The 288,358-nt window shown below is 41.1% G+C and overlaps 9 protein-coding genes across 18 annotated transcripts; 3 read left to right on the top strand and 6 right to left on the bottom strand.

Moving 5' to 3' along the window:
* The first annotated feature begins 10,941 nt into the window (after window positions 1-10,941).
* On the top strand, window positions 10,942-34,280 carry TMEM233 (transmembrane protein 233). Its single transcript, XM_072124309.1, has 3 exons — window positions 10,942-11,258; window positions 21,824-21,958; window positions 33,457-34,280. The coding sequence occupies exons 1-3, from the start codon at window positions 11,079-11,081 to the stop codon at window positions 33,466-33,468; spliced, it is 327 nt and encodes a 108-aa protein (XP_071980410.1). The 5' UTR covers window positions 10,942-11,078; the 3' UTR covers window positions 33,469-34,280.
* Window positions 34,281-46,665: 12,385 nt separating this feature from the next.
* PRKAB1 (protein kinase AMP-activated non-catalytic subunit beta 1) lies at window positions 46,666-54,511 on the top strand. The gene is made up of 7 exons (XM_072146484.1): window positions 46,666-47,073; window positions 50,623-50,789; window positions 51,518-51,611; window positions 52,186-52,300; window positions 52,765-52,898; window positions 53,603-53,671; window positions 53,756-54,511. Exons 1-7 carry the CDS (start codon window positions 46,681-46,683, stop codon window positions 53,831-53,833), a joined length of 1,050 nt encoding a protein of 349 aa, XP_072002585.1. The 5' UTR covers window positions 46,666-46,680; the 3' UTR covers window positions 53,834-54,511.
* Window positions 54,512-60,380: 5,869 nt separating this feature from the next.
* CIT (citron rho-interacting serine/threonine kinase) lies at window positions 60,381-133,736 on the bottom strand. Of its 8 annotated transcripts, none has more exons than XM_072146441.1 (49): window positions 133,535-133,732; window positions 128,297-128,394; window positions 125,874-126,018; window positions 124,091-124,266; window positions 123,397-123,498; window positions 122,902-123,044; window positions 118,688-118,781; window positions 118,399-118,602; window positions 118,161-118,314; window positions 109,724-109,907; window positions 107,118-107,223; window positions 106,240-106,383; window positions 95,747-95,866; window positions 95,363-95,533; window positions 94,941-94,997; window positions 94,105-94,158; window positions 93,166-93,306; window positions 90,899-91,024; window positions 90,212-90,307; window positions 88,972-89,088; window positions 88,720-88,829; window positions 88,467-88,641; window positions 87,707-87,904; window positions 87,563-87,616; window positions 86,494-86,691; window positions 84,420-84,613; window positions 83,870-83,917; window positions 79,217-79,352; window positions 78,505-78,609; window positions 78,170-78,310; window positions 77,982-78,089; window positions 77,721-77,883; window positions 76,316-76,480; window positions 76,038-76,175; window positions 75,734-75,869; window positions 74,544-74,635; window positions 74,224-74,328; window positions 73,177-73,346; window positions 69,595-69,675; window positions 69,126-69,261; window positions 67,379-67,518; window positions 65,313-65,405; window positions 65,122-65,230; window positions 64,606-64,734; window positions 64,434-64,514; window positions 64,232-64,310; window positions 63,976-64,155; window positions 63,105-63,405; window positions 60,381-61,331 (listed from the first exon to the last, which is right to left on the bottom strand). In XM_072146441.1, the coding sequence occupies exons 2-49, from the start codon at window positions 128,390-128,392 to the stop codon at window positions 61,308-61,310; spliced, it is 6,219 nt and encodes a 2,072-aa protein (XP_072002542.1). In that variant the 5' UTR covers window positions 128,393-128,394; window positions 133,535-133,732; the 3' UTR covers window positions 60,381-61,307. The 8 variants fall into 8 exon arrangements, 7 of the variants coding, with proteins under 7 accessions (XP_072002542.1, XP_072002533.1, XP_072002513.1 ...); XM_072146432.1 differs by having other exon boundaries at window positions 75,734-75,914; window positions 94,941-94,994; window positions 133,535-133,731; XM_072146412.1 differs by having other exon boundaries at window positions 75,734-75,914; window positions 133,535-133,730.
* Window positions 133,737-139,070: 5,334 nt separating this feature from the next.
* On the top strand, window positions 139,071-183,690 carry BICDL1 (BICD family like cargo adaptor 1). Of its 2 annotated transcripts, XR_011854876.1 has the most exons (11): window positions 139,071-139,813; window positions 148,191-148,406; window positions 160,187-160,303; window positions 165,406-165,552; window positions 173,036-173,215; window positions 174,986-175,204; window positions 175,912-176,055; window positions 176,596-176,726; window positions 179,361-179,481; window positions 181,912-182,020; window positions 182,905-183,041. XR_011854876.1 is itself a non-coding variant. In XM_072146382.1 (10 exons), exons 1-10 carry the CDS (start codon window positions 139,514-139,516, stop codon window positions 183,106-183,108), a joined length of 1,779 nt encoding a protein of 592 aa, XP_072002483.1. In that variant the 5' UTR covers window positions 139,071-139,513; the 3' UTR covers window positions 183,109-183,690. The 2 variants fall into 2 exon arrangements, 1 of the variants encoding a protein (XP_072002483.1); XM_072146382.1 differs by lacking the exon at window positions 181,912-182,020 and having other exon boundaries at window positions 182,905-183,690.
* On the bottom strand, window positions 183,628-195,665 carry RAB35 (RAB35, member RAS oncogene family). The gene is made up of 6 exons (XM_072146397.1): window positions 195,487-195,665; window positions 189,017-189,067; window positions 187,679-187,802; window positions 187,433-187,557; window positions 186,365-186,489; window positions 183,628-184,707 (listed from the first exon to the last, which is right to left on the bottom strand). Exons 1-6 carry the CDS (start codon window positions 195,536-195,538, stop codon window positions 184,579-184,581), a joined length of 606 nt encoding a protein of 201 aa, XP_072002498.1. The 5' UTR covers window positions 195,539-195,665; the 3' UTR covers window positions 183,628-184,578.
* A 2,532-nt stretch (window positions 195,666-198,197) lies between these two features.
* GCN1 (GCN1 activator of EIF2AK4) lies at window positions 198,198-240,036 on the bottom strand. Its single transcript, XM_072146368.1, has 58 exons — window positions 239,904-240,036; window positions 236,127-236,229; window positions 235,500-235,563; window positions 235,291-235,422; window positions 235,104-235,212; window positions 234,892-234,990; window positions 234,679-234,813; window positions 234,525-234,593; window positions 234,338-234,446; window positions 234,178-234,252; window positions 231,046-231,174; window positions 230,901-230,951; window positions 229,753-229,851; window positions 228,448-228,621; window positions 226,245-226,397; window positions 222,031-222,123; window positions 221,634-221,709; window positions 221,395-221,554; window positions 221,127-221,310; window positions 220,926-221,050; window positions 219,379-219,557; window positions 217,481-217,574; window positions 217,214-217,327; window positions 215,711-215,909; window positions 215,460-215,609; window positions 214,777-214,955; window positions 214,605-214,685; window positions 214,224-214,367; window positions 214,008-214,135; window positions 213,045-213,234; window positions 212,797-212,867; window positions 212,522-212,687; window positions 212,202-212,396; window positions 211,870-212,116; window positions 211,451-211,572; window positions 211,255-211,369; window positions 210,902-211,081; window positions 210,574-210,794; window positions 209,410-209,478; window positions 209,183-209,321; window positions 208,063-208,259; window positions 207,798-207,940; window positions 207,578-207,695; window positions 207,273-207,488; window positions 207,017-207,181; window positions 206,754-206,915; window positions 206,573-206,665; window positions 206,340-206,483; window positions 204,694-204,963; window positions 204,252-204,365; window positions 203,933-204,163; window positions 203,639-203,832; window positions 202,550-202,664; window positions 202,358-202,454; window positions 202,008-202,156; window positions 201,784-201,891; window positions 200,247-200,465; window positions 198,198-198,610 (listed from the first exon to the last, which is right to left on the bottom strand). Exons 1-58 carry the CDS (start codon window positions 239,919-239,921, stop codon window positions 198,485-198,487), a joined length of 8,001 nt encoding a protein of 2,666 aa, XP_072002469.1. The 5' UTR covers window positions 239,922-240,036; the 3' UTR covers window positions 198,198-198,484.
* Window positions 240,037-245,080: 5,044 nt separating this feature from the next.
* Window positions 245,081-249,098, bottom strand: RPLP0 (ribosomal protein lateral stalk subunit P0). The gene is made up of 8 exons (XM_072146356.1): window positions 248,955-249,098; window positions 248,259-248,365; window positions 247,472-247,647; window positions 247,317-247,404; window positions 246,569-246,715; window positions 246,294-246,479; window positions 246,077-246,217; window positions 245,081-245,275 (listed from the first exon to the last, which is right to left on the bottom strand). The coding sequence occupies exons 2-8, from the start codon at window positions 248,310-248,312 to the stop codon at window positions 245,123-245,125; spliced, it is 945 nt and encodes a 314-aa protein (XP_072002457.1). The 5' UTR covers window positions 248,313-248,365; window positions 248,955-249,098; the 3' UTR covers window positions 245,081-245,122.
* An 11,104-nt stretch (window positions 249,099-260,202) lies between these two features.
* Window positions 260,203-287,899, bottom strand: PXN (paxillin). 2 transcript variants are annotated; one of them, XM_072146279.1, is made up of 11 exons: window positions 287,728-287,885; window positions 273,649-273,863; window positions 273,481-273,560; window positions 273,250-273,389; window positions 272,399-272,594; window positions 272,177-272,312; window positions 264,624-264,800; window positions 264,349-264,522; window positions 264,183-264,264; window positions 263,536-263,684; window positions 260,203-263,187 (listed from the first exon to the last, which is right to left on the bottom strand). In XM_072146279.1, the coding sequence occupies exons 1-11, from the start codon at window positions 287,738-287,740 to the stop codon at window positions 262,921-262,923; spliced, it is 1,629 nt and encodes a 542-aa protein (XP_072002380.1). In that variant the 5' UTR covers window positions 287,741-287,885; the 3' UTR covers window positions 260,203-262,920. The 2 variants fall into 2 exon arrangements, with proteins under 2 accessions (XP_072002380.1, XP_072002388.1); XM_072146287.1 differs by lacking the exons at window positions 260,203-263,187; window positions 263,536-263,684; window positions 264,183-264,264; window positions 264,349-264,522; window positions 264,624-264,800 and adding an exon at window positions 267,133-267,903 and having other exon boundaries at window positions 287,728-287,899.
* LOC140126635 (uncharacterized) lies at window positions 264,929-266,955 on the bottom strand. The gene is made up of 3 exons (XM_072146300.1): window positions 266,644-266,955; window positions 265,508-265,987; window positions 264,929-265,350 (listed from the first exon to the last, which is right to left on the bottom strand). Exons 1-3 carry the CDS (start codon window positions 266,941-266,943, stop codon window positions 265,057-265,059), a joined length of 1,074 nt encoding a protein of 357 aa, XP_072002401.1. The 5' UTR covers window positions 266,944-266,955; the 3' UTR covers window positions 264,929-265,056.
* Window positions 287,900-288,358: the final 459 nt, after the last annotated feature.

Below are 288,358 nucleotides of genomic sequence, written 5' to 3'. Positions count from 1 at the left end.
GATTGGCTCTGTTTCTGGCCGCCAAAAAGCAAAACGGCGGGAGCTGCCATTTTCTCGAGCGGGCGAAGTATTCGTCCGAGCAACGAGCAGTTTCGAGTACGCTAATGCTCGAACGAGCATCAAGCTCGGACGAGTATGTTCGCTCATCTCTACATGCAATGATCTACTTACACTGGTGCAAAGTTGCCAATTCTATGCAGTAAAAACATACAATCATGTCACCACTAGATGTCAGTAAATTACCTTTATATTTATTGTAGCCATTATAAAAGAAATGTTATTAAAAAACCAAAGCTGAATATAAAATATAGTAAAATAAAACAAGCTCCACTTGCTGTCTAGATTGATCACAGAAAAAAACACAGTGGGGGTCATTTACTAAGGGCTCGATTCGCGTTTTCCCTACGTGTTACCCGAATATTTCCGATTTGCGCCGATTTCCCCACCCCATTTCTGTTTCATGAAAACCGGCGCCGCTGCGCTAAAATCCGATCACGTGCGACACAATCCCCTTCTAAATCCCTGTCCCAGCAACACAATCCCCGAAAACCATGAAATCTTATTAAAAAAACAAAGCTGAATATAAAATATAGTAAAATAAAACAAGCTCCACTTGCTGTCTAGATTGATCACAGAAAAAAACACAGTGGGGGTCATTTACTAAGGGCCCAATTCACGTTTTCCCGACGTGTTACCCGAATATTTCCGATTTGCGCCGATTTCCCCTGAATTGCCCGGGGATTTTGGCGCATGTGATCGGATTGTGGTGCATAGGTGCTGGCATGCACGCGACGGAAATCGGGGGCGTGGCCGCACGAAAACCCGACGTATTCGAAAAAACTGCCGCATTTAAAAACGGAAAATGTGTCGCTGGACTCGCGCTTACCTTCACTCAGCCGACCTCGGTGTATTTCAGTGCGTTCCGATGGTCTTCAGCGCAGCAGCGCCACCTGGTGGACGGCGGAGGAACTGCCTTAGTGAATCCCGGCCGGACCCGAATTCACCGCAGAGAAGGCGCCGCTGGATCGCGAATGGACCGGGTAAGTAAATGTGCCCCTATGTGTTAGACTGGTAGGTTTCCACCAGTCGGATTTATAGTCCGGTGTATGTGCGGTGTTAGATGCCTTCTGATGTGACTATTAGCTGTGTGTGCTCTATGTGAATAGACTGCACCAGTCCATCTGCTCAATTTCTGCCTTTTTGAAATGTTCCTGCACAGGAAATTCTCAGATACATCAAACATAAAATTGAGCAAAAACGTTAAAATTGTGCACGATTGAGATAAATCTCTCCCCTTTAGTAGCAAAGGACCCACATACAGTACACCACCTCCTATGTGGTGTAGTTTTGCGATTAAATTTGCATTTGCAAAAACCCACAAAACGATGTTTGCGCAAAAATTAGCAACAATTATACGCCAAGAAGCTGCATAGGACTAATGATAAATCTCCCCCACAATTTGTACATACACACTACATGAAGGCAATGTTAGGCTATGTTCACACATTGCGTAACAAGTGTCTGCATCACAAATGTGTCGCATGTGACCCTTTTGTGGCGCAGCTGCACTAGGCATCATGCAACACAGATTGGTTAGTGTTCTGGTGCTCACTCGGAACATGCACCAGATTTAACATGCAAAGTACAACAGAAGTGTGTCACACATACCATGTTAAAGGTTCACCAAAAAAAAGTGCAGTTTGCACTGTTCTTATTAAATGTGCCCCAATGTGAACTCGATATTTACAGTTAATTTATGGAAGAACATTATGGATGTTTTTTAAACATTTACTAAGATCAGTGCAAACTGCATTAAATGCAGTTTTCCTGGGTGGTGAGTAGGGTGCACCAGATTCAGGATTTCTGCCACACATTCTGCATGAATATGATGCCCCCTGGACAGCCCCTGTAGAGTGCAGCACTTTTTTTTGTGCACCGTTAACATGGGGCGTGCACCACAATTGTGTCAGATTTTGCTTGTTAAATCTGGTGCATGGTCCAAGTGACCACCGTAACGCCCCCTAATTTGTGTCACATGGAGACTAGTTCAACTTCTAAATACCTATACAAGCAGTTTGCACCTTAAAAAAACGTGCAAAGTCAGACAAAAATCTGGCTCACAGCCCTTAGTAAATGTGTCCCAATCAGTATGCAAAGTTTACATCACATTTACGTAAATGCACCCTATATGTTACTCCATTTTCATATCTGCATCCCTCAAACTATTAAAAACAGCATTTAGGAAGATTGTAAGCCCTTTGAAATCTTCATATCAATTAAAACAAAATGGACGTAAAATTTACAATGCTCTAGTTGTGTCAGTAGTGTGTTCATTTAGCTCTAAAATTTACACATTCACAAAAGATTAAAAGAGAAAGCACGTTTTAAAATTTAGTATGCAATTTCTCCTGAATATGGGGAGACCCCACACTTGTCGTATGGATGCACAGATTGGTGCAGAAGGGAAGGAGGGCCATGCAGAAGCCAGTTTTTCCCTGTCAAATGTATTGGTTTTTATTTGGTTCATTGAGGGCTTATTATTTGTGAGATGAGATGCATTTTTCAGTGGTACCATTTTGCAGTGGCTGTGCATCATTGATGAAGATTTTCAACTCTTTTTGTGGGGGGATTATAAAAAAAACTATCAATTCTGTAAATTATTTTTTCCTTTTTTTTGTGTTCACCATATTCCCTAAGTAACATTTTATCTTTCTACTATAGACCAGTAAGATTATAGCAATACCAATTTTTTATATTTTTACTTACTTTTTACTAATTTTGTTAAAAACCTAATGTGGCAGCTGTACAGTCATGGTCATAAGCTTTGAGAATGACACAAATATTATATTTTCACATGATCTGTTGCCCTTTGTTTTTTAAGGTGTGTTTGTCGGATGTTTTTATCACATACAGAAATACAAGTGCAATCATATTATGAGTAACAAAAGCTTTCATTGACTGCAGCAAGTCAATATTTGCAGTGTTGACCATTCTTCTTCAGGACCTCTGCAATTCTCCCTGGCAGCTCTCAATCAACTTCTGGATCAAATCCTGACTGATAGCAGTCGATTCTTGCACAATCAATCCTTGCATTTTGTCACAATTTGTTGGTTTTTGTTTGTCCACCCGTCTCTTGATGATTTATCAAAAGGTCTCAATGGGATTAAGATCTGGGGAGTTTTCAAGCCATGGACCCAAAATCTCTATGTTTTGTTCCGTGAGCCATTTATTTATCACCTTTGCTTTATGGCATGGTGCTCCATCATGCTGGAAAAGGCATTGTTGATCACCAAACTGCTCGGTTGCTCTTGGAGGATATTCTGGTACCATTCTTTATTCATGGATGTGTTTTTACTCAAGACTGTCAGAGAGCCGATTCCCTTGGCTGAGAAGCAACCCCACAAATGAAAGGTTGAAGGATGCTTTACAGTTGGCATGAGACATGACTGGTGGTATCGCTCACCTTGTCTTCTCCGAACAGGCTGTTTTCCAGTTGTTCCAAGCAATCGGAAAGGGGATTCATCAGAGAAAATGACTTTACCCCAGTCCTCAACAGTCCACTGCCTGTAACTTTTGCAGAATATCAGTCTGTCCCAGATGTTTTTTCTGGAGAGAAGTGGCTTCTTTCCTGCCCTCCTTGACACCAGACCTTGCTCCAAGAGTCTCCTCCTCACAGTGTGTGCTGATTCCTGAGCAAGCTCTGCACTGCTGGTAGCCCGATCCTGAAGCTGGTCCTTCTTGGGTGCCCTGGAGCCTTTTTGGAAGCTCTCTCCTTGAATTCCATAGATTGTTGACTGAGGTGCAATCTTTCGAGCTGCGATACTCTTCCCTGCTGGGCCAATTTTGTGCAGTGCAATGATGACTGCACGTGTTTCTTTAGATATAACCATGGTTAACAGAAGACAAACAATGATGCCAAGCATCAGCCTCCTTTTAAAGTGTCCAGTGGTGTGATTCTTACTTAATCATGACAGATTGATCTCCAGCCCTGTCCTCATCAACACCCACACCTGTGTTAATGGAGCAATCACTGAAACGATGTTAGCTGCTCTGTTTAAGGCAGGCCTGCAATGAAGTTGAAATGTGTTTTGGGGTAAAAAGTTCATTTTCTAGGCAAATATTGACTTTGCAATTAATTGCTGTTAAGCTGATCACTCTTTATAACATTCTGGAGTATATGCAAATGGACATGATGTGTTGAGGAAGTCCATGCAGCGAGAAGATATTCTGTAAGAACAAACTGGCAAGACATGGTGCAGAGGAAAGGCCTGGAAGAGAAACAAAATGGGACATCTTGAAAAACCAGTCATTCACCACCCAGATGTCAGTATTGCCAGAGGAAGAAGGAAGATCTGTGACAGAGTCCATAGCCACATGAGACCACGGACGACTGGGTATCGGCAACGGTAGCAACAGGCCAGCCGGTTTCATGCGAGAAGGCTTATTACAGGCACAGGAGGTGCAGGATCCCACAAAATCCTGGACATCTTTGACCAATTCAGGCCACAGAGCGTTGCACCCCGGGATGCCCAGCCAGATGCAAAGAGTGTTCCCAAGACAGAATATTCTTTCGGAGTGCAGGTGGAACATACGTCTTGCCGGGAAGAAGCTGCCAGTTGTTCAGGCGAGAGAATATGCCGAGGGACCGGCTCTTCTCCAATGACATGAGAGGCACAGTAAAGAGCATCTGCCTTGATATACTTTTCCGCAGGACGTAAATGGATCAGCAGGTTGAAGTGTGAAAAGAAAAGTGACCAACGGGCTTGCCTGGGATTAAGGCGCTGGGCAGTCTGGAGATACAGGAGGTTCTTATGGCCTGTATATACACAAACCGGATGGTGAGCTCCATCCAGTAGATATCACCATTCTTCCAGAGAAAGTTTGATGGCTAACAGTTCTCTATCTACAATAGAATAATTTCTCTTTGCAGAGGAAAAAGTCTTAGAGAAAAAATGCACTTCAGAGTACGGCCTTTAGGATCTTTCTGGGTGAGAACCTTCCCCAGCACCAGGGATTGGCACCTTTCTTGGAGAGCGCCACGATGGGAGACACCAGAGTGGAAAAATGCGGAATAAGCTGCTGATAAGTTTGCAAAACCCAGGAACCTCTGTATGGCACGTAAACCTTCTGGCCATGGCCACTGTAGAACAGTTTAGAAGGATCCATCTAGAGACCTTTGTTGGAGATTATATAGCCGAGGAAAGGAAGTCTCCGTTGGTGAAACTGACATGTCTCCAGCTTTGCGTAGAGACATTAACCTGGAGGCGGCCAAGAACTTGCCGTACATGGGACTGGTGGGTCTAGATGTCGGGAGAGAACACCAAGATGTCGTCCAAGTAAACCACTACACACGTATACAGCGGATCCATGAAGATGTCATTAACAAACTCCTGGAAGAAAGCTGGAGCATTACACAGTCCGAATGGCATCACAAGGTACTTGAAATGTCCATCACGAGTCTTAAACGCTGTCTTCCATTCGTCACCCTTGCGGATCCGGATGAGAATGTAGGCCCCACGAAGAACTAGCTTGGAGAACACCTTGAAACCGTGCAGATGATTAAAGATCTCTGTGATCAACGGCAGGGGGTAGCGGTTCTAACCATGACCTTGTTAAGCCCGCGATTGTCGATTGTCTATGCTAGGACAGAGGGAGCAGTCCTTCTTGGTAACGAAAAAGAAGCCTGCGCCAGCCAAAAAGTAGGATGTGCATATGTAGCCTCTCTGCAGGTTCTCTTTAATATACTCAGACATAGCAGCAGTCTCTGGAACTGAAAGAGGGTACACACGACCTCTGGGAGGAGAGGCAGGAGATCCACCGGACAATCATGTGATGGCAAAGTCTCTGTTTGTTTTTTGGAAAAAACATTGGCAAAGTCCTGGTAACATGGGCTTGGGAGTATCGGAGGAAGCCAGGACAGGTAGAGGCGCCACCATGCAACTGGACAGGCATTCCGGTCCCCAACGTAACATCTCCCCTGTCGTCCAGTTAAGGACTTGCAGCCACAGGAGACCCAGCAGGAGAGACGAGGTGGAGTGTGGCAGCACGTAGAAGGACAGTCTTTCCTTATAAAGAGCTAAGGGGCATGACTACAACGGTAGCAGCCATAGCAGCCGCTATGGGGCCCGCAGTGTCAGGGGGCCCCATCATCTGACCTGACACAATAAAGAATGGAGGAGGTGCACCATTATATCTATATTGTACTGCACATGTCCAGCATGTATATAACATATACTGTGATGTATATATGCAGTATCTGTATACACTGTATGTGAGTATGTTGCATATGGCACTATATGTATGTGTATATGCACATGAGTGTATTTATTTGTGATTGTAACTCACATGTGTGAGTAAACTAATATGTATATTTTTTAAGTGGGAAGGGGGGCCCCATGCAGTAGCCTGCTAGGGGGCCCTGTCTCTCCTAGTTACGCCACTGGAAGAGCTCCTATTTGCAGAGAGACAGGATCAGTACGGTACTGGACCGGATCAAACAGGATTTGTCCACTGACTGAGGAAATGACGAGAGGCTTCTCGAGAGGAACCACCGGAATGTGATGCTGGGAGACCAGGGCGGCATCCACAGAGTTCCCCCCAGAACCAGAGTCCTTTCTTAAAGGTCATTGACAAAGCCGCATCATTCCAGGAGAGTTCAGACGCCAGGGTGTGGAACTGAACTGCATATTCTCCAACAGATGAGTTCCCTTGGTGCAGGTTCAGCAGTGCAGTCTCAGGGTTCCTCAAACACACCCTGGAATTCAGTCAGGAAAGCTGTGTACGTAACCATGACTGGATCACCTCTGTCCCAAAGAGCGGTAGCCCAGGCCAGGGCCTGAAAAGAGGAGGCGGACAATGAATGCCACCTTGGATTGCTCAGTGACAAATTGAGACGGCATGGGTTCTATGGGCAAGGAGCACTAGGTAATAAATCCCCTGCACAGCTTGGGGTCCCCATCAAACTTCAGGCATAGACAGTCTTAGCCTTGGTTCAGCGGCAGGAAGACAAGCCGGGGTAGCAGGAGAAGTCGCAGGAGTGGCTGCAGGAATCTGACGCTGAGTAACAAGCAACTGTTACAGCATGGCAGTGACTTGTCCTAGCTGTTCTCCTTGCAAAGCAATCCAACTGGGACTGCTGGACCACAATAGTGGTAAGATCAACCAGTTTTGGAAGCGGCACCTTGGTGGGATCCATGGTCAGATCTTACTGTCAGGGCTCAGGGTCAGTGAACCCCCTGGACCACCGCAGACAATGAGACTAGCCAACACCTAGGACCAGAATCTAAGTGGCACCCGGTCTTTACCAGAGCCCGCCGCTTCCCGCCGACTGGCTGGGAAGGAAGCAGGAGTGTGTTGAGGTAATTGAGGTCCGGGGAGGGCACCACCACAGAGAGGTGTGCCTGTGATCCGAGACGTGGATCGCAGGGACACCCGTGACCCTCATATTGTGCTTACCTTGGTAAATTTCACTTTTCTGTACAGAGGAGTCGCGGGTCACAGATGAAACACGCATTGGGTTGTTGGACAGGGTGAAGGGATGTCAAGCAACAGCCAGTGGCAGGTTTTTTTTTGTTTAATTTTTTACTTTAGAATAGCCTTGTAAAAATGTTTACTTATATTATATCAGGTACAGACACACCTCGGTCCACCCCCAGGAGAAGTCAAGGGTCCCTCCTGGAAAAGCCATAGCTTCCCAAGGGAAAGTCGTAAGGTCATGGTTCTGGTATCACTGGATATGGGTGAATCCCTGGATTGCATTGATACCAAATCTGACCCATTTGCTATGGTCCTACCCAGAGATATGTATATCTGTACATATGTATATATGTATACCCAAGGGTGCTTGAGCCTAAATTGATATAACAAGATGATATTACGGGAACACAGGTTCCACAAATTTATTCTTTTCTGGGGTCACATACTGTGACACTAGTCGCCCCAAGTCTGTTCCCAGCAGGACACACACAGGAAGGTCAGGTGACACACCCACCGCCCTTTCACACCCCAGTCCAATTACACCTTGGCAATGGGCAGTGCCGGTTCTGTTCCTCCAATTCTGGAAACAGTTAGGGTTTTCCCAGGTTTCAAATCCTGTGGGGATACAAATTCAGGCCATACAAGGGTCAACCCAGCCCCAGTCCCTCTCAGTCCCATGGCCAATCATGGCCTATTGTGACGGGCTGCAAGTTATCATGGGACCTCCCACGACCCCCACCCACAAACAAAATAGGAGATGGTGTCAGGGCCGGCACCCGGCCTTTCTGGCGCTGTGGACACATGACCTTGAAATGTCCTGGCTGTCTGCAAAGATGACACAAATGAGGTTCACCCACTTATGTGGAGAGGGGAGTATGGGTGGATGCCCCTACAGGGGCAGGGGTAACAGGGATGGTGTTTGCCTTATCCCCTCTCCAACCAGCAGGTCTCCTGGCCTCCAGAGTCCGATTGTTGCTGTACTCATCTGCCAGGCCAGCTGTTTCCAAAGCCTCTTTCGGCTTTCGGTCACAGATGTGCTGCTGTAATTCCTCTGGGCAATTCCACAAATACTGTTTGAAGGTGATTTGCTCCGTCAGCTACTGGAAGGTGGTAAGTTCCAGTCCTGAGGTCCACTGGTCCACTGCTCGGAGAAAGGCTCTCAAGCAAAAAAAAGTCTCCAAGCCAGTACCTTTATCCAGCAGGGGAAAGTTCTCAGTCTGCAGCTTTGGGACATGGCTCCGGCAGCACTGGGCTAGCAGGAGCAGACTGTTGTAGCGGGAGCATCTTCAGCTGGTGTTCACATTCCCATTGCCTATTTGCAGCCACTGCTCACTCTGATCGCTCTGTAGCCTCTGCTTTCTCTCGTTGTTCTGCAGCAGCCATGAGGGTCTCATATGCAGCATGGTTGCCCACCTGTAAACTGGACAAGGCAGCTTGCAAAATGGCCGCCAAGCCCATCAGATCATGTGGGTGGATGGGCAGTGTACGGTCTAATGTAGGACTGACCACTGGTCACTGGCTCCTTGGTGAGTCTGGGCAGAGCTCCTCCTCGCCTTGAACAATAGCGCCTCCCACCACCTCCTGGTCTATCTGCGATTATCCTTTTATAGACACTTCCAGAACGCACGGGTTCTGAGAGGTGCAGGAAGTAATTTAAAGTTGTCCACACAACTTCCGGATATGGCACAACAATGAATCACAGCCCTGAATGGCTATAAGATCCCTTTCACTAGCCTCAGTGAAACAGAATCTTATCAACCTAATGAAGCTGCCACCAGGTCTCCTTTAATATAAGGTGATGAAACAACCCATGTATATAAGCAAGACTCGGACGTAGGATTCATGGATCAAGATAAAAGAGCAACACAGGCTAAGATTTATATTTAATTGCCTTAAAGGCACACTAGACAAAACAATATATACAGTAGATATATGTACAGTAAACAGAGTACAAAATACAAAGGTAGCACTACAAGTATCAGCAGTTTACTAAGTTATTTACCTTGTGTGTGTGCCCAATCGAATCTGATAATCTACACCTTAAGATCTTCCTCTGCACTTGATGGATCCCAGACAAAAGACAAGGCGCATTCAGTAGTGTCTGATTATATCAGGTGCAGACACACCTCTTTCCACCCCCAGGAGGGGGGTCATGGGTCCCTCCTACCTGGGTTCACATCCCAATTCCTGGAGAAGCCATAGCATGGTTCTGGTATCACTGGATCTGAGTGAATCCCTGGATTGCATTGATATCAAACCTGACCCATTTGCTATGGTCCGATATTTATATCTCTGGACCCAAGGGTGCTAGAGCCTAAATAGACAAAACGAAATGAGCACAGGTTCCAAAAATGTATTTGCCCTTGGGCTGAGATAGACCACAACTCCATAACTGTCCCTAATCAATGTATTTGTCTTATGAGTTTTATGGCTCTTTGTCTCCTGTTTTAAAATTGGAGGGAAGTTCAGCCCAACTCTTTGGAGACGATACGGCTGGGGAAATGCTTTGAGGCTTGGCCCCCTACCGAGCCAGGTAGCACTCTGCTAGCTCCAGTAGGCTGATTAAGCTGAGGCTGGGGGAAAGTGGAGGATTTAAGAAGTATAAGGCCTCTCTCCCCCAGGGCCAGAGACAGTTACAAAAGAATTTCAGCAGCATTTAAGGTTCCTAAGAGCGCAGTAATCTCCATAATCCTTAAATGAAAGAAGTTTGGGACAACTACAACTCTTCCTTGACCTGGCTGTCCAGCCAAACTAAGGAATCTTGGCAGAAAAGGCTTAGTGAGAGAGGTAAGAAAGAACCTCAAGATCAGTGATTCAGTTGGAAGATAGGGAGATGTGAGAAAATTCCCCAAAGTGAACTATTACTGCATAAATTCTCCCCTAGGTACTTTACACCTGTAATGATCATTATTATCTTTTATTGATATGATCCTCAGTTATTTATTGTATTTATATTTATATAAATGAAAGAGAAAAGGTCAAATCACCTAATCTTGTCAGCTCTATCCCAATAAGATCCTCCGTGCACTGATCAAGGCTTGGCTCACAGCAACAAATATGTGCAAAAAAAAACTATGTGCGATCTAGCTCAAAGTAATTCCAGTTCAGGCAAAATATGGTTTAAAACTCCTATAGTTATTTTATTGTTTAAAAAAGTCAGGTAATGTAGCCTAGCATAGGTAAAAAGCTATGGTGGAAGGAACCTACATGTTTTGGTAACTAAACCTCACTCATACATTTTTATCTATGCTGGGCTACTTTATACTTTTTTAAATCATTTAATAAAGGGTTTTAAACCATATTCTGCATGAATTGGAGTGACTTTGAATTGGATTCCACATTGATTTTTGCATATACACTTGTATGTGCTATCAAGCATCACTAATGAGTCAACCTGAGTGGCCTAATCAACATTTCACCCACGCCTAGGAGCATGTCTCTGACTTATAGCCTGGCTGCTGCTCCTTTGCTGATCAGGCATCAGTCGAAATGAGATCACTTCTTCCTTGAACTCCCAACTTGGGTTACACAGCCGCCCCTCAGCCTCATACAGGACAGCTGAACTTTTCTGGGTAAACCAATTTCTGAACACTGAATTTTCCATGTCTCAAACTCCATGCAATCCAGAAATCAAAAGGGCTTTAGAAGAAAGCCCAGAAACCAACACAGAAGATGGATCCGCCAACGGTCCTATGCCCAGCAATTACCTGATCCTTTCAATATTTTCCTGCTTTTGCCCGGCTTACCCAGTAAACATTGTCGCATTTGTATTTTCTATCATGGTAAGTACTAGCAGAAATGTTTATTGTTATTCTTTGTATCATTTCACAACTCAACTGCTTTAGTTTTCATTTTATTACACACACATATATATATATATATATATATATATATATATATATATATATATATATATATATGATTGTAATTATCATTATAACTGCTATTCATATTATTGAGAATTCTTTGCAATGACAGGTGAAATAATGTGAGGATTCAGTAAAGCATACTGTGTTCTACTTTATGCTTGTTGACTCACTTTATAAATATAGCCATCTCACTATGTGACTGTAGTGAGCCCAATATAGAAGGAGGAATATAACTGTGAGGGAGAGAGTACATGCTATAAATTTAAAACCTATTACCACTATTTACTGCAAAAATATACTTCCCTTTGTATGTTTGATATAAATATATCTCTAGATGAGAATGTTCTTTATGTGGCATGTGTACAATGTTAATTTATGGTTGTCAGTCATGTAAATGTAAATTATAGCGGTTACCCTTACCTGTGTTCAGATCATCTCTATCAGTCCAAGATATTTCGAAAAATTGACAGAAGAAATACGTGACCATATTTACGGTAATTAGATTCTAGTGAATAGTGAAGGTCCAAGCTGCTTGGCAAACAGAAACTTACACAGGTATATTACTGTCATGGGATAACTCATTATATTCTCATAAATATATCATCTTGTTGATTATACTGCATTTGCTCATTAAACAGATTATGTGATGAAATATTTGAGGCCCTGAAGCAATCTAGACACGTTTTTTCATGAAGTGACGTATAACTGGGTAACTGGTCTACTTCATGGGCTATCTTGAACAATAATACCACCAAGTCTGTGTGAACTCCCTCCCATCTATTGTGGACCCTTTGGCTGTTACCCTTGATGTAGTTGTGGATTAGGAGAATTTTGCTTTAGTTCTATAGAAATCTGATGTTGTCAGGTTTTGTTGTGGAAGGTCACCTCTGTAATTTGAACAGCACTATTGTTATTGCCTATGCTGCCATAGATGCTCAAATAAACTGGATATTGCAACTATGATAAGTGTTAAGGCTCTAAAGATAAAATATACAAACTAAAATTTACATGTGTTGTCAGAAAATGTGGGTGACAAGGTGAATGTGGATCTATAGAGATTAGAGACTATTATGATGTAATAAAACTGAACATTTTTGTAGCGAACATTACAATTATAAAATGTACATATGCATAAATTGACTCACAAGTACAATATTTTGTGCTGCATGGTACAGACAGGATTTATTTTTTGGCGGGAGGGGTAGGCTATGCTATTGGAATTATGTTATGTTATGTTATATTGTAACATATTTCCATCTACTAAGTGGACGTTTGTTAGGCGAGAAGGCATTCATTGTCAGCTTGCCAAATCAAATTCCTTAACTGGCTTTGGTCCTTACTGACAGAGATCAGTGGCGGAAGAGAAGTTATTTGTCACTTAATGGTAGACACAGGATGTTTTTTGTTGTACCTTTTTTATGATATTGGTGTACATTTTGAATGATTGTATTGTGTAGTTGGTTGTAGCCATTACCGGGTAGTAGGGTTCATTTACAACAAACAATTTAAACACATGTTTAAAGAAGCCAACCAACAATTAAAGCTAATTGAACTAAGGCAAAATATGTAGCCCAGCCACAACTACCATGTGACATTTATAATACGCATGTCTTCTTATTTGTCAGAGGGTGTATTGGGTCCTCTGAGGTATCAGTGTCTTAATACTAAGGGTGAATGCACACATCTGCAAGAAATCCATTATGGCACATTTACTTACCTGGTCCTGCGTAATCCCCGATCCGTAGTGTCCGCCTGATAGCCTGCATATGTCGCTTCCCCGATCAGGTCACCGGAGTTCACCTTCGGTGGATCTCCTGACGGCCTGCCCACCGATTTCTGTTGCGTCAAAGCCGACGCAGATGTGCCAAAATCCGATCATGTGCAACACAATACCCGGTGCGAAAATTTGCGAAACCCGACGAAAATGCGTCTGCGGTCCTATTCCTGCCTGGCTTTGTGGCACGGCTACTCAGCTCCCTATGGAAAAGGAATCTATCTACAGTCAGTCCCAAGGTTACGTACATGATAGGTTCCATAAGTTTACGATAGGTTCCATAAGTTGAATTTGTATGTAAATTGAAACTGTATAATTTATAATTGTAGTTCCAGACAAAAAAGTTTTTTTTCCCCCGGTGACAATTGGAGTTTCAAAATTCTTTCCTGCAATGGCACCAAGGACTATCAATGAACCTTACTTACAGGCACTTTACAGCTGATCACTGCAGTCTGGGACTACAGTAAAGCTTTCTGAGAGTTTCAACAGAGCTCACAGGGGGCAGAGGGGTCTGTCTGTAACTAGGGGCTGTATGTAAATCAGTTGTCCTTAAGTAGGGGACCGCCTCTACTCTCCGCCAGGCTTGCGGCTCACAATACATGCAAAATAATTTTTTTTGCATTGCAATAGCTGTTTTCCAGGGACCGGAACCATGGTGCCTCCATAGTAATGTCCCTTGCACAACCCCCATAGAAATGTCGCCTGCCCAGCCCCCATAATAATGTCCCCTTCCCAGTCCCCATATTAATGTCCTTTGTGCAGCCCTCATAGTAATGTCCCCTTCCCAGCCCCCACAGCAATGTCCCCTACGCAGCCCCCACAGCAATGTCCCCTGCGCAGCCCCCATAACAACGTGCCCTGAGCAGCCCCTATAGCAATGTGCCCTGCACAGCCCCATAGCAATGTCCCCTGCCCAGCCTCCATAGTAATGCCCCAGCCCAGTCCAGATAAGAAGGAAATTCTTTCTCGATGGATTAGGAGCCACCTCTGAGCCTGCTGTAATATAACTCTTGGATGAATATTCTACCAAGACTATAATATGGAGATTAACTTAAGTGTTATCTAACGTAATGTAACATTACTAAATTTAAAGCAGTTTGGGAAGGTTGGATGAAAACATCTGGCTTGCTGTCAGGCCTTGCTTGAGATGTGTCACAGTATGAGCTCTCCCCTGAGAGGCCAATAGGGGGTTGAAATGTGGGGGGTATTATTATGATCCAATCTTTGCTTGTGTGTGTGTGTGGTGAATATATTTCCCGTTCCCCGTATGAATACTGTGCTTGTTTTCAGTCAACCTGGACTCCTGCCAATCCCTAACCCTAAACATTCTGCTGAAGCAAATTATAAATGCCCCCCACTTTCACCCCATTCAGTATTAATATATCAGGTGTGTAGGTGGTAGTGTCCCACAGCCTTGCAGACATTAGGTGTCACGGAACACTATTTTTAAGTATCAGTTCCTGCTTTGTAGCAGTCCACTGCACCCCTCATGTTGCTCCCCATCTTGCTGAATATTCTGCTGCCTTTGGTGAGAGGTTCAGCTTACCTCAAGGCATGTGAACCCCTGGGGGTGGGGGTTGTTTTTTCATTCCGGCGGTGCCTGGATTTTACTGTTTCATTTGCAGTTTTTTTTATTTGTTCTGTCTGGTGACAAAGCCCACTTATCTACAAGTAATCTGTGTAAGTAACCAATAAAATGGTCCATAACAACGATCAAATTAAAATATATAAATTATTTTTATATAATTTTTATTTTTTTAACATCTTCACTGATATAATCCTTAAATTCAAAACACTGAGGAAGGAAGAATGAGTATATGAGAAGTTGAGAGAACAGATAATGTGAATCACTTGCTATGAAATCATCATGTGGCATATCACAAATCCTATGACAAGAAGATAATTGTCACGGATGGCCTCGCGACCCATGACGCCAGCGCCTCATAAGTGTCCCCGCTCCCGAGTCCCGGGCTCGCTCCATGTGCATGCGTCCCAATGCCTTAGGACGCGCGCGGCAGCCTTAGAAAGGGCCAGTGCGCCATTAATTGGCGCTGGCCATTTCCCATGAGGCTATTTATGCCTGCCTCTCCCATCTAACCCTGCTGGATCTTTGTGCCTCACAACCTAAGAGGAAGCTCTGTTGCGATTTGCCTGCGTTCTAGTGTCTCCTGCGTTCTAGTGTCTCCTGCCTTCTAGTGTCTCCTGCGTTCTAGTGTCTCCTGCCTTCTAGTGTCTCCTGCGTTCTAGTGTCTCCTGCGTTCTAGTGTCTCCTGTGTTCCTGTGTCTCCTGCGTTCCTGTGTCTCCTGCGTTCCTATGTCTCCTGCGTTCCTATGTCTCCTGCGTTCCTGTGCCTCCTGCGTTCCTGTGTCTCCAGCCTTCCTGTGTCTCCAGCCTTCCTGACCTCCTCCGTGTACCAGTGTTCCTCTGTGCTGCTGTCCTGTGTTCCCGTACCCATCTGCTTGGACCTCCTGTTGCTGACCCCGGATTGGACTCTGACGTTGCATCTTTGCCGCCTGCCCTTACCCTGTGCCTGGACTGTGACCTCGAGTTTGACTGCTGTTTCTGTACCTCAACCTCGGCCGCCACTGCAGACAAGTCACGCCTGAGGAACGCCCACGTGGTACCACGCCGCAGCTTGTCTAACCCGCTTTGCGGTGGGCTCTGGTGAAAACCGGGTACCACTTAGACTCCGGTCCCAGGTAGTGACTTGGGTCATCGTCTACAGTGGTCCAGAGGATCCACATCCCGCAAGCCTGACAATAATGCATCATGCATGAAGTGTCATACATGCCCCTAGTGTGACATCCCGGATGAAGTCTATGATATGTCTTCCTCATAAGAAGGGTGATAGATTTTATTGGGGATTAATGATAGTTTTCCTCTAAATTTTCTTTACTGAGTAAAGTCTTGTCCTAAGGAAGTCTTGGAGACTGAAGAAAAGGTTTTTCTTGCTTGTGGATATACTTTAACCCCATTTGGGACCACACCCTTTTCTGTTATTGTGTTTCCATTTTTTGCTGCATTTATTTACTTTTTTTAATTTTCCATTGATATGCTGTCTGCAGGGCAAAGTGCACTAGCAAAGGCAACATTTAATATTTTGTGCAATGTACTTGGAAACTGGAGAAAAAACTAATGAAGTGGCATTGACAAATAATGCAGTCGCATCATTTTCTTGTGGGGTTTGTTTTTTATGGCATCACTGTGACCTAATTTGGGTCACTATAATCACAGATATATATCAATTCAAACTGTTACGTGAAACCTTTAAACAAAAGTCAAACTTTGCAAACAAAATTTATTTCTATTGACCTGAGTAAGGTCTAATCTTTTGTGAGACAAGACTTTTGAACATTTTTTTTCCATTATGGCTTTTTCCTTATGGGATAACCACTAATGTGGTTATGATTTTAATTTGCTTGTACACATATATAGATTCTATAGAAAAGGGGATTGAATGTATAATTGTTTTCATTTTTGTATATATATATTTTTTGGGCTGAGTAAGGATAATTTCCAAATGTGTAGGCTAATTCCTTGGCTATAGCCCACTTTGTTTTACATATCATGTTTTTCTATGGAAATGAAATAAAGCTTTTTTTCTACAATTTTTTATATCGGAGGTGTTCTGGTAAATGTTATGAAGTTCATGGCATGTCTACTTTTCTATGTAAATATACTCCTCATCTGTTGCAGTCTGTACTAAAAAAGTGCTTAGTATCAGCCATCGCTCTGGCTGCCATGTCACTGATTCTGTGCCCCCCGATGAAGTCACAGGGAGTGGCAATATTCAATTTTGGTGCCACGGACAGATTCGGTATAAAAAAGTTGACACCTGCCCTCTATGGTGAGGGCTATGCCCGTGAACCCCTCCATACATCTGTTAATAAACTACAATGTATTTGTCAAAGCCATCTGGTATAGAATGTAAGTAACCACTTGTTTATATTCCTAGCACATGTTTTCTAGTTTCTCGTTGTTCTATATCGGCTATCAATAACAAAGTGTTTCCATTTATGTGAAAAGTGTTTAACAGTCTTTTCTTACATAGTATTCATTATCATTCAGTGTTCATTTATATACCTTAGCTCCTCTAAGAGTTAGTATATTAGTATCCAGAATTACTGATTTCAGGTTCCTTTCATCTTTCCCTTCATCTCCTCATTAATGTAAAAATTCCATTTCTTTTCATCAGCACCAACTTTTGCCAGAAACTCTGACAATGTGCTAAAGCAATGCAAAAACAGTCCAATAAATAATTATGAATTGATAAAAATAAAAGGACAAAATTAAACAATAGAACATATATGTGCACAGTGGCCTAAGAAGACCCCAGTGGGCGCTTGTGCAAACTTAAAATAAGAGCCCTCAAATAACTAAACCTGCGCTGCCAGCCCCTTCCCGCACGTAAAACTTCAGAATACACATATTTTCACTCCACTGACATATGCACACATACACTATATATGTATAATGCAAATATATAAAATTACTGCACTCTAGGGCTGCCATAAGAACAGGACATAAGATATCACTTACCATATAAATCAGTAGTAGCTCCGACCTTCTTCCCCTGATTTGTCCTGGTTTTGGTGGCTCCCCACAGATGACAATTGTTCTCCATCAGTTACAGCACTTTCAGAAATTCTCCAGCCATGACTTTTTGCTTCAAAATTCACCAAAAGACATCTTCAGCTCAGTGCATCACATCTCAAAACTGTGCCCCTAAAAATACCACAGTCACTTACAGTACAAAGTCTCATAGTAAAAATGTATATTCTTATTTGTATATGGAGCCCGCTAATTGTTATACAGCAACAACATGCTCTTATTAATTTATGTTTATTCCCACTAATAATTCAGTAATATTCAGCAAAATAAAGACCCCCATCAATTTATATGTAACCTGTACCCCATCATTATTTAAAGTAGCAAAAATTACCCCCCTCATTAAACCATATGTAGTCAGCAGTGCCCCAGAAATTAATATGTATCATTGTAGACCCTCTTATAGGTTAATTTAGTTAATACAATATCCAGCAGCCCACAGTTATTCATAAGCGGCTTAGGCCTCTTGATGCATCCGGCAGGTGGTGCGGCAGACGAGCCAAACTATGTCTGTTCGGTTTTGCAAAAGAAAGCAGGCACAGGGTGGGAACCTGCAAGAATTATTTGCAATTATTCCACTGCTTCTACGACAGAAAACAAGTGTAAAAGCAGTGATAGATATTCCCCCAAGGGAATATTTTATATAATAATTTTATTATTCAATTAAATAATTTTCAATTGACATTTTTGTATGTACGTGGTCCGCATGCTGCAATTTTTTTCTCACTGTCTACACATCTCTGAAAAAAACAGACATGTGAACAGACCCATAGGAAACAATGGGTCCATTTGCCATCTGCAAAAAAAGGATAGCACAAACAACGTCAGTCTAAATGAGCCCTAAATTATACTATTTTAAGCTAAATTCACGCTGCCGTGAGCCCGCCGCACCGTAGCACGGTGGGCACACGGCAGCGCGGGGAGAGGAGGAGGAGGTGAGCGCAGCTCACCCCCGCCTCTCTCCATAGGAATTAATGGCGCACGGCGCCGTAATACGGGGAAAGATAGGACATGTCCTATCTTTCCCCGGGCTATGGAGCGGTACGGTGCCGCACGTGTGCTGCACCGTAACGCTCCCGTACAGGGCCGTGAGCCCATAGAAGTGTATGGGGGACGTATATCGGCCGTATATACGTCGGCCGTATATACGTCCCCCATACTGTAGTGTGAATGTAGCCTAACATGCTAACATTACAAGGACAACCTTCACAATACATATAATAAACACATATAAAACACTAAAGCTCTCCTCGCAAATCACTGGTTGACTGTTACTGATCGCATGTGTTTCAATGGAAATGCATAAGTGATTAGGCGCAGCCCCACCCCCAGATGTTTGCATTGCATTTCTAAATGCAATGTGAATATCCCATGGGACCGCACCCTAAACAATCAGATAATACTTTATTCCTTTTCTGGGCATCATATCGCACTCAAAATTCTGTTATTTTTGCAACCCTACTCTTAATTTTATGTGTGTCTTAATGACTTCTTGTCTTGGGCTAGTACCTGACACCCAGCAGGGCCAGGCCCAGTCACTGTCGCCCACCCTGCGACTATTATCCCATGCATATACATGAGCTGATTCATTTTCATTTTTTCCTTCTTAGAAGAAATACTATGACACATACACTTTTAACACTGAACTAGCAGATCTATACCAATTACTTACTTAAAATACAATAATTGTCAATATTTGTTTATGATAAGCCTATGTTATGCCTTCTAAATGATATATATGTAAGATATATAAAGAGGAATTTTAACTACCTCTACTGTTCTACTATATGGCATCTTGTAACATTCACTGCAATACACTAGGAAGATTGAAAAATAATAACAAATGTGGACTTGGTTTTGATGGATTTCACTGTGACAAATCCCCTTACAGGGAACCTGTCATCAGGAGTCCTTTTCTCGCTCCCCCATGTCCCCATAGAGAATAGTGGGCACATTGCCAAAGTGTTTTTATAATAAAACTGGCTTTTCCAACAAAAAGAAAAGTTAGAAAGAAAGGTAAACTTTCATCTAACTTTTCTTTTTATCAGAAAAAGCCAGTTTTATTATAAAAACACTTTGGCAATGTGCACACTATTCTCTATGGAGAAATGGAGGAGCCAGAAGAAGGGCTCCTGATGACAGGTTCCCTTTAATTGTGTGCATCAGCATCATCAGCATGTATTGTGTACAACTTTATTTTTAACTACTGTATATTGTTATGTTTTAATATATATATATCTATCTTTGGAGGGGGGTATATCTTATATATCTTTGCCATATTCTTACTTCCAGCAGGTGCCACAGGCAAACTTCGAAAGATAATAAATAATAATTAGATATGAAAATAACTGGACCTTTACATTAGGATTCAGACTGCACATAAAAGAAGTAATGCTCCCCCAATGTCCACACAAGGAAATGGTTCCCTTACTTTCATTAAACCCTCAAATGCAGTGATCTTGTAAGAGAATTAAGAGTTAATAGTCCATGATCATTGTGTCGTCTCTGATCACACACAATGTACATTTTTTAGGAGGAGGATTTATTCACCAGGAGACACAAATGTTAATAGTGAGATGAGTTGCTTGTAAAAATGCCAGATTCAGATACAAAATCCAGATTTCTTTCCACCTCAAAAGTAACTTTTTTAATGTAAAGTGTAAACAGCTCCATTTATAAAACAATGGGGCAGATTTACTTACCCGGTCCGTTCGCGATCTAGTTCTCTGCGGTGGATTCGGGTCTGGTCGGGATTCATCAAGGTAGTTCCTCCGATGTCCACCAGGTGGCGCTGCTGCACTGAAAAGCATCTGAACGCACTCGAGTTCACCGGGCCGGACCAAGTAAAGGTAAGCGCGTCCCAAGCGACACTTTTATTGTTTTAAATGCGGCGGTTTTTCCGAATCCGTCAGGTTTTCGCTCGACCACGCCCCCCGATTTCCGCCGCGTGCACGCCGGCGCCGATGCGCCACAATCCGATCGCGTGCGGCAAAATCCCGGGGCAGTACAGGGAAAATCGGCACAAATCGGAAATATTCGGGTAACACGTCGGGAAAATGCGAATCGGGCCCTTAGTAAATGACCCCCAATATGTATAGAATGTACAAACTAATAAAGATAAAGAGTGGCCTAAAGAAGCTTATTCATTTATTTTATACATCATGTTATTTTAAAATTTGTTTAAAAGATACAATATTCATAGACTCATCTAAGCTGTTAGCTATACTTTATATGAGAGCAATGTTGAGCAATGTACTCTTTATAAGAGAACAATGTCTGTGTGTGTCTATCTCAAGTCTGGTGAACTAATTTGATTCCCTTTTATAGATTATATGTGAATTAGGGCAGAAATATTTAACACCTTTATAAGAGCATCATTAGTTTTTAGTAGTCCACCTTTTGGTATATTTTTATTGGAACAATAAAGAAACATGGATTATATCCCCATTCAAATTGGATATTGGATTCACTGTACCTATGTTGTTACGTCTCAGCAGAGGTTAAAAAAATGTGCGTGTGTGTGCAAGTCTGAAAAAGCCTGTTTATAACAATGGGTCAGAATGCAATGCAAGTTCTGTGCATCAAAAGCATGTGCAGAACATGCGCATGAAAAACACAAGTGTGAAAGGCGCCTTACTTTTCACTTCAAAGTTGATTATCTGGATGATGCCACTAACCTGGACTATGGAAGAAACATGAAGCTGTTCAAGTGCTTGACAATATATCAGCAGAGGTTTATTAGGGCAATTTCTGATGACAGGTTCCCTTTAAGCCTTTATATTTTGGGGCATTTTTATTAAATTTACAGTGACATAAAAAAGGCTGCAAAATCAGATTATTAGCAAAGGAACAATGCTGAATTTAACTGTATGACTAAGGAAAGAAACATCCAAATATTCAAGTCCCAAGACATTCTTTTAAAGTATTCCAACATTCAGCTGAAAAAAAGAAATACTGGCTGGCTTTTCATAATATATGTAATATAAAATATGCACTATATACATATAGTTATCTAATGTCTCTTTACTTGTATCTGATCTACATAGTTATCATTTTAAAAGAAGTAATGAAATTATTTGTATATTTTAACACCAGGCCTTAAACAGCTATAATGACGGAGATCTTGAAGGATCCAGAAGGTTGGGACGTAATGCCTTATATGTTTCAATCGCATCCATAATCATCGGCCTCCTGGTCATTGCAACGTACTGTTTTGTTCATTTTTCCACGGTATGTTAATATTTTCATTTTACCTTTCATAGGAAAATCATGTCAAGTCCTGGTCCAAACACAAGCAGATTTGTGCAGGTTATGTGTATTGTTTGCTGCAGCAACTCATTCCTACTATTCCACTGAAAGTGATAATCTTTGCTATCACATGTTCTCCTAGTATCTTGTGCTTGACAATATTATCTTACTTCCACATTATTAGTTAAGTAGTACAAAATCACACATGTAAATGTGTTTTCCAGGACTTTCTTTGGGATAGATATAGCAATAGTGACCGCACTCTACTGGTAGGTGGTGCTCAATGTAGGATTCTCAATCCGCTTTACTCCATATAGAGAACATGGCACACACCAAAATGAATTTTATGATTTCATTTCACATATGTGGTTCCCCCATCGTATGAGCCAGATCATACTTAACAAAGGTCGAGATGACCGGAACATCGTAAATTTCTTTGATCTGTGTAACTTGTATCTCTTTTGATCATATACAAAGGTGAAGACTATGCTATGTGAAAAATTCCCTGAAATAAAATCATAAAATTCATTTTGGTGTGTGCCATGTTTTCTTTGGGATAGGTGATCAATATTAGATTATTGGTGTCTAACTCCTAGTACAACGACCATCAGCTGAATAATGGGGCTGTGGTGGTCAGGAACAGGCAACACTCTATATACTATATAGGATACACTCTAAAACAGAATGTGTAGAGCGGCACCGTGAATATAATAATTCGAGTGCAGGTCTTTTTAAGAGGTCCGACACCAACCCCAACATCCAATAGTAGACAATTGAGAAGCAGCACTCTGGAAATTTCACTGAAGAACAAAGTATTATTCCACCATAGTGGAGTACTGCTTCTCAATTGTCTACTACTAGGCTACACTCTATATACTATGGAGTGCTGTCGTCTCATTCACAGACACATTCAATGAGCTGATCAGTGGAGATGCTGGAGTTGGACCTACATCAATCAAATATTGATGACCTATAACATGATTTCGTCACCGATATATGAAGCTCCAAATTACTTTTGAACTCGCTCTTTATGATATGTTATTTTCTACACATAAGGGCCTAAAGCCATCAATAGGCAATTAGTCTAAATGGTCCATTAAGACCTGAAAATATAATACCAACCTGTTTTAGATACAGCAGCCCCAGGTTACATACAAGACAGGTTCTTCAGGTTGTTTGCAAGATGAATTTGTGTGTAAGTCGGAACAGGTATGTCCTATAATTGTAGCTCCAAACAAAATATTATTTTTATCCCGGTGACAGTTGGATTTTCAACATTTTTTGCTGTCATAAGAACAAGAATTAATTAATAAAACTTCAATACAGACACTTTATTGCTGATCATTGCAGCTTGAGACTAAAGTAAAGCTTCCCGGGAGCTTCACCAGAGGTCACAGTAAGCAGAGAGGTCCGTCTGTAACTAGGGGTAGTTTATAAGTTGGGTTTTCTTAAGTTGGATAACCTTATGCCATAGAGTCTCTCTTTTTAAAGGTGATTTAGAATAATAGGATTGCTTTTCTTCACTGTAGTTATAGCCTGAAGACAACAATAGCGCTATTTGATGAAGAAAGCTGGGAGACTATTCTCATGCAGCTCATTTAGTTACTATAAAGCTTTATAATGGTTTTTAAATTAAATAGGCATTAAAGTGTACTCTTCACAATATCCAACACCTTCCTCTTCTTGTTCTCATAGCACTGGTTGCACATAATTAACAATTAATTACACATTAATTAGATTTCATGACAATATAGCCAATGATAAATGTATACATCTACACTCTTTGTAATAGTAGCATATGTAGGTTGTGTATTTTCTATGCCCCTCTGTCGTTGTCACCACCATGGCTGATTTAACAGAGAACGTGGCATCATAACTGCTTATGTGTTCTGTAAAAAAGTTATGAGTCTTAAAATAGATGTTCCACTTCTAGATATAGGCTCATTGGATTACACTGCATATTTAAAGAGGAGCAAAAACATAAATAAGAATAAAATGCAAAAACAGCAGAAGGACAAGTTTTGTAAGTTAAATTTAATGTGATACGCCTGCAGAATAGTTAATGTTCTGGTGCCATAGAATGTCACTATTGCTTTAGTACATGTTATTATTTTATGAGAGTTCAATGCAAAGGCCAGCTTATCCAATGACGAGATCAGTTACTAAGTGTCGCTCCTAAATATGAGAATAAGGTTACAGTTAAGGAACAGACTGAAGTGGCTTGAGAACTGAAGAAGTTGAATAATACATTTCATCCATATTTTTAGTTGGATACCAGCTGGAAATATGTAGGGTGGAATCAAGTTTCTAAAGGGGAATAATTAGTTGGTATGTATAACTAGCAGTTACCCTCTGGCCTCTGGTCCCTAAAGGAGCCCAAAGATCTCCCTGTCACCTCAGAAACATTAGATATGGCACATGAAGAAAGAAGGGACAATGAAGTTTAAAAATCTGTCAGTTTCCCCTACCAAAATAAGGTGTTTTTGTATAGAATTGTGAGTATACTTTATGACTGCTTCATCTTCTAATTATTACATTCTGAGGGTTGATAAACATGGTTTCTTTCTTCCAAAAACACCCTGACACCCTGTAGCATCGCAGTATATTGTATAAGTGATCCAACCCCGGGTTCAAGTTCTAGAAATAAAGTAAAAAAAAAGTTAAAATAATTTTTAAAAAATTGTAAAAAGAAATAAATGTCCAAATCACCCCCATTTCTCTAGATCACATATAAAAATAAACAATTAAAAACAGGTTAGGTATCATCCAGTCTCAAAAAGTCCCAATCTATCAAAATATAAAAACAATTGCTCCTGTCTGAGAACCCTGTAATGAAAAATAGCACCCAAATGTTTGATCCCCCACTTTTTTGCCATTTCATGACCAAAAAAAATTATTAAAGTGATCAAAAGGGGGAATGGCCTAGTGGCCTATGTGAGCAGACTTGTAGTGCCGAAGCTCCACAGTGATACGTCTGCAGAATCCTGATCTCCTGTCTGCCTGGGTTAAAATTTATTCCTACCAGGTAGAGAAGGTGCTTGTGATCTGGTGGAGATACTCCTGCGTCACCCAAGAATCAGAAAATGGTGGAGAAACCAGGTGAGTATCACTACCAAGATGGCAGCCTCTAGCACCAGAGTTCCTAAGTGTCCAAGTCACTGAGGACAGACTACTGCATGGCTTGGCAGCTTTGCTCAGGCAGCTCACGGGGCAGAAAACAAAAGCCAAACTGTGTCCTCCACATGTCAGCAGCAGCCACAAGCCTCCCCTGGCTCCCATTTTGCTCCTATTGGGTAAACACTGTATGTGAATGAGGAGGACATGATAGGAGAGGAGGTAGGAGACCAATCCCCGCATAGAGAGGCTCATGAAGTGCAGGAAGTCCCTGAGCCTACGTTAGCTGATGTTCTCAGGGCAGGTTCTTTTTGGCATTTAACCTATTTAATAGCAAACAGAAAAGTGAGTGTGCAGTGATCCTATGTATGTGTAATTCTGTGAATTCTTCTTTTCTTCCATATTTTCTCTTGTGTTCCCCATTAGTAAAATGGACTTCATACGTGCCCATGCTACACAGTGTACATCCTGTGAGCTTCTTTTGAGGGTACTGCTGTGTGGGATGTGTGAAAATTTCTCATCTGGAAGCCGAGATTCTGGATCTAAATGAGCAAGTTTCAAGCCTGCGGGCAATTGACAGTATGAAGCAAAATCTGCTGTTCCTGGAGCACAAACTCATTGAGGAAGATGGGTGTGGGGATGCTATTATGAAGGTTCACAGAGAGGGGGCAGCTAGTTGGGTAACATGTATTAGGTGGGGTAGAGGGAAGAGCTTCAGGGAGTCTAGTCCTGATATGGTGCACACCAATAAGTTTTCCAATCTAGCGAACGAGGAGGATATTAGCTCCATCTGCCGTCTGCCCCAGTAAGGGGCATGGGAGAACAGGCAACATCAGACAAGTGCTGGTAGTGAGAGGTTCCATTATTGGGGGAACAGACGGGGCAATCTGTCACACTGCCATGCATACTGAACAGTGTGTTGATTGCCAGGTGCTCGGGTTCGGCATGTTGCGTATCGGGTTGACCGATTACTGGGAGGGGCTGGTGCGGATCCAGCAGTCATAGTCCACCAATGACAAATTAAGGTAGGTGGAAGGTCCTTATAAATGATTTTAGGGATTTAGGCCATAAGCTCAGGGCAAGGACCTCAATGGTAGTTTTCTCTGAAATACTACCTGGATCGTATGTCACACCAGAAAGGCAGCAGGACATTAGGGAGGTAAATAAGTGGCTCAAGGATGTTGTAGGAAGGAGGGGTTTGAGTTCATGGAGAACTGGGCTGACTTTGCTCTCGGCTACAGGCTCTACAGTAGGGTTGGGCTGCACCTGAATGGGGAGGGTGCAGCTGTCTTGGAGGAAAAATGGCTAGAAGGTTGGAAGAGTGTTTAAACTAGAGACCTCGGGGGAGGGAAACTACACTTGCACAAGGCACGAAGACAGTGTAGATAGGGAGCTGAAAAGAGTCATAGTACATGGAGAAGAAAGGGGGGCTGGAATAACATTGGGCAATAACAACCAAAGGAATAGGGAAAACCATATAAAGTGCATGTACACTATTGCCAGAAGTCTCACAAACAAAATGGAGGAAGCAGAAGTCTTGTTGGAGGGTAAATATGATATAGTGGCTATCAGCTAAATATGTCTGGACAATAGGAATGACTGGGCTGTTCATGTAGATGGTAATAGTCTTTTTAGAAATGTGGAGTCCCTATGGTTGGAGATAAGGGGAGGGAAAAAGAATAATAAAATATTACTTGAGGTTTGTTATAAGGCTCCAAATATAATGGAGGCAACAGAAGAACTGAAATCAAGAAGTCAAATGGATGCGGCTTCAAAGCATGGTGAAGTACTTAGCATGAGTTACTTCAATCATCCCTGTATAGACAGGGGGCAGAGACCTGCAGGTCCTTCAAAGGTAGCATGTTTTTGTCAACAAAAAAAGACAATTACCCGTCACAACTAGTCCTGGACCTTATCCCAACCAACAGACCTAAAGGGTATCAAAATTACATGTTGAGGGGAACCTGGGTAATAGTGACCACAATATCATCGATTTTATATTATGCTTTACTAAGATGGATAGTAGAGGAGCGACGAAGACTCCAAACTTCAGGAGGACAGATTTTCAACAGCCAAGGGAGGACCTTATAGGCATAAACTGGGACAATGTTCTCAAAAACAAAAGCATCAGAATAAAATAATTCTGCCTGACATCAGCCCGGGGGGAGACTTCAATATGGTGATGGACATAGACTTGGACATGACCACAGGTAGGTCCCCTGTCTCCTTTGCCAAATGCCGTAGACTGAAAACTGAGCTTCGAGCTCTGCATTTGGTAGGAATATAGCTACCATTCCCTAGCACACAACTCATATCATAGGCTCTACTATCTATTCCTCTCACACAGATTACTGGAAATGGTTCCTAGATGCTCCATTGATACATTTTTGTGGTCCGACCATGCCCCTGTCTTTGGCTCACTAGAGGGCTCCCCTTTTCCAGGTTGAAAAGGCATATGGCGGCTCAATGATCATCTCTTCTAGATGATCTGTTGTACGCAGAGGAAGTGAAAGCCGCATTTCTATCCACACCAGAGAACCCCTCTCTGAATGACTCTACAACTGTCTCTATATGGGAAGCTCTTAAAAGAAAATTACAAACCATTTTCAATTCCCATGGGGCCAGATTGAAATGAAAGAGAGCCCATAAACTTAAAGCACTACTACAATCATTAGCTTATAAAGAATGCGCTAACAAATCTACCCATTCTGAGCTCTTGAAGGCCGAAATTTCCTCCATACGATAAGAAGTCTTGTCTATTCTTGATCAAAAATATTGTTGCGCCAGAGAACTCATGCAGAACGGCTTCTTTGAATATGGAGATTAATGTGGAGCATGGTTACCCAAAGCCGGTGCCGATGCACCAAAATCCGATCGTGTGCAACACAATCCCCTTCTAAATAGCTCTCCCAGTGGCGCAATCCGCAAAAATTTCCAAAATCTGGCGAAAGTGCTATCCGCGGGACCCTTAGTAAATAAGCCCCATTGTGGCAACTTTCGACCAATATCCTCGCCCCAAATATTTTCTAAACTCCTAGAGCTCCGATTCAGCACTTCATCTCTAGGCCCTTTCCTCATCTCCATCCACCATGACCCCCCAGGTTATTGTTGAAAGGGTCCACACTCTCCATTTTTAGTTTTTACCATTTATATACCTGAAAAACAATTTGGTATTAGTTTTACTCTCCTTGGCAATATTTCTCTCAGTCTCTATTTTTGCTGCCTTTATCTGTTTTTACAGAATTAATTTTTTCAGTCAATAAACGTTTATTGAAACATACAGAATACAATAACGTAGTGTACCACTGCTATCTCTAAGTGAGTGCTTGGTTTCCCTGCCGGATGCTCCTCTACCTATAATGGGGGATTTTAGTACAGTGTAAGATAAAAGTGTTGATAACTTTTTAAGGGGAAATTGTAGAAAAGCTGGAAGTTTGGTAATTCAGCTGACACATTGAATAAACATTTTTTTATCCAATGTGTGAGTTGAACTACCAATAAAGCCTGCATAACATTTTGGAGAAGTACGTTGTGCTGGATGTTTTTGTTTATAGCTATATGTGATGGTCCAGTTTTAAAATCAGAGTTTAAGATTCTGCGATCTCTGTTCTTTCAACATCTACAAACTAGTGTCAGGATCGGAGGTAGTGGATTCTCTGGACCAATGCGGACAATGACAAAAGCCGACATCTGGGACCGTAATCTAAGTGATACCTGGTTTTCACCAGAGCCCGCCGCAAAGTGGGTTGGACAGCGGGCATACACCGTGTGCTAGAGAGGAGGAGGAGGTGACCCCTCCTCCCTCCATAGAAAACAGCAGCGTGCGGCTGCACACTTGCAAAAAGATAGAGCATGCTTTATCTTTTTGCGGCATCCGGCGTGGATCGGTGCCACACATGTGTTGCACCGTACCACCGCTGACCCTCCATTGCCATCTATTGAGACGTATATGCGGCCGCATGTACATCCCCCAGACGGCTGTGTGAATTAGCCTTTTGACTGGAAGAGTTACAGGGAATGTGAGATGCATTTTGGTAGAAATGGAAACATCTGCTCTTTTCACTAAAAGTTACACCTTACACAGGTGAATACATAAAAAAGTGTGAGAAAGTTACTGGCATCAGAATATGGCAAAACAAAGAAAATGTTTTCATACAAACGGTTTTAATTTTTTAAAATCCTAATAAACCTTTTAAATCTATTAAAATCTGTCTGTCATATCTAAAACCTTCATAAATAGTGCTATCACCACCTATACTTTACTTATTTACTAAGAAGGCAATAGGGGCCTAGTTACATAAATTCCTATACAATTTTACAAAAATTCCTTCAAAATAATACTAGCAGCATTATCCCTTCAGAAACTAACATTCTTTAAGGCTATAAGTAGAGACTTATTAAGTTTTAAAGATTTAGTACACATATGTGTGGTGCAGACATAAAATTATAGTCGCCAGATAAGAAGATAAAAAAATAATGTAATTATGTAATAATGTAATTGTAATGTGTATGGTTCCTCCTCTCTGTGAAATCAATCTACTGGGAACCCATTACCTCTCTCCCCATACCAGACTTGAGTGTTTTATACCTAGGGTTGTCCTATCAGGGTTGTCATGTTATTTAGTGAGGTTACTGAAGAGGTATAGTCCCAAAATTTGTAGTTAAGATATGGTTAACCTGCTAACCCTAGTTTGTTAGTGGGTGCTCCTAATTATGGTTTATGTCTATGTTATTTGAATAGATATAATTTTTCTTTTTTGAATTTCTCTCCAAAACAAGGAACATAAACCCCCTTTGCATACTATAATACATATGATATCAATTATAATAGGCCAGAAAGCTTACATAAGATGGGTGATATAAATTAGTAAGACTTCAGCCGACTTACAGACAACCCCTATTTACAAACGGCCCTATGTATATTGGTAATATACTGTACTTTAGTCCCAGGCTACAATGATCAGCTATAACAGTTATCAATTAAGTGGCTGCAATTAAGATGTATTATTAATGCTGGTTCTTATGACAACCCAAAAGTTTTAAAATCCAATTGTCACAGAGAACCTTACTTGTCCATAATCCCAGGACTGCCAGCACAGATGGTCCCCGGGTTTCGTACAAGATTCTGAAGTCGAAACTATATATTTTATAACTGAATGCCCAGCCAAATTTTTTTTGGTGTATGTGACAAATCAATTTTAAAAATGTTGGATTGTCATAAGAACCAGGATTAATAATAAAGCTTCATTACAGACACCTTAAATAACTGTTATATATGCTTTTTGTATCCTAGGGCTAAAGTACAGTAAATTGCCAACATCCAGAGGTCCGTTTGTAACTAGGGATCATCTGTAAGTCGGATGTTCTTAAGTATATGCTACTAATATTTCTTCTCCACACTATGACTCACTTTTCTCCCTTTATGGAAGGTAGGAGTTGTTCATATATCAATTGTATATTGACTGTACTATTTATATACAATTAAATAAAAGTGAAGTTTGAAAATATATGACTGATGGGTTTCAGTGAGGTATTTAATAGAACTTTTTTGTAAATTAACACTCAAGAAATGCCTCCTTAGAAGTGCCACATGTAACATATGGCACAGTATTGTAAAGAGGTTACTGAAGGTAAATGTCAAAAGTGGTTTATATAACATGGGGAAGTAAAAAATAATAGCAAATGAAAGATGTTTTTATTCAGTGCAAGTTTAAAACCATTATTAAAAATTGTCCAACTAGGTAAACACCTTAAGGTGGCATTAGGTTAGACTTTTGGCTCATTTGCAGAATTATTCCATTATGCAATTAAAACAGTATACAGAGACACAAACTCTTGTGAACAGGGCCCTTATTCCTATTGTTTCATATGACTATGTTATTACTCCTAATGTCCTATTTTGTGTGTATATTTTCCCCATGATCTGTAAAGCTCTGCGGAATATGAAGGTGCTATAGAAATAAAGATTTATTATTACCTGTATTATTATGAAATAGATCTGTTGACTGTAATTTGTTTATAGTTGTCAAAAATTTTCTGAATTGAAAAAGAATAAAGGTGTCTTGTACAGAAATGGTTAAGTAAGGTTACTTGAAGGCTGTTTAACCCATTTACATTCTCTAGGTTACTCATTTAATCAATGTGACAGAAACATGAATGACCTTTCAGGTTGTGTTCCGTATATCAGTTGTATGTGAGCAACAGTTTTTATCGTCCATGCACCAGATGCCAGAAACTATCCCAAAGACAACTATGGAATTCCTTCTGCCATACATTTCATCCCCAGATCTTTAGAACCATACTGAATGGAAACTTTATTGTTCTTATTAATTGAATCCCGACCCTGCACTGTATTTTGACAAGTGGCGCATGTCCCTTGTTTGCACTGTAGTCTTTTGGCTTTGCTGCAGTTTTCTCCTGAACTGGTCGCAGGGCTAGGTGTCCAGCTATGAGAGATAGCTCAGCAGGAGACCCAGAGGAGAAGGTAGATGCTATTTTTTCTGCTTCTGTCTTCTCCATTCTTCACTTCATGCTGAATGGCACAACTAACAGAGCCAAGGGTTAAGTATGGGTCTGATCAGTAAAGCTCTGCCCTAGACATCTGCCCCACAGGGGGGCAATTCCCCCTGTAACTGGAGCTCTTATAGATGCCCCGGTTACAGTGGGCAACTTGGAAGAAAAAAAAATTGTCAAAAACTGTGAAAATGACCCACTGGGTCTTTTATGACCTCAGCACTATGTATTAAGTAAAAACACACACACACAAAATATTAATTAACATGTGGAAATACTTGTTAATATTTTCCAATAGAATAAAAATAATCCTCCTCTACACTATAAAAAACATTGCCGTAGTCGACCTATTTGCCCAACTCTATACATACTGTGGGGCTCATTTACTAAGGGTCCGAACGGCGCACTTTCGTTGGGTTTCCCAAATATTTTAGTTTTGCGCCAAATTGCCCCAGGATTTTGGCACATGCGATCAGATTGTGCCGCATCGGCGCCGGCTTTCATGCGACAGAAATCGGGGGGTGCCGTCAGACAACCCGATGGATTCGGAAAAACCAAGGAATTTAAAAAACGATTTGTATTGCAAGATCAGCATTTACATGCATCAGGAAAAAGAAGGTGAACTCCGGAGGACCTCAGCACAGCAGCGACACCTGCTGGATATCGGGCACACGATCTTAGTGAATCCTAAGATTCATCGCCGAATCCTCGCCGGAGAATGCGCCGCGGGATCGCGACTGGACCGGATAAGTAAATGTGCCCCTATATATCAAACTGATCATGGCAAATTAGGGAATGCATTTGTTCCACTTTTTGTAACTTTAACACCAAATAAAACTATAAAATGCTGCAAAAATGAAGGTAGTATGAAAAAAATCTAAGTTATGGCCCTCAACTCATTCTCGCACCTGGATGTTATAGTATGTCCTGGTTAACAGTGTTTTAACGCACCAGAAGATCACACAGGCACAGCAGCCATTTAACCTCTTGTCAGACACTCTGTCAACTCTTCGCCCTGCATCAGCACCCCCTTAACATGATCGGAGAGTGCCGCAATGCATTGCTAGAGGTGTTTCTTTTAGTACATTTATGGTTGGCAGAAAAATAGGGTTTATCACTAGTATGGCATGTCTGCAGCCACTGCTGTTTTATTAATTCATACTAACAGATGAGGAAAACAGAATAAAGTCATTCAATAAATCATAAAGGTTACAAGGTTATATACTCAGTACAGTTGAACATCGGTGCATCAAAATTTTCATTAAATAACAGATATTGTTAGTCTAATAAAAAGTTCATTACTATTTTCTAGATATTGATATAGATCGGCTTGCTTTACTTCAACAGGAATCTTCATTGTTTCCTTCCTTGTTAACTGGATAAAACCTGATTATATAACAGATGAATATGGCTCGTTATAACACACAGCTCTGATTACTGTGCTGTGACAATAACAAGCCATGTAAATGGAACCTAAAGGAAGAAAAAGAAATGAAAAAAGAATTGTCTTTGGGGGGGGGATGTATCAGAGGTGTCTGAGGTAAAACTGTTCCAGTTGCCCATGGAAACCAATCAGAGCTCAGCTTTAAATTTTAGAAACAGCTGTGAGAAAATGAAAGCTGAGCTCTGGTTGGTTGCCATGAGCAACTAGAACAATTCTGCTCTCAAACACTTCTGATAAATCTCTCCAAGTATTTTTTATTTTAGCCCCTGGCTACAGCAAGCAAGTAATTTTTCCTGCAGGAATATTGCATGGCGGCCGTTTGGCTGTCTATTTTAGTACATACAGAGCCAAAGTTTGCCATTACGTTTTTGAAGAATAATGTATGTGTTTCTTGATGTTTCTGTTCCAGCACGCAGTCTGATGAAGGGACAAAAGATGAGATTTTTACAAGACATCAAGAACGCTCTTCACAGTTGCAAAAGGAAAGAAGCAAGTTTTTGCACTTAAAGGTCATCAACCCAAAGCCAACTAAGCAGGAGGCAAATTATCTATCAGTGTGTGTTTGCATATATACTGTACACGTGGTTCCAGCCACAAGAAATCACTATTTTTTTATATCACTCATCCCTACAATAATGTCCGTAACTCTGTAAATGTCTTGTTGATTGTTGAACATTTTGCCATATCCAATAGGATTGAGAAAACTCTGGTGGTAAGAACATTTAGGATTAAGTTACATAAACATAGCTTCTTATTTCCTTCATGGGAAATCTGACGCTTACAAAGGCCATGGCCAAAAATGCTAAATGTTTCCTGGATAATAAAATGTTTATAGGCCCTCATCTTATCAGCTTCATCTAAAATAAAATGTTCTGTATCCACATCCTAGAATTTTTACTGCATTTTTCAAGCAAAAAAAAAGCTTAGGTAGGTAGCCAAATACCTGTCACACTATTTACATGACAACACTGCAAACTGCAGACTGGCCTAAGATTTCTGAACATAGCAGTAACATTTTCTAAGCTTTCGATAAATTTTCCTGAAATGTCAGTGACACCAAATACAAATATCTCAGTGATCAAGTTCAAGTGTAAATTAGAGATGCTACAAATACCATGTTCTGTGTATCCATGTTTTTATTTTGATATATCTGCTGTATTTATATTGTAATTGATGGTTTGTAGATTTTCCTAAATTTGTACTGAGAGAATTAAATGTGTATTCTATAATTTTCCTGGGCTCTGCCTGTGATTACTGTGGCACATAAAAGCCCTTAATTTTCTTTGAAAAAAGGGACATTTACTTCTTTCTTCGAAATGAAACAAAGCAAATAGCAGGTAAAAGCATTGGGTGTGAAGAATGGGCCCCCATTTTATCCACTCCCTACTATAGGGGAGTGGATCAGAAAATTTGCCTAGAACAGTACAGCATGAGAAATTGGCCTCTGTCCATGCAGGTACATATGGATTATTTTTTTCCCCTGGGAAAAAGAAAAATGTAATATGATTGCAACATTTGTAATATTATCATATTATGGGTGGATAGTATAATTTGGTTATGTATATTGTTTTATTTGGAAAAGGATTGTATTTTAATTTGTTTGAACGGGTGGTTGAGATTTCTATGGAGCATCGTGAATAATTATAATATACTGTGGCTGGGGTATGGAGATAAAACGTTTTTTTTTTTTATTTGTTGTGTTCTTTTTGTATCTCTTTCCCTTTTTTTAAATATTTTTTTTTCTTTCATAGACATAATGTTGTTTAAAGGAAACCTGTCACCAGGGACCTCATTTTCACTAAAGACAGGTTGTAGAAGCCCATTACACCTGCAGTGCAAATATGCCTCTCTGCCTTTTACAATCATTTGCATTACAATATAATTGTGTGTTATAACTTACCTTGCACCCTGACAAAATCCTGGGGTAGTCACAGGGGTTGGGCTTTGGTTTGGATGCATTTCAAAAAAGACCTTAGCCCCCACCTTTGCGCTCCTGTACAGCTTCTCACCAGGCTGTGACCTCTGTGAAGGAGGAAGAGGGAAGCTTCTGCAACCTATCGTTAGTGAAAAATGAGGTCCCTGATGACAGGTTCCCGTTAAGTAAGGAGTTGAATTACAAAAGAGTTGATCATCTTTCATTTCTGTGTATTCTGCAAGTTATTTTGTATAAGGACAAAATGCTTTACTCTCCCATAGATATGTTATTTTGGCAACACAAAAGGTACTCTCCTGAATGAGATGTGCAAGTAAGCTTGGAAACACACAAAAAATAGTTAAATACGGTGATGTAGAAAGCCAAAGAAAATAAATCTGACTCATATGGGTCATTATGGATGTTAATTTTAAAAACGAATCTAAGTAAAATAAATAAATAAAATAACATAATAATTCAAAAGGGAAATGTCTCTACTAGCATCCTCTTCAGATCAAGTACAGCAATTGCTGATTCAGCAAATTCCCTGATTCATTGTACTTAAAGGAAACCTACCATTTAGAATGGCAGGGGTAAGCAGTAAGTACCGAGCACTAAGTGCCGGTACTTACTTTTTTTAGTGTTATAATCCGCGGTATCGCTATTTTAACACTTTTTAAACTTTAGAGCAGGAGAGGCTTCGGCGCTGCGCGCGACCGTGCGCGCGCAACATCTCCGCTATTTCCTATGTAGGTGCGCACGCAGGCCGAAGCCTGTTCTGGTCTAGAGTTTATAACACTAACGAAAGTAAGTACCGGCACCAGCTCACCCTGAGCTGGTGCTCGGTACTTACAGCTTACCCCTACCATTCTAAATGGTAGGTTTCCTTTAAAGGAAAATGACAAAAGAATTTGTTGAAGTAGTACATCTGTCAAGAACCCAGGGTTCATAGTAAACCCTTAATTACCACCATATAAACTTTTTACAGTCATTAAGGGTACTTGGACTTTCTACAGTGCTGCATCAGAAAACGTTTCCAGGACATTGCTTCATGCTAGAGCCAGGGCTGGGCTGTATAATCACAGTCCAGCCCTGGTACTAACTCCGGAGATTACTTTAAAACTTTATTGATACCCTTGGGGGAAATTCTTTTGTACATAATGTCCCGATCCTGCATGTTTAACTCCTTATACAACGTGGTCAAACATGGCCTGCAGTGTCTAAGTAGGTACAGTGTAAGCTGTATTCTATTCACTTCAAAGGACCTGTGTGGCTATGCCATATACAACCAATTTACAAGAGTAATTCTATTTCTGAAGAAAAAAACAGGTATGTTTTTCCAATCTCGCTCTTCCCCTTCAAAGCTGAGGGCAGAAGGATAATGTATAAAGTGGAATGTCTTCTACTGAAATGCCCACTGAAATAAAATTGCCAATATAGGGTGCTTTTTGTGGAGGAAAACCTGTGTGTTTTTCTGTGGGCCCTCCAAGCCTTTTCAGGATTGAAAGCCATTAAGCCTTCAAACTCTCAGAAGTCCATTATTTATATAACGTGTGTCCAGAAAACTGGCATAGGAGGCATGATAAATGCAGCTCCATGGCCCACATTTAATAAAGTTTTCTGTCTGATTTTGCAGTGAAAAGAACATGCAAACTGCTTGCACGTGTATTTATAAAGTGGCTGTGCCAGTTTTGTGTCACATTAGAGAAATGTTCACCTCAGGGGGTGTAAGTGCTTAGTCGTAGTTGGCGCCACATTTATTACTGATGTGAGCCACAATTTTGTCTGCACCACACTTCTGCAGCATGAAAAAAGTGCACCAAAAAATACAAAAATACATGGGGGGATTTACTAATTCTGGCGCAAGCACGACTGTCGGCATCGGAGATCAGTCTCCGGAAAGCAGAGCCCGTTATTTTAAAGTGGAGCACGGCTGTAGGTAAATAATGGGAAGACGGTAATAATCAATCAATCAATTAGATATGTGCCAAATACTGACATGGACTGCGCCTTAATTTTGCTCTCTGGCCAATTTTTGCCTGGTCTATTGTGCGCCAAAAATTGTGCCTAAAAATGCTGACAAAATACACATAAATGTGATGGATAATGTGGAAAAGTTAGGCCGCGCCCACTTGTGCCAAAAAAAAAAGGAGGAGTCGGGATAGTCGGAAACATCTGTTCTTTCTGGAGCAAACTAATTATAAGTGATCCACAACAATTCTGCGCCCAAAAAAACTAAAGATCCGGGCATTTTTTTAGGCGCAGATATGATAATACATGTCTCCCATGATGTACACTTCTCGAGCAGTGCAGGGGGTGCCAGATTGATGAAGACCGCGCACCAGTTTTGATTAATCTGCTGCACACTCCACAGGCAGTTTTCACATAGTACAAACTGCACTAGTAATCCTTTATTAGCCCCACAATGGAGAAATTCACAGCATTACAGCAGCAGAGAGGGTACAAAGAGTGCAGTACAAACAATGATAGAACAATAATATTAAATAAACAACAGAAAAAAGGGATAAAAAGACAAAAAAAAAGACATGCAATGATTGACAGTTTTGGTATTCACTCTGTGGATGGGACCTGCAGGGACTGGTTAGGTGGTGACTATATAACGTAGTAAAAGCCCGTATGTGGTAAACTTATCAAGAAGAATTCTACACCAGGTCTTGCACTATAACCTGCACCAGGAACCGGTAAGCCAGATGACCTGCCCTATCACACCCACTTGACATGAGGGTGAAAAAAGTCATTATTCCTGGCCATGCACAATAAAGTGTGACTTTTCACTCCTTGTACACCAGAAAACTTTCATACAAGACATAGTAAATACAGCTCTATAATTTTTTATGAGTTATAAAGAAGGTAAGGATGACACAAAAACTTTACATCTTCAAAGTGTACCTTTCAGCATGCTTGCAGAAATCAGTAGTCCAGTGTGTACAAGAGGATTACAGCTATATTTGGACATTGTGTGACATGTAATCCTTATTATCTGATATGTCTCCTATTTAAAAGATCTATCTGAAATAGACAGTAAAATTCACATCTGAAATTGACAATCGCCCCTTCCATCTGCATAGAGCTGCTATATAACAGCTATATAAAAGCAAGCCAGAATTCAGCAGAGTTTCAGTTCGAGAAATTATTTTATTTGGAATGCAGGGGCATGAGAGTAAGTACTGAAAGTGGCATTTTTCTCTGCTATGATATATTCCAAATTATGTTATGTTGCCTTGCACTATTGATTTACGCAGTTTAATGGAAAATTAAAGGGAACCTGCCACATTTGTACATATACAGCCAGTGACAGGTTCCTGTAGAGCTCTATTAACTGACTGACCCCCTTCTTTTAGCTAAAAATAGTTTCTCTTACATCCACATAAATCACCTTTTATCTTCTATTACCTGGCATCAGAGGGGGCGTGTCCTGCTCAGCCAGCCCCTCCCAATGCCTTATGCTTCCTTACTGGTCACAGTTTATGTCATGTGACCTGAGTGACATCATCTTAGGTCCTTTAGCCTCTTAATAATAGCAAACTGTACCCCATGCATGTATCTGACCATATGAAGTCCCTGCTGCCTCCATGGACTTCTACTCCTTTCAATCCTCTATGGAGGCTGCTGTGATTTCATGTAATTACATACATGGTGTACAGTTTGCTAACATTAGAAGGCTGAAGGACCTGCAATGATGTCACTGGTCACATGTCATGAATATAACACAATGCACCGTGTAAAGAAATTGATACAATATTTCCCATCTGTACATAGAGCTTTATATGTCTGTAGTTAAATATTTACAGATGGTCAGCGATTTGAAGAGACACATAGCTGTCATAATAATGGGGCGTAGTTCACTGCCAATCTGAGAGAGAGAAGAGTCACAAGCACCAGACACGAGTCAGAAAGATCAGAAAAACGTCTGTAATTAAGGTACAATGCCCAACTGGCAGCTAATTTTAGGTAATATGGGGAGGACTTGTAACCTTTTGTCAGCAGGCATTGTCACTCAGATTGGTCAAAATCTGTTGACAGGTTCTCTTTAATGATTATTTAAGTGAAAGGATTGAGCTGCAGTACCAGGCATGGCCACTCAGTGGTTATTATAGAGGCCACATGCCTTAGCTCCTTATATTAGCTTCCAGAAGTGTCTGTAGTCAGACCCACGATAAAAGAGAAAACTCTTTAAAAACAACATTAACTGTTTAAATAACAAATAAGTTTTAAATGTGAAATAAAATGTTACTGCTTCTAAAACTTATTGAAGAGCATCACAGTAAGTTTCTGAACATATGCTTAATACTAACTTATGAATGTCTTAGGAAAGTGCAAGAAAGATTCTTGTAACTTTTCCTACTTGTTATGAACATGGACAGATGGTCAGCTTAAAGTGCTGGCCTCAGCTCGTACTTAGATTAGCGCCTGCCACTTGGATCAGGACAGCTGCATTTTGCAAGACTGCAGTGTATCTGTATTCGGATATGTAACTCTAGAAAGGGGACTTCTAAATATATGTTTTTTAATTTCTTAAGACTTTTCATTTAAAAATACACAGTTAAATGATAAATTCATTTACAGTACAAACAATCTACATGTTAATGATAAACTGAAGTAAAGTAATGTAAATATAACATCTCTAAAAAAAAAACACTTCAGGCAGAATATATATAAATACAACAGTTGCTTTTATCTGCAAGTGCGAGTGCAGAAGCCGATCCAGAGGTGGTCACATGGGTAAATCACACAGCGGCCACTCTTTACGGCTACTATGAACTATGAGTTTATACCCTACCGGAGGTTGTGGGACTCTAATGCATTATCCACTGAAAGTGATATGTTCAAGCATATTGTTGGTGTAACTTACTCTAGCAGAAAGACCTTAAAGGTCGTACTTACCTTCTCTGGTGTTACTGCCATCCAATGTTGCCGTGCCCCTTTTTGTTTAAAGGCTAGGCACACTTGGCTCCAACAACTTCCACACACCTGGCACGCCCGCCTGTCCCCTCTCCCAGACCCTGATACAACATTAGTTTCAATGTATATCAGGTGCTAGGACAGGGGACAGGTCGGTATACATTTTTGGAGCCAAGTGTGCCTGCCCTGTAAACAAACAGTGGCACGGCAGTAGCGCCAGAGAAGGTAAGTACGACCTTTAAGGTCTTTGTGCTAGAGTAAGTTACACCAAAAAGAATATATGCTTGAACATATCAATTTCCGTGAATACTGAGGTGGAGTTCCATAACCTTCCGTAGGGTATAAACTCATAGTTCATAGTTCCGTAAATAGTGGCCGCAGTGTGATTTACACACGTGACCACCTCAGGAAGAGCTGGAAACGGTAAGTACAAGTTTTTTTTTACAGCCCCCCCAAAGCCATCTCCTCGATTTTTTTATAAACTCAGACAACCCATTTAAAGAGAACCCGTCATGCAAAATAACCCCCTAAAATAAATATATTTTCATAAACTGCCATTAGAGAGCATTGCCTCTATCCCTTCATTGTCCCTCTACATGCCTGTAAACCTAAGCAATGAGGTCCTAAAGCTGTATGCAAATGACCTGTGAAATGTCCAATGAAGCATTAGCATATTCAAGCTGTCCACTCTATTCATGAGTGGGAGGCACAGCCACACCCCCAGTGCTTGACTGACAGCCTGTATAATGGAGTGAGGTATAATGGTGTAATGTTTCCATGTGCTTCCTGGTACTGGTGGCCACGCCCCCTGCAGCCTGTGTGTCCATGTGTGTGTGAGATACAACAGCTCCAGGATGCAGCCATGTTACAGCAGAAAATGTCAGATTCATGTGTAGCTCATGTCTGTGTCTCTCACCTGTATATTAGGAGGATGCAGCATGTCAGCAGATGCAGCACACACACACTAGCCATGCTTTACTATACATTACACACAGACATGAGCAGGGGGAGGAGAGGGGAGGGGTAACAGGGGTGACATCACTGCCTCTGACCATGTGACCAGCCTCATTTACATGATAAAAAATAGATGATTTTACAATGAATAATGTATGAAATAACTAGATAAAGGCTGGGATGGGATCTTTGTGAGCTGCTCCAACAGGTAGAGGTGACAGGACTAGTGGCAGAGACCTGATGACAGGTGTCCTTTAAATAAATCTGGTTTTATTTGGCTGTTTCTCAGATGTGCTTTTCTCATATATCTTGTTTTATGATTTTTTAAATTCAAGATAATATTCTATTAATAAAAGATTTACAGCTAGACAAAATAAAACTCATTCATTAAGGCATATGTCCCATGCAATAAAAAATTGTGTGCCTATTCTGATAAATTAGGTAACTAATAATTGTCGCTCACCTGTCTGGAAATACAGCTATTGGAGTGCCGTTCCCTTCCCACATTTCTGCCAATGACCTGAGATCACACTACTGAATGCCAAGTTATGTCTGGTGATGTTTACTGCAGGATTTTTGTTCAGGACTTTTATGTATCAGTTGCTCTTAGTGCAATAGGATACAACACAATGACACATAAGAAAAAGAATACTGGCTTAATCGAATTTCCAAATCTCCCTAATTTTCTTTCTACTAATTTTAGACTCTATGTTTGGTGTAAGCTGCTTCTTACATATATATACCTGTAGATTACAGCCCAACTACCATCAGCATTACCAAATACCACCAAATACTTGGAAAATGCAGATAAAAGCCCACTCGGGAATTAATGAATTAATAATAATGAACTAATAACGTCTTTTATTTACGCATAATAAAATCATATACTCTGACAACAATAATGTTTAGACTACAAAGAGGGATTAAAAAAGGGTGTGACCTAAATTGAAGCCGCTGAGAGCTGAAGGGTAGGTTATGCAATGAGTATACAACAGTGAATTCGTTGAAGATACCAGACTGGACATTAGTGGTGGCCCTACAACCAGGGCAGTCTCGCGACGTACGCCACACTCGCTCAATTGCCGATACGAGGCTTAAATTTTGGTCGCACCAATGTGTGTTTGGGCACGTGACCATTGCGTGGAACTGCGCGAATGTACGCCAACTCAGGTGCAGGTATTAATTCGAGCTACATCATAGGCTAGAAGGAGCTGAAATAGTATACACCTCTAACACTAAACAAACCCCTGGATAAAGCGCGACACCGTAACACGTGTCACGGTTCTTTGCGTGCAGTCCTTCTCTTTGATATGGTATTGACAATCTGCTACTCTGTGTTAACGATTGTTCTCATATGTGTTTTACTTACCATTTAATTCATTTACCATTTGACTGTTGCTAATGTCCAGTCTGGTATCTTCAACTAATTCACTTTTATATACTAATTGCATAACCTACCCTTCAACCCTCAGCGGCTTCAATTTAGGTCACACGCTTTTTTAATCCCTCTTTGTAGTCCATGCATTATTGTTCTCATAGTATGTGATTTTATTATGCTTAAATAAAAGATGTTATTTCATTAATTCCCGAGTGGGCTTAGAGATACCAAACAGTCTACTTGTGACGTCAAATGATGGTGTGCTTGTCAATGTCGAAAAGCACAGTCTTTTGCCATACAGTTTTTTTTTATTACAGTGGGCTAAAGATCCAATTGTGTATTGTTTTTAATAATAACTGTACTATCTACATATGTTTTAAAGGGAATCTAGATAACTATATTATTCAATTTATTAAAATTGATGTAATGCTTCCATTAAAATAATTAGCTCTATGATTAATTTGATGCCCCACAACATCCAGCAACTGCTTGGTGTAGAGTTGAAAGGATTATAGCTTAAATATGTCCAGTATCTTAAGACTGAAGTCTCAAAACCCAGAGCCAAGTATGCACTCGGGGAAGTGATATTATATCATCAACTGGCTATAAGAGCTGAAGCCGCCACTACAAAGAAAAAACACCATGTTAATATGACACTAATCCATTCATTTGTAAGCAATGAAATGGAGCACTATAAAATAACCATCACATATATCCCATAATTCATCATATTAAAGGGGTCTTGCAATTTTCATGTAGACAAAGCTACATAAATTTACCATGCTAGCAGTTCATTAGTTCATTCTTTAATAAATGTGCTTCCTCCCGGGACATCCTGTGGACAAAAACCTGTCTGGTACACAGCCCACTAGTAGGATCTGCCTTTCTTTAAGCTAATTATGCCCTGGTTTTTACAAAAAAAGCTATTTAAATTATGCAAATGAGGTCTCCGGACTCCATAAGTGTTAACTCCCCATAGGCTTATTTGCATAATTTGCAAAGCCTTTTTTTCTAAAAAAACAGGTCATAAAAAGCGCATCCTGCTATAGGGGGCACACACTAGTATATCAGTGTGATTGGTTTACAATCCTTCATCCTGGTGGTAGATGTCCTTTAACATATGAGTTAAAAATCCCATTGACATCAATGTAAATGATATGTCATCTGGTATGTTCAGTTTGGCGAGTATCCGTTATGAATGCGTTCACCATCACTGCCACCATCTTTTCTTTCCATTAAAAAAAGACATGCATAATGGATACTTGCCAAACTGAACATAACGGCTGACATAAAATTTACATTCATGTCAATGGGATTTTAACTGATACGTTAAACCTCTGTTCTTTACTTTTTGTAATGGAGGTAAGGAACAGAGATTTGAAGAGGTGTGAAATTAGACTAACTTTGCTGACAACAAGCAGGTTTGTTAAGCAGAGCTACTGGGTCTATGAATAAAATTGTTTACCTACCTATCCACAATGACTACTTACTTGGAGTCCAATATGTACTCATAAACCGGTACATGACATTTAAAAACCCAGGATTGTGTAACTTTTACTGGACAAATGAAAGTTTAAAAAAAAATACAGAACATTAGAAGTCAGAACTGTATATTTTATAATTGAAACTCCAGACAATATTTTTTTTGGTCTCTGTGACATTTGGATTTTAAAAATGTTGGGTTGTCATAAGAACCAGGATCAACAATAAAGCTTCATTACAGACCACTGTAATAACGGTTATAGCTGATCATTGTAGCCTAGGGCTAAAATAGAGTAAATGACCATCATCCAGAGGTCTGTTTGTAATTAGCGGTCGGGTGTTCTCAAGTAGGGGAATGCCTGTATAAGTCCAACCTGTCTCTATCAGTCTTGGTGTACACAATTTCAGTTGCCCCTAGATATGACCCTGTAGCTTCTGACTTAGGGTGGCTGCCATCTTAGATTTCTGTGTGAGATCGTGCAGCTGAGATTTCACATCAGTCAGCTCACAGAACTAGATGAATCATAAAACAGCTATAAAACTGAATACAATTATAAAGTAAGGGGTTAAAATGATCTTTATTGTGTAAACATCACTAGGTGATTGAGATGTGACGATTTTCTTTCATGGGGAAAACCCCTTTAAGGACAGTTAGACAATAGGCAACACAGTCCCCAAGTGAGACAACAGCGGATTCTTATAAACCAGGAAAAATTTCTGACATGTGCCAAATGTCGATCTGATGTTTGTAATGATGTGACCTGTAGATGCATATATCATACATATGACAAAAACCTTAAATATACATGGACACAAGTGGAATATGTGCTGACATTAGAAAAAATAATATTGAAAACTGATGCACAACAAATGAATGCATTAAAAAACCTTCTTGTGTATATATGGGGTCTAAATATGTACAAAAAATGGGGTTCATCACCTTTAACTATAAGATAACACCTCTGCCTTCAATGTGGCACCAAGATTTGTGGGCAACAAAATGATACTGCAGCTATAGCGATACAGTACAGGGACATAACACAAGTGACTCCAAGGTAAATTGACAAGATCTGATGTTTTCCCAGAGTACAATGGGTTAAAGTCTATGGTCTTCATCTTTGGGGAATGAGAAAGTAGTCATGAAAAGCTTCTCTGTAGGAATTTCAGAAACCTGTATTACAAAGAACGCTATAATCTGCTGGATTATGTATTTTACATGAACTCAAATGAACTCCGTACATTTAATGAACACCAAAAAAATGTAACAAAAAATTAGCTTCAGCCCTGGTGGAAAATTACTGAAGTGAGAAGAAAATTTGCTTGCCACTAGCAGATCTGAAAAGAAAAAAAAACATATAAAATAAGAATAAATCCAAGTATCATTTTCTTCCATTCAAATATTTTTATATGGGTGATACAATGCAGAGTGTTACAGTGACTCTCACATCTGAAACATCCCCATCGGGCTTGACTTTTTTTGGGTGGCTGGCGGAAAACCGGGGTCCTGACTACTGGAGTGGCTGGCAATGCAGGTTCAGCTGGATGGAGGTAGCTGGTTGGAGCAGGTCCTCAGGATGGAGTGCACGCAGCCTAGTAAAGTTCCTTTAGGCTGGGCTGGTAGAGATGGAACAGAGTCCTGATGTGGACCTCTGTTCTGGGCCTAGTCTCCTATGACTGGCCAAGGTGTCAGGCAGCTTGCCTTGGACACCTCAGCTTCCTGGGCTTAGACAGACTCATCTCTGGTCAAAGACATCCTGGCAAAAACCATGTGCTCCCACCCACCAGGGGTTTTATAACCTCCCCTTGTGAGGTAGAAAGCACTTGTCCAACCAGCTTACTCCTTCCTTACAGCAAGTACTGTGCATATGGATATTACATTTAACTCATGACCGCCCGGGCAGAATCTCACAGCTGCAATTACCAAGTTTCCATACCAGATACCTCCTACTGAGGTAATCAGTCTCACCAGGTAGCTACTAACATGGAGAGGGACACCGGCCAAAAGCACGGTAAACGTGCAAAAATGCATGTGATTTTGGTGCATTTTTAGAGCGTTTAAAAACGCACCAAGAACAGACCACGTACACACCGTGTGACAGCACCCTTTATGTGACTTATCTTAGGGTCTTCAGCTCTTTTCTTCCGATCTTCACATGACTATGGAGGAGACTTTTTATAGATAATAGTGGGAGATTTCCATAAAAGATGTTATACTAGAAAGGGCATTTTATACCTAACCAGAGGGAGGTGGCAGAAAAAAATAAAAGTTAAAAAAGTTTTTAAAAAATTTAAAAACTTACAATGAAATATACAAATAACATATAACAAGTCCAAATTCACTATGGATTTTCAAGCAGATTTGGTCAAATAATTGTGCCATACACACCAGAAGTAATATGCTCTGTGGGCCCTTTAAAGTGAACCTGTCAGCAGGAATTTGATTTTTAGCTGGTGACAGGCTCCTTTGCTATGCTGGTTTTAAACATGTCTTTGCCGGCATTACGAATAATTTCAGCAGTTTATATAAATGTAATTCAGAGTCCCTGGGGAGGGGAAAACTGCAGCCTGTGTCTCCTCATGGATTCTCACTCTCCTCCACACCATCCCCCTCCCTCCTGTCTGCTCAATGCATAAGACAGGTAGTGGAGAGGGAGCTGCAGGAGTGTGGAGGAGAGGAGACTGACATAGGTACACACAGGATGCAGCTGCCCCTTCTCAAGGGACTGCCTTAAGCTGCTGTCAGGGTGCCAGGTAATGTGAATGAAACTTATATATACTAGTGAAATGGTTCACAATGCTGACAATTCTTTTAGAAAATCAGCATAGCATAGGTTATTGGAACCCATCAGCAGCTAAAAAAAGACATTCCTGGTGACAGGCTCACTTTGAGTTCCAAGTACATGATATCTTACAGCGCCATCCTCTGGTGTGGAGGTTAACAAGTAGGACATGAAGTGTGACAGATCGCAACATTTCTCAGTGCAATGCCCCCTAGTGGCCACCTGCGGGAGTGTTATCCTCAGGAAGCAGTGACGTCACTGGCCTCCCCTGTACAGCCGGCACATTCCCCGCCATCCAGCTGCCGTGATCCGCGCTGCACTATCGCAGCTGTTATCAGGCGGCAGAGAGGCGTGAACCGCACTGCGTATCACCGTCCCCCGGAAACAGGAGGCGGAAGCCGGCAGGACCATAAACAAAGTCCTCGGCGCTTCGTAGTTTGTCCTGCAGTGAACATGGGGAACACCAGCAGCGAGAGACCTGGACCCCTAAAGGGGCGAAGAGACAGCGGCGGGGGCGCCAGCAAGGGGGAAGACCGAACCAAGATACTAATGGACAGCCCCGAGGACGCCGACATGTACCCGGCCGAGGAGAACAAGGTGAGGGCTGGGGCCTGTGCTGACAGCTGCCACCTGCCCCTGCCAAGAGCTCGGGGGTGGGGGGATCTGGTGCCAGGGGAACCATTGCCGGGCATGAGGTCATGGCTATTCAGCCCCAGTGACCTCCCCAGTGTAATAATGCCCTGTCCTCATAGACTCATGTACAATTACCAGAAAGTGCCCTAGAAGGTGCCAGGGGGAAACCATTCCTGCCTGGAAAACACTTGGTTTTGTAGTGTAGGGGTTAAGGGGCAGCTCCATTGGGGAGGAGAGGTCATGTGTATAACCTGGTGACCCCTATAACTATCCCTTATGGTACTGGATTTAGGCTGAACCTTTCCTCTAATGGAATTTGCTAATTTTGGAAAGTGGAATCTGATATATTACAGGTCCTGCTGTAGCAATATATTGTATGACAGCCAGGTTATACCTCTGCTGGGGGCAGATAAGGAGCCGGTACTTGTGGGATGATGACTTTGCCCTCTGCGTTGGGGCCGCTATGGATTCTTCCTGCTATAAATCGTCACTTGCAGTTGACCTCCTGATTACTTTGTAGGATTACTAAGGTTTTGTTAAGAAATTGTGGACTTTGAAGTATGTTCATCTGTGGACAAGGAACAACATTTAGATATAGGGTTAATCCTTATACAAAGCTGACACCTTGTAGTATTTTTCTCATACAAAACAATATTATGGTGTAGAGCTGCATTCACCATTCTGCTGGCTTCAGATATGAAATCTCCCAGCATTCCTTGTCCTGGTGTGTGACGTGTAGTCTGTTCACCTATGTTATGTTTGTCTATAGACTGTTTCTACCGTAGTAGCAGTCGGCAGATTTGTAGCTGCCCCTTTGAATTGTAAATATCCACATGAAATAGCCCAGTGCTCTCAGCTGTCCTGGGCACTTATCCGCTGCTCCATGGTGGCTAGTAAAATAAGATGACTGTGTATAATGTGCAGTATTGCTGTATATTTTCTCCCTCTTTTTTTTTTTTTTTTTTTTTTAAGCCTAGTAGAGGGTTTTTAACCGAGACAACTTTGCATTGCAGTCTACGATGTACTCCTGTTTCTATTTATAACCAGGGCTGTGGACCATTTACATATATAATGGTCAAATATATATAACAATCAGTTTCATCAATGCCGTATGTACTGAATACTTTTTCATAAGGACCGCATTTGCACTGCAACGGCTGAAGGGAGATTTGCCTAATTAAACAGCTGTTAACACTTGCGTTTACGGTTGCGTTTTGTAAACACACGTGTTTACAGCTGTTTAATTAGGCAAATCAATCTTCAGCTATTGCAATGCGTTTTTAAGCGCGACGTGTCACCGCACCCTCAAGGCTTGTTTTCTGCGTAACTAATTGCACGGCGATTTACATCTCACTTCAAAGTTGGTTTCATTGCACTCATTGGTTTCTGTCCGCAGGGTGCGGACCGCTACTCATGGCTTAATGGGCTGCATGTGGCCTGTTAGAGCAGATTGTGCATGCTCTTTAGATGAGGTGAATGTGTGTGTCACTTTATGTACATGCTCAGTAGTGTAGCTCCTCCAATACATAGGGAAGAGACACTGGGAAGGAATTTCTGGGCTCGTTTTGGATAACAACTAATTACATATTACCTTATATTTTAAGGACCCTTTTGTATATGAATTATGCTGATTCCTGGAATACCCCTTTAACCCCTTCACGCTCTCCGACGGATATATCCGCCACAGAGCTATGAAGGGCTCAGCCCGTGAGCCCTCTTCATACAGAGATGGGCTTTACTGCATATTGCAGCAAAGACCCAATGCTATCACCCGCTGTCGGTGCCGCCGCCATGTTACCTCCGATCGTCGTTCCCCCAGCGTCATGGAAAAATCGGTTGCCATGACAGACCTCGTCAGACCCGAGGCTGAGGGCGCGTTCACACTGAGTTTTTGCCTGCGTTTTCATTGAGTTTGAAACGCATTACAACAGCTGAGAAGAGGTGATTTGGCTTATTACATCACTGTTAACATTTCTGTTTACAAAACACATCGTAAATGTGATGTTAACACATGTGTTAATGCATGCGTTTTGTTAACATTGCTTTAACAAACGTAAACAGTAATGTAATAAGGCAAATCGCCTCTCATCAGCTGTTTCAAATGCTATGAAAACGCAACCAAAACGCAACATGTGAATGGTAATGAATCACATGCAAAAACTCCATATACTGCAATACAGTTGTATTGCAGTATATGGAAGGAACGATCTGACCATCTAGGGTTAAAGTACCCTGGAGGGTCTAAGAAATTGTGGGAAAAAAAAGTTTAAAAAAATGGGAAATGGCGTCCAAATGTCCGAAATGCGACTTTTACACCTTTTTACATTACATAAAATGTAATGAAAAGTGATCAAAATGTCGCAAGTCCTCAAAATGGTAGCAATGAAACCGTTGGATCATTTCGCCAAAAAATGACATATCTGCACACCAAAGTATGAAAAAGTTATTAGCGTCAGAAGATGGACATTTTTTTTGTACACATTCGTTTTTTTGAAAATGTATTAAAAAGCAATAAAACCTGTATAAATTTGGTATCACTGCGATCGCACCGAACCAAAGAATAAAGCAGATGTTATTTGGAGCGCAGAGTGAAAGTCGGAAAAACTGAGCCAACAAGAACGTGACGCACATGCATTTATTTATTTATTTATTTTAATTTTTCCACATTTTGGAATTTTTTTCCTGCTTCCCAGCACACAGCATGTTATTATAAATAACATCACAGGAAAGTAAAATTTGTTACGCATAAAATGAGCCCTCACACAGCTCTGTACACGGAAAAATGAAAAAGTTATGGATTTTTGAAGGTGGAGAGCGAGAAATGAGCGGAAACAACCCTGCGTCCTTAAGGGGTTAAAATTGCATTGTAAACACAAATGTTGACAACATTGTAATTGAGTAAATTTCCTCTTCTCAGCTGTTGTATTGCCTTCCAAAATGCAACTCAGGGGGGTCAGGCGGACACTATATTAGCCCATTGTTAGCTGTGTTAGCCCACTTAGTGTTGCTGTGCAGAGCACTCTAGATGACTCTACTGGGTAAGTAGCCATCTGCTAGGAGATAGTCCTATACAGTCAGAGATACAGTCATATATGTCACTTTCGGAGGACAACCCCCATTTACTAGATGACAGCTTTCAAGTATAGAAATAGCATGGAAATAAATGGAAAAGATGCATAATTTTTTTTTACAAAAAAACCATCAGTGTTCTTTGCCCCCTTTTGCTATAGAACATGCTTCCTGCAAATAGGACACCATGTGCAATCTGCTCCGCTCCTCTTGTTCTATAACATGCTGTGCTGCCTACAGATTACCCTGTACTTTATTGGGGCACATATAGTCAATAAAACTCTGGCACCAAGATCTTAATCTATGGTGGACAATGGGGCATCACGTTCTTTTGCCAAACTTTTATGTATAAATAAAATGATTACAGAAAACTGAACAATGAGCCTGTAAGTAGAACCGATGTATGTTTTTGCTGCTAATCTTTAACCCTTGCTGTTTTTGCAGGCCCCCCTGGAAAAGGATGAGTTCTTAGCCTGGCAGCACGACTTAGAAGTAAATGATAAAGCGCCAACACAAGCTCGACCTACGGTTTTTCGCTGGACTGGTGGAGGGAAAGAAATTTATCTGTCTGGGTCTTTTAATAACTGGGGGAAGATCCCTCTCATCCGAAGGTATTAAACTCCTATTAGATCCTGTTCTATTGGATGCGGTCTACTGAGCCTCTCTACCACTATATGTAAGATTGGGGGGGGGGGGGGGAGTCTGTATTAGATGAGAATGGTCTTATCTGTGCAGAGGCTTCTGAAACTCTATAAAAATCCCTATTTTTTTTTTTTTTAAACCATAGTTTACCACTATGGTATATGCTGACTATATACGGGAGGTAAGAGGCTGGCAAGCTATATACTAGATGCCACCTGAGAACACAGCCTAGCATTTCAAGATTTGGGGTTGCATATAATAAGAATTTTTTATTTATATAGCACGCACAGATTACGCAGCGCTGTACAGAGTTTGCCAAATTGCCGAAAATATATATAGCCTTATTGTAAAAAAAAAAAATATATAAAAATCTGTGTTCTATGTTTATATTGTGGCGTTGCTGCTGGCATTGGGGTGTATTGACACATGGCAGTTAATGGTATGTTTTTGGTGTGTTTTTAAACGCACACCCGTTTAAATCCGTTTAAACACACACCACTAGCGTTGCCTTTTTGATCTAAAAGAAAATAAATTTTTTGTGTGTATGTAAATCATTGTCAACTATTATAATTTATTTAAAGGTGGAGCCCAAATACTGTTTTTATAATATGTAGATCTCCTCATTACATTGGTGTTCTTCAATCTGGTTGTTATGAACGCCCATGACTCCTCATACTTGTCTTCTATTAAATTACAGCCACAACAACTTTGTTGCAATATTGGACCTTCCAGAAGGTGACCATCAGTACAAGTTTTTTGTGGACGGCCAGTGGACACATGACCCTGCAGAGGTAATGGTTCTGTTTGGTGATTTCAGCAGTACATTTGGATTCATTTGGATGATGAGTCTGTGTGTGCCACTTCTCATTTTTGGATACTACATGTGCCAACTATCAGCTGCCATGCCAGAGCTATACCCTATTGCAGAGCTTATGTCATGTACCTACTGTTCCAGAATAGTATAGTTAATATCCAGCAGTTGATCTGGCCGTATTTCTAGATTTCTGCACTTGCCATCATCTGACCTACTAAGGGCTCTCTGTCTATTTTTAATGGCTAATAGGAAATGGCTAACAGTCATGAACTGTTACATTTCTTAGAAAACTGTATGTACATGTTACCTTGAAAATTTATGGGGGTTCTTCATGTGCACATTGGCTAGCAGGCCTTACAGAAAACTGTAACCTAAAGTATACTTGGCTACTAGAATAAATATCACGCTTTGTACTTGCATCTATGCCCGGCACACTGAAGGAATGACATGAATGGTGTCCACACTGGCACTTTATGGTATTGGGGTGGACGGTCGGCACGGCTAAGTAGATTGAGGTGATCACAACTTCTAACTGTGGATTTCTTTCACAGCCAGTAGTAACCAGCCAGCTCGGCACCATAAACAATGTAATAAATGTGAAAAAAACAGACTTTGAAGTATTTGATGCCTTAATGGTGGATTCACAGAAGGGCTCTGATCTGTCAGGTAGGATTTATTTCCCTTTTTATAAGAATGTATATCAATTTATTACAGTAGAACCAAAAGGAGAAATAAATAGTGTTGAAAACCTTTTATTACTGAAGCCACAAAATTTATTAATGTATGTGGCAGTAATCTGATAGGATGGCAGGGATCATAGAGGAGGCCAAATCCTGGGAAATGCATAGTCTAGAATTGCTCTTTGGCCCCATGCACCCAAGCGTATGGGACCTGTGATTTGGCCGTACAATTTGTAAGGTCTATGTCATCAGATCACTGGATCATCGGATCACTCGGCTTTCTATGGAGAGGGGTGAACAGCGCTCCCTCCCTTCTCCATCTGGCTGTGTGCAATGCCTGGGTTTTGGTCCTGGTGAAGCATGAGGTCTGTCTCACTGAAAATGTTGGCACGCACCCACTTTCTTTTTTTTTTTTTTTTTTTTTTTTTTTTTCCCCCTCTGTTTGCTCAGAGTTGTCTAGCTCACCGCCTGGTCCTTACCAACAAGATCCATACAACTGTAAGCTAGAAGAACGTTTCAAGAATCCTCCCATCCTTCCACCTCATCTGCTGCAAGTTATTCTTAACAAAGACACTGGTATTTCTGTAAGTAAACTTCTTTGCTTTACTCATATTGTTAAAGCAGGAAAACAATCCATGAGAAGGCCTGGGGGCCTGTGACTGCTTCTCCTACCTTTCTGCCCCAGTAACAGGCTTGGGACGTGTTGTAGGGAATTGGACCCTACCGGGTCCTTCTATGTAGAGGATTTACCAAAAAAAGTTACCATGCAATATAAATACACATTTTTGTTTTGGTTACACAGTCATGTCTTTATGTAGACATATTTAATGGCTGACATAAGCCAGAGATGGGGGGTACTACCCATGTATAACTTTAGCATAGCTATGAAATGGGGAAAGGGGAGGAGCCTTAAAGGGGTTGTCCACTTTCAGCAAATAATGGATATTGTTTGTGTAAGGGAATATCATACGGCTCTGATTACTCTCTGATAACGAGCCGTGCACCTGTGTGACATCACATGACCATGGATAGATTTCTATCCACTGGAAGTAAACCTAGAAGCTTCCTATAGTATCACCGCAAGCCGAGATCTAGAAAATGTTGAGGAATTGATACAGAAAGTATCATTTTCCTTACACAAACTATATGAATTATCTGCTGAAAGTGGACAACCCCTTTAATGGGCCTGTCTTTATAGTCGGCTAAAAGAGAGGAGGCTTTTTATATTATAAGGCATATACTTGGTTTTGGCATCTTTAGTTCTGAATGTAACCTTGCTGTTTTCCAGTGTGACCCAGCTTTGCTCCCAGAACCAAACCATGTCATGTTAAATCATCTATATGCCCTTTCCATCAAGGTAAGTACATTAACGTCCATGTGTTGAAGACTCATGTGTGGGACAAATATGGACATTGTATTTATTTATTTTTTTTTTTTTTAGGATGGTGTGATGGTATTGAGTGCTACCCACCGTTACAAGAAGAAATATGTCACTACACTGCTGTACAAGCCGATATAAGCTGCACCTATAGACTGTTTTCACCTATATTTACGCCTTTTCCAACGTTTTTTTACATATTAAATGCATTAAATATTTGCTAACTCAGATTTAGCTGTCAATATTGTATTGAAGATATTCATGGTCTACACTCTAGATTTCATTGACTGTGCAGCAGTTGCTGTAATGTGTTTTATTGCACCCAATTAGTGTAGGATATTCAGCCAGTAGCCAGGCTTCATGTGTGCCCTGTGGGGTTGTGCATGTGCCAAAGTCTTGCAGCCCCCTATGAGTAATATAGTAGATGGGGGGGATGTTTGGACAACAACACTAATACACAGACTTGCCATTTTCCTCTTGAGGCCAGTTGTGAATAGTCTATAATACCAAATGGTATGTATAACTTTATAGTAGCCTCACAGCTGACCCCACTCATTGGATTATTTCAGTGATTATTCTACATAAAGAAATGTTGGGTTCTGTATAGGACTTGTCAGGGTTGCATATTACACAAGAATAGAAGCCGTTGACGTAGGATGTACTTTTGCACGTGTATGACCTGTGGCCCAGACTTCCAATGCACAGAATGGAACTGCAATCCTTATCTCAGTCATATACTTGTGTTTTAATGTACAGCGTATTTATCTATATTTTGGATATTCCTTTTTAAAATGTGTATAAACATATAAAACACGCTTAGATGTTTGTACTTTAATGCCTGATATTCATGTACACAGATGCTACACTAGATTCACTCATAGTTTGAGGCATCAAACTCTCTAAAACAAGAGGCCTTAGAAGAGGCATAAAATACGGTATAATCTTAAAAAAAAAAAAAAAAAAATGTGCATTAAGAAAAAGTTGTGTATTGGCACTAGTATAGTCTAAGCCATCTAAATATCTGCAGCGGCGCATAAATAATATATTTTATTAGAACATAAATCTGTAATATGTGCTAATGCGAAAGATTATTTGGCATTTAGAGAACCTTGTATATGTCCATTGACACCTCTCATAAGAGACATAATGGTGGTGAGTAAAATAATGCTTGTTCAATATCTATGTTTAACCCATTCTAATATAATAATCAGAAGTATCGGGATGTAGAACTTGCCACAGTCTACTGCTTAAAGGATATCTACCAGCAAATATCAAGCAGGATACTCTTATCAAGCCCCTTACTCATATATCCAGGCACTGTGACTGTGGGAATCTTCTTATATTTGATATCCATGGCCTCCTTCTTTCTAGACTGAACTTTTAAAGGACATCTACCATCAGGATCAAGGATTGTAGACCAACCACATACTGGTGTGTGCCAGCTCTGGTGGGATCTGCTCTTCTGTAAGCTTCCTGTGTCCTTGTTTTTAAGAAAAAAGGCTTTAAAATTATGCAAATTAGTATTAGGGGCTCCAGGTTCCTTTAACAGCTATGGAACCTGGTGGCAATACCAGAGCCCCTCGGTGCTTCAGCTTCACAGGCTGTTATAGTGTGCAGAGAAATGTACAAGAAAGGGGGAGACAGTGTAAAAGCTTGTGAAGCCAGAGAACGTAGGGGCTTTGGAACCCCCCCCCCTTCTGAGAGGCATTCAGGCATTAACATAATCTTATCAAGGAGGCTATATCTTTAAAAAAAAAAAAAAAAAATTATAATAATGCCACAGTTGCGGTGTCTGGATATGAGTAAGTATCCCTGGTTTATCCATGCTTAATTTTGATGATGGAATTCCTTTTATAGGGGGTGTCCAGGTAACAAAGCAGCAATGTGTTTAAAATGAGGGAAAAGATCCTTGCTCCCTCCCTTCCAGTGGCTGATGGCAGGTTCATACGGCAAAAAACAGCACTCCTTGTAATCCCACCAGGGTCTGCAAATAAAGTTCTGGTGCCTTCCGGTGCCAGTCCCTGTTGCCAGAACCTATCACAGGTTAGAGAATGAAGAAAGATGCAGCACTCCTTTTAAATCCAATGAAATGTTCTATATTCAAAGAGTGATACGGCATTTCGTATGTCGACTAAGTGTCATATGCAGAGGGTACCAGATTCAGTACTTCTGGTGCTTCCTGCACTGCTCTGACAGAGAGCACCAACTTTCTTTTTGGTGCACCTTTTAAGCGTGCGACACACTTTAGTCGGACTTTGCATGATAAATGTGGTGTACGGTCTGACGGAACACTGGAAACCCTCCTTTAGTGCAGAAATTTTGTTGTATGAAGAATAGTACAGCTGCACCACAAAGAGTTCACCTGCCACATACGTGGTATGGACACTTCTTAAATACTCCTGTCCACGCAATCTTTTAATTACCTAACATGCAGATTTTCTAAAGAGGCTACTAGGGCTTTGAGTAGCCAGAGCCGAGGCTACATGTTGCGGCACACACTCCTGTAGCCTCTTTGATCCTACCAGAAATCTTCGGCGTGCAGCTATGAGGAGCTGCAGCCCTCGTCCGCGGAGCCTGCTGTCTGAGCAGTTCTGGCTTTGGAGCAGTGACCGTGCAGCTGGGGGTCCTTATGTTCCGCACATGCGCAGATTGCAGGCTTTGCGGATGAGAGCGCACAGCTCCTCGTAGCTGCACGCCAAAGATTTCTGGTAGGGGGATCAGCAGCGGTAGCTAGTTGCTCTCTTCTCATCTGCATTTTACAGAGCAACTTGCAAAATTTAGACTTATTAACATATGAATTTTAATCATGATATATCACTGTATATCGCTATGAAATCTAGCCAGCGCACTTTGCATGATTCACAGACCGACCAGTGTCATGTGCTTCTGGCTTTAAAGTCAAATAAACGTTATTATTTGAATAATGAAAAGTTATACCATTTTCCAATATACTTTCTATATACATTCCTTACTGTTTTCTAGATCTCTGCTTGCTGGCATTCTATAGAAAGCTTCATTGTTTATTTCCAGTGGCCATGGTCACACAGGTGCACGGCTCGTTATAACACACAGCTCTGGTGACTCTGTGATACTAACGAGCTCTGCACCTGTGTGACCATGGTCAGATTTAAGACCACTAGAAGTAAACATAGAAGCTTTCTATAAAATGACAGAATGCAGAGATCCTGAAAACTGTGAGGAATTAATACAGAAAGTATATTGGAAAATTGTATAACATTAACACTTTAATGTTATATTGCCAAAATGGGAAAACTCCTTTTAAAGGAACCCATCACCAGAAGGCTGAATTTCACTGGTGACAGGACCCAATAGGCACTGCCTAGTACATTCCATAACACTTACTTTCACAACCAAGTTCCCCTCCGTTTGTGTAATATCCACGGCTAAGGGTGTTGCCACACATGGCGTTCTGAACCCGTTTTTATAAGCAGCCCGTCCAAAAAAGTATGCGGTTTTGAAAACGGTTTTAATCAACATAATTGGTAAAACTTGTCAAAAATGCATGCGTTTTTTAACGGACTGCTTAAAAACCAAAAATGGGTTCAAAACGCCATGTGTGGCATCGCCCTAAAGCTGAGCTGGCTCCCTGCCAAGAAGTCCTGCTCAAGTCCTGGAGTGATGCCACTATTCAAATCACAACATTTGCTGGGTAATTAGCATAACACTTAGTCCGGACCCTGCTCATTTATATTCAATTTCTTCCCCTCCCACATCCTCTTCTTGCAGGGAGCCAGGTCAGCTTTAGCCGTGGATATTATACGAATGGAGGGGAACTCGGTGGTGAAAATAAATGTTATGGAATGTACTAGGCAGTGCCTATTGGGACCTGTCACCAGGGAAATTCAGCCTTCTGGTGACTGTATTCTGATCAAAATCAGCAGTGGATCTCAAATACAGGCAGCCCCCGGGTTACGTACAAGATGGAGTCCGGAGGTTTGTTCTTAAGTTGAATTTGTATGTAAGTCGAAACTGTATATTTTATTGTAGATTCCAAAAAAAACCATTTTGGCCACAATGATAATTGGAGTTTAAAGGACATCTGTCATCAGGTCTGTGTCACTAGTCCTGTCACCACTTCCTGTTGGAGCAGCTCACAAGGATTCCATCCCAGCCTTTATCTAGTTAATTCATACATTAACCATTATAAAATCATCTATTCTTTATTATGTAAATGAGGCTGGTCACATGGTCAGAGGCAGTGATGTCAGCCCTGTAGGGCCACCAGCAAGCACATGGAGCAGCCATCACATCATTATACAGCCTCACATCATCATTACACAGGCTGTCAGTCATGCACTGGGGGTGTAGCTGTGCCTCATGAATAAGCTGGGCAGCTTGAATATGCTAATGCTTCATTGGACATTTCACAGGTCATTTGCATACAGCTTTAGGACCTCATTGCTTAGGTTTACAGGCATGTAGAGGGACAATGAAGGGATAGAGGCAATGCTCTCTAATGGCAGTTTATGAAAATATATTTAGATTAGGGGGGTTATTTTGCATGACAGGTTCTCTTTGAACATTTTTTGCTGTAATGGGACCAAGGATTATCAGTAAAGCTTCATTACAGACACCTTACAGCTGATTATTGCAGTCTGGGACTATAGTAAAGCATCCAGAGAGCTTCACCAGAGGTCAGAGGGGTCTGTCTGTAACTATGGGTTGTCTGTAAGTCGGGTGTCCTTAAGTAGGGGACTGCCTGTAGAGGAAAAGTATGATGGAGGGAATTCCAGTTTTTCTTCTATTCCTGGTTTAAGCTTCTAAATACTAAATGTAGCCTTTCCTTGAAATAAAATACTGATGACCAATGCTTTGGTCATTGATATTGTATCCGTTGCAATCGGATACCTTGAAGCCTCTTATCACAATTTTGCCTCATAATGGAACACTAAGATTCCCAAGAAATGTTTTTTAATTGTTTTGGTGTGACACATTGTATTTTATGTAGGTTGAAAAATTAGCTTGATATATTTTCCTTTTATTCATGAAAATTGAAAATTTCTAAAAATGTACCTGTATCAAAATTCCAAATCAAAGTCTAACTTTTAGGCAAATCAACCAATTTTTATATACCTGATGTGAGCTTAAAGGGAACCAGATTTCCACTAATTGCCTTGCTGAAGTGAGGGAGAAGAGATACAGGGAATAGCACACACCCATAGGACTCGCTGCCCCTTGCAGTATGCCAGGTTTAACCCAAAGTTCATTTTCTGGGTACAAGAACTAAGGGTTGTTTTTTTTTTCTGTAGCTAAAAACAGTTTGGGCACTTGTCATTGGGCTTCTTAGTGAAATCTGGTGAGAGGTTCCCTTTAAGCTTAGAATCAGTTTCTCACATAAATCACAAATCAGGAAAAAGTTCAGGTTAGAAGTGAATGTGAGAGGCCTGTGCAATAGAACACCTTATAAGGGATTACATTTTTTTTAAATTGCAGTATTTTTGAAGCACTCTAGGTTCCAGGGCACAGTGGTCTCTATAATGCTTAAATGGAAGACGTTTGGGAGGTCTACAACTCTTCCTTGACCTGGACGTCCACTCAAACAAAGCAATCCTGGAAGAAAAGCCCCAAGATCACAGTGGCTGAGCTCCATAGATGCAGTAGGGAAATGGGTGACCCTGTGGAACTTTCTCCCATCACTGCAGCCCTCTTCCATTCCAGGCTTTATGGTAGAGTGTGGTGACGGAAACCTCTCCAAGAAAAACACATGAAGGACTACCAGACTATGAGAAATAAGATTCTCTGGTCAGATGAGAAGAAGATTGAACTTTTTGGTGTTAATTCTAAGTGGTGTGTGGAGAAAACCAGACACTGCTCATCACCTGCCAAATACAATCCCAACAGTGACACATGGTGGTGGTAGCATCATGCTTTGGGGGTGTTTTTATCTGCAGGTACAGGAAGACTGGTTGCACTTGAAGTAAAGAATCTAGAAATATCCCTCACATGCAAGTAACTGAATAAACTGTAAGGTCATACTGTGGGGGCCAAAAGAGAATGAGCTCAGATTGGCTTTTGAAGACCAAACAAAACTGGAATAGTTTTCATGTACCACATTGTATCTGTGGAGCTTATGTGATACTAGAACAATAAAAGCTCCTAAAGAGTAACCCTATTTTAGAAACTACACCCATCACAAAATGTATAAAGGAGTACACCGAACTAGCCTGATATATGCTTTCCAAAAACATTAATGCACAATGGATGGTACAAAGTAAAAATTGCAAATCTTTCTTCAAATACTCCTGACTTTGGACCCCTAATCATGCTGTGTTTCCCTATTTGACACACTACAGAATACTATGGTAATGTGTGACTATGTGTAAGAACTGTTTGAGGCTACACAACTTGGCGCCTCTGAGACATTAAAAAAAAAAAAAAAAAATCAACGTTCAGCTTCCAGTTTTCAATTTTGACACCAACTACTAACAAAACCTAGAATCCATGCAGCCTACAATACGTTTCTCCCATAGGGCAAGTGTTAATTGAAGTTAGTGCATTTATTGTTCTTTATCTTAGCAAAGCATAATAAAAATCAAGCATTCGACACCGTACAATCACCCCTTACGCTCACACATGAATGGATAGGAGTGCTGTGCTCCCCTGCTTGTGCCCTCCACCCATTTCACAAAAGTCAAAATTCAAAAATGCACAGTTTACCTTAAAAAAGTAGAAACATATTCAATTTTATGAATATAAACTTTGTGGTAAAGTATGTACAATCCTCATGTATAGTTAAGGAAGCATTGGAAGGGACAGACATCGCCAGGAAATTTCGACTGGGCATATTCAATTAGCATTAACCAATTAAACGATTGTTACATTTACACAAATCAAGAGGCTTCCAGGGTGATCGATCTTTCATGCGGTTATGCATAATAGAGAAACAGAAATATATAGTTACATATATATGTACATCGTCAGTACAAGTCCAGCTTACCACATATACACATGTTATCAGAAGGGGGCAGATTACAAACTTTCTCAATCGAAAAAATGAGAACCCAATATAAGATCTTGATCATTGACACCTATAAAAGATATAGCACCTTTTCAGACATATTACCCCTGGCACGTTAATGTGATGGTTTCGTAAAGCAAAAGTCTTGACAATCAAGTGAGGTAGCAGAAGCATTGGGAAGGAAGCAGAACAGAAACATCACGTAGTAGTAGGTGAATAAATAAGTGTGGGCATACCGTCATGATGGGAAAGCATTGGCTTTGCTGTGCCGTCATCAAAGCTCTATTAAAAATACTTAGCATCATGTAAAGCAGAAAGTAGATATATTCTAAAATGTTCAATATACAACATTCATGTTTTTCATTTAGCAAAATGTAACCAACCCCTCTATGATGGCTACTTCTTCTGAAGAGGCAAAATTGACCTAGTACTGTAACAGAAATAAGCCTAGAGTATGGAGGAAGGTAGCTGACACATGGCTAGAGGGGCGCGGAGCTGCGGTTGGTTAGTGATCTTCACATGGCACATAAAAAGTTCTGGAACTGGTCCGCTACAAACAATCAGAATAGAAAAAGCAGACAATAAGACATTCCTCCATGTTGCTTCATTTATCTGATGCTGGAGTGTCCTGTTTCTTCACACTGAAGACTGGTCCCAAACCTAAAGTACAAGAAACACACAGATCAACAGCTGCTTTATACAATTTTGGAGACTACAGACACAAGTAACTACGACGGATATGAATTAAAAGTGTTTTTAGCCATGGAATATTCCTAATTATTTGGCTGCGTACTGGATACCCTTATACTCTATAAGAAGTGTGCTGACTCATACTTTACCGTGCACTGGCTGAATGGACTTTGACATATATTTTTTCTTGTCTATATACAAGTAAATCCAGCCATGAGAGGTGTGAATGGTTATATGGAGGCCTCCAGACTGCCAGTATCAGTGTCTTATTCACACCTTCCATTTACATAAAGACGGCTGATCATATAAAGTGAATTTAAAAAGTTTGGCCACTTACCTATTACAAAAAAACATGAGGTAAAGTGTGGGGAGCAGGATATTGGGTAATTTACCAATATACATCTGTTAAGGCCCGTTCCACACTTGTGAGTGTGATGCGATAGATAAACTTGCATCACACTCGCAACGCATGCTCCCCGGATCGCACGGCCCGAACACTGCAAACCGGGACTGAACTCAGCATGTCAATTCATTCCCGGTTTGCAGCGTTTGGGCCGTGCGATCCGGGCAGCATGCGTTGCGAGTGTGATACGAGGTTATCGCATCACACTCGCAGGTGTGGAACGGCCCTTAAAAGGTCTTCCCGGATTTCCTGAGATGTAAAGTGAAGCCTCCCATCTTTTACCTCATCAGCCAGACATTCCTGTCCATAAAATGGCCGCAGATGGTGGGTCATGTGATCTCTATTGTCAATAAGCATTCGCATGCCAGGACCTTGATCTTGTATTTGTGAATACTATCATTATGTCCTTGCAGGGCGATTGTCCAGCAATGATCTGCAGGAAGTGAATCATTGCTGTGGATCATAGTGCCAAAATCAACCGTTGCATGTAACACATTAGAACTAGGCAATCGCAGATGGTTTCTGAAGCATGTGTAATTGCCTATAATATAAGTAACACAGCTATTACACACTGTGGGACGGTACCTAAAGGAACACTAGCGCAGTTTCACATGGCCAAGTCGGTTGGGTGAATGTGTCAATGGGTCCATGTGTCGGACAGATTTACCTGCCACACAGCATCCCATCGAGCTGAGTGAAGGCTCCTGCCTTCAATGCATGTTTGCATGGAGGATACAGAAGCAAGTTTTAAGGTGCCCCTCCTTCCCTGCCTTCGCTTGCTGAAGACAGTGGCTGAATTACTGCTGCAACCCATCAGGGTGGCATTTTTGGGGCATATTTTTTAGTGGAAATATATATAATAGGTTAAGTATTTTCTCTATGTTCCTAAAACTAACTCCAATATAGCCTGCAGAGAATGATGATGAGTAGCTGAGCGATGGAGCTTGAAAATGGATGTGGACAGCAGGAAGGCTCCGACTCCAGCCTGTAGTCTTACAGCCAGACACAGGGGCCTCGAGGATTTTTTTTTTTTTTTAAATATATTTTACAATTCAATAAATTAGGAATAAAACAAAGGATGATAAATAGGTATTTGTTTGGTATTTCCATTATTCTATTTGCATTTATTCACTGGGAGAACTATAAAATTAGCAGACTTGCATGAGAACATTGGAGCGGTCTGATTTGTCCTAAGTCTTATTCAGCTTGAACCTTGCAGATATATACTCATGACCGTTTCAAGGACAGACAGATATCAATTCTATTTGCCCTTTTCCAGATTTTATTTACTTCCATCCGTGTCTTTTGTACTAGTGTTTGAAGTACAAGTCTTATTATACCTTATTGACTTGAGAAAGGGGAGTTCTTGCTCCTCCTGCAGTGACACGACCTCTACTGCTATCTTCAAATAACCTTCCAGGTGACCTTTCCCTTCGAGTGCTTAATAACCTTCCCGGAGACTTTTCTCTTTCCAGCGGTCGCCCAGGAGACTTGTCCCTGCGCATCTCTGTCCTTCCTTCACGATAGCGATGTGGTGTACTGGGCTCACGGACCAGACCTTGGACTTCTCCTGGTACTGGACTGGCTGCTATTCTCTTTGTTATATGATCGTTGTATGATGGAGGGCCTCTCTTGTTTGGACTGCCACACAGAAGAGAAAGCTGTAATTATACTTCCACAACCCTTAAAGGAAATGTACCAGGGACACATAATCATAGATCCAGGAATTGTGACTGTGGTAATCTTCTATATACATCTAAAATTGATTATGCTAATTAGCTAGAAAGGCTGGGGGGGGCACGACCAGAACCCCTATGTGCTGTAGCTTGACAGGCTGTTGTACTGTGTAGCAGCACATCTCACCCACACCCACTGTGTAAGATTATAGCAGGCAGAGGGGGAGGGGAATGCAGGGGGAGGGTGAGACATGTACTTGCCTGTGAAGCTATAGCACAGAGGGGCTCTGGTAACACCCCCATTGCACTTCTGGCTCATTTGAATTATTTTAAAAGTTGATTTTAGATGGAAAGAAGCCATGGATAAAAAAATATTAGAGGATTACTACAGTCACAGTGCCTAGATCTATGAGTAAGTGTCCCTTGTTTATTATGCTTGATTTGGATGATAGAATACCTTGAACAATGTCTACACAAAAAAATAGGATAAAAATATGCTCTTTCTGCATAGATATATTAAGCAAATGACACTTACCTCCGTGTAGTAGATGGGGCACGATGGAGGTCACTTGCATTGTCTTTTACCAGATTGCCCTTACAGCAGATCACTCGGAGCTTGTCCTGGTAAACCGATGCCAAATAAATAGCTCCAGAAGAGATGGCTGGTCCCAAATAACGTGGATTTGGAATATCCAAATGAGCCCTGGCTGGAGCGCTGCAATGAAGAATGGGCGGAGTTTACAATGCCACATTCATATGAAAATAATATGGTATTTATGGGAAAGACTCACCCAAGGGCAGCACGTCCCTGAATCTCAATGACTTCCAAAGAGTTAAAATGTGTCACAAACAAGTAAGGTTCCCTGTATGCTACATGAAAAAACAAAGCAGAAGACTCAATGTCCCATAACTTGTAACAGAATTATATCAACAATTACGATAAAAATCTAGAAATAGGAATTAAATCCTAGTCAAACTGTGCAGTGAACCCACCAAAAGCAAGAGGCAGCCGGCTCCATTTTAGGTCATCCGTTCGACTCCGTCTTCCATACGAGTCAACAAAGACACCAAACTCTACAAGGAAAAAAATATACAGACAGTGTTTATTTCACTTTAATACTAACCGCATAGCAAAAAATAAAAATCATTAGAAGCTGGTAGTTACCATGAAAACAGAGTAGGTACTCCTCTCTCTGCCCTGTGCTGTTCACCTGCATTATAGCAATAGGAAAGCTATTGGATGAGGAGGCAAACACAGCGGAGGCCAAGGAATGGTCATTTTTATCCAAGAATTCTAGAAAAAAATAAATATTATCATAAAATGTATGCAGTGTTATTTGAGGGTATTTTTATCTATTCCATTCACGATGCAACTAGTAGGCCTGATATTTTCATAGAAAACAATATACAGTAATCTAGCCCTTTAAATGACTGATCCAGCTGCCTAAATATAGGATGTGTTGCTTCATCTATCTGGAATACAATGTTGTTACAACTCTCTATATAATAACAGCAATAGCTGATAGTACTCATTGTTATGAGAAGCCAGAGGACAAGGAAAGAAGTTTTTACTTCTTAGAGCTCTTGGTTATGCCACGTGTGATAGCGCTCCTGCGAGTCTAACAAGTTCCCCTGCTGAGCTGTGTTTCATCGCGGATTCAGCCCCCATGCCCCTTCTCACCCTCCAGAGTGTATTGCTTCATCTCAATCTCATAGAATTTGTTAGTTCCAATGATGACGCTGTAACCAGTAAAATAGATACAACTGCAGGGCTCTGAAGTCTCAATTTCCTAAGTGAAAACAAAATTATGAAATTGTTTTGAAAAATGTTAACCACAGTGAGGAATTGCTCACCATAAAATGGACACATACCTTTCTGATGCAATACTTGCTGAGGCTTTCATTATAACGTAATATCACTACTTTATTCGGCATGGCAGCGCAAATGCATAATCCATTCTCAATCTAGAAAAAGAGAAGTATTAAAGGATCTCTAAAGAATATAATAGATTTTATAGTTAGTGTAGTTACATTCTATTATATCAGTAAAGGTCAGTTATTACTGGGGTAAATGGAAGCCACAACAGGGCAGATTTAGGACAGCAAAGATTGTGCACACCCCCTTCCCCCACAAAGTAGTGACCTTATATACAGGAAAAGAGCATTAGTACCGTGCAGTGACCATATATACAGAAAAAGAGCACTAGTACTGTGCAGTGACCTTATATACAGGAAAAGAACTATTGCTTGTCTCTTTTTTGTCTTTTTATCCCCCTTTTCTTTTTGTTCATTTATCCCTAATATTATTGTTGTCATAGTTTGTACTTCACTCTCTGTGCCCTCTCTGCTGCTGTAACGCTGTGAATTTCCCCACTGTGGGACTAATAAAGGATTATCTTATCTTTTCTTATCTTATACAGGAAAAGAGCAGTAGTACAGTGATGTGACCATATATACAGAAAAAGAGCAGTAGTACTGTGGTGTGACCATATATACAGGAAAAGAGCAGTAGTGCTGTGCAGTGAACATATATACAGAAAAATAGCAGTAGTACTGTGCAGTGCCAATATATACAGGAAAAGAGCATTAGTACCGTGTTGTGACCATATATACAGGAAAAGAGCGTTAGTACCGTGCAATGACCATATATACAGGAAAGGAGCACTAGTACTGTGCAGTGCCAATATATACAGGAAAAGAGCAGTAGTACTGTAAATGGACCATTTATACAGGAAAAGAGCAGTAGTACTGTGCAGTGCCAATATATACAGGAAAAGAGCAGTAGTACCGTGCAGTGACCATATATAAATAAAAAGAGCAGTAGTACTGTGCAGTGACCATATATACAGGAAAAGAGCATTAGTACTGTGCAGCGACCATTTATACAGGAAAAGAGCATTATTACTGTGCAGTGCCCATATATACAGGAAAGGAGCAGAAGTACAGTGCAATGACCATATACTGTATATAAAACAAGAGTAGTAGCAATATGTTGCATGGAAGTTTGCAGGAAAATAGTAGCAATACACATTTAAGAATATTCAATAAAAGTGGAATTTTAATTAATTCACAAGCCACTCTCATTACCTGGATGCTGGACAACCCGTTTTTCTTTCTCTGAAGTACAGTGCAGCGACCATTTATACAGGAAAAGAGCAGTAGTACTGTGCAGTTACCATATATACAGAAAAGGAACAGTAGTACTGTGCAGTGACCATATATACAGGAAAAGTGCATTAGTACCTTGCAGTGACCATATATACAGGAAAAGAGCAGTATTACTGTCAAGTGACCAGATCTACAGGAAAAGAGTACTAGTACCATGAAGTGCCAATATATACAGAATATGAGCATTAGTACGGTGCAATGACCATATACTGTATATAAAACAAGAGTAGTAGCAATATGTTGCATGAAAGTTTGCAGGAAAATAGTAGCAATACCCACATCTTGTCAATTTAGTGGATCCACAAATCTTTTGTCTTGGATTTCGCAGTGCCAAGTTGTACACCGAAGATTACAGTATAATTGCTGGCAAACATGTAACATAGTCAACAACAAATGTTGACTCAAGCTTCCAGGAATAAATCTTCAAAAAAGTGTAGTTAAAACATTGGTTTGACGCATTTCGAACCGTTTAGGTTCTTAGTCATAGTGTATTAGTCACATTGTCATCACTGACTAAGAACCTAAACGATTCAAAATGCGTCAGATGTCCTCTGCTATGGTGGCACCATCATGTTTTTAATTAGATTTAAATAAAAGCAATGTTTTAAAGATTTTTGCCTGGAAGCTGGCGTCAACATTTGCTGTTCCTTATTTTAGGGATCATACTGGATGTGACCCAGATTTCCGTAAACCAACCACTCTGCACTGGCTACAAGGAGGTGCGCTGAACAATTAATTCTAATTTTTTGTTATATAACACGGTCACTTACCTTTCCAGCAGCAAATAGATGGCAACCTTTAACAGCCTCGAACACTGTGAGAGCGACCTCTGGCTGCGCTGGCAGATGTGCCTGGGCCAGGGACTGCTTGACTTTCTTCACATCAATCAAGCACAACGCACGTTCTTCTCCTATATAATACATAAACACTCAAGATTTATATCAAGATATCACTGGTTATCTCTGCCTATCATCTTTTATTATAGCGCTACCAGCTATTCACTAAACATTCACAGAATTACAATATCACATACTTCTAACTAATCCTTTACAGCTTCATGGTCACTACACCCGCTAGTTTCCATTTCAAAACTCCATTCTATCCACTATTACCACTGAAATGATAAAAACGCATCTGTTAAAATGTCCATTGATTTCAATGGAATTTTAATGCATCCAGCGTTATTTTTTCCATTACAAATAACATAAGCCTAGTAGAAGTCTACTGACATTTTTGTGGATTCTTCAGATCTCTGTTAATATATCTTCCTTCACTAAACATATAAGATTTAGAATTTCTACCGAATTCAATGGATTTTTAATATCTTCTGTTAGTGTCTGTTTGAGCAATAACATTTGATTTTGGGTTCTCTCTTTCCAGATCCTATAGGAATAATCGCTTATTTATTTTTGTTCCATGGAAGGGCTAACATTTTGCCTTGTTGCCTCTAGAGATTAACACTTTTTTCTCCAGACAGAGAGAATTCAGAAAGAGGTTACAAGACTTCTTTACTGTAAGAAATGTGAATCTGTGGAATAGCCTGCCTCAGGCGCTGGTCACAGTAGGGACAGCGGAGAGCTTCACAAAGGGCCTAGATATCTTTTTACATCTAAATAACATCTAAACCATGAGATTTCAGAGCAGACATAATTTGTACTTCTTTTAAAGGAGTTGTCCACTTTCAGCCAATAATTAATATCGATTGTGTAATGAAAAGTTAGGGAAGAAAGAGATCGCCTTAGGGAGACTGCAAATTAAGGCTGCCCTGTAGGTGTGTGGAGACTTATAGCCATGGATGCTCCCCTAGGGGATTCTGGAAAAATATGTAAATACGTTTTCCAGGATGGCATATGGTAAACCACGGCTCTTTTAGCTACCTTGTAAGCAGTGGCGTAACTAGAAGCTGATGGGCCCCAGTGCAAAGTCTGTGCCAGGCCCCCGACTATAATGTATGGTTTATAGTAATAGTCTTCTCAAATGGGAAAGTGACACCATAAGGGCCCCCTAAACCTTTTGGGCCCTGGTGCGACCGCAACCTTTGCACCCCCTCAAGTTACGCCCCTGCTTGTAAGGCAGCTCCGTTGACATCAAGCATGACCTACAAGAGGCCTTATGACATGAAAACTAATTTTAACACAAAAAACTAGGAAAAACGGACTTGAGTATAAGCCTAGTATATAGCCTGCCAGCTCATCTGTCAGGCTTTTTGGTGCTGAAAAACTTGGCTTATAACCGAGTATATACGGTACTTTCTGTATCAATTCCCAATGGTTTTCTAGATCTCTGCTTGCTGTCCTGCTATAGAAAATGTCTATGTTTTCTTCCAGTGGATACAATCTGTCCTTGTGATAGACACACAGGCACAGGAGCCGTTATTATCACGGAGAGTAATCAGAACTGTGTGATAATCACAGATTTAAAGTTTTCATGATCAACAGGAGAATATGTAAAACATCACAAATTTGATCAATAATTATCTACAAGTATCTATATTAAAGGAAAAAATCATTAAGTTACCTGCTATAAGTAGGAGTTTCTCTAGCTCTTTCACAATATGAACTTGGAACACGGCTCCGACACCAGGAATGTGAGTGAGAGAATTCTTTAACACATTCAGGGCATAGAGGCCTTCCTCTGCGCCGACCAGAACTATCTGCACACACAGAAAATAGATTACACTGCATGATGATTGGAAAATAAGAACACCCTCCTTGCTGCCGATCTGCACACAAGCAAGAATGATAAATATGATTTATACACAAATACTATATGTCTGAGCTCTAATTTTGAATACTATCTAGTAAGGAAATAAGGCATAAAATACATGACATACAAGACAGGTTACAAGGAAAATATAATATAGGTGTTCCTTACAGTTCACTGAAATGTACTACACTTACAATATTCACCTAGAATAAAGCAAAATGTTTCTCTGTACCCCCCAATAAGTCAATAAAACCATCAGATGATCTGTGTCTGCGCTTACCTGCTCTGTCAGAGGTATAGTGCAGTTTATATCCAGTCGGTCTTCCCCTTCCAGTTTCAAAAGGGAATTTCCAAGCAACTTCTGTGACAGTGGAGGAAAAAAACAAAAACATAAGTCCACAGAATGTAAAAACCAAAGTGTACATATGTACTCTGTAATGAAAAGAACATCATTCAGGAATGAGATTCAAAGAAAAAAAAACTTCCATGCTACTTACACATCGATATTTCACCAATAGGGTAGGACACAAAGTGACAGTGACACATAAGGAGAGTGAGTAATGCAGCAGCTAGTGTAACAGAGGTAACACACACAACAGACTTGTGTCAAGACCATCTGTGTGATAATTACCTTTTCTACATAACATGTCACCTCCAATATAACCATCCTGATGTCATGAAAAGAGCAACATACAGTTATATACTAAACTCATACAGCAGAAATCACACAAATCTAGGCTGTCCACATATATAGGCTGTACACAATCGGCAACCAGTAGAAATAATTGCGACTGTATAGAAGATACTGACATCAGTCTTTGCGCCACCAATATTATAGATTAAGATGCTTTTGTCATCAGTGTTTTGTGATAGTATATTAGCTATTGGGTAATATTAACATATTATTCACCACAGAGACGTCCTAGACTTGATTCTGGATACTGACAGAGATTACCGTATTCCTGGACTTGGAAGTCTAACAAAATAGTAACAATTTCATGATCATTTATAATGGATTATAGCCCTGTATATACATGGATATACATGGATGGCTGTCGATGATCAGTGCAGTAGTAAGGAGGAGGAACAATAACTATAGCCACGAAGGTGACATGATTATTAGTGATCAGCTAGTGTAAACACACCCTTCTATGTGTATGACTTATAAGAACTAATGACAGACTGTACAATATTCTGACATTTAGTATTGGGTGTAAACATTAGAAATCAGTATGTCAAACATACTCGCATATTACTGATACCACTGGTGCCTTTACCAAATAATGGAACATCTAACATACAACACACAAACATTAAGCTACTAAATGGCAGAATACATTGCTGGGTGTGGAGATCAATGAAAAAACCTGATCATATGTTCAGTAATCTATTTGATGTGGATACACATCTAACCCAGCTATGAAACTGTAGTAAAGGTGGTCATTCACATAATATGACCGTATATGGTGGACATGAGCTGGGCGCAGAAGTTGTAATAACTTACCGCCACCATTGACTTCTTTTATGCACAGTCATGGGAATAGGATCTGCTCTATAATTAGAGCTGTCCATCTCGGTCACGGTGCTGTGGAACACGGGGCCCACGTAGCAAATTATAGATTAGGTCCTACTCCCCTGCCCGTATTGCGTGGTGGCTGCCCAGCTCATATGAAGCTTACCCCTCCCATCTCCATTGGACCGAAATGGGGCGCAAATATTACTCTGTTTGCAGCCTGTTTAAGCACACATCATGTGCAGGAGGCCTTTTTCAGTCTTATTTTCTATAAATGTATTCTATTTTACAATCCCATTATATAAAATGTAATTCTTGTGCAAAACTGACAGCTATTAATAGGTATACTGCAACAGGCCCCTTGTTGAAAGTCATTCCCAAAAACGGAGCTATTTTTTTTTAAACTCACAGTTGAATTGCCCAACAAGAATAAAATATATCAGTATTAAGAAAATTATGAATTCTTTAACAGAGATTACTATGGAATAACCTAAATATTGCTTAACTTAATCGTTTAGAACTATCATGGCTGATACTCGAGTCAAGATAAAAAAGAAAGTGAACTCACCTTCCGCCCCCAAACCCCCCCCCCCCCCCCCGACATCGGCTCCCGGTCCGTCGCAGTCTTCGTGACGTCAGCCGCACACTGCTGCTCTAATGTGTGTGCCGGCATCGGCACACACTATAATGTCAGCGAGCAGCTGACGTCACGGTGTCTGCGACGGACCGGGATCCGATGTCAGATCAGCGATGGATGCCGGGGGCCGTCAGAAGGCGAGTTCACTTTTTATTTATTTTTTCCTATAGACAGGGGTTGCAGGCTATATACTACAGGGGGCTGGCAGGCTATATACTCGAGGGGGCTGGCAGGCTATATACTCGAGGGGGCTGGCAGGCTATATACTCGAGGGGGCTGGCAGGCTATATACCCGAGGGGGCTGGCAGGCTATATACCCGAGGGGGCTGGCAGACTATATACTACATGGGGCTGGCAGGCTATATACTACAGGGGGCTGGCAGGCTATTACTACAGGGGGCTGGCAGGCTATATACTACAGGGGGCTGGTAGGCTATATACTACAGGGGGCTGGCAGGCTATATACTACAGGGGGCTGGCAGGCTATATACTACAGGGGGCTGGCAGGCTATATACTACAGGGGGCTGGTAGGCTATATACTACAGGGGGCTGGTAGGCTATATACTACAGGGGGCTGGCAGGCTATATACTACAGGGGGCTGGCTGGCTATATACTACAGGGGGCTGGTAGGCTATATACTACAGGGGGCTGGTAGGCTATATACTACAGGGGGCTGGTAGGCTATATACTACATGGGGCTGGTAGGCTATATACTACAGGGGGCTGGTAGGCTATATACTACAGGGGGCTGGTAGGCTATATACTACAGGGGGCTGGTAGGCTATATACTACAGGGGGCTGGTAGGCTATATACTACAGGGGACTGGCAGGCTATTACTACAGGGAGCTGTGACCAATGCATTTCCTACCCTCGGCTTATAGTCGAGTCAACAGGTTTTTCCAGTTTTTTGTGTCAAAATTAGGGGTCTCGGTTTTTACTTGGGTCGGCTTATACTCAAGTATATATGGTGTATATGTGTGTGTGTGTAAGTATATATATATAATTTTTTTTATTATTATTTATTCATTTTTTCTTAAGAGTTGCAAATTAAAAAAAACATAACTATTTCCTCCAGTTGGAATACATAAAAATAACTTGTCACCATGAAATTATAGTGTAATTTGCAGGTAACACGTTATAGAATATACTGGCAATCCCTGGGTTACAAGATCGGTTTGTCCCAGTGACAACTGGAGTTTAAAATATTTTTTGCTGCAAGAGGACCATGGGTTATCAATAAAGCTTCATTACAGACCCCTTACAGCTGATCATTGCAGCCTGGGACTAAAGTAAAGTATACAGAGAGCTTCACCAGAGGTCACAGTGGGCAGAATGGTGCGTCTTTAACTAGTGGTTGTCTGTAAGTCAGGTGTCCTTAAGTATTTTGTGTGAGAAAATTGCTAAAACTTGTATATGTACTCTAGGATCTGTAAAGCGCTGTGGAATATGATGGTGCTATAGAAATAACAAATTTTTATTATGTAAACCGGTTAGTGATATAAGGAAGATCATAATGATTTCAGTCTGTCTAATGTTTTAGTCAGTTATAGTCTCAGCTAGTTGATAGCTCAAAAGAAATGCAGCTTATAACCAGGACAGAAAAGTCAACATGCAACAAATAATCAAACATTGAACAGGAAAATATACAACATATACAAACAAATATGTGCAAACATCTGCATTTTTTCCTTGTAAATTCTCCTACTTACAGCATCAGCTTCTGCTTTTTCTCTGGACACTCTTCCACCAGCGACCACGGATTCCATGGCAGTGACCCAGCGTTGTTTATCAGGGAAACTAGGGGCTAACAAGTAAAGAGTGCGTCCCGGCCAGCAAGTAGTGTGTGGGTGAGACTCCACCTTCATCACGTATGGCACATCTATCAGAGCATTGTAACATAGGACAAGCTGTTAAACTCAGATGCCATGGCCTCATCTGATACAGATCACTGACCATGAGACTCAGACTCCCAAGAATGACAGATGACAGTATGTGGTTAAAGGATATGGTGCAAAATGCAGTGAAACTTTACATTGGCCAAACTGATTCAATGGACCATCCCCATCTTATACTTTAATGGTAAATCCAAAGGCCAAATATGCTTGACACATTTCAGGGCATCAACCTCTAGTAGTTGGGGGGTATCATTTGCCCAATCCCCTGCAATGGACTATATTGAAATATCCTAGCACAGCAAACCTCGCAGAGTAGTTATTCACTATCATGGATGAGACAAAAACTGTGTAGCTAAGCAAGATCCACCAAGAGGATATATATGTGACATATTTGTGGTATATGTGCCATAAAATTGGAAATTGTACCTATAATACGTAGAGGCTCTGCTGACAGCAACATTAGGGTGTCTTTACATATGGAAAGCTAGAGAGGAACCATTTTCGAATGCATTATATTTTCCTGGAACAGTATCATTCAGTTTTTCCTTTCACAATAGGGTATTTTGGCAAGAAATAATGTTGCAGCCTTATTGTTGAGAAAACAACTGAATGCAAGGCACCATTGTGATCAAAGCCAAACTCCCAACACATTATCTATGCATGTAAGTGACAAAATGAATAGATAGAACAGTTTCTCATGCCATAAGCTTTATACTATGACAAGTAAATAAATTATCTAAAGCATCTTTTAAATTAGAGGCGTATAAAAACTAACATTGAATGAGATAACAAAATACAGCCTTAAAAGCACTACATGTCCAATAAAGATGTTTTTCACTTTTACAGATTTTGGTTTCTTACCTGATTTTGCAGTATTTACAAGTTCTGTGGATCCCACAGCTCCATGAACCGTTACATCACCATCAGGGAGACAAAGTTCAAACTCCTCCATAGGTCGCTGTCCCCCTGTGGACAAAAATATAAGCAAAATGTTATAAGGAAAATATTTTTTTTAAAAGTACAAATAATAGCCATGAAAGCAGAGCAGGCTAGGAAAAGGTAAGTGTGTTTATTTGCTAAAGATAAAAAAAACTGTTGTACACATTATACTATTTTTTAATGAAAAAAATTAAAATGATAAAACCCCTTTAAGAAAATAAGCAAGAAGAGATCCAGGATACCTTCTTTTACTTCATTATCGTAGATTAGTATCTTAGAGCCCTCCAGCACAATGTATTTTCTGTCCCAGCCTTGTTGCCCACGTTTGTTGTTTCTAAAATTAAATAAATAAATGACAAAAAAGAAGATAAAGAAAAACCTTTAAAAAAAAATCATAAAATTTCCACACTTATAATGTAAGTAAATCCATAATAATTTCATCATATTATGGAATACAACAACTGCCCCGAGCTGAAAATAAGAGCAAACATAGTAATCCAACATATTAATTATAACAATTAAAAGGGATCACAACTTTCTACATCACTGAGGCTCGCGCTGGCCAATAATTAACTGCAGCGGGGCTCAAGACGCCAAATACTTATGGCCCTGAATTGACAGAATACTAGGGTACAGATGACCATCACAGCACTGGAAACAAGAGTCCTAAACCCCTTGCGTAAATAAACACTGATAAGGAAGTCAATGAAGAATGCATGGCCGACCTGCCATAGTATTTTTCTGAGGATACCGAAAGGATTACTAATTCATACATAAACATGAAACTCATATCGATATTACAGGCCTAAGACAGCATCTTATAGAAGCACACAGAAATTGTTCCTCTAATGCTAGCTATCTTCTGAATACCAATACAGATATTAGCTCACTCTCACTTGCTGTATTGATTGCTCCACATGTGTTCTCTACTATCAACTGTTCATTTGTACATGTAAGGCCTCATTCACACAAACGTATGCGCGGGTTCGTGCCCATGTGCCGTGTGTGGTGGGGGGCGCAGATGCTGCGGCGTGAAATGCCAGTTTCCCCCTCGCTACTCACTGCTCATCAAGAGAGAGGCAGCCTAGAGAAAACATTACTCTTCTATGCTGTAATTGAGGTACAGAGCATCGGCGACACATAATTTTATTACTGTTGGGAGGGGTAAAATTCTGGTGACAGGTTTTCTTAAACTTTCTCCTTTTAAGAATGTGGATCCCAAAACTAAATCACATTTTTAAAATAAAGTCTTACAATGTATTTATAGAGGGGAAATATTCCATTGGAATCCCTGGTCATTATCTCTCCTTTTATACATGGTATTTGCTTTTACATCACAGGCTGACATTGGGTGCTGCAGCTTAGCTTCCTTATAACCAGAATACCCAGGTCTTTCTCTTATTCTGCAGTTCAGGATATGAGAGTGACGCACCTTGGGATCTTCATCCACCCTTCCAGGCGAACAGAGCCAGTCACATCCTTAATTTGCATCCCCGGGGAATTCATCTTCTCTCTACAAAAGGCTTCGGTGAAATGTGTAGCGTATTCTGCGGGGAGGCCACATGTAGCTGGGAGGCAGGAGGAACACTTTGGGTGACACATGACCTGACATTCTTATAGAAAAACAAATAGAAATGCATGTTAACAATTCTGTGCGGACAGTGAAGAGTGTGTCTACAAACCCCTACCAATGTTTCAGGTGTTATGGTCGGGTGAGATCGGAAAACTGTTCTTACCTAAACACTTTGCTCCTTGGCGCCCAAAGTGCACGGTGTCCAGGCAGACAGAACATTTAGCTGCTCGCATAGTCAGACCAACGTTAAATCTGTGAGGAATATTATGGTGCATTCGTTCTTTAAGGCGACGACTAAACTCTGTAGAAACCAAAATGGTACATTATTTTATGGTAGATATAATTTCAGTCAATCCAACGCAAAGACAAACCAGCTGGAAAATAAGAGAATGGAGAGTCGTCATAAGCGGTTAGGAGCACATTTACTAGACACGTTCTTACCCTCAGGAGCAGGAGACTCTTTTCTACGACTGGACTGAGGAGCGAGCAGGCTGACAGCATTTGGTTGATGCTCTGGAGACCGCACCAATGCAGACATTATGATCTGCTGCCTCGCTGTACCAGGCGTAGATGGCAGAGGATGATCCGCCACTTTCAGATGTGCCGCTGCATAAAAAAAGAAAGATGCAATGCTATTTATATAGAATATATGTATTTTATTATATTTGTCAAATATATATATATTATATTTATATAATATGTTGTATGGACGCATCATGGGGCTTGTTACTAATAAAAAGGTTGTTTGTGTCCCGGGTGGATGGAATCTATGCTGCTTCTCCGTCAAGAGTTCCCAGCTTCTTATAACTGAGCATAATAGGGACAGTAGGAAAATAGTAGAAGAGACTAGATCTTAGCACTGTGATCCAGATGAGCTCTGCTGTACATGTCTTACTGAAGTGACCCAGCAGCAGGCACTGTTCAGAGCTGGTGCTTGCTTTATCTGGTGATCTCAATATTTGGGTAGAATGATAAATGATAAACTTGCATTTGTGAGCCAACCTATTTAAGAGAAAAATAAAGTGTCACAGCTTTTTTTCTCCATTCATCTGCCTTACTCTGGGTCCTATTTTTATGTAAACTGAGAAATACGCAGACAATTTTTGTGTGTCTCAGGAGTTTAGCCATATACCCCCTTTCTTATCCGCATATGTTCATTCAGAAGAACATGTGCTTGCCAGGGGCGATATTTCTCTGTCCTATATTTCTCTGTGCAGGGTCACGGTGTTTTGAGACAATGCATGTGCACCATACCATGACCAGGCGCCATAGGCATCAATGGGGACAGAAATATGGCTAATATCGGTGTCATTACATTCGTCTCAATGTACCCTTGGTCTGTAAGTCAACTGGATTAAGGAGGAGTCAGACATATATCCCAGTCTCCTCCTCATTGTTTTGGGATTATGCTCTCTTTTTTAGCATGCGATTCTAGTGTTCTTTTAAAGATCTTGAGAAACAAAAAACTATGCTTATGGTTTTGATCATACAAAACTGCAGATAGTATTCAGTAGCATACCTGAGGATTTGTGAAACCATACTTTTGTGTGTTGTTAGTAGCAGCAGGACTATGAAATATGCATTTTTAAATACTATAGCAGTTACTCATGGGTATGCCTTGAAATATTTTCACAGTTCTGCTTCTAACCTAATTAACACTGCATATATATGGTATAAAATGCTAATCGATTTCCTTTAATAGTCTGGATATCACTTTAAATGGGATATATGCCATGATAAGTTCTTGTTACATTATTTCCTTCTACAGACTATATAGTTGGCATTGACTAGACAGTCTATATGCCAACAGAGACCATTGTAATCCATATGAGAAAAAATATTTTACCTTCCTCCCGGGCAGACCTCAGCTCTATCCTTGTCTTTTGAAGTGCTTCTTCAAGTTCTGCCGACCTTGCTTTCTCTTTCTCCAGAGCTACCTTTAACTCATTGTACTGCAAAGGAATTTGTGAGGCCTGATTGGGGTCATCCCTGCGCCTGCCAAATAGACCCTGCAACACAGCCCAGCAAAGAAAGAGGTTTTTGTTACTACAAAATAACTATATTCAATAGGTAGGTTTAGTGCATAATATTTTATATTGTTTCTCACCTTTTTCTTCTTAGACGGTTGATCCATTTTTGCTTGCAGAAAGTCAATGAGTTTGGTTTGCTGAGAAATGGTTCCTTCCATCTTAACTTTTTCATGAGAATAGAGAGCCTAAGAGATTAAATAGCACATGTCTTCCTCCGGTGTACTTACAAATCTGATGCCCTCAAGTTCTGCCACAAAACACTCACCTGCATGTTCTCCAGCTGATATTCCAAATCACTCCTCTCGGTTTTCAGCAAGTCAGCTCGATCTAATGCTTCCTGAAGTCCTTGAGTCAATCGGAAGATGTGGTTCTTTTGAAGGTCCATTTGCTGCTGAAGTTTAGCTTGCTGCTCAAATAGAAGGAGACAGTCAAGCAGCCTGAAAACTCATTGAACAAGATATCCTTATAATAAAAGCAAATGCCACACAACGTGCCAAGTTCTTCTGATATAGGAATAGTACCACAGGCACTTATTACAGGATAACAGTGTGCCATACACTGCTGCAAAATATGTAAAAGGTGCCAGATAGGGGGTCTTACCTCTTCTAGAAGTCGCTGCTTCAATTCACGCTCAGTCTCAAGTTTCTGCTGCAAGCTGCGTGCATTCATTTCCAACATTGCATGTTTTTTCTCCAAATCATTTAGCTATATAAAATATAAGTAGGTTTTTAATCTCTTAGGCTGTTAAATGCCCTAAAAATGCTTTGCAGGTTTATACCTGATATAAGTGCATCTTAAAATTCTTATACCAAGAACATTCTTTGATGCAAAAACAATGCGGTAGGGGCCTCCGGTATTAGTGTCTGCTCTGGGGTAGTACTGTACATTTTAACTACTGTAACTTCTTTGGGAGATCTCCATTATTAATGTCTGCTTTGAGCACTGTATTTATTATCTGCTCTGGGGTCTGTATTATTATTATATTTTGCTTGATCTGGGGCTTTTATTACTTATCATACAAATGCAGTATTTGGTCCGAATTTAGTGCTCTGCTATTCATTATTTCTGGGGTGCCATATAGTGCTGCACTGTGGCTGTTGGTACATATATGGCCTTGGTTACTAGTGTGGCCCCTCAAATTTGAGCGGTGAGACCTTTATTGGCCCAGCTGGCCCCTGCTTTACAGGAATGTGGGACATGACTTACAATGGAAAATGAAAAACATTACCAAAGAGTCCTAATAAAATATATTCTACATAAAAACAAGATTTACAGTTGGTCATTATGGATGATTTATCCCGATTACACTGACCTTATCTGAGAGACTTTCTGTCTTGAGTTTTTGATCCTTGAGTGCTTGTTGAAGAGCCAAAATCTCTGCCTTGTGTTCCTTGACAGCTAGTTCCACCATTTGGCGAGATTCCGTACTGCGTTGATCAGCTCTCGCTCTGAAAATATCGATAAATAATACTACAAATAAATACACCAAAATTTCACTGCTGCTACTGTGTGAAAAGCCATTACTGAAAAGGGTGACCCAATCCAAAGCGAATCCAGTTCTTCATGTTCAGTAATGTTCATGACAAACAACAGATAAAGTAATGAAAATAATATCTACTCATAGCAGTGAAAAATGTATTTAACTATTAAAAAATATTTGTTGACCAAATACTAATATTTATGTAAATTGTGCTAAAACAGATTACTTTTGGGTTTAGATATACAGTCATATATTGTTAGCTGTACACCAAGTACGGTAATCTAAATGTTTAGTATAGCATTGCATGATGGCACCAACACCATCATAGAAAACAGAAGTATTGCACCTGCGCTATCCCAAAGTGTGAATCTAAAAGGGCCCTGTAGCAACCAAACAAAACAATGCTACACTTGCTACTATACACAAGTATGTAAAAAAAATGTTCAAGAAGAAGATGAACACGAGTACTGTATATGTATATATATGATCTAAATAACAGGTGAAACAATGCTTGTGTGATGAGTACCTGTGAGATGTGTCTAACCATCTCTTCAACGATGATTGAAAGGGACCAGAAGGTTTAGTGTTTGTTCTCAAATCTTCTGCCGTATCCACTTGGTTCCAGGGTGACTAGAGAACGCTGGTACAGAGATCCTTGACAATGTTTTTACGATCGGTGTGCGCGGAAACAACTCCGTCTAAATCCAAATGAACAAAAAGTGTGGTGACGTCACCTGTCTATGGAAAGCCGCAATGGGCTTTTCAGCCTTCTTCATCAGACAAACCGATCATTTAGATGATCAGTTTCCCTGATGAAAAAAGCAGAAGAACCTTCGAAACGCATAGGAATTTTTGCCCATTCCGTAGAAAGGTGAAGTCACCGGACTTTTTGTTAATTTGGATTTGTTGGAGTTGTTGACGCAGGCCGGGGCACACTCAGATCGTAATAACATTGTAGAGGATCTCTGTACCAGCGTTCTCTAGTAACCCTGGAACCAAGTGGATACAGCAGAAGAATTAAGAACAAACACCAAACCTTCTGGTCCCTTTCAATCGTCGTTGAGGAGGAGGTGGTTCGACGCATCTCACAGGTACTCATCACACAAGCATTGTTTCATCTGTTTTTTAGATAATTTATACACATATACAGGTACTACTACAGAGTTCGAATTCCTCTTCTTCACTCAACATTTTATTACATACTTTACTTGGTTGCAAGTGTAGTATTAATTTGTTTGTTTGTACAGAGCCCTTTTACATTTACACTTAGGGATAGCGCAGGTGCAATACTTATTTTTATTTGGTCACTGGATAGCACCAGCCGCTGCCCCCCCCCCCCACTTTTTAGGGACCACTCCTTGCACCATAGGATTTGGTTACTATATTATCATAGAAAACCTGTACTTTTGTCAGCACCTCTTTTTCCATGCATAATATAATATATATATCTATCTTACATATCTGTAATATATCAATTTGTAGAAAATCCTCAAAAGAGAACTGGCTCCATAATTTACATAGGATCTGCTTATTTAGAGTGCATGTATAAAATGGGACCCTCCGAAAAGTTATTGCATGGTCCGATTTTTAAATAGGATAAAATACAAGTGAATGGTGGTTTCTTTTATTACTATTCCAGGTTTTGGCAACAAAAACTGCATAAAAAATCTGTTTGTGGAAACCAAAATAACTATTATGAAAACAGAATCTGCCAGCAAAAGATTAAAAGTAATCTGTCAGCTTAATTTACCAGTACAAACAAATTATACTCGTATATAAGGCTCATTGCACACTGTCCTCAACAGAACCCTCTAAATGCATATTTATTCAGTTAAAAAATATGCTCTGGAGAGCCTCAAGACTCACCCTCTGTAATCCTGTCCTCAGCTCGGAACCACCCAATTTATTCTATGTCATGCCAGTGGCTGAAGTATCCATCTAGTGGGTATCACCAGGAGTATGAGCCATGTGCTGGCACATGTGCAGTACAGGTATCCTCATTGAATGATATGCATAAGAGTTGGCTTAGTTTGTTGTTGAGCATGTACCATATTGGTACCATATTGGTGGCATAGGTGTGACATGTAGTGAGAGGAGATTTACAGTCATCATTGGTGGATACGACTAAGTAGCAGAATTACAGAAGTGCAGCAAGAGATTTGTGGTGCCCAATAGATGTCCCTCTCCAAAGCACTACAATTTAGGCATTTTGGCTCAGAAGGAAATTGTGATTAGATTTTTCATCACTTCTGATATTTTCCTTATTTATACAAATTTATATAAAAGTATATTTATGAAAATATGCAATGAGCCCCACCTAAAGTATGAGTAGTTTGAGGATGTAAATTGTGCTGACAGATTCCCTTTAATGATTTATACTACACCAACAAAAATAAATAAATTAGGGAAGAAAATGGATAAAAAATGGTTAAACAGCTGGAAACTGAAAGGAAACGTGATGCATTAAAACATGAAATGGACAAATGGAAAAATCTGTCTTGTTCCATACCTTTTTTCTTTAAGATATTAAAGGAACACTCCAGCCAAAGCTAATTCATTGAATAATACACAGTGCAGGACTCATTTTAATTGTATTGCTAGAACCTTGGTACAATCTAAAGTCATGCACCTCCCTTTGTCCATGCCCTGGACAAAGTATAATTCAAAGAATCAGAGATGTGACTGAAGTTCAGATACAGCACGGGAATTGGTAATAAGCAAAGAGCAGTATTATAAATGATGTGTTCAGGAGGAAGTGCAAAAGCTTCTTAAAAGATGAAGATAAAGCTCCTTGCCCAGATGGCAAACATGTGGTTCCGGGAATTAGTTTTGGTTAGACATAACACAGTAACCAGTGTTTCTTATATATTTAAGCACTTGAGGTCTTAACAGATATTTAAGGGGTTGTCCAACAATTTAAGTTTTCTGTTACATCAAGAAAAACAACTTCTTAACATGAGCTATTCATCTAAATAGTGCATATTTGTCTACATATTGCTCTAACTTGCCTGTTGTGTTGCCCCCTAGTGGCTGTTCTCATTACAGCCGGCTCATGTATCAAGCACAATACACCGCTGCCCATGTAAAAGAGAGTGAGACTAAGCTACTGAGCAATATGACCCCATCAGCCCAGGATACATAAGATTAGGCATCTGAGAGGGAATCAAAAGAACACAGAGGAGCCAGAATAAGTATGTAATAGCAATGTATTACTTGTTGGTGAGCTAAATGCTATGTAGAGTGCATACTAATCTATATAGCAGACTGTGCCATAAGAGATGCCAAGTATAGCAGTGAGGCCTCCAATACCAGGCATAATAATGCAGTGCCTCATGACTGGTTTAAAAATATTGCATATGTAGTATCACTTCGCTTTCAAGGAAATCAGTGACATTTTAGAAAAAAATAAAACATATGTTTTCTCCGTGGCTTCAAAATTGGTATGTATGAAATGCAATGAGAAAAAAATTTGTGATGAAAATGGAATGTAAATTTTCGCAAAGCCTAAAATTTAGTTTGTGTTATATTTTGCACATAAACCTTGCCTATTATAAATGCTTATTCTTAGGGCTCCTGACGACTTTATAACATCATGTTAGTCCTCTGTGGGCTTCCCTTCAATCCTAACTAAGTTTTGAGCACCAAAAATAGAGGGAAAAGGTATCCCTGAAGAAGCAGATGTGAAATACGTGTTGGGTCTGGTCTGTCCGGGTTTGTACTTACTTGTATTACCTGTTGATTATGTATTACCTTTTGTTTAAAGGGCATCTACCACAAAGATACCAAGCACAATGGCATACTGGCGTATGTCCCCTCTGGTAGGATACACTCCTCTTTAAGTTTCTTATGCCTTTGTTTTTAAGAAAGAAAGCCCAGAGCCCCTCAAGCTCATTTACAAAATTTAAAAGTCTTTTGTTGTAAAAAACCAAGGCACAAGTATTTGCCAAAAGGATCTATAGGATAGGTCACTGATAGTTATAGGCTGCTGGAAAACTCCTTTAAATGACATCTACCACTAGAATGAAAGAATGTAAACCAAACACTGACATACTGGTATGTGCCCCTTATGGCAGGAGCCACTCTTCTTTTAGCTTCTTATGCCGTGTTTTTTACAAAAAAATAAGATTATGCATTTAAGCCTGAGGGGCTCCGAGCTCCTCCGGTGTTAATAGAGCCTGGATCCCCTTAGGCCAATTTCATCCTGGTGGTAGATGTCCTTTAAGTTTACATTTAAAGTAAAGATTTGGTTTGATGAACTGGATAGGATTTGAGTTGGCATCCAGTTTTAACTATTATTATTACTCTGTAATTCCTTGTCTAGCAATTGTCAATGCTAAAAATATCAATGTAAAGTATAGCAACAGTCATATATCTAAGGGTGTGTGTGCAATGGATTGCTCCAGAAATTGCAGAACTGGAAGCAGATGTAATATTGTAAAATCTGGTGCCCAAGTTGTGCGAGAAAAAGGAAAAAAAGACAAGTACCTATTCAGCCCAGAGCCTGTAAGATGTTGTCTCTCCGCTTGGCGCCAACTGCGGTACAGAGCAGGAGACACTGAATGTTACGAGCCAATAATAACCTCACAGTATTCATTATCACTTTCACTCCATCCAGCGAATGCTACTGGTGTATTATTGCGGACATTTCTCGGGATCATCAAAGGACGCCACCAACAAGAATCACTGGTCTAGACACACACAGATGTTAAGAAATCTCTTCCACTTAATCCACTTATTTGGACGGATAAAAGCGATGAATACAAGCATGCATGGAAAATGTTTCACATTAACCTCAGACGGCTGTCAAATAAGTCAAGAGGACTCTATGGCTAAGGCTACAGCTGCGATATACATATTATACCATGTTCTTATGTTTATATACATCAATAATAACATATGATGGGCACAACAGCATGTCAGCCATGGTTCAAACAAGGACCAGCACATTTTCAGCAGGCAATTCAAGATGCAAGTAGAAACTTAACCAGTGAAACCACATGTGTCTATACATATGGGAGAAATATGTGAACATTACCTTCCCTGCTTTTCAGTATCCAGAAGTCTTTGCACTTCTCGGAGTCTACACTCAAACTGCGTCTTCTCGTCTTCTAGTGAACTCCTCCAGCTCTCCCACTGTCGTTCCTTTTCTAGCAGCTCATCGTTCAGGGCCTCTAAATCCATTACCTGCTCCTCCAGCATTGTGCAAGTAGTTTTCAGAGCTTCCATCGTCTGTTATTATTAGTGAAAATGTGAAATGTGTAACAAATTGTATTTACTCATAGTCAAACATTTGCTTTAACCATCTCAGTCACAATTTTCACCACCGTGATTATGCAGGCGGTCCCCTATTTAAGGACACCTTACAGATGACCCCTAGTTACAGACGGACCCCTCTGCCCACTGTGCCCTCTGGTGAAGCTCTCTGAATGCTTTTCTTTAGTCCCAGACTGGAATGATCAGCTGTAAAGTGTCTGTAATGAAACTTTATTGATAATCCTTGGTACCATTACAACAAAAAATTTTGGAACTCATATTTCCATTGGGGCAAAAACATTTTTTGTCTGGATCTACAATCATAAAATATACAGTTTCGACTTACATACAAATGAAATTTGAGAACAAACTTATGGAACCTATTTTGTACGTAACCCGTGGACTGCCTGTATAGTGTAAAAAAAAATAAAAACAAGGTCGTCCCATGGGTGTTAATGGAGCCTGGGGGTAGATGTCCTTTAAAGTTATCTAGTTTAGAAAAATACTGGATGAACACACAGAACTGGTGAATGTCGTTTCCTTATACCATATTTGTGTGCAGTCACTAGAATGACTTCACCCAATCTGTGTTTGTGAAGGAAGAACATTAAACCACCCCAAATCGCACTGTATGAGCTCTGTCAGTGATTGCAAAAAACCCCCCAAAGTTTAATACTCACCTCGGTCTAGAGCTCTCTGCACCTGTGCAGTGCTACAAGTTGTGCACATGCACAAAGAAGTTAGGGTTCTGTGTCGGCTTCATTGAAGCTGCATGAGAGGTGGACAGATGTGCCCAGATGTGAGTCCGATATGTTTCATCGGACGCACAATGAGGTAAGTATAAACTTTTGTGTTCTTTAATGCGCCGCGGAAGAACTGGGCAAACCGACCACAGTTTACCTATAGTGTGTAACCAGCCTTAGGATGCGTTCACACATTACGTTTTGGTTACGTTTTCATTGCGATTTGGAGGTGATTTGCCTAATTATATTACGGTTTACATTTGTTAACACAATGTCAACATATGCATTAATGTAATGTTAACTGTAATGTAATTGGGCAAGTCACCTCTTCTCAGCTGTTGTAATGAGTTTAAAAAAAAAATGAAAACCAAAACGCAAAGTGTGAACACGACCTTAAAGGGGTATTCTTGTCTGGGCATTGAAGAAAATTTCCCATAAATGTAGCCATGCTGTCCCTTAGAAACTAGATTGTTGTCCTTGGATACGACTGTCAATGCTTTAGAAATTACACAAAGAAACAAACTCCTTTTGCATATGAAATGTCCGGGAGTTACTGTATGTCCCACTGCCGTCTTGTTGTAATGAACACTGAATCCAAGTGACCAGGCAGTGCTCAATAGCTCATGTGTGACCACCTCTGCCAGGGTGCAGGGTGGTCATATCTAAGACCAGTTGATTTGTTTCTAAGAGACAACATAGCTGTATTTACGGGAAATTATCCTCACACAGGTAATTTTTTTAATAACATGCATTTGAAGAAATGTGCATCTCCAGGTCGGAATACACCTTTAATTGAAAACTGGTAGTATGTAGGAACTGTAGAAGCAGCAGAAGTGACTTTTACCTAGGCCGTACTCACACATTGCATTTGAGTAGCATTTAGAGCTTCTCATGAATGCACATGCTTTTAGAACAAATTGCATGCATTCGGGAATGAGCAAGACATGTTTTGCCGGTAAATAATACAAAATACGTGAAGCTCGTTCTCAAACTGAATTCAGGCGCAGCTCCTTCCAGCTATTCAAATGCAACATGTGAATGCAGCTTTATACAATAAAAACCCAAACAATAAAAGGTACAACTTACTAAAGACTCAATTGAACAAAGCTCTACCTGTTTCTGACTGGTGAGCTGCATCTCCCGCTCAGTGATTTCTCTCCTCAGATGATCGACTTCACTACGGAGTTGTATTATTTCTTCTGTTGCTCCAGAAACCTCATTCAGCTGTTTGGTTAAATAAAAGTTTTGATTGTTCAGCTCGGCATTTTCTTCACTCATACGGTTCAGCTGATCTTCTAGGTCTGTGATAACCTGAACACAAAAAGTAATCAGAAAATATTTAGTTATGACCACTAAATAAGTATACAGATCTAGTCTACATGCACATGCAATTAATATTTTTGTGTAATTATTCTGGTTTTCCAGCTATTTTAAAATCATAATCCTTACTTAAAAGGGTTTTCCCACAAACCATGTTAGGTCCTATCCACCGGATAGGGCCTAACATGCTGATCGGTGGGGGTTTCAGTGATGAGGTCCCCACAAGATCACGAGGGGTTTTTCCGCGAACCAAGTTAGGTACATCTACCAATTATTTGACAGATTAATCCTTAACGCTGTTGGGAAGCTCCCAGCAGCTTGACTATATCTATGTTTATTAGGAGCTGTGGCCGCACATATATTGTTTATAAATTGAATTAATCTCTTGAAACACAATGGGGCACAAGTATCTTTTTTTTTTTGTATGTAACTTATTTTCTGTGTACCTATTTTACACTCTTTCTTTGGAAGGTATGTATCTTTAGCTCTGATTGCCTGTGATTCACGCTATATAATCTCTCTCTTTAGGCTTGACTCCATAGGCGAAGATTGTGCCGAGTTTAATGTTTAATTTTCACCCAATGTGCATGTCTTTCAATTGAGATATGTTCAAATAAACTAGACTTCCATTAGAAAAATAGTAATATATGAGATACAGATTTATCCATACCAGATCTCTATATTTCTTTTGTGTAATTTGTACTAAATAGAAGGCATCTGGCACTGGCCGCCTTCCTGGAGATGACAACTTTTCACAGCAGTTTGTGAGTAGTATATATGTACACAGTATATATGTACATTTTTACCACTACAATCTTGCAGTCATTAAAAGAGGTCAATATTCAATATGGCCAGAACTCACTGAACAGCTATCCCGCAAGGTATCGAACTTGCGCTGGATTTCATCTCTGTGTGACTGAAAAGTAAGAGAAAAATACATTTACTAAATAAAATGTAAAAAATTTTCAGAAATGAAAAGACTTGACATGTGGGAGGTTTTTTGTACCCGTAAGGCTTGTATTTCCTCCTCGGCTTCTGCAGTCGTGTCCTCCAGTTCAGTTTTTGCTTGGTGAAGCTGGTTTTCTAGAGCAGAACGCGCTGACTGTAAAGAGGCAATCTGGGATTCCCTTTCCTGTAAAGCCAGCTGCAGCTCTGTTAGCTGCCTCTTCAGCTCAAGCTTCTGCTCCTCGTGCTCCAGACTAATCTAGATTACAAAACATAAGTACCATCAATAGAATGTGGAAAGATCTATTTAAGCAAGGAAAATGGGACATATTTCTTAACTCCTTTGTTACCAAATTTCATACCAGATTTCATCCTTTAAAACAACACTTCCTAATGGTAATCTTTCATTCCACTTGATTCACTGATTTATACATTTATTTTCTGTCTTTTGCAACTTACATATGATCTGTATCTTTTATGTTTTATATTGAGAAAAAAAAAATACCAGATATAAGTATTTTCATTTGTGCTCACTAAAGCTATTGCCTAACGTTTTTTGTGACCGAACACTGGTTAGTTTAACACTTTATAGAATCAGGTTAGTTTGTTGCTAAAGGTGTCCCCTGTTGTTCCGAATTTTGGATAGAGAAACCACTAAAGTCAATGCAAAGTTGGCAAGGGTACACAACAGACGCAGCAAACACTAGCCCATTTTCAAAATGTTGGAGCAAACCCAACAGGGCACATACACTTTGAAATCTAGACATTGCTCATTTTGTTTCACCATAACACATGACTTCCATACTTATAGTCTTTATTACCTCTCGTAATCTCGTCTCTAGTTCCAATAATCGGTTTTTATCTGTGTGCTCCTGATTATTAATACGCTCCAATTGTTCTTCCAGCTTCTGGTTCTGGGCTTCTATTTTCCCAGCCTGTGTCTCTAGGTAAAATTTTTGCTGCCTCAGTTCCGATATCATCTCCTCCTGGGCTTTCCTAAAAGCACAATTGTATATTAAATCTGTAAAATACAACAAAGCATATCCACTATACAAGTGTATGTTTTATACTCACATATTCCTCTGAGTGAATAAGCTGCTATTTGCTGCTAGTTTATTAGCTTCAGACAGTTCTGCTAATCTCTGTTCCAAAGACTTGATCTTTGACTCCAACGCATTGATCAGCTGGAAGATTTAAGGTATCATAAATTACACATTTAGCATTAGCCAAGTGGTTGCTTGGAAACAACCGCTTAACATGATTAAGTCATTTCTCTCCAAACTTTATTGTAATAAAAGAAACAAAAATAATTTCTAGGACACTTACTGCTTTCTGTTCACTTAGTATTCGGTTCTTCTCACACATGTCCTCTTCATTTTTGACACGGAGCTGCTGAAGAGTTTCATTTTCCTCCACGTCCTTCTTAATTTGTGCTTCAAGGCTCTATTGAGATAGAAATACATAAAGTCAACTAACAATATATCCTTTTTCGGGGAACTTGCTATGAATGACCTATCTGTAGAATAGGTCAATGGCTGATATGTAGTATTGTGACGCCCAGCACCTCTACTCAACAGCTAAGAGCCAAAAGATGCAGTCTTTCCTTTACAACGCCCCCATAAATTTCCAGCTGGAAAGAGCAAAGGTTCAAGTGCATAAATTACAATAGATACAGATCTTTGCCCACAAATCTATACATCAATCTCCCTAGATCCCTTTAAAACAGGTAGTGTACAGATTGCATTTTTACTTTTACGCTGACAGGTTCCCTTTAAAAGCTTTATTCATTATATTAAAGTTGGGGTTGTTAGTTAAGTGGTTTAGCTGCCATAGGGATCCTAACATTGTAGGCCTAGGATTTACAGCTCCTCATATGCAATTGTTATGCCTACAGGGTTTGTCGTATTATGTGCCTCTTTCCCTCTCCTGATCATATGACAAATATACTTTGGATCGTCCATGGCATTTAACTTAGACCCTACAACAAAGCTTCTTATTTTTATATGGGTGCACACGGTATACTTTTTTATAATAACAAACTGAAGAAGTTTGATCTCTATCATGTCTCATCTTTTTTTCCTAGAATATCCCGTAGTCCTTCAAGACCAAATCTTTTGTTTTGTGTTTGTTATTTCTCATTGTTCTTTTCATATTTGTTTTATGTTGTTTATATATTCCTCGGTTTCGTTTTCTTTAAAAATTATTAATGAACGGAGATTAAACATAAAAGCATTGTTCAAAAAGCGGTATGGTTTTAAAGCTGCAAAGAACAGGAAGGTCCATCTACGGCTGTCTTTTTTACAAGAGGGGAGCAATGTAGTTTTATTACAAATTTGAGGCAACGTTTGGGTGATGGGGTGTGTTTTTCTGATGTATTTTCCTTGTATTTAGCTGAAGACAAGTTAATCATTTTTACTGCCTCTCTGTTACAGTCCAATGAATTTTCAATAAACTGGCCTCAGTGAGCTTGTGTCTATCTGGCAACACTGAAAAACTTGTCAGAACTTTGCTAAACAAAAACGTTAAAATAATGTCATGAGTGAATTAGGGAAAAAGGTAAATTTACTCTGGCTTTCTCCTCGTAGGCTTGCTCATTTTGTTTCAGACGGACATCCAAATGTTGGGCTCCTACTTGGGCCTCTCTGTATTTTTCTTCAAGTTCCTAGGTAAAAATAAATAAATTTTACATTTAACCTAAATTTAAATACTGGGGTAGAACACTAGAAAATTACAAAACTTGTATACAACAAAATTGTAAAGAAAAATCTACCATTGTAATGAAGTAGATCCTGAAGTAGATTTCTTATGGCTGCATCATCACTAAACTGTTTTTAATATTCTGTAGTATGCAGCCTTTATCCTAAAACACATAATTTTTTTAATATGCAAAATACCTGCCGAGGCTACTCGGGGCATAAAGTAGCCTCTGCAGAGCCACCCACATGGGCGTCGATGCCACTTGTGAACATGGAGGTACGGCGCAGTGGCAGTGGACCAGGAGCTTCTGCGCATGCACAGAGGACCACTAAAGCCAGTGGCGTGCCAGAAGCCACTGCAACTGTGTGGGCAAAGCCACCATATTCATATGCACAATGGACACACAGGGCTACTCAAAAGGGCTACTCAGGTGTACATACTAGGGAATATTAAAAACAGTCTAGTGATGATGCAGCCATGAGGTACTTCTGATTACTTCCCGATGGTAGATTTCCTTATTGCTTCTAACAGATTGCCTTTAAGGCTTTGAGCATACCATTATTTTTTCAGCCATCTGTTGAATTTGCTGAGATTTGGTCTGAATGTCTTCCTTTAGCTTGTTTTCTCTGCGTTCCACATTCTCCAGTCTTCGAACCTGGTTTTCTAAGGATTGACGTCTCTCCTGAAACCACACACCTTAACAAGTTTTGACAACTGTAGCTGTGCTTTCCTACTTGCTTCCAATCAGAGAAATAAAAAAATATATATATATTTCTGCCAACCAAGATATAAACACCAGGGCCCTCTAGCTCGGGCATTCCGGCTGCCACGATTCTTAATGTATAATTCCAGGGTAGGCCTCTGATGCAACCAATCGCTGGCCTTAGTAGTGATCGCTGCACACATGGCATGTTACTGCTGAGGTCAGTCATTCAAGTGTTGGATGCGTAAAGGTCACTGCTGGTGACTGGCTGAAGCAGTGAACTGCCCTTGAATGGCACGCCACAGAAAAATCAGCAGTAATAAGGCAGTCAGGATTGGTTTAATTTTATTTTTACACAGAGCATTACAGCAGCATTTTGTTTAGTAACATAAGATATTCTTTTATAGCGATTTTCCCTCTTGCATTTTACAGTGGGACTATATCCCATCCTAGTAAATTTCTGTTTATTATGATTTGTTGCTTAGAATTATTATAAATCAGAATTAGTTAAGAGTTAGGACCCCATTTGTCCCTAAGGTAGTATTTTTGAGAGTCTATAACTTAATCCTTGCAGTGCAACAACAGTAAGTAGTCCAATATATTCATGATTTTCACATTCTTCCCAGCCGCTGATCGGAAGATTTCTGTGCAATAAAACTTAACTGTCAATCAGCAGCTGTACAATATACATATCATGATAACATTACGTTTCCACTTCTGAGAACTCAGATCTTAATCTTTACAGGACATCATCAGTGAAAATTCATATACTGACTCCAGCCCAAGATCTACAGAGACAGAAATCCGTAAATCTAGAGAGGAGCAGACATCTCATTAAAAGGGTTTGTCCACAAAACAAGTTAGGCCCTTTCCACAGGAAAGGGCTTGACTTGCTGATCGGTGGGGGGGGGGTCTTGGAAATGAGACCCCCCAGACCCACCCTCTGAACCGGGATGTCTGTGGTACATCCGTCGGACCCCTCGTTGCCCCCTAAATAAGTGGAGCAGCCTGCCGTGCAGGTCTGCCCAGCCTCATTCATCTCTATGGAGCTGACAGAGATGAATGGGGCGGCACGGATATGCATGGACAGCTCCTCCGCTCATTTCGGGGAGGGAAGAGGGATCCGACAGAGGTACCTCGGACCGCATCAGACACCCTCATTCACTGAGAACCCCACTGATCAGTAAGTTATGCCCCTCAGAATAGGGCCTAATTTGTTTAGTGGGAAAACCCCATTAATTTAATTCCATATTCTATGCACGCTGCAAGAATTCTCAAAAAATTCAACAAACTTAAGAGACAGGAAATGGAAATCTGTGTATTTGTCACTATTTTATGCTGGCCTCACATGGACAACTTTTTCTTGTTCGTCTTTCTAAAGACAATAGACACTATGACGGAGATGTATCAGAAGTGTCTAAGGTAAAACTTTTCTAGTTGCCTATGAAAACCATTAACTTTTTGATTTTATAAATTTTACATTTATACAGGCTGTCCCCGACTTAAGAACACCCGACTTACAGACAACCCCTAGTTACAAACAGACCTCTGGATGTTGCTAATTTACTGTACCTTAGCCCCAGGATACACTGATAAGCTATAACAGTTATGCAATTAAGATTTATTATTAATCTTGGTTCTTATGACAATCCAAAAGGCTTAAAATCTGAATGTCACAGAGACATTTTTTGGCTAAGGCAACAATTATAAAATATACAGTTCTGACTTACATGCAAATTCAACTTAAGAACAAACCTGTAGAACCTATCTTGTACGTAACCAGGGGACTGCCTGTTTACAGCTGTGGGAAAATTAAAGCCGTGGTTTGATTGGTTGCCATGGGCAACTAGAACAGCTCTGCTCTCAGACACTTCTGATAAATCTCCCCCTATGACTGCACATCTTTACATGTCTGAAATATCTAATTCAAATGTTATTTTTAGCATATTTCAAAGAACAAGTAGCAAGATAAGAGGGTAAACGAGCAGGTTACATCTCTGCTTAGTGTAGATCGATGACGGATGAGCTTAGGCTCCCAAGAAAGAAAACCGTATGTATCTGTTTTTTTAGAAAGTGTGGGAAACAAAAGGTTAAAAAAAACCTTTAGACAAAGAACCCACCTCAGCTTCAACCAATTTCTTCTTTATTCCATCATTAGAATCCTCTCGGTTCTGAAGCTTTTCCAACTCCACTTCTGCTCTTTCTTTTGCCTGTCGAATGTTTTGGAGTAATTCAGTAGCTTCAGAACTGGCCTTCACTGCCTAAAGATATAGGAAATATAGACTGAAGGAATTACACATTTCATGGCTCGCAATTTATCCTTAACCAACTTGGGTGAGCTCCGCTATCGAAGTGCTCTCGCATTGCACAAATGGATAGAGGTAAAAAGGTACTTTAGTGGTGTAAAAGCTGGTGACAGTGTTCATTAAAAATAATTACCTTGCCTTTCACTAGTTTCATCCTCATAAAAATTAAAGCTCATAACATAATATGGACACGCCATCATTTGTGGTTTTAAAGTAGGGATCATTTAACAGGCTTAGATAATAAAGTTGCCATTTCAAATAGACCCAATATGAAAAATATATAAAATATCATAAAGAAAAAGAAAAAAAAAAAAAGACATGAAGTTATATACTGTTTCACAAGGGTCTGCACACGGAAACAAAATTTGCATAAATCAATAGTAAAAGTGAATACAAGAAATTGTGTAAACGATGTTATATAAAATGTGTTGCAAACTGAAATTGCTCCTTAATCCTGCTGGCAGAAGCTTACTAACTGGTCAGATTGCAAAGAGGTCAAGGGAAAGGGGAACAGATGCATCAACAAATCAACAAGGGGTAGGAGTCACAACAGCTAGGTAAACTGTTTTGGCAGCGATTTATAGATGGACTGCAGAAAACACTAAATACACCTTACCTATACACACTGTACATATTGGTTAGGGACACTTTAAAAGTTCCTATCTATCCAACTGCTGTTAATTTGTACCCACAATCCTTCTGGTAATGAGTGGTAGCATGCCGTAATTACTGGATATTAAACACACCACTTACTTTAGTAAGTTTCTCCTGCAGCTCCTGAATTTTATTCTGTTGCTCAGCATTGATCTGGTGATAAAGAAGAAAACAGCAAATTAGTAACTTAACTGAGGCAGAGAATGCTATTAATAGGTTGAATGAAGGCATGGCACTGAAACTATGGAGAGCAAATGACCCGTGTGACTTCAGACTGATGTTTTCTTCAGTGAAAATAGAAGGAAACAGTTTGAGATCAACCTCCCCAGCGACTAATACTAGGTGTCTAGATCAAGGAAGAGAAGATAGACTGAGGATGTCTACCTTCTCTGATGAAATCTATTCCTACAAGCATAATCCAAGTAATGTGACAGGGTGAAATTGTGCATTTATAACGTAAGTTACCTTTATGTCATATTGTATGTTTATTAAACATTCAATGGAATATTGATCAGCTGCAGAATCGTGGAATATTTTATATAAACATAACATGCATGGAGTAAATAAAGGGGCCAAGTGTACATGTGTTCACTCCCCTGCATTTGGATAGAAACAATATTCTTCTATAATGCACTTACATAGAGTCAGTAGAATGCAGGAGGCATATTGCTTATAGAAATCACAAACCTCAGAGCACAAAAGGAAAATGGAGAATTAAAATAGAAACCAAGAACGTCCCAATGTCTCAATTCTAACCACTAAACAAGTATGCAGTGGCTGCTTTGATGTCTCGCTTGAAAAGAAGATGCCAAATATCTAAGGCCTAAATCAAAAGTTAAATCTTCAGTATGAAGTAGATGCCTAAACAAAACACCAGTAATATAGATGTAACATGTAACAGGGGTGAAAGATAACTGATATAACAAAACATTTACCTTCTCAAGTTTAGAATGCAACTCTCCAACTTCACTTTTACCATGATCTTTAGCCTGCTAAGATAAAGATCAAGCCATAATCAATGTCATTGTCTGTCTAATATTTACAAAAAAGCAAAAGCTCTAGTAATATGGAAACAGGGTTATGAATATATGAATATGGGACATAATACATTTAGGTTGAAACAAACATCAGTTGCATATAACAAATCAGTATGTGGAGCGGTAGTGCACGTTTGTGATCACTCTATGGATGTCATTGTAGCGGTCAGACACCACATTTGGAATCTATTCTGTGGATAGGCGAGAATTGCTTTTTTCAAATACTCTCAAAAACTATAACTGTAATGGAAAGACCAACCTCACTACCATTGAACTGACTATATAATAAGCTGAAGGACACAAATGGCGAGCTGGATTACCTTCTGAAGTTTCTGCTGACAATCTGTCGCTTTGCGCTTAAATTCTTCTGCTGCTAATCGGGATTCTTTCAGTTCTGCCTCATATAAGTCACTACGTCTTCGAGCAGCTGAGAGGTCTTCTTCTAACTGTTGCATCATCATCTTCATCTCCTCCAGCTGGGCTTGAAATTCCTAAAAGAGAATGTCAGAAACCAGGGAAAAAAAATCTATTAATTTTTGTTGGACCACTTGTTACATTGTTAAATGATCAGTGATGGACTTAATAAATTCATATTAGAACTAAAAAAATGAATACGTTTCAAAAGGGTTCACACATCAAGGCCACAGTAGGTTCCGCCATCCAGAAGGCTTCCAAACTAATTAGCACAATCGGACAGAACATACCTGCTCCTTAATATCCTGAAGCTTCCGGCTCTGTTCTCGGATATCATGAAGAAGCTGCAGAGCCTTGTCATCCTCCTGGGAGACCTCCATCCGGGCCTGCTCTAGGCTGCGTTTTAAACTCTGCAACATGGAACGTTTTTAAATGTATAAAATATTGGATTAGTAATGTGGAGATGCAAAAGCAACAATGTTTATATAGATCTCATAGCTACATTAGAAAACTAATGGAAAAAGAGAAACTTTGGAAGTATACTGGATTTGACAAAATCCATCAAGAGTTTTTTTTTTGTCCAAGGCTGTAATACCTGTGAATTATGCTTCCCCCTCTTCCTCCATATTGGGAAATTACACAAACCACACAACAATTATTATTTCATTCTTCTTTTATCAATAAAAGACTGGGTGGATGTATCCAGTTATATTTTATGTGACTATGTAACGCCAGAAAACCTTTCCTGTTTTCTTCAGTAAACAAAACACAGCTTGTGACACTAATCTCCCCCCTGTACAGACCATGTAAAGGGAGTTTACCATCTCCGCCAAGCATTATAACTGCAAGTAGCATGTTTTAATAAAGTTATGTGGGAAATCACATTACATTTTTCTATTTCTGTCCATTATGCCATTTTCAAGATATTCCCATTTTAATCGGTATGCTAATGAGACTGTTGGTGCAACCAGGGCATCCTCAGCACCCAGTGCACTGCTATTCCCATCTAAATTATATCCCTCTTCTTTTAGTGTCACTCACCCCTCTCACAAAACAAATATCCTGCTTAGATTATGAAAATAGTAGTTGTCCAGGAAGGAATAAGACATGACCGGGGTAAACCAACTGCTTCATTAGCATACAGATTAAAATGGGAATTTCTCAGAAACAACACAATGGACAGAATTAATAAAATGATTTTTTTTAAATAATATTTTTAAAATCTGTACAACATACTGGCAACATAATAATAATTGGGGAGGTGGTAGACTTTCTTTAAGCACTGATGAAAAAATTGCATTAAGGTAGCCATGAGTACTAGCGATCAACTTTGTAAAAAGCGGAAAAGCAGAGAAGGAAACCAGAAAATTACCAATTATTAAATTGGGTGATGCACGCAGCTCAGGGTCCTGGTGTGTAGGATCCAAAGTCCAATATAGAAAGGAAAAGGCCACAGCATCCAATATGATGAAAAAGTGCAATGTTTCGATTCACCATGAATCTTTGTCAAGCATGCTTTTTCATCATATTGGATGCTGTGGCCTTTTCCTTCCAATTTTATAAAGTGCCAGATACTCTAGTCTAGGGATATCTTTACATTGTAGGATACAGATTTTAGTGTGTTCATCAAAAGTGTGAAAATTGGGCAAGCAACAAAATATCTAAACGGGCACTCTCAAATACGTTTATAGCATATACCAAAAATGGTTGGTATACCAACTTCTGGCACCCTCAATATTATGCTGAGAATTACTCTAGTGGGCATATTATTAGGACTACAATATATATTAATTATATATTAAGGTCATCAACATAAGATCAATGTTTAAAGTGACCACAAAGTTCAAATGAGAACTGCAGTCTCTTCACTGTATGAAAAAACAGCGCCACACACTGTATAGCAAGTGGAATTGCATCAAAGTCCCATTCATTTTAAAGTGGCTGGGCTGCAGCCTGGCCATGTAACACCACTGGCCTGGACACCCGTCCCAGCTCTAAGAACTGATCAGCAACATCTAATGATTAGAACCAGCTAAAGTAGTAGTATGACAGCTAAACAGTACTTAACATTATACAACACTATAAAACTCTCTCACCTCTTCCACTTATAGATAAGGAAATTCTATTTACAGAAATTCTCTAATATATACCTATTAGGTGAATCACTCCTTCACAAGTGGGAGTAATGCAGGGGAAAATCAGATTTCCTGTGGCTGTGCTCCCAAGTCCTGTCAACAGAATACAAGCGTCGCTTATGCCTCCTGCATTCTGCCAAAGGAGAGAAGAGAGCAGATTCAACTAATGGGCATCAGGACTGCTGGACTATCAGGTCTTCAATCATACCCTACATAGTAATGGATGGAGGGAAAGGTACATTCTACTTTATTTGTTTATTCAATAGTGCTCCCACAGACCTCCGCGGTTGGTTGGCCTATCACTCACCATGCGGTGTCCTGTGTCAGTGACTGATAACACTGCTATTGGGGCGGGACTATATATCTCTATGATGCAAGGAGCCCCGGCTTCTCCGCTAAACAGCAGCGCTCAACTGATACTTTGATAACAATTGATGCAAACAGATGGCAAAAATGGGGAGCAAGGCAGAGGCTTTCCCCACAGCCTCTGCCTTGCTCCCATTTTTGCCATCCGTTTGCATATTTCTACCTCGCTTACCATATCTATTTGGATTAGGTTGCAGGCTATATCAGGTGACTACATTCATTGTGCCATTACTTGCATTGTTATTTGGTATATTGTTTGTATTGTTGCATTTTTATGCTTTCTAGGTATACCCTTGTTGCACACTTAGGCTGTGGGGTATCAGGGATTCAGGTCCACTGAATGCCTCTGGGCCCTGTGTTGCATTGCTACAGCTTTTGGTGTAATTTAGATGTTTTTATCTTTTCCCATGTATTGTAAGTGATAATATTTGTTTAATAAAATGGATTTTCTACTTTTCTAAGTCCATATACGCATCCTCTGTTCTCTTGTTTTGTTCAAAATTAATTCATAACTTGCATTTCCCAAATGTCTGCTTTACGTTGGCATAGCTTTTTAAGTATCCACTCATTTTTTTAGAATGCTATGAGGCTTAGAATTTGGGGGGGGATTTTTCCGATTTTCTAGAAAATCGCAAAAACCTAAATTTAGAGGCACCTGCTCAGCTTTCAAGTTACTTAGAGGCCTATATAATAGTAAAACCCTATTATTCCCCCTTTAAGAAAACAACACTGCTCAATGTATGAAAAAAACATTTTTAAGAAGTTTGTTAACCCATTAGGTTTTTTTTATACGGCTTAAAACAAAATAGACGTGCAATTTAAAATTGTAATTTTTTTCGGACAATGCATTTATTTTGGCCGAAAATTAAAGTGGACCTGTCACCCATAAAAAAGGCACTAGGAGCGGCTTACTTTGGTAAGCCGCTCCTAGTGCTAGCTTATTTTTAGCAGTGATAAACTGCCGCGCAGTACAATAGGAACACCGGAACACCCGACCATGTTCAAACTGGTCCGGCATATTTATGAGGGGGCGGGACTAGGAGGGGATGACTGCCGAATGAAGTCACCACTGCCCTATGGAGTGGGCGGGGCTGTCCGGGGGAGAAGCAGCGCCTCGGACCGCCCCCTCATGTATACGCCCGGATGCTTTGAGTGCAGTACGGCAGTTTATCGGAGGGTTCTGATAAAGATAGCAGTTTATCACTGCTAATAATGGGCTAGCTCTAGGAGCTGCTTACTTTAGTAAGTTCACCATACCATAAAAATAATATGTTCTTTTTATTCTATGGGTCACCACAATTACAGCAATTTCTGATTTATATTTTTTTTATTTATTCCCAATTTTACTGAATAAAAACATATTTGGAGAACATTTGGTTAAGGGCTTATTTTTAAGAGAACAGTTGTTCTTTTTAGCGGTCTTATTTTGGGACGTGTAACATTTTTTTGATCAGTTTTTTCCCCGTACAGACGTCCAAGTGGGCGTAGGGGTTAATTGAGTCTGTGGACAGTTGACCATCTACAGGTGACTATATAAGACAGCTGTCTGTAGTGCAGGTAACCAGGGGGATTAGGGGCACCTAACTGGGCGGTAAGAGCCAGAAATCTTTATGGTTAATAGGGGACCAAATACTTACGGTATATAAATTTGTTTGCATTTTGCAGTGGGAAATAATGTGATTTTATTTTTTTATGATTTATCTCTTAATGTTAAAATGAACCTACCCTAAAAATTATAGACTGTTCATGTCTCTGTCAGTGGGTTAACTTACAAAATCAAAACAGGTTCAAATAATTATTTCCTTCAATGTATCTTCTGAACCCTGGTATGTGGTAACCAGGGGCGTCGCTAGGTCAAAAGAACCGGGGCCCGTGCCCGGATTTTTTGACCTGTGCCCCGAATGTCCTGGTGTCCGGGCACATTTCCCTACTCTCATCGCTATCTACGTCCTCAGGACGTAGATAGCGATGAGCAGTGAAGAGCGGATGAACGGAGCCGGCGTTACTGATGAGCACTGTGGTGGTAAAGGAGCCGCCTATTCTCCACTACAGGGAGCAGGAGACGCGATCACCCAGCGTCTCCTGCTGCAAGCAGCTCATTAAAGCTGCCGGGAGCAGGAGACGCCGGGTGATGACGTCACCGCTCCTCAGCGCTGCAGTGAACGGAGAGCAGCCATGGGAGACACAGAGGTGAGTAGCAGTGTTTATTTTTTTTAATTATGCAAGGTGGAGGGGGCACATTGGGGACCATATGGTGTCTATGGGGAACATTACATTACAGGAGGCTTTGGGGGACAGTAAATCCACTATAAAGACATTGCGGAGGGGTGCTGTGGAGGACATTACAGGGTGTTTTGGAGACATAACTAAGGGCTGTGAAGACTTTGGGGTGCGGGGGCTGTTAGGGACATTACTGAGAGCTGTGGGGAACCTAACAAGGGGCTTTGGAGACATTACAGGGGGCTGTGAAGACTTTGGGAGGGCTGTAGGCAACATTACAGAGGGCTTTGGGAACATTATTGAGGGGATATTGGAGAGATTACTGGGGGCTGTGGGGGACATTGGGGCTGTCCGGGCATTAGGGGGCTGTGTTGAGAACATTATAGAGGACTTTAGGAACATTACTGGGGGGCTGTGAAGACATTGGGGACAGTGGAGGACATTAGAGGGCTTTGGGAACATTACTGGGGGGCTGTGAAGACATTGGGGGGCTGTTGGAGACATTACTGGGTGCTGTGGGGGACTTCTTAGTGGAGCTGTGGGAGTCATTACAGGGGACTGTGGGGGACATCGGGGGCTGTAACGGCATTGGGCCGAGGGGAGTTCTTAGCTAGGGATGTGGGGAACATTACAGGGGGCTCTGGGGAACTTTTTATTGGGGGCTGTGTGGACATTACTTAGTGTAGGTTTAAGGTGAGGGGATTCTTTATGTGCGCATGATTAGGCAGGACATTATTTTGTTTAGGGCCACGTTCAGAGCTAATTAGCGGGGGCCACAGTTATTAAGTGTAAATTGCATTCTTACTTGTTAGTTCAAGATTAGGGAACATTATTAAGTAGGTGGCACACTGAGGGGGTGTAATGCAAATGATGTGGCCTTATACTGTGGTGGGGCAGTAATTGTCAGCTTTATTGTGTGTAAACCAGAATATATGTGTATAATATATACAGGGTGACGTACAAAATAGATTCTGTAGGTCTGTTCTTAAGTTGAACTTGTATGTAAGTCGGAACTGTATATTTTATAATTGTAACCCCAGACAGAATGAGTAGGGGAGTGTTCTTGAGTAGGGGACCACCTGTATATAGGTTTTATGGCTTTATAGCCTCCTGGCACTGGAGGTAACAGGTAGGGATTTCTCCTGTGTTTTATGTAGCTGTATGTGTTGTGTACGGGAGTGGGCATTACTGAAAGTGTTATGTATACACGTTGGGGCCCGTGCCCCGGATGTTTTACCACCCTAGCAACGCCCCTGGTGGTAACACAGTTCTTTGGTACTGGATGAATAAAAAATTAGATTTTTACATACAGCTCCCCATTCCTGACTGTAACTTTAAACATGGATATCTCTGGTTCTGTGACACTTAGAAGCACAATCCTGATGCAATATTAAAGGAATTCAGAAGTTATAACCATTTGAAGTGCCCTACACCCACAGCCTGTCTACTGAAAGCAGAATGGAGAAATACAGAAAGTATGATCAAATAGTTTCCATTGAATGAACCTCAGCAGAGTATACAAATCAATCTGACGCTGCTGTAAATGACACAACATATTGAGCAAAAACTTACAATAATGATCAAACAGGCATAATGCATGAATGCTGTATAGTGGTATACAATGGGCCAGATTTGGCCATCCGACAAAACACATTCTCCCCTAGAAACAGCAGTGTGCATACCATGATTTTTATGTCAGGGCTACAAAAGTCATTAAATAACAAAAAAAATTATGTTCACTAGTTTTCTGCACAGTAAATGGAAAGCCCCTTTAGTAAGATCTGGTCATTACAGTACCATTATTACTGTATAACAAGAAATGCAAGCAGAAAATTCCAAGTGTCATGCAAGTTACCAGGCTTGTCATTCAGTCTGAAGTCTTTATCATCAAGTCAACTTTATATTTTCCGGTTTTATATAAATGTATTGTATTTATTTTCTATGGATTTTAATGGAATAAAGCTACAAAAAAAAGCCAGTTTAACTATGAAAACTCTTTGGCAATGTGCACACTAATCTCTATGGAGACAGGTGGGGCGGGGGCAGAACAAAGGCTCCTGATGACAGGTTCCCTTTAAAAAAAAAAAATTTTTTGGAGCTGCGCTCAACCTACAGCGGGGCCTCCCGCGCTCCACAGCTCCCCAAGCGCCACAACGGTCATAAAAACCGTATTCACACCACTGCAAGCCCAGCAATCCATGCCTGAAGAAGCTCTGATGTTATAAGACCGAAATGTCGCATTAATTTTGGATTGCCGATTCACTATAATAAAATATGCAAATCAAGTATCACAGGAGTGCCATGTTTTTTTCAAGACTAGTTACAACATACACAGAGGTAGGGTTACACAGCTCTCCGGCCTCCAGGGCTGCTAATTAACACTATCTACAGATTTTTATGGTAAAGATGGCTTTAAGAGTCCCTTTAATAAATTCCCCTGAAGAGCTTATCCACCACCCATCTATGCAGGGCTTAACAGAGGGAAGTCCCTTCCTGATATAAAGAGTTTCTCTCAATTATTTCTAGTCTATAACCCACTGAAGTGCCAGCTTACATATTAGCGCTACGCAGCGCTAAGGGTGTCCAGTGAGTCACGGCAGCTAAGTGTCCTCCCATCTGTTCAGACAGGACTGCACATGGTAAAAAGGTCAGAAACGGCACTACTTTTTTACATATACTGTGATATTGGTTCATACAATGTTTTTGAAAGGTTAGTTACATGTTAAGCCATTTTGTATTGGTTCAGTGCGATGGTATCTGCTAGCAAAATCCTCAAAAATTCCGTGATACACGGCTGAGTGTTCAGGGCATGCTCTGTGCAGTGGGGGATGTGAAATCATCTACATTCAGCAGAGGATGCAGTGATGGTGTTTTTTATAGAGGTATCCTCTTCTATTATAATCCTATATGTGTTGTATGTGATGTAAATGAGAAAAATATTTATACATACTGTGCTTAACATAACAACTTAGTTTAAAAAAGGGCCATTTTCCTTTACTAATGGAAAGCAAATCACTCCGAATAACTACTTTTCCTTCTTTCTCTGTATCTTCCCACTGGAAGCCCAAATATGAATTTTACATCATTAATTAGTAGGTTTGGCACCCAGAGCCATTCCAGCAAATATCACCAATCCTGGACAACACCTTTAATCTAATGGATAAGATTTGAAAAAAATGCCATTAGAATATCAAATTCAACAACTTACAGAGCTATGGAAAAACCTCCAAATTTACTTTACCCTTGTTATACAAAATGTGTAATTAACCCAAAGGAACAGATTGCAACATTTTATCTCCATCTTTTAGACTTGCTGTTATTCCTTTAGATTCATACAATAGTTCAGTAATGGACTAGGGTGCCTAGGGCCCAACCCTGAAATTAGTTCTGGAGACTGGGGACCCTGAGCCTAGTTAGAAAATTCCTTAACCTGCACCGACCTGCATTTTTCTCAGAGGCAGTCCAATGGAGTCCTATTAGTTGTGTTTGGAGATGTACAGCCTTTGATGCTCCACTGGAGGATTCTGGGATACTAAGAAATCACAGAGAGGCAACACTCCAAAAAACTAATAATTTTGTGTTCTCTCCACACCCGAGGCCTGTACCCCAACATGGGACTAGATGCCCTTTTTCATTGTGCTGATCCACTATTTTTTTACTGAGGGATCTTGAGAAATATGCTGGAGGCTGCCTTACAAGGTAGTCAAGAGGCAATGTTTTCCTTACTACACCTTGGAAATGTATTTGCATACTTCCCAGAATCCCCTGGTGGAGCATCAGCTGTAAGTCTCCACAAGACGGGGCCTTAAATGGCAAAGTCTCCCTAAGTAGCTTTCTTACTTCCCGGATATTGTATGATTTTCTCATTCTGCATTCTGCATGTATAATTGTTTTATAAATAGAAAAATGGTTTTAAACGTTTAGGTATCCTTTAATAAACATAATGAAACAGAAAACTACAAATGTCTAGAATATCTATCTAATATAGTTTTTCATTTATTTTAAGTGAAGCCCCCCAGTTCAAAAATCCCTTCTAGTGTGATCCTAAGATCCATGTGCATGCGCTACCTTCCAGGACAATACAACAGTATTCAGTCTCATCCCTGTCACTTCCGTGTACTGCACGAAGATAGTGACAGGTTAAGATGCGAAAGGAGACGTAAATTTAGTCACAGGACGCCCCTTGTCCCCAGTACCAGGGAATGCTAGTAATGAGATAACATAATGAAGAAGCATGTACAGATTTGTCATGGACACTTAAGATCACATGATCCTCCATCTCCCACCATTTTAGGAGAAATAGCAGTTGATGAATTAAAATGCATTTCTAAACCAGGGGGCTGTATTTCATGAAAGCAATACTAAACATTTAATAGATGTGTATTGGTAAATTACCCAATATCCTACCCTACACATCACAAAACTAAGGTAAAATGGGCAACCCCTTTATTATCTACCACCACATGTTAACTGAAAAACTTTTTTAACTCAATGAGAATCAGGAACCCCTTATGGAGGATGGGGTGATTAGAAGTCCATGGAGGCTGCTGTGATTTCATGAGATCAGATACATACATGGGAGTAGAAATAAGTGAGGACACGGCCCCTTAGACTCAGGATCTGGCTGTATGCCAAGTAAGATAACAAAGTTGATTTTATATGGATGTGAGGGAAAACTATTTTTAGCCAAAAGAAGGGTAGCATGTTACTGGCTGTATTTGTGAAAAATGTGGTGACATGTTCTCCTTAAAGGAAATCTAACACTTAAAACAGAACATTGTAAACCAAGCACACTCACATTAAGCAGAGTGCATGCTGATGCAGGAGCTTCTCTTCATTACCCATAAAACAATGTGAATTCTGCAAAAATCGTCTTTTTAATTTATGCAAATTAGCTTGTGTGCACGTCACGCATTGCTGCTCTTGTAATAATTTAAATGTAATATATAATTGTATATTCTGCTACCTCTCTTGGATTTTTCAGTTCCCGAAACCCAGTAACGTCAGTTCCTTAGAGCCACATGACATGCTCCCTAACTGCCCTCACACAACAGGCCCTGAGATCCGAGTGACATCACTGGGAACAGCTAAATCCAAGAGAGGGGTTGGGATATAAAATTAGGAGGCATGAATGAATTATTAGCAGAGAGTCGGGTGCCCTCTGGGACACGCACAGGAGCACCTGGCACTAATTTGCATAAATTAAAAAGACAATTTTTGAAAAATTTTGATCGTTTTATGAATAATGAAATGAAGTCCCTGGATCGGCATACACTCAGCTAAATGTGAGTGCGCTTGGTTTACAACATGCTTTTCTAAGTGGTAGATTTTATTTAAAGGTTGACTTTCGGATTCGCAATTTGCTTAGCAGATGGGGACATCCAAACTAGGGCAAATGCTGGGAGGCCCACATAAGGCTGTAGATAAGAAAACCTTTTGGGTGAGGGGGGCCTGTATCAAATAATCCATCAGAGGTGAGGGGAGCATTATGTAAAATAACCATGAGGGGGCTGTACATAGAATAACCAATAACTGTTAGTTTCTGAATTTTTAATGCCGCCTTGAGAGTTCACTGCAAAGGGGTCTACTGAGGCTCTGTCGTCCAGGGGCTCACTGAAACTTGGAGCTGACCCTGATCCAAACACACATAGAGCTGCAAAGAAACTCATCTTCATGGATACCAAAAGAATACATTGTATAAATTAAAAGATCCTGCTGAAGGCATGGATGTACATATCCACCAGGGCACCTAGGGATCTTCAGGAAGAATGGCAATCATGTAAATAATGTTTCATTTACATGAGATAGATTCTCTATGAATTGTTGGCACAAAAGATATATCAGTGAAGGAACCTTAGTGAAAACCTCACAGGTATATCTGGAATATCAGACACCTGTAGTCACCATTCTTGAATCCAAATCAGTAACTGGAAAGTCAATTTAAAGACATCCATAACTATGGTTCGCTTGTTAATACCCCAACTCACACTCTTACATATGTCAAATTGAACAAGCAATAGACAGCATGCTATTCATTAAGGGCAGGAGGATCTGATGCTCACGCTGCATTCTGTGATGTAGGTTGCCAGGTCTTGTTCCAGGAGAGATCTCTGCGTTTCAGATGCTTTTAATTCTACTTCTTTTTGGCTGAGTACAGCCTCCACCTCAGACACCCGACGATGAAGTCGAGTCATTTCTTGCTCCATCTGTAACATAAGACGCATACATAAAAGAATTTATATAGCTCATGACAATCTGTCTTCTAAAAAAAATTACTGCCACAGCTAGTTCTCAAATTATTCAGTTAGCTCACTTCTTCTAATGGTGGGCTCACAAAGTCATCCACAGGCTGGCTGGTCACATGTAAACACAGTCCGATGAAAATGCCCATAGTACACAGCTTTCCAGTAAGAGAGTCATTTTCACCTGCTTATGTCCCTTCAGTATTATCCCAAATCCAGCTCTGATGAGAAGATGGTTTGCCTCATCATCATCACTTATATAGTGAATGAACCATGAGTCCTTCAAAAAGTGTCCAATATTTGGAAGAATCAATTTCCAGCCATTTTCTTTTCGCAAGACCATATGTTGCATAAAAAGGGTGACATAAAAAGAAAGATATGTGTACAGAAGGAAGGTCTATCTTTCTGAAAACACCTCATAAGTATCAGAAAGTTATATCCAGTGATGTAGTCAGCTTCCTTGTCTCCCACACAAGACGTTTCTCTCCTACACTTGGCTTACGGTGGGAGATCCAGTGTAGTCAGTTGAGACTTGAAAGACTAAAAGCACTCTCAAGCTGAAAGGACCTCCATAAGCCGGAAGCTTGGCGCTCAAGTGCTCTATGACCCAAAAGATAAAACCACTCTCTTGATGCCCAGGTATGAACTGGAAGTAAATTTCTGCTGCAAAGAGGGAGGCCAAGTGTCGAGTTAAATACCTTGTGGCATTTGTCCTGTGTTTCCTGCAGCTCTTTGCTCTTGTGAAATAACTTCTTCTCCATGGAGCTTGCCTTGGCTGGAGAGTCCAAGCCAGACACAATGGACCTGTAAAAACAGATAAAGTAACATGCTTGAAAAAAAAAACATGAAATAAGATGCATTCAATGCTATTCCAAAAGACAGTTTAAATATAATTAAGAATCTAGGAAGAAATGGCATCTGTTGAGATCAGCAGCATCTCCTTCCCTTAACAATTTACCACTCATACACCTCCAGTGATCATCTGCCGCACATAGAGATGACAACGCAATCATTGCCAGCGTCATCCTCCACTCATTTCTCAGCGTGCACAAACCTTGGTCATCATGACATCAGAGAACACAAGACGAATTTATCATACCGTCCTCCTACCTGGAATAACATTGGTAGCGCATTCAATAATAAAGGAACCATATCCTGCTGTATGACTACTCACTCACTGTGAACTACATTGATGATATAAGTTTTTCAAGGGCTTTCTTACAGGAGCTCAACACATTAGTGATTCACAAAATGAATGCATCTTTTCCGATAACTTAAAGGACATCTACCACAAGGATAAAGGATTGTAAATCAAGCACACTGACATACTGGTGTGTGCCTCCTCTGGCAGGATCTACTTTTTTTTAAGCTTCTTATACCTGTTTTTTACAAAACAAAGAAAAAAACCTTTTAAGATTATGCATAGGTGTTAATGGAGCATCGATCCCATTATTTGCATAATTTTAAAACCCTTTTTTCTTAAAAACAAGGACATAAGCTTAAAGAAGATCCTGCAAGAGGGGGCACACTCCAGTATGTCAGTGTTCTTGGTTTAGAATCCTTCATTCTGGTAGTAGATGTCCTTTAAAGACAGAAAATAATTCAACTGTATTAACATCGGGTGCCCACGACATGGTAGCTGGTCACACAAAGATCATTTTTTCCTTTTCCAATAATACAGACTTGGTGGCCTTTAAAGTTAAAATGGATACAAAAGTTGAACCTACAAAAGATGGTAGAACTGTTCACATTCAACCTTCCTAACTATAACACGTTTTAAAAGACATTACAACTTGCCTGCCACTTGTCAACTGCTGTGGACCATAAGTTACGCATCCGTTATTAACCATGGTAAAAAGATGCAGTCCGTTGTGCTATCTTTTCTGCTATTAACAACAAAATGTCTGACAGACCCTGTGAAGAGCAGGTGTGAACTTAGCCAAAGTCGTGTTTCGTCTTTGGTCTATGTAAAAAATAAAAATTTTAAGTGCCTTAATTTATATACTAGAAAAGTGTTGAATAGCATTCATTTACCTAAATTGTTCCATATGTTTAATAATTCAGTCTTGATTTCCATTTCCTAACTTGTGATTTCTAAAACATACAATGTAAACACATTGACTATTTAAAAGCTTGAAATGGAGCATTTCACAACATACTTGGTAAGTAACTTAGAACGGTGTATAAACGCAGCACAAACCATTGGGAAAGAGTAGGCCAGAGGCATGCGATTCTCCAAAATTAGGATACTACTTTAATAATGGTTTCTGCTCCAATAAATACAGATATATTTTGTCTTCAGACTTAATCTTTCCATATCATTCCTTCTACTCCCCAGAAATGGAACGGAGTACAAATTGGGCAGTACAATTTTTTGTCGGCCTTTGAAACAGTCCAATATATTTGGGAACGGAAAAAAAATCATTCCTTATCATTATGCAAGTATATTTGCATAAACTTCAAATATTGGGTCAGGGAAGAATAATCTGTGCCATCCATCTCCAAGACTCCTCTCAAAATAGAAGGGTAATTTAGAATGAAGCTCACGAATACATAAACAGCGATTGCATAAGAGCCTTCAGGTTATTAAAGTACTGCTACTCTTGATACAATGTAGATGTGTCACACTTCCACTGCTGCAGGAACTATGCAGATAAATTTGCTTGTATGGAATATCAAACTCTATTCCAAAAAGCCTGTTGTTCCTTACATCCTCAAAAATAGAACAATATTCAAGGTTTACTACCTAGGGTAAGGAAATCCAGTAGTACCCCACTCTATCCTCCTGACATGTTTACCAGGGTCAGACTTTCAAACAGGGGATCCACCCGACCCCATCTATATAAAGTTTGCCGAGAGCATTCCCATTTTACTAATGAAATAAACAGAGACATTGAGTACTTTAATGCTGGACCATGAAACCACTGCAGAAACCAATGTGATGTGGCAGTCTGCTGCAGAAGAACAAGCAGGTCACAAGCCAAAGACTGATTTAAAGGAAATATTGATAGGTTCATTATACAGAGTTGGACATGTGGATTTTATATTCTATTTTGAAGGAATATTATGAAACGCAATCCAGCCAGCACTGATACTAAGCAAGGTAGCTGTTTAACAGTGACTTATCAGCTGTTTCAGGAAAGCCATCTCATGTACAGCAGAGAAGGGAAGAAACCATCTAGATGTATACGTATTAATGTCAGCAGGAGTAGTGTGATGCAGATAGCATACAAACAGCACTGCAGGTCACAGAAACCTGCATTCTTCAGCCAAGTCAGGACAGTCACACATTGGTTTTACTTACTCAGATTTGGTGAATGCGCCAAGAGCCTTGATATATGAAAACCCCACGAACGGCAGTCCTTCGCCCGAGAAACCTGCAGCGCTCAAGTGGCACGAAGAGGGTAAAGCCCGTAAATTCTTCTCCGGTTCATCAAAATTTGAGGTGTCATCGTCAGACTTTAAGGTAGGAACGAACGGAGGAGGAGCTGGTCGGAATGAGAGAAATGAGGATTACAACCCGGGAACCTGCTTCATTAGCTGCACCAGCACTGCAGCTTGTGCTCTCTCAGGAACTGGCAGACTGAGTCACTGCTATGAAATCTATTACAGCAACAAGATATTAACCCCTCCAGCCCCTCCAAGCATGAACATCCCCTTTCCAAGATTACTAGAGTTCCGGGATCATATCACCTGCTAGAACAAGTAGCCATTATCGCCTGTCAATGCAGCCCCCTCACACCGTGATTTACAAGGATGCTTGCCCTGCTTTCTCATTACATTCAACCATCATGCTGATCTGATGACGATATCTGTGCAGGAGGCAAGCTAAAATATTCACAGGGAGTGCAAGTATACAGATGCTGGGAGATCACCCAAACCTTTCTATTTTCAAGTCGTATTGAAATGCATGGGAAGCGGGACCCATCTTCCGCGGGGCATTATTAATGCATACATGTGCTGCCCTTCTCAACAGTCCATCAGGCAGCTACGGAGACAGCAGCAGCAGCCTTAGGAGGCATTGTGATATTGAAGATCCTCCCGGTTCTAATACTGTTACCATGGATCCAGAATAAATCTCCTCTGGGCCAATAGGATATGGGGAAAGGAAAAATATCCCACTCTATATAGACTGTCATCCAGCTTTCACCGGTGTATTCCATAGCAAGCAGTAAAAAATAAAAAAAAATATGTGGTTCAGTTCATATTATCTATCTGTGCAAATTGCCAGCATGACACCAATATCATAGAATGCAGAATCTGAGTAAATAATGCAATTAGGGGTGAATTACTTAATATTATATAGCACATATTTACTAGGGTTTCACACAGCGCCTGAGAATGTTGCCAGTAAAAAATTGCCTTGTTTGCTGATTGTAGGGTCACACAGGCCGTGGAATGCAGCATCTCATTTCTGCACAGTGAGCAGGAACAATGAGGATGAGGACCAGCAGAGCAGGGCCATTAACATTACAATAAGGCCACTGGTTGCCTTCTATACTTACACACCATAGACACCCCCGGAATGCAAATCTAAATTTAGCTACATGAGAAACAAAAAGGATTGCAAACCGTAAACACTTCAATTTCATATGTCTACATGGACGTGCGTGGAAATCCATCATGTGGGAACACGCAGGATAATATATATTTTTTTCCACCCACACACTGAAGAGGGCCTTGATATTTTCAGGTGTCAAATAATACAAGAACATGTGACAAGCCCGGTAGAACACAACTATATTATTATTATAACTAGAAAAGCTATTTACAAATATTCAGTTGTTCTCCATACACGTTTATAAACTGTAAGCCTTTAGAAAACAAGGCAATGAAAGTCCAAGAACCTTACATACTGCTAATAGGACATACATCAAAGAAAATTCTCACATTTCAAATCCCTGATGGTGTTGAAACAAAAAAGATAATTTTTAACCCCTTACTTTACAATTGTACGCAGTTTTATTGCTGTTTTAGCTCCTATTACTCAGTGATGGTCAATGTGTGGGCGGGAACTCTCTAACCAGACACTTCATGATTCCTCTAGTGCTATGAGATGCTGTGTGCTGATAAAGTGGATAGATTATCAGGGTGCATGTTTATATACACTTTCATTTAGCTTTTAAAAACATTCACTAGTATCTGACACATAGAAAGAGACATGAGACAGATCAGAGAGGAGTCATGATAAGATCGATGAGATGCATGTAACACACAATTACATTCTCAGCACTGCTATCTCAGCCATAACAAACACTGTCAGCTCTGCTGTGCCTCCCTTCCCCTCCCCTGGATAAAGACCTTATCTGCCTGTATCTTGTAGATTTACTGTCCTCAGACTGCTGCTTGCCGGCAGGAAGTCTGTGTGCGTGTGAGCTTGTCTTCGATTGCAAGGCTGAAGTGCAAAGAGGAGCTTGGTGCAGCGTTTGACAAGAGAAGAATATGACTTCTGATTTACAGTCGTATCCTGGGGCAACCAAAATTGTATACACCAGGACTGATAGAGACAGGTTGGAATTATATCTGTGAAATGCTGTATTTTTGTTAATAACATTGAATTAATGAATGTGTTTTTTTACTATCCTGAGTATATTTAAGAATCTAGACTTTGTGGGAATACCCCTTTAATGAAAAAGTTCATCTACCTCTAATGCCTATACTGGGGCCATTTATTTTTCTAAATATAATTATTCATCCATGATACAAAACAGGAGCATGTTGGAGATGGGGGCACCAGGGGTAAATAAACTGCCGGATATGGTTCTATGATGAAACTGGTGGTGGGTGAAAAGGTGCATTATTGGGATGTCAAAAAAAAAAAATCAAGTTTTAATATGTATATGCAACAACCCGCCAGATGGGTTACGTTATGAACTTTATAGGCTTCTAATGCCCTCCAGATTTAAGTAAAGTTTGGCCAGCTAATCCTACAATCTGTGTAGTTCCATAGAAAATTGCCTTTAAGAACATGTCCTTTTCCCTCAACATATATTCTTTCCATAGTATCTACTGTCCATATTTGGAATTGCATTTCATCTTCCTGGAAATGTGACCAACAGGATGTCATGTTTTGTAATGTTAATACCATATTGTATGAAGGTCCCTGGTTGGGTAATGGAACTTGCCGCCCGTCAAGGGAAGTTCATAAAAGTTCTAAGATTCTGATGGACTCTACCTTACAAAACCTGCAAAGAACCACTGCTAGAAGCAGATTCTAAACTCTCCAGCCTGAAACTGCGTAACCTAGGATGTGAGCACCCTTTACCAAACACAATCAGTCCAGTGATCTGGGACCCGGAGCAGTTAAACTTACCTTCGCCTGTTGCCTCTGTGGAGTTGGTGTTCAAGAATAAAGGAACCATGAGTTACTGTTTCACATCCCTCGTCTCTGTGTGATCCCAGGAAGCTACATAATAAGGGCCTCCCCTCAACCATCTCCCCGGAGATCCTCCCACATACATACATACATACATAGGGAGTGCCCCAGGGAGCACAGTTTCCATCCACCCGTGGACGAGACCTGTTTCACCTGTAATAAGCGACCGCGACCCATTCGAGCACAAGGCCGCACTCATGCCAGCCACTCTGATACAAGGGAAATCCAGGTGCCCCAAGCCCAAAAGGTGGGATGTTGTATATATTTATAACACGTCTCCATCAGTTCTTATTACATGGAATTTGGTTGCCTGGGGATCAGACAAAAAACTCATCCTGAATATGGTCGCGCAGGTCTCCTGTAAAGTTGTGTTCCCTAACACGAGATTTCTAGATAACTAAACCTAAAGCTCCCATCATTTGTCCAGCACTGCATAGTGGAAAGACTTGACGTATTACTATTAGCACCTCCCGCCCTGTATAATTACATGCACCCCCTGCCCCACTCCTCTTACTGTACACATCACCCGCATCCGAAGTGCCGCCACCCATCCACAGCCTCTGCCGCTGAAGTCATGCAGGAGACAGACGGCCAACAGCTGTGACGTCAGTGAGGCCAGAAGAAGTGGAAGACACCGGGCAGTGCAGTGTGCAGGGAGCAGCAGTAGAACATGGCTGATGTGAGAAACAGGGTTCTGGCAAGGAATGATAGCCCAAGGAAGGACAGACCAGGATGCACTAGGCTGATGTAGGCCTGAGTGCCTGCAAACTCATTAGCATATATTTATAAAATAGTTTTTATGTTGAAAAGGACGTTCAAGAACATAAGAAAAACTGTTCCAGGTAACCCCTACGGTAACAGGCATGACATTGGTGGGCAAACCCCTTTAAGCTCCAGCACTGGATGTAGCGACCATGGTTATACTGATACCATAGTGCTTGTTTCTCTTAGGAGTAGGTCTCCACTTTCAATCATAGGAAAATATCCAAATGAAAGGATTTTGACAGTAAAGTGAGCCTACATAGTTTGTCTTAAATGCCAAGTCAATGACAAGGATGTTCACTGTTAACCATGTTTGAGATCCTTAATCTGTACAAAGAAATGCTACCTAGGAAACTGCACATTTTGTGACATGGCTAGCACAATGACTCAGGATTCTGCTCAAACTCATGCAAGCCAGACAAATAAATGCTTGAAACATTAACCCCTTAATGACTAAATTATGTGTTTTGGTAATAAATGATGGGCATTTTTCCGTGGATTTACAGCCATAAGATTTACAATATGGTGATTGGTGAAATATATTCCTTGTATGGGGGACAAAGTAGGTAATACGAAAAAAAGTTATATAACTAAAAAAAAGAAAATGTTATAATGTCTATATAAAGAAACCAAAACACACACACACAATTGCCACAATTGTTTTCAGAGACTTATATATCAAAACATAACACAATAGGAAACCTAAAAATAGCTTTAGCGCAGCTGGGGAGAGCCTTTGAAAACAATTCCAATGATACCTATTTCATGCTGCTGGCTTCTTAGTCTGAGATCCATCCTGATATATCTATCACCCCTACTTCTAAAATTATCTTCAGCATCTCCTGAAGTGGGTAGACACTTCTTGGTTGTGACATCACCTAAGGGAACTGAGCCCAGAGCAGCTTCCCTCACTTCCCATAATGCACAGCTCTTCTCTCTACCACTAGCAGCCCAGAAAACCAGGACACATAAGCTGAGGCTGAATCATTTTCTCTGTGTTACTGCTGTATAACACAAGTGTGAGCCTAACCTAATTTTAATGTCAGTTTCACATCCATACTAATATAACTTACAGTTACAGTGCCCTTAACAGATATATTTTTACACACACACATATACACCTAAGAACTGTTACACAGATTATGATCTATTACAACCTTATGACTACTATACAAACTACCTGCTAAGATAGATATGTCAGCTAGGTCGTTTAGCAGATGCGGTCACTCTTCCCTTTATCACAGGACAGTAGGGGTAAGGAGAATACAGAGAACCATACAAAAGCATCTGCACAGAGCAGTCAGAGCACGCAAAGAAGTAAATAGTCTTCATCCTGTGTATTAGATCGCATTAATGATACTACCCTAGCCTTGTATAGAGATGGAGGTGGTGTGTAGAGCAGGTTTATCAGGGGGAAGGTGAACTGTGTGTGTGAATATGAGAGCAGAGTGTACACTGAGCAGACCTGATGGAGCTATTTCCAGTAATCACTGAGCAGAGACGGAGGACCAGCCCCATAGAGTCAAAATACTTGGCAGAAGATAGAAAGGCAGAGAAATAGCTGCAATAAGGTAATGAATGTATAGTGGAAAAATGTTAGCTTTCAGCCATTGAAGACATAGTAAAAACTTTTTAAAACGTAATAGTTATGCATTAAAGGGAACCGGCCACCAGGAGCCCTTTTTTGGCTCCCCCATGTCCCCGACAGAGAATAGAGTGCACACTGACAAGGTGTTTTTATAGTAAAATTGGGAATTTTATTAAAAAAGTCCCTTGTCCCCTGGGAGTGACCAGTGTGGAGCGATTTCCCCCCACCCTCGGGAAACTGCTCCTTAATGTGTCTAGTTCAAATTTAAAAATTAAACGGCCATGTTCACCTATTACCTCCCCTCATTGCATACATAATTTCTGCAGTCATTGCCCATCCTGTCAGCCGGACTCACTTCTTGAGGCTAATAAATCTATAATCCACACTATCTGTCCCATAAACCCAGGCACTCCTGCCAACATATAGACAGGGTGGTAGTTGCAAATAGCGCCCTCTCCAGATTATGAGCTGTCGGAGGGAGTCATGAACCCTCTAGTTTCTAGCGCTGGGAGATTATGTAATAGCAGCTGTAGCCTCTGCCTGGAAAGGCAATAGTTAAATGGGTGTAAGATGTTATCCAATTCTGTGGCTGTATTGTAAACTGGAGAGTGATTGGAGAGGTGCTATAACCGACCAGGGGGAGTATAAAACCCCTGTGCAGGGGGAGCACATGGTCTTAGTCGAGTCTTAGCTGATCTGTCCCGACCTCATGGTCTTTTTCAGGAGTCTGTCCTTCAGAGTCTGTCAGCAGTCCAGACCACATGAGATAGAGTGTGAAGCACACCTTTATTGCTGCCACAGAACCCAATAGCAGGAACTGAGTCAAGAGACTGTAATCTAGAACTGCAGCTTCCACAGTTTGGACACAGCTCCATCTCAATTATTCCAGCCTGCATTTTTATTCCTGAGGACCACTCCACGACCACTCCAGTAACAGAATCCAGATCTGCTGTTTGACCATTTAGGCCCGTTGCCTGCTACATGTTGTTCATTAGAAAGCCGTGAGTTTATTTGCACAGCGTTGCCTCCTTCTGATCCCTGGATTCGGCTGTCTACCACCACAAGCTTCCCCATCCATTACCCAGGGACTTATCTCATAGACACACAGGGGTTGCCCTAGGGCAGTAATGGCGAACCTTTTGGAGACAGAGTGCCCAATCTACAGCCAAAACCCACTTATATGTCGGAAAGTGCCAACATGACAATTTAAGCAGTAACCTATTGATCCCTGCTGTATCACTGGTTTTAATCGTATTGGCGTCCTGAGTTCACCAATACAATAGAAAGATGATGGAGAAATTTGGATTGTAGCTTCCCTCCAGGGTCCCCTGAAGAGGAACAATCAGGGGACCCAGAGCAGGAGCTCCAATGACAATCCATCTCTATCCACACCTTCTCGCTCCTCCTGTAGCCAAGGAGGTGTTGCTTTTAAAATGGCGCTAAGCATGGTGCGTCCTGGGCTGTATTGGATCACAGGAGAAAGCCTTAAATCCTAGCTGGCAAACTCTGTGTTGGGGTGAAGGCCTGGGTGCCCACAGAAAGGGCTCTGAGTGCCACCTCTGGCACCCGTGCCATAGGTTCGCCACCACTGCCCTAGGGAGAACCAGTACATCAGCCTCTCCCTCCATATTTCTTGCACACACCACCTGCTGGAGGACAGCCCTCCTGTCCCCATACCAAGCACTGTGACATCAGCGTGCCCTAGGTCGCACTAGCCAGACACTGGGCCTCGGCTCCCTCCAGGCCCCAAGAAAAAGGTTAGGACCCAGTGGGGGATGTTGCAGATGTAACTTATAGTAATTTACCTAGTATACAACCAGTGACTCTTCAGCTGTTAGAGTACTAGAATGCTAGGCCACATGTGGAGCATTCAATGGCAGCAAATAAAGAAGCACACAAGTGGCGCTAGCAATGCTAGAATTCTGGGGAAGGCCTCAGGCCAATTGCATATGCGTCACCATGGAAACGCATGGGATAAGTAATCAGCACCAGGTTTCTTACATTGTTTTAATGCAAGACACAGGTTGCTGGTTAGCGTTCATATGCATTGACATTGAAACGCTTGTGTGATATGGCCAAGGCCCAAACCTAGGCATTAGTGTTGTGCTTGTAAACGCAACGAATATAGTAGAAAAACAGTGTTTTTTTTTTTAATCCGTAGGTGCCGACATTTCGGCTCTTAGAAATACTGAGAAAGGCTCTCTATTTGTAAGAGCCGAAAGGTTGCCACCTATGGATTAAAAAAACACCGCTTTTCAACTTTATTTGTTTGTGCTGCCTTTTCATCAAATTTGTGAAAGGATCCTTTTTGCCTGGATCTATTATGGCGTTGCACATGTTATCTGCGTTTGATATGTACATTTGCTTTGCTGCTTTGGATTTTGTATGAAATATATATATATATATATATATATACACACATATATATACTGTATATATACAGTTGTGGTACACTGTGGATTCTACTGACTGGCAGAATGTGCTGATATTAAAGGGAGCCTCATTTTCACTAAAGACAGGTTGCAAAAGCCCATTACAGCTGCATTGGAAATATGCCTTTCTGCATTCTCTAAGCATTTGCTATTTACAATATAATTGTGTGTTATAACTTACCTTGCACCCTGACAGAATCTTCTGTGTAGTCCCAGGGGTTGGGCTTTAGTCTGGATGCATTTCAAAAAACAACATATGACTTGTCTGTGCTTCTGACTGCTAAGCTCTTGGCGCCCACCTTTGTGCTCCTATACAGCTCCTCCCTCCTGCTCATTCACTCATGGCCTGGTGATCTGACATCAGTGGGAAAAGGAAGAGCTGTACAGGAGCACAAAGGTGAGGGCCAAGATTTGAGCAGTCTGCAGCACAGACAAGTCACATGAGGTCCCTGGTGACAGGTTCCTGTTAAGACCCCTGATGATCTAATGTTGATGACCCACCCTTAGTCCCGCAATACCCTTTGCATAGAACAGCAGGTAAAGAAAGACAGTAAAAACCCCTAGAACAACATGCTGGACTTACTATTACGAATGTTGTCCCAGTCAGTGCTTGCAAAAAATGGATGACAACACAAGTCTTCATATGTCAGTCTCTCTCTTTGTCCACACAGTAAACTTTGGATAAGATCCAGAAAATTTTTACTAATTTTCGGTTCATCTGGAAACTTTAGAAAACGCTGCAAAAACAATTGAAAGACAAGTAGATGCAAAAGATGAAATCTTCTAAATCACATTTCAGTACAAAAGAAACATTTAATAACCTGAAAATTCATGATGTTGTTAAATGTTTTGGTGGTGGTTCCCTCTGTAAATGGAGATTTTCCGTAAAACATTTCATAGGCAATGATTCCAAGAGACCACCAGTCGCACTCTGTACCATAAGAGGCTTTACCATCTCCATTCATCACCATGAGCACTTCTGGAGCCATATAATCTGGCGTACCAATAGGCAACTGTGCATTCATCTGAAATACAAATAATAGGGTTGTTGTAAGGCAGCGATATAAGGATTACAGGTAGTTCTACCTTTATGAACACTCATGAACATACCACTTTATTTGATGTCAGTCTTGCTGCCGATCCAAAGTCTACAAGTTTGATGTGCCCAGTTCGATCAATGAGAATATTCTCTGGTTTGATATCTCTATTAAATAAAACATATTATGACAAATACCATACACACAAAGTTAAAACAAAACACTTGATTTCCTATATCATTTACTAGCTGTGGAGCAGATAACTTCAGTGATCAGAGGAACACTATCTAGCAATTTTTAAAGGTTGGAAAAACTAAAGTCCAACCTTTAAAGGGGCTTTCCCATGAAAAAAAATCCCAAATTTCAATCCCCTAGTGAAGTAAAGAAAATAAAGATCATTTTTAACCCTTTACTTCACAATTGTTTTATTGCTGTTTTAGCTCCTATCACTCAAAATTCCAGGATGTGAGTGGGGTCTCTCTAAGCAGACACTAGTGCTGTGTGCTGACAATGTGGTTAGATTAACAGGGTACAGCTTTATATACACTTTCATCTGGCTTCTGAACATTTTACTAGTATCCGACACATAGAAGCAGATTTGAGACAGATCAGATAAGATCCATGAAATGCCTATTACACAAAATGACAGTCAGCTCTGCTACTCAATAGATCTGCTGTGCCTTCCTACTGTGCCTCCCCAGATAAAGAACTTGCCTGTAGCTTGTAGTTTTACTCACGCTTCTGCTGGCAGGAAGTAGTGCTGTGTCGTTCGCAAACGTCGGGAGCCGGCTCACTTAACCCCACACCTAACCGGCACACCATGGCCCCTTTAACGCAATACAGTGGGGTTAAAAGTGTATTGCTGAGGGGTGACTGACTTGCCTGCGGCTGCCTATTGTATGTTTAATAGGGAGCTGTTCAGGAGCCACAAGAGCCCGCTCTTAGTGAGCAGAGGCTAATGAGCCAGTTCACTAAGAAGAGCCATAATTCTCACCACTAGCAGAAGTCAGTGAGCGAGCTCCGTCCAGGACAGCAGAGGGGCGGGGCTACAGTGCAGGGAGCAGAGGGAGAGAAACTCAGCTCCACGGCCGTCACACAAAAATCCAAGATGGCTGCCCCAACCTTAAGTCAGAAGTTGAACATGTACATAGAGTCCCCCATAATAACCTCATGCAGCAGAGAGAGCATCCATAGTCTCACTGCTCTTACAGTAGAGAATCCCTGTCTATAGTGATGGTAGAACTGCCTCTCCTCTAGGCCTAGGTATTCTGCTCTAGTCACATGTATTCTAGTCCCCCCATTTCCCTTATAATCTTGGTTGCTCTCCTCTGCACCTGTTCTAGTTCTACATTGTCCTTTTAATACACTGGTGCCCACACACTATTCCATGTGTGATCTGACCAGTAATTCGTCGGGCCTTACCACGAGAATTTATTACTATTTTGATACATTCCATATTTTAATTGCTTTAGCAGCAGATGCCTGGCTCTGGTCACTAAAATTAAGTTTACCACCCACCAATACCCCCAAGTCTCTTTCAGCTGCTGTCTTACTAAGTAATTGACTGTTTAGAACATAATTGTACTTTCAGTTTCAATGGACCAAACGCATAACCTTACATTTATCTACATTACACCTCATCAGCCATTTTTCCGCCCCTTCCTCCAGCTTCCACAAATCCCTCCTTAATATTATATTATCGCCTTGGTATTGCTTTACAGAGCTTAATATCATCTGCAAAGATTGAAACCTGACTGTGTAAACCCTCTTTAAGGTCATTAATAAAAATATTAAAAAGAAGTGGCCCAATAATGTAGTGACATTTTTTTAAAGGGAACCTGTTAGCAGAAACTGACCTAATAAACCACCACCAGTATGTTGTCAAGCAGATTAGCACTTTCCAGCACATGTCTGGCCCAGTGTGGGGGCATCACCTAGAAATTCAACACAGAACAGAGATGTAAATTGGTGGCATAAGGTTAGGGAGGTGGGTTGAGGACTGAAGTCAATCTCTCCCCACTTCAGATGGGCCCCTCAATTGAAATCATCCACTCAAGCTGGTTAAAATATCCATGAATGCAGAGGTGTCAATTACAGTAAAATTACAGTTTCACAGGGGGAGTTCTGAGGCTGTGAGAACCGATTTTCCATATTTTTGTCTTCACACTGACCCATAAAAAACATGGAAGGTGTTTATTTGCTTGACAATGACATACTGGTAGTGGTTTATTAGACCAATTTATGACAGATTCCCTTTAATTATATGTTTCCCTTTAAGATATAGTTTATCTATGTAGATTAGCTTTACAGCAACCTTATGGTCATGGACAACAATATACTGAGGCCAACTCATAGAAGTGTTTGAGAGTTCCATGCGCCCGTTGCCTGCCTATGGTTGATTTATATACACAAGCTTGTGACTGTATATACGTTCCCCCAACGGTCATGTGAATATAGCCTTAGTACACCCTATAAATGTCAATTCAAAACACTATTTATTAGAGTGAAAGAAGAATGAACCTCATATATACTGCTAAAAGTAGATATTTACAATTTATCCATTGGCTCACTCGATAGCGTGTATAAAATTAGGGCCACGAGTAGATACAATTCAAATAACAATCTTCTAAAAACTGGCTATGGAACATCACATATATCTAATATATTGAAAATTTGCCTTATATTAAAGCATTTTCCTTTTATTTAACAGATTTGATTCAAAAACTGAAACATATGCTTAGGCGTACATGTCTTCAGCAGACTGAAAGCAAAATGTACAATGACATTTTGTATCATATGTAATGAAGAACTTTTTATTAACACATCTGCAGTCACTTCATACAAAGATAGCAACAGAAAAAATATTCAGTATTGGTAACCATGGAAAAAAAAAATCAGACTGAAATAAAAACCTATCAGTGTATCCTAAGTGACAAGTATAAAAGCGGCCCTGTCAGCTCTCCTGACATATTTGTTTAAGTAAATAATTGGATTTCCCATAATATAATAATTCTGGAGTATATTTTCTCACAGTTTTATATTAAACCATTGCAGGTACTTCGCTTGTAATGAAATAAAAAAAAAAAAAAAAAACTGGATCCTACCTGTGTGGGGTAAATGGGGTGTCCCTACACACTATAAAGTCACAACTTGTAGTATCAGACTATGCAGGGAAACAACCCTTAAAGGAAACCTACCACTGCTAATGGTAGGTATTAGCTGTAAACACCGGGCACCAGCTCAGGGTGAGCTATTGCCGGAGCTTACCTTTGCTAGTGTTTTAAACCGCGCAGCGCCGAAGCTGCTTCGGGTCTGTTCACCAAAATGTGTTTAAACTGCGATATAGCGGTTTAAAACACTAGCAAAGGTAAGCTCTGGCACCAGCTTACCCTGAGCTGGTGCCCAGTGTTTACAGCTAATACCTACCATTACCAGTGGTAGGTTTCCTTTAATGGGTCCATATGAATAGATAAGTGATTGCATATGCAATCCAAATAGCAATTCAATTACTGTACTTAGGGCTCTTTCAGACTAGCGTTTTTTTCACTTTGTATACTTTATGTGGCTATTTTCACAAATGTGCAGACCATAAGAAAAAAAATTGCAGAATTCACAGATTTTTTTTTTCTTGCCTGTGGATCACAGATTTGAAGTCAATGGTCCCCCCCCCCCCCCCCCCCAAAAAAAAAAAAAAAATGGACAGCACATCAAAATCAAGCATCATAAACCAGAGAAACTTACTCATAGATCCAGATGAAAGGCTCTGGGATGTGACTCCAGCCCCTCAGTGCTGCAGATTCACAGGATGTTACAATGACCATAACAAGTCTCACTGAACCCCCTGCTCTCTCCCTCTGCCTGTGTAGCAGCAGCAGTAAGTGCAGCAAGAGGAAACCTGCTATGTTCATTGTAACAGCCTGCAAAACTACAGTACTGAGGCGCTCAGGAAACACCACCAGAGCCCTTCAAGCTCATAAGCATAATTATAAAAGTCGATTTTAAAGGGAAGGAGGCCATGGATAGCAAATATAAAAAGTCACAGTGCCTGGATATATGAGTAAGTGTCTTTGGTTTATCTATGCATAATTTTGATGGTAGATTTCCTTTAAGGTAATTTGCCATTTTATGGAAAATTCTGTTTTTTTTCAGTACCTGGTGAAAGAAAAGATAAGCTAATAAAGTACCATACACAATGCTAGTATTACTTGTGGGATGATTTAGGAACCTATGGAACTCTTTCAATTCATAAATATTTTAAAAGAAAATCCTGCCCACCCTTTTACTCACCTGTGTACATATCCCAACTTATGAACGCTATGAATAGCAAGAACTATTTCTGCCAGATAAAATTGGGCCATACTTTCGTCAAACTGCTCATCATAGCGATTCAATAATGACAGCAAGTCTCCTCCTGGCTGGTACTGCATAACCTGCAAAATGTTCACAATGTTACAGAGCTCTTTTGTTAAATGATGTAGTTTTGGGAAATTTTGTATAATAAGCAGAGGTTTTCTAACTGTTAATTTGGGCAAGAAACACACAGAGCCGATTCATCATATTACATTGCAAAAAACTGTTCAAAATTATAATAATGGACAAACTGCATAGTCAAAGTTCTAACATTATAGGCATCAGGTGGATTGGAATTGAAGGAACTCTGTTGTCCATCTTACACTCCTGAATATGCTTCCTTACAGCTGACAGTTTTGCTTCATATTTTAAATGATATATTTATGTGACATGTCCAAGTATTGTTTCACATGGATTTGGGGTGTTACTTACTAAGTAAAGGTGCTCCCGATCCTGGAAGGCATACTGTAATGCAGGTATCCATGGACTATGATGATTACTTAGTATATTTCGTTCTTCTTCAAAAAAAGAAACCTACGCAAAATAAATAGTTAAATATCAGTATTCACATTATGTAACAATTTAAAGGGATATGAAAATGCATGCCCAATTCTTCATAAATTTTCAGCTGTCCAATTGTCTTTCTCATATAACATACATTTCCTGCAAATGCATAGGGACCCCACCCCACCCCCCACCCCTTTTGATATGTTGCTGAGGAAGTGTGTGTATCTCCAATTGTACTTCCTCAGTAGACTAGATCAATGTAATTCACCAAATATAATGATGTTAAGTCCCAAGGAAACCAGTTGCATAACCTCTTGAGTGCAGGTTAAAGAAAATCTACCATCAAATACAGGTATGATAAACCAGGGGTGATTACTCATAGATCCAGGTACTGAGACCGTGGTAATCGCTTATATTTGCTATCCATGGCCTACTTCCTTCTAAAATCGTGTTGTAAAATTATGCTAATGAGCCCAAGAGGCTACCCTAGGCATTGACGACTGTTACACTGTCTCAAACTCTCTCTGCTCCCTCAGCAATTGTGCAGTGAGCAGGTAGTGAATGTCCCTGGTAACCCCCAAAGTCCTGTAAAGAAAGAAGATAAATAACTACTAAGAACCTGTTCTTTTGCAAGAAGCGCTTTCTTCTTCATCACTTTCATAGCAAATATATCTCCAGTGAGCTTCTCTTTTACAACATGCACATCTGCAAAGTGGCCCCGTCCTACGACATTCTTTACATCAAAATCCTTAGCACTCGGTTGGAGCTCACGTAATTCCGCAATAGTTTCAGAATCTGGTGGGAAAAAAATACATATTTAAAATCTTCATTGCCTGAATCCAGCATAAATTACATCAAATAATACAGCAAATTAAAATACAATATTGCAATATGTAATGGTATGTGCAATATTGTATTTTAATTTGATGTATTATTTGATGTAATTTGTATTTTAACCATCATAGTTTATAAATAACGTGTATGTATAGTATCTAACCATTAACCTGAGCACATTCATTGCTAGTTTTGATTCAATGTTGGAGTTAAGGTAGTGCTGAGTTATTACCATTTATATTCAAATATTAGAATAGATTAAAAAACAAATGTAAAGGGGATCTTCATAAATTTTGTCCAACCATTTGCCCATATAACTGTATGAAACCAAATACAATCGTCGGGGAGATTTATCAGTTAGTCTATGCTAAAATTTGAGTAGCCTGAAATGCCTTGTGCTACATCTATTGAGGGTTTTCTGCCTTGTCTGAAAAAGGGACGTGGCCTCAATAAAAGGGGCTGTAGTCTAGCCCATGCCCCAGGTATTAAAGCCATTCATGGACAGTATATTATTGGTGGAGGGGGTAATGTAATGTACTTTTAAAGGGGATTTCCAGTGTACTTGTCTGCTGCACCATTTGATCATACTACTACTGGAAGTGGCAAGGGAAGATGCAGACCCTGAAAGGTGTGGAGCCAGAGCAGGTTACAGCTTTTGATTGTATCCCAAGATAAGCTAGAAAACCCCTGTCATCACTCGGTGGTGCTTAGTTATTCTTATGTATTATACAACAAGAGGTGACATTCTGGCGAGTAGCTGCCATTACTTCTGCCCAGCTCATTCCTTGTTCGCTGCATGTATTTATACGTCAGGATGTTGTAAATGTATACATACATGCAGAGGGCAAGATATGAACTGGAGAGAAGCAATGGCAGTCTCGCCTCCTGCTGTATATTTACATTTCACATTGCCTTGCATTGCTGGCGTATAATTTACCTCACTTTGCTAGTCTTAGCAGGAGGCAGTGGTGGACATCAGCTCCAGGGTGAAGCAGCACACCTTGTCTATTCTCTTCCTGCTCTGCACTGGTGGCCATGGGGAGAGGGGCGGGGCTACAGAGTGCAGGGGGAGGAGCCGGCCCCGACCTGTGTGGCTGAGCTGCCGGTGAGCTTTTGCCTTTCTGCCATGCTTTTACTAGTAGTGATCCCTGTTGCACTGAAGCTGCCAGTGGCATGAGGGGTTGTTATTAGAACTAAATAGGCCTCATAAGGTCAATGGGCCTGGAGCAACCACTCCTCTACCCCCCCCCCCCCCACGCCTGGTAGCTACAGCACTGACGTGCAGGATAGGGCCACAGGGAAGGTTAGGTATATGGGGGGCCCAATTCTAAGTTCACATCAGGGCCCACTAGGGTATTGTTACTGGTCCATTCTCTAAAACTTTATTAAATCTCCCCACTGTCTCCATACAATTTACATTGACAGCCCCACTATTGAACTCAGTTCCCTGTCACATATCACTGGTACAGCTTTTTAAAAGTTCTGTTTGGTTGGTATTGGTGAACAAGACTAACTTTACTGTTCTGATTCATGCCTCTGTATTTCTAAAGAAATGGAACCAAACTTACATTTCTTTACAAAGTTAGACACATGTTTAATCTTCATTAATGCAGGACTGTTACATTCTTCAAAGAGGACAAATAAGGAATCCAGGAGTCCTTCCCTGGTTAGAGCAGACAGTTGTTGCAAAGGGAACTGACATGATGATTTTCCCTAGAAACAAGAAAGACTTGTTAAATAATTAAAGCATTAACATCCTCCTTATGGATGGTTATAAGATGACCCACAGTATGAATATACTGCCTGGAAACATTGTTGTTTTGCCATTTTTTGCTATCAGGTTTATTATAAGGAGGAATATACTCCAAGATTCCACAACTACTTTATTCAGGTTTTAAGGTCACATCTAGAAGATTCTATTACAGTAATACAAAAGTTGGGTGGAAAATAACTGGCAGAAGGGGTGGTCACCGCAGTAAGATGGTTCAGTGCATCTAAGAGATTATTTGACAATAGGAGGGAAGGTTCCCTCTGTGACTCCTGGAGGGGTTTTACATTCATTTTAGGACATGGGTTTATAATTTTGTGTTTTATTTATATGCGTGTTTTAGGTAAAGGTGGTTATTTTAATTTTTTATATTTATTTAAACATTTTTCTCCTTTTTAGACAATTTTCTTTAGACCTCCTATAGTTCATACACTATATGGCAATCCTACTGTATTGCAATATATTGCAAAATTCATAATTCCCGCCAACATCCATCTGCTGCGGTCAAGTCCTAGTGACCCTCTATTTCTGTTCAAGTTACTGGTGAAGCCGATCACTGGCCTCAGTTGGGACCACCATTGAAGAGGGGACTTGAACAGAAAAAGACTACAAGAAGACATTGTCAAGAACTATCAGCAGCAAAGATTTGACTGATTGTGCTGACATAGACTTTTCATAATATAAAATCAACTGCTTAAAAAACAAATAACCATCTAAGTATTCTCACCTGCGCTCCTCTCCAGCATGGGAGAGGGAGGTGCTGGGGTGTCCATTATTAGAAGAAAGAAGTATATTGTTCACCGCATCAACGTCCTTGCCCGCTCTTTATTAGCGCACATCAAGCGCCAAGAGTGACGTTAGATTAGACAGTACCTTTCTTGATGGAAAAAGGTGTGCTCGTATTCCACGCTCTCACTCAGCTTTCTTCCGGTCTTGTTGGACGAAAACTCCGGATCGTTGTTTGTTACCGGTGCATGGGTAAAATCCTCCGACCAGGAACTGCTGCCACCGTGTGGTGTGTTCCACAAATTTCGCGGTCACTCCGGTTCACTCGTCAAAAGGAAGAGAAGATAACACGCGATAGTGCAGACAACTTTTGTGGTAATTAAGTTGAAACATTTATTCAATATACTCACAGACAAAAGTTAAAATAAGGCCTTTAGTAATTTAAAAATGCACGTTCGGTTTTCCTCGCCCGACTCCAAGTTTTGCCTCCACGGCTTCTTCCGGGGCTTCAGAAGAAGCCGTGGAGGCGAAACTCGGAGTCGGGCAAGGAAAACCGAACGTGCATTTTTAAATTACTAAAGGCCTTATTTTAACTTTTGTCTGTGAGTATATTGAATAAATGTTTCAACTTAATTACCACAAAAGTTGTCTGCACTATCGCGTGTTATCTTCTCTTCCTTTTGACGAGTGAACCGGAGTGACCGCGAAATTTGTGGAACACACCACACGGTGGCAGCAGTTCCTGGTCGGAGGATTTTACCCACGCACCGGTAACAAACAACGATCCAGAGTTTTCGTTCAGCAAGACCGGAAGAAAGCCGAGTGAGAGCGTGGAATACGAGCACACCTTTTTCCATCAAGAAAGGTACTGTCTAATCTAACTTCACTCTTGGCGCTTGATGTGCGCTAATAAAGAGCGGGCAAGGACGTTGATGCGGTGAACAATATACTTCTTTCTTCTGTTGAATCTTTAGGTGTTTTTGGACTTTCTCGCCTGTGTTCCCCTGCGCCGCCCCCCCCCCCCCTATCGAATGTTTTTTCTTTTACATAAAAGGAGTGTGCCGGACAGTGTGCCAGTGTGCCGGACATCTCATCCCTGCGCTCCTGGCTGCTAATTATAAGTTTCTTTTTTAGGTGATCCCGGCGTGTCAGGCTTAGCAACACAGCCGGGATCAAGATGAAGAGGAGCGCAGGTGAGTGTCCTTACACGGATCCTTAAGTGGCTGATTTCCTTTAAACTTTTTTTTAGTTTTTCATACTATTTGCAGCCTTAATTCAAAATTTTTAAAAAATTAGTTGGACAACCCATTTAAAATTTAGAAGCACTAACATTTATGTTACACGCTATATTCTTGTTTCTATTTGGACTCATCATCTTTATCTGCATTATATTTATTTTGATTACAGTATAAAAATAAGTTGCTGTCCCCTATCTAGTGAATGCAGCATCTCAACCCCCAGTGTAGGGCAGCTCTCTAAAATATTATAAGCTACTACCTGGAAAAAGTGATGAAGTCGTGTGGCTCTGCTGGTGAGAGGCTCTGAAGACAGGCTGTCTGTTCCACCACGGATTCCAACCTTGAATTTCAACATTTCTGGAAAAAGAAATGATATTACTCAGTCAGGATTTATTTTTTTTGCAGGTGAGAAAAACAGAAGAGAGATGAAATATACATCACAAATAAAAGCTAATTTTAAAGTGTCATTGGAGTGTTGTAATAATTTTAATAAACGTGTCAATGTGATTCTGCCTTTGAAATAAAGTGATGCAAATATTGGGCTTCTTGTCCTTTTCTTTCCAATGTTGTGCAGAAGAAGTGAAGTGGGCGGAGACTACTCTCTCTCTGTATCTGCCCTGAAGTTAAATCATATTTATGCAGCTCACAACTTGCATGAACCCTTGTGTTCTGTCATTAAGTAATTCAGCAGGAGATCCATTGAAATTCCTGCAAGTAAATACACTGAATACTGCAGAGTGGTCATACAGGATATATACAGACTAGCAGCTTTCATCATCTGGAGAAGCATGCAGCATGTAATAAGTATTAGAAAGCAGAAATGAAACAGTCACATGAAGTGTATCGTCTGTGTTGGGTGAGCACTACAGATTTACTGATGGTAAATATCCTAAACTTTTATGCTCGTTCTTTTGTCTAGGGCAGTGATGGCTAACTTTTTAGAGCTGGAGTGCCCAAACTTCAACTTAAAGCCACTTATTTATTGCAAGGTGCCAGCACAGCAATTTAAGCAGTAATTTTTTTCTCCTTTTCTTTGACAATTTTCAATCGTTCAGCCTCCTAAGGACACCAAAACAGTTGAAAGGAGGAGGGCAAATTCACCTATCATTGTAGGAAGATTCTCCAGGAAGGTTCTTTGAGTCCTGTCTGGTGAACTTCATTCTGGGGTGATGGCCCGGGTGCCCACAGAAAGGGCTCTGAGTGCCGCCTCTGGCACCCGTGCCATAGGTTCGCCACCACTGGTCTAGGGTATACTTGTGGTATGTCCGGGAACAAACAGACTATCATAAAAAAGATTTTATAAAAATATTCAAATGAACCGGAGGCTCTCCGGTCTAGGTCACCCAAGTGCCTCTCGGCTCCGCCGCCTGATAATCTATGCCAGTGTTGGCGAACCTATGGCACGGGTGCCAGAGGTGGCACTTTGAGCCCTCTCAGTGGGCACTCAGGCTGTTGCCCCAGCACAGAACTTGAGGGATCCTCCTGCAGAACCAGGTAGCCCAGGACGTGAACCACTCTGGGTCTATCTGGGACTGCAGGAAGAGAAGGTGTGGACAGGGTCAGATTATCATTGGAGCCATTAAAGCTCCTGCTCTTGCCCGCACAATTCTTCCTGTTCATTGGGTTGTCAAGGGAAGTTCCAATGGCAATCTGAATTTTCCAACCTTTTGTTAACGATATTGGTGTCCTCTGGACCGTTGAAAGCTGTATATAGCTGTACAGCACGGAGCAAGAAGATTTTAATAATTTAATGCTAGAATTGCTGTGTTGGCACTTTGCAATTAATAAGTGGGTCTGGTTTGCATTTTGGGCACTCGGTCTCTAAAAGGTTCGCCATCACTGATCTATGCCATTACTGTTTGGCTAATGTAACATTATATTTGTATATGTCCCCTATGATTTGTAAAACACTACGGATTATGATGGCGCTATATAAATAAAGATTATTATTATGTCATCATACGCTGCAGATTATTACTCCACAGCATGTAAGTATATAATTTGGGTTATCAATCTATAGGGTGTCACCTTATGCTGCAGGTTATCACTCCACAGCATGTTACCATATGCTGCAGGTTATCATTCCACAGCATGTCACCATATGCTGCAGGTTATCACTCCACAACATTTCATCATATGCTGAAGGTTATCACTCCACAGCATGTCATCATATGCTGAAGGTTATCACTCCACAGCATGTCAATGCTGCAGGTTATCACTCCACAGCATGTCATCATATGCTGCAGGTTATCACTCCACAGCATGTCATCATATGCTGCAGGTTATCACTTCCCGGCATGTCATCATATGCTGCAGGTTATCACTCCACAGCATGTCATCATATGCTGCAGGTTATCACTCCACAGCATGTCATCATATGCTGCAGGTTATCACTCCACAACATGTCATCATATGCTGCAGGTTATCACTCCCCTGCATATCATCATATGCTGCAGGTTATCACTCCCCAGCATGTCATCATATGCTGCAGGTTATCACTCCACAGCATGTCATCATATGCTGCAGGTTATCACTCCACAGCATGTCATCATATGCTGCAGGTTATCATTCCAGAGCATGTCATCATATGCTGCAGGTTATCACTCCACAGAAGTTTAGTATATGCTGCAGGTTATCACTCCACAGCATGTCACTATATGATGCAGGCTATCACTCCCCGGCATGTCATCATATGCTGCAGGTTATCACTCTCCAGCATGCCATCATATGCTGCAGGTTATCACTCCCCTGCGTGTCACTATATGCTGCAGGTTATCACTCCCCTGCGTGTCACTATATGCTGCAGGTTATCACTCCCCTGCGTGTCACTATATGCTGCAGGTTATCACTCTCCAGCATGCCATCATATGCTGCAGGTTATCACTCCCCAGCATGTCATCATATGCTGCAGGTTATCACTCTCCAGCATGTCATCATATGCTGCAGGTTATCACTCTCCAGCATGTCATCATATGCTGCAGGTTATCACTCTCCAGCATGTCATCATATGCTGCAGGTTATCACTCCCCAGCATGTCATCATATGATGCAGGTCATCATTTCACAGCATGTCATCTTATGCTGCAGGTTATCACTCCACAGCATGTCATCATATGCTGCAGGTTATCACTCCACAGCATGTCACTATATGCTGCAGGTTATCACTCCACAGCATGTCACTATATGCTGCAGGTTATCACTCCACAGCATGTCACTATATGCTGCAGGTTATCACTCCACAGTATGTCACTATATGCTGCAGGTTATCACTCCACAGTATGTCACTATATGCTGCAGGTTATCACTCCACAGCATGTCACTATATGCTGCAGGTTATCACTCCACAACATGTCACTATATGCTGCAGGTTATCACTCCACAACATGTCACTATATGCTGCAGGTTATCACTCCACAGCATGTTACTATATGCTGCAGGTTATCACTCCCCAGCATGTCATCATATGCTGCAGGTTATCACTCCCCAGCATGTCATCATATGCTGCAGGTTATCACTCCCCAGCATGTCACTATATGCTGCAGGTTATCACTCCCCAGCATGTCATCATATGCTGCAGGTTATCACTCCCCTGCGTGTCATCATATGCTGCAGGTTATCACTCCATAGCATGTCACTATATGCTGCAGGTTATCACTCCATAGCATGTCACCATATGCTGCAGGTTATCACTCCATAGCATGTCACTATATGCTGCAGGTTATCACTCCACAGCATATCATATGCTGCAGGTTATCACTCCACAGCATATCATATGCTGCAGGTTATCACTCCACAGCATGTTACTATATGCTGCAGGTTATCACTCTCCAGCATGTCACTATATGCTGCAGGTTATCACTCCACAGCATGTCACTATATGCTGCAGGTTATCACTCCACAGCATATCATATGCTGCAGGTTATCACTCCACAGCATATCATATGCTGCAGGTTATCACTCCACAGCATGTTACTATATGCTGCAGGTTATCACTCTCCAGCATGTCACTATATGCTGCAGGTTATCACTCCACAGCATGTCACTATATGCTGCAGGTTATCACTCCACAGCATGTTACTATATGCTGCAGGTTATCACTCCACAGCATGTTACTATATGCTGCAGGTTATCACTCCACAGCATGTCACTATATGCTGCAGGTTATCACTCCACAACATGTCACTATATGCTGCAGGTTATCACTCCACAACATGTCACTATATGCTGCAGGTTATCACTCCACAACATGTCACTATATGCTGCAGGTTATCACTCCCCAGCATGTCACTATATGCTGCAGGTTATCACTCCACAACATGTCACTATATGCTGCAGGTTATCACTCCACAACATGTCATCATATGCTGCAGGTTATCACTCCACAGCATGTCATCATATGCTGCAGGTTATCACTCCACAGCATGTCATCATATGCTGCAGGTTATCACTCCACAGCATGTCATCATATGCTGCAGGTTATCACTCCACAACATGTCACAATATGCTGCAGGTTATCACTCCACAACATGTCACTATATGCTGCAGGTTATCACTCCACAGCATGTCATCATATGCTGCAGGTTATCACTCCACAACATGTCACTATATGCTGCAGGTTATCACTCTCCAGCATGCCATCATATGCTGCAGGTTATCACTCCACAGCATGTCATCATATGCTGCAGGTTATCACTCCACAGCATGTCATCATATGCTGCAGGTTATCACTCCACAGCATGTCATCATATGCTGCAGGTTATCACTCCCCAGCATGTCATCATATGCTGCAGGTTATCACTCCCCAGCATGTCATCATATGCTGCAGGTTATCACTCCCCAGCATGTCACTATATTCTGCAGGTTATCACTCCCCAGCATGTCATCATATGCTGCAGGTTATCACTCCCCAGCATGTCATCATATGCTGCAGGTTATCACTCCACATCATGTCATCATATGCTGCAGGTTATCACTCCCCTGCGTGTCATCATATGCTGCAGGTTATCACTCCATAGCATGTCACAAATCACTCCACAACAAAAACAACCTTAGTTTGGGTGATTTTATTTTGTTATAAATTAAACGTCACATTTGTTCTATGTGAACAAACCCTTAATTTTAATCTAAGTAACAATGTGAAACCTAACAAGGATTTGTTACACTAGCAAATTATGACATTTATGACTCTCACTGTAGTCATTGGTTGGCAATGTGAGGGGAACTAATCCGCCGTGTGTCACTGTTGATGTGTAAATACAATGTATCACTGCACAGACTGGATACAATTGTATCCGCCGCCCGGTGACAGCAGCACAAGATGCATCACATCCCGCGGATGGATACAAGGAAGCTGTAGAACCCTGGTGTATTCTCGTGTATATTATGTGACAAGCCCCCAGCTGACAGGGCAGATACACTGGGCAGTGCCCGGACACATCACTTTACCTCACCCCACCACTACAAAGCAAACATGCATCGCGTCCTATAACCGCACTCACCGGACCCCGCTCCTTACCGCCATTAAATTCAAACAAACTTTGAGTGGTGTGACGTCACCTCCGGGGCGGTGCCCTGGTCGCCGCTTCCTCCCGGTTCGCGCTGCACCGGTTACTATCTGCTTCTAGTTACTGTTCTTCTCTAGTGACACCGCAGCTGCTGGCCACCTCTCTCATGACACGCACTCCGCTCCGTACTACTTCTGCAGCCTGTGGCTCCGGATAAGCTTGTTTGCCCACACACAAGATGTCCTCTCCAGCCTCACAAGACTTCCTCTAGGTTCCACTCTCCCACGCCCCCTAGTGGGTAATTTAGAATCCACACCAACTGCCACTAGACACTTGTCTATGAGTGTGTGCTAGGGGTGTGTTCACATTACTGCATCTCAGATCGGTATTTCCTTCCTTCCCCATTGTTGAATGTGTTTGGCAAGGAAACAAAGCAGAATTCACATACTCTGTATGAGGGACTGTGCAATCACTAAGATCCCACATTAATACTAAACCAAATTTATGGAGTTTTTATGAATTGATATGAAAATTATAATTACATGGTTTAGAAAAGCAAATGAAACCGTGTTTAATATTTATTTTGCCATATTTTGATGCCAGATGACTATATATTTTATTGTATGTTGCTGTGTATGAGGTCTTCTGCGGGAGTAGCCGTAGGTTTCATCCATCCAAAATAGAAAAAATGGTCCGTTTTTAAGCAGTCTGTTAAAAACCGCATGCGTTTTTTTTTTAACCGCATCCATTTTTGACCAGTTTTAATTAAGATATTTGGTAAAACCTGTCAAAAAGGCATGCGTTTTTTAACGGACTTCTTAAAAACAGACCAAAAACAGGTTCTAAACGCCATGTGTGGCATCACCCTTAAGCGGAAACAAAGGAAGGAAAAAAGAACACAACATACATTTCAAGAGCTGTTACCCCACTAAACTGCCTCGGGCACACTATGAAATAAGCTTTGTAGTGTTACCTAAAATATGAGTCATGTACAAATGAGCTGAGAAGAGTCACTTTTTTATTTTATTTAATTATTATAGCAACCCCTATAACGACACGCATTGTACACTTACAGTGTAGCGTTGTTAATGGTGTATGGCAACGTCTAAAATTACAGCAATATGAGGCAGAAACCCACTACAAGCCATGATTGGAGCTGTAACTTGTCCTCAGTGTTAACCATTTAAAGGGCATCTACCATCGGGATGAAAGAATGTATGCAAATAAGCCTGAGGGGCTCCAGGCTCCATAGGTGTTAATGGATCCTGGAGCCCCTCAGGCTTAATTGCACACAGCCCTTCATCCTGGTAGATGTTATTTTAAGTGCCCCAGTCAAACATGTCAGCACCGCTTACAGTGAGACAGTAGTAAATATCATCTAGAAGGTGTTACGCTGCTTGAAAACATATCGTAGTGGTTTCACTTTCATCTGACAGGTTCCCCTATAAATGGTGGCGGCCATGTGTGATGTCATGGTGGGAGATAGTGATTCCAACACATTTCTTATTTAGTAATAACCTAAATATGATGTATAAACTTAGATAAAAGAAGTTCCTATTCATAGATCATATATTTTGATCATATATAAAATCCCAATGCACACCATTATTGGAGTTACTCTAACCATAGAATAACACTAACCCACAGTATCCACCACCATCAAGGATTCTGTGTATAATATAGTACATGACCATCTATATAACTAGCCACAATAAAGAAGCAACAGTCTGACATTAGTGGGATGGGAGAGTCCATGTTGTTGTTGTTTTTATTTTCCCAACTCAATTATACCGGCCTGCAGCGGCTCCAGTACCAGACCATTTATAGATGGTCAGGTACTGCACTGTATCTGGATCTTCCTAGAACCACTGGTGGTGTTGGGTACTGGGTAATGGTAAGGGGGTTAATGATGCCAGTTTTTTTACTGGCAATTAAGCCCCTTCTACACTGGCGTTTTTCACGCGCGATTTCTGCGCGTGCATTTGACGCGCAGAACTTGCATTGCACTCTGTCCCATTGTATTCAATGGCTCTTTCTTCATTAGCGTTGTTTTTCACGCGCGTGCTTGCGTTCGTTTGCACGCACGTCAAAATCGCAACATGCTCTATTTTTGTGTTTCACGCGCGTTTTTCACGCCCCATTCAAGTCTATGGGGACGTATCAAAAACGCATTGCACTCGCGAACATTGCAAGTGCAATGCGAGTGCAATGCGTTTTAAACGTAAGGGTTGCTAGGTGACCAGAATAACAGTATTTCCCCTGCTCGCGAACGATCATTTAATTAAAAAAACACAATGAAGAACAGTGAAGAATAGAATAAAAACAGTGAACACAGTGAACACAGGATCATTTAAGAGAAAAACACAGTGCAGAACACAGTGCAGAATAGATTACAGATGTTCGGCACATCTGCTTACTTGTCGGGAGATACGCGCGGAACGGTGCGAGCAAAATAGCATGTGAAGAACAATATATATGTGTGAAGAACACATTGCAGATGTATTTAAACATCTGCAATTTGTTCTTCACACACATATATATTGTTCTTCACATGCTATTTTGGGCGCACCGTTCCGAGCGTATCTCCCGACAAGTAAGCAGATGTGCCGAACATCTGTAATCTATTCTGCACTGTGTTCTGCACTGTGTTTTTCTCTTAAATGATCCTGTGTTCACTGTGTTCACTGTTTTTATTCTATTCTTCACTGTTCTTCACATCTGCTAACTTGTCGGGAGATAATATACACGGGGAACAGTGAAGAATAGATCGCAGATGTTTGCAACTTATCAGAAGACATTATTTTTCAATTAAATAACCCATTTTAATCCCAAACCATGGTCCCTTTGAAAAATGCTCGATTCTCCCATTGACTCGCGCGTGAAAAATGTGCCGAAAACGCAAAAAAAACGCTAACAACACGCGTGTGAAAAACGCAAAAACGCTAATTACTCCAAGGAAAAATGAACAAAAACGCAGCCAAAAACGTCAGTTTTTCACGCATTGCACCCTGACGTGAAACGCAACGCTAGTGTGGAAGAGGCCTTACTAAGCCCTGAATTTAGTAATGCATGCTTTCTATAACTATAAAACAGCAACATAAATATGGTGAAAAAATAGCTGAAAAATATATTACAATAGGTTTACCATTTTATTAAAAAGTATCTACAAAGTTCACCTCATGTATGGATCTGTTAAAGGAAATAAAATAATCATTTAAGGCAAACAATGTTGCTTCTTTCAAAGTGCACATTCTTTCGGTGACACATTTTATCCAAAATGTTTGTATTGCAAATGCATCATCAGCAAGCAGCCTTAGGAAACTTGAAGTTATCCACTAACCGTAAGCATCTTACACTAGTGTACTAAACCTAAACTGACTAATCTTAATAATCTTAATTAACCTTAGTCCACTAACCCTAGGCCGCTAACTGTAATCTACTAACTCTAGTTTACTAATCCTATGCCACTAACACTAGCCCAGTCATCACAGCCCATTAATCCTAGACCCTTAGGGCACGTTCACACGTTCCGCTAGCTAACGCGACGCTAGAGCACAGGGGGCGGAGTTTGGGGCGATCCCATATGCGTTTCCAGAGAAACGCATGCGATCGGGTTATTAATCGCATGCGTTTCCCTGGAAACACATGTACGTTCGGGCCAAGGACCTCCCCCTGTGCACTAGCGCCGCGTTATGAAGGACGCCTAGCGGTATGTGTGACCGCGGCCTCAACCTTACACTTTAGACTACTAACCCCAAGTCCATTCAACCTGGACCTCTAACCCTAAGCAACTAACCATAGTCCTCTAAGCCTGAGCCACTAATCTCAAGCCACTGACCCTAAGATATATACCCTAGTCCACTCTAAGCCTCTAACCTTTGGCAACTAATATATACAGTGCACCCAGTATATATTGTGCCATCCATAATTAATCATGAGTGCGTCAATGTGCGACAGGGGGTGTATGGAGGGCACAGACCTGGTGTTTTCTGTAACACCAGCAGCGATGTTTGGGTGGCATGTAACAGCTAGTGGCACATGGGCACTGCCAGCTTGGTTGGGATCATCGTTCCCCGAGACTGGTGGTCCGTCGCCATGACAGCCTCGGGTCTTCTTAAGACCCAAGGACTTGTCATTTCTACACATTTGTTACAATGTGCTGAGGACACATTGTAACAGATCAGGTGGGCATAGGACACTTGTACTCAGTAGGGAAAATGTTGGATTAGCTGGATACAAACTCGCATCACACTCGCAGCGAGTGTTGCCTGGATCTCCCGGCCGGAACGCTGCAAACCAGAACTGAACTCAGCATGTCAATTCAGTTCCTATTTGCAGCATTGGGGCCGGGAGATCCAGGCAACACTCACAAGTGTGGAAGGGGCCTTATATTCTAGGTTCTTCAAAGTAACCACCTTTTGCTTTGATTACCGCTTTGCACACTCTTGATGAGCTTCAAGACGTAGTCACCAGAAAAGGTTTTCACATCACAGGTGTGTTCTATCAGGTTTAATAAGTAAGATTTCTTGCCCTACAAATGGGGTTGGGACCACCAGTTGTGTTGTGCAGAAGGTGGATACACAGTCCTACTGAATATTTTGTTAGAATTTGTATTATGGCTAGAAAAAAGCAGCTAAGTAAACAAAAACAAGTGGCTATCATTACTATAAGGAATGAAGGTCAGTCAGTCTGAAAAATTGTGAAAATTTTGAAAGTGTCCTTAAGTGCAGTTGCAAAAACCATCAAGCGCTACAAATAAACTGGCTCAGAGGAGGACCGCCCCAGGAAAAGAAGACCAGGAGTCACCTCTCATGCGGAGGATGGGTTCATCTGAGTCCCCAGCCTCAGAAATCTCAGGTTACCAGCAGCTCAGATTAGAGACCAGGTCACTGCCACACAGAGTTCTAGCAGCAGATACATCTCTATAACAACTGGTAAGAGGAGCAGCCTTCATGGTAACATAGCTGCTAGGAATCCACAGCTAAGGACAGGCAACAAGCACAAGAGACTTGTTTGGGCTAAAGAATACAAGGAATGACATTAGACCAGTGGAAATTTGTGCTTTGGTCTGATGAGTCCAAATTTGAGATCTTTGGTTCCAACCATCATGTCTTTGTGTGACACAGAAAAGATTAACTAATGAACATGCCTGGTTCCCACCAAGAAGCATGGAGGAGGAGGTGTGAGGGTGTGGGGGGCTTTGCTGGGGACACTGTTGGAGATTTATTCAGAATTGAAGGTATACTGAACCAGCACACATTTTTCCTGGTACTTTTAGTGGAGGTGAGGTATATCAGTGCTGTCGTCACCTCCAAGTTGCTCTTCATAATTCTTTATTTATTAAACAAAAAATAGTTATTGAGAGAACAGGAAGTCATCCTCCTCTTTAGCCCGTGCACCTGTAGCCTGCAGAGCGGCCGCTAGGGGCGCGCACAGCACGCACTGCCAGCCTCACCGCACAGCTGATCGCGCAACCCTCCGGAGCCAATGAGCAGCGGGAGCAGAACAGGTGCCGGTGACGTCACGGGCTGCGCACGCACTGCCAGGCTCTTGCAGAGATGGGTGCGGGGGAGCGCAGCGCTGTAGGGAAAGGAGAGCGCAGCGCAGCCCGAGGCCTGCCCGGCCGGACACCCAGTCACTGATTATACCGGGGTGCGGGCGGAGGGGGCAGGGGCACTGCCCCGGCTATAGCCGCTGAGCACTGGCACTAGACCGGCGCTCAGGAAGCCGGGTACCTGGTGATAAATCACTGCCGGCTGCCGGCTCCTGTGCTCGGCCAGTGTCTGGGCCCCGCTCGGGGTGCGCTTTGCTGGCAGAGGGTGCTAGGCACTGAGCCCACGCAATGGTATAGTGCGGGCATGTGAGCCGTGCGCCGGCACCACCTTATAGCGCCCACCTAGTCTAGAGCGCTGCACGCAGATAATCCTCACCAGTCACACGCAGGTTCAGCACCAGACGCCCGGACAGCGCCCCATGGAGCTCCCTGCCAGCCGCCGTTCTACGTCCTCCCCAGAGCGGCCGGAGCAGCCGGAGCCCGGGCGTGGGCACCTGGAGCTGGACGAGGAGCTGGTGCTGATGGCAGCAGAGGGAGAGGGGGACCCGGAGGAGGAGACCGAGGGCTCCGGGGAGGACCCAGCGCTGCTCTCCGTCATCCGCCAGAAGGAGAGGGACCTGATGCTGGCGGCCCGGCTGGGGAAAGCCCTGCTGGAGAGGAACCAGGACATGAGCCGGCGCTATGAGGACATGCAGAGGGAGCTGACAGAGCGCCTGGAGGTCAGAGCTGCCCTGGACCTGCCTCATATGTATCGTATACCTGTGTGATATGTGTACACCTGCCTCATATGTATCGTATACCTGTGTGATATGTACATACCTGCCTCATATGTATCGTATACCTGTGTGATATGTATACACCTGCCTCATATGTATCGTATACCTGTGTGATATGTATACACCTGCCTCATCTATATTGTATGAGATGTCTATATACCTGTGTGATATGTATACACCTGCCTCATATGTATCGTATACCTGTGTGATTTGTGTACACCTGCCTCATCTGTATTGTATGAGATGTCTATATACCTGTGTGATGTGTATATACCTGCCTCATATGTATCGTATACCTGTGTGATTTGTGTACACCTGCCTCATCTGTATTGTATGAGATGTCTATATACCTGTGTGATATGTACATACCTGCCTCATATGTATCGTATACCTGTGTGATATGTATACACCTGCCTCATATGTATCGTATACCTGTGTGATATGTATACACCTGCCTCATCTGTATTGTATGAGATGTCTATATACCTGTGTGATATGTACATACCTGCCTCATATGTATCGTATACCTGTGTGATGTGTGTACACCTCCTGCCTCATATGTATCGTATACCTGTGTGATATGTACATACCTGCCTCATCTGTATTGTATGAGATGTCTATATACCTGTGTGATATGTACATACCTGCCTCATATGTATCGTATACCTGTGTGATATGTATACACCTGCCTCATCTGTATTGTATGAGATGTCTATATACCTGTGTGATATGTACATACCTGCCTCATATGTATCGTATACCTGTGTGATGTGTGTACACCTCCTGCCTCATATGTATCGTATACCTGTGTGATGTGTGTACACCTCCTGCCTCATATGTATCGTATACCTGTGTGATATGTACATACCTGCCTCATCTGTATTGTATGAGATGTCTATATACCTGTGTGATATGTACATACCTGCCTCATATGTATCGTATACCTGTGTGATATGTACATACCTGCCTCATCTGTATTGTATGAGATGTCTATATACCTGTGTGATATGTACATACCTGCCTCATATGTATCGTATACCTGTGTGATATGTATACACCTGCCTCATATGTATCGTATACCTGTGTGATATGTATACACCTGCCTCATATGTATCGTATACCTGTGTGATATGTATACACCTGCCTCATCTGTATTGTATGAGATGTCTATATACCTGTGTGATATGTACATACCTGCCTCATATGTATCGTATACCTGTGTGATGTGTGTACACCTCCTGCCTCATATGTATCGTATACCTGTGTGATATGTACATACCTGCCTCATCTGTATTGTATGAGATGTCTATATACCTGTGTGATATGTACATACCTGCCTCATATGTATCGTATACCTGTGTGATATGTATACACCTGCCTCATATGTATCGTATACCTGTGTGATATGTATACACCTGCCTCATATGTATCGTATACCTGTGTGATATGTATACACCTGCCTCATCTGTATTGTATGAGATGTCTATATACCTGTGTGATATGTACATACCTGCCTCATATGTATCGTATACCTGTGTGATGTGTGTACACCTCCTGCCTCATATGTATCGCATACCTGTGTGATATGTGTACACCTCCTGCCTCATATGTATCGTATACCTGTGTGATATGTACATACCTGCCTCATCTGTATTGTATGAGATGTCTATATACCTGTGTGATATGTACATACCTGCCTCATATGTATCGTATACCTGTGTGATATGTATACACCTGCCTCATCTGTATTGTATGAGATGTCTATATACCTGTGTGATATGTACATACCTGCCTCATATGTATCGTATACCTGTGTGATGTGTGTACACCTCCTGCCTCATATGTATATACCTGTGTGATATGTACATACCTGCCTCATATGTATCGTATACCTGTGTGATGTGTGTACACCTCCTGCCTCATATGTATCGTATACCTGTGTGATATGTACATACCTGCCTCATCTGTATTGTATGAGATGTCTATATACCTGTGTGATATGTACATACCTGCCTCATATGTATCGTATACCTGTGTGATATGTATACACCTGCCTCATATGTATCGTATACCTGTGTGATATGTATACACCTGCCTCATATGTATCGTATACCTGTGTGATATGTATACACCTGCCTCATCTGTATTGTATGAGATGTCTATATACCTGTGTGATATGTACATACCTGCCTCATATGTATCGTATACCTGTGTGATGTGTGTACACCTGCCTCATCTGTATTGTATGAGATGTCTATAAACCTGTGTGATATGTGTACACCTGCCTCATATGTATCGTATACCTGTGTGATATGTATACACCTGCCTCATATGTATCGTATACCTGTGTGATATGTGTACACCTGCCTCATGTATCGTATGAGATGTCTATATACCTGTGTGATATGTGTACACCAGCCTCATATGTATCGTATACCTGTGTGATATGTATACACCTGCCTCATCTGTATTGTATGAGATGTCTATATACCTGTGTGATATGTGTACACCTGCCTCATATGTATCGTATACCTGTGTGATGTGTGTACACCTGCCTCATCTGTATTGTATGAGATGTCTATAAACCTGTGTGATATGTGTACACCTGCCTCATATGTATCGTATACCTGTGTGATATGTATACACCTGCCTCATATGTATCGTATACCTGTGTGATATGTGTACACCTGCCTCATGTATCGTATGAGATGTCTATATACCTGTGTGATATGTGTACACCAGCCTCATATGTATCGTATACCTGTGTGATATGTATACACCTGCCTCATCTGTATTGTATGAGATGTCTATATACCTGTGTGATATGTACATACCTGCCTCATATGTATCGTATACCTGTGTGATGTGTGTACACCTGCCTCATATGTATCGTATACCTGTGTGATATGTATACACCTGCCTTATATGTATCGTATACCTGTGTGATATGTATACACCTGCCTCATCTGTATTGTATGAGATGTCTATAAACCTGTGTGATATGTGTACACCTGCCTCATATGTATCGTATACCTGTGTGATATGTATACACCTGCCTCATATGTATCGTATACCTGTGTGATATGTGTACACCTGCCTCATCTGTATTGTATGAGATGTCTATATATCTGTGTGATATGTATACACCTGCCTCATATGTATCGTATACCTGTGTGATATGTATACACCTGCCTCATATGTATCGTATACCTGTGTGATATGTATACACCTGCCTCATCTGTATCGTATACCTGTGTGATATGTATACACCTGCCTCATCTGTATTGTATGAGATGTCTATATACCTGTGTGATATGTACATACCTGCCTCATATGTATCGTATACCTGTGTGATGTGTGTACACCTGCCTCATCTGTATTGTATGAGATGTCTATAAACCTGTGTGATATGTGTACACCTGCCTCATATGTATCGTATACCTGTGTGATATGTATACACCTGCCTCATATGTATCGTATACCTGTGTAATATGTGTACACCTGCCTCATCTGTATTGTATGAGATGTCTATATACCTGTGTGATATGTGTACACCTGCCTCATGTATCGTATGAGATGTCTATATACCTGTGTGATATGTGTACACCAGCCTCATATGTATTGTATACCTGTGTGATATGTATACACCTGCCTCATCTGTATTGTATGAGATGTCTATATACCTGTGTGATATGTACATACCTGCCTCATATGTATCGTATACCTGTGTGATGTGTGTACACCTGCCTCATATGTATCGTATACCTGTGTGATATGTATACACCTGCCTCATCTGTATTGTATGAGATGTCTATAAACCTGTGTGATATGTGTACACCTGCCTCATATGTATCGTATACCTGTGTGATATGTATACACCTGCCTCATATGTATCGTATACCTGTGTGATATGTGTACACCTGCCTCATCTGTATTGTATGAGATGTCTATATATCTGTGTGATATGTATACACCTGCCTCATATGTATCGTATACCTGTGTGATATGTATACACCTGCCTCATATGTATCGTATACCTGTGTGATATGTATACACCTGCCTCATCTGTATCGTATACCTGTGTGATATGTATACACCTGCCTCATATGTATCGTATACCTGTGTGATATGTGTACACCTGCCTCATGTATCGTATGAGATGTCTATATACCTGTGTGATATGTGTACACCAGCCTCATATGTATCGTATACCTGTGTAATATGTGTACACCTGCCATATGTATCGTATTCCTGTGTGATATGTATACACCTGCCTCATCTGTATTGTATGAGATGTCTATATACCTGTGTGATATGTGTACACCTGCCTCATATGTATCGTATACCTGTGTGATATGTGTACACCTGCCTCATATGTATCGTATTCCTGTGTGATATGTATATACCTGCCTCATCTGTATTGTATGAGATTTCTATATACCTGTGTGATATGTGTACACCTGCCTCATGTATCGTATGAGATGTCTATATACCTGTGTGATATGTACATACCTGCCCCATATGTATCATATACCTGTGTGATATGTGTACACCTGCCTCATCTGTATTGTATGAGATGTCTATATACCTGTGTGATATGTGTACACCTGCCTCATATGTATCATATACCTGTGTGATGTGTGTACACCTGCCTCATCTGTATTGTATGAGATGTCTATATACCTGTGTGATATGTGTACACCTGCCTCATATGTATCATATACCTGTGCGATGTGTGTACACCTGCCTCATATGTATTGTATACCTGTGTGATGTGTATACACCTGCCTCATATGTATCGTATGAGATGTATATACCTGCGTGTACACGTATCATATACCTGTGTGAGATGTATATACCTGCGTGTACATGTATCATATATCTGCGCGATATGTATATGCCTGTGTGATATGTATATACCTGCATGTACATGTATCATATACCTGTGTGATATGTATATACCTGCACGATATGTATATGGCTGTGTGTGCATGTATGAGATGTATTCTACACTGCCGGGTACATATATAATGTGTCCTATTCCTGTGTGAACACGTATGAGACGTTTGCTGTACTTGTGTGTACATTTATGAGATATACAGTATCCTTTACTTATGTGTACATGAATGAGATGTGTGGTATACCTGTATGTATGGCATGTGTGCTATAGTTGTGTGTTATACATGTGAGTAGTGCACTGTATGGCTAGTACATGTGCTGTATATGTGGTATGTGTGATTGTGCTTTGCGAGTCATTTCTTCCTGTACTAAATGTGCAATGTCACAGAATTTTGCACATGTATAAGAGAAATGTGTATGTGTAGTCAGTTCATTTTAGATGTGTGTGTTGTCTATATGTTAAATACGTACAGTGGCAGTATGTACTATAAGCATTGTTTCTTGACATAAACTGCTGTGTTTGGTTGAGGACATGTCATGATATTGGGTATATGGTATATGTGCCCTCAGTGTATGCGATGTGAACTGCATGCATGGTGTGTACATGAGTTCCATGTAGGTGATTTTTTTCCTATGCAAAAGATACATGCAGTGTGTATGGAAAGTATTCAGACCCCATTTAAATTTTTTACTCTTTGTTTCATTGCAGCCAATTGGTAAGATCAAAAGTTCTTTTGCTAATTTATTAAACAAGATTTCAGTTGCAGAGTGTATGAGGACGGCTCAATAAATACCCTTGTTAGAAATGAAGACACCATTTAAAAAAAATATATATATATATATTTTTATTCTATTTATTCAACAGTCCCCTTTTAGAAAGATATACTTCTCCCAACGTTCCTTCCATTTTTTTAACCCCTCCAAAAAATAGGATTTGTCAAACTCTTCAAAATACGTGTCTGTCTCAGCGATGACTTCCTCGTTTGGGCTAAAGTTTTTCCTGCGAGCCATTTATTCATGTCCGGGAACAAGGAAAAGTTGCATGGAGACAGATCGGGTGAGTCCAGATGAATGTGCTGGTGCGTTATCGTGTTGAAACGGCACCTTTTTTTTCCAAATGCGGCGGTGTCTTTTTTTTCGAAGCGGTCCAATAACTCACTTTAGTAAAAAATGAGGATGACGCCGTTCGCATCCCAAAAAATGGTCGCCATGACCTTTCCAGACGATGGGACCGTCTTCGCCATCTTTGGAGCACATTCACCAGGAGAAATCCATTGTTTTGATTGTGGCTTAGTTTATGGTGTGTAATGATGAATCCAGGTTTCATCAATGGTGACAACTCGACGCAAAAACTCTTTCGGATTTCACTTAAATTGCTCCAAACACTGCTTCGAAGATAACGGCTACATCCGCTTTTTGTCCACCATGAGCAATCGCGGGACCCATCGGGCCAACTTATTGTGTAAAATATTAATTGCCGTTCCGGTCGACACACCTACGGCCTCTGGACTTTTTGCCGGGCGTCCTGGTCGCTCCTCATCAAAAATGGATGTTCGCCCAAGTTTAAATTCGTTGAACCAATATCTATCTGTGGTCATACATGGCGAAGTGTCCCCATAAACAGAATCCTTCTTTGCTTTTATCTCCTCACATTTTTTCCCATCCAAAAACAAAAAGCAAATTATCAACCGAAATTGCTCTTTCTTAGCGCAAAAATCACAAAACACGTCTTACTCAAATGGCAGCCAAATCCAAACTAACCTATCAATCAGTCTGCAATTTGTTTTGGCGTCATTTGATAGATGGCAGCACACGATGATAACAGCAACTTCCCTCAGGAACGCCCTCTGTCTTCAAACACGGGTACTTATTGAACCGCCCTCGTACATCAATGAGCAAAAAAATTAGCTTTTTTTTTATCTTAACAGAATACTTTCTGTACCTACTGTAGGGACCTCCCTGCCCTGCTGAACATGCTTTGTATTAGTGCTGTTTTAATTTCTCTTTTAAAGGGATCTGTTAAGACTATAGGTTTCCAGTGGGATAAGCTGCATACTGTAGTTATAAGGAGCTGAGACATTTTACCTACTCTGATGCATTGCTTCAAACTAATAACTAAGAGAGGCCTGGATGCCTTCCTGGAGAGCAAAAATATCCCAGGTTATAGGGAAAACACATTTGTTTAATTCTTAAAGGTTGGAATTGATACTATGACTAAATACTATCTAAAGTGGATACAGTTATGGGACCTTCAGTTTTCTGCAGGCGTTTAGAAGAATGTTCCTTTCCGGTGATAGTAATCATCGATCCTGAAAATGTTAGGGAATAGTGTACATGGATTGGAGCCATCTATAGAAACCGTGTGAACCCGGCCTTGGAGATGTTCCATTTACAACCAGAATAGATCTATCGCATAGGGGCAGCTCAGCATTTTCTCACTGTTATGTTATTCGATCGTTTCTAGTAATAAATAAGGTCATTCAATTAGAAGTAGGAAATTACTGTTCAATATAGATAACCCTTCCTTCCCCCACTCACTGGAGAACAGCTATTAGATTTTTAATGAGAGTACTGAGCAATTGAGAAAAGAGAGAATTGACTGCCCCCACACCATGTTTGGTCATAGGTGGGAACTCTATACATTATGTACCCTTCTTATTGGGCTCAGGGGATGCCAGTCACACAGCTGGTAGATTGGCAGTGCTCTTTTATAACATAAAATGGGTCAATGCTGTGGATTCAGTCTAGTTCAGAGCTAGTTAACAGATTTGTACTCCATCCAGAATCCAGTGGCGTGGAATAATTGGTTGAAGGAATTTTCCCAAGCCTTTCCCTAGTTTTTTTTGCCTGGGTTTAGTGGCTACACAATAAGGTGCAGTTCGCAGCTCTTTTACTGGTTTCCATTATGCACTTACGCATAATAGAATTCAGATACTGATAAACGGCAGGTCTTCCATTGCTATCAGTTCCCATAGATAATGGTAGCGTGATGGAAGGATCTTTCCATATGTGCAGGTCTCTGGGAACGGAGATAACAACAGTTTACCATTCACCGTTTCCCTTATGCTCTTCTATACTGAGAATAAATACATGTGCGTGTTGTAGCTTCAGACCATGATCCATACAAGCAGAAATATGTATAAATACAATATATAATTTGTACAATGTGTTTTATCACACTGAAGAGCAGCCATGGCAGTCCCTTGGGATTTGTCATATACTTTGCAGTGGATACCTCGTGGTGAAATGTTCTCCCCCATGACCTTCATATGTTCTAACTAGTCATGTAGACATGGGTGTTCGGGATGATATTGCTCTTTGCTGCACAGATCTCAGGTGTAACTCTTGCCATTGTATAAAGCGAATGTTATTAGCTCTAATGTTACCAGTTAAGATGATTGTAATGTATTTCCGTTCTCAGCATTTGGAGCAAGAAAAGCATGAATTGAAAAGGAGGTTTGAGAATCGGGAAGGAGAGTGGGAAGGACGAGTGTCTGAGCTGGAGAGTGATGTGAAGCAACTACAGGAAGAGCTGGAGAAGCAACAAGTGCATCTGAGAGAAGCCGATCGTGAGAAATCCTCAGCTGTCCAAGAACTGTCAGAACAGAACCAAAGACTTTTAGAACAACTTAATAGGGTGAGTGTCCCCTTTCGAATTTATTCACAAGGCCGATGTTTGTGTTCTTATGTGTATTCCCAGACATCCCCTTGGCAGTGCACAGGGCATACTAACACACTATATTTGTTGATTTATAGATGAGTCTGGCCCATTGTAGTGTGCAGTACAAGCCTACCTAACACTTCACAGGGAGCTGCACACAATAACTCAATATCCATCTTTTGGGGGAACTTCCATGTCAATAAGTTCTTATGGCTCCTACGGTGGGCTCCCCATCAAGCATCTTAGACAAAATGTCAATCATCTCAGGCAAAAACGTATTCTTCTCTGGACTTGCATATGACTTTGCTGATCCATGGGGGGCCTCAGTGATGAGACCCTCACAGATCAAGAGAACGAGGGGTCCGATGGGGTCCCAGGTACTTCAGTCAGACCCCTCATCGCTCCTGGAGATTAATGGAGCAGATGGCCGCGCTGTAGAGCTGTGGATAGGGCCTCGTGGGACAACCCCTTTAATAGCTCTGTATAACTTGCTACAACTTCAAAATACACTGAACACAGGCTTACAGTCACTGGTAAGTGCAATACACTAACAAATAGTAAATGGAAAGGTCTCTTGGAGTGAAAGGTTCATTTTATTGACTATTGAGATTTAGGACTATGCTGGATCCTATTACATGGTGACATTGTAGAAACAGGTACTCTCTTAGATATAAGTTGTTCAGTCATATGTCTAACAATATCACCTAAAACAAGAAATGAAATGGCAGAAAAAAAAATTGCTGAAATAAATTAAATTAAATGCAACAATTGTAAAACAAAGGATCTGCAAAGATGTGAAACTTTTTTTTTTAATTAAAGTGTGAAATTGTAGAAAGTGGTCTCTTTTAACATATTGGCCCACATTTATTTAAGTATTTGCACCCGTTTTTTTGTCTGACCTTACACTGCTTGCACATGTATTTATAAAGTGTCTGTGCCAGTTTTGTGTCTGAAGGGGCATGATAGTGCTTGCTTGAGTCATATATTTATTTCTGACTAGAGCTACAATTCTGCAGCATGAACAAAGTGCACCAAAAACAAAATGGTGCACTCTTCCAGAGCAGTGCAGGGGGTGCCAGATTCATGAAGACCATCCCCCAGTTTTGATGAATCTGGCACACTCTGCACACTCCACAGGCAGTTTGCACCACTTTTGATAAATGTGGCCCATTATGTGTGTGGAGTCTATTCCTTAGATTATTACATAAAGTTATGTAGAATCTGAGTTACATAAATGCATTGGCTGCAGTTCCCAATAAATGTAACTGTAGAAAATATTTGTTGTGCCTCAGATACTAATATTGTTAGACGGTTTGGTCAATCGCATATGCACATATCGGAAATGAGATTATGTTTTTGTAAACAAGGATAATAGGCCTCCTTTCTGTGTTTGGAGACTGTCTATTTATAGCTAGAAAGCTGCTCTCAACCTGACCTAAGGCTGCTGTCTAAGAGGATCTCCTGAGCAGGCACTTTAATCAGACGTATGAACATAACCATAGGGCCAGAGTCTGATCGTATGTTTATTAGAAGAAAAGAGGCATTGTAAAAGTACACTGTGCAGCACTATATACGTGGATTGAAGTGTTCAATCGCTTGAAGTCCATTTGTCGTATAGAATGTTCAGTTAGGTCAGTATTTAAGGGGTTATCAGCTTTAATCCCTTTTAGCTTCACTGCTGCTCCCCTCCATCTGTATATGATTTGAGGAAGCATTATTTGAGTGCATACTCTTCCAAATGTATTCCTTGGGGCAAAATTTAAGATAGTTGTGAGAACCCTATGAACAAATAAACTTTTTATGAACTATTGCTGACACATGGAGAATTGATCACAGTTCTGTGGATAAATCCGCTTTGCATCTGTACAGTAGTTATTGTCTTCAGGTCTTGTAATTCTTTTGATCTGAGTATATTGCTTCCTGTAAAGCGACCTTGCAACATTATCAAGACCGAGAGAGCGAGAAGTCACCTTGTATCTGACTTTCATGATACCTTTTCCTTCTAGGTAGCTATCATAGTGTGTTGTGCTTTAGTACACTCACTACATACCATGAATATGGCAATGATCTCTTCTGAATTCAGCCAAATATGTATTTTCCTGCACAAATTTTTACATATTTGTTTTGTGGGGGTAGGGAGATAACAATTAACACACAATATACACTGAAGTTTCTCTGAACAGACTAATGGATGCTATCCAGGCAAATGTCTAATATTTTCCAGCCGCAACAGTGACCCACCTCAGCAAGCAATTTGCATAGAGGGCATCTTCAGGCATTTCCTGCAAATAGAGACCGGTAGGGACCAATGCAAGGTTGGGCCTGTAGAGAAGGACAGTATTTATTAGCAGTTTTAAATATATGTATATATATTTTGCCTGAAAAATTGTTTATTAGCTGCCAATAGGTATACAATCTGCTTAAGAATAGGTAAAAGTTATTCCGGACTGTGATGGGAGTGATGATAAAACTCTCTTCTATACAGTGTGTATCTAATGACTTAGTTAATGTTTTTAAGTTAAAGTAGGTCCCAAATTCTCTGTTAGAAAAAAGAAAAAAGGGATACTACAGCTCACCACAAGCGCTCGGCGAGCGCGTACCACTGTGCGCCGAAGCTGCTTCGAATATAAAAATTTAAAAAGTGTTTAAAAGCAATACAGTGGTTTATGGAAATAATGAAGATATGCTCTTTTTGGCCAGTGACCTGATGTACAATAAGACAATATATCCTGTAAACAGTTATATACAGAAAGTTATTGCACACAGTGTTCAGATAAATTAGAGCTTCCAGCAACATTTCGGGACCACCCGACAATACAGTATGTTCCCAAATGCGTGCCTTGTTGGGTTAAAGATGAAATAGTAATCTCTTGTGGTTTTGGATATCAAAGAGTTTAATGGTAATTAAAATCACTCATTTATAGGCCTTAGACCACTGAATCCAGTACCATCCCAACTTATTTTGGGGCCTTCCAAACCTCCATGCACCCCTGAGTGCACTATAGAGGGGTTACCTGTGCCCCAGGAGGGTTTTTTTTACAGTTTTTGCCGATTGCGTCCTAGTGCGGCCTACGTAGGTCCCGGAAGCCCGGGTTTCAATTTCAGGCCGTGGATGGTGGTGGTGACATCCACGGTTTCTTTTCCCTGGGGGTGAATCTGCTCCCATGAGACATCAATAGTCCCAGGGTAGATCCCTGCTGCAATCATCCCCTGCCGATTCCGAGCCCTATGTGAGCCAGGATGGCCTACAGTCCATTGAGACCTACTACACTGGTGAAGCCCTGATCTGGAGAACTGACAGAGGCCCACGGCCTGCATACCCTTTCAACAGAAGCTACCCCAGGAACGCAAGCCTCCACCTTCGCCCTCACAGGAGCTCCCTTCCATTTGCCTGATTCACTGGACCAGCAGCCGAAGGGCCTGGATGCCTGCAGATTAAATCGGGCCCCAGGCTCCTTTCATGTGATATAAAAGGAGCCTGGTGCCCGATTTAATCAACCTGTTGCAGTCAGCCACCACATTCCAGCAAACTTTTTCTAAACCACACCCACTGATACGCAACCATCAGGTTAGCTGGTCGGAGGCAACATTCAAAGGATACAACGCCCTCTCCCTCCCGCACCCCGCAGATATGCATCCATCAGCTATCAGCTCAGTGTCGGTGGGAGACCTACAACACACAACTTCTGCAGTTCAAGGTGCCCAGGTAGGCTTCCTGCTTTCCCTGTACCTCTCCTTATTGCTACTGAGGCCATCCCCCTCCCCATTTTGAAGTAGTATGCAGGGAGTTGCATACCAAGATTACTAGAGCCGCAGTGCCTGGATCTATGAGTAAGTGTCCCTGGTTTATCATGCTTGATGGTAGATTTCCTTTAACCTCTCTGTTAGGCTGGATTCACACAGTCGTTGCCTGCCGTGCCGTAGCACAGCAAGCAGACGGCAGTGCGCGGGGAGAGAAGGAGGAGGTGAGTGCTGCTCACCCCTGCCCCTCTCCATAGGGATACATGGAGCACAGCGTTGTATGTCGTGTAAAGATAGGACATGTCCTATCTTTTCACAGGGTACGGAGTGGTAGGTTGCCGCATGTGTGCTGCACTGTACCGCTCCCGTAGGGCCCCGTGCCCCCATTGCCATCTATGGGGGACGTATATGTGGCAGTGTGAATGTAGCCTTAGTCTAAGGTAATTTAACTAATTTAGCGGTTGTTGATAGTATCCCTAGGCTAGGCAATAGGGTATTTTTAAGGTAAGGGTGATTTTGCATGCATGTTCACATCATGCTGCTGAGTAAAGTGTAAAGCCTGGTCCACAGTCTGAAGCCTTATGGTTTTTCAGCAAAAGATGTGGTTCAAATGATGTGAAAAAACTCTGAAACTGTGTATTTATAGCCAGGGCTGTACATATGACCAATGTAGAGACTTGACTGTTGACTGCTGGTGATAAGGCGGCTTTCCCATGAGTTATTTTATCTCCATTCATGATTACATAGCAGCGGTTTAGAATGTGAAGTCAGGAGACCTTAGTCATAGTCAAAGATTATAGCAAGGTACTCGAGTAGTAGGTTGGGGAATGCACAAGGTCAGTAATGAGCAGTGCAGTCTTATTTCCAGGTACTGAAAGCTCACCATGAAAAAGTGCATATGTGCTATGAAAGTTATATGTGTACTTTTTTGAAATATTTATTTTTTTAAAGGACACCTGTCCTCAGGTCTGTGTCACTTGTCCTGTCACTACTACCTGTTGGAGCAGCTCACATGGATCCCATCCCAGCCTTTATCTAGTTATTTCATACATTATTCATTGTAAAATCATCTATTTTTTATCATGTAAATGAGGCTGGTCACATGGTCAGAGGCAGTGATGTCACCCCTGTTACCCCTCCCCTCTCCTCCCCCTGCTCATGTCTGTGTGTAATGTATAGTAAAGCATGGCTAGTGTGTGTATGTCATCTGCTGACATGCTGCATCCTCCTAATATACAGGTGAGAGACACAGACATCAGCTACACATGAATCTGACATGTTCTGCTGTAACATGGCTGCCTGGAGCTGCTGTAGCTCTCCTATACACACACACACACACATGCACACACAGGCTGCAGGGGGCGTGGCCATCAGCACCAGGAAGCACATCATTATACAGCCTCACTCCATTATACAGGCTGTCAGTCATGCACTGGGGGTGTGGCTGTGCCTCCCACTCATGAATAAGGTGGACAGCTTGAATATGCTAATACTTCATTGGACATTTCACAGGTCATTTGCATACAGCTTTAGGACCTCATTGCTTAGGTTTACAGGCATGTAGAGGGACAATGAATGGATAGAGGCAATGCTCTCTAATGGCAGTTTATGAAAATATATTTAGTTTAGGGGGGTTATTTTGCATGAGGGGTAAAAAAATCATCATGATAAACTGTGGTGATCTTATATTTCTTATCCATGATCTCCTTCCTTCTAAAATCAACTTTTATAATTATGATAATGAGCCTAAAGGGTTCTTGGCGTGTTACCAGAGCCCCTCTGTGCTGCAGACTCGCTACTGTATTGTAGACGAAGCAGAGGGGAGGATGAGACAGTGTAACAGCCTCTGAAGCTACAGCACAGAGAGGCTTTGTAAACACCCCCAGGAGCCATTCAGTCTCATTATCTTTGTTATAAAAGTAGATTTCAGAAGGAAGGAGGCCATGGATAACATATATAAGGTCACCACAGACGCAGTGCTTGGATCTATGAGCAAGTATCCCTGGTTCATCATGAAGGGTTTTTGATGGTTTCATTTAAACAAAAATATTTCACATAACAGAAACGGCAATGAGAGAAGAGTAGTAAACCAGGTGAATATCATGTCACACATGTCAGAGATATTCAGGTAGGACATAAAGTTTTAGAAAGCATGTAATAATTTGTTCCTTTCACCGGTGGACTCAGATTATGGACTGGCCAAACAGAACACTTCTGCAGCACGGTCAATAAACTACGAGAAATAAACTCGTAGATATAGTTCTTGGCAGTACCCAGGATAGTAAATAACTGCTCTTAGCTATAACAAAATAGAATGGGGCATTATTGTCTGACAGTATATAAAATGCCACAGAATTTGTATACACTTGTATACACTGTCAGTAAATTTATTCCCCCCTAAATAAACCATATTTCTAAAAACTATTAGAAAACAGTGCAACCATATTTCAATTGTTCCTCCTAGTGCCTATAAACTTTCACATACTGTTCCTAAAGTTATCTCACCATGTATACAAATCACCCAATGTGAGTCTCATCTGTGTGGATTCCAGCATATTCATAAGTCTCGTCCACGGCCGTACCTACAGCATGAGGGAGGGGGAAATTAGGGAGTTGAATTCTCTTCATCAGGTCACACACAGCCAACATCTCTCTCAAGTCCTTCATTCCCCTCTTCCACAAGAAAATGTCTCACTTAGGGTAAATTCACAATTCAGCACGCTTCAGCAAATATAGGACATGACCTACATTTCACTGTTCACTGTCATGGTGCGGTGAGAAAATGTGTGCTCACAGCACAGTGACCGGCGCAATACATGTCAATGGGGACCAATATCTTGCTGAAAATGGTGCATTTATACATTCATGTGAATGTACCCTTAAAACATTTTTTTTTTTTATTTGAAAATTTCCACTCCCCACAGTCACAGGAAGCAACTGTGCAAAAGTTTGCAATCGTAAATATAATGCTGTGGATTCCTTTAGCAAACATACACACTAAGGGTACATTCTCATGGCCGTCTAGGGGAAGTATATGCAGCCGCATATACGTCCCTATAAACGGCAATGGCGGCCCGGCACCAGTGTGGCACCGTTCCGTACCACACACGGGTAAAAGATAGAGCATGCTCTATCTTTCCCCATGTGTGCGGCCCTTTTCTCTATGGAGAGGAGAGGGGTCACCACCTCCTCCTCTCCCGCACACAGCTGTATGCGCCGGGCAGAAATTGCAATACCAATTATAGACACTGGTGGTAGGGGTATTTATTATTTACTTTCTGACAAATTTTTCAGCGCTACAATTATTTTCTTTTACAACACTAATGGCTTTTTTTTTGGTTACTCAATTTGGATGCAGCTCTTCAATTCAGACACTTTTCTTGCACTTCTCATTTCCCAACACATTTATCAAGCAAATAATAAGGCTGCATTCACACTGCCGTCTGGGGGACTTGTACATGTCCGAAATATATACAGCGTATATACGTCCCCCCATAGATGGCTATGGGAGCACGGTTCCGTACCTCAGAATATAGCGCCGTATCCCATGTTACTCTGTGCAGTAGCGCTCACCCCCTCCTCCTCTCCCCGGCGCCGCCGTGTGCCCGCCGTGTTACGGTACGGCAGGCACACATCAGTGTGAATGTAGCCTTAGACCAACAAAAAGCAAGTCTACCAACTTCTAAACCCCTTCCTGAATGTGGTTTATAATTTGATGCACATTTGTTCTTCTTACGATGCGATGTGGCTGTGCGCCACAATATAACATCACTGTGAACCGCCACTAAAATTGGGCGCCAAAATGAAGAACTAGCTGCAAAAATAATAAATGCCCCCCACTGTATTTGTTGAAGGGTTTTTGGATCTGTGCTGCACTTTTGATCTAGTATGAATTCAGTCTGGCACCTGCCACGGTTCCAATTCTGTTTCTGCCACTGAAGCCACGACAAGATAACACACAGCATCTTGTCATTATAAGTTATCTGAATGTAATGTTACTAGATTTGAATTTGTTTAACTCAAACACGTAAAGTCCACTAAACTGACTTGTTTGACTTTAAGGGATGAGGAAATCTTCATCCCAGTTGCTAGGTTACACCATATTATACTGTCACAGTCTAGTGATGTTACCATAGAGACGTGATTTTATTGCTGTTCTCCTGAGTTTAGTCTCAACGTGCCTGTGACATCAGAAATATTACTCAGACATCACTCACCATGTAAATAAAACTGTTAGATTGAATGCATTGAGATGGAATTACTTTTTTTAATCAGGACCTGGGGTTTTGTGCTACCGCAGTAACGATTGTACATCCTATGTATAATCATTCATGTTCTGGTAACAATTCTAGATGCCAAAACCCTTAGCAACTTAAAGGAGAATTACACAACTTTAGCCTGATAGTGGGCAGCACTCAGCTACTGGAGAGTTGAAAGAAAAAGTTATTCAGATTAAGTTGACACATTTCCTGATTTCATTTTTCAAATACCAGTCAAATATATATATATATATATATATATATCTTTCAAATCAGTTTTTATTTATTGATAGTAGGTTGTTTTTATGTTCCGTACATGACAATGGGATCTCCTCTGGTCTCTGCTGTAGTAAGATCTGGAGTGCTTCAGTCTCATGGTCATAGGGATCAATAGTCTGGAGATCACTAACTTAGATCTTTGGAGTGTTTTCTGTGCAAATAGGAAGTGTATATAAATCGTGATATAATTTATTGTCAGAAGTGAATGCAATGAATGTGTTTTGTATAAAGGTGTTATCTTCTATTGTAATCTGTAATGTAAATGATGTGACTGCAGAATTAGAATCCAGTCTACTATAAAGTGACATGGAAAGTTAAAAAAAAATATATACTTAAAGGAAATCTACATTAGCAAGATAAACTAGGGACACCTGCCCAGAGATCCAGGCACCTTCACTGTGGTTATCTTCTTATATTAACCATGGCCTCCTTCTTTTTAAAATCAACTGTTAAAATTATGCTAATGAGTCAGAAGGGCTCTGTCGGACCATTACCAGAGCACCTCCATTACACTGTGTGGGATTGCATCAGGCAGAGTAAGGGGGTAAATGACAAAAGAGGAAGGGGGAAACCGTGTAACAGCCTGTGAAGCCATGCTTGATTTTGATGGCAGATTTCTTTTAAAATAAAAAAACTTGGCTAACTAGATCATTTTCTGGGAACACCTACCCCTTAACATTTATAAAACCACTTAAAGTTAAATCCCATTACCTAGTACAAAATGTTCAATTAGATGCTTGGCATTTGCCAGAGAACACCAGGATTTGCTAATGTGCCACTGGCGCCCTGTGCTCTTCACAGATGAAAGCAGGTTCATACTGAGCATATGTGACAGACATGACAGAGTCTGGAGACATTGTGGAGAATGATCTGTTGCCTGCAACATCCTTCAGCATGACCGGTTTGGCAGTGGGTCAGTAATGGTATGGGGTGGTACTTCTTTGGAGAGCCGCACAGCCAAATGCTCGCCAGAGGTAGCCCGACTGACATTAGGTACTGAGATGAGATCCTCAGAGCCTTTGTAAGACCATATGCTGGCATAGTTGGCCCTGGGTTCTTCCTAATGCAGGACAATGCTAGACCTCATGTGGCTGGAGTGTGTCAGTAGTTCCTGCAAGATGAAAGCATTGAAGATACGGACTCGCCCGCTCGTTCCCCAGACCTGAATCTTATTGAGTACATCTGGGACATCATGTCTCGCTACATCCACCACAGAGTGTTCAGGAGTTGGCGGATGCTTTAGTCCAGGTCTTAGAAGAGGTCCCTTCGGAGACCATCGGCAACCTCATCATGAGCAAGCCTAAGCTTTGTAGGGAGGTCATACAGGCACGTGGAGGCCACATACAATACTGAGCCTCATTATATCTTGTTTTACGGACATTACATCAAAGTTGGATCTGTCTGTAGTGTGTTTTTCCACTTAAATTTTTCTGTGACTCCAAATCCAGACCTTCCATTGGTTTAATAAATTTTATTTCCATTTATAATTTTTTGGTAAATTTCGTTGTCAGTGCATGCAACTTTGACATTGAATACTTTGTTCTGTATATTCATTCAGATCTAGGATGTGTCATTTCAGTGTTCCCTTTATTTTTTCAAACAGTTTAGTATCAGGAGAATAGGGGCTGTAAAGGAGCGAAGGATTCCAATGTGCAAACTAAGTTGCAAAAAAAGGGGCACAGAAAGTTGTGCAGGATCACAGACTGGGATGGAGGGCTAATAGGGAACAGGATAACCCTTCTGCCCGTTCTGGTGTTCTGGTGTTATGCTTTTAATGCCCCAAAATCTTTGGCCAGTATATAGCCAGCAGCCCCCCAATATATAGCCAGTCCCTGCAAAATAGTATATAGCCATCAGCCCCCTTGCCCCCTTGTATATATTTTTTGTATATATGGTTTATCATGTTTTCACAAAATTTTTAGTTTCAGATGAAAAAGTAGTTGTTTTGTCCACTGATGAGACAATCAGCTTTTTTAATAAAATCCATAGCACTGAAACGATGCAGATAAACATGAGATGATGTATGTAAATTTGCTCAGTTAAAGAGTTATTGATTTTTCTAGATGTTTGTAGATTCTAATATTATTACAGTTGGCAAAATTGGTAGAATGACTCATTATCCTACTTCACAACAAACCTGGAGACTGGGAAAGATCCAGACGAAATTACGAAATTATTTCCAAGAATGGTTTAACGTATTGGCAGCAAGTGAATGTTTTTATACTGTTATGATCAAACTGGAAACAGCCATTTATATGCTGGAACCAATAACAATGACTGATTTCCATCCAGTTATTCTTCAATTTATTTTTAATGTAAGAAGACGGGCACCCAGTGACAGGTCGGTAAACCCATTGAGTGACACAGAATACTCTAAACATATATGCAAGTTAACTTGTACAAAGAGGTTAAACTAGTACAATACACATAATAAATGCAAGATGGAGCAAGAAGATCTCTAGAGTGAATGACAGATTAAGATCTTTGAAGGATTGGACAGTCCTACAAGATCCAAAAGCTATGCGCTAATGTACCCTCTTCAGGCTGCCATCTTCAACTGAAGAGAAACTGTGTAAAACATAGTTCACATGTATAGTCTCCTTTCCATGGGTATACCCATGGATTTCCATGGGTACATATGGGTATAGTCTTGTATTCTGGTCAGTAGCTCCAGCCTCCCCCAATCCACAGACAGCTCCCGCAGCACAGTAAAAAGAAAACATGCTCACCAAGTCTTGCCTGTAAGCCTTCACACCATAGGAACCGCGGGGCAGGAGTAGCGGGGGGTTTTGTGTGGGTATTGTGTGAGTTCATCGGGCCTCCCTTTTGGTTGTAAACCGGGGGGGGGGGGGCTCAACACAGTCCCACTGGACCCCCATGATGGCAGCCCTGTATGTAGCCTATGATATGTAAGCTGCTGTGGAATATGTTGGCGCCATATAAAGATTATTACTGGACCTGTTACTTGTACATCTGTATTCTTAGTAATATAATCTTTCCGCCCAGCGTCTGAGTATTCCAGTCTTTTACTATTAGATCCACTCTGTTTCTAATGGCTGTGGTGGAAAAATACAAGGTCATGTTTTATAACCCAATGTTACCTGTGCTTCACATTATTCAACCACTTAATGGAAAGCAAATGCAAATCAAATTTAGCTGACCATAGTGTTCATAGGAGCCCAGGGTTTTACATAAATGTTTTTTTTACTAAGGGATCAGGTGTTTTGTATTTTAGGATCTGAATATATAGTGGTATGTAAGGTTATATATGGGGTATTTTTTTGTCCAATTCATAAAAGTTCATAAAATAGTTGCAGATTTTTAGAGATCAATTTTTATAATCCGGATGATTTTAATGCATTCATTGTAATGTGCCCTCCAGGAAGTTGACTTTTATTCAGTTTCACGTATTTGAATCACGTTAACATCGTATTATATATATTTTATATTCTGTCGCATATCCCATTTTATGTTTAGGCTACGGAAATGGAGAAGCAGCTGTCACTACAGGTCACTGTTCTTCAAGATGAATTTCGGGAGAAAAGTATGTCTACAAGCCAACATATTTCACGGTTGGAAAGTCTACTAGCAGAGGTGAGTGTATGACATAACTCAATATATTATACAATAGTGTTGAGAGTAGGGCTTCCCAGAAACACAGCTGGTTACTAAGACACTCCATACCAGAGAGTTATTGAGTTAAAACATAACTGGAACTTGATTGAGTTTGCTGGTTTCTCCATAGAGCTCAAATGTTTGTCTTCTTCAATGGACCATTAATACAGAGTTAGGGAACAGCACCGTGATAATCTCAATGTTTTTACCTCTATTTAGGGCATTTACCTCTATTTAGGGCCTACATCCTTCAGCTGCTTTATATGTTCTTATGTAATTTATGATTATCAAGCTGTTTTGCCTTCCATTATGCACTGCTAGAAGCTGATCCATTAAAATCCAAAGCCAGGAGATCCAGGAGACAACCAGTGAGAACACCATTACAACCCACGCATGCATTGTCACCCAATTATATGCCATGCAACCAATCCCTGTAGTTTTTATACTTCTATGTTTCCATACACTAGTTCTCTGTGGTTACACCTACATACAGTGGCGTAACTAGGAGAAGCAAGGCCCCAAAGCAGGCTCCTTCATGGGGCCCCCTTCTCACTAAAGAAATATACATATTTGAATACTCACACATGCAAGTTATAATGACACATTTATACACACATATAGAGCATATATACATCACATATATGTTATATACATGTTATGCTGTACAATGTGCTGCATAATATGTATATAATGGTGCACATCCTCCACTCTTTAGTATCTCAGGTAGGATGACGGGGCCCCCTGAGACTGTGGGCCCCATAGCGGCTGCTACCACTGTAGTTACGCCCCTGCCTACATACATTAAGAGGGTTTTGGTGGAAATCATATGAATATCTAATGCATGTCCAGTTCAGTGATGTGCAGGTATTTCCATGACTTCTAGAAAAAGCATGATAGTACTTACCTCCACAGGCTATGATAGCCAGCTACTGACTTTTAATATACTTGCTTACCATAAGAAAGCTGACATAAATGTATAAAATGGCTATGATTTAACATAACTCAGCAATAAGGTATTATAGGTTTTTCATATTTTTCATGTGAGTTTTGATGAAGCAGTCTCCTGTTGTAGTGTCCCCCAAAATTGAATTTATTTTTGCAAAGTGACTCAGTGGGGGTCAAAATGCTTTTTAAGTTTTTCTTATTCATTGCACCTTTTGGGATGTTATCCTATTTATCTAAGAAGGCCAGATGTGCTTGTTTGATTTGCCTATACCAGCAAAACCTTGGCGTTTGCAAGTTTCTTTCATGGAAGGAGGGAAAAGTTGCAAATTGCTGCTCTTTGAACGGAGGACTTGCACCAACTTAAAAATAAAACCAAACATGAGATTGAACTAATTTAACATAGCAAAAATCCCTTGTGATAAGGACAAAATAAATGAACCAAAAAAGAAACAACAAAGAGACCTCACTATGATAACCCCCAGTATATATAAACCGATAAATTTTAATAGTGCCATAGCCCTGTATTTACCACGTGAAAGAATTGTTGCATTTTGTTTATAGAATTGAGGATTAATATGTCGGATGGAAAAGTATATATTGAAAATTCTGTTTACAAGGTACAGCTTCAGACCTGTATAATGTGTGATAAGTCAGTGTGGGTGCTCAGGGTCAGAACACCACCAATCTACTATTAAAATCCTAGAAACCTCCTTTAATGATCTTAGTAAGAGGAAATTTGAGATCTGATTTGAGATTTTGCACTGAAAGCCGACTTATATTGACATTGAGATTTATTGTAATCCTTTACTGTGCACAAAGTACCCTATGTATTGACTGTAGCATCCTAATGCAGGTTTACTGTCATAAATACACATCTGTGAAGGAAAATAATCAGAAATATGGATCTCATCGGCTTTAATTCAGTAAATGGAGGCCTAAAAATCATTGTCATTGCTATAACAAAACAAGCCGTACTTGCCCGTCCTTGATGCCTCTTTGAGGGTTGGGCTCCAGTTCTCACCATTAGGCTTTCTTTATATGGCTGCTATAGGAGGGTATATATATATATATATATATATATATATATATATATATATATATATATATATGTATGTGTGTGTGTATAATACACACATCACATCTGCCGGTAGTGCCCCGTCTCAGTGGTATAGGTCAGCAGCAGGAATCTTGGTGTGAATTCAGATGCAACAAAGGGGCATAATGTATATTGTAGCTGTATATTGGTGTTATCTAGGTGATTTAGTGCGTAAATGAAATTGTGTATATACTCAATGGTAATGGCTGCTACATGCTTTAATTTAGTAATAATACATACATAGTAGTGCTATATGACAAGCATAATTGGTGCTTTTTTACCACACCTATGCATAGTACTGCTATATTACACACATACATACACTGTGCCACACATTTGTATAGTATGCACATGTATAATACAACTATATTATATATTCATACACATGCATATATACACACATTGCATAAAGATATATAAATATATATATACATTGCACACATTCACAGATTCCTTCCCGCTACACACTCTGTCCAACAGATAAATAACCTGTATCTGCATTACTCTACTTTATTACAAATATTAATAGATGAGTTCATCAAGGGAGAAGGAACAACCTTTTAGCTGCTAAGTTTGAGAGCTGCTGTTGATTTACCTCTCGGGATTGCAGAACAGCTCAGTTTAGCTGCACTGGACCCTATCTTTTCCATCATCTGATTCCCTGCTATTCCTTGACCACTGCTGGTCCTTCTTTGATATATGTTGAGCAGTGACATCCTTGTAACCACTGTAGCCAAACGCTGAACTTTGTGGTCACATGTGAAACAAACAGGGAGTCTTCAGAATTCTAAAATGTTGTCATTGATCTGAGTGTCACGTAGTTCAGTCAGCAAGTATGATATTGCATGGATGGATGCTCCTTTTGTCCTGTACAGTGATCCCTACTGGCTACAAGCACATGCGTCTATCCTTTTGTATTATGTTATGTAAACCAATGTAACCTTGGAACAAATCTATATAGTATGCCTGGCCTAACCTGGAATAGATTATGTTCCTCAGTCTTTGTCACTACTCCTTCCTCTCTCTTCCATTCAATCCCGTTTTCCTTTCTTTTTTTTGCCTGGTGCGGAGCAGCAGATCCTAGAAGTAAGTACCTAATCCTTCCCGGGTCTTGAGTGCATGAGACAACCTGTCATGTGTATCTGTGAGTCATTGTCTGCATGCAGTAGTCCTGACCGTACATTGCGTACTCTTATCATTTATTTTTGCTTAGAATTTATCATTCTTTTTTAGATATATTATGAAACACATGAAAGGCTTCATGTTATCTTTGATAATGCTGTACCGCACAATGTTTTTTTTTCCCCAGAAGAATCATCCATATCTTGCTCCTGTCATATTAGCTTATAGTCACTTTCACAGTCTGTTCTTTGATATGTAAAGGTTATGGCTGTGCAGATGAAGTCAACTTACTGCTTCCTGGATTTAACCACATAAGACAATGATACTAGATGCTCAGCAAGTCACTTGTTGCATTGTGAAATCTTTTTAACATTTGCAAGCATCTCATTACTTCTCATTACATCAGTCCTGCAAAGACCCAGAAAGTTTCATCATCAGTGCAGCCCACTATTTGTAAACTTTACTCTTAAAGAAGTTGTCCAAATATAATAAAAAGATGCTTTATGTTACAGTAAATAAAATTACACATGATCATTGATCAGCTTTAGACTAGCTCCCGTTGAGTTGTGAGATCATGATTATGCTCTCTACTGTCACATGGGAGGGGTCACATTCTGGACCACCACCCTTACAGTAGACAGCCCTTTTACCATTTTATGTGCTAACACTGAATAAATGTTACAATTGTGTCAGAATTTATGAATTGGCACAAGTGGTTACACATCCTCCTCAAGTTTTATATTCTTTTAATGCCTGATAATACAGATTACTTGATAATCCACCAACTCTTATGAAGTCCGGAAGGTATCATATTAAAGTCTAAAAATGTGTTATATGTTTAACATGAGAAGCTGGAAGGCGATATGGAAAATATAGAAAATGGAAAGAGCCAATAGAGAGCATAACATTTAAACCTGCGTCTAACATTTATACCTGCGTCTCCCCACCAGAGGTTCTATGCAGAAATTCCCTTACAGACATCTTTAGCAAATAGACCACCAAAAAGAAAAATCATGCATAGATTATCCTATCATTTAACATAACTTATTCTTAAGCTGGCTTTCTTTTACAAATATATTGCAGCCCAAATCCCCTTCTTAAGAACACTTGACTTACAGATGACCCCTAGTTACAAACAGACCTCTGGATGTTGGTAATTTACTGTACTAATTTACTAGCCTTGGGCTACAATGATCTACAAAAACCTACAGAACCGATCTTGTACATAACCCGGGGACTGCCTGTACGTCAGGGATTTTGTTTATGTGGCCTTAGCTAGTAACTTTCAGTGTAGGAACAATTTTTGCTATGATTCTTAGGTTTCATTCACAAATATAGCCTTTACTGGAAAGTCCAGAGCTCTAATCAAACATCTGTAATAGAATTCACCACCATATAATATACTAGATTGTATTGAAGTGGGACAGGAGCCCCTCGGATACTTGGGTCTAGGTTTAATATTATCAGATATCTAGTTGTTTTGTGCCAAAAAAAAAAATTCTGATCAATTGAGTAACTTTTCAGCAGTTTTTTTTGCTATGCCAGAGATTTTACATCTGTCACATGAAACCTTTTATGAAACGGTAAAGGGGAACCATCTGACATAGGTATATAGAAAAATGTTTACTAAACTGGAAATCACAGTTGGGCAACTCCATCCCCCCCTTATGTGTATGGGGTCAAGGTAAAGAGTTAAACATGGGGTGAGGTTTACACTGTACTCTATCTCCTGACATTCCTGAAAACTCCCACACGACTGCTTTGCTTCTGGTCCCTGGTTCGGCTCACATTCTTTACCTCCCCCTTCTAGGTAGGCATCACATAAATTCCAGAAACGTTAGTCTCTTCATTTCTGATTAACATTAGGCTGCGCAGCTTCTATCTTGTTTACCAGACGCCAGTAATTTGTGATTTCCAGATAAAGATGCTTTCTGATCGGAAGCGGGAGCTGGAGCAGCAGCTTAGCACTATAATGGAAGAGAACGATCAGCTTCAGGGACTTGTGGAAGAAATGCACGACCGAGAGTTAACCCTGAGTCAACAGACTTGTGCCAAGGAAATCCAGGTAGTTACAATGTTTTGGAAATAAATATTGGATGGGTTTTGTTGTAAATTAAGGGGATGACCCCTATTTATTGCACATATTTGGACATATGGATGTCATAGATTTATTGTCTGGCAATGGATATGTTCATTGGGAGCAACATCTTATTTGTCTAAATTCTTTACTGACTCTGCACTTATTTTCCCTGTTGTAAATGTGCTCCAGTTTTGTACATAAGCCCTAAATATGCTAAGCATTTATCATGAAGCCAAGGCCCTTTGCAATGGCTCATATATCCAGATATATTGTCAGGACCCCTAAGGCCATTTTCACATAGAAGAATCAAGGGTTTGATTTCAAATCCATAAAATACTGTAAAGGTGTGCATGAAAAATGTTCTTCTTTTTTTCTTATTAACATGCAGTGTACCTGTCACATAGATGTAACATTAAGTTGTGCCGACTTACATTTTAATACATAATACCTTTGCATACATAATTTAGTATATTTTCTTTTTTTAAATTATTATAGCATTATTACATTTAAAGGAAATCTACTGTCTGGAAACTACTTTTTTCAATAGTTCCAGAGCTAGATGTGTGGATCATCCGTGGACATATTTTATAATTTCTTAGCAAGCTGCCAATAGTGTAATAAACTTTATTGTGTCTTTATACAGATTACCTTCAGAGGCTACTTGGGCGTGGAGTAACCTCTGTGAACTCCAGGGGCTATGCCTACTCCAGACCCTGAGTAGCCTCTGCAATGCTGCCCCCTACGTGTCCATGCCGACTGTGAATACGACGGCACCGACCACGCAAGCCAGTGGTTTCAGCTAGGGTTTTCAGGCCAGAGGGAGCTTCTGTGCATGTTCCTGGTCCCTGGCTGCAGCCACTGCGCTTGTACGGTCTGTGCTGCAGTCAGCATGGACACATAGGTGGCAGCATTGCAGGTGTCAATCAGGGCATGGAGTAACCTTAACCCCCCAAGGCCCCAAGTTGCCTCTGAAGGTAATTTGAATAAAGACACAATATAGTTGATTACACTATCTGCAGCTTGCTAAGACATTATAAAATATGTCCACGGATTATCCAAACGTGATATCTACCTCTGGAACTACAGATGATAGATTTCCTTTAAGATTATTTACATGTAAATCAAGTTAGGTTATTTATTGTCATAAGCCATGATTTACAAGCATTCTTGTTATACCTTATATGGCCGGAGTTAGAGAATTAACATTCCATTTTCTTAATCTTCTTATGACTTTGGCAAGCAAATTCTCTTTGTTACTTTTTTTGGTTTAAATAAAAATACAAGAACCACAAATAAAAGATTAGAAAAACTGCCCATTTTGCCTTTTAGTTGCAAATTCATAAAAATATATATTATTTATAATATACATTATAATATACATATACATATTTCTAGATAAAAAAAACAGACACCTACAAGTTCATTGTTTCCTGTGCTAGCTTTTGGTACAGTTTGCTTAGAGATCTGGAATTGCACAAGACTAGAGGAAGAAAATGAAACATAAGTAATAACTTAAAGCTGTTTTTAAAATATTGATTTAAAGAAAATCTACCAGTACCGTTAAGGAAAAATACACTGAAAGTACTTACATATGCTCCTCTTTATCTTGATCCCGACAGTGGTCTTCACTAATCTTGACACAGTGGGATTACCTCTCGCGCCTCCCTCCCCCATGCTGGAAGAGGGAGGTGACATCACGCTATAGGTGAGAATTCACACCTCCGGCGTAGTAGATCCATCCCTCTCCCTTGCTGAAGAGGGATGTGACGTCATGCAGGGGCATGAATAATTAGGAGCCCTGAGCACCGGACATCGCGTCCCTGCGCTCCGATTGTTATAAGTCTCTTTTTTAGGTGATCGCAACATGTCAAGATTAGTGAAGACCGCCGCCGGGATCAAGATGAAGAGGAGAATAGGTGAGTATTTTCAGTGTATTTTTTTTCTTACAGGTGCTGGTAGATTTTATCCAAAAGGACCTATTACCAACCCAAATATATCAGACTCCACATACCATGATGTAGGGGCTTGCATACTGAATGAGGGGCACTTTGAATTTTGTGATAGCTCAGCAGGCCGGGTGCATGCAGCTCCTTTGCTCGGCACATAGAACAAATAGATCACAGTGCAGAGTAATGATGCCGGGAGCGCGCAGCAGGCAGAGTGGTCCACTAGCATTAGTATAACAAGACTACTCTGCACGTTCACAGTTCATGCGGAACGTGACACCATTCAATCAGCTGTGGGCGGTGTCAGAGAAGTTTAGTATACTCACGCCCCCAACCGTGCTGCACCACCTCCTCTATGACGATCCTGGGCATTGAACAGTCAGAGACCGGGGTTCATATCTCGGGAACGTTGGGGGCTGGGAGCAAAATTCAAAGTGCCCCTGAATTAGTATGCAAGCCCCTACATTATGGTATGTGGAGTTTGATATATCTGGGGTGGTGAAATGTTAATTGCAGGAAATTGTATAAAATAATAAGAATTATGATCTTTGAAATATTCAGCTGTTCAAACGCTGGCAGTCTGCCTTTTCGCTTCTCCTGTCCTTCATGGATTGGAAGATATGACATCTCACTTTTACATTGCATGACCACTGTAGCTGGTCACTAGTCTTATCATTGATCTATTTATGATGGCTTGACCAAGGTACTTTCCAGTGACTACAGGGGGATAGGAGAGTCATCTCAGGTGTGTTTGCTCACCGACCATTACCTTACAGCAGCTACCAAAATCTCACGCTTTTGTCAGTGTACCCACCAGTAAGTAACTGCTCATCAATACTGGTGGAAGAAAACACCTTCTCTGAGACTTAAGTTAACCCTTAATTAAAGATTAAAGTGTTACTGTAAAGTTAAAGTGATTTTTTCAAATGATTATATGCAATTTCCCCATTGAAAACAAACAGAACGATGTCTACTTTGTGCTGCTTGTCCTTTTCTTTCCAAAGTTATGGCATTTTCTGTTCTGTAAGTGTTTGACAAAAATCTTTCTCACCAGAGGTGAAGTGGCGGAGACTAATGTTTGCCAGTCTATGCCCTCAAGTTGAGGCCAGTTAGCTTGGCCACAGATCCCATGATACCTTGTGTTCTCTCTCAAAATTATTTAGCATTAAATCCATTTAGTTTACCACAAGTAAATTAACTGAACACTGCGCAGTTCACATACAGGATGTATATGGTGACAGCCTGGCAGCTTCCATAACATGTAATACCCGTATATACTTAAGTATAAGCCAACCCGAGTATAACCCGAGGCTCCTAATTTTACCACCAAAAACTAAAAGTATATAGCCAGAAAGTTCCCTGTAGTATAAAGCCTGTTAGCCCCTTGTAGTATATAGCCATCCCCCTGTATTATATAGCCAGCCAGCCCCCTGTATTATATAGCCTGCCAGTCCCTGTAGTATATAGCCTGCCAGTCCCTGTAGTATATAGCCTACCGGCCCCCTGTAGTATATAGCCTGCCAGCCCCCTGTAGTATATAGCCTGCCAGCCCCCTGTAGTATATAGCCTGCCAGCCCCCTGTAGTATATAGCCTACCAGCCCCCAGTAGTATATAGCCAGTCAGTCTCCAGTAGTATATAGCCAGCCCCCAGTATTATACAGCCAGCCCTCTTAAGTATACAGCCAGCCAGCCCCCTTTAGTATATATCCAGCTGCATATATTTGTGCTGCAAAACTCGGCTTATACACGAGTATGTACGGTAAGTGGAACAAATCCAAGTAAACCACTTACTTGAAGTATATAGCCTGTGCTATGTGAGCACTAAGAGTTTATAGCTTATCTGCACAGAGCCGATAGTGTAGATTAGTGATGTGTCATTTGGGAATGGCTCTTTTTTGTGAGTGACAGGAGCCAGCCGATGGCTCACTTAACCCCTCCACTAACCGGATCACCACGCCCCCTTTAACCCGATACAATTGGGATAAAAAAGGGGTGTGGAATGGGGTGACTGACTGGCCTGTGGATCCCTATTATACATGTAAAAGAGACCCGTCCAGGAGCCAGAAGAGCCAGCTCTTCTTAGTGAGCGGAGCCTAATGAGCCAGCTTATCAAGAAGAGCTGTAATTCCCATGACTAATGCAGATGACAAGGTGTGGGGGGGGGGGGGTGGAGCAGCATGAGGAGAGGAAACAGACAGAGAACGTTCTGTAGAATCACAGACTGGGATTGAGGCACTGATTGGTGAACAGGAGAGGTCTTGTACGTCACTATTCTCTGCAGGAGACATCTACACTCATCCAGCCCTGCTTCATACACTCTCACATTACCTCCTCCCCTGTGAGCAGGGAGCAGCAGCTCCCCCCCCCCCCCCATGAAACGTCTGATAAGCATCAGATAAACAAATCTATGCGCTCCAGGGCTTATGAGAAGAGGGAGAGGAAGCAGCTATTGCAGCTCTGAGGTAACCTGAGGGGGGCAGCAAGGAAACTGCTGCATACAGGTAATGAAGATGATACATCACAAGAGCTATTGGTTTGTGTAACAAGAAAACCTTTACAGTTACTTTTTAAGCAAATATAATTCATCAACAAAAATGTCACTATGGAAAGGTAAATAGTTATTAGTTTTTTTATTTATTTATTAATAAATAAATACAGTACCTATATTAAAAATAAACCTTGCTATTACAAAATAGCACAAAATTATTTGTTTCAAAGTGACACACACTGAGCTTAAAAGGTTGGCCATCACTTGCTTAACCCAACATTTCTCTGATTTACGACATGTGTCACACACATTACAAAATAATGCATACATATAAACATGAAAAACTGGAGGCTGTATGCCTCATCTTGCGCCAGGCAGTTTTTAACTTCAGAAGCTGTTGTAAGTAGGGTTTAGCTGGTTTAAAATGTTTTCTACTTAGCAAAAAATGGACTTTACATGTGCTTGTACTTATGTGTACCCTGGCCAGATGCCTCACAATGCCAATCTCAAGTGTTAGTCTAGTCTTAAATAAAACCCATAATGTCTCCTGTATGTGAATAAATTGTTCCAATTAGGGACATACAGCCCATACTGTGTTGGCGGACTACAATATCTAATAATCTAACAGGCAGGGGTCCAGTCACAAATGATTCACCTTTTTTTTACATGGTGGTAAACTGCAGGGCCTCCCTCTCCCACGGAACTGAACTGTTTGCAGGCAAGAATGTGGGGAATTAAATTATGGTTCATAGAAAACTATATATTCTATATAGTTTATAATATTTTCTGATTCTGCTGTAAAGAAATATTACACAGACCTGCAGTTTACTGCTTTGTAATACCGATAAATAGGTTCAGTCTGGTAGTGTGCTCACCTTGGAGGTTTGACCAGACTTTGACCATGCTTGGCCATTTATCCTCTTTATGTGATAGAAAGTCCTTTATCCCAAAAAGATAAGCACATTACACTGTAATCCTTGCATCCTCTGCGATGTAAATGTTATATATGTTCCATTAATACATTAATGTTGTTTTAGTCTTACACAAACATATGTATCAATTTTTCCAAATGTACCACAGCTGTTCTTTCAAAACACTTCCAACTCCATTGGCAGCTATCTGTGATAAATATATTTAGCACATTCAGTGCTGAACAATTACGTCGTCTCCAAGTGCCAACCATGTTTTGCAGATATCTATCATGGTAGTACAGGGCCCAGAATATATTTACGATCCCACCTAATCACTATGTATCTGTTTATTTATCATGTGTAAGCTATGACATTTAGCGAATGTAGAATTTCAGACATTTAACAAATCTAAAAATAATACTCATATGAATACTCCATCAACTCTCATAGAGAATTTTAAGGGAAATCTACCATCAAAATCAAACATGATAAACCGGCCTATTGATGGATTGAGGCACTGTTTCTGTATTAGTCTTCTTATATGAGTAGATCATGACCATACTCTTTGCACACTGTAACAGCCTGTGAATAAGCAGCGATGACAGTCTCTGGTAACACCACCAGTAGCCGTTTGCCTCATTAGCATAATTTTAAAAGTTAAATTCAGAAGGAAGGAGGCCATTTATAACAAATATAAGAAGATTACCACAAAGTGCCTGGATTTATGAGTAAAGTGTCTCTCGTTTCAGTGGCATAACTAGAGTCCACTGAACTCCAGGGGAGAATTCCCACCCCTACCAAAAATTTACTTTATAAAGTACACCCTCTGCCATCTTGGAGCTTTAATGTCCTGCATTAGTGCCCTCCTTACCGGTATTAGTTTAACCCCTCTGGTGGGCTTGAATTTTACGGCTTTCACTGTGTCTACTTTATTTTCTGGGGTGGTGTGATCAAGGGGATACCACATTTATATAGGTTTATATAAATAAATCCCACATTGTAATAGATGGGATCTAACAAGTGAACCTTGGGTCTTTGTAAGACCTTCGGCTGTCATAGTAACCTATAACCCCAACCCCCCCATGACCTCACAGGGGGTCGTCAATTGAATCCAATTTGGCGACATCCACGTGCTGCCAGGATTTAGAAGCCTCTGGCAGCTTTGCCGGAGGCATTTACATGGTGAACACCCACGTGGTGTTAATGGTGGGAGTTGGCTGAAATATGCTGCAAACAACCACCTTGTATGGAGTAGGCCAGTGATGGCGAACCTTTTAGAGAGCGAGTGCCCAAACCACAACCAAAACCCACTTATTTACCCTGATGTGCCAACATGCCATTTTAAGCAATAACTTATTGCTACCTGCTCTTCCACTTCTTTAATTGTATCGGTGAACTGAGGCCACCAATACAGTTGAAAGAAGGTGGGCAAATTGAGACCATCGTTGTAGCTGCTCTCCAGGGTCTCTCTGTACAGATTGAATGGTGGGTCCAGCAGGAGGACCTCCAAAGATAATGCAGTTCTATCAACACCTTCTCACTTTTCAAGCAGTTCCAAACAGTCAATGAAGTAAAATAGCGCTGACAGCAGCATCTCAATAGTTGCCTAGGACTGCAGGAAGATTTAATGGATTTTGTCCTGTTTGGGGAACTCTGTCCTGGGCTGGTGGCCTGAGTGCCCACAGAAAGGGCTCTGAGTGCCACCTCTGGCACCAGTGCCATAGGTTCGCCATCACTGGAGTAGGCTCTGCATTTCTGTCGTTCTGTATCCACACACCACACTCAGCAGATTCTGTTATATTGAATTTCAACGGCCCCCTCTCCCTGCAGACCTGTTCGTGGTCACCGGGGTTGTTTGTTATGCCCCTGCCTGGGTTATCATGCTTAAATCTGATGGTAGATATCCTTTAAATACAGTGATTGTGCTTCGGTTCCATTGCCTTAAGGAAATTTTTCACTATGTACTTTGTTAGGTAAGAAATACCATCAATACAAATGAAATATGACTTTTAAACATATTATTTTCTTTCCCCACAAAACCTTATTTAGTCTTGTACTCAGATTCCTGGTCTCCAGTTGTCTTATAAAATCCACATGGGTTTGGTTTGTGCTTTTTCCACAGCTTGGTGAGAGTCAGCTGGAGTTGGAAGAACTAAGACACTCTTATCGCCAGCTACAGATGAAAATGGAGGAGCTTAGAGAGGAGAAGAGTCTCCAACATCTAAACAGCACAAGTACCTCACTGCTGTCAGAGATAGAGCAGAGTATAGAGGCAGAAGAGCAGGAGCAGGAACGGGAGCAGGTAAAGGCACCAGCTTTCTCAACATTTACACCTACTGAAAATATCACAGTAACACAACTGTACTCAATCTGATTGAAAGGTAGAAGCATTTGGTCAGTCCATCTGGACGAAAATCCTGGAAATGACAACATTCACTATTTGACTAAACTGAGTTGTTACCATTTATCCAGATGAATGTTCTGTAAATAGCTCCACTGTAATATAGCTGGGATTATTTTGGGATTATTGATGTTTTCTTTACAGCATGTGTGTCTGATATCTAGATATAAATGGGTAGAAATATTCTATTAAACTGTTCTAGAAGTTTGGTATAAAAGTCATCAAACCGCTCTGTTTTGGATAAAATACACAGCCTGCAGTATTGTAATAGTTTCACCCTTGAAGTTCTTTTATTTTATGAGAATCCTTGTTCCACTTATAATACAGCTCCATTCTGTGCATAGTTGTGTTAATCAACTAATAATACCTAAAATAATACTTTCAAATATTATGTTTATAACTATTAGGTAACTAATAACTATGGTATATTTATTTATATATTTATTTTCTATCTTTGGAAAATGATCTGTTGCATCACTTTAAAGTCTCCCATAGTGATAACGTATAAAATCTGTTAGACTCCCTATTGAGTAATCTGTGCAAGGTAGGTAGCCGATCACAACAAGTAAAAGTGAACATATCAGGTCTGTTACCTTAATGCCACCAAGTGTAGATTGCAGGAAAAGGTGAAAGTGGGAAAAGTAAATCTTGTTCGGTGTGGGAGTCTTTAGGACCCCCCACCTTGTCCAAATCAAACAAAATTGGTGTCAAACGTTTGTGCTACGTTTGTGCTGGTTTGTGCAGCAGAAATTTTCGTTTGTGCCACTATCATTTTTAAGATATTCATGAAAGTTTCCAGAGGTCAACCAGCCCCCCCACATTGCCCAAACTAAACTGGCACCGAACAATTCTGCTACATTTGTGCTGGTTTGTGCTGCTCACATTTTTGTTTGTGTTGCTTTTGTTTTTAATAAATTAACAAAAAATTAAAGGTCAAAAGTTCAAGGAGCCCCCCCACATTACCCGAATCAAACAAAACTGGTGTCAAACATTAATGCTACGTTTGTGCAGCAAAAATTTTCATTTGTGCCGCTATCATTTTTAAGGTATTTGCAGGTGTTTACATAGGTTAAAGGTGTGCCCAACACACATGATCTTCCGGCTCCCCCAGCCCTGCATCTTTTTTGGTAATATGGATTTCACTTGTATCTAATATGTCATTTATGCTTCATTATTTTCTTATTATCCTTTTTTGTATTTGACATATGTATTCTATATCGGGGCTGGAATCTGGGGGATCTTAGATTTGTTTTCCCTTAGTATGGGAATTTTAAGTGTTTTTAATGTCTTTGTTTGATTTATTATTAATAAAGTTTATATATTTGGCCTATAGCATCTGTCTTTTCTTTGTTTAACTATACTTGTACAAAGCAAGTGCAAAGAAAAGCAATGCACAGTGCACCAGTTTTAATATACAGTGTTGTGTATAGCACTTAAGGCAGGGGCTACATGAAGGTCGTGACTGCCTTTGTATTCCTAACACCTAAAGTAATATGAGTGTAAGGTATTGTCGTGCAGATATGAGGTTGCTACAACCAGGAATAGCTATGGAGAAATGAAAAAACAGCATCAAAGACTGAATACTAACCAAAAGAACTTGCAATAAAAGTTTGTTACTGATCCTGTTTCTATCTTCAGGAACTTGACTACACTTTTCTTTGTTGCTTTCAGTTGAGGCTGCAGCTCTGGGAAGCACATTGCCAGGTCCGGTCTCTTTGCTGCCAACTTAGAGGAAATGAAAGTGCAGATTCTGCTGTGTCCACTGACTCCTCTATGGATGAATCCTCTGAAACCTCATCTGCCAAAGATGTGCCAGCTGGGAGTCTCCGCACTGCCCTCAGTGAACTTAAGAGCCTTATATTAAGCATATTGGAAACTTGTGAAGCAGCGGTATGTGATCCATCATATATGAACAAAGGTTATGGGGTGGTGACTTTATCATATATTTACTTACGATAGAAGTAAGATACCTTACCAAGTATGAGGTTCATAAGACCATTATAGCATTATATTATCAATACTTCACCTTGACAGATGGTAGAGAATCACTTAATGGTAGTTTTTGGGCATGCTATATAATTCATTTATCCATTAACACTCCAGATAAAGCCAGCTCAGAAAAGACTAATAATAAGTTCTGCATTAAAAAGCCAATAAACTAGGGGTGGAAAAAAAGATCAAACTAGTCAACATATATAAATCTTCATGATTGGAAATGGATGATATATAGGGATTAGCAGTTGGTTATCTCACACATGATGTGTGTCACTATACCTAAGGACACCCGACTTACAGACGACCCTAGTTAAAGACAGACCCTCTGCCCACTGTGACCTCTGGTGAAGCTCTCTGGATGCTTTACTATAGTCCCAGGCTGCAATGATCAGCTGCAAAAGTGTCTGTAATGAAGCTTTCTTTATAATCCTTGGTCCCATTACAGCAAAAAATTTTGAAACTGCAATTGTCACTGGGGATAAAATAAAATTTTGTCTGGATCTACAGTTATGAAATATACAGTTTCGACTTACATACAAATTTAACTTAAGAACAAACCTATGGAGCTGCCTGTACTAAATTATTTACTTTTTACTTTATAGAGTTCACGAAAATGTGAAGATGATGGTTTGGAGGAACAGATAAAACAGACTAGTGAAGACTCAAAAGCACTAAGGGATCTCTTACAAGGGGAACAAGTAAGAATGAAGCAAACCTTTGAGGAGTTACAGCGGCTTCATAAACAGGTACCACATAATAAAACCTAGTTCATTCTGATTGTAGGGGCTGTTACAGCGTCATACTGCCCAAGATTAGCAAATCAATAGATCTTAAGGACAGGTAGTTTTATAGGGGTTTTCCAGGCTGGGCTATATAAATATCACATTAGTTGGGGTCAGACCCACAGACCCTCCAACAATGGTAGCTATAAAGGGGACTGATTAGGAAATGAAGACTTTGTTCACTGTGCGCTGGTACTGCAGCTCAGATCACATTGAACAGGAGGAGAGTTCCAGTATCCCGGGCAGTGCACATTCATCAGAACATTCTGACTCCCCTGTACCCTGCCAGCAGGTTGCTTCAGTGTCTAGGTGTGAGACCCCCAATCACCTGATGCTAATGATCTATCATATAGATAGGTCATCAGTGTCAAAATTGGCCCTCAGCCCTCTAACCCCTGTAACACAGGGAAATGCAGCTCTTTAACAATTCATTATTGAATTCTAAATTTGTACAACGCTTGTTCTGCTCAATTCCTTCTCTTTGTCATTCTTGATCTCTGTCAGGTAACCTTATTAAGTGTAGAAATGACTGCACTGAAAGAAGAACGGGACCACCTCTTGGAGCTTACCCAAAATAATGATACACATGAACAGCTATTGAAGGCCATAAAGGATCGAGATGAAGCTATAGCCAAGTAAGCAGTTTCTACACATTCAGTTGTAAATATATATTATATATTAAACCTAAACCAAGAGTGGAACATAAACTATAACATATACAGGCAGTCCCCAACTTAAAGGGGTTGTCCGAGTTTATTAAAAAATTTAGAGGTGACCATGGGCTATAAAAAAAACAAACTTGTACTTTCCTTCTCCGGCACTACCAGTGTCCCATGCTGCCATCTGTTGCTGCTGTGCCCCTGTTTGTTTAGACGGCAGGCATGCTCAACTCCATTAATTTACTGTATGGGGTGTGACAAACAGGGGCACAGCGGTGATGGATGGCGGGAGGATTGGAAAATGTAAATACAAGGTTTTTTTTCTCTACAACTCCTCAACTTCCTCCCCCAAAGGCCACCTCTAGGTCTTCTCTATACCCTCTCTCTCTGCTCCCTACACTCTAGTCCCTCCCCCAGCATTCCAGGATGGACCTCACAGACACTTCCTGCCAGCAAACAGCTCACATGGTGAGGAGAGAGAAGCTGCAAGCTACAGGCAGATAAATTCTTTACTCGGGGAGGGAGGCACATCAGATCTCATAGTCTAAGAACAGATATGTAGCAGAGCTGACCGTGTGCATACCTCCTAACAATCCCGGATTCAGCAGGACAGTCCCAGTTTTTGGGCTCTGTCCTGCCGTCACGGGCGGCTGGGAGAATGTTCCGGGTTCCCTCTGTCTCCTCCGCTTTGTACCGCCTCCTCATAGTCCTGTACATAAGAGCTGCTGAGCAGCCAAAGCATCGGAACCAGGAGGAGCTAGTATCAGCCCATGCTACCTCCTCACATGATGTCTGCATGAGTCATGTGAGGAAGTAGCTCCGCCCCTTTGGATGGCCCTGCGAGTCAGTCGGTGCCCGGGAGAACAGAGAGTGACTGTGGGGAAGCGAGGTAAGGTAAGTTACAGGTTTTTTTGTTTAATACCAGGGATAGGGGGCCACACAAAGAGAAGGCTGGAGGCCAGAAGGTGGATAGTGGGCTGGGGACAGGAGGAGGATAGAGGACTGGAAGAGGAGGAGTCTGGAGGCTGCAGGAGGATGCAGCTGGAGGAGTCTGGAGACTGATAGAGGATGGGGGGCTGAAGGATAGGAGGAGGCTGGGGGACAGGAGGAGGAGGAAAGAGAACAGGGACCACACCATGTGAGGAGGGTTACCAGCACCGATAGTATTATGGGTAAAAAGCAGAAACAAAATATGTTGTTCAGCTTACCCAATTCAGACGCCTATAATTGCCTTGTGCACGGACTAGCTGAGTCGTAGTCATGGATTCACAGTAAAGAAACAAGTAGAAGTCCAGCAATGGCCAAGTGTGTATATATATATATATGTATATAATTTTTTTTTCTTCACATATATGGACTTGGTCATTGTCTCTTTACAGTATTATGTGTAAGTTTGGGGAGATAAATAAAAGTGGAAAACCAAATGTAAAGGGAAGATAAAATAAAAAAAAAGGGTTTTTATATGCTGCAGAGTTTCATTAGGGGGTATTATACGGATACATGGGGGTGGGGGTGGGGGGTTGGCCAAAGTTAGAGGCATTGTACTATGTGGGGACCATTAAGGTCGTAATTATACTTTGCTTTTGGGTGGGACAATGAGCATCGTTTAGAAATAGGGGGAGGGTATTTTTGTCCCTCTTTCTCTCACCCAAAAGTTGAGAGTTATGTGTGTAATATGCATGTCATGGATCTCATCATTTTTGATCTGTCCCATCTCTCTTTCTAGTGCAATGTTCAGAAGCTAAATAAAAGTGTATATAAACCTTGCACCCTGATAAATCTTATACCCTGATCTAAGCACATCTTTAGCTCACAGAACTAGAGTAATCATGAGGTATCTGCTTAGAGAGTCCCCGCTCACACCCTGGAATAGTGATAGGAGCTGAAACAGCATTAAACTGAGTACAATTGTAAAGTAATGGGGTAAAAATATGATCATTAAACATCACTATCTTGATGGTAACCCGTGGACTGCCAGTAATGAAATTTTTTTTCACAGCTTTTATGTCCGCCAATATTATACTGTGTAGCCAACTTTACGACAAAGTACTTCACCGCCCACCTTACCAACTACTTAAATTTAATGTTGAATATAGTCTGCTGTAAATGGCCTCCTATATTGTATAAACAGGAGATTTGTACGACTTGCAATTCCTCTGGTTGGCTTACTTTACTATAAGAATAACTGCACAAGCTCTGGATTTTCATGCAGAAAAAACATATGTTCACTTTCATTTAAAAAAGAACAGATCATTAATTCTTTTTCTTGCAATGCATAAGAAGAATTTCCACAGAAAAAAGTTGTATCGTCTACATTATATTTTCATAATCACATTCAATTTATCAAAACTCTGTGCAGAACAGCCATGAGTAATATGCAAGGTGTGCAGTTCGCCTTATGCATTGTGAGCGCGGCTGCCAAATCTCTCTGCCATGCGTGTCCATAGCATGTGGATGGTATTGCAGCTGCCTGGTGGACACGTTTCTGGAAGAAAGCTGCCACGTTTGTCATGTGCTATTGTTTTATAGAAGGATTGGTGAAGGGTTAGGTTACATTTACACTCCTTGACCAAGTATCATGTGCATTGATATTATAATTTTTCCTTTCAGGAAAAATGCAGTGGAAATGGAGCTGGCAAAATGTAGAATTGATTTGATGTCACTAAACACTCAGTTACTAGATGCCATTCAACAAAAGCTGAACCTATCCCAGCAGTTGGAGGCTTGGCAGGTAAAGCCTTTACTATGTACTGCTTGTTAGATAATAAAATATCTCTAAGAGCTCTTTCAGACAGGTGGTGTTCACATCCGTACACTATCCATGATATTACAGTTAGTATACTTACCACGGGGGTCACTATCAGAGGCAGGGCCCCATAGCAGACTTTCCCCTTAAAAAAATCTACATATATGTTTATACACATTTGTATAATCACATATTTATAGGGTCATACACTAATTTATACACTCATGCACACATTTACATACTTATATACATACACAAAATTTTTTATAATTTTATATAAATGTATGCATTTACATTTATACATACTGTATATACACATCAGTACACACAAAGTATATGTATACATATATAATATGTCATTATTACACATACAGTATTACGGTATTAACACACCACATACACATACATACATTATATACACACACACATGCATACAGTACCATATACAGACATACAGTGTATATATACATACACACAGTATATACACACCTTACTTCATATACACATACATAAAGTACCATATACAGACATATAGCATGTATACACACCATACATCATATACACATTCATATATTTATACACTCATATATACATTTATACACTTCTACATATGGTATATATACATCAATACACACAGTGTGTATATCATATTGTTACACATACAATTTTAACACACCACATAAACATACATACAGTACCATATGCAAACATACGGCATATAAACATACAAGCAGTATACACACACGTACAATATATAGACATGCATATACACAGAGATATGACTTCATGCAGTCCAGTAGCTGCTGACCACATGAGAAATTCCTAGTCCTGCCATTCTACTGTCCTCTACCCGGACATTTCTTATCTGAGCTGCTGTGTACTGAGGAAGATGTGCATTGTTATATACATGTACAGTACAATATGTATATAATGGTGCACATTCTCCATTCTTGTGCCAGATCAAGTAACCAAGCCCCCTGACACTGCGGGCCCTGTAGCAGATATTTTTTGTTGTTGTTCTGAAAACCTTGGGGATGAGGATTTTGTGGGAACCGCCTGACTGAGGGCTCATTTAATAAATGTTTATTTTCACTGACTTATTGGAGCTGGATCAAGCCTTTATAGCCACTTGCCTTTTCTGACAGAATCTGTTCCAATAGACTGTGGGCTGATGTTTTGTGTTTATTTCTTTATAGACTAGTATAGTATGTGGTACTTTGTCAACATCTACCATCCCTAATCGGGAAGCAACTTGACATAGAATAGATGAAAACTGACTTGAACTATAGTCCTATTTAAGTGTCATAAGAGCATATGACAAATTCCTTGTGCTTGTGGCTGCTGCGGGGTCTTAAACTGTACCTATTATTAGAAATGATGTATTAATTGATAAATGACATGACATTATAATAAGTACAGAACTTCTATAAGTCTTCACCTACATCTATATTCCCAGGCCACAAACCCATGGTCCTTTGTCATCCTTGTGTGAGGTCCACTTCCATCAATCTAATAATGACAACCTATTCTTTGTATATGCTCTTAGTATTTTTAGCCCATAGAACTAAAATCAGTGATATTGGCTGTGAAATGAATACAGACAGATCTCTGATAAGCAATTCAAGAATAATCACATTTGGAGAAGTCACCAAGACCTACATCTAGCCCTTATTCACACAACTTTATTGGGCCTCTGATCAGGCACCAAACTGTGGGCTATGCCACCGGGTCATGGTGCGGTGACTGCAGCATGGCCTGGGCAGGGGCCCTGTACAAATTATGGGGCATAGCTTGCCGGATTATGGCAGTGGCAGCTTGGCTTTCTATGAAAAGGGAGGGGATGAGGAGTGCCCCCCTCCAGGTTCTGGCCCGGGCATGGCCACAGTTATGTGTATAAAGGCCACATGCTGCATTTTTAGGTTCTCTCAAGAACTGGATGTTGGTTTATAGATCTTCAATAAAACAATCTAGCTGCATACTCTATAGGAAGCAGCTCCCTACTCCTCCCCCAGCATTGTTAAATTTCTAGCTTTTTTTTTGGAACATACCGAAACCTATGAAACGCTGAGGTACGTAGTGGTCTGATCGATGGACCTAGCGGTCTGGCGTATTCAGAGGAGGAGATGACCACAGCATCAAGCCTGGGAATGGCTGTCCTGGGGAGAAGCTGAAATTTAACAATGCTATAACTGGGGGAAGGCTAGGGAATGGGCATCTTTTAGTGTGCAGCTAAGTGTTATTGATCTGACAAGTGTCCTTTAAAGGGCATCTACCACCAGGATGAAGGACTATGTGCAAATGAGCCTGGATCCTGGAGCCCCTCAGGCTCATTTGCATATAGTCTTTCATCCTGGTGGTGGATATCCTTTAAGCATTGGTTCCAAAACAGTCTCTTTACTTCTCTCTGGGCTCTAGTTTGCTTCCTCAGGGCTTTTCACTATCTGGCTCCTTTGGTTTCTGATCTAATGGCCTTTCTCAGATCCTGTATCGACAACTTTAATCATACACCCCTCCTGCCTTAGAGGTGAGAACTTGTCTGTATAGATGTACGTGACTTCTCCATCACACTGGATCATCAGTCTCACCAAGTACATTTTTCAGTCCATTATGTAACCACATTTCATAGTGAAGCTTTTACATTATGTCATCACTGTATTCCACCTCATGCATATTACCAGACAAGAAGGTACTTGTTTCAATACTTTTTTTTTCCTCATTTCACATTATGAACTAGCAAAATTGTTAGAGTTGGCCAATTTATTCCAGATTTTATTAAGCTGCTCCCATAGCGTCATGATGGTAGTGCTGAAGCCGAGATCAGTCCTGTGTAAGGCATGAGAACTGAATAGGACGTGACATGGACAGGCAGGAAGTAACTGTAATAGTAGTTATCCTATGGATACAGCTGGTGTGACAGGACATGTACAGAATATAACACTGTTGCCTCAAGAAAATAGACATATATGCAACATGTCACATTAATCCCCTCATGTTGGTCCAAGAGTCTGTTTCCTCTACACTAAAATTCTCAATGTTTGCTTTCCTTAAAGTAGCATAGTATTGTTGGATACCCAGTAATGTGATAAGAGGGGGCACTATAATAGGGGTAGTAAATTCTTCACAAGTGAACAGGTATTATACATGAAGGTATTGTGATTCTATCCCTGGTGGCTGCTACAGAAGAGCCGCCCCTTCTGTACTTGATGCAGCCCTAACATTTATATGTAGGCTCCCAAAATGGATAGAGATGAACAACCACAGCAGAATTATGGATTGTGATGAATGGTTCATAAAGTGAAAGGTTTGTAATTCTGTCCACAACATCCCATTTTCTCACCCATTTTCTTCCTTCACAAAGCAGCTCTGCTCAGGTGCAATAAAACAGAAGTTTTTTTTTTCTGTTACCAGGATGACATGCACAGAGTCATTGACCAGCAATTGATGGACAAACACCAGAAGGAATGGAGCCAAACTGTATATTCCTTCTCCAGTGGCCAAGTGAAACCTTGTGGCAAGGTTACCACCCTGAATGGCACAGAGCGGCCAGGAGAAGAGCCCATCGGGTCTGAAGGAAGACGCCTCTTTTCATTTCTTAAGAAAACAAAGTGTTAGTTAATAAATAGCTTTATGGATCAGAGTGGAAAGGCACGGTGCTAGCCGTCCATAAAGCCATCTGTGTGAGCAGGTCCCTAGAGGCGAGCAGGCATGTGGCTTATGACAGTTACTAGAAAGTATTTCGCTTAGTGCACCTGCTAAGCACCTTGAGGTACTTGTATTTATTTTAGAGGTTTTTTCTATTGTGGAAACATAACACTTTGCTCAGTGGATTGTATCCATGAAGAACACCTTGCACTTTTAGAGCCATCCGTTCCTTTTCACTCCATAGCTTCCTTGATTACTGAATTTAGCAGGAATTACCATTGTAGACCAGTCCTGAGCTGCTCTCAGTGCAAGGAACAGACTCCCTACCTCTGGTCTTCCAGACAGAGCACAGCACAGTGGAACAGTCCCTACTGCTCCCTACAGCTCAAGTACTGAGAGATGCTCTATGTACATAGAAGCAGAATTTTTATATTGAGTATTGCATACAGTTTTGGTTTTATAATATACAGATATAAAGAGAATGTCATATTTTAGTACAAAATTTCGCTCTTTTTATTGTAAACTCTGGAATAAAAGATTTCTATGATTTTCCATGGTCCCTTTGCATAACCTTTGTCAAACATCTGTCCCCGCACACAGCAGCTTTACTCACTCCATGCACATTTCTACAGATATTAAGAGACACCTCTAGTTTTTTTCCAAATTCAGGATCTGTATTCCACATTTTTTATTAGTTTGTTCCTATTTGTGAACAAGATGGTACAAAAATTTGGCAGATTTTTTTTTTTCCATTATATATAATTTTTCTTAACATAATGGTTCTTGGATCATGGTAACAAATGACTTAATAGTTCAGGATCCATCCAGCCTTTTATTAAAAACAATGTGATCTTGTGGTGGTCAGTCCTGCACTGGTCACTGGAATAGATGCTGGGCTTTAAATAGTGACAAAATCTAAACAGCGGGGAAGCAAATTAACAGCAAGGCCTAGTGAATCTCACCCTAGGAGGCAAGACCGGGAACCAGACGCAAGCCAAGGTTAAGATGCCATCTGTCCTAAATCTTTAAAAATTTGATCAGTTCATATTCATCACACGTCATGACAGATTGGCGATCGGAAGGCAAAAGCCAAAGCAATAGGAGGGAGGCATGGCTGGTTAACGCAATATACAGTATGTACAGACTCTGGTTAATCAGTCCAAAGGGTAGGCACTGCAACTGTCCTTTCCTAGCAGACGCTCCAGAAGAGCAGGGGTGACAAGGGGATGACAAAAATCCACAACACCTTGTTGGCACAGCAATAAAAAGGTGCCAGCGCCTCTCAATAGAAAACCTTGAGAAAATTCTTAAATTAACAGCACAAAACTGAGAAAATGCCCCAACCCCTGAAAGCTGGGCACTGCCCGTGGTACAGTTACTCTTCGTCCCAGGAACGAATGTTCGGATTGAGTGTGGCCTCTCTCTGTGCTGTGCCTGCACCTAGCAGCATCGCTTCTTCCTTTTACTGTTTTTGGTTAATTTCACCACGTCATTCTGTTGCTGTTGTTGCTGCTTTGCCAAGTTATCTTTCTTTGCTCTGAGGACTAGCTCCGTAATGCAATTAAACATCTGGAAAATAAAGTTAGTGTTAATATGCAAACACACTAAAAATAAGTTACAAAAATTCACCTTTTTGTAAATTAAAAAAAAATAATCTTTAAAGTCTTTCCAGCTACTAATTTGCACTGGTCAAACATCTTCCAGAAATAGTAAATGCTCTGTACTGAACATACGGAAATCTATATGTAGCCATACATTGTGTCAGGGATGTCATACACATGTTCAGTACCTTCTTAAAGCAGCTTAACACTTTTTAAATACCTGCACAAGGATCCCTTTAAGAGCTCCAAGCATGCATGTGTCCTAAATGTGGAAATGGGAATAATCGGTTGCTAGACACCTCTGGTGGCAGCTTAACTAGAGACATCCTTAAAGGAAACCTACCACTTAAAAATGGTAGTTCTAACCCTCAAATACATCGCATCAGCTCAAGGTGAGCTGGTGCCGGAGCAGATTTTCATTAATTCCAGAAACCACCAATTGCTTTATTAAACAGTTTTATACTTTATATTGCAAGAACACTTTGGCGCACCATGCGCACGACCGTGCACGAGCGTGATTCTGAAGCGCTGGAGAGCTCTAGGGCACACTTGCGCATGCGCAATTTGGCACGACAAGCCGGCAGTGCGATGTTGTGCAGGCGCGAGTATGCCCGAGAGTTCGGTGACGTCACCGGCTCTCCTGCACTTCTGAATCAACCGTACGCACGGCTGAACGCATGGTGCGCCAAGCTCGTATTATTGCGCGCCAAAGCGTGCTTGCAATATAAGGTATAAAACAGTTTAATAAAGGAATCGGCGGTTTCTGGAACTAATGAAAATATGCTCCGGCCCCAGCTCACCTTGAGCTGGAGCGATGTATTTGAGGTTTAGAACTACCATTTTTAAGTGGTAGGTTTTGTTTAAGGGTGGAATTGAACCCTCCTCAACACACACACTAAGCCAATAAGTTAAAGAAATTCTAACATTTAATGTGATGCATTATGAACCAAACATACCATGAAAATGCTGTAGCTACACTGATGCAGGCACACATCTTGTTTAATCCCTGAGCTGATTTTTTTTCTGCTGAAAAAACTATTAAAATTATGATAATGAAGCTCTGTGGCTTCTGTGCTTCTCCTCTCACATTAAGTATGCATTGCTCCAGAGAAAGCTGTATTCACTGTGTTGTGCCTGACAGGCAGAAGTAATTAATCGCTGCTCCATCTCCCAGCTGCTGTAAATGAGTGATCCAGCTCAGATTCATTAGTCCTGCCTGGACAGTTCAGCAAACTCTGCATTAATTAACTGCAGACTGAATCCAATCCAGCTTTCCAAGGTCCTGAATATTATAATTGTTTTTTTTTCAGCAAAACCACTCAACTCGGGTATTAAATAAGACATGTTTCTGCATCAGTGTAGCTACAGCAGTTTCAAGGTATGTTTGGTTCATAATGCATCAAATCAAATAGATTTCTTTAAAGGCAACAGAGGCCTAACTGCACATGTTAAATGATAAGATTCCTTGGTATCTTGAATGCTTGACAGTAAATTAAGCTACTATGAGAGGTTCTGTGCGTGAGGAGCCAAAGTTCTGTCTTAAGCTCGTGATTCCTCCAAGAGTAAAACAAAGCAAATCCAAAAAACCCATTAACCAGAAATCAATGCATGTTAAGGATATTCACCTCCTCAACATTGAGGTTTTCTTTGGCGCTAGTCTCAAACAGCTGAATGTCCATCTGAGCAGCAAATTTATATGCATCTTCCGTTTCCACCACTTTACGATCAGGATCATCATTCTTATTTCCCACTTAGAGGAAAAAAGTTAAATAATTAAAACATGTGTTAATAATTATCTTTATATTGCACCATCATATCCATCATATTCTGCAGCACTTTACAAATGATAGGAGACATATACAAATAAAATACTACATTCCTGAGTACATATGGAACGATAGGAGTTAGGGCCCTGCTCACATGAGCTTACATTCTATGAGGATGAATGGGGTGACAAGAGGTAAAAGAGATTATAAAGAATGGCTGGACCATTATACAAGGGAACAATACAAAATAATTTAAAGAAAAATTTTAAAAAAAGTAAAAAACCTCTACAAATACATCTGCTCCTCTTGATGGAGTTGATCACCTAAAAAAGAAACTTAGAACTATCAACACGGAGGGCGGAGACAAGATGTCCATTTGGGCTGCTAATTATGCACGCCCCCCTGCGCAACATCACCTCCATCTTCAATATGGGAGCGGGAGGCATCCATCACACCTCTTGCCTGACGTCACCTGGGAGAGGGAGGTGGGGCAAGTGCACAATTAGCAGCCAGGAGCACCAAACATCTTCTCCAGCTGCTGTTTTCTGGGTGATCCCAGCGTGTCAACATTGAAAAAGACCAGTGTGGGGATCAAGATGATGAGGAGCGCAGGTGAGTATTTGTAGTTGTTTTTTACTTTAAAATGGCAGATTCCCTTTACTAAATAAAAATGCTGCTGCTTGAACCACTCATATACAAGGTGAAAGTGACTGCAGAGAAGCGTAGAGCTTGGTATATATCTGGTGATTGCAGGATAACAGATGGGAAGAAGACACAGGACGTGTTAGTAAAGAGAGTTGACTTTACATAGTAAGCGAGTGTGATAGGCTGCCTAAAGAGATGGGTTTGAAGAGCACGTTTGGACTTTGAAGGTTGGCTACTAGGCTGATGGGGAATATGTTGTAGCCAAGGAAAGCAGAAACTCACCTAATATCCGGCAGACATCATCACAGTTCTGGTTTATTTCATGCAACCATCTTTTTACATTTACAAAAGACTCAGCGCTGGTAACGTCATAGACAACAATGACCCCATGTGTTCCTCTGTAGTACCTGTAAGAAACCAAGGGAGACCATCAGCAGACTGGGAGCAAAGTTGCTCTGAGCCAAGGAAGATGAATATGATCAGCATAATAAGGGAGATTCATTTTTTGGTAAAATATCTCTAACTTACGTTGATGTTATTGTCCGGAAACGTTCCTGCCCGGCAGTGTCCCAAATCTGGAGTTTCACTTTCTCGCCATTAATTTCAACAGTCCTGATCTTAAAATCTACGCCAATAGTTGTGATGTAGCTGCCTGCGGACGAGAAGCAAGGTAAGTGGATCTCAAGACGTAGCTCCTGCATATACTCATAACTATATACTATACACACTCTTACTCTAGAGAACTGGGCTTCCAAATATCAATTATACATTTAAGTTTTAACTTCTTACTGTCATTTTTTATGAATTGGATGTTAAAATTATATATATGTACCTGTGTGAAAATAATTTCCCATAAATAGTTATATAGTCCTAAGGACCCTCAATCCTATTGTTTCCATGACCGTTTTTACTCTCTACTGTCTTATTATATTTGTATATGCTCCCCCATGATTTTTAAAATGCTGAAGAATATGATGGCGCTATATAAATAAAGATAATTATTATTAGAAATGGAGGACAGCTGTCCTTGGATACAACCACCTTTGCTGAATGATTGTTCAAGGAAGCAAATTGTTTTTGCAAATTAAACAGATGGTAGTTACTGCACATCCCACAGCCGTCCTGTTATAATGAACACCGAATCCAAGTGGTTAGGTGCCGCAATAAAAATGCCTGGCCACTGCTAGAGTACATTGGTGGTCTAATTCAAGTATGACCATTTTGTTTCTAGTGGACAACAAGACTACAATTATGGGAAATTATCTTCCCACATGTCAGCACACACACTAGCCATGCTTTACCATACATTACATACAGACATGAGCAGGGGGAGGAGAGGGGAGGGGTAACAGGGGTGACATCACTGCCTCTGACCATGTGACCAGCCTCATTTACATGATAAAGAATAGATTATTTTACAATGATTAATGTATGAAATAACTAGATAAAGGCTGGGATGGGATCATTGTGAGCTGCTCCAACAGGTAGTAGTGACATGTGAATACCCCGAATACCCAGAAGGGGGGCTTACTGCAATATTGTCCCTGTAAGGTTATTAGGGCTCATAGCATAAAATGACAAGTGCAAAAGATGCAGGCACACCCTGGATAAAGGCAGACTCATGGGCACAAATGTGTACCTCACCCGGAAAGAGCATATTGCAAGGGATAAAGCTTTGCCCTCTTATTCCTTTATCCTTATTGGGAACACATGCACGCTCAACAGTTAAAAGTTAAACATGAAAATTTATTGAGGAAATTTGCATAAAAGCTGTCAATTAAAGAGGACCTCCTTTCATCACCCCCACTAACTCTGCAGTCAGAACCCAAGATAAAGCCCCGTACATACTCATATAGTATAACATACCTGAAAAGGTGTTATCCGCAAATCTTAGAAGTAAACTACTTTTCCCAACACCTGAAAAAAAATAAAAAATAAAGCAAATAAATTTTGTGTAAAGTAACACAGCTAAGTCACTAGAAAATATAATACAATAATAATATACAGGCGGTCCCCTACTTAAGGATGCCCGACTTACAGACGACCCCTCTGCCCACTGTGAAGCTCTTTGGAGGATTTCCTTCCAGGCTGCAATGATCAGCCGTAAGGTGTCTGAAGTTTTATTTATAATCCTTGGCCCATAACAAGAAAAAAGTTTGAAACTCCAATTGTCACTGGGGCAAAAAAAAAAAAAAGTCTGGATCTACAATTATAAAACATATAGATTTGACTTGCATACAAATTCAACTTAAGCACAAACCTATGCAACCTATCTTGTATGTAACCGGGATACTGCCTGTATATTCATGTATAGGGTTAGATACTCTATAGATATTTCCACAGACCTTGTTGATGGTACCCATCATACGACAGATCCAAAAAAGAATGTGGATTCTATGAGATGCAAAAGATAAAGCTGCTAATGTGAACATAGCCCAAGAGGCAGTGGCTCAATGTATCTAGCTGCAAACAAAGGATGCATGGCTATAGGCTTCAAAATAGAGTGTTGCATAAAACATTTTTATAAAAGTGACTGAAAAAACACTTGACACGTACATAGTAATGTTCTGCCTGTAAAATATGCATCGTTGACATAACCTTAAAAAGAAACAACTGCAAAGAAAATCTCCTTTCCTGCAGATGTGACAGGTCAGTGGGCCCATGTCTATGACAGCTTGTGTATTTGGCACATAGTATACCACACCTAAGAAGTGAATTATGTACTTGGGAAAAATTGGGGCAACAATATACCATGAGGAAGTTCAGTCACACATCCAAAAAGTAATAATGCAAAAACCAAAGAAAAAAGGAGATGTGTATAGATGACACAAAATAAACTTTATTGTTATATACATTAAAACATACTTAAAAACCCAAAAGAATGGGTACATATCACATGATTTCCCCAGAAGAACCACATGTATAGATGGTAAAACCACCATATAGAGCAGCAATGAAGGTAAGTAAAAATGAATGAAGAAGTACACAAAAAATGTATATGTAGATATAGGACCACGAGAATATATTAATAAAGCATAGTAACCTCAAGTAGAGTCAGTAAGAGGCCAGGTCCAAAGTGTGCAAATCACAAAGAGGTAAAGTGCAGCTACATTACCAGGTAGTGAGGTTCAATCTGGGAGAAGAGAAGACGCCCCACGCGTATCGCCCGACTCGGCGGGCTTCGTCAGGGGATAACAACACAGTACATGAGATATGTTTAAATACCCTGGCCGCTCCGTCGCGGCACAACCCACTTCCGCCCCGAAATGATGTCGGCGGAAGTGGGTTGATGGGGCGGAAGTGGGTTGTGCCGCGACGGAGCGGCCAGGGTATTTAAACATATCTCATGTACTGTGTTGTTATCCCCTGACGAAGCCCGCCGAGTCGGGCGATACGCGTGGGGCGTCTTCTCTTCTCCCAGATTGAACCTCACTACCTGGTAATGTAGCTGCACTTTACCTCTTTGTGATTTGCACACTTTGGACCTGGCCTCTTACTGACTCTACTTGAGGTTACTATGCTTTATTAATATATTCTCGTGGTCCTATATCTACATATACATTTTTTGTGTACTTCTTCATTCATTTTTACTTACCTTCATTGCTGCTCTATATGGTGGTTTTACCATCTATACATGTGGTTCTTCTGGGGAAATCATGTGATATGTACCCATTCTTTTGGGTTTTTAAGTATGTTTTAATGTATATAACAATAAAGTTTATTTTGTGTCATCTATACACATCTCCTTTTTTCTTTGGTTTTTGCATTACACCTAAGAAGTACAGCAATCCAAATATATGTAGGCCATCCCTGGGTTACATACAAGATAGGCTGTATAGGTTTATTCTTACGTTGAACTTGTATGCAACTCGGAACTGTATATTTTAGAATTGCAAACCCAACCAATTGTTTTTGGTCTCTGTGACAATTGGATTTTAAAAATGTTGGATTGTCATCAGAACCAGGATTAATAATAAATCTTAACTGCAGACACAATTAATAGCCGTTTATTGTAGCCTGAGGCTTCAGTACAGTAAATTACCTACACCCAGAGGTCCGTTTGTAACTAGGGGTCCTCTGTAAGTGTCAGCTGTTCTTAAAGGGGTTTTCCCACAAACAGAAGTTAGGCCCGTTTCCGAGCATCCAATGGGGACCCAAGTACCTCTGTCAGACCCCTCGTCGCTCCAGTAAGGGAACAGAGGGCGCTTGGAGACATCTACAAAACCACCAATGACCATTGCACAGTAGACTTTACCCATGACTGGATCAAAGACACAACTTCAACATGGAAGAGTTAACCCTCTACGCTGACACCATGTAGGTTGGGTTCACATTTGTGATGTGTAATGTATATCAGTTTGCAGGAGTTTGGGGATTCTATACAAGGGGATTTGTGAATGGCGACTGTTACAATTAGTTATAAAGTTGCTGGAAACAAAGTGTCTTGACAGAAATCTCTGCAGCGCCTATAAATCATGTTTACACAATTCATGCAGATGTGACCCACAAATAGAAGGCAATACTTCATCAATCTGAGCAGACACCACTGTGTGCCTGCCACCAGGAACCTGCTACTTCTGGAGCTCTATATACTGGCCATATGATTGTCACCTCGTCCATCCTCTCAACCTTTAAGGCCGTGTGCAAAGTCTTCCCATTAATATATATGGGCTCATGCACACAGCAGTGGTTACCGGGGCCCGTGCATGACCTGGCCTGCCCGAAACAGGCTGCTATATTTCTATTGTCATGACAGGTGGCCTTACAGCTCAGCCCTACAAAGGTTGTCTATATTATTCAACTTTCTTTATATGACCCCCAAATGTAAAATGGACTCAAGTTCTGCACCCTAGTTACTGGCCCCTGTGCTGAGCTCTTTACCAGAGCCATATGCAAATGAAATGAAAGTGACTATTTGCCTGAGATGAATTGATCTTGCAGGCTGAAGGACAAGCATCATTCAGACACCTATATATTGTCCTATAGTACCTAGAACCGTGCTTTAACCCCACTGGACTAACTAAGGGCAATAATAACTCCCCTTACCAATTTTGAGGAGTATTTTTTTGCAGAGGATTTTTGGTAATACAAATATATAATTCCTAGGTGTATACAGAGTAAATAGAAGTCTATTTATCCAAGAAAATGATTACAGCCAGTGTTTTCTGAGCTTTAAAAGCCAACTGAGGCAATTCTAGTAATCCTGCATTAAAGGGTATCTACCACCGGGATGAGGGACCACATGCGGTTTTTGAGTTTTTGAGGCGTTTATGGAGTCTGGAGCCTCTCAGGCTCATTTACATGCAGTCCCTCATCCCGACGGTAGATGCCCTATACGCAAGGGGTGCTGGAACTTTTCTCACCTCCTCATAAACTACAAAATACAGACCAGACAGTGGCTGATGACGCCAATCCCTCCCATGCCAGATCAGACTTTTTTGGACACTTTCTATGTGTTCCCCGATGTTCTTTTATATTGATCACAAATAACAGTGATCTTATGGCAACAGCCCAAAGGATCACAGAGCTTTTTTTTTTTTTTGAGGGAGTAACCTGGACCATGACCTCTTTCTATGGACAGATGGCATATACTGGCATTACTACAACCTCTACTGGCGACAGTGTCCCATCAACCAATGTGTATTTCTGACAACTTAAAGGACACCTGTCATCAGGTCTGTGTCACTAGTCCTGTCACTACTACCTGTTGGAGCAGCTCACATGGATCCCATCCCAGCCTTTATCTAGTTATTTCATACATTATTCATTGTAAAATCATCTATTCTTTATCATGTAAATGAGGCTGGTCACCCCTGTTACCCCTCCCCTCTCCTCCCCCTGCTCATGTCTGTGTGTAATGTATAGTAAAGCATGGCTAGGGTGTGTACTGCATCTGCTGACATGCTGCATCCTCCTAATATACAGGTGAGAGACACAGACATCAGCTACACATGAATCTGACATGTTCTGCTGTAACATGGCTGCATCCTGGAGCTGCTGTATCTCTCCTATACACACACACATGCACACACAGGCTGCAGGGGGCGCCAGCACCAGGAAGCACATCATTATACAGGCTGTCAGTCAAGCACTGGGGGTGTGGCTGTGCCTCCCACTCATGAATAGAGTGGACAGCTTGAATATGCTAATGCTTCATTGGACATTTCACAGGTCATTTGCATACAGCTTTAGGACCTCATTGCTTAGGTTTACAGGCATGTAGAGGAACAATGAAGGGATAGAGGCAATGCTCTCTAATGGCAGTTTATGAAAATATATTTAGTTTAGGGGGTTATTTTGCATGACGGGTTCTCTTTAAGGCCTCATTCACATCCAATTATGTCCTTGTGAAGGGGGCTTAATGCAAAGGATGAAAAAGGCATGTTGGAGTTTAAAATACTTGATTCATTGGTACTGTAAGAGTTTAGCCACTGTCAGAGGCTTAATACACTATTTCCATTGAAAACACATGCACACTCAGTAGAGGCTACTTGTAAATAGAAGGTAAGGCTGGGCAACTTAATGAAGTCATGTGCTATGGGGTTTTTTTTTGTGGCTAGCCCACATCCTCATGTCTTCCTATGGGCTCACACCCATAGTTTGCAGTGCTGCAAGCTATTCCTGCTGTATACCTGCACAATTCACTGTTAAGGTTATAATCTGCTTATAACTGACTTTACATAATGGCCCCCACACCCCCATTGATGATGCTCTGCTCCTCTATATGCCCATCTTTAAAGGGAACCTGTCACCAGGGACCTCATTTTCACTAAAGAGAGAAGTAAGGCAGTCGTAGATGGATGGAGCCGGAGACCATTGTATAGGAGCAGTGGCGGGGAACCGCATCCCAGCTCCTTCACGGTCACATAACTACTTTGGTAGCAGGAAAAAAGCAAATTCTATTCCCTGAAGAAAATTTTGGTGCAAATTTTAGATACCAAAGCAAGGACATATTATATTATACTCCACAATGTAATATAGTACCAGCATAGTGGACAATGCATAAAAATCAGCAGCATGTCAATTTATTAACTTAATCTCTAAAAGCTCCAGTTTCAAAGCCGGTGACACACGTGACGTTTGTGGCAGGTTTCTTTTGTGATTTTGAACGCATTGAAATCTCATGTGTTTTTCAATTGTTTGCGTTTGTCATGCGTAAAAACCCAATGCTTGCTGTACAGTACAGACGGTCCCCTAGTACTCGACTTACATACGACCCCTAGTTACAAACGGACCTCTGGATATTGGTAATTTATTGTCCTTTAGTCCTAGGCTACAATGATCAGCTATAACAGTTATCACAGGTGTCTGTAATGAAGCTTTAGTGCTAATATTGATTCTTATGACAACCCAACATTTTTAAAATCCAAATGTCACAGAGACCAAAAAAGTTCTGCCTGTGATTACAATGATAAAATATACAGTTCCGACTTACATACAAATTCAACTTAAGAACAAACCTACAGACCCTATCTTGTATGTAACCCGGGGGACTGCCTGTAGTTGTATCTCCTGGAATTTGAAAACCGCAGTGATTTTTTTCTCCTTGACTTTTGCGCATGCAATCGCATTTGTTTCAAAACTCAGACCACAAATGCATGCGTTTGGAAAAACACAACCGCTTTGAGAAGCGCAATGAAAATGCACCTCAAAAACACTGACACAAAAAACACAGTTAAGATACTTTACCCAAAAACCCATTTAAAAAGTTAATATGCAAAGCTGAAGCGTTTTACAAGGATGCAAAAACGCAATGAAAAATGGTTTCTACAGCAGTGGTATATAACTCCTCTATATATCACAACGAACACAGGGCAACGCTTGCCAATGGTACCCACAGAACAATGATGGTCATCCATGTTACAGATGCCCCAATAGTGCCCTCACATACACAGCTATCAGCCATTAGACCCCCTTAACCCCTGAGGTAACTCTGCAGCCATGCCACTGGCAGGTTACTAATGCATTTCGTGCCATGGTTTGCCACAGCCTTGGCCTCACACCATCTGCAGCTATACCAGCCATTAGTTGCATCTGGGGTGTTCAGAAATGTCATAGCAGGCCTCATAAACACCCCACTGCTAAACCGAGTAATACACTGGGAACCTCACAGCCCCTGCACACATGACCCTAGGGGGCACATAACTATAACAGCCCACAGGACCTGTCAGCCCCCGAGCACGGGCCACACAGCCAGACAAGAGGCGGCTCCGGGACTGACCGCGGGAAATGAGAGGCGCTGCACATTCCTCTCCCGCTGCCAGGGCCGGCGGGTAATGCCTGCTACCCGGTGATGACACTATGGGCCTCTCCCCACCCATAGAACCCGCCCTCACCGCTGTCTCCGATAATCAGCAGCTTGAACAGATGGTCGTAATCCCGGGCCATGTTGGCGGCCTGTGCAGCTGGTGCGCCGGCTCCCGGGATCCGCGCGTTCCGTTCCGACCGAATCCGCTTCCCGGACAAACAGCCGGAAGTGACAGCGAAACCGCGACGAGTGCGCAGGCGCAAGCCACGCCCACATCAGCCCCACCTGAGCGCGCGGCTGGGGCGGCTCCCTTTCCGTGCCCGCGCACCCGGGGTTACGCGCGGCAGCACCATTTTGACTAAAGTGAAATTCTTTCTTGTTATGTGGCACCAGCTCCTCCAGGAGGCGCTGTACGCGAGAGGGAACCGCATTGGCTGAGCGTGACTGCTGTGGCATTATATACTGTAGCCCGAGGGTTTACCCTTAGTAACATTCAACTTCATAGTGAAAGTCTGCAGCCAGAATTTGTGGGTTACACTTTGGATTGGATATAGGCAGCTCAGCCACACCAGTCTTCATTGCATCTTGTAATCGCTTTGAAAAAATTACTAACATTATTAACATTATTCTAACATTGTAATAAAGAACTACATTGTAGTAAGGGAACCTGTCAGCAGATGTTACTCATTAAACTAACAGCCCCCTCAGGTATAGGGTATGAAGTGCCCTACCTGAATGTCATGGATTGGTGCACCATCGTGCTCTATGGATTCATATTGGGCCACAATGGAGATCTCAGCCCCCATAGGGCCGGTCAGGGAGGATTCTGGAGAACGTGCTATTGCTTGTACATCATCGCTTAGTCCGCTAACATTAAGATTATTTAGTGTCTTTGTGGGACAACTTCTTAAAAGCAAAGGTTTATAATAACTTATTGACTTTGAGGGTACAGTCACACTACCATATGGGGGGACATATGTGTGGCCGTACGTCCCCCATAGACAGCAATGGCTGCACACTGCGATATGGTTACTGCTCCATACAATAGGGAAAATAGGACATGTCCAATCTTTCCTCATAGTACGGCCCGTATACAATGCATTTCAATAGAGAGGGGAGAGGTCATCGTGGCGTGGCTACGGCCGGGCATACATTCATCTAAATGCACCCTAAGAGTAAAGTCACTCTTCACGGAGATTGTAGGAATTCTTGCTGCAGAAACTGCACCAACGAGAATAATCCCGAATACACATTTTGTTTAAACTGATTTTTTTTTTTTTTAACAAATTGTCCAACATATTGGGGCAGATTTATCAAGCTGTCTGAAAGTCAGAATATTGCCCATGGCAACCAATCACAGCCCCCCTTTAAAATATTCATGAGCACTGATAAAATGAAAGCTGAGCTGTGATTCGTTGCCATGGGCAACTAGAAATATTCTGACTTTCAGACAGCTTGATAAATCTGCCCCATTATTTCATTTTAATATGACTCACATGAACATAAGCCCCCTTACACACAAGCAAGTATGATGCATCCAATTCACATCAGTGCATACTGCAAGTGTGATGGAAGTAAATGATGGTACCCGATGAGAGGTGCTCATATGCTAGAGATCACGTTCTCTCGTTTACGACCCACAGAGAACACACCTATGGGTGAAGCTAAAGATGGTGGAGTTTCTAACATGAACACTGCCGTTTAGGAGGAGTCAATTGGCCTCAATTCTTATTGCTCGTGCCGTATAAAAATACTCCTGTTCTGCTACTATTCACTACTCTGAAACCACAATGGGAGGGATGTATCAGGCTTCCACAGGGGGAGGGAGATGCCACAAAATCCAATACACAAAATACTGTGTGAAAGCGGTCAAAAGCAGAAAAGGATGAAAAATAAATCCATTTGATATTGTTGGTCTGAAAACACATTTCCATTTATCTGTAGGGCTCCCTGCACACAAACATTGTTTCAACAGACAGCTCACGGATACATCCACTTATATGGGCTCATGTATACAGATGTAGTTTCCACGAACCAGTATAAAAGCTGTATGGCTGAGCCACAAAACCCCTATCCTATCTATGTTTGTGGCTCGGACAGTCATGTTTGCAACCATCTCCATTCGAGCGGACTTCATGTGTCAAATGACACACAGACCACAAGCAATGGACTGTGGATCCACTGTTTGTGGTACAAGAATACCAAACATTAATGTGCATGTAGCCTAAAGATCAAAGTAAATCAGGTTTAAAAAAAAAATAAAATCCCCAAAACAGTAAAATATTCTCCCAAAACCCTGTTTTTCCAGTGAAGTCTTTGGGCTGGACACAAGTAAGACATGTAGACTGTTTGGCATCAGTAATAGCTAGTGATGGGCATGGAATTTTTTTTTATTCTGGAAGAAAACTTTCAAACATAAAACCCATTAGATAAATCAATGTTTTTGCAGGGTTTGTGCCAAGCTTGATGGATCCATGCTTCGAGCTTAAACCTCAGCAGTGTGCACAACAATGGATGGTTACCACAACGCGCCAAATAAATGTGGTACCCCATGCAGGACCTGCAATGATGCCACGGGGGTGCTTGCTATCCTCCAGCCACCCATGGCCTGCCCTAGGTACAACTCAGTGTTTAGTGGTGCATGGAGTTTGTGTGATTTTTATATTATCAAAAACCATATAATATTATCAATATTCCTTCATGCTGCTTATACTTTTAGCCACTGGTTTAGCTGCATTTAGAAGGCCATTTAGTAGCACATGAGGGGCTTCACGCATAAAATGCAACCATACTACCAAGTCATGTGATGATGGCTAAATTTATGGATGGTCCAGTGTGGAACATAAAACAATATTATAACTAATTTTCTTTTGTGCCAAAGTACCAATTTTCTTTAAACACATTATTTCTTGATAGATTTCAAGTGTATTTCAACAACTTTTGGGAAGGTTTACGGAATACAGCAAATTACATCATTTAGTTCATCATTTAGAGAGCCAATAGTTTCTGTGCACTAAATAATCAGTGCATGTAAGAAAACTATCTGTTCTGAGGTGAAATGCTGATGCAGCCCATAGGATCCCCGTTCACGTTAGGATCGTCTCATCTATCTGTTCAGTGGAGTCAGGCTGCGCTGCCAGCTTCTTCAGGGATCTTCGGTGACATTCATTCAGCATCTCTAAGCTGGCAGTGTCTAGTATCTTTGTCATGTCCTAGAAACAGACAAAACTTCATTAATAAATAATATGTATATATCTGAAGCAAAACTGGATGACGCAATTCAGTCCTCATGTTAGTGTCAAAACACATCACTCTGGTTTCCATATGGATGCTGCTTATGGTGCAAGAGAATATACATATACATTAAAGGGGTTGGTCACTTTTCAATAAATCTGTTTCATTGGAAATGTCTCTCCATGTATATGTACCTGTGCCTATATAAATGTTTTAAACGTTCTGCACTGCTTTCTTAAAGGGAACTTGTCACCACATTTTTGTCAAATACAGCTAGTTGCAGGTTCCTATAGAGCCATATTAACTGCCCCCCTTCTTTTAGCTAAAAATTGTTTACCTCAGATCCCCATAAACTTGCATGGTGTCTATAGAGCTAGTGGAGGGAGCATGGCCCAATGTCATGTGACCAGCTTGAAATCATCACAGGTCCTTTAGCCTCTTTACATTAGCAAACTGTACCCCTGCACTTATCAGACCACATGTGATTTCATGTGATATGATATGAGATATATGCTTGGTGTACAGTTTGTTAATGTTAGAAGGCTAAAAGACCTGTGATGATGTCACCCTGGTCACATGACATTACTGCTGCATGCAAAGAAAGTAAGGGGTGGAGCTGCTGGATTCAGCTCGTGGAGGCCAGGCCCACCTATAGACATCCTCGGATAACAGATAAAATTATAAAGTTGGATATATAGGAATCTTAGGGGAACAATTTTTAGTTAAAAGAAGGGTGTCAGTTACTAGGGCTCAATGGGAACCTGCCACACGCTGTATCTGTTGAAAAATGTGGTGACAGGTTCCCTTTAAAATGGAAAGTGAAGCCTCTGGTTCAGAAATGTCTTTTTCCTCATAAGCTGCCAATCTTGTCCATAAAATGCCTGAAGATGGAGGGTCATGTGAACCTAACTCTCCATGGCCAATCAACTTCCAGGACCTTAGGCTTTCTTACTATGCATTCATACCATCATAAGGTCCGGGAAGGTAGAATGGTCATGGACAGTTAGAGATCACATGATTCTACATCTCCAGCCATTTTACAAACAGGAACAGCAACTGATGAAGTAAAAGACATTTCTGAACCAGGGGCTTTTCTTTACATTGTAAGAAAGTGGTGCAGCACTTATAATAGATGCATATTGGAAAATTGCCTAATATCCTGACACAGTGTCAGTGTCACTGACACACACACACAACTCCTCATATACCGTCACACTTCCAGTAATCCTCCAGGTAGCAAAAGTACCAGACTCCTTAGTAACTCTGCAGCTGACACTCCCAGGCATCCAATCCATTTACTGTACTTCATTGCTTCTCAGATTTAGCTGCAGATCCCTCTTAACATATACTCCCCTGGTTATGGTGTGTACATGTATACTGCATGGGGTAATGATGGCAAAAACAAGTTTTGTTTTATATAAATATATATTTCGGATTCACTTGCATGTTAAAAAAAAAAGGGGGGGGGTGTTTCTGCACACCCACATCCATGTCGCCCATCGGCTCATTAACAGCAAATGAGGATTAATAATAATAAAATAATAATTATTTATATAGTGTCTGCAGATTACGCAGCGTTGCACAGAGCTTAGAGCTTGCCGAGTAGATACATACCTGGAACAGCGTGTTTCCTAGTCTCACTTTCAACAGGTTGAGTATGGCCTGGTCACTGTATGCGCGCACACTTGTGTTTTTGTCTTTTGTATTGTCCAGTAACACTTTGAGAATTGGCTTAATTGTTTGTGGGTCTAGTGGAGGTAAGTTGTCTTTGTTTGCCCACCAGATCATCTTTTCCGCTATCAGTTTAATATCGCTGGATGGGTTTTGGAGACACTGTAGGAAATAATATAGATCTGTTAATTACACTTGTTTATTTCCTTGGCTGAAATGGAAACACAAATTTTAAAAGCTGGAATGTGAAAGGTTGCTATGAGTTCCTTTGGTAACACCAAGAAACAAAGCCCACTGTGTATCTAGGCACAAGTGCAGCTAAGCAACAAAACATATTAGTAGTAAAGGACAAAAGGAATCATTGCCCAATACTTTGCTTTTGGATTGTTATCCTAGTTAAGGAAGGGATTAAGATTTGCCAGATGTCACAGAGATTTAGTGTCAAAGAATAGGGTAAGAATGACCCCCTGAACTCTCCATAAGGGCGCATTCACACTGCCGTTGCCTGCTGCACCGCAGTATGGTGGGCACACGGTGCCTCCGGGGAGAGGAGCAGGGGACGTTGCTCACCCCCGCCCCTCTCCATAGAAATACACAGCGCCGTATTCCCGCACGGCGCCGCAATGCCATTGAAGTGTATGGGGGATGTATATACGCCGTATATATACGTCCCCTATACGGTCGTGTAAATGTAGCCTAAGACTGAGTACTTGGTGGGAGTTTGGGATTAACTTTCTCATGATTATACACTTAGTCCTCATGTGACTTCAACCACTAAACTACAAGCAGATTTCATTCTTAAAAGGTTGTGCTGGATAAAAAGAAAATTGTGTATACCTTAGGGGAAGGGTGGGTGAAAAAACAAAAAAGAGCTTGTCCTCGCCTCCTGTTCAGCCACAGAGACTGGCAGTGACGCAGCTACATGTACAAGGATACATGTGTATGAACGTGTTTGGCTGTAGAAACTTAGAATAGGTCCTATTTGTGGCTGTGTTTTTGCTCCCCTTGCCTTCCATAAGATGTCTAGTGGGAACGTGATCAGTATTTGCAGATTGGTTGCTATTTAACAGAATCACGTGACCTTTAAAGGGGTTGGGGCACGCTAGTGACATCATTGCCGTCACACAAGGACCATTTTGCCAAGATTCGGCAAAAGAAGAAACACAGTACGCAAAAATCGTTCGTGTGAAAGTGGTCTCATTGTCAGCAAATCTGAACTCCTGGTATATTGAAATTAAAAAAAAACACACAGAAACTTTACTTAGAAAATAGTTAAAACTTAATCCTCACAGATGAATTTGCTTAAAATATTGTTAAAACTTTATCCTTACAAATGGAACTCAAATTCACACTATTTTTGTCCAGTGTGGACCTCCCTATCAGAAAGCTACAATATTATGCGCATAACAAAGGTTTTACACATTTTAAGATAATACAAGTGTACTGAATATTTATATGACCATCTACTCTTTATACCTACCTTTACTAACAGGGTTACCAGCTTAGCAGGAAGGTTTCCATTTTCAGCCTCAATGTAATGTTTTATAAGGTACCCAATTCCTCGGATTCCACTAACTGCAATGGGAATCTGCAAGAATCAAACAACATGATTGTGAGAGCACCAATAATGTGGTAAAGCATAAACTCTACATTTTCAGTGGAGCAAAGTCTAGATATAAATTCTATGAGGAGTATTGTTCGTACCCTATCTGCTGTTGCATTGTTGCAAACCATAGACTCAACGTTGCCACTGAATTTTGCTGTGCATAATTTGCTTGAGGCAACGTTTATGGCCACAGAAAGGGCCATGCTTCTTCCATGCCTAACCATCCAGTCAATTCCAGTAAAATCAGCTGAAAGTCAGAAAGAGAACATAGTCATCACTATACAACTACATTTACTGTTGCAAACATAACCCAAAAATAAGTACAGTACCATAAAACCTCACTACTTTTATATTCACTACTTATTAACCAAAATATCCATTATACTACTATGGTTATGAATGTAAATCAAATGTGATTATCAAAAATCCTCTGGATAGTACTACAAACCCAGGAGGTGCTGCTGTAGAAGTACACAAAGTTCGTCATCAGGGAGATAGGCACAAATCTCTCCAAGGCAGCCGGCAGATGCCATTCGTGTAGCATCCTGAAAAATAAAAACAGCAAGAGAGAACATAGTACAAACCTTAATTCCTATAACAATCCTACAACTATACACATCATGTCTGTAACTATAAATACCTCATCATGTCCCAGCATCCCTATCAACAAGGTGACATAGTTTTTCCGTATTGTCGCATCCATCTTTCCTCCGCCACCTTGTATAATAAACCGCACAGCCTGAAGCATGGTCTCCCTGAAAAGAACACACATCATTTATCACATGAGAAACGCCAATTGAGTTTGGCCCCTTTTGTTTGTTAGTTTTTTTTAAACAGGGACTCTTTGTCCATAAAACTGTAGATCAGCTGTAGTTTTTATTTGGTGCGCTCCTAAGAAAAAAAATCTTTTGTTAAGGTCTCATTCACATGGCCGTCTGAGGGGATGTATATGCGGCCGCGTACACGGGGAAAAGGTAAAGCATTCTCGATCTTTCCCTGTGTGTGTTAAAGGAAATCTACCATCAAAATCAAGCATGATAAACCAGGGGAACTTAGCTCTAAGCACCATCACTGTGGTAATCTTATATTTGTTATCTATGGCCTCCTTCCTTCTAAAATCAACTTTTGAAATTCTGCTAATCAGCCAGAAGGGCTCTACAAGAAGGCTTTACAGGCTGTTACACTGTCTCACCCTCCCACTGCATCCTGGCACCTACCCCTTCCTCTACCTGCATTATTCTGATGACAGCAGCACACAGTAGGAAGGGATAAAATGCTCCTCACAGTGTAACAGCCAGTGAGCCACAGAAGAGGGGCTCTGGTAATGCCCCACAATGCACTTTAGGATCATTTGCATAATTTAAAAAGTTGATTTTAAAAGGAAGGAGGAAATGCATAACTACTATAAGAAGGTTAACACAGTCATGATGCCTGGATATATGAGTAAGTGCCACTGGTTTATCGAGCTTGATTTTAATGGTAGATTTTCTTTAAGTTTGTGATAACTATCGCAATTATTTTGGTTTCTCATATATTTGCATGTTTAAGATCTGTATGGATGGGTGGGTCTATTTTGTGACATAATGTGTTCCTATCAGGTTGTTAGAAACCTCTGAGGGCCTTTTGCATTTTATGTATCTATCTTACGTGTACAATAGGGTACAAACATCTGTTCAGTTAGTCAAAAATCTGTGTAGAAGGCTCTTTATGTGTATTATTTAAAATTTACCTTATACCAGAGTCTTCACACAAACGAATGATGTTCAACAGTTCTGTGAAAAGAGGATCAACCTTTGTATGGATGACAATGAGTTTTCCCAGGGCATCCGCTGCCTTGAGGCGCACTGCACGATTGGAATCCTGCAAAGCTTTAGTAAAGGTGGTTTGCAATTGGGGCAGGAACGGTTTTAGTGCAATGCCAACCTAGGAAAGGAGAGAGAAAACAATAGTATACATTCACATTAAGACGCCACTAGTAGTGTTAATAAAAAAAATGTTACTTATGATAAATATTAAAAAGCACCTTGGCTAGAAGAAGACTTAGGGTTTCCAGAAGAGCCACTTTCACGCTCCAAGTGAACCGGTCTCCCAGAATACGAATTAAAGGTCCAGTGATTCCAATGACAGAGGGCTGTAAAGCTTGTGCAGACGTCAGTTTAATGACCAAGCCCAATGCCTTGGTTGCCTCTTCCTTTTGTTCTGGGTTCCCAGTAAGAACCCCTTCTCTCAGCACTGGTAAAATTGATGTCACACCCTAAAAACAATACATGAATGTATGAAAACTTATTTCAAAGACATGTCAGTCTGAGCACTTTGTTACACCTAAATATTCACTCTTGTACCTTCTTGGGGATACAGAATCCAGGCACATTCTCTCCTTTGGCGTCATTTCCCACCATGCGAATATCTCTATGCAGGTCATCAATCAGTGACAACTGGCTGCCAGCATCCAATTTCTATAGAAAGCAGGATTATTAATAATAACTATAACTTTAGTATCCCCTAAGGGAACTTAAAAGGCCACATTTGCAAAAGACAGACCATTAACTAACATCAAACATAAAATAGGCCATATCCCTAGAATAATACATACTTATATAAAATACAATGTACATAATAACACATTCAAGACCCTCTTCACTACTGAAAATATGATGTGTTCTTCCCTTCCTAGCACCATAATAGTAATAATAAAATAATAGTACATAATAGTAAAAATCAAAGTGTGATGGTAAAATACTAATTCTCTGCACGCACATACTGTAATGAGATTTTTATACTCACTTTTGTGATAGCATTTAGAGCATCCCAGCTTTCATTCAGAACCACACTGTTAGTGTCATTAAACAACCGCATAAGTCCTGAAATCAAGCTCCTGAGATGTGGCGAGTAGTCGGCTTTGGTTTTTGCGCAGTAGATGTTTAGTATAACTACAGCAGCTTGACGCATTCCAACATCAGAGCTGCGAGTGGCTTCTAGTAAGTCTTCAATTGCAATTCTCTGGCCCACGTCATCTTCTACAGACAAAATGACGGCTTGGCAGTTTGCAAGTTCCTATTACATGAACACAACAAATCATTATAAAAGCAGTAAAAAGCCTAAAAATTGTTATACATACAGTCACCCCTCTCAACTCCACCATACACCCCCAACCCCCTAAGTATTGATCTAAAAAAAAAAGATGAAGAGTCTAAGATGTTGAATTTCATGCCTGATAGTAGATGTTCTTTAAGAACAAACTTAAATGCTTGTCCTTTTGTCAATGGGATGTCCTCGATAACGGACAAATTCTTGTATAAAAAACTTTATAAAAATATTAAAATGAGCCAGAGGTGCTCTAGTCTACGTCACATAAGAGCCCCCTGATCCCACCTACCAGTCCACAAACATCACGGTGGACAAGTGGATCCAGGCTGCAATCATTACATAAGGGGCGTGAATACATTATTACGCTGCAGAGAAAAGAGCACATCTGGCTCATTCGAAAATTTTATAGGGTTTTTTTTTTAAAGAAGAGTCTGTCTGTTCCTTGACATAAAATCCCAGACATCCCCTAGAAAGAAGAACAAGCATGTAAGCTTAAGACATCTACCGTCAGTAAATCTGATGGTAGATGTCCTTTAAAGGGGTTTTCCTGCCAAACAACTTCGGCCCCCTAGCCCCCTGCTCGGCAATCTCTGTCAGCTCCATAGAGATGAATGGAGCAGAACGGAGCAGTATCGGGAAATGACAAGGGGTCTGACAGAGGTACCTCAGAACCCATCTTACCCACATTCTTGTGAGCTGTGATCAACAAGTTAGGCCCTATCGTATGTTTGTTGGTAAAACCCCTTCACTCTCCTTGTTGAGAAGATCCTCTTTTGAGCCAAGTGTGTCCATGTATATTAAGTAAGGTGGAGGTTAGGTATGTAATGGGAACATACCAGCACAAATTAACCCACACTATCTTATCAGGTAAAATAACTGCTTCCATATCACGCTCCTTTTATGGCACAATGTAGTATCGTAATCCAGAAAATTAACTTTGAAGTGATGTACAAGTTAGGTCTATAAAGAGAGTTAAGTACTGAAGTCAAACTCTCCCCAACAGTGCATGCAGGCGGCTTGTTATTCATATCTTTGGACACAGGGATGTAAATCACAGCAGTGGATGCATTCTGAGGTGGTAGGTTATTGCTTTCAGCACTGAGCCTTTCACCTCACCTTTTTACAAGTAATATGAATATTATTTAAAAGTTGATTATTATGCTGCCATAATAGACCCTAACAACAAAGTGTGAATCGGCTTGATATGGTGCCTGCAGTGGTTCAATGAGTAAACCTCTGATGACATGTTCACTTTAAGGTATGTGGTCACTTTAGGAATGACAGAATTAATTAGACAAAGCCACATACAGGATGAAAGTACAGTCACCATTTCGCATACTTACCACTTGCTCATTCTCTGTTCCTAGCTGAGCTTTCAGTGCTGACATAACAGCAGGAAGGATGACATTCAGATGTCTAGTCAAGGCATCACCCGCCACTGATGAAAGGAATGCCAACACACGAGTGTTTACTGGGGGACTTGTTAGCTAGAAGTAGAAAAACAAAAGCATAAATAAAAGCTAAATGGCACATAAACATTCCATTTACAACTTATACTAATTGGTAAACAATATACCTTAGGAACAAGGTAGGGAAGTACAACCCGACTCTTCACAGCCATAACCTGCTTCAGTCCATCCAAGGCAAACTCTGACATTTCTTCATTATCCTAAATAGTACAAAATTCAGTCATGTGAAAATTTTAAAGCAAAAACAGACAAGCCTTGGCTTTTAAAGTTTTGATATAATTTATTTACCAGTTGCTCCAGTAAATACGGCAGAATGTCCTCCAGGGCCTGGTGACCAATGGTAGAGTGTAGCTGCTCAAAGGTTTTGGCAGCAGCCTCTCTGACCTCCTCAAGGGGATCACATAATGCCTTCCTCACAGTTGGGACAAGAGACTCAGAGAAAAAGAGCACCTGGGAGATGCAAAAAAGTGGATGTTTAGTGGATAGGAAAATAAATAGAAATCTACAGAGTGTTTTAGCTGAAAACTGAAAACCTAGAAGATATAACTCACCGCATCCCTGCTAGTGGACTTCATGATCTCACTTAATCCTATACATACACCCTGCCTCTGGTCACTCTTATCAGACTTAAGCCCATCTTCCAAAATTGGAATTATCTCTGGTAGTATTTTCTCCCCAAGTTTTCGGACAAGGTCTCCAAGTGTTCTGGCAGCAATCTAAAACACAATCATATTCTTATTCAATACAACAGATAATATGTATGTTCATACTCCATAGTTGAAGACAGAGACCCTTGAAATTCCTCACCGTTCTCTTGTCTGCACAAGTGCTGGCTAGAAATCCTAGCAGCAACGCAAAGAGAGTAGGCAGAATTTCTCGAAGAGTTCGTGGCGTGTTTGAGACAACAATCTTCCAAACATGAAGAGAAGCTTGTCGAACAACTAGCTGTGTATCAGAGCGTCCCATGTACAATCCAGCAAGAACACGGTTTCTCCTTTCAGGACCAAGGGTTGAAATGATGGCCTGATAAAAGAGATTGTAATGAGGAAAGTGATGGGAGAACATAATGAAGAAACTTTTCTAAGGTAAAAAGAACCTAAACTGAATTGTACCTTTGTAGACTGAGCAGTCCCAAAGTTGTCATCTTCTGAAGCTGTTTCAGTGGTCATTTTACCAGTCACTCCAGATATGTGAAACAGAAGGTCACCAAGAAGCTGAACAGAGCTAAACCTGGGGATGGAAAGAAACACATGGAAATAAAACACATGAGACAATATAGGACATATTTATATGGTTATAACACAGTTATTTGGAATTAACACGGAAATGTACCTAATTCTCCATAGGTCATCAAAAAGACCCTGCTCCAATTGTGGCAGAAGGAGTGCAATAGCTGTCTCGGCATACATAGTGATTACTCTCTGACCTGCACGAAGAGCTGTGTCCCGCACAAATTCATTTTCATCAGCCAGAGCCTACAATAAAAAAAATTTACATTGAAAAAGAAACAAAAACCCAAAATGGACCGAAAAAAAAAGTGTGGCTACACTTGTACTATATATGACTATGATTATGTACCATGTAGGAGAGATCTCACCTTCAGAATGCAGGGTATGATGGGCCCAACATAAGGTGTAAATTTGTCACCAAAAGTGATTGGCAGATAAATGAACATCATAATATAACCATCACGGACATGGGGAGCAATATCTACTTTGCTGGCAGTTGATACAATTTCTGGCATCAGTTTATCAAGTTTCTCAACACCTAAGCCGGCCATTACTTCTGAAAGACCTGAAAGATAAAATGTGAAATGTAAACCATATTTATTTCTAATTTGCTTAACAAGAAAACAAAGCGGATAATTAACTTCTATAATTATCACATACAACATATGCTACATAATGTAATTATCATATGCATCATATTGTATTTCCCATTAAATAATAATGGAGCTTTTCATAGAGCTATATGTTTTATTACCATGTATGGTGTGTCGTTCTTCTGTGACTCTTAATAAAAATCTAACAATTTGACAACTGGTTGGGAACACCCAGGAAAGAAAGGGGAATCATAACACCCAGTTGCCATTCATTTCTAGGAGGTATAGCAGAAGAATGACAACACAGAGTTTTAACAAAAGATGAGGCTGAACTGTCAAAACCAAACCTCTAAAACTCTTTTAAATAGTTTTTGGTAAGCAAATTGATCCTTTAAGCATCTCACATGAATGCAAACAAGATGGAGGTTCTATTTGGAATATTTCAAATTTAAAAATAAAATGTATGTTAAGCCCTATAATTTACACTTTATGCTGCACAAAAGGGGGAAATAAATCTCAAAATTTGTTGACCAGTTTCTTGTGGCAATTACCCACATGAGGATGTTACAAGCGGTTAGGGGTGCACCGCTGGACACAGAAGGTAGGGAGTGCCATTTATATTTTGGAGGGCACTTTTTAATGGAATTGTTTTCAGGTGCCCATTTGAAAAGTTACCAGATACCAGATCAATGAAACCCCCAAAACAAATGACATATTTTGAAAACTATACATCGCAAAGAATCGATCAATGGGTACTATGTGCAGATCGCACAAGCTCTGCTTCTGAGCCAGTGTGATCTGCTTGTACATGTACATCAAGATGCGGCAACAGACTGCATTTCCTAACATACATGTAAGGCAGGATGCATTAAGGGGTTAAATTCTACATTCTTACCTTGAGCAGCTCCAGAACGGTCCACTGAGCTGTAGTCAGATGCTAAGGTGTCCATGAGCCAAGGCAACAAATCCTGGAAACAGGACTCTCCTGTTCCCTTCACCATTGCACCCAATGCCTTAGCAGTTACTGTACGCACCTAAACAGTAATAACATATTCAGCATCAGTAACATGATGAAACCAGATTCTTTGATAAGAGGAGTTAAAAAGGCCAAGTAAAACTTACTTCAGGAACAGGGTCTATTAATGAAGTCTTCAGTCCAGGTATGACACTTGGCAAATATGGAGCCAAATCCTGAATAAAAGAAAATCAATGTCTATTGACTGAAAAATAAACATGACTGCAATGTATACAAATGTATAGAAATACAATTTAGTTCAGGCACCATCATTACCGTATATTCCGGCGTATAAGACGACTTTTGGGGTCTGGGGTCGTCTTATACGCCGGTAATCCCGACCGCCTGCCGTGTATTCACGGCGGCGGTCGGATCGCGCTGCATGGAGAGGGCTCACGGGCTGAGCCCTCTCCATAGCCGGTAAGTCTTTGCTGCATATTGCTAGCACCGATCGCGGGTGTTTTCACAGCGATGGCTGCCGGCAGCCTCAAAAAGATAGCGGCGCAAGGGTGCATTCTCACCCTCCGGTGGCCCCGATGTCTGCGCGGCTCGTCTTCAGTCTTCCGCACCGTCTTCTTTCTTCTGCTGGGCCCAGCAGAAGAAAGAAGACGGCGCGGAACACTGAAGACGAGCCGTGCGGACATCGGGGGAGCAGCGCAGCACATCGGGGCCACCGGAGGGTGAGTATATAAGTTTTTTTTGTTTTTTTTTTAATGCTGGGCTGGGCTGGGCTGTATACTACTGGGGGCTGTGCTGTATACTACTGGGGGCAGTGCTGTATACTACTGGGGGCAGTGCTGTAATGTTGTTGTTGTATGCCTTATGTTTATGAGCAACAGTTTTCCTGCTGTATACCTGCATGTCATAAGAATTTAAATTTAAAAAAGGACCATGTTAAATTCAAATCTGCTTTTTTTTTTTTTTTTTTTTACCTGTGTTTTGTATGCGTTGGAAAAGGGGTAGTCTTATACGGCGAATATATCTTAAACTCTATATTTTAAACAGGAAAGTAGGGGGGTCGTCTTATACGCCGGAATATACGGTATATACATTTACAGCTACCAGATTTAAAACATGCATTCAAGTCAAGATAAAACAGAACAAAAGCAAATACTGTGTTCAGTTGAAATATCAAGTTATACATAATTTACAATAAAATATATTTGGACAGATTTATATGGAAGGAAAACAAACAAAGTGAGTGCATTTCACAGACATTGGAAAAAAACACAAAAATGACCAAAGGCAAATTTATTGGTATACAATCTTACCTTTTGATCAGTAAGGGAGTACATGTTTCCAATAATCTGGGCAGCCATTTTTCTAGTATCTGTTGAGCGATCCTGGAATGCCCGCTGTACTATGGGCATTATCAAGGCTAGAGATGGAGCATCTATAAAATGTACAAATTTTGTATCCAGCAGGGTCTGTAGGCACTTCTGTGTCATTCTTGAGGGATCTGTAAGTGCATCCAGCAATACTGGACAGATTGCTAAGAAGAAGAAAAAAATTACAGTGGTTAAAAAAGCAAAAAACAAAACAAAAAACACAGAACTTAAATCAAAAAGTTTTCTTTAAATAAATATCAAACACACTTACCAAGAATTTCTGGGTTCCGAATTACGGAGCCAATCTGGCGCAATGCTTGCTGACCTGCTTTCTGCACCTTTACATGAGAATCTGTAAGCACTTCAGTGAGTTTCGGCACAATATTCGGGAGACAGGATGACAGCTGCTTTGGAGCACAATATGCCATTGCCCCTAATAACTCCACAGATCCTTTAAGTAAATAAAAGAAAAAAAGCATGATCAGGAATCAACAATACAGATCTCAATGATTCACATATCTGACATACAGAAGTAACATGGGATTTGAGAGAGGCAGATGGTTGTGGAAATCCCACAGACTTTGGCTCAGTCACAACTACCTAAAATAACCTGCATAAAATTACCAGCTTTGGTTCTCCAGGATTCTTCCTCAAGAGCCACCAAAAGTGAGGGCAATACAAGCTTCACACCGTGGGCACTGAGATTACTCATCACTGCCTTAGCACATTCATCTGCAGCCTAAAATAAGAAGTAAAATAAATGCTTAACAGATGCTAAATATTACATTATCATACATATTTATAGAAGGTAAACACATACCTCTCGCACATACTGGTTTCCATCACCGAAGCACAGAAGGAGATGAGGTAACACGTGAACCACATATGGTTCAAATAACTTTCCAAGCATATTGCAGAGCATCTCAAAGGCAAACAGAGCCCCTAGTGAGGGAATAGGAGGTATTTAGACATTTTGCACAGGCCTTACAGCTAATGTTAGGCTACATTCACATCTCTTCCACGCCTGACCTGTTATATGACACCATGAAGGTGATGCCACACGTGGCGTTTTTGGTCCGTTTTTAAGCATGCGTTTTTTAGGCATCACTTTTAGTGCCTTACAGACACCGACCTCCTCCCCCAACTATAGTGAGAACCATCTGGTTTATATTAAGCTATTCAATAACTAAATATGCAATGTGAACATAACCATAGAAAACATTCAGAGTAGTTGCTTACCTTCTCGGCGCCTGAAATTCTTTTTATCTTGGATTGCTTCTGTTAATGTAGTCATCATTTCTTGCTGTTTAAGGGAAAGAATTCCTAAACCCTTTACTAAGCCGGCAAGGCCGTAGGCAGCACCTTTACGTTCTGCATATTTATCAGACTCTAGAAGAAGGGTCATAAGCTTCTGGATCATACTACCAGCATCCTCCTTGATAGCTGGCACTAGAGGGGGCAGACAGCTGGCTACAGATTCCTGAACCTGTAAGGAAATATGATCAGGTCAGGATATGTATGAAAATATAGCACCTATTAGTATCCAATACAAAACTTGGCACAAAGAATACCTGTTGAGAAGGAGTAGAGAGTGCCGCTATCAGTTTGGCTACAATTGGCTTAACTTTGGGGTCATTTTTGTCCAAGTGTTTTGCCAGGGAACCCATAAGAATGACAACGCTTTGTCTAACAGCATCATAGCTGGCATCATTTGGAGCATTTTTCAAAAACTCCTCAAACACTGGCAATAAAGAGCCAACACTATCCTGAAAAACAAAGATGACATATTAGAACTGAAAACTAAGGAATGGGATTAACAACAAACTCAGGGACTATACAGAGGCATAATCATAATATCCACACATTCACTAGTCTACAATGTCTGCCGTACCTTTCCATGTGTGTTCAGTGCGGACAACGCAGCATCCAGCATGCACTTTCTGACATCGGGGTGACGGTCATTAAGAGCTTCAGGAACAAAGAACTGGAAGAGCGGCTTAATCTGAGAACTATCTAGATATTGAGACATCTGGTTTAATGCTAGAGCTACTCCACACCTACAATAAAAAGACAAAATATATACAAAAGTTTGTGTACAAAGTTCATAACAAATCCAAAAAAAATATACACAAACATTCAAAAGAAATATTTGAAAAGTTTTTATACCTTGCTTCAAACTGATCAGGGGGTGACTCTGAAATCACTCTTCCCAAAGCATCAAGTACAGGAGGAGGTCTCTAGAATAAAAAGTATGCAAGGATTCATAAACTCATCTGGCATCAGCGGGCCATGTGCACGAGGTCTGTTGGGTAAATCTGCCACAATGTAAGATTGTCTAATCTAACTTTGAACTTTCTAACTTTTAGCTAATATAAGTAAAGATGGTCAATTGTGTTTTACCACCAGAAACTTACATAAAGCTTCTCATGATACAGCTGAATCAAATTCTTCATGACCTCAGAAGCCTTATGTTGATATGCATCCACGGCATGTGATAGCGCCTCAGCTCCTGCCTGCCTTACTGCTTCTTCATGATGAATTACGTCTGTAATTAGTAAGGAACAGAGGTCTGGCTTTAACGTCAGACCCAGTGATTCCCAAAATCTAAAAAAAATAAAATAAAATAATTACAATTTAAATTTGCACATATGTGCACTGGTATTTACAATAGCATTCAACCTATAAGGTCTGGTCACCTCTTCCGATGAATCTTACCAAATATTTCTAGTCTACATTAATCGGTTGTCAGAGAAAAGTGTTTATACCCCCATAGGGCTCATATTAAAAAAAAAAAAAAACTTAATCGCTGACCATCCCCTTAAAAGAGTATTCCAAGGAAGACAAGATTCTTTAATATACTCAGGAGAACAAAATAAAACAATTTCTAATTCACTGTTTGAAAATACAGCATTTCACAGCTAGAATTCCAACCAGTCCTGGTTTAAGTTTAAGTCACCTTAAAAAGAAGCTTCTAATCAGCAGCCCAGAGCGCAGGGACGTGATTTCTTGTGCTTTGGCTTGCTAATTATTCACGCCCCCTGCGTGAGGTCACCTCCCTCTCCAACATGGGAGAGAGAGGTATCCGTCATGCAGGAGGCGTGGATTCACGCCGCTCGAGTGACGTCACCTCCCTTTTCCAGCATGGGAAAGGGAGGTGTCAGGGCCTAGATAATTAGCGGCCCGGCAACGCTGGACATCTCGTCCCCATGCTGCTAATTATTTAAGTTTCTTTTATAGGCGATCCTGCGTATTTGTATTTTAAGTAATTCTTGAAGCTCTTTCCTGTATTACTAAATACAGTACATTGGAAAGATAGGAATAAACTGACAAATTGGCTTTGCTTCAACGTATTATTGTCAGTGAAAAGAACGCCTCACCTTTCAGCTTGTGCTTTGATTTCTGCTTCAACATCAAATTTCATCACCCAAAGCCTGTGCAACAAGGCCAATCCATTCGTCTCATCGGTGTCTGGTGTCGGTAACACCATTTCAAGCTCCATTAATCCCTAAAACAGATTCATAATTTTACAGACTTCAATCGAACAAGGATAGATTGAAACAAAAAACAAGGGAATATCTGTCATGAACACTTACCCGCAGAGCAGAATCCCGTACATTTGAGCAGGATGACTGTAAAGCTGAGAGTAGAACATCGATTTCCTCCTGCTCTGCATATGTGCATCCTTCTCCTCCACCACTGCTAGTGCACAGCATTGTCAAGGCATTGGAAGCCAGGACCTGTGAGTGATTAAATGCAGTCAGGACTAGTTTTAAAAAATCAGATGATAAATGCATTTTACAATCACTTTAACTAAAAGGGACTGCAACTTGCATCCACCATGTTCCTCACCATCAACCCAGAACCCTTTCCCAAATAGCTGAAGCCAAATGTTACTTTTAGATACAATTCCCAGGGCCACTAGACAGTGTACTAAATGCATTCAAGTGTGAATGGAGTAGTGGTCAGAAACTTACTTGTAATCTGGGGGTGGCAGTCCCTATCACTTTAGTTAACAGCAGCAGCATATTTGTACGAGGCAACAACTCAGGACCAGTCTAAAGATAAAAATACACAACACACATATAACTTAACAAAAATCCTCATAAAACGATTACAAATCACATAGATCACAGATGATTTTCTTACCTCATCAATAAGTATGGCCTGATTATGGGAAGACCGGAGTTGACAATGAACAGTGATAATATGCAATGTTTCCACAAGTAGTTCTTCATTTTCTTCACTATTACTACTAGTCTCCATTAGAACCATTTTCAAAAGGGGGAATACAATGGAGAATGCTGGGGCACTAAGAGGAGATGTCCCTGCAGCAAAACAGAATATAGTAAATTAAAGAACATGTGCAATTTCTATAGACCACAGCTCAGATCCTATTCAAGTAGATAGGAGCCTAGCTGAACTAAATCAGCACATCAGATACACATTTTGACAAAGGGAATGGGGAATCCAGTTGTAAATGTTTTCATATCTTTCTAGAGAAAATAACATAGTAACGGAATGAGACATAGACGAAAAGATGTAAAACGCAAATATTTCTTAAGGAAAGCCTTTTTTAACGCTACAGCATATTTTCCTCAAGGTAGTGACATTTTAAGAGATTTTTATGTGAAGGGGTTGTGGGCGATAAGAACCCACTGACAAGTAGTACTAAAGGACAGAAATGTTCAGTTACATCTAAAATGACAAGTAACAAGACTTCAAGGTTTTTGCCAGAACAGAAATATCTGCCCTCTGTCCCATCTCACTTATTTCATATACAGTATAGTAATGCATTTTAAGCTACACTAATACAATGTAGCTTTGGTCACCTGGGTCATCCTTTCGCTTTGGGACTGTATAGTTGTGTAGGAGGTTTACTGCTCTCTTCACAGCTACTGGCAAATCTTCCTGGCACCAGGCGGGATCCAGATTACATTCTGGTTTCAACAAGCGTAGAGTAACGTGGGCAAGCAATTTTCCTATGTACAAAGAAGCCAGATATCATTGCCAGTTCTGAGATACATAAAGGAAAACCTCATCACAAGAGCAAATTCTGTTCCAGACAGCGAAGAATGCTTACCGCATGTTTTCAAATGGGCAGGCATGATGTATCCCACTAACTGCACAAAGAGAACATGGATCCGGGAAGCAGCTAGCGGGGACTTGAGTAAAGGCAATAAGCTGCTGGTCAGTGCTGGAATATGCTGAGAGAGCCCAGGAGACCTCTGCTGTATGATACAGTCCAGGAGTCTCAGAGTGTTTTCCAGCTCCATGTCAAACTAAGGGGAAAAAGGAAAAGTTATGTATTATACGAGATATTCATATTTTTCTTAAAGGGGTATTCTCAGATCGGCAAATATTCAAGTTTGCATAATAAAAAATATACATTTTTCCAATACACTGTACCAATTGCTCTTGGTTTTCTAGATTTCTACTTGCTGTCATTCCAAAGGAAGCTTAAGGGCACATTCACACAATGCGTTGCATTGTGCGTCGCGTTCTTGACACATTGCAATGGCTTCAGCCTTGATTACATGCTAAGGTTACATTGCGTTTTAGCAAATGCAAATGCAGACGCACAACGCATCGTGTGAATGCGCCCTCAGTGTTTATTTCTGGTGGACAGGAATCTGACCATGGTCACACAGACGCACGGCTCGTTATAACACACCGCTCTGATTACTCTCTGTGCATATGTGACCATGGTCTGTCCTCTAGAAGCTCCTATAAAATGACAGCAACCAGAGATTTCTGGTGTCTAAAGGAAACCTTGCCAGATACATCAAGCAACCTCCTGATGCATGTAGAGGGTGGCTGCGCAGGCGTGGCAAAACTACGATAGCTAAAGTAGTTTTGCGCAAAAACCGTGTTCATCAGGTAGTTTGCAAGGCATTGTGGTTATTTCCGGGCTTCTACGCCAGTTTTCTGGTGTAGAAGCCTGGATAAATGTCCCCCAAAGATTTCAAATGTTGCCAACACAGGGGAATCCATTGAAAATGTCTCTAGTCCTGGGAAAAGTTTACCCCATTACATTTTTATAACAGCCCGTAGGCTGGCAGATAAAGCTTAAATTTAAAGCTATAAAATTTGGCCAGTGTTGAAATTTAACGCTTTGCATACCATCTGTGAGCGGGACGTATACAATATAGAGCATGTCCTATTTTCCTCCATATTTCCGAGCCTTACGCCCCATAGAAATCAATGGGAACGTATAAAATATGTGCTGCATACGACTGTGCACTATATGCTGCCATATACAAGTGCAGTATACAGAACCAGTGGGAGGTACATTCTGTCAGCCAGCCAATAGTCAGCCATCCATCATCTGCCAACCCATCCGTATTTTATATGGATACGGTGCCATACAGTGCAATACGTCCCGTATTTACAGCCAGAATACAGCCGTATATACAGAACAGAAAATACCATACCACACAACTGTATGGTCTTTTCTGTTCTGTATACAAGACCTTAAAGCTAAACAGATCACAATATATGAATTTTGCTTTAAACCCATAACAAGTCTTTTCTTTGTCAGCTATAAAACTGTGGAAAAACGCAATGTAAACTCAGTTTTCCTCACCTCCTTCAGTCTTTTTCGGATCTGACTCTCTTTTTCCATCTGAGCTTGTAGCATTTCCTTCTGTTTACTTGTTAGCTGAAGCTCTTCCTTTATTCCCTTCTTCTTTTTTATCTCCTGCAGAGGATCACAATATTTTGTTATTTATCTGTAGCTGTGTGTCCATGTTGGAGGTTTCCCCTGAACATTGCTGGCAATGTTCATTATGAATATGAAAAAACTCAATCTAAAAACTATAATAAACAGAAGAAAAATGTTATACAAGCTTACCTCTTTCAGCTCTAGCTCAATTATTTGCTCCTTGAATGAGTAAGCTTTATTCTCTCTTTTCATATTTGTCTTTTTCAAGCTATCTTGTTGAGCACTATGAAACAAAAAAAAACCCAATGAGTCCAACCCAATAGAATAACATTTAATTACTATCTAACATTTAAATACTATAAGAGGTTAGATTTGTTTTTTATCAGACATTTTATCAGCCTATTGAGTGAACAAAGCTATTGGGGATACATTATACAGTAGTTCATACAGTCTCCATCTAAGGCCAAGTTCACACCTGAATGTAAACAAAAAAAAGGTCTTGGAGTCAACTTGCTTTCCCCTTAAGGTTTTATGTACGGAGGGATGGCTTGTGTTATTTATAGCAAAATAAATTATGTGACCTGCTGCCTATTTTCTTTCTCCTATAATTAACAAAAGAGCAAAAAGGAAGCTACCAAACTCAGACGTAAGCTTAGCCTAATATTGTTAAAGGGCTTGTCCACTCTCATATGGTTTGTGTAAGGAAAAGTTATACAATATATTTTCTGTATCAATCTCTCATTGGTTTCTAGATGCCCATGGTGCATGTGATGGACATGCGGGCGCATGAGAGTAGTCAGAGCCGTGTTGGTTGGTGCACCTGCGTGTCCATCACATGACCAGGAACACATTTCTATGGCCTCGATATAAACATTGGCGCTATCTATAAAAGGACAGTAAACACAGATCTAAAAACCAATGAGGAATTGATAAAGTATATTGAAAAATTGTATAACTTTTCCTTACTCCTTACACAAACAATATCAATTATTTGGTGAAAGTAGACAACCCCTTTAATATTGCTTTGAAGAGAACTTCAAACACAACTTACCATCCCTTACTGTATTAGATGTTCTACATTTACTTATGCAGACTCCCCTATTTCCCCTGCTTACTCTTTCTCTGTGCTTAGCTATTCTATACTGCCTCAGCACAGAATCACCAATTAGAGACACAACCATCTCTGTGAAGTGCGACAGTACAATATAACTTTATTGATCCCTTACGGGAAATTGAGTTGTACAAACGCTGTCTGAGCCGGGATTGCACATAGGTAGGTAAGCACACAAGTAAACTAATGCAAACTAAGTACACTTAATCGGGAAATGGGGGTGAATGGCAAGTAGGGTTCGATAAGGCCAAACGGTTTGTCTGTGGCAATTTTGTCCTGCCGATGCAAATAATTTTATTTAATGGCTGTTGGTGTGAAGGAGTTCCTGAATCTTTCAGTACGGCAGTTAAAGGGGTTTTCCCAGAAAGACAAGTTAGGCCTTATCCATGAAATATGGCCAAACTTGCTGATCAGTGGGGGTCTCAGTGCTGACAGAGTCCAATTGACCTCTCATCGCTCCATTAGAATAATGGAGCAAACCGCCGCACATGACCGTTCTGCTCCATTAATCTCTATGGAGCTGATGGTTTCGCAATCTGTGGGGGTCTCAGCACTGAGACCCCCACTGATAAGCAAGTTAAGACCTAACCCGTGGATAGAGCCTAACTTGTCTTTGTGGGAAAAACCCTTTAATTTGTCAGTAACACTCGCTGAATGTGCTCAATTGATTAGCTATTAGTAACTGGGATAGAAGTTACAGCCCCCTCTTGTGAAAAATCCATGTGGTACAGTTTTCAAAATTAAAAGCAAGAAAATCTGATGCCTGAGCCACACATAGATCTCTACAGACCTTAAAATAAAAGCTTAACAATGGAAATAGATTCCCATTGGTGCTCAGCATCCATCCCCATGTTATATAAAAATATTAAAACAGAAAAAAAATAAAGAACAACAATCTGATATCAAAATTCACAATGAAACATATTTTTTACACATATGACTGCCCTATTAAAAATTCATTCAAAGTGATATTTACCTGTGTAAAATAGATTTGTCGTACAGATCTCCATCAGGGGTCTGCATGATAGCGTATTCTTCTCTGGTCACCTGACACAGGGCTGGATTTTGCAGGGACTCTGTGATAATATTTATCAGCCTAGGAAGAACTCCTTCTGGAGAAATACGAGACAGTGTCCCAGCTGCATTTAGGACAGCCTGAAATAAAAAAAGTAATTCACTACTCATTAGAAAGAAGAAAAAGGTTATAACTCAACATGTATCCATCATCAGGAACTACAGCAAGTAGTAGCAAGTGGAAATATTAAATGATATTAAATGATAGATAATGAAGGTAAAGTCCATAAAAAATGCAGTTGTTAATATTGTGAAACAATAGGACACATTTATTAACCACGTCGGCTGCATGTGTTGCTTTCCCGCTCAGGTCCGACAGAGTTCACCATCTTTTTAGTGGTGCATCTAAGTGCTTGCGACAAAATTAGAATTTTAAATTCCGTGCTCAGTCCAAATCAGTCAGAACGTCTGACGGCATCCCTCCCCCCTTAATTTGTGTTGCATGGAAGCAAGCACAGCTGCACCAAAATCCCAGCGGAGACACCTGTTAAATACCTTTCCAAACCATGTTATCTCAGAAAAAGGCGGAAAGTCTGAAGAAAGTGCGCAGACTTTCCGCGGAGCCCCAGTGTCTTATGCAAAATGTAGATGTTATTGAAAATATATACACATGCATATTAGCACCAATAAACAAAAACATAACTTTACTGCACCAAACATGGATATTTAACCCCAATTTTTGCAGTTTTGTTCTTCTTTAGTTGAAACCACTTTACATTTAATAACAATTTTTACTATTTTTCACAACACATGAGACTTTAATTTGAATAATTTCATTAATAACTTCTTAAGTTTTGTCTAATTTTAAATTACAACAATATGTGAAAAAACATGCTTTTTTGTAATTTTTCCTACTAAGTTTTTAAAAAGTAAAAATAGTGAAAACCTTTACCAAAATATCTTATAAATATGTACAGTTTCAATCCATCACTATTTTCCAGGTTAAAAAACAGATGCAGAGGGGTGCATGTACTTATGCAACGTGTCTTCTGCAGCTCCTTACACTTTCTTCTATCACCTGACAGACTGGAGGGGACTCACTTCAAACGGTCATGTGTCTGGAACGTGGCACGTAGAAACACAATTCTGGTGTCCAATCCATTTTAATATAATATCAGGATTGTGTTTCTGGAGATATCCACTCTTAAAATTACAGTCAGGAATTGAGATCTGTCTTTAAAAATCTAATTTTTGTCTAAATGCATGGGTTCAGAAGATATGATTGTTTAAAATTTGACACTGTAATCATGTGTACATATGTTCTATCTGCACTGGGCACAAGCAAATAGGACACATATATAGCTGTATGGCCGTCGTGAAGAGGTTAAAGGGGCTCAGAATTTCTTTTCTTATACAGGGTGAAGTTAGGCGCCCCATCACTCCCAAAAGAATGCAACTACATCTTAAGTATATACTGTAATTTAAAAAAAAAAAAAAAGAGACAAATACCTGGTCACTAGTAGTATTCGATGCAATTACAGGCAGAAAATCATCAAATCGATTCTTTATGAATTCAGCAGGGTCAAGCTTCAGCTTGTACACAACATCCACCCACAGGTCCCTATATGAGGAGGCTGGATAGATAAATGGATTAGTTAAAATGGGCCAAGAAGCGACTTATTATTTTTTATATTTCTGTTGTCTACTCACCAACTAATGAATGGTTTGCCAACACCAGAAGTTCCTGGGCCAGGTTTTCAGCTTCTCCGGGCTCTAATTCTGGCACACATGTAAGAACATGAATTGCTTCCTGGATGATCCTTGGAGTCACATAAAATTTTCCAGGCTCTGGCACTTCCTCAGAATCCATGGCCAAATTATCTACTGGTACCAGCTGTGATATGGGGAAAGAGGCTTGTAAATTTGATAAAATAGCCTATAAACTCCAGTCCCAATATAAGCATGTATATTCCTCTACCTTGTTTGAATTTAGAACAACCTTCAGCTCAGACAACAGGCCATGCAACAACGTGGTACCCCCAAGTGAGGCCAGGAGCTTCTTGATGGTTTGTTGACACTGCTTACGGACCTTCCATGAGCGAGTCAGCAGGATAGTTATTAAAGAATGGTAGTATGGCCTAAAAGGAAAAAAACAAAGTGATAAATCTGACAAACATCACAGGAAAAATATAAAGCAATCAAAAATTGTCTACTTACTGAGCACGGTTGTCGGGGAACCTTTGGATGTGATCTAGCAAAAGTCTCTCACATAACTGCAAAAGTGTGCATAGGCCTGAGGAAGACAAAACATGGGGAGGCGATGGTAACGTTACTAGCTAGTAATAGCAAAAATAAATACATAACATCAATAAGAAATGAAAACAACTAGTAAAAAAAACCAACAACTTATCACTCAAACTCAAAAAAAAATTAAACAACAAACAACAATTCATTTTTCCATCTTGGAGCAGGTTTGGCTGAACACCAGACAAAACCAGAGCTGGAAATACTAGCACAAAATGTAAAGGCCTTAAAGCTAATACAAGCAGCCTTCACTACAAAAAAAGTGTGGCATATAGGCAGATTAACAATGGGGAGTTTGACTTTTACTTACACTCCTCACTTGCCGAAGAAAGAAACTTTTCAGAAGTAAAAATCTGTCTCTTATCATCAGAAAGCAACATCCAAAAGTTGTTCAGCTTGTTTTCTGTATGGAAAAATACAAAAGGAAATAATGCATAAACTACAACACTTTGTCCGCAAAATAAAAATCTTTTATCAAATAAAGGTATTGATCAAAGAACACCGTACCGCTCCCGTAAAGGGCTGTGAGCCCATAGAAGTGTATGAGAGGCGTATATACGTCGGATGTATATACGCCCCCCATGTAAATATGGCCTTACCTTGCACAAGCAATGAGGCAATTGTGAATTGAATGTAAAAAAATAATAGTGAAAAGTGAAAAGTACGATAAGTGATTGAAAAAAATTAAGCACTCAAACACCAACTTCCTTTCCACAACCAAATACACACAAATAAACCCATACCTCTGAAAAAATGACAATGCAAAAACAAATGAGATTTTCTACAATGTACTATGGTTGTTCTATGGTCCTACTGATTCATAGAAAAAAGATAACTTATTTTTGTGGTGAAGTGACCAACCCTGTATGTTAAAAAAAAAAAAAGAATTGAGGATTTTATCTTATTCTACCCAGAAAGAGCTAATAAAATCGCATCAAAAAGCTACAGACAAACAAAAATTATGTATCTGCAAAATGCATTTCATCCTGAAAAGAATAGCTCCTCATATGTCGATGTTAACAGAAACATAAAAGCATTAATAGCCTATGCAGTGTAACAATGCAAAACCTAAAAACTGTACTTTCTTTCACTCATAACGCGGGGTCCATCATGGACATACCAAACTTCTAGCAGGATTAAGTAAGGTCCCTTTCACACAAACATATAATTTCTCCAGTCATGTATTTCTGTGTTTGTATGAATCCGTATATACATGACATTTTTTAATCCGTATAGGCATGTATGTCACTTGCTAATGATGGATAGCGGACTATTGGTGGAGTGACGAAATGCACCTCCTGTTGGTTCTGGATACTGCACGTATATACGGCGTCCTGTACCACCTGTGTTGTTATGAATAAATACTGAGGCGTTCCTGGTGAGTGCCGCGATTTTCTTCACATCTATTCAAGATTATACTGTTTTCCTGCTGAGCACCACCTGTGGCTTCACCTTACTGCAACATATGCCATACGTTACTCCAACGGAACCGGGGCTAAATTGTGTCGCAGGGTGCTTGGGGATAGTGCCAGAGCCACTTTTATCTCCCCTTTGTGATATTTTAAAGAGAACCCGTCACCACAATTTCACATATACAGCTAGCGACAGGTTCCCATAGAGCTCTATTAACAACCGTATATACGAGTATAAGCCGAGACCCCTAACTTTAACACAAAAAACTGGAAAAACCTGTTGACTCGAATAAAAGGAGAGGGTGGGAAATGCATTGGTCACAGCCCCTGTAGTATATAGCCAGCCAGCCCCCTGTAGTATATAGCCAGCCAGCCCCCTGTAGTATATAGCCAGCCAGCCCCCTGTAGTATATAGCCAGCCAGCCCCCTGTAGTATATAGGCAGCCAGACCCCTGTAGTATATAGGCAGCCAGACCCCTGTAGTATATAGGCAGCCAGACCCCTGTAGTATATAGGCAGCCAGACCCCTGTAGTATATAGCGATCCAGCTCCCTGCAGTATATAGCGAGCCAGCCCCCTACGGCAGTTTTCATATGTTCGCGTGAAAGGAGCTTTAGGATTAAGAGTCAGGATATTTGGTTAGTGTATTCTGACAACAAGACTTAAAATTTCCTTTTGATAGAAAAGGAAGCTTAAAGGGGTCGTCTGAGTTTTCAAAAAAAACTATATGTGGCCGGGAGCGGGCTGACTAAAACAATAAAGATGTACTTACCTCCCGGTGCCCTCCGGTATCCAGCGCTGCTGTCGCTCCGGTCCGGGCGCCATGTAAACAAACATGCCCGCCGGAGCAGCGCTGGACTCAGTTCCGGCCGGACCCGACAACCTTCCGGTCCCCATACACAATGCTGTGTATAGGGACGGGTAGGCGTACAGGCCACGGCCGGCCGGAAGCCGAGTCCAGCGCTGCTCCGGCGGCCATGTTTGTTTACATGGCGCCCGGAGCGACAGCAGCGCTGGATACCGGAGGGCACCGGAGGTAAGTACATCTTTATTATTTTAGGCAGCCTGCTCCCGGCCACATATATATATATATTTTTTTTTTTTAAACTCGGACAACCCCTTTAATCATTGAGGGGGATTATAGATCTGGTACCCTTAACCCACTACAGGTACGGCCCTGAAGTTCAGGGGCTCAAATCGACCTGTATATTAGCTTTGCATGGTCTCAATCAGTAAAACTGAATGGGAGTCCAATTTGTAGATCCCGCGCGGCCACTCTCTCTCTCATTGTGACAAATGAAGCTGGGATAATATCCCACTTTTGTTGCACATGTGGCACACACAGGCCACTTGCACAGAGAAGCCGCGTTGTACTATGCTGGCTTCGCTTGCAGCAACGCGCAGACGCCAGCAGTTCTTTTTATGTGACCACATAAAAAAATTTATACAGGACATTTTGGGACACTAAACCACCGGTCCATAAACACCTATGAGTGGTATAACCCCTTAAGGACGCAGCATTTTTTCATTCATTTTTCACTCTCCACCTTCAAAAATCTAAAACTCTTTGATTTTTCCATCTACAGAGCTGTGTTAGTGCTTATTTTCTGCGTAACAAATTTTACTTCTCAGTGATGTTATTTATTATTCCATGCCGTGTACTGGGAAGCTGGAAAAAATTCCAATTGTGGCGACTTCGGGCTCAGCTTTTACAACTTTCAATGTGCGCTCCAAATGATACATCTACTTTATAGTTTGGTTCGTTACGATCATGGTGATAGCAATTTTATATACACTCACTGGCCACTTTATTAGGTACACCTGTCCAACTGCTCGTTAACACTTAATTTCTAATCAGCCAATCACATGGCGGCAACTCAGTGCATTTAGGCATGTAGACATGGTCAAGACAATCTCCTGCAGTTCAAACCGAGCACCAGTATGGGGAAGAAAGGTGATTTGAGTGTCTTTGAACGTGGCATGGTTGTTGGTGCCAGAAGGGCTGGTCTGAGTATTTCAGAAACTGCTGATCTACTGGGATTTTCACGCACAACCATCTCTAGGGTTTACAGAGAATGGTCCGAAAAAGAAAAACCATCCAGTGAGCGGCAGTTCTGTGGGCGGAAATGCCTTGTTGATGCCAGAGGTCAGAGGAGAATGGGCAGACTGGTTCGAGCTGATAGAAAGGCAACAGTGACTCAAATCGCCACCCGTTACAACCAAGGTAGGCAGAAGAGCATCTCTGAACGCACAGTACGTCGAACTTTGAGGCAGATGGGCTACAGCAGCAGAAGACCACACCGGGTGCCACTCCTTTCAGCTAAGAACAGGAAACTGAGGCTACAATTTGCACAAGCTCATCAAAATTGGACAGTAGAAGATTGGTAAAACGTTGCCTTGTCTGATGAGTCTCGATTTCTGCTGCAACATTCGAATGGTAGGGTCAGAATTTGGCGTCAACAACATGAAAGCATGGATCCATCTTGCCTTGTATCAACGGTTCAGGCTGGTGGTGGTGTCATGGTGTGGGGAATATTTTCTTGGCACTCTTTGGGCCCCTTGGTACCAATTGAGCATTGTTGCAACGCCACAACCTACCTGAGTATTGTTGCTGACCATGTCCATCCCTTTATGACCACAATGTACCCAACATCTGATGGCTACTTTCAGCAGGATAATGCTCCATGTCATAAAGCTGGAATCATCTCAGACTGGTTTCTTGAACATGACAATGAGGTCACTGTACTCAAATGGCCTCCACAGTCACCAGATCTCAATCCAATAGAGCATCTTTGGGATGTGGTGGAACGGGAGATTCGCATCATGGATGTGCAGCCGACAAATCTACGGCAACTGTGTGATGCCATCATGTCAATATGGACCAAAATCTCTGAGGAATGCTTCCAGCACCTTGTTGAATGTATGCCATGAAGAATTGAGGCAGTTCTGAAGGCAAAAGGGGGTCCAACCCCTTACTAGCATGGTGTACCTAATAAAGTGGCCGGTGAGTGTAGGTTTTATTGTGTTTTGGTACATTTTGAAAAATTGAAAGAATGAAAGGTTCCCTGTAAAATCCCAACCACTGTCTTCAGATGTACATTTGTAATCTTACCAACTTGACTTTCAGTGAGGGAAATCCTGCATACAAGAACAGCAGCAGCCAAGGATTCTGTTAACAATGATATCTGTGCGCTCTGTGCTGCAGCCTTCTCCACAGTTTGAATCAAAAGGGGTACAAGTCCCAGAGCTTGCCCCAACGTATCCCCTGCAAAATAACAAAAACACACATAAAAAGAGGATGTACCTTCCATGTACATGGTGCAGAGAAAAGTCCATTTGCATATAAATAAATGTATATGGCTCTGTATTCACTCCAGAGAGGGTATGCTCATGATACCGGACACTACACCTGAACAATATCCCTTTGGCAGTGATCATCTATACTAAGCCTAACCCTGGAGGGGCAGAGGTTAGCTATGGAATTCATAAAAATATGCATCTGCGCACTGCCATCCTATAATCCCCAGCTATCAGTCAGGGTCTTAAAAATAGGACCCCACTAATCAAAAATCTTTATTACCCCTATGATATGTTGTAAGTTTTCTGAAACTGTATGTAAACTTATTTCAGTTTACACAAAAATCAACTGACAAGTATGCTTAAGCATAGAAAATATAAAATAAAGATATCAATAAAGGAGAAGAGAGGATTAGGGGTGTAACACAACACTCCTTACTACATGATGCATACGAAAAAGTACCCAATACCGAAAATAGTGTCATTTCCTCTACTGCTTACAGTAATCAATTCGGACAAATTTCTAACATAATCAAGGGCAGTATCTCCTTATTGCAACAAGCTTAGTCGCTGGAACCAATTCTATCCAGAGGAGTTAGTGGTCTCTAAGAAAGCTCCCCCCTTGAGTTTACAACTTTCCATACAAATATGGATATTCCAAGTGTATTGCATGTGAGCACAATATGGTAGGAAAAACATTTGTATCTTCCGCCACCCAAAAAACATATGATATCAAAACTTATGTCAACTGTAACACTAACAGTAGCATATATATTGTGGAGTGCAACCTCTGCAATAAACAATATGTGGGTCACACATCTGGACCCCTTAGGCTACATTCACACTGCCGTTGCCCACTGTACCGCAGCACGGCGGGCAACGGCAGCGCACGGGGAGAGGAGGAGGAGGTGAGCGCAGCTCTTCCCCTCCCCTCTCCATAGGAACATATGGCGCACGGCGCCGTACTATGGACAAAGATAGGACGTGTCCTATCTTTTTCCAGGGTACTGAGCGGTACGGTGCCGCACGGCCATTGCCATCTACGGGGAACGTATATCGGCCATATATTACGTCGGCCATATATACGCCCCCCATATGGCAGTGTGAATGTAGCCTAAAAGTTAGAATCCGTAGGCACTTATCAGATATCTCGAATAACTCTGGTAATATCTCAGCAGCGCCCCGTCATTTCAGAGAAATACACACCAAAAGCGATAAAGGATTCAGATGTAAAGGGAAAGAAAGGGTCCTAAGGCGTGCGAGAAGGGGAGACATTAAGACGAGACTCCTTGGATGTTTGTTTTGGGCAGTCGACAACCGCAGGGTCTGAACATCAGACAGGATCTAATTCTTACAGATAAGGCTTTTACATGGTCCAATATAGGCTACTGACAATGCTTATAGTTGTAAGGAGTGTAAAAATAGACAAGTATAATGTAAATATACATGTATAATTCTTTTATTTTGGTTAATCTAATGACATCCCAACGTTGTTTATGTGCTGTAGATTAAGGTCCAGTTCACTATATATTAGATGTAAAAGCCACTTAGTGGACGTCGTAGGTGCTCTGTCTAACCCTATCACTATGCCAACAAGGGTGTGCTCGTTATGCATCATAGTGTCGTACTTTTGATACATGAGTTTTCTTCTGCTAATAGAAAGTTTGCATGATCTACACGTAGTATGTTATTTCCATTTTGTCTTGTATAGCATACTGTTTGTATACTCACACCATTACGGTCGTGAGTTTTTTCCTTAGTCACGTGACGTGGTGGGAGGTTCCATCTGTCATGTGACTCAGAGTGGGATATTTTAAATGGTGTTTATTTGGTACAAAATGTAGATCATGAATAAGGCGTAACAGCCATAACGCGTAGGTCCGTGTATTGCTCTCTTTGGATACGTGTTCTAGTTTTTAATTTTTTACCTTCAATAAAGAAGATTTTACGAGCCACGCTTTCTGAATTTGCGGATAAGTGCCAGGATAGCTTTTTTCGTTCCTTGTATTTAAACTTACCCTTGAACGATACCAGCATGCACTGGCAATATGAGTGCCTCACTCCTGAAGTGCTGGTCTTGAGAGAAGCTGCTTTCTGAAACCATTCTATCAGCTTCTTAGGAACTTCAGTAGTAAACTTCTGGCACCACTGAGTAAGCACAGTAACAGCATGAATAAGAGTTCCTTCATGAACTGCAACAAAAAAAATATTCTGTATTATAAAGCAGCAATGAAAGAGGCATTCTAGCAACCTACATAAAATACATACATTCAAAAATTATTTTAAATGAGAAAACACGAGAACCTCTGTTGCCAGTGAAACGCTGGGTCCAAGAATATTTTTGTTCAATCCCTCACACACTATAAAAAACAATAACTGATTGGGTGAACCAAACCAAAGAAGATGAATTAAGGGCAACTTTAAGTACCAGTTGGCTTATCCTGATTCTTTCCTAATCCATGTCTGCAGAAGGGATATAATATGGAGGGAGCTAAGAGTTCTCTGGCTTAGTGCCTGCCTCCTAGCGACAGGTATCCCCTGTGAGAGGTATATTTCTCTACAAGACGCCATTTTGAACCATAGTACGCCATTTTGTCTAAAGCCAGGGGGTCATGCTGACCACTGTAAGCCACATTGTAAAATGTCTATTCAACTCATAATTCAAACATAATTTTGTTTGAATCTGCTGAGAGACAGCTCTGTCCTTGACTCTTGTCCTATATTTTTGCTTTAGCATCTGCTTAACTTATGTTTTGGCCTCACTGAAGAGCCATCGGAGTCTTCTTCTCAGGACTTTTAGTAAAAACATTCTGTCTCCCTAGAGACAGTTCTCTGTGTGAGAAATAATATGTAAAGTTCATCTGCATGCTTTGGGAAAGTGAATTTATTGGGTGATATTCAAGGTGGCCTATAGCATTGCAGTATTTTATCACCTTTTCATGCCCCTATGAAGATGAATTTCTGTGTTTTATATATGCTGCGCGCTAATAAAGATTGTGAGTCTGCATTTTCTAAGAGACTGGTGTGTCTTGGTTTCTACTCTCGACCCGGTACCAGCAGCCATTTTTGGCTAAAGGGGTTAATTCGAAAGTCACCTTACAACTGATAAGGACTGTTTGAGCCCCAGATAAAGATCTTTCATAACCCCATGGTCTCCTCGCCAACAAAACCAGAGACATTAATATTACAGGTAAATATCACTAAATCCTCTTATTTGTACAAAAGTTTATGGGCATTTTATATTCACACTATGGATACATGGTAACAAATATCAAACACCAACCGCTCCCACAAATCAATGTTTCCCAAATAAACATTCTTACCTTCCTGCTGTAGAAAAGGGATAAACAATTCAGAAACTGTCTTGCTCAGCTCCTGACTTGAAGTGCCAGAAACAACATGGCGACTTAGGGCACCAATCCCTGAAAAAATATAATCAAAGACAATTATTGCAATTATGGAAAAATTTGCTGGCTCACTCATAGAAAAAATCTGTTAACAAATTTTATTCCAATGTGATTAAAAAAAATACACATGACACCATTAAAAATGGAAAAGAAAAACTGTCACGTTTCGAATCTTATGAGATCATTAGTCATAGTCTACAAGTTCTAAGAATTGTGCTGATTCTGATATTCAGTGCACTGGTTATGTGGATCAGCTGGGAAGGTGAGCTGAATGACAAACAACTTTTTTATGCTGGCTCATTGTTTGCCAGGATATGATGTGAACCCTGCCCATCCTCAAGTTCCACATTTATCTGGAGACAACAGTCTCCATGCTAATCTGGCAGCGTCACCTGACAATTCTTAGACAGGTCCAGTCTGGTATAGAATTGCACAGGCTACAGACCCACTGCCCTGCCCCACTCCATGGCCGGAACCCCCTAGCTCTCCAGTAGAGGGGGAATTGCAACTAAGTCATCACTTGTATGCCAGTCTTCAAGCATACAAACTGTGATAAAGCAGCCCTACACATGCAGTTTGTGTCACCACTTTTAGCTCCACTAGTTGCTGGGTGTCAGACCCACATCAATCTGCTACTTATGATTTATCATGAGAATAGGTTAATAATATCTACAATCCGAGTCTACAGTCTTCTTCCTACAATAAGTACCTGCTAAGGTAATAGATAGACTCATGTAATCAAGAAATGTTTGAGAGAATAAGGTCGTATTTATATTTCTCTCCCGTCCTGTGCAATGTGTTCAGTCTGTTAGATAGGACCAACATACAGGAGTTGCATGCTTTAGGATTAGCCTTAAATGCTATGTACAATATTCTTTGGGGTCCGACCTAATTTACACATCACCTTAATATTTTATCGACAAAATAAGAAAAATTGTAAAACAGCTAAAAATCAATGAGCTGAAAAGACATCAACACAGGTTAATTAATAGGAAGAACTCCTTTGTGTACCCCCACCGCCTCCCCCGAGCCATGTGTCCCAAAAAGAATGTATGACTATTTACCTGAAAGAACACTCATCTTCTGGGCCACAGCTGTAAGCTTTCCTTCTGAACCTAAATGGAATTACATGAAATTGTATTGTTAGATAACACTTCCTTGTATTTTAACACGTAAAAAAAAAACTATTTGCAGTTATTAATTTCTCACCTCCCAGGATTGCAAACAAATGCTTCCCCAATGCCTCCACAGCGGATGGATCACTGCACTGATGGGCCAGGTTCTGCAAAGCCACCACGGCTTCATCCATAAGTTGGGGGTTGTTTGACTTTAATTGTCCTTTAAGAAACAAGAAGATAAAATGTAGCACACATTGTTTTCAATATTTCGGTTCAGTTATTACACACTAAATGTCTGCATTGTAAAAAATTGTAAGAATGCATCCTTATATAGGAGAGAGATGCATTTTATAGAATATGTTCTATATTACATCCATCCCCCATACAGCATGAGAGTTCTATGATAATCCTCTAGCTGATGGAACCACCTATCAATGGTACTTGGCATAAATGCAGTTAACAGCTATTATTAGAGGGGTTCCCTCCTGATAATAAACAAATACACTGAACTCCTTCCGAGAAACTCAAGTCACCTGATGGCCCCATGCACAAAACCATAACTAACAGGTCTATGGCACCTGGTCACCTTGCGGTGAGCACACAGGGGGAGGTATATCAAATGTGTCTGTTCTGGTTTTTATTGAAACCATTTAGAGCTCAGCTGTCATTTTACCACAGCTTTTTATAAAATGAAGAAAGAAAACAAAAACAACAACGGAAGAGGATGGCGCTTCGCGTAATAACGTAGGGATAGGTCGGTACCGATTAATGGTGAGAAGGTGGGTGCTCACCTGGTAACCACTTGTTAGTAAGCGGTAAAGTTATCCAATCAGAGGGAAAAGGTTTCTTACTTGTAAAACTAGGTTACTGCAGCTACTCCTACGCTCTCCAAAGAACCGGTAACCAACGGCACCGTAACGTAAATGATACAGGAGTGCAAAAAAGAGGGAGAGCCAAGTGGGTGCGCTTGTAACCAAAATAAAAAGAGATCTCCCGATATTACGGAATTCACACTATTTATTGATATAACATAAAAATCCAGTGGTGATCCACTGGATTTTTATGCTATATCAATAAATAGTGTGAATTCCGTCATATCTGGAGATCTCATTTTATTTTGGTTACAAGCGCACCCACTTGGCTCTCCCTCTTTTTTGCACTCCTGTATCTTTTATAAAATGAAAGCTGGGGTCTCATTGGCTGCCGTGGGCAACTAGAAGTGTTCTGCTCTCAGACACTTCTGATAAATCTCCCCCACACATGACTAAGCCAGAGGGGAGGGGTGAGGAGTGCTCAACTCCAATCTCTTCTACACCCCGCCATATCTCCGATGTCTGTGAGAAAACCTGGCAGTAAGTGATATGAGAAACTATAATTTACACAGTACCAGTTATATTCAACGGTGTGCTGGAAAATGAGTCTCTGAAAAGGAATAACCCCGAAGATCTGAATGCAGATTCTACACAGTTACGTATGGATAGAGCTTTCTACTCCTAGCAAAAGCCAACATGTTCCCTTTCATGGAAATCTACCATCAAAATCAAGCATCACAAACAGGGACACTTACACACACCGGCCACTTTATTAGGTACACCTGTCCAACTGCTCGTTAACAATTAATTTCTAATCAGCCAATCAAATTGGGGCAACTCAGTGCATTTATGCATGTAGACATGGTCAAGACAATCTCCTGCAGTTCAAACCGAGCATCAGTATGGGGATGAAAGGTGATTTGAGTGCCTTTGAACGTGGCATGGTTGTTGGTGCCAGAAGGGCTGGTCTGAGTATTCCAGAAACTGCTGATCTACTGGGATTTTCACGCACAACCATCTCTAGGGTTTACAGAGAATGGTCCGAAAAAGAAAAAACATCCAGTGAGCGGCAGTTCTGTGGGCGGAAATGCCTTGTTGATGCCAGAGGTCAGAGGAGAATGGGCAGACTGGTTCGAGCTGATAGAAAGGCAACAGTGACTCAAATCGCCACCCGTTACAACCAAGGTAGGCAGAAGAGCATCTCTGAACGCACAGTATGTCGAACTTTGAGGCAGATGGGCTACAGCAGCAGAAGACCACACCGGGTGCCACTCCTTTCAGCTAAGAACAGGAAACTGAGGCTACAATTTGCACAAGCTCATCGAAATTGGACAGTAGAAGATTGGAAAAATGTTGCCTGGTCTGATGAGTCTCGATTTCTGCTGCGACATTCGGATGGTAGGGTCAGAATTTGGCGTCAACGACATGAAAGCATGGATCCATCCTGCCTTGTATCAACGGTTCAGGCTGGTGATGGTGGTGTCACGGTGTGGGGAATTTTCTTGGCACTCTTTGGGCCCCGTGGTATCAATTGAGCATCGTTGCAACGCCACAGCCTACCTGAGTATTGTTGCTGACCATGTCCATCCCTTTATGACCACAATGTACCCAACCTCTGATGGCTACTTTCAGCAGGATAATGCACCATGTCATAAAGCTGGAATCAACTCAAACTGGTTTCTTGAACATGACAATGAGTTCACTGTACTCAAATGGCCTCCACTGTCACCAGATCTCAATCCAATAGAGCATCTTTGGGATGTGGTGTAACGGGAGATTTGCATCATGGATGTGCAGCCGACAAATCTGCGGCAACTGTGTGATGCCATCATCTCAATATGGACCAAAATCTCTGAGGAATGCTTCCAGCACCTTGTTGAATCTATGCCACGAAGAATTGAGGCAGTTCTGAAGGCAAAAGGGGGTCCAACCCGTTTCTAGCATGGTGTACCTAATAAAGTGGCCAGTGAGTGTACTTATAGACCCAGACACTGTGACTGGGGTAATCTCTTATACTTGTTATCCATGGCCCCAATCCTTCTGAAATCAACTTTTTAAATTATACTAGGGAGTCTGAAGGTCTCCCGGGGGTGTTACTGGTGCCCCTCTGTGCTGTTCGCACACTGTTACACAGTGCAAGGAGCACTTTCTCCTCTACCCACTGTGTACTGAAACTTCCTCTGCTGCAGTGAGATTACAACATGAAGAGCGTGGGGGGGAGTACTGGGAGAGCAGGAGGGGGCAGTGTAATAGCCTGTGAAACTGCAGCATGGAGGGGCTCTTTCAGGCACATTAGCATCATTTTAAAAGTTGATTTTAGAAGGAAGGAAACTAAGAAATAAGGTTGCCACAGTCACAGTACCTGGACATTTTCAAATGATTGCAACTATGACTAAGTTAAGGATACTTACCAGCCAAGCTTTTACCAATATCAAGAGCATATTGGCTCAGATCAAGAGTCACAGAAGCACAAAGGAGCGAAACAGCTGAAAGAAAAATAGGGTTAAAGGTTATACAAATCGGATTCCAAATTTATTTCCTAAGCAAAAAAAAAAAAGCAGGTAAACTTACTCTGAATCACATTTTCTGGACTACGTAGTAGAGACTTTTGAAGCATGGGTAAAACTTGTTCTTTAAATTCCTCATGTGACAGACGCTGCAGGAGTGGGGTGCAACTTTCCTACAGGCAGAAGAGATGCAAATCAATACCTGCCAGTGACTGGCACTAAGGTTAGGCTGTGAGAAAAAAATGCCTTACCAGTATGTAGTGAGGGGGCTTCACTTTACTCATGAGAACCAATTTGACATAGAAATCTAGAAGATTGCTCTGCAGGGTTGAGAAACAGAAAATCCAAATATAAATAAGGCAACGCCTCGCGAACACCAAACATACAAAACCCCCTCACACTTACCCTGTACTTATTCAGTACAGCCAATTCATTTTGTTTTACACAGAACTGTACAGCAAGGCCAAGCATGCCCGCATATTTCTGGTTGGGTTCAAGGCTGAAAAGTGCGTCCAGGTATTTGGCCGCAAGGCCAGGATTCTAAAAAGAGAAAAAATTCTATGTTAAAACTGAAATATGATAAATTACAAATGGTTTGATATCAAGGGTGTCACGCACCTCCTTCCATAATCTGTTCATCTTCTTTGAAGAACTTAGTACAGCATGTCTGTGCGACCCTCCTAGTACATCCATCAACAGAAATGACTGACATTCAACCTAATGTGATAGGGACAAAGTGGCATAATTATTGGCAAATAGAAGTGCCATGTTAATTAAAAATATTGGATTTAACTCTCTAAACCCCACATAACATGACAGTCAATACACACCATTTTTTTCCATGTCTCTCCTTCCTGCTTGTCGGGAATGGAACACATGACCCTGGCAATGACACAGGTCCATGACAGGGCCAATGTTGCTGCTGAGCCGCTACTTTTGCTGTAAATCATCGAATAATAAATAATTAGTTATCAATGACACTTTTGTAATAGTAAAGCAATGTAGACAAGTCATTACCTGGGTTCTAGATTCTTGTTTCCCACTCCAGATGTCTGAAGAGACTGCAGTATGTTCTTAGCGGTGGCATCAGGCTGGGATTCCACCAACTGTTGGATAACAGACTGCAGCGCTCGACGGGACCCTGCATCTCTGTGAAATATCAAAAAATAGCATAACTTGATCTTAAAGGCCTAGGGAGCTCTACTAAATATTTTGGGAAAACTCACCTATATCGATGCAGTGTTAGACAGAATAATTTGGAGAGACCTTTAACAGCAGGCTCTGGTAGATCTGAAAGGAAAATATACCTTTAGAATGTAAACGGGCTTAGTAGCTCTCTGCTCTGGCAGGCTCTCCGGGCTTAGTATCTCTCTGCTCTGGCAGGCTCTCTGGGCTTAGTAGCTCTATGCTCTTGGGGGATCTCGGGGCTTAGTAGCTGTCCGCTTTGTAGGGCTCTCCTGGCTTAGTAGCTCTCTGCTGCGGGTGGCTCTCCTGGCTTAGTAGCTCTCTGCTGTGAGTGGCTCTCCTGGCTTAGTAGCTCTCTGCTCTGGGGGGACCTCGGGGCTTAGTAGTTGTCTACTTTGGAAGGGGGGGGCTCTCTGGTGTTAGTAGTTGTCTACTCTGGGGGATGCCCTATTCAATTTGGAAAACCCCTTTAAGTTAATATTATAGGTATACCGTATAGGCAAATCCCCACATGCATAGTCAGGTCATGTTCATCATTCCTTTTCTCAAGGGTAAAATACTAGACACAACATTGCATCACTTGATATTAACTTCAGTACAGAATCATTTATGAAAATATTGTGCAGTGTATTAGAAGTTTTCATTTTTCCTACGAGGAAGATACCCACCTTTAGAAGAAATACATAATTTCAATTCATTCAAAATCTCTTTCCGTTCCTTCACACTTGATGTGGTGACTTTGGCTGCAAACTTCTTCAGAGTATCCTGTACCTAGGAGAAGTACAAATCTCAGATGAACAGAAAAGTAAAGATAAACAATGAAATCCCTAAATTAAATTGTACATATAGATTCCCAATTTAAGAAGGGTAAATGTTTTTATTGACTCATGACAGATCAGTGTATGCTAACCTGTTACTCACTAAGGCATAGCTTACATACACATGAGAATAATCCTGGACTAAATAATAATTACATTGTATAAAGCTCTACTATGGCACGTTTACCTCTATGGCAAACTACACCTACAACTTGGTGATCGAAACTGTCGAAACTGTATATTTTATCATTGTAGCTCCAGACCATTTTTTTTTGCACCAGTGACAATTAGAGTTTCAAAATTCTTTGCTGTAATGAGAACAAGGATTATCACTTCATTACAGACACATTACAGCTGATCATTGCAGCCTGGGACTATAGTAACATCCAGAGAGCTTCACCAGGTCACAGTGGGCAGAGGGTCCATCTTTAACTAGGGGTTGTCTGTAAGTTGTGTGTCCTTAAGTGGGGGGGACAAGTCTAAATAAAACTTAAAAAAAAAAAGTAGGAGTCACCATTCCATAATAGCTTCAACAAGTGTTTGACGACTCCACGTGCCATGTTTAACAGGGGGTAAAGGAGTAGAGAATGGAAAACAATCATGTACCCTGGCCTGGGTAGGGAGTTGGAGGCAGAGCAACTAGCTACATCAGACCGTAGAGGAATATATAACCCCATCCAGTCATACTTTTGTGAAAAAAGTGGCAATTTTCCATGATTGCATTCTTTGACGCTAAAAATTAATAAGTGAATATGTAGGTATGTCAGGGGTTACTTTTATAAAGGGGTTTTCCCATGAAAGAAAATTCTCAAATTTCAATCTCCAAGTGATGTTTACACAATAAAGATCATTTAAATCCCTTACTTTACAATTTTACACAGTTTTATTCCAGTTTTAGCTCCTTTCACTCAGTGATGGTCAGTGTATTCAGCTAATATCTGACACTTGGAAAGAGAGATGAGACAGATCAGAGAAGAGAGATTATGACATCCATTAAATGCATAGTACACATTCTCTCCTCTATCATAGGCATTACATACTGTCAGCTCTACTATGTACCTTCCTCCCTACCCCTGGATAAAGATCTTATCTGTCTGTAGCTTGTAGATTTACTCTCCTCAGGATGCTGCTTGCTGCTGTTGTTGCAGGAAGTCAGTGTGTGTGTGAGCTCGTCCTGGAATGCAAGGGAGGGGGCTAGAGGCAAAGAGCAGCTCAGCGCAGCATCAGACTGGAGAATAATGTCTTCCCCGACCCGAAAGCCAAAAGATTAACGGTCACATCCAGAGGCAACCAAAATCATGTACACCAGAACTGATAAAGACTGGTTGGAATTATATCGGTGAAATGCTGTATTTTTGTTAATAACATTTAATTAAAAAATGTGTTATTTTGTTATCCTGAATACATTTAAGAATCTTGTCTTCAACATACCCCTTTAAGTGACTGTAGGGAATTGTAATTTGTGAAAATCTGCACAATTCTGTCTCTGGAAGCTTATGTGTAGAAAGGAAATACGACACAGACCGTATTCCCAACCTATCGACAAAATCTGCAATCCTGCACAGGCCCTAATCCAACCACCATTGAAAAGCTGATGGTAATACCAGTAGTCTTGAAGCAAAACTATGGTTGGAAAAGAGCCATGCAGCTGGAGTATGAGGAGATCTCATCCTACATACAAGTTCGGTTCTGTAGGTTTGTTCTTAAGTTCAGTTTGTATGTAAGTCGGAACCGTATACTTTATTATTGTAACAACAGTCAAAATTTTTTTGGTCTTTGTGACAATTGGATTTTAAAAATGTTGGATTGTCATAAGAACCAGGATTAACAATAAGTCTTAATTACAGGCAACATTGATAACTGTTAAAGCTGTTTATTGTAGCCTAAGGCTAAAGTACAGTAAATTACCAACGTCCAGAGGTCCGTTTGTAACTAGGGGTCGTTTGTAAGTCAGATGTTCTTAAGTAGGGGACCGCCTGTACTTTATTCTATCCCGGACGGCTAGATTTAAAGACAGAGGAGTGGGGCACAGTATAGCAAGCCTATCCTTCGGTTTAACCCAGGGAAGGTTAAAAAGGACCAGGGAGCATGCAGTTTGTTCGATTTGGGCCCAGAGTTGTAGTCTGGATTTCCTATGCAGGGAAACTAGCAGGACTAATCTAGCCACATAATAATATTTACAAACATTCAGAGCACCTAATCCGCAATCCTACTACACCCAGTCCCCACCTTGTTGATTTTTATATATTAGATTATATATGAAGCCAAAAACCAAAGTACTTTTTCTATAGGTTTGGTAGAAATAATATCCTAATTATGCACTTGGCCCATACATGGTTGGATGTCCAAGCATCATAGTTAAAGGGGTTGTCCAGGTTTAAAGAAATATATATCCGGTAAGGGCGCTACAAAAACGGGGAAAAAAAAAAAAAACCTCTTTGTATACAGAAGCAGGTATACCCACGAGTCCACTGCTGTGCGCCGGATACAGTATTAGATACAATGCAGTATCCAGCGACCAGAAGTAGCTGATTGGAAGCACCTGCCCAACGTACTCTTATTACAGTTTGGTGCGTTTGCCCTGAAGTTATGCAGCAGCTCCTTGCATCTTCTACAACTATAATGCTTGCACTCCATGAACTATGGTCAGTGTTTCACAAGCCAAGACCATTTCTGTGTTTTTTCAGATTTTAATGGCTTGATTATAAAGTTGTGCAACAATGGGCATGTATCCCATATCCACAAGATAAGTAATAGTTGTTAGATCGTCGCTGACCCTAGAAAGGAGTTCATAGCCCCCTTTGACGCCACACAGTACAGCTGTAGTGAGGGAGTTTGACTGGAGTGGTGGTTACATATGCTCACTGCTTTGTGCTGTGTCTATAGGACAGTGCTTGGTGGTTACCATCAGACCAATAGTGCAGATGATTTCTTATGCCTTATTCTATGCTAGGTTAGACCTAGCATAGAATAATTGAATTCAGAGGGTCAACTCAGTTAAATGATCCTGTAAACCCATCAAGTGCATGGAGCAAGTCTGTCCAGCCGCACTAGATCATGGATTATGGGCATAGTACCACAAGATCATAATGTGATTGAATGATAAGAAGGCTGTAAATATTAGATATTGCCACTTAGTAAAAGGGCTTAGAAGTCATAATGAAAAGCATCCTTTATGCCATAACCTGTACCAGCGGATAGTCCAAGAACAGAACCCGCAGTACCGCACATCCTCATGCTGCAGCTTGTATGATCAGGAAATGATAAGTGATGTGCATTACAATCTCACAGTGCAATACACCAAGCTGCTCAAATAGCATTTCCCACACTGGATCTCATGGGTGGTATCCTGGCAGCCAGAAAAGATGCGGATGTGGAAGTGGCACATACATTGTATTGTACATAAGGTAAAGCTTTATTCACCCCGTGGGTGCAGGGAAGAGCAATGTGCCCTACAGCAGCCTGGCACAGACAGCACCCGTATGGTGACCACAGCTCACACAGGGCAGGCATCAGCGCCATGTGCAGGGAGCCGGGGCCTGCACACAACACAGAGGGCGCAGTCACCATTACACACCGATCCACATAAATACACACATCAATCATCTCCACCGGTGCCACACCAACCTGCGTGTCCGCCGCCATCTTACCGGCCCTGACCCAGGAAGCGCTTCCAACGCACTTCCGCCAGGTACTTCCCGAATGATTCGCTTTGCGTGTCGGCTACCGTGCGCGTCATTTCCGGTACAGCTCGCTGCGTTATTCCCGGCCATCCGGGTAACATGGCGAGTTCTACGTATGACTGCTGCCAGTGCCCACTCTCGCCCCATAGTCACAGCTTTCATTATGAGAAGTCACCCTCCAGTACGTGGCTAGTCATTCCTGACAGGAAAAGCTACGAGCCGATATTGGTTTCCTTTCTTCTAGCATCATAGTTCATCATAAATCCCATCTGACAGATTCATGATTTGGCGGCAGCCTGTGATCAGCCTTATAAAGCTGGCGGCTTCAGTGATACAGCCGGGAGCCTAGCAATACAGTATAATAATGATCTTTATTTCTATAGCGCCATCATATTCCATAGCGCTTTACAAATCATAGGGGGCATATACAAATATAATAAAACATTATAGAGTACAAACAGTCATATGGAACAATAGGAGTGAGGTCCCTGCTCGCAAGAGCTTACAGTCTTAAGAGGAAGAGTGGGGTGACACAAGAGGTAAAAGAATATGTAATGGTCCAGCCATAAGGGAATAGAACAATATATAATAAATAGAACTGCTGTCGCTTGACCCAGTCATCAGCCGTCATCTTATATACAAAGTCCAGGGTGAATGGAACTGCAGAGAAGCTTGGTGACTGCTGGTTGCTGGGTAACAGATGGGAGGACGACACCGGATGGGTTAGTAAAAAAAAAATCGTTGAAACTTCATGCAGTTAATGAGTGTTATAGGCTTGCCTAAAGAGATGGGTTTTAAGAGCACGTTTGAAACTTTGGGGGCGCGGTCCCACGGTGCGTTTGCAAACGCAGACCAAACCACGCCCACCGGGGCGGTCCGCGGTCCGATCGCATCGGCGTTTTCCATAGAAACATAGAGAAACGCCGATGCGATCGGACCGCGGACCGCCCCGGTGGGCGTGGTTTGGTCTGCGTCTGCGTTTGCAAACGCACCGTGGGACCGCGCCCTGAAGGTTAGGTATTAGTCTGATAGTCCGGGGCAGAGCATTCCTTAGAATGGGTGCAGCTCTAGAGAAATCTTGGACACGCAAGTGGGAGGTCCGCACTAGGGTAGAGGTTAAAGGAGTATTCCCATCTGGGCATTTACATTTAAATAAATTCATTTGCCATATGTAAACATTTCTTCAATTGGATGTTAATAAAAAAAAAATGTTCCCGTGTGAAGATAATTTCTCATAAATGTAGTCATGTGGTCCCTTAGAAACCAGATAGCTTCCTTGGATACGACCACGTCACTCTGGCTGCGGTGGCCAGACATGCGCTATAGAGTCCTGCCGGACCACCAGGATTCAGCAATCATTACCACAGGACAGCTGTTCGACATGCAGTAACTCCCGGACATTTTATATACAACAACCTTTTGTTTCTATGTGCACTCAATCCATCAGAGGTGGCCGTATCCGAGGAAGCAATCTCGTTTCTAAGGGACAACATGGCTACATTTATGAGAAATTATCTTCACACAGGAACATTTTTTTTAATGACATCTAATTGAAGAAATGTTTACATATGGCAGATTAATGAAACTGAATGTGAGTGCCCAGATGAGAATACCCCTTTAATCTAAGATCACTGGCGGATCTAAGAGCACAGGATGGGCGATAGACTAAGATGAGAGAGAAGAGGTAGGGAGGTGCAGCATTATGCAGAGCTTTGTGGATGAGGGTTATTATTTTAAACTGTATTCAAAAGGAGACTGGCAGCCAGTGCAGCGACTGGCATGAACTGGAGGCATCTATGAAGCGTTTAGTCTGAAAGACGAGCCTGGCTGCTGCATTAAGAATAGATTGAAGAGGAGAGAGTTTTGTGAGTGGAAAACCAGTTAGTAGAGAGTTACAGTAGTCTAGACGAGAGGGAATCAGAGCAACAGTTAGCATTTTACAGGTTTCAAATGTGAGAAATGGGCGGATTCTGGAGATGTTTCTGAGATGCATCCGGCAAGAGCGAGCAAGAGATTGAATATATGGTGAAAAGGAGAGGTCAGAGTCCAGCACAACGTCAAGACAACAGGCCTGCTGCTTCGGGGTTATGGTGACCCCACAGACTGATATGGAGAGGTTAGTATAGGCTCTGTTAGTGGATGGTGGAGAGACAAGAAGTTGGCTCTTAGAAAGATTGTTTCAGGAAGAGAGAGGACATGATGGTAGAGACAGCAAGGAGACAATCACTAGTGTTCTGGGTTAGGTCAGGGCTGATGTTACGTGCCAAATATACAGTTGGGTATCATCAGAATAAAGATGATGTTGAAAACCAAATCTGCTGATGGTTTGTCCAAAGGGGGCTGTATAGATGGAGAAGAGAAGACCTGGGACTGATCCCTGAGGAACCCTGACAGTGAGAGGAAAAGAAGAAGAGAAAGATCTGTAAAAGGAGACACTGAAAGTGCGGTCAGAGAGATAGGAGGAAAACCAAAAGAGTGCAGTGTCCTTCAGGCCAATAGAGCGAAGCATCCTGAGGAGAAGCTGGTGTTCCACAGTATCAAACGCTGCTGAGAGATCCAAAAGAATAGTGAGGTGAGAAGTGACTGCAGGGGAGAAGGACTGTATGCGATGAGAGGGGATGGGGTCACTGATGCAGGTAGTGGGGCGAGCAGAAGAGAGAAGCCTGGACACTTCTTCCTCTGTGACTGGCTCAAATTAAGAGAGTGAACAGGGTAAGGTACCAGAGTGAAGGGGATTTATGGAGTTAGTGGACTGAGCAATTATTTCCTGGCAAATACAATCAATTTTATCTTTAAAGTAGGTGGCCAGATCTTCAACCCCAAGGTCTGTGACAGGTTGCTGTACCTTTGGTGTTAGTAAGGAATGAAGAGTATTGAAGAGCCTTTTGGGGTTGTTAGAAAGAGAAGATACACTCACCAGCCACTTTATTAGGTACACCATGCTAGTAACGGGTTGGACCCCCTTTTGCCTTCAGAACTTCCTCAATTCTTCGTGGCACATCCATGATGCGAATCTCCCGTTCCACCACATCCCAAAGATGCTCTATTGGATTAAGATCTGGTGACTGTGGAGGCCATTTGAGTACAGTGAACTCATTGTCATGTTCAAGAAACCAGTCCGAGATGATTCCAGCTTTATGACATGGCGCATTATCCTGCTGAAAGTAGCCATCAGATGTTGGGTACATTGTGGTCATAAAGGGATGGACATGGTCAGCAACAATACTCAGGTAGGCTGTGGCGTTGCAACGATGCTCAATTGGTACCAAGGGGCCCAAAGAGTGCCAAGAAAATATTCCCTACTCCATGACACCACCACCACCAGCCTGAACCGTTGATACAAGGCAGGATGGATCCATGCTTTCATGTTGTTGACCCAAATTCTGACCCTACCATCCGAATGTCGCAGCAGAAATCGAGACTCATCAGACCAGGCAACGTTTTTCCAATCTTCTACTGTCCAATTTCGATGAGCTTGTGCAAATTGTAGCCTCAGTTTCCTGTTCTTAGCTGAAGGGAGTGGCACCCGGTGTGGTCTTCTGCTGCTGTAGCCCATCTGCCTCAAAGTTGGACGTACTATGCGTTCAGAGATGTTCTTCTGCCTACCTTGGTTGTAACGGGTGGCGATTTGAGTCACTGTTGCCTTTCTATCAGCTCGAACCAGTCTGCCCATTCTCCTCCGCCCACAGAACTGCCGCTCACTGGATGTTTTTTCTTTTTCGGACCATTCTCTGTAAACCCTAGAGATGGTTGTGCGTGAAAATCCCAGTAGATGCCACGTTCAAAGGCACTCAAATCACCTTTCTTCCCCATACTGATGCTCGGTTTGAACTGCAGGAGATTGTCTTGACCATGTCTACATGCCTAAATGCACTGAGTTGCCGCCATGTGATTGGCTGATTAGAAATTAAGTGTTAACAAGCAGTTGGACAGGTGTACCTAATAAAGTGGCCGGTGAGTGTATGAGATTAGTTAAATAGACCTGTTTAGCAAGATGAAGAGCAGAGTTATAGGATTTGAGCATAAATTTAAAGTGAAGAAAGCCAGCAGAAGTGTCCACAGACGTTCGGCACTCCTGAAGCACTTATGTAGGAAACGGGTTTGTAGCGTGAGCCAAGGTTGCCTCTAGGTGGTTAGGAAATTCAGAGTTGTACGAATCCCAGAGAGGTAGTAAGTGATAAAAGCTGAGAGGCTGAAGAGGAGATGGGGTTGTTGATAGGAATGTTAAAATTTCCCATGATGAATGCTGGGATATCACAAGAAAGAAAGCGAGGGAGCCAGGAAGCAAAGTGATCAAGGAACTGGTAGGGTGAGCCAGGAGGACGGTATACTACAGCCACAAGATGAGAGAATGGGCGGAAAGTCTGAGGGTGTGGACCTCAAAAGATGGGAAAACAAGAGGGGACAGGAGGAACAACCTGGAAAGTGCATCGTGGAGAGAGGAGTATGCCTTCCCCTCCTCACTGCCTATTCTCAGGTCTGGAGGAGAGAGAAGTGCAAACCATTAGTGCAGCAGGTGATACAAGTTCATCCTGCTGGATCCATGTTTCGAGTGGACTCAAGCTTATTGCACACAGCGGGCATTCCAGAGGGCACATTTGAAAGGAGTTGTAAGACAGGAAGGGGAGATAGTAAAGTATAATTAAATTGAATATTTCTAATATTGTACATTAGGCATCCAGTGATAGACATGTTCAACTCTTGCATCTCAATGACAGGTCAATCCTCATCTCAAACACTTGCATCTCTTCTCATTGTAGATCATAAGCAAATTTAGCAGGGCCACCACCAAATGTCTCTACTACTTGAATTGCCATATTAAGGCTTATTCACACCAACAGATTCAGTCTAAACAGAAGGAATACTCCAGGTCAGGAGTTCCGATATACTGTATATTCCACATATGTCCCACAATACTGAAAATTTACTACAATACTGCTTTTTATCCTATGGGAATAGGAGCATCAAGTATAACTAAGGCTTTGACTTCTGTCCCCTGAGCAGTGTTTGGTCTGAAATGTGCCTACCATACAATTACAGTATGTGAATATTGAGATAAATTGTCCGTTTCATCTTTACAGTCAAATATGTTACTGCATGCAAATCACAAGACACCAGACATTAGTTAAATGGAATTTTATTGATGTAATTTGACTATGAAACTTAGTCAAAGAGTCCAAATCCCATATCATCATCAGATTCCTCAGACTCTTCTTTCTCCTTTTCCTGTGCAGGTGCAGCAGCTGGAGCTTTAGCAGCCTCCACCACAGGAGCAGCAACAGCAAAAGCAGATGGATCTGCCAAGAAAGCCTTGACCTGCAAAACAAAGCCCAGTAAACAGGATTTCAAGTGCCAGATTAGTTCCTAAATTTACAGATATTTCTATGCTACAAGAGGAAAATCTGATATCTTGACAATGCACCCAAATAAGACCACCAGATAAAGTAAAACTGCTTTTATAATGCAATAAATATAATATTGGATTTAAAAAGAGGATTGTAACCCAAGCACACTGACATACTCATGTGTGCCCCCTTTGCAGGGATCTGCTCTTGTAGCTTCTTATGCCCTGCTTTTTAAGAAAAGGTTTTTAAAAAAAATTAAGGAAATATGCCTGAGGGGCTCAACACCAATGGAGCCCAGAGACCCCCATTTGCATAACTTTAAACGCATTTTTGTTAAGACCAGGAAATTGGCTGCAAAAGCAGAGGGGACACACACACACCAGTATGTCTGTGTTTGGTTTACAAACCTGGTAGATGTCCTTTAAAGTCTGGTCATAGATTTGCTATATGGAGGAGATCAGCTACAGAGGTGTCCTACCCCTTAAGTGTCCCCCTTACAGAACCACAGGAGTCAGAACCAGAAGAGAGAAGGCTCTTATTTTGCAGTTCTAAAGAGTTGGCTGATCCTCTTTTTTTATAGCACATTTTTATTACATTTTCCCGTTCCAACAAAGAAAAACAGACAGACATCCGGCATCCCCCCCTTCCCCTGGCACAGTCCTCCAGACGATCGTATTACAACTGTTCAGTACCTCCTCCCCTTTAATAGGCACTGCTGAAAAAAATACAAGCAGTGATTTATATACCATGACAGTCACAACATTCATTTTACCTTGTCTGCCAATGGGAAGCTGTAGTCTGTCTCCACTGCAACAGCAAGAACCCGCTTGTATCCATTGATGATTGAGTGAGGAATGGAGGCAACAGTGGGATAGCCGATCTGCAGGCAAACACTGGCCACATTGCGCACACCCTAAAGAGAACAAACTTTAGAAGCTGTTCTTAAAGTCACAAGCATAAGTGTTCTCTAACTTGGATCAGTAACGTACCTCCAAAAAGCGAGTTCTCAGGGCATCTTCAGTGATGTCCAAGACCTCTGGGCTGTAGATGCTTCCATTGTCATATACTTGTTGAATGATCAAACCAAAGGAGAATGGAGAAATGTTCAACATGTTCAGCAGAGTGGCTTCACTGGCACCTACTTTATCTCCAGTCTTGATAAGTTGGACATCACTCTGCAGAGAAACAATTTGATTAAAGCGGAGGTGTAAAACAATTATACCATGTATGTGGTATAGTGGAGTATAGAATGTGTACCACTTACCAAGATTTCAATAGTTCCTCTGGAGATTTTTGTGGTGATTCCCAAAGCCTGGAAGAAGGAAGTCTTCTCAGGGCCTAGACCAGTATTCTGGGCAGGCACTGTGACTTCACATGGTGCAATGGCTCCAGCACGAGCAGAAGCTGGCACCTACAAAACATTTGTACAATATAAGTGCACCATATACAGTTTGCATGAGCAGCCAAGAGTAAATATAGCATTAATGGCTTATAAAGGAAACCCACAGACAGCCTAACCAATGTGGAACCACAATAGAATCCTAAAAAGGCTTCTTTTTAAGTAGCAAGTCTAAGGATTATTCAGACTGATGTTTGCCAAAAAACACGGATGTGAGATATTAGTGTCCAGTCCATATTGTATCCGCATACTTTTACATCTCAGTTCTGCAAATATGAAAAACATTTTCAAAAACATTTTTTACCCAGCTAGCTTCCTAGCAACATTTGAGAAAAAAAAACAGACTGCATGTGGATGTAATTTGTGTGGAACCATTGACTTGTATGGAGGTCTGTGGTCTGCATGCTACAATTTTTTTTTCACAGTCCGCACATCATTGTAAAAAGCTAACATGAGAACAGACCCATAAAAAAAAAATCAAAGGGTCAGTGTGCCATCTCCAAAAAAAAAAAAAATCATGCTTTTCTAGAGCTACAAACTAACTTTTTGCAAAAAAAACATGATAACCAGTCAATACCCCAGGCTATAGAATATCTCATGGAAATCTAATTACCTTGTTGGCAAGCAACATATCTCGCACTTCCGTAAGATCTTCCTTTGTGAACACGAATCCCACATTTCCCTTGATGTGAGGCAGAAGCCTAAAAAGCAAAACTTATAAATGGCACGAAAGAAAAACACAAGTCTTAAAGACAAAAATCCACTCACTTCTCCAGGGCAGAGTTATTCTCCAAGTGGCCACGGATAGCCTTGCGCATCATGGTGTTCTTTCCCATCAGCACAACAGCTTTTCCACGCAGGGACATACGGATCTGTTGCATTTGCTTGGAACCAACATTGTCCGCCCCCACGATAAAGCATTTTGGATAATCATCCAGCAATTGCTGCAAGAAGAATGAACATCAGTTTAATAGCTGTAAACTTTGGGGCTTTATTATTTTTTTTTAAATAAAGGTGAAAGTATTTTATACAGCAGCATCATATTACCCAAAACTAGCTTGCAGCATGGAATCACCAATAGTACCAGCCTAACTAGGCAAGCGTATTGTGACCAACCACAAAAATTGCTATGTCCATTTGTTTGAATGGGATGTCAGACTGCCATGTTGCCACTCATTTCCTATTTTGGAAAGATGACCATTTAAACATGGGGACCTAGCCATATTGAACAATGGCAACAAAGTGCAATAATAAGTGCACTTGACACTGGACAATCCTTCCTCAAAATAACTACCTTTCATGCATGACAGGGTCTGCCATAAATGCTTAATAGTGGTGGGTTCTGCCTCTGGAAAACAAATTGCCCTCCATTTACAGTTTCTGTAACTGGCAGAAACTATGTATGTTTTATGCAAAAGCTTTGTAAGTTACAGCTGCATTTTGTCCAAAACTTGACCACCATCCAAAGGGACTAACCACACAAGTGTCTCATGGGAACACATGCAAGTTTAACTGCATCAAAACTTCTTACTGAATAATAAGTACATAAACTTACAATGATTTTCATAAAATAGTTAGACTTCCACGTAGCCCTGTCTTCCCTGGGCATCTTGTCAGTGCTTCCAAGGATTGCCACAAAAAGGGTTTAAAGACCTGATGATCCTGTAAGAGAAAGGAGAACTACTTTAGTGGCAACCTGAAACAACTTTGTAGATGTCAAATCTGGTGATTGCAGGGGCCACTTATTTCTGATTGGATAAGCTTTACAGTGAGTAAGTACTTTTAAACTAAGATCAAGGCTCAACTCCCTAGTTTTTACAGTAAAACATATCACGAGACAAAAACACACAAACACCACAGATCCCCCATAAGTCACATTTATTAGTATTACAGGTCATGAGGGCACATTAGGTACCACCTACAACACCCACCAACTCTTCCTTACAGGACATGTCCCCCGTGTAAACAGGGTCTTATATTGACCGGTCTGGAACATGGAGAGAAGGCTGGGGACAACACTCCGCTACAGAGCCGTGACACTACAACGTGAATACCAGCTCAGCAGCGTTTAGCTACACTGTAGGTGCATAGGCACACACGATACACAGTGCACCGAAAACCGCAACAGGACGTTACAATATTCACATGGGGCTGTTACACAATACTGCTCCACAGTGGAGCCGAGCAGTGCACGCAGGAGTTACTTGAGGCCTCACAACTACTCGCCACTCTATGAGTAGGCCGCACGTACCTCACACGAGGGCTCCGGGAGGTAAAAGGGAGCGTGTTCCGACAAGGTCGCTTTTATGTTACAATACACAAACCAATCAACAAGCTAGAATTCCGAGACAGCGCAGATGATTGGATGTGACGTTTTGCTGTTTCGCTTGTTATTGGACGTGTAGGCAGTCACTCAGACCCGTGCTCGTAAAGGAACATGCACCAAAACGATGGCGTTTTCTAGTGCATAGATAACATGGAGCCCTCTAGTGGAGTGGAGGTGAGGTAACAGTCCCAAATGTTATAACGCGCAGCAAGGCGGGTAAAGATTTAGGAGTCAGGAAAGGAAGATGCTGGAAGTACATGATCATTTCTGAAGATTCAACCACATCCACTGCCTCAAGCAGTAACATTTTCACTACCTTTCATCACACCTATAGTAAAACTCTATGTGTCCAGTAAAATACAGATTTTGTAATGGTAATGTGTGAACAATATCCCAGTATCTTTGGTGGGAATCTAAAGCTGGTCCGCACAATCACATCATACATCATGGCTTCCGATTATTAATGGGTTGTTATCAAATGAGCTGGCACGAAGAACAGGCTCATTCGTGTGAACAACAGGAGTCGGCTCCCTTCAGCGAGCTGATAGGTCACGTAATCCCACCCCTAATTGGTTAAAAGTGGCGTTGAGTGGGGTGACTGAATGGCCTAAGGCTCCCTATTATACATTTAATTGGGAGCTGTTCAGGAGCCGGAAGACCAGCTCTTAGTGATCGAAGGCTAAAGATCCAGCTCACTAAGAAGAGCCGGACTTCCCATCACTACTTCCGGTCTCTAAGCTCTAAGATGCACACAGGATAGACAGACAGCTCCCTGCTTCACCCACGCATTCATCTGCAAACTGCAAAGGACATAAATCTCTTTAATGGAATCATGGGAGGGATGCATCTAGGGCATCAACGGTGTAACGGCTGCAGAGGTTGCGACCACGACCGGGCCCGGGGATGGAAGGGGCGGGATGTGGGGCCATGACAGGAGAAGATTGCATGGGAAGAGGCATGTCTGCATGACACCATACAGCAGTGATGGCGAACCTATGGCACGGGTGCCAGAGGTGGCACTCGGGGACCTTTCTGTGGGCACCCAGGCTGTCGTCCCAGGACAAAGTTCACCAGACAGGACTTAAATCTACCTGCAGTCCTAGACAATTTAGATGTAGCTCTTTTAAAGTGACGTATCCTTGACTGATTGGAACTGCAAGAGGAGTAAGAAGGTGTGAACAGGCCCAAAATATTTTTGGAGGTCCTAATACTGGCCCCACGATTCTTCCTGTACAGAGAGACCTTAGAGAGAAGCTGATGTCTGAATTTGCCTTCCTGCTTTCAACTGTATTGGTGTCCTCAGGGAGCTGATACGATTGACTGTTGTGGAACAAAAGAGAGCAATAAGTTACTGTTTAAATTGTCAAGTTGGCACTCAATGGTAAATAAGTAGGTTTTGGTTGAAGTTTGGGCACCCGGTCTCTAAAAGGTTTGCCATCACTGCCATACAGTGTGCATGGGCAGAGTGCACAGACTTGTCACTGCCCATGCTGCTGCATGGGACGTTGCGAGAAGCCTACAGCATGGGAGGCAAGTACTGAGTTTATATATTTTTAAGCCTGTGAAGGCTAATGGACAATTTCTTTGCGATTGGAGGCTGCTGCCAGACAACTAATTATTAAGGGGAAGGTGCTGCTAGACATTCCACTGAGTCCAGGATGCTGCTATTGCTTTAAATTATCCAAGTGGTTTTGAGAATGTTTTTTTTCCTGACAAAATGTACTATATGTTAGTGGGTTTTTTTGGTTGATATGTTTTTCTTTTTTTTTTTATTAAAAAGGGAAAGAGGGATGTTGGCCTTTTAGAAGCCAAATTTGACAGAAATCGTTTATGTGTCAGGATGCATTTTGAGAGGCCTAGTGGTACAAAACAGAGAGGAAACCCAACAAGTGAAACCTTTTAGTAAAGTTTAATTAAGAAATCAAATTTTTCAATAATAATTTGCTCATTTAGCCAAAAAAATGCACATTTTGGAGGGGTTAAAGGGAAAAATACATCTTAAACTTTGTTGTCCAATTTCTTCCATGAATAAAAGTACTCTAGGGAAGAGGCCGTTTTCAGATGCCGTTACGCCCCTGTGGTATCATAACAGCAAAAAAACCCCAACAAGTGAGACCATCTTGAAAACAAGGGCTCACGGTCTGTGTGATAGCTTGAAAACAGTGGAACACGGGAGCTGAGAGTAACTGTGTTCCGGTGTCTCAAGTGTGGAGGGGGGAGCTAGCACCTCGGCTGGATCACACCCTCGGAAGAGTCTTCGGAACAGGTGCCTGCTCCACCAACACCCACCAATGTCTGAACTTTTTTCAATATAAAATCAACCTCCCAATAGCCCCCTTTGGGCATAAATAGGTCTTTGGGTATAGTAAGCATTTTGACCCCACAGGTTTTTCATAAAATTTGGCCTGTAAAAATAAAATAAAAAAGGAGACAATGCACCCCACAATTTGTTACAAATTGCCCACATGTGGATATAGATTTTACTGAAAAAGTTTTCAGAGACCCTGATGTAACAGAACCCCAACAAGTGACCCCATTTTGGAAACTAGACCCCTCAAGGATTTTATCAAGGCATATAGTGAGCATTTTGACCCCACATGTTTTTCATAGACTTTATTAACATTGGCCTTTAAAAATAGAAAAAAAAACATTTTGACATAAAATGCCCCTTTAATCCCAAATGTAAAATTTTCAAGAGTGGTTAAAGAAGAAAATGCATCCAAAAATGTGTTCCAAAATTTCTACAGAATACAAAATACCCCACTAGCAGATGTAAACCTCTGTATGAGCAAACAGGAGAGCTCAGAAGGAATGAAGCACAATTTGGCTAATGGATAGCAGATTTTGCAGAGGTATTATCGTTATAATGTAAAAAATTCATAAAGGTCTCAAACTGCGTCCTGGTGATGATAGTCACATAAAATAAAATAAAAAAGTTAAAAAATAAATATTTGTCGGATTCGATAATCACAGGATAGCTAGGGGCCACAATATGTGGGGGAACTGAACAATGTGAAAGAAAGCTGGGCTCAAAATATAGGGGGGCTGCAATGTGTGCAGGAGCAGGTTTCACTATATAAGAGGGCCACAATGCGATGGGGAACTTTTGGGGTATACTTTGTGTGGGTGGAGTAAAGGGAATGGCTTAGGGCTTAGGTGCGCCACATTGTGAGACTCACATCAGACATTTATAGCCCATCCTGGGTCTTTTCATTGTCTGCATCTAGCCCAGGAGAGGTATTAGTATTGTTGGCTGCCATACAAGAAACTGCCATTAGAAAACTGTTGTGCTGCTCTGTGTCTTAACAGCTCTGCTTCAATCCTTAAATTTTCCCTAAAGACAGACTAAATCTTTCTATCCACAATCACTGCAAGATTGTATCATGGAAACAGAGAGAGCTCCTGAAGGCAACCTTGCAGTTTTATCTTACCAGATCCCAAGAGAGAGAATGTGTGTGTCTTAAAGGGAACTTGTTCTCCGGTTTTACTCTAGTAACTTAAAGTGGTTTTCTCATGAAGAAAAGTTTTCCCACGTACCTTCGTTTGAACCCCTCGGCGCTCCGTCTGACTAATGGAGCAGACAGCCGCGCATGACCGTTCTGCTCCATTGATCTCTATGGAGCTGATGGAAATTGCCAAGCACCGCGCCCACCGATCTCCGGCAGCATCATAGAGATTAATGGAGCAGAACGGTCATGTGTGGCTGTCTGCTCCATTAGTCTGACGGAGCAACCGGCAGTCCAACAGCTCTGAGACCCCCACTGATCAGCAAGTTAGATAGGATAGGGACCAACTTTTTTTTGTGGAAAAACCCCTTTAATGACAGGTTCCTGTAGCTTATCACTAGTGATAATAGGCAGGTTTGGCGGAAAGGTTCGTGTCCTACAATCACCTACGAAACCCAACCAAGTGTGGGCCAAAAGTCCCCCCCCCCAAAAAAAAAAAAGGTTTATGAACAGTCACATTCAGTAAGAGTGATTACTTTAGCCCTGCACAATAATAACACTCTGTAGTCACACACAGTCAGGCCCGGCGCCAGCACCCGGCTAACCCGGGCAAGTGCCGGGGCCCCGGAGTACAGGAGGGGCCCACTCGGGCCCCCGGATCTCCCCGGGTCAGCAGGACATCTGCCCCGCTGCCCGGGAGATTCCTTCCCTCTCTCATCACGATCTGTGTCCTGCCGGGGAAAGCAGTGACCACACGGAGAGAACTGCATCTGTGAGGTGAGGAGGAGACATGACAGGGGCCAGGGAAGGGGGAGAACATGGGGGGCTGTGTGTATACAGGAGGGGGGCAGTGTGTATACAGGAGGGGGGGCTGTGTGTATACAGGAGGAGGGGGGCAGTGTGTATACAGGAGGAGGGGGGGCAGTGTGTATACACGGGGATGGGGGGGCAGTGTGACTACTGGAGGGCGGCCCATAAAGGCTCTGTCGCCCAGGGGCCCACTAAAACCTGGAGCCGGCCTTGCACACAGTAGTATGGTAAGACTATCTATAACATGGGACAGTAGGAGAATTTTATAGGAGATAGCCAGATGATAGGTAGATTGATTATGGAAGATAAATAGATGATAAGCATCTTCACCCATGTATTCAACCAAGGGGTATGAAAGGAGCAATACATCCTCTGCCCACAAATGTCCACATACAAGGGGCTTCTGTAGGCCCAGTTTGCCAGCACTGCCCAGGGTGTACCAGTATTCAACCATATAGTGGTGGATACTAGTTATCCTCAGCCCTCCTTATTAATAATCATAGCATATAACACCGTAGTGACTTATAGGAGACATCTCTGTACTCTTCTGTATGACCATGCCACTCTGACTTCTACCTGTAGGATCTTGAATTTTTTAAAGCGAAACTGTCCCACAGCTCTTTATGAGAGCCCCAATGTGATTTTTTTAATGCAGTCAAGAACAGTAATCATATAGGACGATTTGGAACACTAAATCAGCAGTCCATAAGGACATGTGGGTGGTTTAGTGTCCCAAATCCACATGACAGGTTTCCTTTAAGTTTACAACAAGATATATTTATTGTTACATGTTACAAATCTGTCCATGATGACAGAAAGAAAAATCTTAAATTTTTAACCTGGCGTTATCATTACTAGTAATGTGTTGTGCCTATATGTACAGAAAGAATAGGAGTAGTATTACTGATCTGTACCCATATGTTCAGGATAGGAGTTATACTGTAGTACTGATATGAGCCCATATATACAGGATAAGAATAGTAGTACTGTGTTGTGACCATATATACAGGATAGGAGTAGTGCAGCAATGTGCCTATATATATACATATATATATATAAACCTCTGGTTTTTATGTGTGTTTGTCAGATGTTTTTCTCACATACAGAAATACAAGTGCAATCATATTATGAGTAACAAAAGCTTTTATTGACAATTAGAATGAGTTACTGCAGCAAGTCAATATTTGCAGTGTTGACCCTTCTTCATCATGCTGGAAAAGGCATTGTTGATTACCAAACTGCTCTTGGACGGTTGGGAGAAGTTGCTCTTGGAGGACATTCTGGTACCATTCTTTATTCATGGATGTGTTTTTAGGCAAGACTGTGAGAGCCGATTGCCTTGGCTGAGAAGCAACCCCACACATGATTGGTTGCAGGATGCTTTACAGTTGGCATGAGACCAGACTGATGGTATTGCTCACCTTGTCTTCTCCGAATAAGCTGAAACCTGATGCAGCAGAATTTGTAAAAATTAACATTTGTATCATTCTCAAAACTTTTGGCCATGACTGTACATTCAGGATAGGTGCTGCACAGAGGATGGAAAATAATAATACTAAATATTATGTATTAAAATAGAGAGCAGAGCTGCGCTAGTCCCTCCTAGCTGAAAGCTCCTCATGGGGCCCCTGAGCAACCACTCCACCTGTCCTCCCAGTAGCTACACCTCCGAGTTCCTCCCCTTGTATTTGAGATTGAGTTTTTATTTTCTTGGGGGGGGGGGGTATGGGAAAGAACACACTTACCCCACTCTGGCGCATCTGTTTTTCGTGCCTTTGCCCAGCAAGAAGTTTCTGGGGATCATGGGAATTGCTTGAGTGAGGGGGTGGCCTCCTTAGATCTGGAGGCCACTCATTGACTGAAGTTTGTCCCATACCATCAATCCATCCCTGGAACAGATACTAGAAGTACTAGATGCACACAAGAATCTGTCAAATTTTAATATTTAATTTAGTTTTTTTTCTTAAAGGGAACCTGTCACCAACGCAGGCGCATGCGGGGAGAGCTGTATCTCTCTGACATGAGTAGTGAGAGCTGGAAAGATATAGCTGACCGCATAAGCGGAAATGGTGAGCTGACGTCATAGGGGGTGGCAGCCAGGAATCAGGAGTCCGTGATGTTACATGGAGGGGGGTGTCAGTGTGTGGGCACCGCTAAAGAATTAGGAGCAGGCAATTGTTTGAATCCCAGCCCCGGGGACTTCAGGGGGACCTTGGCAGGGAGCCAGGTACGGTAGTGTCAGCTGATGTACACATGTACACATGCCACAAACATGACAAAAGCACAAATGCATTTGTACTGTTATGGGCTTTTGGCATCTTATTAGTGAAAAATAGTGCATTGGTGACAGGTTCCTTTTAACAAATCCATGCGTTTTTGGTGTCCAGTTAAAAGGCAATCCCCTGAAGACGTATACACAGTATACGGTTTGATATTTTCACAGGAAAAGTACCTAAGTTGCATTGGGTTGAAAAATGTCAAGCTGCACGTCTTAAGACTCATAATAAGCAGGAAAATGCAAAGCAGCATTCTGGTTATTGGTCTAAATCTTTGTCAGGCACTATAGTCAGGGTGTATCTTCTGGTCCTGCCTTCAGTATTGCACTGGCTAGTGATAATAGAAATATATGATGCATGGCGTCCCACTTCTGCCCTATTATCATGATTTATGGAGCACCAATGGTTGTATAACACTGCCCTTATGGTGAGCTGGCTGATTGTATCGGCATATTGAATTTTCTCTACTTTTGTAGTATTGTTAAAAATAAACTTTGGGAAAAGTTAAAGGAAAGCTACCACTTTCAAATTGGACTTCTAAGCATCAAATACCGCGCACCAGCTCAGGGTGAGCTGGTGCCGAAGCACGGCACACGGTTGCGCGCATGGTGCGCCGAAGCTGCTTAGAATATAAAGATTAAAAAAGTCATTAAAAGCATTACAGTGCTTTATGGAAATAACGGAGATATGCTCTGGCACCAGCTCAACCTGAGCTGGTGGACGGTATTTGATGCTTAGAAGTCCAATTTAAAAGTGGTAGGTTTCCTTTAACCCCTTCGTGTCTATGCCATTTTAGACCTTCAGGACCAGGCCTGATTTTTAAAATTTGCCCTGTGTCATTATAGGAGGTTATAACTTTTTGACACTTTAACATATCCAGGGGATTTTGAGATTGTTTTACCGTCACACATTGTACTTCAAAGTAATATTAAAATTTTGATGATATCTTTTGTGTTTAGTTATGAAAAAAATTGAAATTTGGCAAAAATTTCTAAAAATTCTTCATTTTCATAGTTCAAAATGTTCTGCTTTTCAGGCAGATAGTCATAGCACCCAAGTAACTTTATAACTAACATTTCCCGAATGTCTGCTTTATATCGGAACAGGGTTTTATGCATCTTCTCTCTTTTCTAGGTTGTTAGGAGGTTCAGAATTTTGGGAGCAATTTTTCTCATTTTTAGGAAAAACGCCAAAACCCTTATTTAGAGGCACATGCTCAGCTCTAACTGACTTTGAGAGGCCTAAACAGCAGTAAAACCCCATGTATCACGCCATTTTAGAAACTACACCCCTAAATGTGTAAAAAAATCAACTTTAAGAAGTATGTTAACCCTTTAGATGCTTCACAGTGGTTAAAACAAAATGGAGGTCTAATTTACAAGCTGTCATTTTTTTAGACAACATATTAATTTTGGCCAAAAATTAAACCGTCACAAAGTATTAAATGACAAAAAACTCCACAAAGTTTGATACCCAACGTCTCCCGAGGATGCCCCATATGTGGTGGTGACTGCTGTACGGCCGCACGGCCGGGCATAGAATGGAAGGAGGCGCCATTCAGAGCAGATCTGCAATGTCACATCTTACAGGCTATAAAATGTTTATTTTTTTGTAATTTGGACATATGGGGGATTATTTTTTTGTGGATGAGATCCACTTTTCAGGTACATAATTTACGGGGGGGCCGAATAGCTAATAATCAGATTTTATTAACTCTTTCTTGGTGGTGGTTAAAAAAAATCATTCTTGTTTATGGTTTTTAGCATTTTTTCCCCCCGACGTTCACCATACCATAAAAATAATGCGTTATCTTTATTCTACGGGTCATCACGATTACGGCGATACCCCATTTATATGGCTTTTTTATGGTTAACTTGTTTTGCAGAATATAGAACTCATTTTGTGAGAAATTTGCTTGTTTTTGTATCGCCATGTAACAATGGGCAGAACATTTATATTTTTTTGTTTACAGCGCTGGTTTAGAGCTTATTTTTTGCGGGACAAGCTGTACTTTTTCTTGGTATCATGTTGGGGTACATTTTACTTTTTTATCACTTTTTATGCACTTTTTATGCGGTCAGATGTGAAAATTTTATAATTTGTGTGAGGTTTTTTTGTTTGTTTTTTTTTACGGCGTTCACCGTACGGGTTCAGTGACCATTTTATTTTATTGTACGGGTTGTTACGGACGTTGTGATACCCAATATGTTGTGTTTATTTGGTGATTTTCATTTTTTTTTATGTTTTATTTGATTACTGCATGGGACGGGACTTAAGGGGACTTTTATTCTTTTTAGATAATTTTTTTTTAGTTGCACCTTTTTTTAACTTTTTTTTTACGGTTTTATTTTGTCCCAGGGTGGGACATGAACAAGTGATCATTTGATCACTTGTTCATTGTAATATGCTGCAATACTAATGTATTGCAGCATATTACATAGTCAGCCTATGCGAATGCATAGGCTGACAGCTGCACTGTTATATCGTGCACGATCCTAGCAGGCAGCTGCCATAGGCAGCCCAGGGGACCTGATGGGCCTCAGGGTTGCCATGGCAACGATCAGCACCTCCGTGTCCTGCACGGAGGGTGCCGATGCACCATAGACGCCGCGGTCACTATGACCGCGGCGTCTATAGGGTTAAACAGTCGGGATCGCGATAGTCGCGATCCCGGCTGTTACTGCGGGATCCCAGCTACCGCGTACCGCTGGGATCCCGCGGCGATCGCAAGGGCTCAGCTTCTGAGCCCGGGTGATCGCCATGCCGTGATACTACGTCAAGGTGCGGGAACGACCCGCATCCTATGACGTAGTATCACGTCAAGGTGCGGGAAGGGGTTAAAAAGGGACCCTGTCACAGCTGTAGGGGGACACAATATTAAAACTTTACCTGGAAAGAGAGTCCTCTGGGAATGTGAGCACTTTCTATAACCATCTCACCACTGGTGTTTCCCATTGGTAGAAGAGAGTTTTAGCTGATCCTTTACATATGGAAAGATCCCTGAAATTCTGAAACATCACAATGAATTTTTGTCATATTTGATACAGGGTTGAAGAGTCAGAAGAGTTTGAAGCCTTTGGAGAGACGTTAAAAGCCTATAAATCATAGCAGGAGGAGATCATCAGTAACGAACAGTAACCAGGATTCTTCAGGTTTGCAAATAGAGTCATTTGGTCCCATAAAGCTTTGGAGTTGCAAGATCTTGTCTCTAAGACATCAGCACTTAACATGTATTGAATGTTATTTATGAAGGCAGATGAGGAAAAAAAAAAACCTTCCTGCAAAAAGATTAATGACCGTTCAAAGTAGCTTTTTACACAGCCAGAAGCCATGATAGATCAACAATAGAGTAGAAAAGTGATGCAATAGCATGAGTAATGTCCACTTCCCATTACTGGAACAGCTAACCATACTTCAGCTAAGTATTCATAGTTTCCTTAGTAAACAATACACAAGACGCAAGTTAACCCATAATAACCCATTGAACAGAGTGTCTTAAAGGGATTGCCCGACAGTTTTTAAAATTCTGGGAGGCTGGATTTCCTAAAAAAAAAAAAAAAACCCCAAAGCTATATTCACCTCCTCAAAACGCTCCCAGTGTCCCGCACCGCTGTTTGTTTACAGGAACACGGAAGCTGCATTCAAGCTTCCGGCCGGGCATGAGCTCCGTGCCCCGGTAGGCACACACCTCAAACCTATTTTTTTTTGTAACACATGGACCATATCCAGCTCTCAGACTACAGGAGCTTTAAACCCACACCATAAACCTATGTAAAACCCAGGACAAAGTGCTGTAAATGCCCAATCTGCTTGTCATTTTGGTGGTCGAACTGCCACAGGTGGCCTTACATAGCTAAACCCCTTTGTATGAGGCGAAACAGAACAGCATCAAGTCAACCTAAGCTTTTTGCTGTAGATTTCGAGGTGGAAAACCTACTTAAACCAGACCTTATATTTCAAGTTAAAATTGTGAAAGGAGTTGTCCAGTTCATTGAGGATTGCTGCCTTCTATTGTAAGGATACATCAGGCATATCCTGCCATATGCTTAGAACAGAGGGCCAAGACATATCCCCCCTGTATGAGCTTACTTCATCATGCCCCCCCCCCAAAAAGCGCAAGGAAGCACAAACTTTGGCAGACACCTGTGAGTAGCTGTTGCCGCCGATGTTCAGTGTTTCCTCAGTGATATAACTTACATATAAGGCCAGTTATAAGACTGGGAACCAGCCTTAGCGTATGCACAGCAGAGGACAGGGATGGCTGCAATACAGTGGAATCTGCCCGCATAGGATTTTATGGCCCCTGCTGAGGCTTCCATTTCCTGTACAATACAATGTATACTGTACATCCTTTTTGCCTCCATCTACCAGTAGTGGATAAGGTCAGCATATACAGAGTTTTTCTGCCATAATCTCATATACATGAAATGTGATGTTAGTGTAGCCTTATTCACATGACTGTGCTCAATTTGTGAAACACAGACCAAATATTACTAAGAGAACAGAAATCTAAGCATTCCCTTTAAACATCAATAATATAGCTCATTGAAATGATGGCATCTATCCTCCATATTGCAAACATTATGTTGTAAAATGTACTGAAAGTGTTAAAATGTCAATTCAATACAGGAAACCACCAAAGAAAATAACTGAAATGTTTATTGGCATTTTTCACAGAAGCAAAGAAGGTTACATTAAGAAATGTGCAGGGACAAGAGAACAGAACTTATGTGTTAAGAAATTATATTGCAGAAGGATGGCTGTACTAGGTAGTACAGTGTATATTTCTGTAGACACAACAGCCAAGTGTCTAAAATAGTCCATAAAAGTGATCATTTTAAGGCAAAATGTGACTGCAATTTTTCAACACCAAAAGGCAACACAATGAGAGACGATAGAACAGAACGGCATTTGGGTTTGAACAGATTCTACATGTATGGATTTATAACAGCTAAAATAATAACACATCCTCCAAGCTTAAGATTGTCTCTATTTAAAGACACCTCAAATGGGCTGAAGGTCAACAAACAGACTGGCAAGGACCACAAGAGCAATAGTTAAAGGCGCTTACTGGTCTTTTTAACTCTGGACAGGTCACTAGTGGTTAAATGGCCATAAAATCCCCTTTATTTGAACATGAAAATGATGGCTTGTTTGCACATCACATAATTATTTGGCAATTATCTTTGTTTCACAGCAAATTTGTATAATCCTATTCACAGTTCAGTGACTGGAGCTATAAAAGACAGTGTGCTCCCTACCAAAGGCTGGTTTTACGTGCTGTAGATATTACATTGTTGGACCTACCTGGAAATACATGTTTAGGGAAGATTTTGCCATAGATTTCTCTTATTGCACTTTAAACTGCAGCATCTCTTCAATAGATAGAGCATGCTGCCTATATCCACTCAGTGTGAACCTGGACCTAAAATGGACTGATGAAGTGGGCTAGTCCTAAATGTGATTTTGTTCTTTATTACCATTTGTTTTGCACCATTGATTCAATTACTTTGGGAATGTTCATATCATTCTTAAAGAGGGAAAATGGAGGTTGGGGGGGAATTGTTATAGTAGCTTCTATTCAATGTAAATGGATAAACGTAAAACATAATAGCAACCCCTGGAAAAGTGTGCAAATGTTTTTTGGCAGGGGAAGGTGGTGGGGATAAACTTATGTTGTATCTAACAGTTTACAACATCATTAAGCAACATACCTGCACCCACATAACATGGTCGGAACCTAGGTGAAAAGTTATACAGTGAACTACAGAAAAATACAATCCAAATGGCATTTAATCCAGAAAAAAAACATAGGTGTTCCTTTTAATGGGAGTCTGTGTATACAAACACACACAGGTCATTCATAAGACACATCATGTTCTAGCCATATAATTGTATACAATTATTAAACATAAAAAAATAGGATGTTTATCTAAAGAGGTTTTATGACATTGTTAAGTAAAGGCATCTTGGCCACAATAATGAAATTATCTTTGGCATTTCACACAATCATAACGCTCTAAAATGAACACTGCATGCTGATGATTTGGATAGATACAATAATTCTCTAATTAGATTTTCATTAACAATACCAAGGCTGGAATGAAATCCATTTTACCAGTCCTAGTAGCGGATCTTGTGATCCAGAGCAGATTGGTGGAGTCCATGTAGTAGTAGCAGTAATAGCAGTTAGAGCTCTCCGCTATTAGCATCATTAATGTAGAACGTATAGGGTGTCTGCTGCAACCAAGCACAGTATACTACTAGCTGCTGTGCTACACATGTACTAGACATGGGTTCACGCACACCTCAGACACCCTAAACTAGTAATTGTCAAAATACAAAGATCTGCCAAAACGCTCTTGCAAGATTCCCCTCACCCTTGCATCAATATTAGAATAAAGTGGCAAACTTCTTCATAAAATGTATTTTTCTGATCAAAGTACACAATTTACAATTAAAAAAACACATTTGGCATTTCCTATTAATATTTGATTGAAATAGCTTAATTTTCAAATACTGCCTTTCAATTAATACATGTCCAAAATTGTTAATAAAGTAATCCCACACTAAAAATACTGAAATGTTAATAGCCAGGTTTAGTTAGTTAAAGCACAGAAAATCCAGTACTACTGGATTTACCGTAGAGTAAATATATTTATAGGTGTATATTTTATTTAATTTTTCTTTTTTTTTTCTTAAAAACAGGTTTTATTTAGTCATTAAACCTCAACGAGACATAGAAATCGCACTCTTTTGTATGAGGAAAGGAGGGGATTTCTGGTTGAAAATATAAAACCCTGAAGATCAGCTACTCTGTATTCAGGTGACAAGTTACCAGTAACCGTCATTAGAAAATGTTATTGCTGTAATTCCCAAATCAGGCCTTTTATAACACAGCTCAACCCATATGATGAAAGCTGCCAATGTCATCCAAGTGAGTGTCATTCCCCTCACAATGTAATGAAGGGAACCTGCGGCAGCCTCCTTCCTAGACCATGACAAGCCATTCTAATCCACACGCATACAACTGCTGCATAATAGATTGTCTTTTTTTTTTGTTGCATAACCCACATCACAAGTGAACATGCCACGACGTTCACAGGTTTCTAGTCATGGGCGGCTTCAGTGCTGCCAATTCTTAAATGATAAGATATGATACAGGGCCTGAAGTTAAGAGAATTCAGGTGGCCAATAATCACATCAGCACCTTACAAGGAAATACAAAAAATTTGGGTGAAATGCGCAAGATCCTCAGCATCCCTCAATATGCCCCTTCCCTCTTTAAGTCCACCTTTATCAACCACCATGAGCTTCTCATACCCTTATAGCTGACATGTTTAGATGCAGTGCAGTGCTCTAACAGAAGAGCTTGACAAAGCAGTTCTGGCAATATGGCTTGTCATTCTGCTCCTTGAAGGTTCCTTTGTTGAGCTGCTTAAGGCAGAAGGCACAGACGAAATGCTCTGGATGGAATTTCTTCCCCATAGCAGTGATACAGCGGCCAGTGATGGGTTTCTGACAGCCAGAACAGAGTGAACCACGGCGCTCATGGTAATGCACCTCACAGTAGGGTTGCCCATCATGCTCAAAGAAGCTTCCATTCACAAATGGGGTAAAACATTCCTGAAAACAAAAAATTATTTGAAAATGATCAGCATCAAACTTTATTTAATATCACTAAGTTCATATCCATACATTTCCACTCTGAGTAGCTGTATCATGTGAACACCAGTACAGAGTTTGCTCTGCTGTGGTGACATGTGGTAGTGTTCAAACATAACCGATGATGATGCTCAAAAAAATTAAAAAATATGGGGACTTTTACAACCCTTTTGTATATCTGTGCTAAACAATGCCACACACTATAGGCAAAACATTACAGCGCTTCTGCAAGTCAGTGAAAGTGAAATTTACATGCAGATATAAAATAATACTGTGCCCTTTTCATCCTTGTGACAAAGGTTAGCTTACCCTGCAGACAAAGCACTCCGGGTGCCACAGTGTGTTGAGAGCAGAGATGTAATTCTCCAGGATTGCATGAGTGCAGCCACCACACTTGGGAGCAAACATGTCAAAATAATCCTTGCGACAATAGGCCTTCCCATCCCGCTCATGGAAACCTGCACAAACAAACAAATCAGACTGGTTAAGCATATGTACAGTTCACAAGATTAATTTTCTTTCCTTGAGGTTGTCACCCTCCTCTCAAATACCATTTGTCTAAAATCAATAGTTCTCAATCCATCAAGTTGTCTATCTATTCAACAGTTTATTCCATGATAATTTAGCAAGTTATTATGGCCAAAAGGACTTTCCAGTCAACATCTAACCTATTGATTCAACTGTAGACAGAGTACATGGTTATTATACATGAATCCATGAACTAGCATACAAAGAAACGTGGCTACTCTTACATCACTACCTATCCCACAGGATTCTAATGTCTAATGCTTAAAAATTGTGGTTTAAGGACATTGCATCGGAAAATATATGCCTCCACCCAAGGGCCCTTTTTAGATTTTGACATACAATAGGATACCAAAAATTTAGGTATGCACACAATCTACCAAGCTGTATATTTAAAGTAATAATTGTTTGCTATGCTCCGATATCAATACCTTCAGGTCCAAAGAAAGCTCCACACTGTGCGCAGAAGAAATGCTCTGGATGCCATGTTCTGTCCAATGCAGTCACAACTTTCTATAGTGAAATGAACAAGTACATATTACATAGGGCATGAAAAACCGTAGCATACTATGACATTGTGGATTCAAAAGCACTCACATCCAGTATAGGTCCATTACAGTAATAACAGCGAGGGGAGAAAAGATTATGATAATCCTTTTCACAGTATGGCTGCCCGTCTCGTTCAAAGAAATTGCGTGATCCAATTTCTTCCTGGCAATGCGTGCACACAAAGTGTTCTGGATGCCAAGTCCTCCCCATGGCTGTCACAACCTAAATAAGAGCAAATGTAATAAGTATATTTTGCAAGTTATAATAAGTGAATTGAGAGAAAAAAAAAAAAAAAAAAAAACACTCCAAAATATGACAATTACCTGGCCAGCAATTGGTTTCTTGCAAGCACCACAGACGCCCTTAGCCACTGTCGCCACACCCAACTTATTGAGGTCAGACTGAAGACTACCCAGCATATTGTCCAGCTGGCTGCCAGGCTTTGGAGCACTGGAAGGAGGCGAACTGTTCACTGCTCTTCCTTGGCCTTGGGCCATGAACTGTTAAGACAAGGCAACAGATGAATTACTAAGTTCCAAAACTCCAATACAGCATACCTATGAATGAGTTACAATATTTAGCAAAGCAAACCAATCCATATACCAAAGGGATATCATTTGTTGAAGTCTGGAACCTAGAGTTGACATTGCGGTAATCACCATCAGGCATGATAGATATTTCTTCTTGTGGAAGCCACGCTGAAGAGGCCGGAGGAAAAGGAACGAGTGACTAGACACCAATACAAAGAGTGAAAACTTAAAACAGAAAGCTGACAACTATCTCACTGCACAACATGCTCATCCAGCATGCAAAAAATACACTATTGGGTCCAATACTCCATCTTCCCCCAGACGGTGACAAAACCAGGTTAAAATAACGCAAAACTAGAGGAGTCGTCGGAAACAAAACAACTTGTCTTCTACCATTAAAAACATTCTTCACAACGATGAGCACACAAAACCGTAAACCTGCCTTGTCCGAAAAAGAGCGATTCAGAGGTGGTCGTGCGGTAAGGGCTCTGCCGCTCGAGTAAGCAGAAGGAGAAATCATCTGCAAGAAGTTGACAGTTTTCAACACAAATCATTAAAAAAAATTTGCCTCCAAAAATGTCCAAAACATAACAAAGACAAGGACTCAGAGACCCAAACTCTCTGCTATATAACAACATACTTTTACACACCAATAGACAAGTTACATTCAAACTAACCGTGGTCACATTTTCATATCCTGGCCAAATAGGTGGAAATAGTGGATTATCCTCTGTCTGACAAGCCACAGACACATAACATTTTGAAGGGAGTAGCATACTCTGTGGAGCAGAGGCCACCAGCAATGGTACAAAAGGCTCCGCTTCATAAGGATTTCTAGATTCTTCTTGAGGAAAAACAGCTCTAGATAAGTCCTGATAATCATCACTATATCGTTTCCATGAAGGTGGTGGCTGTGGAGGAAGTGCACTTGATGGAGGCATGTTCTGTAAGGAGGCGAGGATTGGGGGCAATGGAGGGGCTGGAGGTGGGTTTAATGAAGTGACAGAAGTAGAAGAGGAAGTAGGTGGTGGCGGTAATGCTGGGGATGTAGATTTAGAGACAAGTCTTGTTGGCTGCATGGTGCCCGGAGGAGAAGAAGTAGTGGTAATTGATAACGTTTTTCTCATGAGCTGGGGAGAATCTGGAGGAATAATTATCTAAATAACATACACAGAGAAGGAAAAAGAAGATAGAGTAAAAAAATCATATTTGAAATCTTCTTATAAACATTATTTTGCTAAATATTTGTGCTACTCTCATCCTTTCACCAAATGCTGGAACATATTAAAAAAAATATATTTAACATGTTCCAGCATTTAGTGAAATGTTGAAATTAACACAAATATCAAGCAAAATAAAGTTTAAATATTAGAGAGAAGACTTTGGCTGCACCCACAGGAGCATTCTGGGCTTATGTTCATGGCTATGAATAGTGCAGCTAGGAAGCAAAGAGTAACAAATGAAGTGGTTGTAAAGCCACTTTACCTAAACTTTATTTTTCAAGGCAATTTTAAATAGTTCACAGGCACTGTTCAGTAATTTTTAAAATGAGTTGTGCCAGATTTTGAAGAGTTGTCCCATTTACCTAAACAACTGAAACGCATACGGAGGCTCTAACATAGAATGCTATACTCAACACAACCAACAATAAAGTTGTGTGTATCCTTTCTATTAAAAGTATGTATATGTATATATGTATATCTCCATCCTAAATATATGCCTAAACATATGCATTTCCCAAATCCATCAATAATATAGGATTTAATAAAGATCACTCCTTGAGTTGACTATGACCATGGACTCCTCAATCTACCTTCTCTATCCTCTGTTCAGTGGCTTGCACATTTTTAGTAGGCTGAGATGTGATGATCACACCCTCGGTCAGCCAGTTATCCTCTGGAGTCTTGCTGGTCTCCTGCTTGTCTATACCAAAGCGTCCATGTAGCTCTTCAATGAGGCGGTCCTGTGATGGACTCTTATTGTATATAGCTGGTCCAAACTTCCGTCGAGGAGAGAGGTCCCGAGACATGGGATGCACATTAGGGGACTCTTTAGTTCTTTTAATGACCGATTTCATCTGAACAAACAAGACAATGTTACTTGTCATCAGCATTAAAACGGCACTATAAGGCCACCGATTTACACGCCAATGTCACCACACGGTAAAGGTAGCACTCGTTGCTTCAGGCAAACTTATTAGAAAACACAGAAGAACAAGTTAGAATTAAACTCTTCCAAGATCATTTTCCAGATGACCAAACATTGAGGCATATCTATTTTTGCATGCACCCCATGTAAAATAAATTTAGGACATGCACAGGAGAAAATCCAAACATATCATGCTTGCCTGACGCGAGGCAGAAATCCGTGGAACCTCTTGATACGCAATTTCATGAGACTCTTCCGTCCATGAAACGTCAGCTTTGTTTGGGTCATAATTGAGTCCAGATATTAAAGTTTGTTCCACATGTCCATTTGAGACGCTACCAACTTCTTGTTCAATTGGACGTTCAGTAATTTTGTTATCAACTGGAACTTTGTCTGCAGCAGTGATTTCAGACTGTGCACTGAATGAACACAGAGGATGGGCTACATCAGATGAGAACCTTTTCTCATTCAGCACCATATTTTCAGGAGACTCCCAGATATTACATTTGTTTTTCTCTTGCTTTGTCTGACCATTAAATAAATCCTCAGACTCTCCAGCATGCGGCAACTGGGGGTATTCTACAGGATGGACATCAGATTCATTCTGCTTCGTTTGAAGCTTCTTGTAAAAACTTGGAAGGTAAAGGTCTGTCCTTTGACTATAAGCATTGAATGGGGTGATCGCAGGCTGATCTTTAGGAGACGTATCCATTTGTAAACCGTGACTGGATAGAACAATGCCTTTTCTAAAAGTGGATGAGGCAGGGTTTTCATCCTCATCAATGTGTAGATACACAGCAGGACTACTGTGTGTAACAGCATCAAAGCCGCTCTCCAATCTTGTGTATAGAGGGGTGCTGCATACAGAACTTGGGGGAGACGCATGACACCGCTCAGAAATGGGCTCAGAGCAGGTATGACAGGTCTATTAGAGGCAGGAAAAACCCAAGAAACACAAGTTACAAAACAAAAAAAAAAAGTGCTACATCTCTGCACTTTCCTGAGCTATGACCTCCAAAAGTATCCCTTTTTTAATCAACTATGGATAACATTTTATAAAACACAATATGTAAATTTCTCTGTAACAAAAGAAATATCACAAGTCTTGTGTCTACATCTGTATCCATCGCTACTCTTCAATTGTTTTACTTACTAGGCATATAAGCAGATAAAATGTGCCATCACATGTAGTCTTTCCTCTGAGATCAACATTTTCTCAAGCTACAGACAACATTTCTGAATGTACCTTTCTATGCTTTGTGAACAAATAGTCTAGCCGAACTTATGGGCATCATCTAAGACTAGCAGAAATTTATTTGTGGCTATATGAATAGGTATATTATAGCCGTACGGGCCAATACAGGAAAACCATAGTAAGGAAAACAAATCCCATCCATCTTACGGCTCTATGGGTATTCCCATAACCTATAAATTACAAAGTAGAGCGAGGCAGGTAACATTTCAGACAATACGTCCTAAAATATCATGTCTCTACAATGCTGGGGCCCCCACATCCAACCAGGAATTGTGTACTTCCCAGTCAAAGTTGTACCGGCTGCCTTGTTCCACCATTTAGTAGGTTTTTTTTGTTTTTGTTTTTTTTTTTTGTGGGAAAGAGTACAATTTATATCAGGCATAGTAAAAAATATAAGAAAAACAGTCCAATATTGCATTGAAGCACCAATCACTTCTTTATATAAGATGCTGGCTATTGCAACCAGCAGAATTGTGCATGCAGTACTGTACTAGAATGCTCAGGATAAGGAAGTTACATTGTAACTTGTATCTAACTTGTATCTAAAGCAGGGGTCTCAAACTCAATTTACCTGGGGGCCGCTTGAGGTAGATTCTGGGTAAGGCTGGGCCGCATCAAGTTTTCCACACAAAATGCACTTACAAAATAGCATTATTCAGATTCAAATGTCATGGCGTCTCCCAGCGCAAGGAAAGCCCCGAGCTGGGAGACATGTTTTCTCTATGAACGCGTCCTGTGCACCGAGGGGTCCCAAGCTCCTACCGCACTGAGCCCAGTCAGGGACACTCCATCGCCCCCCCTCCCCCCCGGTACTTGCCTCCCCGTGTCCCTCCCATCGAAGAAGATGAAGTCGCCGCTCTGACCTGCACCAAGGGCGTTCAGAGCGGCGACTCCATCTTCTTCAAGTACCGGAGGGAAGGGGATTAACCGGTTACGGGCCCTTTCCTGTTTTTTCATGTCCATTTTTCACTCTCCACCTTCAAAAATCTATAACTTTTTTATTTTTACACGTAAAGAGCTGTGTGACGGCTTGTTTTCTGCGCAACAAATTGCACTTCACAGTGATGGTATTTAATATTCCATGCCATGTACTTGGAAGCGGGAAAAAAATTCCAAATGCAATGAAAATGGTGAAAAAACGCATTTGCGCCATTTTCTTGTGGGCTTGGATATTACGTCTTTCACCAAGCGCCCCAAATGACATGTCTACTTTATTCTTTGGGTCGGTGCGATTAAGGGGATACCAAATTTGTATAGGTTTTATAATGTTTTTTACAAAAATTAAACCCTCCTGTACAAAACTTATTTTTTTGATTTTGCCAAATTCTGGCGCTAATAATTTTTTCATACTTTAGTGTACGGAGCTGTGGGTGGTGTATTTTTTTTGCGAAATTTGATAATATTTTCAATGATATCATTTTTAGGACTGTACGACCTTTTGTACTGATCACTTTTTATAGATTTTTTATATTTTTCAAAATGGCGCTATTTTCCGTTACGGGGTTAAAAGCAGTGAAAAACCGTTATCATATTTTGATCGGGCATTTTCGGACGCGTCGATACCTAATGTGTTTATGATTTTTACTGTTTATTTATATTTATGTCAGTTCTAGGGAATGGGAGGTGATTTGAAATTTTAGGTTTTTTTATTATAATTTTTTTTTTTTAAACTTTTTTGTATTTTTATTTATACTATTTTTCAGACTCCCTAGGGTACTTTAACCCTAGGTTGTCTGATCGATCCTATCATATACTGCCATACTGCAGTATGGCAGTATATGGGGATTTTCCTCCTCATTCATTACAATGTGCTATCAGCACATTGTAATGAAGGGGTTAAAACTAAATAGCCTCGGGTCTTCCGAAGACCCGAGGCTATGGAGACGGATCGCCGCCCCCCGATGACGTCACGGGGAGCGGCGATCCCAGGTAAGATGGCGGCGCCCATGCGCCGCTATCTTTTTGAGGCTGCTGGCAGCTTTGCCGGCAGCTATCGCTGTGCAAACACCCGCGATCGGTGCTAGCACCGATCGCGGGTGTTACCGGTAAGCCTTTGCTGCAATATGCAGCAAAGACTTACCGGCTATGGAGAGGGCTCAGCCCGTGAGCCCTCTCCATGCAGCGTGACCCGACCGCCGCCGTGAATACACGGCGGGCGGTGCTTTTCCAGGTGGGGGCCACAAAATATTGTCCCGCGGGCCACGAGTTTGAGACCCCTGATCTAAAGCAAAACTAAGGCTCCATTCACACAACTATACTGGAGGCCCCAATAATATATTATTTTATACCTGGGAATGGTGCAATGAGCACACAGTCTCGTATCACAGTGACACAGTGTAAAGTTCTGAGGTTTTGTTACTTACCTGCTTTAACTATTGAGCTGGAGAATGTATAATGAAGAAAGTTCTTTTCTTTTAGCAGTGGTATTAATGGTGTAACAACGTGTATTAGGTTCTCATTTCTAAAGTATATTCTGTGCGCACATTGTACAAGGCCCTATGGAATGGATCTCAGCATATGTGAAAGTATCAGTAAGGCTCCATTATGAAGACATCTGTATATGTATGCCGATACAGTAACATAGGCTTGTGCCTTATTTAGGAGATTTACATCTAGTAGCATTTAAATTACAATTTGTTATTTGAAATCATCTGGTTGCAAATTCTTGGGCCTTTTAAAAGTGACTAGACTTACAAGACCATAAAACCAAAATACTCCCCACTGGAATGGAAGTGATAAAACATGAATGTAAAGGGCGATGGGAGCACCAAAAGAAAAGCAAGCACAAATCTTCAGAACAGAAATCCATCAGCAAGTTTATGTCTCTGGCCTTTAACCAATAAAATGGTGAGTTCCTTGTCCTGTATTGAGCCCTGCTGCATTCCTTAGATGACTATAGCGAATAGCCGCACCCAGAACAATAAAAGAGGAGGAAAAAGAGAACTACTAAGGGGAAGGCAAACCCAGCGACAGAAGCAGCAGCTTATCTCGCTAATAATTAACTAGTATCACAGGCATAAAATACATTTCTGAAAGTGTAGAAAGCCATAACCATCTCCTGCTGCATTGCACATCATTGGGTTGGGCACTTTACAAGCAGTCAGAATAACCTGCCTGTTCCATAGTGATTTCTCATTATAGAATAGATTCTCTTTGAAGCTTTACACAAATAAACACCAGCGGCTTAGGTATCATGATGGTGCACCTATTTTCTTCTTTCTAATGGCAGCCACAAACTATCCATGATCACAGATCACACAGAGACCCATGTCATGGGCTGAGGAGACGAGACTCCTTGCAGCATTTTGTTTGAGGCAAGGAGTTCCTGCTTCCTTGACAGATAACAGTACTGCAGTGTAAGCGATTTCAGTGCCTGCGATACAGTTTATTGGGGAAGCAGGTACAACTTGCATTATAGATTATTATGATGCAGGGAATCCCACCCCAGCACTGTAGTTTGTAGCGCTGACTCTGAAATCGCTTAGTTTATCAGGGATGCAGGTACTTCTATGAGAAACAGTAATCTATGATGCAAGGAATCCCAGTCCAGCACTGTGGGCAGCATGTGTCACAAGAGTGTTTATGGTACATGATCTTGGGCTAATCACGGATAGTGTGAAGCCGTCCTATCCGAGGTGACAATTGTGTAAATAACATGGCCCGTTTATGACATATTCTTTAAATAGACAGATCACTGGAAACAAAAATGTGCAAAATGCCCTACATAATGCTCTGTGTGTGTGTGTGTGTGTGGGGGGGCGGATTTAGGAGATAGCACTTTTTCTTTAAGACACATGCAGGAGACTTTACTGGTAACGGGTGTTTTAACAGTAAGGATATTTGCTAGGAACAGTTTTACTTCTCAAGAACTACCTCTAGTTTATAAGCTATAAAAGAAACAAAGGTATATTTCATGCCTTCTGTGTAGGTGAGGATTAAATACCTTAAAATCTGAGAGAGAAGCCATAAGTTCATCCAGTTCACGTGTGGCTGAAGAGGCAGAGATGCGGGTCTGCTGCTGGCTGGGGGTGACCCTCTGAGAGCTGCTCATCTCTCCTTGAGATACAGTGACTGATGGGCTGCATAAGAAAAATAAGATAAGTTTCAAAGTGCAAAAACAAGGAGTCCAAAACTACTATACACTACCATATACAGTGTTACTTACACAGGAGTGGGTACAGAGCTCTCCAGTTCATCTAGAAGACTCTCCACGCTTGGACGGACATCCTCTATGCCCCGGGCTCCATTGCGCTTTGGTTTTTCCATCGAGGATTGCCCAATTTTAATTGCCATGCTGTCAGAAGCACTGGATAGAGAAACAGGGACTGCCACGGGCTGGGAGATGCTTCTAGTCAAATCATCTGCAAGGAACCACATGAAAAAGACACTGTATGCTTGTTCTCTCATGAAAAGCCATAGGGGTCATAATGGAACAAGATGAGAAAAATACCATTAGTTTTTCTTTTAGAGACGTATTCAATCAATGACAATTTCTCACATTACATTAGAATCTGCCTTTGTAAATTTTTTGTACTTTTTTTGCGTCCCTCCCCAACGTTTCCGTGTACAGAGCTGTACGAGGGCTTGTTTTCTGCATAGCAAATTGTGATTCCTAGTGGCAGTATTTAATATTCTATGCCATATACTGGAAAGCAGGAAAAAATGCATTCACACCACTTTCTTGTTAGCTCAGTTTTTACTGCTTTCACCGTTTGCCTTCACCACTCCCTTACTCTTCAGGTCGGTATGATCATCAAGGTACCAAATTAATTTAGGTTTCATTAAGTTTTAATATATATTTTTTTTAAATTAAAAACCGAAAATATAACATGTAACATGTAATTTTTGGTCAAAACTTTGTTTTGACTTTTTTAGAAGATGAAAGAAGAGCAAATCCTAACAGAGGGGGTTCACACCAGCATGTAAGTGTTCTTGGTTTACAGTCCTTCATTCTGGTGGCAGATTTCCTTTAAAGGTATACACCTATAGAAACCTCATGCAGTTATTATATCTCACCGGCAGAGAGACTACTTGATGGGACTTGCTGAACGGCATTTAGCTCCAAGAGCAGGCGGTCCAGTTCTGACAGGTTGCTGCCCAAAGATGAGCCCATGACAGTAGGAGATGGCTCAGCAGATCGTTGTTTATTGGGAAAACTGTAAAAAAAAAATAGCAAAAAGCCAAACTTGTAACATGAAAACAAATAAGAAGAAAAAAGAAAAAGAAACACAGACATAACAGACTTACCTATAAACGTGTTCCTCCTCTCCAGCAGAAGGTGAAACCACAGTCTCTTTCAACAGAGAACTACTACTGTGGATGGGTGTCTGCAGGAGAAAAAAAAAAAAAAAAGGGGGTAAAAACGTCTTACACTTTTATACGATTTCCCCCAATGCTCTGCAAGTTTATTTTTACCTGCTGCTGAGAAAACTTATTGGAGCTGGTGGTCCAAGAATCCAAGGGGTCTGTAACGGAGCCATTGAGAGATTCATTGGCATGTGCAGGTGGTATAGAAATTTCTTGATATGTATGACAACCACTGGGATATGAATATGGGGTCTCCTCAGTTAAGAACACAGGTCGCTTGGATATATGAGATGTGGTGGACTCCAGGTCAGCAAGCAATGCATCTGTTAAACAGAAAGAAAAGTAAGTGAAGGCAGAATTACCTTAAAGGGCACCTACCACCACAAATCTTCCTATAAAGGTAGATTGGGTGGTAGGTGGATCATTGGGACGTGAGGATAGCCCTTTTAAGGGCTAATCCTCACGTCCCTGCACTTTTTTGAGAACTTTAATTTGATATTTATTCAAATGTACTTATGTGGCTACCGGGGCGTGGAGTAGCCGCTTATGAGATTACACGAGGCGGCTACTCCACGCCCCGGTAGCCACTTTACTCCTCCTACTCACCCATCTTCGGCGCGCAGCTCCGCGTAGCTGCGCGCCCTCGTCCGGCGAGCCTGCCGTCTGCGCATGCGCAGAAGAGCAGGCCCGCGCCTGCGCGGTCACAACTCCGAAACAGGCGCGGGCCCGCTCTTCTGCGCATGCGCAGACGGCAGGCTCGCCGGACGAGGGCGCGCAGCTACGCGGAGCTGCGCGCCGAAGATGGGTGAGTAGGAGGAGTAAAGTGGCTACCGGGGCGTGGAGTAGCCGCCTCGTGTAATCTCATAAGCGGCTACTCCACGCCCCGGTAGCCACATAAGTACATTTGAATAAATATCAAATTAAAGTTCTCAAAAAAGTGCAGGGACGTGAGGATTAGCCCTTAAAAGGGCTATCCTCACGTCCCAATGATCCACCTACCACCCAATCTACCTTTATAGGTAGATTTGTGGTGGTAGGTGCCCTTTAATCTCTACAATCAATGAAAACCCCAAAGAAATGTCTAGAGAGTCTGAGCAGTTCCACTCTACAAAGATGGCGGAAGAGCTTCAACTCAAGTACAGACCCATTCAGACCAGCTACATTATCAGTTATTCTGAGTAGGTTTAAATACCAGGCAGTGATAAGGTATAATAATAAAAAAAAGTATCATTATAAGTGTATTTTACCCACTAAAAAAAAAAAGGTTTACAATTGTTTGTCGATAGATTTTACATACCCTAAAATTTTTTAAAAAAATTCAGTTATCCATAACATAAATGGTACCATAAAGCCCTCAGACTCCACTCAAATGCTAACATGGCCTCAAAAAAAGAAACAAAATCATGCACAATGCATAACCTCCTATGTTTTTAATCATGTTTTCCCTGAAACTGAAAACTACAGATTTTCCCAGGAAAATAGACATTTGGTGAGCTAAACAGCCAACACAATCTACTGCTACACAATATATTACAGTTCCCCTTCCCATTTATCAGCTGCTGACCTGTGGGGGTCCTGTGTGTAAAACTACCACCAATCTATAGGATAGGTCATCAATATTTTTGTTGAGAAAACCCAATCTCTCCATGTTCCTTACCACAAGTGCCATGCTTATAGTGGCCATGTCTCACAACAGATGGAGACACAGCAATTTACCCTTAGGCACCCTCAGGATACAATGGGAAGATTCTGAATAATAAAAACTACTAACAGCTGCCATGATAGTACAGATACAATAAAAAGCTGTGAATAATGTAGTGAAAAACAGACATGGACCTGAAGATTTCTTGTAAGCTGCACCAAGTGTCTTCACCTCACAGAAAGGAACAGGAGACTCTGCAGAAGCAAAGTAGTGAAGATACACAGAAACCTTCTAGAAACACTCAGGGTGCGTTCACACAAATTTGCGTGAGGTTAGAAAGTGGCTTTTTCTGTGCTGCACGCAAACATACATGACATGGTTAACAGGTGCTGAGATGAAGAAGACGGAAGCAGCAGCTCTGCACCGAGTCATGTACTTCTCAGAGTTATTCACTTCATCAAACTTCCGGACAGTCCATGATAACTGGGCCACAAATATTCAGGGATATGCTAAAGCTCAGGAACTGGATCCACACCCAGGAAACTCCACGGACAGACATAAAAGGAAGAAATGTAAATCTGTGCACAGACATTTGCAGCCTGGGGCAATACAAACCCTATGACAACAGCTTTACTGTCAGCTGAGTCAAAGCTAAGTAATGTATGTGTGTCCCAACAACAGCTGGAATCCAGTGCATGGAAACAGATGCAGAATTCTCCTTAACATACAAGGCACACACCACGCAGATAACACAGGTATTGCTCAATGCCAATGAAAGCAAGACTGCGTTCACACTGAAACGCCACGCAACAGCTGAGATTTGGCTGATAACATCTGCCTTTACAAAACTCAATGTTAAACCTTTAACACCAAAGCCGTTTATATCATTTTGGGTTTCTATTTTTTACAAAAATCTATAACTTTATTTTTCCACGTAAAGAGCTGTATGAGGAGAAAAAAACTGCAAATGCAGTAAAAAAAAACAAAAACGCATTTGCACCGTATTCTTGTGGCCCGGTCTACTTCATTGGGTTGCAGGGAAAAGGGGTTAAAGCAATCTCTAACATTGTGTCAACTGTAACATTTTGTAAATATAACGTCAACTATTGTGTTTTGTAAATGCTAATGTTAACAGCAGAATAATAAGGCAAATCTCTCCTCTCTCCGCTGTTGTATTGCGTTTCAAAACACAATGTAAACGTCACTTGTGAACACAGCCTAAATGCAATGGCAAAAGTGATGAAGCAGCAAATCAATTTTAAATCCTGTAGGTGTTCATTGCATTGGAGTCCCAGGACCTTAACAGCCTCAATCTTTTAACTTACATTTACAACAGAATGGTGCACATTCCAAATAATAATGGTGTACATCAAGAATGCAAACAAGCAAAAAAAAATATATGCAAAAGGAAAAAGTGCTGGAATCTGAAGGGTTCCTTATTGTAACCATCTGAAAACCATCAGTCTAAAGGTTGCCACACGGAGTCAAATACATTTCACCTCAGAGCCTGCAGCCCTGGAACCCTTATACAAAGCGCCTGCATAGAAGCCAAGGAGGATTGGCTCAGGAATTACTGGAATGCCTCAGCTTTTCTGATAACTGGGAATCTGTGCCCCAGACGTTTGTAAGAATTGAACACTCTGTAGTCTGTGGGAAGAACATACAGAGCGCACACATAGGCTGAATATGTATGAAGTGGGTCCTGTCTACAGTCATGGCCAAAAGTTTTGAGAATTATACAAATGTTAATTTTACAAAGACTACTACATCAGGTTTTATAATGGCAATTTGCATATACTCCAGAAGGTTATAAAGAGTGATCAGCTTAACAGCAATTAATTGCAAAGTCAATATTTGCCTAGAAAAATAACTTTTTCCCCAAAAACACATTTCAACTTCATTGCAGGCCTGCATTAAAAGGAGCAGCTAACATTTCAGCGCTTGCTCCATTAACACGGGTGTGGGTGTTGATGAGGACAGGGCTGGAGATCAATCTGCCATGATTAAGTAAGAATCACACCACTGGACACTTTAAAAGGAGACTGGTGCTTGGCATCATTGTTTCTCTTCTGTTAACCATGGTTATCTCTAAAGAAACACTTGCAGTCAGCATTGCACTGCACAAAACTGGCCTAACAGGGAAGAGTATCGCAGCTAGAAAGATTGCATCTCCGTCAACAATCTATTGCATCATCAAGGATTTCAAGGAGAGAGGTTCAATTGTTGCCAAAAAGGCTCCAGGGCACCCAAGAAGGACCAGCAAGCACCAGGACCGTCTCTTAATAGTGTTTCAGCTTCGGGATTGGGCAGAGCTCAGGAATGGTAGCAGGCAGGTGTGAGTGCATCTGCACGCACTGTGAGACTGCGGAGACTCTTGGGGCAAGGTCTGGTGTCAAGGAGGGCAGCAAAGAAACCACTTCTCTACAGAAAAAACATCAGGGACAGACTGATATTCTGCAAAAGGTACAGGGAATGGACTGTTGAGGACTGGGGTAAAGTAATTTTCTCTGATGAACCCCCTTTCCAATTGTTTGGAACATCTGGAAAACAGCTTGTTAGGAGAAGACAAGATGAGCGATACCACCATTCATGTCTCATGCCAACTGTAAAGCATCCTGCAACCATTCATGTGTGGGGTTGCTTCTCAGCCAAGGGAATTGGCTCACAGTCTTGCCTAAAAAAAAACACATCAATGAATAAAGGATGGTACCAGAATGTCCTCCAAGAGCAACTTCTCCCAACCGTCCAAGAGCAGTTTGATGATCAACAATGCCTTTTCCAGCATGATGGAGCACCTTGCCATAAAGCAAAGGTGATAACTAAATAGTTCAGGGAACAAAACAGAGATGTTTGGTCCATGGCCTGGAGACTCCCCAGATCTTAATCCCATTGAGAACTTGTGGTCAATCATCAAGAGACGGGAGGGCAAACAAAAACCAACAAATTGTGACAAAATGCAAGCATTGATTGTGCAAGAATGGACGGCTATCAGTCAGGATTTGGTCCAGAAGTTGATTGAGAGCTGCCAGGGAGAATTGCAGAGGTCCTGAAGAAGAAGGGTCAACACTGCAAATATTGACTTGCTGCATTAACTCATTCTAACTGTCCATAAAAGCTTTTGTTACTCATAATATGATTGCACTTCTGTATTTCTGTATGTGATAAAAATATCTGACAAACCAGAGGGCAACAGATCATGTGAAAATATAATATTTGTGTCATTCTCAAAGCTTATGACCATGACTGTACTAAAGGAGAAAGCGTGTGCACAAGACCCCTGTGCAAAGATAATTAGTATAGTAACACACAGCTATACATGTGTAGAAGATCCACACCGAGGCTGTGACTGACAAGTATCCCCTCCTCATTTCCTTACTGAAGTAAACAGGACTTCCTACAGCACTTACTGACAGATGTAAATGTCATACAGAAATAGCCGCAAGCAAGTCCTGCAAGTTTTGGTGACTGGACGGACAAAGTATGCTTGGTTACATGACTTTTCTTTAAAGGAAGGTTTCATGCAATAATTCAATATTCCATTCCCACTCATTTGCAGTTATTCAGATTAATGCAAGACATATGCATGATGATATGGAGATCATGTTCTGTATGGAGCCTACAGAACTATAGACATGTATACTGTGTACACAAGATTCTGTCATACAGGGTCATCACAACTTTGTATAGGTGGGTGCTACCACTTATTGCTAGATCTTACAACATAGTACAGACTCCGAAGTGCCATGTACAACATATGTTAAATACTAGAGTGCCAAAGTACAAAATTACTGCCCTAGATGAAGTATCAAAGGTGTGGCCCCAAGTTTCTTTATCAGTGGGGATCCCAGCTATTTGAACACCACAGATCAACCAATGAGGCCAGTGACGCCTGGTGCTCAGGTTGCATTTTGGAATGCACGGAAAAACTTTTTTTGAATGTATGGTAGCATTTTGATTTTCAAAGCGCAATGCTTTATGTGCTTTAAATGTATACATGTGTCTTTTGGAATATGTACAAACGCATTTCCGTACTTCCTTTGAATTCTTGTTTTCCAATCATCAGAAACCGTGCAGTTTGCCTGTGAAGGGTGCGCCAGATTCCTGAATTGTGGCGCACGCTCTTCATGAATCTGGTGCCCCTGCACTGCTCCCGAAGGGGTTTTTTTTTTTTTTTTTTTTGGTGCACTTTGTGCATGCTGCAGAATTATGGCACACATCGGACAGAATTGTGGCACAGGTCTGACTAAGCACTAACAAGCCCATTTAGGTGCAAATTTTTTCTGTCTTGTCAGACACAGTGCAGCTGCGACACAAAACTGGCGCAGACACTTTATAAATACACTTGCAAGCAGTTTGCTTGTTCTTTCCAGTGCAAAGTCAGACAGAAAACTGTTGCAAACACTTTAGTAAACGTGGGTCATTCGGGGAGATGCATCAATCTTTCTATGCCTGAAAACTGGAGTAATTGGCACCTTAAACGCCCTGTGTGACCCTTAACAACCCTTAGGCAGTTTACCGACATCCTAAAAAAGGGCGTGTCCTGGGTAACTAGGGGTCGTAACCTGACAAAATAAACCATGCGCAAGAAAATTCAATGTTGTGGTTCAGCAAACTAGACCAAGTAATAGGAGGTGTACGACTCGACAGTCTTATACTGCACCAGATTAATCATCCTGCATCAGACAAGGGGAACTGTCTAATTCTACTCTGCCCTGGTCTAAACTCTGATACATTTCCCTCATTTTCAACTGTGAATGTCATTTCGCAATTACCAGTCTAGATGCTTGTTCCCGTTCCCAGGATAGCGACAAGTCTCCTGGGGAATATCCAATATATATATATACTGCCCTCTATATTTGCAATCTATAGGCAAATATAAAAGACAAAGTGCTAACTTACATCACAATATCTTATATGTTATGCTTGGGTGAGCAGATCGAATGCTATATTGACGGATCAGGAGAAGGATTTCTATAGAAAAACAACAAAGGCGGATAAAGTAATATAACATTCCTGAGTAATTTCTGAAGTTCTACCCCTGGGGCCTGTTCCTATCAGAGGAGAAAAATGTAAAGCTTGCCAAATACAGACTCAAGGAATCCTGACATTCCCTGCATGCTGGCACTCGCTGCACCTCCGCAGCACCAGCGCTGCTCACAAAACAATGACCCAACTCATAACCCACGAGAACGTCCACATGCAATGTTTATCAGGAGGACCCCTGCTTGTATAGTGCAAGATTTACACTGGACAGGTAAAGCAACATTTAGGAGCAAGGATCAAGGACTAAAGGTACCAGTAACGTAATGTGTAAAGGAAATCTACCACCAGTTTTACCGATGGTAGACTTGTCCTACTAACCTGAGGAACTATTCATCTCGGGTCATTTATTATAACTATAAGCCACAATTTCAGCAATGTAGAATTATAGAAAATTTGCTAAAGAGCCTGAGGCTTGGAGGCCTCAAGGCGCCTTATCTTAATTATTTCCTCCCCCATTACTCTACAAGTCCCACTGGTCCACAGTACATAGAAGGTGACGTCAAGTACCACACAGGCTGATTAGCATGAATCTAAATTGCTGAAATTGCGCCATACTTATGATAAAAGAAGTCCTGAGGAGAATAGTTCTTTAGGAACTGGATTAGTGTATATCAGTAAAACTGATGGTACATGTACTTTAAATATCCCCCTGTGGCAAATGTAAGATTTGCAGACCTATTGCAGATTTTTGCCCGAATTCTGTGTGGAATCTTTTTACAATCTCCATGCAGGTAATATACCGTATATACTCGAGTATAAGCCAACCCGAGTATAAGCCAAGACCCCTAATCTTTTGGGAAAACCTATTGACTCGAGTATAAGCTGAAGGTGTAGTATACAGCCATCCAGCCCAATGTAGTATACAGCCAGCCCCTGTGAAGCGCATTAAAAATAAAAAACTTAATACTCACCCCCGATCCTAAGCGGCGGCTCCTGTCTTCTTTCTTCTCTAGCCGGCAGAGTCGCGTCCATGCGACTTGCCGGCGGGCGCACACGGATGATGCATGGACACGAGTGTGCCGGCTAGAGAAGAGGAGCCGCACGCGCCGAAGATCGGGAGCCGCGTCAAGGATCTGGAAACCGGAGGGTGAGTATGACTCGTGTATAAGCCGAGGTTTTTCAGCAGATTTTTTGTGCTGAAAAACTTGGCTTACACACGAGCATATAAGGTAGGTACCATATGTACAGAAGCCTTGAAACTATGCAGAAGACTGTGCTTGTGTTAACAAAGGGCAATGTTTCCACAACCAATTGTAAATGTCTAGCCATAATTAATGTCCCATGTACGGCTGCCCATAGACATAAAAGGTTTGTGCCCTTTATTTATAAAAAAAAAAACGAAAAAAAAAAAACTGCTTTTTTATCGCGAAAGTCAGAGTGCATTCACAAGTGGCTTTTTTTTTTTTTTTTAAACACGTGTCTGAACGCATGCATTTCACATGTTAAGATGTGTTCGGTTGCTTTGAAACCATGTAAAACACATGCGCTCAGACGTGTTTAAAATGCAGCCAAAAAAAAAAAAAAAAAAAATCACGCCAAAAGTGAATGCACCCCGAAGCTCCTCATAAACATCATGCAGTTAATCAAAGCATCTAATGTGTATGTTAAAGTTTTGCATCTTCTTGGTTATTTATCTTGTTGTAGCTGAACTAATCTGATCAGACACTAACAGAAAAGGTCAGTTTTTTAATAATTTTTGTGGATCACCTTTTTGGATTAAAGTGGATTTGCAACTCCTGTTTTAATTAAAAGTTATTTTAGAAGAAGCACAAGTGACCATATGTCTTAAGTTTTGTGAAATAGAATTCATACAACTGCAGAAAGACAATAATGAGCATTGATGTCTTAACAAGTCTAATGGAAAGATATTTCGTTTGGGTGCAAAACTTGCTGCTGCTGCTGCTCATAAAGGAAGCAAAGCTCCATACAGCTGTATAACGCAACACAGCCCTGAAACTGAAACAGAGCCCCCAGTGTGTTCATACCCAGCGGACTCATTATACGCCACTCTCAGCTGTAATCCAATCCTGTGTAACCTCATCCACTCAGTGAGTAACTGCACAGGAATGGCAAGTCTATTCACTGCATATCAGAGAGAAGACCAATGACAAGTCTCTCCATATAGCAAAAGCTGCGCAAGATGCTGCTGTTAACCCACCAGCCGCTGAGACTACCTGCTATATCATGACGTGCAGTATGACAGATCTACATAGGTGGATGCAATGATATAGTAAAGTCACATTGGGCTTTCCTTCCTCGTGTACTGCTGCAAGTATGTATTTCTCAATTCATTATGCAGGACACAATTTGGCCATTGATGAATTGATATATTGGTCCATTCATTTGATCAATCATTTGTAGATAGAGTCTCACAAGTGGATTACAAGGTTACACATACTATGTGGCTACATCTTCATGCCAGCAGCGACGTGTGGCTGATAGAGGTCACAGCCTGTTCACTAAATGAAGTCATTTAGCCACATGCAATTACACAGAAAATGAGTGACATGACTTCCGGCACAGAACATGTGCTGTGCGTCTATACTGGATTTATCGGCTTCTGTCTGGTGCACAGATAAAGGACTGCGCCTACCCCCATCTCCAGTATGTACGGTCACCACAAGGAAACTCCTGGAGGTTCAACATCTGGGCAAATATTTGAAAATGAAAGGAAACAAAATTAAGCAATGTAAGGAAGCAGGCCCTTCCTCCCACACCCATCTATCAACAGCCAAAATCCCTTCCCCCTACCATTCCACCTCCAAGCTATGTCATGCAGCTCCAACACACACCTTCTTTCACATGTGGAAGCTGAAAGCCTGCAGAGGGGATTGCAGTGAGGCCCCATAGACACTGCCCTAGAACAGTTTTCAATTATTAAGATCTGTTCCAGCGATACTATAGATTTGGCCGAACTATACCATTGAGAGTCACAGACCCTGTAATACAACATCCATGGGTGTGGAAAGTCTCCAAAACTTACCAGGTTCTTATAGAGAAATCTTGTTGACGATACAAAGCTGCATTTCATAAAAAGACCATTGCTCTTCTTAGCCAATATATAAAATGCAATTCAACAGAAATGGGGAGGGGCTTGGCCAAATTTCATTTGCATTTCAACCAAAATATATGCAATTGGTAAGGAGCATCACACGGTTTACATTTAGTGTATTTAGTGGCCTGAACATAGAACTGCAGAACTGAACTCAGCATGTAAACCAGATTCAGATGAGTAAATTTTTTTTACCAAATTAATGTTCACACTGCAGAAAAAGTGAACTACGGATTATTCATTGCAAAAATTTCAGCAACAAGTCTGCGGTGCGTGAACTGAGTGCAGAATAATGTTCTGAAAATGGTAAAATAAAGAATAAATGCTAAATAAATATGCTCTGGCCTTTATGTCTGCAATGGTTTTTACAAGTTAGAGAACTACAGGTGAAACATCTGCCATATCCGAGTTACACACAGCAGTCAGGAGATCCTTGTAAAATACCGGAGGAACAGCGTCTCTACATATTCTGACAAATATTTACTCAGCAGCTACAACAGGTAATGTAACGATATAAAGTCTGCTCCTTAAGTCAAAGCCTGATTATGCCATGTACATTAAAAGGGTTGGGGAATACAGGGGGAGATCAGAACAGGTACAAACAAGAATCAGGTTTCCTAAATGGTATGTAAAACATATTGTGAACATCATCTATGGGACCCTGAGATATACGGAAGCCACAAGGGTGTCACCCATGCACTGTCCGAATTTACGGACCAGCTTCTAGATAATCATGTGATCCTTCAAGGCGTTAAAGCAGGAGGCAGGCTAGTGACAACACTATCAGCATTCCTTTTTTTTTTTGGGGGGGGGGGGGGGTCTGCTATAACAGATGACACACAGACCATTTCGTAGACATGTGGCTTGGAAACATATCACACACCAATGGCATGCGAACCTTAAAAATGGTCCACACATCTGTATGCTGTCAATGAACAGCACACCTGAGCAGGTAACCCAAGACTGTAAAGGATTATTCACCTTCTGCACCACAAAGGGCAAGATCTGCTGTATACGGTAGATCTATGGGCAAACTGCTGTCCTGAAAATCCACAGCAAGCCCAGATTTTAGTCTGCTACATTTTAGGAGCGTAATGACATCCATGTTGTACCCAGTGGATGTAAACTTGCATGGTGGAAAAACTAACTCATGTACAAGCGGCCTTAGACACAGCAGGTTTCCACCAGTCCTCGTATCTTCAAGTGCTACAGATTTTTTTTTTTTTTACCAAATTAATGTTCACACTGCAGAAAAAGTGAACACTTATGTGAATGATGCGTTCTTATAGTTCTAAGAACATTGCTGTTTCTGTAGGATGTACATTCAGGTGAACAAAGAAAACTATGCAGTTTTAGCCCAATACTAATATTAGTCTTTGCTGTAAATGACGTGTGATCTATATATATTTCACAAATCGATCAAAGAGAAAATACTGGCCAAGTTGTAAAGACGTGAAACACACTGTTACCTAGTAGCACATTGCACGCAGAATTACAAAAGGCTGGGCACCTGAAACTACCAGACATGGTTAAGAGCAGCGGCGTATCCTGCCAAGATTAAAAGCCTACATTACGCTTTACTTAAAACAAACAGTGAGCGGCAGGCCAAGAAGTATACAAGCCATCCCTGAAATAACACGGGGCTCCTTCTCCTGTTACAGCTGACATTCTCTGTGACCAGGGCAATGAATAAAACGCTGAACCTTTGGCACTGTCCAGACTGCTCACTGTAACCAGATCCAGGGCAAACTTACTGGTGATGTCAACATTAAGTATATGTCCAATTAGGGCACATTGATAAGGAGTGGAGCGGTAACCAGATCATGGCCCTATCAATCAGTGCCTGGAGCCTCCATCTCTGGGGTATACAAGCACCTACGTACTATCCAGACACATTGTAGATTCCTAGGAAATGACCAGACGCTGTGGGGCTATGCCAATTACACCCTCTGATCTACTAGAGGCAAGAACAGACGTACAATACTCCTTTTACATGATGTGACCACGGAACATTTCTGCTGAAAATCTGCATACAACTGCTATGAGATTTATAGAATGTACAGTAATAATAGTTCTTACATAGGTAAGGAAAATTGTAAGCGTTACTATTACCCACACTACCTGGATATTCCAACAATACCACAAAGAACCTGTCCAGCCCATCACTGGGTGGGGGTGACCTACCAAAGCCAGCGATTGGCTAAACAAGTCTATTCTAGTGTTTGATGATGTCGAGATAAGTAGGCAATGATACCTGATACAAACCTACCGTTTAAATAGACATTTTTATTTATTTTACTAGATAATTACAGGCGGTCCCCTACTTAAGAACACCCGACCGCTAGTTACAAACGGACCTCTGGATGTTGGCAGTTTACTGTATTTTAGTCCAAGGCTACAATGATCAGCTGTAACAGTTAGCAAAGGTGTATTTATTGTAAATAATGGTTCTTACGAAATTCCAAAAGTTTTAAAATCCAATGGTCACAGAGAAAAAAAATGTTTGCTGGGTTACATTGATAAAATATACAGATCGACTGTATATACAAAATTCGACTTAAGAACAAACCCGCAGAACCTATCTTGTACGTTACCCGGGGACTGCCTGTATTGTAAAATCTGAAATATAAGTATTTCGTCAAATGCCATTTTCTCTGCTACTGTAAAAAGCTGTGTATTTTCAGTGCTAAGAAACCATAACCTCAGGTGTGTATCCACATTTGCAACCACAACCACCTAGAGCTATTTTTCTCACTATCCCCATTGATATTGTATCCTAATATGATATTGGAATTCTGCAAATAAATTGACAACTAGTTATTATGTAAAAAGGTTGGGACAGAGTATGAAAGTTTATAAGCCCAATTGTCAAGTTTTCCCCTCAGTGTTTTTGAGCAATAAAAGAACAAAATCTAACAATTACTATATAGATTCTCTTTAATTGTTATATTATAGAGCAGTGGTGGCGAACCTATGGCACGGGTGCCAGAGGCGGCACTCAGAGCCCTTTCTGTGGGCACTCGGGCCATCGCCCCAGCACACCAGACAAGACTCAAAAAATCTTCCTGCAGTTCCAAGCAACTTAAAAAAGTCATATATTTAAGTGATATGTACTTCGCTACCTGGGTATGCAGGAAGAGGGAGAATGAGTAGACAGGGCCGAAATATCTTTGGAGGGCCTCCTGCTGGCCCCACCATTCTCTGTGTACAGAGGGACACTGGAAAGAAGCTAAAGTGAAGCAAATTTTCCATCTTGTCCTCAGGAGGCCAGTAATATTGAATGTTTTTTAAGAACAGGGAGCAATAAGTTACTGCTTTAATTTTTGGTTGGCACCTCGCGGTAAATATGGGGGGTTTTGGGTTGCAGTTTGGGCACTCGGCCACTAAAAGGTTCGCCATCACTGTTATAGAGGATGCAAATATTTACTATTAAACAAGATGAGAAACAAACCATTAGTTAAAACGATACAAAGCCTCTGCACAGTAAAAATGTGAGGGTCTTTCCCACAATTTCTGGAAAGGTACAAGTCTAATGTCACCAGCAGAGTCATTGGTTACTAAGTTCTTTGGCAAAGGGCACTCAACAGTGAACATATGAGCCATTTTCCTAGGAATACACATCACAAAGAAAGGGATGAAGTGTACTTTAGCTGATGCTATATACAATATCATTCTTCAAGTGTCATCAAAGAACATATCTCACAGGCGGGAGATGCCAACAGTAACTAAAATCTGTTCCATACAGGATGTGCTGAGACCTTTAACGCAGAAACATACACCAAGAATGTGACTTAGTCATCTGCAGCTCGGCTCTCAATAGCCAGTTCTACGCTATATATAATCCTCCATTGTGCACTGGGCAGAGCTGGCAGGCATCAAACCCTCCACTAAACTACTCAAAACTGAGCAGCTCTTGACTCATAATGTTCACTTGTTGGCCATAGAAGTCATTGGCCACAATCTATATAGAAACAGTCCAGCCATGTGCCTACACTCATCTCATGAGGAATCCTATATATCACAAGGTAACAGGTCCACTCATGACACCAGTGCTGCAGACCTGTAATACTAGTGCGAGGACTGGGGACACAGAGTCCCTTCCCTGCCCGTAGACATGCATATTGTCTATTCCCATTGACGTCTATGGACTGGGACTGCCTCAAGTGAACTATAATGTCCTCCTGCTGATGTGCAACACGTCCACTGCTAGTGTCCCGCTATGTGGAGAGCACGGCACATTGGAGGACTCTTCTAGTTACATGATAGTAGATTGCAGCTCACACAGCTGCGGACATGTCAGCCAGGAATACGGGCTACACACGTATCCATGCCCCCCGACTACACGAGCCCCTCTATGTCACATGTACTACACACTTAGCGGGTGCCCCCACACATACACACGGGCGTGACATGCACATGCACGTCCCCGTGCTCCGCACCCATCACTCACCCAGATCGTCCATGTTGCCGCTCACCCAGAGCGGTCCACGGGACTCGGACACAACTTTCTGACTTCAACGCAAGAACGCGCCCCCGCCCCCGTGCGTGCGCGCCACCGGCAACCCGACGAGCCACACCCCACCTAGCTGTGCGCGGCCCCGACACCAGTAGGAGGGATGTCCTGCGCGTGCCCCCCTCAGCAGGAATATCCTAGTATCTATATAGCCCGTGTAGCCATTATCAAAGGGTTAGTATTCTCGTATGAATATTCACATTTGATTCAATTCATCTATCATATACATACATACATTTCTTCAATTGGATGGTATAAATAAATGTACCTGTGTAAAGATAATTTCTATTAAAAAAAGCATGTTGTCCATTCCAAACATGATTGTTGTCCTTGGATACAACCACTGCTACTGGTGTGATTGCACAAGGAAGTAAATTGCTTTTGCACATGAAACCGCGGGGAGTTACTGCATGTACCACAGCCGTACTGTGGTAATGATCACTAAATCCGGGTGGTCGGGCTCCTCAATAGCAAATGCCAAGGTGCAGGGTGGTCTTATCCAAGGGCAGCAATCACGTTTCTAAGAAACAATGTGAAATTTAGACAAAATTATCTTCATACAGCTATA

Source organism: Engystomops pustulosus, chromosome 1 (genome assembly GCF_040894005.1).
Source record: "Engystomops pustulosus chromosome 1, aEngPut4.maternal, whole genome shotgun sequence".
Lineage (NCBI taxonomy): Eukaryota > Metazoa > Chordata > Amphibia > Anura > Leptodactylidae > Engystomops > Engystomops pustulosus.
The sequence above is the reverse complement of the archived record's forward strand: the minus strand, read 5'-3'. Positions and strand labels throughout refer to the sequence as shown.

Bases quoted from the DNA above. Each gene is read 5' to 3' on its own strand.
- PXN (XM_072146279.1), bottom strand. The intron at 273,390-273,480 runs GTAAGTCTGTTA...TTTTTTTTACAG, and splicing joins GAGGAGGAACACGTTTATAG to TTTTCCCAATAAACAACGAT. The intron at 272,313-272,398 runs GTAAGTAACACT...TTTCTTATGCAG, and splicing joins AGCTCTGTACCCACTCCTGT to CCCATCAGTCACTGTATCTC.
- LOC140126635 (XM_072146300.1), bottom strand. From the start codon at position 266,943: ATGCTGATGACAAGTAACATTGTCTTGTTTGTTCAGATGAAATCGGTC. The intron at 265,988-266,643 runs GTAGATTGAGGA...TATGTTATTTAG, and splicing joins CTGAACAGAGGATAGAGAAG to ATAATTATTCCTCCAGATTC. The intron at 265,351-265,507 runs GTTAGTTTGAAT...AACTTCTTGCAG, and splicing joins GATATGAAAATGTGACCACG to ATGATTTCTCCTTCTGCTTA.
- RPLP0 (XM_072146356.1), bottom strand. From the start codon at position 248,312: ATGCCCAGGGAAGACAGGGCTACGTGGAAGTCTAACTATTTTATGAAA. The intron at 246,716-247,316 runs GTAATTAGATTT...AATGTTTTGTAG, and splicing joins ATATGTTGCTTGCCAACAAG to GTGCCAGCTTCTGCTCGTGC. The intron at 245,276-246,076 runs GTAAAATGAATG...TTTGTTTTGCAG, and splicing joins GCTTCCCATTGGCAGACAAG to GTCAAGGCTTTCTTGGCAGA.
- BICDL1 (XM_072146382.1), top strand. From the start codon at position 139,514: ATGGAGCTCCCTGCCAGCCGCCGTTCTACGTCCTCCCCAGAGCGGCCG. The intron at 148,407-160,186 runs GTGAGTGTCCCC...TTTTATGTTTAG, and splicing joins TTTTAGAACAACTTAATAGG to GCTACGGAAATGGAGAAGCA. The intron at 173,216-174,985 runs GTAAAGGCACCA...TGTTGCTTTCAG, and splicing joins AGGAGCAGGAACGGGAGCAG to TTGAGGCTGCAGCTCTGGGA.
- PRKAB1 (XM_072146484.1), top strand. From the start codon at position 46,681: ATGCCCCCTAGTGGCCACCTGCGGGAGTGTTATCCTCAGGAAGCAGTG. The intron at 47,074-50,622 runs GTGAGGGCTGGG...CTGTTTTTGCAG, and splicing joins ACCCGGCCGAGGAGAACAAG to GCCCCCCTGGAAAAGGATGA. The intron at 50,790-51,517 runs GTATTAAACTCC...ATTAAATTACAG, and splicing joins AAGATCCCTCTCATCCGAAG to CCACAACAACTTTGTTGCAA.
- RAB35 (XM_072146397.1), bottom strand. From the start codon at position 195,538: ATGGCCCGGGATTACGACCATCTGTTCAAGCTGCTGATTATCGGAGAC. The intron at 187,803-189,016 runs GTATGTTATACT...TCTCGTCCGCAG, and splicing joins TGCGGATAACACCTTTTCAG to GCAGCTACATCACAACTATT. The intron at 184,708-186,364 runs GTGAATATCCTT...TTTATTTTCCAG, and splicing joins AAAACCTCAATGTTGAGGAG to ATGTTTAATTGCATTACGGA.
- GCN1 (XM_072146368.1), bottom strand. The intron at 221,311-221,394 runs GTAGAGGAATAT...CCCATATCACAG, and splicing joins TTGTTCTAAATTCAAACAAG to CTGGTACCAGTAGATAATTT. The intron at 215,910-217,213 runs GTGAGGAAAACT...TTTTCCCCTTAG, and splicing joins TCCGAAAAAGACTGAAGGAG to TTTGACATGGAGCTGGAAAA.
- CIT (XM_072146412.1), bottom strand. From the start codon at position 128,392: ATGTTGAAATTCAAGGTTGGAATCCGTGGTGGAACAGACAGCCTGTCT. The intron at 87,905-88,466 runs GTAATAAAGACT...TTTGTAATCTAG, and splicing joins TAGAGACGAGATTACGAGAG to ATTAGTCTGGAGCACGAGGA. The intron at 64,515-64,605 runs GTAACTACCAGC...TTTTCCTTGTAG, and splicing joins GTACCTACTCTGTTTTCATG to AGTTTGGTGTCTTTGTTGAC.
- TMEM233 (XM_072124309.1), top strand. From the start codon at position 11,079: ATGTCTCAAACTCCATGCAATCCAGAAATCAAAAGGGCTTTAGAAGAA. The intron at 11,259-21,823 runs GTAAGTACTAGC...TTTTAACACCAG, and splicing joins CATTTGTATTTTCTATCATG to GCCTTAAACAGCTATAATGA.